We start from the raw sequence: 288358 nt of genomic DNA, 5'->3' as shown, positions 1-288358 counted from the left end.
ACACAACATTCGTTTTTAGAAAAATGAAAAACGTATACCTTTGAGCATTAATATCGAGTTCTTTGAATCACTCTTGATATTGATTTTCCATAGAAAATTTCTCTAAAGAAGTCTAAGCATTTATATATATATATATATATATATCAATTAATTAAAAATATATTTCACATTAAATAATAAAAAAATTATAAATTGTATTTCGTGCATGCAAAAAATAAAATTTAATCTTCTTATTTGACTTCAATTACTTTTTGATTAAAATTTGCTTTAACAAGATTCAAATGCGGCATTTAAACAAACGTTAAAACTTTCGTTTCGAAAGAATCACTTAACATACGCACGCGCTACACAAAATGTCCCAAAAGATATGATCAAGTTTCGGTATTAGTATTTTATAAGAATAGCGCAGATATATCGTGGATTTATGCAGATCCTTCGATACATCCCACGTGGCCTGCATCGTGGGTGACACGTAAAAGAACATTTCACCCGAGCGAATCGGGCGAAGACACGGCTCACGGCTCACAGTGAATAATTCCGTTCGCAGGTCCAGCTTGAGTCGCGCAGAAGTGGGCCGGTCAGCCCCGAGGCTGTAGGCCAGTTCGTATTAAGCACTTGAGGACCAGACGGAAGGAAATTCGTGAGGCAGAGACGAGTCGAAAGAGCGAGGGAGAAGGAAGCGGATTTTGCTAGAGGGAAGAAAAGAAAGCCGAAAGATTAACCGGCCCCGGGCATCTTATAAAAAAAAAAAAAAAACGAGTCTTAAAAGAGAAATAGGGAGAAAGAGAGAGATCGTTCTAAAAATCGATCACCACTTGTGCGGGCTGCAAAGATAATTGCGTGACGATAATGAGACTGACTTAGAGGTATCTCGTAGATGCCGAACGGAGATCATGATTCAACAAGTGAGGAAACGAGGTTGAGAGACTCGGCGAGCACAAAAGCGTCTGCGAATCAAGAATGAAATGTTCCTGCCGGCTGTTTCTGAGCGGAGAATTGCAAAGTGAAGTCCGCGTGGCAGAGAACAGCGGTTAGAAAATTAGACGCCGGTCTGCAGCCGGTCCTCGAGGCAGCTTACGTTTCTGCTGGCGACCAGACGTGCGGAAAATCGCGAGGGAGAGAAAAGAAGGGACTAACCTCGTCAAGGGCGAAGTCAAGTCAAAGCGAAGAAAAACGAGGGGTCGAACGAGAGTAATCAGCACGCGCCGTTCTAATGGATACCATTATAAAAGGAGTCGATTTTTAAATATTTTATTCTGCCCTCATCGAAGACGTTTCATTCGGACGTCTGTCGCGAAGCATAAAAAAAAAGAAAATTGGTTTTAGAAAATTTAGATGTTGTATATCAGAGAGAAATTTTATTCATCTGGTAATCACGGAGATCAATCTGCAGAGAACGAGAAAGCTAAACCGATTAAACGCGTGCTAATCAAATCAACGTGCAGAGCATACGAGTGGAACGCGCGAAATTAAGGAATAATATTTATGTAGAAACGAAGATATTGATTCAAACGAGAAAAGCGTTACTGGAGAAATTACATTTAGATGTTTGCTTAAGAGAAATTGACCACGCAGCCTACCTACGAGGAACCTGTTCTCTCGCGGTGCAAACAAAAGAATAATCACAGAAGTCACTCTCCTAATGAACAAAGAGAAATACTTATAGGATTGAAGTTTTAATTAGCATCATTGATTGAATTAATTAACGTCACTCATACAATGAGATACTTACGTAATAAATCACAATCGAATAAACGTCCGTCGTAAAACACTTAAAATCTGTTTGAGTGACAGAAGCTGCCGAAGGGTGAGCAAGGGTACGCAAATAAATTGACAAAGACATCATTGCGACGGACTGATCCTCAAATACATCGTAAAAAGTATCAATTTGAGAGGGAATACGCGTGAGGTGGGACGACGACCCAGGATTCGCGGAGATGCGTGGCTGATAGGTCAAAGATCGCATCGAGGACAGAGAGAAAGGACCGTGAAAGTTACGAAGCGGAGGTAGAAGAAAAGCCGAGCTGAGAAGTGGATGTCTCTCTCGGAGTGGTGTGTCCCGGAGTCGGTGGGACCGTCATAAAGGCGATTCTCGAGTGGCGTTTCCAACCCTCCGTCTCGTGAGAGGAATAAATAAATACGGGGTTCAGGCGCCTACGCATCGAAGGGAGATAGGCGTCAGGAAAGAAAAAGGCGGCAAAGTGGACGAAGATGAGCAGGCAAAGTGTACCACCCCCGAGCATCAATTCCTGCGAGAGAATCAGGCCGGAGCGACCCAGAAATACGATACAGAGGCTGGTATGGGGTCCCGGAACGCAGTTCCAGGTCGGCCATATCGGCATCCCGGAAGATGAGGGCTCAAATCCACGGATGGCGCTGAGAAGGTATGTGGACCGTATTTTGTAGAAATTATTGAATTGCTCGAATCTATATTGAACCTTACTGTTTCGGAGCAGCAAAGTTCTCGAACCTTCTCTCCAGACGTATAAACAACGTACGTTATCGGAAAAAGCGACGGTATTTACACAATCTTGTAAGAATTAAAAAGCAAAATTCAAAAAGAAAAAAAGATATAAAAAATAAGGATATAACTATTGTTGAGACATCAAAAAATTGTTTAAATATAAAAATAACGTTTTAGATAAAAAAAAATCATGGAATTGGAGCAAAATTTAGAAAATATTTATAGAGAGTAAGCGCAAATAATAAATACACAGAAAAAACAATTTTGCTGAAATACAGCATCTGAAAATAAGTAAAACCATTTGAAAAATTGTATCGGATATTTAACTTGGTTGCTAGAATGTCAAAACTGTTTGCAGCAACCTTATCATGCTTGGATATCTTACTTTTATCTGTAATTATTTTGATGGCCCAATATAAAATTATTTTCTAATTTAAATTTTTAAATGTCGCAACAAAATTATTTTTTCCATATACTATTGAAACCATAAAAATTTGCTCATATAAAAATGATTGTTTATATTAAAAATATCATGAGAAACGGAAGAGTTTGAGAATCGCAAGGGAACTCTCCATACTTTTAACGAACCGGTTTTAATTACACGGCTCCTGGATAAGAAGACGTCTTTCAAAGCGATACGCATATAACTACGTTTGCAATGTCCTTACGTTCCAGAGATGTGTCATCTTGTATAATGAACATACCGCTCCAGCTAATTAAGAATAAATAACGCGCGCGGTTACGGAGCACAGTACTTTTATGCGTCATATTAACGAGAAGGATCGTAACAAAGAACTCTATGAGGCAATAATACGGTTTATAATTACATTTTGATTAGCGTGTACGTCGACGTGAGATCGCTTCACCGTCACGCATGTAACTAGCAGTTATCGAATCGCATTGTATGTTCCTCTCTCGAACCAAGAATCGGAGATAATTACCGCCATAACCGTCAGACAGACAGCCGCGACGTGTAATAGATTTATTTAATCTCGCTGTACGCGTCGCGCACTAATGGAACATCGAGAGAGAGGAATCACCGTGACAATCAATTACACGAAGATGATCAATCAATAGCACGCATAGAGGCCACGGTGCAAAAAGCAAGCGGTGAGAATTATTCGCGCATAATAGGAAAAATAGAGACGCGAGCTCGCGGGGCCGCGCGATAAATCCACTTAACGCGCCCGTTTCCTAATTACAGTAATTCACGCGGTAATAAATCGCCAGCGGAACTATTTGTCTGCGAGGCGAGATGAATTAAACGCATCCTCGACGCAACTTCTTAATAACGGTAATTCCCCATTACCAATTGATTGCTGTGCTTATGCGAAACTAGCTAGTTGGGCAATTAACGCCGACAGTGGCTCATTAATTCATAATCACGTGTGTATCGCACAATGAAACATTTATCGCGATTTTCATTAATCGTGAATCGTGATTAGGTGAAACTTTATCCAACTTTTATCTAACAAAATTTATAAGCTCGTTTCAAGTGCATTCAATCGAGCGTTTCACGGTAATCCGCCTTTTATAATACGTTCTGATTATGTTACATGATTTTTAAATGTACATTTGATGATTTTTAGATGCACATTAATATTTACAAATAACGGTCGGACTTTAATTTCGATTTAATGTGAATTTAACGTGATTCCATTTAACATGAAAAAAAGTACTGTGACTTATATTTTATTTGCTATATGAATACCACTCAGATTTCAATTTATTCAATCGTATAATTGGATTATATTAATAGAACAGAATATAATTTTATTTAGTCTCGCTCTCCAGTTGCAATTTCTATTAGACTATATAAAATAAAATATCGAATACACAATAGGGCACATTAATCGCACAGATTTGTATATATTTCAGATTAAAGTTGAATTACGTCGGGCGTCACCAACAATTATATAATAAATCCAAACTATAATCGTTAGTGAATTATTAGTGTACGTGCTGATATCAATATTTTCACAAATCTCCGCAAATTCATATAATCCTCAATCATATATTCTACCTTTACTACATCCAATAATTATTATTTCACAGCACCATTCATGCTGCACGATAATGAATAACTTGTATTAAGTTTCCAAAGCGAACAATTTTCTAAAACTTTTGATATGATTCTTATATAAAAAATATGTGATAATCCTTTTATTTACATTTCTGTCGCATTTATGTGTTTGATTCTACGTGTAATTTATCTAATATAAAGATCGCATCTACACGGTATATAAAACAAAAATTTAGCGTTGAAAGTGTAATAAAAATACAGTCCCTTAAGTGTAAAACTTTTTGCTGCTAAAATATATTTCACGCCAATTAAAGCGTCTTCGCTGTCATAAGTAAATATTAATTGTATACAGCGAGCAAATAACTAAGATTAATTAGTTTGCATCTTTGCAGTTAACGCTTGATTTACTTTCTTGACGTTCTACACGGAAAGAACAGTTTACATTAAAGTGTCTAAAAATTTAGCTCGGGTACAGAACGGAAATTTTTGTTAAACCATCAAAATAATTATGTAGGACGCTTAAATTGGTTGCAGGAATGTCAAAATTTTCCGCTCGAATGTCCTTTATAATTATTTTAACGATCCAACAAACTAATTTTTAGATCTGTATTTACATGCAGTTGGAAAATTTGTGTTAAGTTCAACATAAATACATTGCATGTTTCAAACAGTCCACTTGAATTTTTAAATTAATTCAACACGCGATGAATATATTAGAAAGTAACACAAATTATTATGTACAAAATTAACACAAAAATGTAACACGTTTAGCAAATTCGATTAAACTGCACTAGCGCACACTGGTGCACATTAGAGCCGTTGTACATTAATCGTATTAAGAGTAAAAGTGAAGAGCAAATAAATCAAATGATAAAATACGTATTTCACTGAACAGCACAGTAAAATATATTGAAGAGTTTGCGATTTAATTTCGCTTATATATTTCTATAATATTAAATACATATTTTTACATCTCAATTTCAATACTGTAAGATGCACTAGTGCGCACTAACGCTTCCAATCGAATTCGTTATTAGATACAATTTGGAAATAAATTGTGAAAGCATATTTTTTTCAGTAAAATTAACATTTTTAATATTATGTTGAATGTTAACACATATATTTTATTCATTTATTGTAGAATAATGTTTCAAAACCACTATTATTCTTATGTTTTCGTTCATTCTCACACTCATAACTTGCATTATTTTGACACTAAGAATCGAATATCAATTTAATACAAAAAATTTAAATAGTATAACCACATTATGTTAAATTAACACTCAGGTATGTTAAAAATTCAACATAAAATTTTAACAAGGACTGTTTTTAATATGAATACAAAATATTTTCTACTATGTAACTAAACCTTTAGACACCTCTCAGCAAAATCGCTCCTTAATCACACGCATAATGCTAACAAAATTCTATCGTTATGTGATAACAGGCAGAATAACACGATAACTACGTTTTTTTTTCCAGACTATTGAGATTGTACGAGGGCAGACAATACAGGGAAGCAGCTGGCTTTCTGATGAAGCTGCCGCATTATACCTTAAAAGCTGCATTACCGGATATTCCGGTAGACCTGTTGATCGAAACGTTACCTCACAGCCTCACCTTGCTGGAGGCGCTCTATTCCCGATTGGTAGAACTAAACGTCAGCGACACGAAGATCCTGCGAATCGAGCAGGTCCTATGGAGGATAGTACACCTGATATCGACCAGTCAAGACCATTTCCGACCGCGGATCTGGTGTAAACTTCTCGTGTCATTGAACAGATTATCGCCCAACACGAAGAACACGCTGTTATCAAGAAGACGTGCCCTAGAGAGAGCTGTAGAAGGACTCGGCAAGCATGGATTAGTGCCTTCCTCGCAGACGAACATCTCAGAGAATTCTATTACACCGAATCTAGTACCATTGCCGATGGCACTGAAAGAGGAGCTTGAGACGCGGACGGAAGCATACAAATTAGCGTTGCACAAGATTGAGAACTTTGGCAAGCACTCTGGAACCAATAAAGGTAAATGCTTCAATTTTATTGTTAATAAAGACGTTATGTGATACTGAAAAGTTGGCACGCATTACGAATCGAATAACAAAGAGATGCTTCTATAATCTTTTGATATTGTTGTTGTTTGATTTTTACACGGAAAGAACAGTTTGTGCTGAAATACCTAAAAATTTAGCTATATACAGATCTAAAAATAATTTTGTTAGCTCAAATAATTATGAAGACTTTTCTAGCATGACTAGTGATACTACGAAAAGTTTTGATATTTTAGCGACCAGCTTGAACGCCCCACATAATTATTTTACGATCTAACAAAAAAGATCTGTTATTTCCAGATCTGTATCCAGCTACATTTTTAAATACTTTAAAAACTGTTCTCTCTGCACATTTATAAACATCTAGACTATCGTCTAAAAGCTTCATATCAAAAGGATCACTTTATTAAATTGTGCAGCGATATAAATAATCTGCACAGAAGAAAACAATTTTATCACTGTAGCGCCAGCGTCTAAAAATTTAGCTAGATACAGATCAGAACATAATTTTATGTTGAGTCATCAAATTAATTATATGGAACGCCCAAACATAATCATGCTGTTGAAAATAATTTTTGATATTCAGCAACCAAGTTAAACATCCGATACAATTTTTTTAATGGTTTAACATAATTATTTTCCGATCCGTATTTCAGCAAAATTATTTTTTCCATGTAACATCCATAATCATAAATCAAATTCCACTTTTATGACGATAAATAGCGTGTTAATCGATAGCTACGAAGATAGCAACCATTTATTTTTCAATTAATTGCGCATTTAATTATTCGAAAAATAACTGTTAATTATCGCTGGCAATAAACGTAACGTTAAATTAACGAAGCAATATTTTGCGATTATACGCTGTTGTTTTTTTTTCGCAAATTCGTTCGGATTTCCATACGAGATTCAGCATCACGATGATACACGTTTAGGCGCGTAATTATCGCTGGCTGCGCGATGGGATTAGCCTGCATCGCTAATTCCATCGAAATAAAGTTGTGCGGACGTTTGTTCTGCCGTACCGTCTGTATATTTGTAGCTTTGCGGAACCGTGAAGCATTGGATTTTAACGGAGCCACGAGTTCTGCGTTACATTTACAAATGCAAATGAACTAATGTCGGACGAGTGTTAAGCTATTTATATAGAAGACTGCACCGTTCTTTCTCTCTCTCTCTCTCTCTCTCTCTTTACCTTGTTCTCTTGGGTAATTTCCCATGACGCGCAATCCGAGACGCATCATCACTGGTACATTTCCGCAGAGAAAGGTGCTAAAGATGAAAGAAGTATGCGTAGAAAGATAAGCGGTGCCGCATAAATATTGATAAATGTATAGAGAAATGTTACTTTCATGGTATCCATGAAAATAAGTCAGCAACTGTTCTTCAAAATAATCAACTTGTATATTCTTTTAAATCACAATTTTTATTTCTGCAGCGGATTGATTCTCTCATTAATCTTTATCTTCTGATTGTTGTGAAACTATTTCGATTGTTGAGAAAAAAATTATCTCGTACAACAAAAACATTATTTACTCGGTGGATCCCAATAGCTTATTTACTTGTACTCAAATTAAAAATTTCTCAATTGAAATATTTATGTAAATAAAATGAAGAAATAATTTTTATTCAAATGATTTTTCCTTGCAATTCTAGAAAATATGTACTAGAAAATATGTAAGACTATTTTTATATTCAAAATAATCAAATTTTTTAATCTAAGAAAACAATTTAATTAAGTTTAATAATATTATTAGTTTAATTGTAAAATCATTATTTAAATTTGAAAATACAAAATTATATACTTAAAGTAATATCTATGTATCAAAATATATGATTTAAAAAAAATTTTTTCTCTGATTGTATCAAAACCTTTTTATAACCAATTTCATATTATTTGTAATCTCTAATGTCTCCACGTGAGTTTATTTTCACTTAAATCATTTGCTCCAACAACTTAATTATGTCAAATGAAATAAATATGTTTTGTTAGGAGACAGACATTTTACAGCTTTATCTCGACTAGATAAAGTAAAGCATGGTTCATATCACGTTATGATATAATGGGAATAGACCGTCGTCCAAACTGCAATTTATTGGAGCGTAAACCTGTCTCAATTTGTGCCTCGTGCACGAGAGTGCGGATATGCTGCATAATTTAATCTCGTCTCATTATATATATAAAGGAAAGTGTGGCATATTTAGTTATGATGTCAGATACTCCGCAATTTCGCTGTTCATGCCGGATATCGGGCTGGCTATCTACGCAGCCTGAGGCACCGTAAAAAGGTGGATGCAGTAATAATCACCTCGCGCCATCATCGGTTCCGCTCTAATAATAAAAAATAATAATAACGACCGAAGAGAAAAAGAGAGAGAGAGAGAGAGAAGCTCTGATCTTTTCTTACGCTTTTGTAGCGGATCAAGGTGTACAGGCAGCTTCGCATCAGCGGCAGCTTTCCCTGAAGTACAGCGAGATCCAGCAGCGGCTGATCGATAATCAGAGCCTGCTGAACACCCTGGAGAAAGCGGGCGGACCGTGTAACTTGGAGAATCTACTAGCGGAGCTGAAGCGCCGGGTCGAGCAGGATAAGGAGGCGCTCCGGCAATGGACGGCCTTGAGGAAATCGACCTCCGGACCGACGAACGCGAAGAATCCAGCTCTCGCCGCCAGATTGTTGCAATTTTCGAGGGGTTGCGCGCTCGCTCTGCAGTTCATGAGCGAAGATAATCCACAGGTAGGATTAAAAGGCGAGCGAAGCATGTCTGTCGGGACGTTTCCAACACTTAATCTTCGAAAATGCACGAGAGAAAACGTTCCTTTCTTCCGCCGATGTTTTTTCGAAAAAGATCCAAGTAAAATTCAGCTCGATTTTAGATCAACTTAGATGAAACGATAGGAAAAAAGAGGAGTAAGATAACGGAGTGGATAAGATGACGAATTGTTAATTTTTCTAAGTTAATAACACATGATAAACCGGTGCTTAATTCATTAGAGACTTTAGGTGGTGATAAATAATCTGTGATAATTTAATTTCAATCTATCCCACAAGAGTGGATAATATAAAAATAAAAAAAAGATAAATAAGAAATGTGTTTTGGAAGCACATCTATGTCATTTTTTAGTGTTTGTTAATAAGAAATGACATAATTATAATAAAATTTTCATTTTCCCTATAAAAATCACAATATTATTTGACTGAAAAGGTATACAATTACGTATTCATATTTTTCGTTTCTTTCATACTGGAACATTTATATTTAATTAATTAATAAACACGGCGACAGTGAACGAGGTGACGAGCGTCGTGTGTGGGTAAGGTGACGTGTTATGTAATATGTCGAGAAATAAACAAAAATCGATTTATAATGTAACTTTTAAATTTGTCCTACATAAGATGTTTAAAATAAGGATAGTAAAGTATTTCTTTGTTATACAACTTGATTCTATGTGATATAATTTTATTTTTGCTAATCATATAAATATTTGTTATTTATATTTTTCTTTAATTATATTATAATATCAAAAAATTAATTTATTATATTATAATGAATTTTTTTTCATAAGTACATTTTTTAGTTTATTTGACTGTGTCTGTCATCTTACCTGCATATGAGGGCAAGATGACGGAATTGACATGTCCTAAAAAATCTAAATTTCAAAAAAGTCTAGTTTATTTAACGGCTTCTAATTTTTACTGATGATAAACAAGGCTTTAGTGAATCTGAAAAAAAGTAGATTGTTATTTTTATATTATCACAGAAATTTGGAAAAATCGATAAACTTCAAGATCGTCATTTTACCGTTCTCTTTCCTATTTGTAGGAGAAATCCAACATCAGATAGCTGAAATGGTGCTTCGGACTTTCGCTATCCTAACAATAGCCGCGTAAAGGCAGCTGTCACCGATTAGCTGTTATCTACCCACGTAACAATTCGCGCGATTATCTCAAGTGCAAAAAGGCGTAAAAAGCTTTGGCACAGAAACGACGGACTGTGTTAGAACAATGGGCGCACCGTATACGATCGTGATTTGTTTTTCGGGCTCCGTGCGAGAAACTCGTATGGTCGGTCGCAACAATAAGAACGGTGAGGAATCTACACCGTCGAGCGCGCGAGAAAATGACCCCGAAACACACAACAAAACACGTGCAACTGCTACGATTCCCGCGGGATTGCGGCTTGCGACTCAGGCAGCTGACGCGTCCGAGACGATCCACGGACGATATCAAAGACGCCGTGTGTAACCACCGTGAAATCCCATAAGGGCCCTACGGCGAACCTAAATTACACGAGTTTACTCCTGTATCTGCTTACATTCGACTTCCGACTAAGATGACAGTGGCACGTAAACCACGTAAACAAGTCGGCATCAATCCCCGAAATGCATCGTTCGCGAATTAATAAATAAATGCAATATAAACGAAATCCTAATGTGACCGGGAAGTGTATCGACACATTTAAATAACGAGATGAGTTGTTGCTTGAAAGCAGATCTTCGTACTGTAAATTTGCTAGGTGAATTTACAAACATTTACAAGATTCCCCAAACTGCGCGCCGTATACTCGCCAGGTTTAGGGATGTATGGATCATATCTCAAAACATTACTAAAAATATAAAAATTTCATAGAATATTCTAATATTACGTTTGAGTATCTGTGTATTCGAGCACAATTCACTTATTTAAAAGTTATTTAGTTATTTGCTTAATCTTGATTCTTATGTAAAATCGCGTTTTACAATACTTATTTGCAAATTTCATTATATTTTTCGCAATTAATTCTTCAGCTTTTGTAAGCATCAAAATTATTAAATTGATTAACAATTTAATTTTCGTGATATACACTTCTGGGTGATATACACTCCTTCTTAAAAAGCTGTTTTAAAGTCTGGTAGTAAATGTGCGACGCGCAGTTTGGGAATCTTGTATTTGGAAATACATATCTAGAAAATTATTGGGCACTAACATCTGCTTTCGATGAGAATGGCTGGTACAGCCATTCTCATTAATAAATAAATTAAACGAAATTGACAAACCGATTAGGATGCGGATTAAAAAGAATACGGTGACGTACGTGAGATTAGTGTGTTTACATTTGCGCGAGCAGAAACTACGGGAATTACGCGCGGACATAAATTATTTCTATCAATGGATACAGCGCATAACGCGCATTGGATTCGAACACCGTCGCTCTGAGAAACTTGAGTCGGAATAAAATATCATTGTACGGCATATTAAATTGGCCTACATGCGCTCGCACATGCGGTTCGTTAATAATACGTCGCGCAGTTCATGCGCGCGATGCAGCCTACCATTAATTCAAATCAAATAAAAGTTATTTTTTTTTTTTAATCGAGTGCAGATGGAAAAGCGAGCGTACCTGGGCAATGCGATTTATTGCAAAAATTCCATCGTAACTAACACGTTTTTTTTGCGTATATGTAATTTACGATCAAAAACGCGATTATGGAGTTTCAAATAATATTACTCAGTCGAATTTATCGCAAAGTCAATATACAATATTCATGAGGGAAATGTTTTTGAACGAGCGCACGCGCGCGAAGTATTAATGCACGCGAAGCGTTAATACGGGCGTTATGATTAATATCGCGTATATTAATGCCAAGTCATAAATTATCGCCGTTGGGAAATGACGACGCACACGTGATAAATATTTTACATGTCCGATCTGCCGCGTCCGTTGCCGCGCGTAGCTTCGCGACGCAATAAAGATTGAAAATTGAATCCGCGTCGTTGCCGGCTGATACGCCCGGGGTTTGCAGCAGCATTTTGGAAAAACGCGAAACACATTCCGTTCGCGATCGGGCGATATGTACGTGCAATTTACGTGTATCACGCCGACGACACACGTATACAACGTTCTACAGGAGGAGAACAGCGATTTCTATTTCGCCAGGCAATACGAACGGCGAAATTAGTTGGCGCATTACCCTTTGTCTTTCCTCTTTTCGAATCAGAACCGGAAAGGGAAGAACGACGCTTTGATGGGTGAAATTAACCACATCCAACGCTCGGTCGAGGACGATATTCGACACGACGTGAAGACATCTAAAATGTTTTCAGCAAACACACAACGTTCACGAAATTTAGTTGGAATTCGGTTGGAAATGCGGCGAATCCTGCTATCGTCAGGTGTTTAAGCGGGCTCTCGATAATGAATGCGCAACGGGCGGTGCTTTCGCGATTGTATTACCCACGTCAAATTGAAAACAAAAATAAGCGAATAATTATCTTATTTACTCTCGTTTGTAGACGGCGATAATAGCGAATGGTAAAAAAAAACATGGAAAGTGGCACCTAGATTGTTATATAACAGAATCGAATTGGAAAACCGGCCACGGCATGCCAAAACGCGTTAATTGCTTTCCATTGAGTGCATTTTAATTGGAAGCTTCAGAGTCGACTGCAAATCCCAATCGAAAACGAGTGGATCGAAGAGTGAATGCAATTGTTCAGTAGATTCTCCATAGTACGCAACGCGTCTACTCGACTGCCTTCGTGTAGTGATAATGTTATAATTCTCCTGTCTTTCATTTGATAATACTTATGACATAACTTGCGTGAAAGAAAAACTTCGTTATCTTTAGCAATGTGTTTTTTCAATACATTTATGATGAAAGATTGAAATATTCGATAAATAATATCAGATAAACAATTCATTGTTTCATTCGTAACCAAATAATTTTCAATATTTTCTCGCAATTGTCTCATTGTCAACCTATTCCGATATTCATCAGTTTTCAATTTCCCTAATTTGTTTTATTTTTCACGCGTACGCTATTTAAGTATACAATAATACAAAAGATAGAAAAGTCATTTAAATTTTTAATCACCAACTACAGGAAAATCCAATACAGGGAAAAAACAATTTTGCTGAAATACAGACCTGAAAATAAATATGTTAAACTATTTCAAAAATTTTATCAGAAGTAACTTGGTTGTTAGAATGTCAAAATTATTTGCAGTAACATTATCATACTTGAGCCTTACTTATTTTGATAGTCAAACAAAATTATTTTCTGTACCTATAGCTAAATGTTTAGATCTTGCAGTAAAATTTTTCTTTCCATGTACAAAACCAAGGCAAAGTTAAAAAAAAGTATATTTATTTCATAAGGGGATACACTCCCCTCCAATTTTAATGAGCTTTGAATAAATTAAAATAGTAGAGATAAAAATAAGAGACGCGTATTTTTTTATAAGTGCTGAGTCACGCGTTAAAGGAGTAAAACATTTTTTTAAAGAAAAGTGGTTTTTTTTTCAAAGCAAATATTATCGAAACTGTAAGAAAAAAATATTGTAAATAACAGTTGAATGATTTTAAAAGTACTTTATAACAGTAATAAAAATTTTCCATTGTTCCTTTATTACTTTAATAAAAAAATTTTTTTTTTTTAATTTTTTTAAGACAATAATAAAAACGTTTTTTAATTTTTTTTATTATTGTTATAAAGTACTTTTGAAATCATTCAACTTTCATATAGAACAAATATCCTTTTTCTGTCTCTTATATTTTTCTCTGACAATATTCGCTTCGAAAGAAAACAAAACAATTTTTCGCAAAAGGATGTTTCACCCCCTAAAGTGCGATTCAGCATTTTAAAAAATATGTCTCTTATTTTTGTCTATATTTTAGCATATCCAAAGCTCATTAAAATCGGAAGACATTTAATTGTGCTCCCTTGTAAGTAAAAAGAGAGAGAATGCAAAAAACTAGATCATTTCTCTAGATCTTCATCTATTCAATAGAGATACCCGTTGTAAAAGAAAATATAAAAACGTGAAAAAAATATATATATAAAAATATAAAAAGGTGTAAAAATAAATATTCAAGAATGTGCAAAACTGTCGGAAGGAACGGAAGATATTCTCTTTCTACAGAACCAAGCACATACATCGTACGTCTACAATCTGCTGTGCTAAATCACGAGCTATTCTGTACAGGTTTTCCATCTGGATGAAAATCTCGATGATTACGAGGAGGAGTCCAGCAGCGCTGGCTATCACACCGACGAGAGTTGCAGCCCGACTCCGGAGCCAGTTGTAACGGGTAGCAACTGCGAGGTACTGAGCGTGGAAGACAATTGCTCCGATTTAACCTCGGCAAATATCACAGTGGAACAACTCGCCGAGAGGTACGGCGCTCTCTATGCTCAGGCCAACTTGCATACCCTGGATGCCTTGGACGCACTGGAGTCTCTCAAGAACGCCCCTGATTTAAAAGCGAAGATTCTCTACTCGGTAGTAGTGGTAAGTGTCATTTTAAATTGAGCAATTATATAAATACACAAGGGAAAGAAATTTTTCCCTTCGTTGAACTGCGATATAACTCGTCAAGTAAATAATTCCTACTTGATTAATCATACTTGGAAAAAAACTCACAGCACTATTTTTTCTTCATAATGTTCTAACTTCAATATTAATAAAAAATATATATAAATCAAATATATTAATATATAAATCAAATATTTCATGAAAAACATATTGTGTGCAAAAAATATAAAAAATTAAATTATATAATAATTAATCAACGATGCTCGATGAACAGCATTGTATATAAATGAAAAGTCATACTAGAACAGCAGAAATTCTACTTTATCTCGTCAATCAATTTAACGCGACTTTTCGTTAGATGAAAATGGCTAAATGCAACAAAAGGCGCAACGAAGCGACTGTAAATCATTATACAAGTAACACTCGATCATCCGTAGAAATGTGTACGAATTAGCCACGTGCTGACGCGAAATTGTCGTGCGAATATTCATCCGTTGCACAATACGTCGCTGTTCCGCTTCGCGGCTGCGTTATTAACAACATACGAACAAAAAATTTTCCACTAAATATATTTGACATTCTAATCTAGTCTAATATCTCTGCTTGGTTTCATTAACATATGATGTAATTAATTAATTAATTTTATGGGAATATTATGCTACATTAAAGAAAGTTGCTTAATTTGATTACAATATAATTAACATTTTGGCAAACATGTGTTTACGCAAATATATTCAAATACAATTAATATGGCTAATACGAGATAATCATAACGATCATAACATAACAACCAGTTTTCAGTGCCCCGCAATATAATTTTCCATTTTTTTATTTTGATTATTATGAGCGTATGATATATAGAAAGCCATTTCTCTCATTCTATAAATGCACAAATAAAATATTATTCCAGTATAATTCACAAATATCGTTTTACACATAAATCAAATAACGCTAAAATGAAATTATCGTATAATATCCAATGAAGTAGCCTCTTGTTTAAATCATTAATAGCTGCAATTTAATTCTCCATGTAATATTATATTGCTGCTTATGTCGTTTAGAATAAATTAACTTTTTAGTTGGATATCTTTTACGTTATATTCTATTTATTTATAATATAAACTCATAATATAATATAAATGTTAATACAGGTAACTGTGTTTAACTTACGGATAAATTTTCATCCCCCATATACCAGTTTCATATTGCAATTTCATATTGAGGTCGACGTGCACGCGAACCTCGTTTTTATAATGAATGAAAAATAAATTCCAGAGATAATGGGGCAAAAAATCCACAAAAGTCGTCTGAAAAAACGGCTGTTAGCCTAACGCACACATAATTAAACCGATGCGCACATGTCTACCTAGGCAGCTAATATATAGTTTACAGGAATTGTATATACGTCAAGAGCAAACGCAGTTCATGTCAAAGGGGCATGTAACGAGATATTGGGTTACACCCGGTGTAACTCACAGTGAAATCTGGTATACCGTAATTACAGCGAGGGAGGATTAAGCTACTTAGCGTATCCCAAAAAATCTCTCTCGACGTGCATGTGTAACGCATAATTGTTTTATACAAATCTTTTTAATACGCACCTGCACCCCGTTGGTGCATTAATTTTGATAACTTGAAAACTCATCTGCATCTGGATTACGTAATCAAGCTGACCTGAATATTTTTATTCAAGTGCAAACGTCGAAGATTGGATATAACATTTTTCAACCTGTTCGACACACGTGTATCGCTCCTTTTCATTAGGCACTGTGTTAATCCAAGTATAAACGCATTTTCTAAAAATAAAATCGCATTAGTTTCACGTGTCAACAAGAGTGATCGTACTATGAACTATCGCATGAGCTCGCCAAGCTCATTTTCGCGTGACATTGCATTACGACATTGACTGTTACCTCACAAATCACTATGGAAACTGAATGTCGTGCCGTCGTGACATTGAAAGCTAACGACATCACGGCAGATTGATCAGCTATCATTAGCAATATACATCCGAAAAATATGCTGGTAAAACTAGGACTCTTCTGTGTGCGCAAGAGCGAGATTCAGTGCTTTCGACGCGTAAGATGCATCCCGATCGAGCACGATGAAACAGGCGAATCGCAAACCTTTCACACGCGCGTTCACGGTCGTCGGTTTCAGTGTTCCGCGCCAGCGTCGGAAAAGTCGCGGCTGTGTGCCGCGAGGAAGAGAGAGCCGACGAAATCTAATGGGAACGCACACACTCGGCCGAGAGTGCGGTATGTCGACAAACACTTGTTCTCCACTTGCACTCTCACGTCAGACAACATGAAAACCGGGTGCCAACGAGGACACGAAGCGTACACTCCGCGTGCATCGCACACTTGATCGTTTACACGTGCTGTAATCACGCTTTAACGGCTGCGCCATACCGGCTCTATACTGCCGTGTTTCCTTTTCATCTAAAATACTTCGCGATATGCACATACCTGCAGTCAATATCTTCCGTCCCCCCCCCCCCAGCGGCAGAAGTTCAACGGGAAGTTGTCGTTTCCCGCAACGTTAAAATATTAAATTTCGATAAATAAGTTTATAATATCAAACTTTTTTTTTAAATTAAAGTTGGGATGAAGTCAAGCAGATAATGAGATCCAGCTTATCTACCCCATGAAACTTAATTTACAGGAGGTCTTCTATTTTCAGTTGCTCGTAATTCTCAGACTGTTGATGCTTTAGTTACTCTGACAAGAAAAAATCGCTCTCTCTCTCTCTCTCTCTACCTATCAAACTAATCGAGACTAATTATGTGTGAAAGATTAGAAACGTAAAGTGCGTGTAAAATATGATTCTCTCTATGCACTTTGTGAAAGTAGAAAATACACGAAGAAGACAAAATTCATTCAATTTCAGGTCATGACAAGTGTAATTTAGAAGGATTCCTAAATTCTCGGGAGATAAAATCGATAGGTATCGCCCATTAATATATTTAAAAGTCTTCGGATCTCTCATACTGTGTGTAAAGAAATAATAAATTTCTTTTATCTGCTACTTCGAACCAGTATTTATAAAGTAAATTCTTCATTGTAGGCGAAGCGTAAAGCGACCCATTTCGCGTCCGCGCCGTGTCGTCTCGTTGATCCAAATAATTTCATTACAGCAGAAAACTCAATTTTATAATACGGAGTCTTTGAGCAAAATATTAGCCTCGTGCGGCGCGCTCTTTAAAAATTTAAAAGCGTCTATTACGTTGCAAATACGGAATTTAAATTAATTACTCAAAGGTGTGCGCAATTATTAATATTAATTCTTAATGTCTTTTGATTAAACGAACATTTCTTCCATTAATAATTATGTACAGACTGCATTTTATGATCGCGTATAAAAGCAGGCAAACGCGGGATATCTTCACGAAATACTAATCTGCGTTAAAAACAAAAAGCTCTTCGTTAGCGGCGGTTGTAAGAGGCAACGGAGATGCGACGGAGTGCTTTAAAATTGTTCTTGTTTCCGGAAAAAGTTCCATTATTTGAAACAAAACAGGGTATCTTACGAAACAGCGTATTCGAAACTCCATCTTCAGTATATTGGCTTTTAATATTTCTTTTTATTCGTAGGAGTGAAAAAGGAAACGCAATGGGGGAGAAAAAGGGGGATGGAACGTGAACGCGAGAGCGCGAGAGATAACTTTTTATACGCGAGAGTTAATCTTAAAATGAATTTCGAGCAGAGGATCGACGGTTTTTGTATATATATAAGTATGCTGCAAGATTATTTTTACTACCACCACGCACCTGTCTCCCGTCCGATCGATGGACCATTAACGTCAAAGCCGCCCGGGGGGGAAAGAGCGAAGGGATGATCGGGTGGTGCGAAAGGGGAACCGAAGGGAGAGCACACTTTTGCGATAGAGTATACTCACAGTAAGTGGCGGAGAAAGAGAGAGAGACGTTAGTCCGTCAGCCTGAGGCTATTAGGTACTTTGCATACATACACGGATACATACAGGTGCCTTTCACACGGATATCTGGGAAATCGATGAACTAAAATAAATATCCACGAAGAAAGCGACACACACGCGCTAACACGGACTATTCCTCCTCGATACCTCACGCGCGCGCGTTTATGTCACCTTGTAGAATGGGCTGTTGTCACTTGGTCGATAACCTGAGACGATTCACAAAATACATGTACTTTCTTCGACAAGTGCCGCCACGTGTGATTTTGACAATGCCAGAACTGGCGGCTGAGCCGCGGATCAGACACGCATCAGACGAGCTACGGCAAATACACAGTTGTAAAGTGTGTGTTGAATTTAACATATAGTGTACGTCTCAAACAGTCCACGCTAGTTTTTTTCAATTACCATAAAATAAATATATTAGAAAGTGATACAAATATTATGTACAAAAATTAATGTAACAGTTTGATACAATTTGGAAACAAATTATTGAAGCATGCTTCCTCGGTAAAATTAATATTTATAAAATATTGGCACATACATTTTATTCATTTATCCTAGAAGATTAACGTTTGAAAACTACATTATTTTTATGTTATGTTCATTTACTCATAAAATGTATTATTTTGAAACTGAGAAATATTGAATATCAATTTAGCACTAAGACATTTAAATATCACATTATGTTAAATTAACACTCCGGTGTATTAAAAATTGAATACAAAAATTTTAAAAAGGACCATTTTTAACGTGAATATAAAATATTTTTTATTGTGTAATTCTGTAGCGAGTAATATAGCGGATTTCAATCGACAATACGATTTATACTAACAAAGTCCGAAATAGCTTGATATATGCATGGATTTTCTCTATCTCTCACGCAAATATCACCAAGACGACGGAATAAGGTATTGAAGAGGGAATGAAATATTGGCAGCCACTGATCGATATTTTAAAGACCCGAAATCCAGTAAAAGTCCTTCGAGAGAAACTTATTCTCCTCGTGCTATCGTATCAAATAAAGTACGAAAGGCAACCGTTTTCTTAAATAATGCACAGGCAAGATATCTATTCCGCTATTCCGCCGGTATTTCCGTCGCTATCTCGCGCACAGATTTTCCGGTAAAATAAGCACAACGAAGGCACTTCCTCACTATCATTTGCCTCGTGCATTTTTGTTTTCTTTTGCGGAGAAGCTTCCGTCTTAAATGTACTCACAGATAAAGCACAGTGACGTAGAGATATGTCAGTGTTCATAAGTCGTGATACTTTCTTGAAACCAGATTATTAATTACAATATCAGCCTTTGATTTGTGGACATTTAAGAATAAAATTACCGAATGAGTGTATGTTATAAGTTATTTTCATATTTGTGTATGATATATACATATGTTTTTAAATATGTATGTGTTACATGAATAAAATTGCACGATTGCATTATTATCAACTACATAAACTGATTAAAAATTAATATCAATTATACCTGATTTTTTTTTTTTAATTGTTGTTAGTACTCATAAGATAAGATTTAACATGTTAGATTTTTATCTATATTTTTTTATTTCTCATTTAATTCATATTTTGTCACTAAATATTGCTTACCTTAAGCAAAAATTAATAAGACACGATTTAAAGAACTGATATGCATTTGTAATAAGTCATTAGTTAATGCTAATTCATTTATAGATTTACAGCATTTTTTACTGATATCAATGTCAAGAATATCGAGAGTTACAAAATACTTGCAATATCAAATTTTATATATGAAAAAGTTAACATTAACCCTAAGCTACACACTGGAATACACCGAGAGACAAATTGTGATTTAAGATTACCGTTATTTAGAAAAATGTATTTTAAAGTTGACGTTGTCGAAAATTGAAAGAAAATCTTCACTTTTGTTGATCCTCACAAATTTTATTATCTGTTATATTTGTAATAAATGCTTATCTTTCAGCTTTAAAATGTTTCATTATTACACCAGACTAAAAAACACCAAGTTTTTAAATTTCATTTTAGTTAAAATTCTTATCAAAATTCTGGGTACAAAACTATCTCGGTACAAACTATAGTTGTGTGTAGGTCGGATGTGGCCAGTGTAGTCGAGGGTTAAAATGAATTTCGAGCAAAGCGATACATATTTGCATATAATGTTCCGTATATATAGGTATGCTGCAAGATCAAGAAATTCAGTAGCGTATCGCGTCAAGTTTATTTTTCGTAAAATATATCTTTTTTATAAACGTTATTTTAGCTACTACCACTATCTACTCAATTCTGCGAGATTAAATTAGAATACGAAAAATTGATAAAAGTGTAGAGATTTAAGAAATAATTTACATAAACCATTTTTCATTATAAATAGTAAAAAAATTGTTTTTTTTTCGATTGAAGATAAACATCAAATTTTGAAGAACATCTTTTTGTAGCGTTACATGTATATATAATCTTTTTTTTTTATTAAATTTAAGATCTTATAAATGCTAACAAATTAAAAATTGTAATAAGAAATAAAATTTTTTTCCACATGAACTTTCTACTAATTGATACAATAACGATAATGACGTCAAATTATATATACGCACATTTGTTAACTGTTCGTGGAATTAATTCGTTTTAAATCTATCCCAACGTCCAGTGTATCCATTAAATAGAATTCTGCAAAAGACAGCCAACTGATATTCAAAATATCGCTGCAATTTTTTATACAATCGCGAATGATCAAGCGTGGTGCATCTATACAGCTGACAGCCTATCGCCCTGCGGCTAATATGTTGCATAGCGGAAAGATGGCTTTTACACACGAATACGTGCGAGAAGCACGCGATAAAATAGGTATTGCTACAGAGGCGTTTTTTTTCGCTCTTTCTTATACACCCACGTCCGCTGTACAGAGAGAAGTGCCCCAGAAATACTACTCTTCTCAACTGTATATGCAAGAAGATAACTTAGGAGAGGGATGATAATCGTGTGTTATTCCGAGGCAATTCTTCACGTCGCTGCTTATACAAATAATAGCTTTAGTAACCGATTACAATTCAATTTAATGCTGCGGTATAGGCTGCAACCCACGCTACATTCAGCGGTCACGCAGAGCAGTCAAAGTCTAACTTTAAGTTCTAACTCAATCTCGAGCGATTTCATGTACCAGTAACTCTCGGCATTCTTGATATTAATATCCAAGTTATCCTAAATTTGTTTATAAATTAATAATAGCTTAATGTAAGAATCGATATCAATTGATATCATCTTCAAAGTTTGTATAATATTATTATATGTTTGACCGTTTATATCAAATAAAATAAAATAATTGTGATTGAGAAATATAATCAAGACGTTTGTAAAAGAATTTTCTGAGAATTCTCAGAATTTTTCAGGAATTTTATCCAAAATTCCATGTAAGATTAGAGAATATTTTATAATGCAACTTTAAAATATTGTATTTTACATCTTTTAATGTGTTTCTTAATCATGCAATTAAAAGGAAAAAGTGACTGAGCTTTAAATATTAAATTTTAGATAAATAAAAAATAAATTAATTAAATGACATAACAATTTATCTATAATATAGATCTATTGTAATTCGAAAATACGGAATTTGAAACAAGATTGAATACACAGCGGCAATTTGAAACAATGTTTTCCCATCGTCGCTGATTTTTTTATAAAAAATTGTGAATGTACATGGGCTTATACTATATTTATTATTAATCGATTTTCAACATTTTGCGACATTATCAAGAAAAAATGATCAAAGAAATAATTTTGTCAAAAAGATAAAATTTAAATTTAAAAATAAAATTCTAAAAATTTTTCCGAGTATCAATAAAATCTCATGAGAAAATCCTTAATTTTCCATGAAATTCAGGATAAAAAATTACCTGAAAATTCCAGGTTGTCCCAGTTTTTTCCAATAAATACCTCTAATAATTGTTTTTGGAATATAATTCTCTTTGAATAATTCATTAATAATATAATAATATTTCTTGATTATCGATTCCCGAACATAATGAATATTAAGACGCAAATTAATAAGGGTTCTATAGGTTCCATTACAAATTTAATGTTTAATCAGAAAAATGTTTGCGTCCAATTTTTTTAAAGTCAAGGTTTTTAAATTCCAGGAAGTTTAAAAATCAATTCCGGAGCTATCGAGTTCTTTCAAGCAGAAAATACTGGGTTACACAAACAAATAGGGAAGTTACATTGCATAATGCACTCTTAATAACATATCGATTCGCTAAGTCGAGCCAGTTTGTTGAAATTCATAAAAACGTCTAACAAATTAGTAAAAAACGCCACAAGTTATAACATGGCAATCGCGAACTTTGCGCCTCTAACGGAACCGGGTAAACAGTTACGCTGCAAGACGGGCCGCTGTTAAAAGCGGTAATTCATCAACAATGCTCGTAAATTGCTGTAAACCGGATGACGAAGAGGATTCCTTCGTGTCAGGTGATTCCCTAGAATTCCGACGTAATTACGCGATAACCAGAAAAACGCTAGAGAAACGCGCTCGCATGTCATCTAATTAAAGCCGGTATTCTTACGGCAGTGATTTCAACGGTTGCCTCGATTTCACAGATTGCGATCGATACGTACTCTATAAATACGGCAGCGTGTTGTAGGAATATTCTATTCTCTTGTATATTTATTGTATATTCTATTCGTTCAAATAATTCAATTATAAATATGTTTAATATTTTGCACACCAATTTTCGGGCAAATAAAATTTTTCCGATACCAGAGAAATTTAAAAAATCGCCACGTTGATAACTGAAATTACACTAAATATGTGGGCCAGTATGATTAACGCGATCATCTAGCACAACAAAATTAATAACTCGAAATAGAAACTCGATTTCAACTGAATACTTCTAAACATTTTCAACTATCGCTACTACATTTTTTAACTATTTAAAAAAAAATCACTATAAATTCTGTCAAAATTGATAAGTACCTCTTAAAATATACTTAATGATGTTTTCTCGATAAGACATAGAAGATATTATTTTTAACAATATCTGAACAATATCTCAAGAACATTATCAAATGTTGCGTTAATCTGATAATCACGATATCATAAAATTTCCGCATAAAAAAGTTATTCAATCATTTATGCTAAAACGATTCTAATAGAATGCATAAATCGTGTGTTAACATCAATCATAAACCATTGAATGTAAACCTGTACCAACTCTAATCTCTATCTAACATCCGTTCATGATAATGGTATTGCGTTGCACGCACAACGTGCCTGAGTCTTTCCTCATTCTTTGTTCGTTTTAAATGTCTCAATAAACAACTGCGGAAAAAAACTCGCGGCGTCTCGTCGAGCAGACGCGCGTATTTTCTCGCATGTAGCAATGTGCATATTTTAGAACGGTATTAAAGACTCACCAACCGCAGCCTTCGCTAACCGTTACATCTTGCCCTTTGCAGCTCTCGTGGCGCGTAGCCGGCATGGTCCAGACGTCAAGGCGCCTGGAAGCCTTGAAGATCCTGAACGGCGCGATCGCGGCCCAGACGACAACGGCGACTCCGGACCTTGAGGAATGCATAAAAAGGCAGTTGGCCACTTCCGGGGCGCAGACCGGTTCCCGTGAGGTCGCCGAGCAGGTGGTCAGCCAGTTGGAGAGGACATTGTACGACTTTCCGTGTCTGCGTGGCTGCGCCGAGGTCAAGAGTTACGCCACCGCGTGCTCCACTTTGGCCTGGGCGTGCCTGGCACGATCCACACCGCTGGTGCTCGACGCAGCGCAAAGTCTGGAGTTCCGCAGAGAGGTCCACGTAAGGCATCACGCCTCACCGAATCCTCACGGGACCAGGATCAGAGCGGTCCTGTGGCCAGGACTTCGAGAGGGTTGCCAAGGTCCCTGCCTTCACAGAGCTGTCGTGCTAACTTGTTGAAACACTGCGTTTTTTTTCTAAAACGAGTAAAATAAGTAAAAGGGGGGATGCAGAGTTGTTTTTGAAAAACATGTTTATGAAATAATTCATAAATATGAAATTTTTAAAGACATAAAGACATATACTCCACTGAGTTCATCGGGCTTATCAAATAAAACTGCAATGATTTTCTAATGATTTAATTAAGTGTAAATTAATAATAAAATATTTAATAGTCACAGAAAAATGTATCATCTCAAAATGCTACATTAGAATATATTTTGAAGAAAAGTTTCAAATAAAAGAAAAAATTTGCACAATATGTAATTATAAAATATAGCATAATACAAATATTTTCATCTGTGCATTTATCAATTTGAACATGAAACATATAAATGTCTTTCTGCAAAGCTTTTAGAAATGCAATTGTAATTTGACAATGAACGGAGAGAAATGTACGAAGTTTAACCCGCTAATTAAACCTGCAATGAAAGACGAAGGCAATCCCGTATGCATCGCAGCGTGCTCCAATTTCATTCGCACTTATGATATGCATTCTACACCGTTGACACTTGACGCCACAACCGGACCTTAAATCTCAGAAACGTATCTCGGGCATGTTGCTCGTGGCTCCGTTGACCGCAGAATCAAGCGCTCAGAGTAGTGTGACGTGTTGCGGTGTATTGCCACGTTCTTGTTTACACGGGTCTTATTTATATTGTATTGTGTAAAGAAAACGGAAGGTTGACATTGAACATATCAATCAATACGAATGATTAAAAAAAAAAAAGACAAACAAAAAATAATTATTTATGTAATATGTTTGTAAAACTATGTATAAACAAAAAATGTGCATATTTTTCTAATTTAAAAAGAAATCAATTCATAAGATTCATATTCACACAAAACATCTATGATTTCTCCGATAACTGCTGTACCTGTAAAAATATTTATCTTTTCGATTTAACAACTTTTTATAACAATATTTTAAGAAAAGAAATTTGTTAATTTGACTACTTATTTGTTGGCTTCTCGAATGCAGATTGCACAGGCGCACCTATCTGTTACAATCAAAATATAATTATAGAATATAATATAATAATAATAAAAAATAAATGGACAATTAAATTGGTATAACACTAAGAATATTAACATGTTATTTATATCTAAGGGATTTTAATGCTCAATGTATGAAAATTATATATTTAATTATAATACTAACAATAGTCGACATGATATCTTAATAATCGATCTACTTTATAATTATAACAAAACTACTGCATTACTTTAGTCATTATGTACTTATATTAAAATCATGTACATTAACAATAAAAATGTTAATAAAAATGTTTAACGAAACGTTTATCACGACATTAATTACAATATATCTTAAAATAGTTGTAAGATCTCTTTAGTAAGAAGAAGAGAAAGGAGAAATATTAATTGCGAAGATTAATATCAAGGCTGAATTTCAGACGAATCAAATTTAAACATAATTGGTGCAGTTTTGTCTGAAAGGAAGTCTTAATACTGAAATATACCTAGTAAATGAAATGAGAATTATGCCTCAAAAATTTGCTGTTCCAATCTTGTTCGACAGGCATTAATAATTTTATATCGTCCAAAATTTCAACGTCAGTTCTTTTCACTAAAATTAAAACAAATAAAATAAATATATTGGAGTAAATAACAATCTCCAATTCGATATATTTAAATTACCAATAACATGAATTTAATATTTCTAATAATTTCAACTGTCTTGCTTAACATTCTTAAAAAAAAACCAATTTAATTTTTTGCCAAACAATGACCTTTTAATGACCATTACATTTTGTATAATTATACGTCCAGTTAGACAATGTTAAAATAAGAATAAATGCACTTTTAAGATTTTAAATAAATATACGTCATCTAATGGTTAAATATATACATTATAAAATATATGCATTTTTCTCATTTAATAAGTACATAAATTAATACTAAAAAGAATTATTATTTTGAAGTTAACAATTTGCAACGTCTTCGATATATTAATTTAACCAGGCCATCCGTCCGACAAGATATACATACTCTCTTCTTGATTCAACGCCATATCTCTGGAATGCGATCAACACAGTAATAGACTAAACAGATACGAGATTATTACTCGTTAAATCCCTCGAGACTTCATACTGCTATCTCTTGCATCCTATTGCGGGAACAAGAATTTTCATTGCGGGAAAAGGTATCTTCAATATCTTTTCAGAAAAGTTTTCAGTATAAATATCTTACAATTTTTAATAGCATGTTTACATTTAAAGAAATGATGCAAAAACATAAAAGAGGACTGAAAACATATAACCAAAATTAATGTGTAAATCCAGCAATATAATAAAAGTGGCATTGTCTAATAACATATCGTTAACTAATAAAGAAAATCTCATATTTCAGATTAATTTTTGTTAATGAAATAAATAAAGATTTATGGAGTTCGATGGAATAATTAATCAACAAACTCTTGCAGTTTCGAGAGTTTATTTATAAATCTCATATGGGTTTCTATGTACATTTTTGAATACGCTTCTAACGCTTCTACTAATTGAACAAGTACAAAAGTATGTCTTAACGATTATTCGTTTAGTCCTGAATAATTATTGATCTAAGTTACAATTTTGTATTGACAAGAAAATTGGGCACCTTCGCAGTATATAAAGTTTTCTCTCCATAGTGTACAATTTTAGCATTTAATTAACTATTCTCGACAGATCTAAACGAATATATCGATTGACAAGAAAAATCACTTTGGTCAAATTTATTTATCGTCTCTAATCCTCATTTATTATAATATATAATGGAAGGTTGAAGTAATAGTTCTAGCCTGATATATGCTATGTATATATCCCAACAAAGATTTAATATAAAAGCAACGTAATATCATCCTCAATAGATGACATAAGAATATATTTAAATCTACGGCAAACAAGAGACAGACGTCATGAATATAAAAATTTAGCAATTAAAATGCATATAAAATGAAATTTAATTTAAAGGTATATGTTTTTTTGTTATTTCTTAGCTTTGCCTTTAAGATATACTGCATAATAATATACAGTTTCATATCCCTTTACTTTGCACCTCTGATTTTTACAGTTGCAACAGATGTTAACATTTTTCAATAAAAATGAGTATTTCTATACCAAATAAGTTATACAAATAATTACGTCTTGTCTTTAAAAATATATAGAATAAATCTATATCAATTAAAAAATTATCCATCTAATATTATATATGTAATTATTAAATCTTTGTATGATATATGTTATGGATTATTTATAGTAATCAACAATATTTCATTACGACGAAGTAGATCATATAAAAAGCTGTTGGTATTATAAATGCAATAACATTGCAATTATCTGTATAACAATTTATTATAACTAAAAAAATATGTAATTTTGTATTATAATACTATATTATATACTTGTATATAATACTTGTATTATAACTTTTAAAAATTTGTTCGTAACTCATTTTGTGTAGAATACAACATATTTTTTTGTATATTTTTTATCAATTCGGCGAATTATAAATTAACAATATAAATATTGGATTGCAGTAAGAACTAAACGGAGGGATATGTCTTTATAATGTTATATAATATGGATATTACATTGTATGAATAAGTGTCGTATATAAAATATGAATTTTTTAATGATAATAGCAATGAGTACAATGTATGCAGAAATGAATATTTAAAAAACTATTTTCAATTAAACATTCTGCTAGATTAACATTACAGAAGCATATTATAATATTTGACGTAAAACTTGTATTTATCATGATCTATTTAAAGAATAACATTAAAAATAATTATAAATCATAAATCATAGGTTGAGACACATACTAAAATTAAACACATAAAAAGCCAAATGTGTACAGAAATATGTGTTTAATTTCAATACATGTCTCAACCTATGATTGGTCTTTATTCATAAAATAAGTAATGTCAAAGGTTAAAAAAAATTATTTTTCTTAGTTACACAATTTGTTCCTTCCTAGATAATTTTATTTAAAAATTGAAACGAAAAAATTATGTACTAAAAAACATTTTTAGCAGTCTACAAGGTGGAAATATCATCGAATTCTTCCAATTTAATTATTGAAAATATACAGTATATCCTAACATTGAAAAAAACTTCCGAAAATTTTAGAACAAATATATCTATTCAAGAAAATTTTAGAAACACTAAAAAAGAATACAATTATTTTTAATTAATTTGAAAACAAACCATTTACTAGCAAAAAAAATAAAATAAATGCTTCTGATTGCATACATTTTGCTATTTTTTCGAAAATATAAAAATTATTTTCTTCTTTTTCTGTATAATAACACATTGACCATAAGAATTTACATGATGACACACCATTTCTTTGTACTCTCGGTTGGTTCAGCCAGTATTTTATTGTCATCATTCTTTATCCCACTAATATCTAACTTGGTAGATTCGAATTTGCAAGATGTGGGTTTCGGCGTGGACACCTGCATACTAGGTATACGCAAACCTTTCAGTAAATTTATGGATGTATTAAATATACTATTACTCTCTTCATCATTTTTCTGTTTTTTCGCCGAGCTGCAATTTTCTGTTTCAATTTTACGTTTCCTGATCAATGGGCTACCGTTCGTAGAGAAACTGTCGGATAGTGAACCACTACCATAATGCAAGACTTTAGATTCTGTTCCTTCATCCTGTGGCATAGACATAGTCGATGTATTCACGAAAAGAGAACTATTCGGCGATATCCTTCTCTCACGCAAAGTAACATGACGCATTCTACCGATGGAATGTCTTCCCGAAATGTTTCTTAGCGTTTTTCCAAATGACATGTCTTTCAAAACTTGATTCGGTAATTCTTCCGTGTTGCTTACGTCATAGAGCTTCGAATTATCTTTCAAACAATCGTTCAGTCTGACTTTTACGTCTTTTAACATTATAGATGAATCGTAAGAAACAAATGATGCATTATTTACAGTGTCATCAATTCTTTCTTTATCCTTCTGTGTATCGCTCTGAGAAACAGATTCCGATATTTCGGATACGTCCGATGTTGTAGATTCAACAATGTCGACTGAATAGCTTTCGTTATCGGTTTGTAACTCACTTTGCAGCTCTTCTTTTTCACTTATACCGTTCTTCATCTCCTCTTGTACCAGAGGTAGTTCTTCTCCCTTACTATTGTCCTTTGCTTGTTTATCATCCAATTTTTCTCCATTGTCCATATTTTGTTCAATTTCAAATGTTAGTTTAATGTCATTTGCATCTTGCTCTTCCACCTCTTTGGTTTCAACATTAACATTTCCTAATAAGACTCCCTCTTTTTCTTCAGTAACGGTTTTGTTCTCCACAATTACTTCCTGGACAGCTTTCATGGAAATTTGAAGTTCGCTTGATGTCTGCTCGGAAGTAAGCTCAACATGTTCATTAGTAACATTTGGACAGGACACAGTAGATTTCTCAGCTTCTACAGTTTTATTATTACTGTTCTCTTCTGTAACACTTTCTTTTTGAATCGATACATTCAATTTGACTTTGGCTTCTTCCGATTCTGGCTGCATGTCTGCACTTTTTGTATCTGGATTTTTCATTAGTACTTTTAATGACTTTGCTGTTTGATGTTGTTCAACTTTTGTTGGAGGACGAAGTTTGCTCTATAACATACATTATTTCCACATTGCAAAGACCTAAGGCAATGTAAAAAAATCTAACAAATAATTTAAAGACTAATCATTGGCATGCATTACTTGTGCATTTCAATTTACAATTATTTTGTACATTATATATTAAATTATTATTTATATATTTATGCACAATACTTTTATATAAATTTCAACTTATGTTAAATTCGATAAATAAATAAATATATATACATATATGTCAAAATTCTGCTTATAAAAGTAAATAAAAATGTAAATAATTGCATATAATATTTCACTAAATATTAGTAAATCAATTTACATATAATATATAATTTACATATAAAATCAATGTATATATATAAAATATTCATGTTATATAAAATTATATTTATCAATGAATTCATTATTGTCTCTTTTCTTTCTCTGTATAAATAACAAAAAATATAAAGAAATATAAAGAAATGTAAAGTTATTTTAACACAAAATATTCTTTATAAAATATTTGAGTTAGCCAAGAAAATAAAAAAATAAGATTATAAATATTACATAACCATACAATTATAATACATATAAAATATGACTATAAATTCATACTGATAAGGCCATATACCTAACCTATACTAAAAGATAATATCTTAATAAGTTTAATCATAAGATTAATAAGCGTTGTCTAGTAAATATCAGTATTGTTTATAGAGATAGCCATTTAATTCTTAATTAAAACAGATAAAGCACAACACATTAAATATACAAAATAAAATATAATTTCTATAATTATAAATATATTATAACATAATTCATAAATAATTATTCAATATTTATATATCACTAAAATATAAAAAAAAATATAAGAAAAAAATTAACAATTTATGAGAAAATTACTTGATCATATAAATTAAAAACATTAATATTAACATTTATTCTTCTAAAAGATATTATACAGACCTTTCAACTATATTTAGTCTTTTTCAGTTTAACATGAAACCTATTAACTATTCCAGCAATAAATAACTATTTTAAATTTTATCTATTGACTTGCAAATAAGAAAATTTTCACAATCATTTTTGGGACACAGTTATAGAACGTATAGAAATATTTCAGATAACTATTTTATCTCAATTTAATTTCATTCCGAGATTATATTAATTATGCCTCAAAAATGCCTATGAGACCAGTTATTATTTTTGCAGATTAAACATTCTCCTTTTATTTTATTTTAATTCTTGACTGGTTCTATTTATTTATTTACTTACTTATTTGATTTTAACCATAGATCGACCTTTATTGGCATTGTTTTCTAATGTATTGTTTTGACTTAATGGGGAATTTGACTGAAGATGTATGTTATGGAATTTTTTTTCTTTTGAAGAACTAACTTGACAACTTCTGAAAACTTAATGAGTCCCTAACTAAAACTAAGTGTTGTTTCACATAAGCTCTTTGTGTTTTAGAATTTACAATGTTTGCATCTTAAAATTGTTAATCAACCATGTAATTTAAAATAATTATTTATTGCCAGAATAGTTGATAAGTTCCATGTTAAACTGAGAAAAATTAAGTATAATCAAAAAGTCGGTGTAATCTTTTAGAAGAATAAATCCTTAATGTGTATAATTTACATTAATTTACATGATTATTTGCTTATAATTAGGCTGTTTCTCTTCTTTATATTTTGCATTGTAAAAAAACAAGAGTTTATTATATTACTATCAAAATAATCATATAAAATATTAATATCTAATCAAATATTATATCTCTTTCATAATTGTTATATAAATTATTTACATAATTAGAAATAAAAGAAATTAACATTGCTTTTACTCATCTTACTTGTTCGTTGGCCTGCAGCCCTTTTGTATTATTATTGTAAATATGGACCAAACAAAATCAAAAATATCATACACTTGTATATGTATAGTTTAAATAGTAACAATTTTCAAATATGCAAATAAAATATGAAATAAAAACTAAGAGTATATACCTTAAAATGCTTTCCAGCTCCAGGTGGTATTTTTTTCTGTATTCCAATCAGTTTTGGCCTAAAACAAAAATAAGATATTCACAATCAACTAAAAGATGAGCCATATTACAAATGGCCTTTGAGCAAGAAATACTGGAGGTGATGAGAGGAACTAATTTAAAAGTATGTAAAAGAAAGTAAACCAAAGTTTCTCATGTCCATAACTAAAAATGAGACAATATCTCTATTCGTTTTTCCCACATGCATCAGCATAACATTCTCTTTGTAAAATAAGTCTGAATCATTGATGTCTGGATTCGTCAATCCATTCCATTTCAAAATGACTTAAAATAAAAACTCGACTCTTACTTTAAAATCGATATTGTGGATTACCAGTAAAATTGATTGTTTCAAAATTCTGTTTCTCAGGCTTATATGAGACAATTAAGTATTCGAGCACGGAGAAGATGTGCTTAAAGATGCTACGAGATGATCTCAATACAATCTCCCAAATTACTTTAGCAAATTTTACAGAATACAAAGTTCCGACACCCCGTAAACTACAGCGGCAGGCAACTAACAAGTTCCGAATGTTGCATCGAATGCCAATTGCCAATACGCAAACGAATTTACTACAATCCGCGACTCTGCTCCAGGGCAGACCTAGGAGAGAGAGTCGATCGGTTGCACTCGTGTGAGAGAGAAAGAGAGAGAGAAAGAGAGAACAAGCGTAACATCCCGCGACTGAGAAACTCTGGCGGAACTTGCAATTCGCTGTTGCTGATTGTTTCTACAAACCTGTTTAAAATCTCGGACTCGCGCTGTCTCTCGGGCAAGCTAGATTCAGAAGCTCTCGACGGCGCGGTCGTTGCCTTGAGCCTCCGAACGTACAAATTCCTCTCATCGCCCCCAGGGGCCGCCTTCTTTGGCGTCTTACCCATGGCTACGACAGCGATTAGCGGCGTGCCTATTAGTCGCGCCCGGCTAAACTCCACGCCCTTTTTTTTTCGTCTTACTGCGATCTTACTTGCGTGCGAACGCAACAAGCCCGCGTGAGGTCTCCCACTTAGCGTACTCCAAGCTAATATCTTGCCTTCTACTATCGCTCCTCTTACACTCTCTCATACGCATACACACATACACTCGCTCTCTTTCTCTCTCTATCTCCCGCCAGCTCGTCCCGCAGCTTCTCTACTCCAGCCTATTCCTCCACTCAAATATTAGTAGTCGCCCTTTCTTACTCTCGTTACGGCCAACTACTCGCGACGTGGACCTCGCCGTACGAATGCGGGTGCCGGTATCGCCGATGCACGAAAGCAGGACGAACGGCTCCGTCGAGTTTAAGCACACGTACGTACTACGCAGGACGCCATGCAACACACAACCGCCGAGCGCTAACGCGAGGGCACGACGAATACATGCGCACGCGCGTGCGCAGATGTAACGAGCATCGGCGGCCGGCCGCTTCCTACGCAGAAAGAATTCGCGTGGCGCAGTTTCTACACGATTCACGCGAGATTTTACGAGTTACCAGCGACCGGGCGACGAGTCGACCGAGCAGAATTTGTCAGAATCACGCAAGGAACAAAACTGACTTGACGGCCATGTATTACGAGTACGAGCGGATCACGCCGTGTGTGCACTCTTATACCTATGAGTGTGTAAGTGAAGTGTACATACGACCGGCTCGCCCTTGCCGCTCCTTGTGTGCGATCGGACACAGAGGGGAGAGGAGCGTTCACGACGACATTGGCGTCGCTTTCGCGCGCTCGCGTATGAATTCACCGGCCGGCGGAAATACGATCGCGATAGTAAAAATATGTATAATAAAGGTATATTTATTCCATGGACAACTCTTTGTTTCCTGTTTTTTTGCTTTTTGTCTATTTCTTTTTTGCCTCTTCTAGCACTACTTTTATTGCAATGCCTTTGCTGTACTATTTTATCGAAATTGACAAGATAAAAGTCAATGAACTCCGAAACGGAAGAGAAAAGACATGTGATAAGAAATACAATTATTGATCAAATAGTGCGCGAAAAGGCAAAAAGCAAGAAACAGGAAGCAAAAAAAACATCTGCATAGATAATTGAGATAGATTGTGTCAGCAATCCTAACCGCGCTTTTTCACGCTATTCTCAATCACCCTTAACTGATATGCGGCCAACCAGTAAATCGGTCCATTTGAAACTATTATCTGTGCGGTCGTATAACTCTCTTTCGGACAAAATGCCATATATTAGAAGGCGTAACACGACAATCAACGACAATCTTACTTGCTGCTTGTAGAGTGTACCTCGGAATCAAAGCGGCCATTTTTCTCGGCTATCCAAATAGGACTGATGCTTCTGAATGCCTCGTGCCCAGGATACAGGACGTGGCCACGTGGCACGCAGCAAGCCTGGCGTCCTGCTGAGTCCTGTGGGGAACGAATCATTCAAAATTCAAACTTGATTCAACTTTTGCCGCGCGACGGAAATTACTTGCAGGCAAGCGAGACGTTGATTGGCTATCGAAATATTCCTCAGTCAACTTCTGCCTTGCCGTATAGCGGCGTCCACAATGGGGTTGTAAAGTCGCAGGAGTCGTCGTAAATCCAAATAAAGTTCTGTTAATACGCGATATATCATGTTCTCTTGTAATTGATCAGTCGTAGTGACGGTAGTCGCTGGAATTAGAATTGAATCAACTCCAAGCGACTACGACTACGACCGAAAATACAGAAATTTACGATCGCTCCTGCAACTCTATAGGCTTGTTTTCTATTCCTGCACTAGACTGCACTGGAACGTTCCTTCTTGCTTTCGCTAACTTTGAAACATCTATCTATTTCATTTTAAGTGTACACTTATTTAGAGAGTTCAGGAACAGAAAACAAACGGTATGATCCCATTGTAGACGCCTCTTATGTCGTGGGCACAAAGCTGCGTTCCGAAATTCACTAGTAGTAAAGCACTAAAGATATAGGAATTCTTAGGGCCACTTGCACCAACGCCGATTAACTTAATCGCTGATTAGTCTATCGGAATTGACCAATCGTATTTGTCGTTAAGTAAAAACGACAAATGCGATTGGTCAATTCCGATAGACTAATCAGCGATTAAGTTAATCGGCGTTGGTGAAAGTGACCCTTAATAGGCTTTCTACAATAAGGTATTAGTAACATAAGTCATAAACCATAAAAATTGACCAATCACAGTCAAATATGAAGAGAATATTCGACTGTGATTGGTCAATTTTTATGGCTTATGATTTATGATACCGACTAATAGCTTATTGTAGAAAGCTTATAAAGCCGTGACACAAGCTTTTACATAGCTGCATAACCGTATGCATAAAGAAATTAATTGGTCCATTTCCTTATGTGCTAACGAACCAATCAACTTCCTTATGCATACAGTTATGCAGCTATGCAAAAGCCTGTGTCGCGGCCTTTACTACCAGTACTGAAAATCTATAGTATATGAAAGCCTTTCTACAACAAGTTATTTAATCGGTATCATAAGCCATAAAGGGCCGCACATAAAACGCATAACATAACATAAGCACAACATAAGACCTATGGGCCAATGAGGATCCAGCGTAAAGTCGCCATATTGAATTACATAACATTTTCATTGGTCCGTCGGTCTTATGTTGTGTTTATGTTATGTTATGTATTTCATGTGCAAGGCCCTTAAAGAATTGATCAATCACAGTTAAATATTCTCTTCAAATTTGACTGTGATTGGTCAATTTTTATAGCGATTAGTTCAGTCACCGACGAGGTAATATTAGAGATGGCCGACTCACTTTAAACCGCCGGTCACGATGATAATCGAGGGATGTTGACGTTATCGACTGTCACGTTAGCGAGGATCAAAATCTTTCAAGTCCACCCGACTATGAAAGTAGCGATCTCCGGCGGAGCTCTCCGGATGACTCGGGGATGACGTTGATTAGTACGGCAAACGCGTGAATGGCCTTTATTCTGGTGGTGCTGCTGCGTACGAGCGCATTGTGACTTCTTCTACCCACGTGTTTATAATCTACGAATACCCGCGAAGCATGCAATCCCGAGGGTCAGCGATGGGCGTAATTTCGTGGGTACTCCTACTCGTTGGCGTCCTGGAGTCCGTCGCCACGGAATGGAACACGCAGGACTTCATGAAGCGGGAACATTCGCTGTACAGGCCGTATCAAGGTACGCCGAACTTGTTTATCTCCGTATATCGCACTCGCCAAGATCCCGTCCTCACTCGCGAAGGATCCTTCCATCGCACGTCAGCGTGGAAGGATATGCTCATTCAAGTACTTGTTATCAGTTATTTATCTAGAATCGGAGCCAGTCTGCAAATTTGAGGTTACGAGGTGACTAATTAATACGGAAAATTTTTTTCCCATAAATAACGAAAAAAACATTCACATCTACGTGTGTCATAAAATCAATAAATTTTTGTAGGACAAGGAGCTGATTTTTTTTTTAAGAGACGCGTAAATTCTACTTTTTTTTAAATTATAGATTTTTATTGCGAATTTCGATACGCGCCAGCGCGGAAAGATTTGCTGATTCATTCATTATCTAAGCAGCATTTCAAATGACTGTCAGTACTGAAATCTATAGTATACTTTATGTGAATTGTAAATTTTTTGTATTGTCAGAATACAATCGTAGTCGCAATCTACATGAGAAAGATTAGTACATTTTAAAGTGACATACATTTGAAATTTTGAAATAATAAATAATATAAATTATATAATGTATATTGGTTAAGATTTTGATAGTATTTTGGTAACATGTTCTTAATATAATTTTTTCATTTATATATGAAATCATAGAACTTATAGTATAAGTTAATAATATAACTTTTATACTATAAGTTCTATGTATGAAATAGATTTTAAATCAATTGTTTATCATTTGTTTATTTATAATAACTGTTAAAGCATCAAATCTGTTATTTGTTATATATTTTGATCTATAACATGTTATTTTATTCCTTAAATTTATATTTAATGTACATTTATAAAATATATTTATAATATATATATATATATATATATATATATGCGCTTTTAATTTTATTTATAAAATTGTATTTTATGTAATAGGTACAGGCATGACGATACCTAATTGGGATTTCACAGGAAGTACAATGGTGACTAATAATTATATCAGGTTGACACCTGATTTACAAAGTAAACAAGGTGCCTTATGGAATTCTGTTGTAAGTATTCTACTTGTATTATACATGATGTTTTGTATATAACTTTAATACAAATTAAAATAACTGTACATATACATATAATATGTATTGTTTACTAATAATTAAACTTATTATTTGTTTATAGCCATGCCATATACGAAATTGGGAATTGCAAGTTCAATTTAAAGTACATGGAAAAGGAAAGGACTTATTCGGAGATGGTTTTGTCATTTGGTATGCTAAGGAAAGGATGAAATCAGGTCCTGTATTTGGAAATCAAGATTATTTCCAAGGATTAGCAGTGATACTTGACACATACAGCAATCATAATGGCCAACACAATGTATGTTGAATATAGATTTGTGAAGTCTATTGTAGTTTGAATAATTGATTAAGATCACATAACTTTGAATATTTTTAATTATTCGAAGCTCAACATTCTTATATTTTTATCTTTTCTTTTAATATACAAGTAATCTATTTTTTTGATAGCATCAACATCCTTATATCTCAGCAATGGTCAATAACGGATCTCTGCATTATGATCATGATCGCGATGGCACTCATACGCAACTTGCAGGATGTGAAGCAAAGTTCAGAAACATGGAACATGATACACACATAGCTATAAGATATGAGAGAGATACCCTAACTGGTACGTAAAAGCAAACACAATTAAACATTAAAAAATATATCTTTTTTATTACATGTGCCATTAATAAAATGTTCTTTGTTATGTTATATTTTTTTGTATTTCTATTCATCATTGTACTTTGTTCGCGTTAAATGAATTGTACTTTTTTCATTTTTTTTTTGTGCTTTATAATTGCGTCCTTGATTTGCAAACATATATCTGCACACACACATGTATGTGTTTATGGACTATAATTACACACATATGTATAGACACTTCTCGTATATACACACACACACGTAACTCCACATTTCTATACTTCTTACAATGTTTTTTTCTCATCTTAATAAAGTTTCTACGGATCTTGCCAACAAAGCAGCATGGAGGCAATGCTTCCAAGTGAATGAAGTTAAACTTCCAACAGGATATTATATAGGAATTTCTGCTACCACGGGTGATCTGTCTGACAATCATGACATATTATCAATTCGTTTGTATGAATTAGACTTACCAGATGATGTAAGCACTAATTTATTCTTTGCTATATTTTAATTAAATATCTAAATTATGTATATAAGGTATTTCATAACTCTTAATTAATATTTCGGGAAGTAAAAGACGATAGAATTTTGAACTAAAAGTTTCTTTCCCAATTTTGGCTTAGATCATTATTTACCAAGTTATTAATGATTAAAGTTGCTCAATCAGATGCCCAGAGTGCTTAGAAACGTAGTATGCCTCGAGACTCCTTGCGCTTACTATACATTTTCCCGATTAAAATTGTATTCTAATTTTGCATATTAATAAATAAATGACTAAATCGATGGATTAAATAAAAAAATTGTTATTATGAAAAATTTTAATCAGGAGAATGTATAGTAAATGCGAAGAGTCCCATGGTAGTATGTTTCTGCGTATTCCAGCTGGATACAATCTCATTAATCAACTTTAATCGTTAATAACTCGATAAATAATAGTCAGAACCAAAATTGGGAAAGAAATTTTTAGTTCGAAGTTCCATCCTTTTTTATTCCCCGAAATATTAATTAAAAAATATGGAACACTCTGTATAAAGCATATATTTCATTAAACAGTAAAGATGTAAATTATTTAATTACAATAAACGAATTAATGATACTTAAAAATATATATCACTTTACAGCCTAAGGATCAAGAAGACAGATCACAAATTGTGCCATCAGCATCGTTCTATGATGCACCAAGAGGTATGCAGTTAAATAAGATACTATTTTACATGTGCATACATTTATTATTTTGATATCAATTTTCTATTTTAGAACGTATAGAAGATTCGAAGCAATCTGGCAGTCTGAGTGGAATAAAACTTTTCTTAATCATGTTAATTTGTGCGATTGCATTAATAGTCTGTGTCGTCATTGCCATTATGCTTTATCAGAAGCATCAGGAAAATAGTAGAAAACGATTTTACTAAGTCAAGTTTGAGATAGCGTGTGTCTTGAATGTCGCAGCTTATCAATTTCTCCTTTATCCGAGATTTTTCATATATAAAAGTGTAAATTATCAAATGCTCATAAGACTGTCCTTACTTGATTTTTTGTTCTGAAATTAGTATGAGAAATTTCTTTTGTATGTAAGAATAAAAGTTTAGGGTAAAGGAGAAACGTGTGTATGTGTGTATGCTAGTATTCTAATAATTCCAATATTTGCTGAATGTTGCCTCTATTGAATTAATTGTCGATGTCATTGGGCTCAATGTACATTTATTTGATTTTATTGTAGTCAGTAAAAATACGTATTTATTTACAGTTCCTTTACCAAAGTTATTACTTTTTGAAACACCAGGTAAAATTTACAGAAATAAGTTTTTACATATTCGACTTCTAAAAAATAAGATAGTAAGATGGAAAGAGATATTATAATGAATGTATTATGACATGTACATTGTTAACTGTATTTTAGAAAGGTCTTGGAAAAATTCATATATTATATATATTAATTTCATGCCAAATGCTCATACACACAAGATCTTTATGGTGATATATACTTTTTTCCAGAACCTTTTTGTCTAGGTTCAAATTAATTCTAAAGTCAAGTGATTTTAAACATTTAAGGAAATATATACATCACAGATAAAAGGGATATTGTTTAAGGAGATAAAATATAGAAAGCCCGCTTAATTACTATTTTTTGCAATTTTTTTGCACATTAAGTAATTATTTTCATATGCAGATTAGGTACATAAAAGACTTTATTAATATAGATTTTATATTTGTATATATAGAAACTTAATATACTCGAAGCTCCCATATTGCATTAAGTGATAAAAGTATTTGCAGCTTATAGATACAACTCTCTAAACAAACTATTGATATAGTCATATTAATTATGCAGTGTTAGAAGCATGTCTAACATTGTATGAACATACATGCAATATGGGAGGTTCTGCCGTATTTCAATATAAAATAACTCCATAGTAAAACTGTATTCTAATTCTTTTATATGGAAACTAAGAAAAAGGGAACCAAACCGTTTAAATAAACGTCTTGTTACTGACATGATGTTATCATTCAAAACAATAATGTATCATGTTGCCAAATATAAAATAAATATATCTATAATTCTAAGGAAAAAAAGTGTTTTGCTTTTCACAAAAAGATAGATATGAGGTAATTAAAATTTACACTTGAATAAGACAACGTTTGAATTTTATACTGTATTCTGAATATATATTATTCATGACAAAAATATACATTTGCACATCAGAATATGAGAGTTCATGATGTTTTATAATACATATAGTTTTTGTTTGCTTTGCTTGGAGAAGCAAATAGAGTACTTTTATTATCAACATTAAAATCATTCAAACGGAAAACACCAAGGCACATCTATGTCTGTCTTATCTCTTTACTACTGTACTGGTCTTGATTCCTATTGTCGTTGTGTGATACGATGACGAAACTGCTCTTAACTCTAAATAGATATGCTCATTAATAGTTTACAAGTCTAAACACTTAACATCGACCTATCATGAATTATTTGTATTATACATATTTCCAATGCTGCTTATTGCAGCTAACTGAATTTTGAACTATATAGTGTATTCTAACTATAATGTCAATATGTGACAGTACCACATAAAATTTTTTTATGAAATAATGAAATTTTTTAAAATAATAATAGCTTACTAAATAATTTAAGATTATTTACATTAGATCGCATACTGCCTTGCCATTAAATTAATTAAAACTTCATTATGATGTAATATACATACCATAGTAAGAAATATAAATTTTATTACATGCAATATTAAAACATACAAGATCAAAGAGATCTTTTATAATTCTTCGAAAACGGAATACAAAAATATCAAGCGTTTCTTTCCTCTTTTACTGGCAGTAACGCTTAGGAAAATATATAAATCTTAAAATATATGTTATATGTAATACTCTGAAGCAGATTACGACTTGTTCATGAAAGCGTAATATAACTATTAATATATATATATATATATATATATATATATATATATATATATATACACATGTATTGCCTGAGGCATTCGGTAACATTGACATATATTTACGTTATTTTCTACTTTCATATCACACACACATTTACATGTATGTCAAACATTAAAGAAACACTACTTTATATACATAATAGTTTCTCGTTTTAGTTGTGTACAGCATGCTATCATATATAACATGCTGTTTTGTACAATATAGTTTATCTGCAACATTGTAACGCGAAAAATTGGTTACAATTATAATAAAATTATCGGATCAAATTATTCGCCCAAACGAAGATCTTTTAACAGATTTTTCATATTGAAATATCTTTTAAGACATTTATAAAGCAAAAATATTATAGTTTACAATGCAAATATATAGATACCAAATTTGTTTGAAATTGTATCTTGTTAAATTAACTACTTATATGAATTAATACGGCGTGTTTTATTTCCAAATTTTATTCGTCTAAAAAAATTTTTTTTAATTCCAATATTCTAGTAATTTAATTTTTTTTTAATATAAATCATGTTAAACAAACTATAATAATAATTAGATATTGAAAAAATTTTATTAGACCTAAAAAGCTATAGAGAGATCTAAAAGGATTCAGTCATATAAAATGTCATCACTTAAACATCACAATAGGATTTAAGAGAAAGTTTAATACAGTCTTTACGCTGAGACAAAGATCTCTAATAATAGAGCTTAAACTTATACGATACCTATAACGTTTGTAAGACTTTTTCAAATTGAGGGAATTGCATGCAAGACACCCTATCTCTTCCAAATCGATGTGTGGTATGGCACCACCAAGAAGAGACTCTGTTTCCAAATCATTATTCAGAAGTGCTCCAGAAAACCAAATCTTATCGCCCGGATATATATTTAGACTAAAATTGGTGAAAGAATGGTCCGCAATGAGACGTATCTCTGTGGTACTTCCCCATATGCCGCTTTTCATCTTGACGAATATCTCAAATTCGTATTGATCCCAAGATGGAAAATAACATTTGTTTCTTTTTTTCTGAATACTCGTTATGTGCTTGCAGTTCTTTCTGCGAACGTCATCGCCCGAATTACAATTTTCCTCATACGGTTCCCCGTACATACAACTAATTAATTTTCTAACGTTGTCGGGTAACCTGTTTAGTATAATAGCAATATTGTTTTTTATCGACTTTACTCTAATATTTGTCACGTAGCCTTCCCACGCAACAGGTATGCCTTCCAATTGAGCGCATTGCACCTGCACTTGCGCTTTCGACGACAGTTCCTCCCATGCAGGTTGATGACAGTAGTTTTGATACTGATCCCATGTTAAGGTAGAAGTAATGTCATATGATGTCTCGTCGGAATCCTGATTATATTCCATTATCATCGGCCACGATAAAAATGTTGCAGCACCAACGCCAAGAACAATCTACAGAATATATATTTATATAATTTTACATATATCAATTAAAAAGATATATTCAAGTCTATATAAGACGGAGAAATATAAAGATATACATACTTGCATAAGCGTAATGATCCAATTAAATCTCGACACTCTAGTCTTTCTCAGATACCATGAAACAAAAAATGGCATTCCTCCGAGTACAGCAGTAATCGCTACCCTCATGGCCAGATCATTTTCCGATAAATATTTGGCAATAGCTACGATTGGTAAAATGACAGAAGCAATACCGGCGATTGGAAGAAACAAGACCATTCCAACTAATGCAAGTGCGCCTCTGATCAAGCCGTACCATGTGGCACCTTGAGAACTGAAAATTGCTATTTGCCACCAACTTAGAGTAACGCAATGAGGTATCAGAATCCGATACGTGCCGCGCCAACCGTCTCTCGCGGCCATTTTCGCGAAAACCGCAGGTATCAAGAGATAAAACACGGCACGGAAATTTAGACAAAACTCTATGCCATTGCCGACAACGTAAGACGCAAATGTTGGCACTCTGATGTCCAAGAATCTCCAGCTTTGCGCCACGACTATGTCCGTCTCGTAAGGATACTTGGCGAGTACATGTACACCAAAGCTGAAGAGGGCCAAGAAATCGGGAAATCGCGAAGAGTCCCTCCACATAAAATTGCAGAGTGTGATAAGAGTAAGCGTGACTGCTATTATAGTGAATTCAGATTGCGGGGTCCATTGATGGGCTATCAGAGGATAAATCATCAGGTTCAACAGTAACGCGAGAAAGAAATGTCCATATGGTTTCAAGTTGTTGCGGCAGAATTGATACTCTGCTTCCTCAGGATTCAAATTTCCGCCCGAGTAACTGAGAAATAGACCTGACCACATGCGGAAGTTGTTGAACTCGCGTTTTCGTTGAAGCATTTGAAAGGTAGCCACTACCATGACTGTAAACGAAAGGTAGTAGAGGGCCATCGGTATAAAAAGTATTAGGCTCTCCGTGCCGAACAAGGAGTATAACAAGAGTAACAGAAGAATGTGTAAATTCGACGTAAAAAGAACCCTCTTGATCGACGTTCCTCTGTGGCCCAGGGTCTCGATCAACCAACTGTAGAGACGTTTCAACGACGCGAACGGATAAATAAATGGTCTCTGTAGCAGTGGTATCGTGTCTAGTGCCAATTCGGAAGGATCCACCATGCAGAGAGCATGTGATACTATCGGAAGCATCCCGCGCGCGTAACTCGCAGCTGCGGATACCAAAGCAGCCTCCGTGATCTTCTCACTCTGGTCCGTCCAACCTGCAATCGTACAACAAAACTTGCATGAGACACAGAAAAATAAGTAACATAAAAAGAAAAGTGATGCAAAAAGTGTGAAAATCTTTTTTACCGTGACTGTCGTTCGTTCGGTTTTCATTCTTGGTAGGTAGGGAATCGTCGGGAAGCCCATTGCTGGGGAAGCAATCGTTATCGTTGTCGCTCAGTTGTCCCTTTTGCGACAAGTTGCTAGAGGGATTGTTCGATGGAAAATCGGCATTACTGGTCGATGGTGACGATAAATTCCTCACACGTTTTTGCAGCTGCTCTGTAGTTATGAAGTCTTCGCCATTTGATAGACTGATGAAAAAGCAATTTCATACTCATATATATGTATAAGATACATTTATTCATCTAATTTATTCATCTTCATTCATTCATTCATTCATTGTTCTTTACCTCATAAACATCTCCCTCGCTGCTCTTCTGGCCAACTTCTCGTCCTGCGTCATGTCTAGACAACTTTTTACGTCGTAATAGTTGTGCTCTGTGATACCGCGACCAGTCGCCAAACACTTTCTAAGAATATCAGTCGCCTCCAGATTTCCCTGCTCTGAGGCTTTTGTCAACCAGTAAACACCCAATTTAGCGTTTTCCTCTTTATCAACATCAAGCTCTTGAAGTACAAATATTAGAATTATAAATTATACACAAATAACAAGTGTAGTGTAACAAAGATAGAATAGCATAGGAAACACTTTGCGTGCGACTCATATATTTCAACTTACCACATTGCTCCTCTAACAACTGCTTAGCTAAAATCACTTGAGATTCCGGACAGCCGTCTTCTGCCAATCGGGAACGTAACCGTCTAAGAGAACCTTTAGGCCCATCTATCAATAGGACTTAGAATTAGCTATTTAATCAGAAAAAAATAAAGAGTCAGAATTCATGTTCATGTTGTGTCAACACATATACACATATATCTACTAACAGTTTGTAAACTGTTTTATTTGCTTTTATTACGAATGGTACATAAGCATGATGATGTTAATACTATTAATAATGATTAATGCTATTAATAATGATTAATGCTATTACTAATGATTAATGCTATTGTATATCAGGGTTATGTCGCACATTTCAAGATTACGTCTGCATACGTTTTTCACATATTATTTACGTCAAGGTTGGTCATTTACGTGTACAATATAATTTACATTACATGTGTATAATAAAAACCATGTAAATTATGTTTTACATGTCATTTGTAAACAATAACTTATGAATCATAAAGGTTTTAGATTTCATCAGAAATAATGAAAATTATATTTTTAATTTTCACTATATTTTTATTTGATCAATAAAGTCAGATATATTGACAATTTTAAAACTTACTTTTTTCTTATATCGTGTTATCCAATTTTTAATTGCTTACATTGTCCAAATGAAGAATATTCATGTAAGCATAATAATGTAAACAATCATAAGTAAATCCATGCCCTAACGGCACACTTCATCCAGGGGACGTTGCATGGACATCCTTAGGACGTACGGATGTAGTAAGAAAGATGTCCATAGAATATCCCCTGGATGAATGATATGCTGTTAGGTGTAGATAATACACGTAATGTAAATTATTATAAATTGAATAACACAATACAGAAAAAAGCAATTAAGATATAAAATTGATAATATATCAGATTTTAGTTGATTAAAATGATAAAATAAAAATAGATAACATTAAAAATGAAAAACAGAATGTAATCTTCATTCTTTGTGAAATTTGAATATTTTATTATCCATATATTATTGTAGATAACACGTAAAACATAGTTTACATTGTATACATAAATCATTTATACATTATACACCCAATCCTGTAATCCTTTATTTTGTATTCCATTATTAGTCTCATTTTAATCATCTTTAAAATTCTATTTAAATTGTTCTACTTTGTTAATATATAATTCATTAATTAACATGACATTATTAATACTGCATTAGAATAAGAGCATCTTTCAACAAGAGATTAGCAATTGATTTAATTACGCATTATGAAGCAATACAGATCTATCTCCCACCAAGTATAAAATTAATATTCATACTAAACTATCATTTTATGTATAATAATTCACATTAATTTTTTAATATAAATAATATTTACAAAATATTTTCATAATAATTTACGAATATTGAAATAATTCAACAAATATTATATAAAGTAGACATATAACATTACTACAATATGCATATAATATTAAAAAATATTATATTCTCGCAATAATATCTATTCTCAGAACGTTATTTTAATTTTTAATAATATTTTTAATAATATTCATATAACATTCTAAGTATATTATACCACTTATAAAGTAAAATCAACATTTTTAAATATTGTTTTTGTTTTTTGGTTATACTGGGCTATTTATAATGATAATAAAACTAAGCGTTATTTTATAAATGTAATACATGCTTATAGAATTTGTAATTAATCAAAGCCACTATGAATTTCATATTTGTATTGATCAAATAACAACATAGTTTGGATGCTACTACTAAAAAAATAAAAGTAATCAAAATTGAAAAAATAACGAATCGTGTCTTTCTAGATAACGCGTTACTTTTATAAAGAAACGTTCCCAATCCCGAAAATCGCTTTCCCGCGTCGACTATATTCACTCGTCTGTTCGCCGGTTCTAAACTCAAAAGACAGATATCGAAAAACATTGAATATCGCGCCATTTTCATCGTCAGGTCACGTGGTCGACTCGAGAAAAGTCGAACAAAGTCGGTGCGTCCTCGACCGGGTCCCCGGGTCTCTGGGTTCGCGCTCGCGTGTTGCTATACCCTCGAATCCGCGACCTCAACGAAATGATTACCGTGTAGCGTCCACTGTTTCCTGCCGGGTCTACCAGACAACGGTACGATACCAGCCATGACTCACGATCGGGGGCGGAGGGCGCGGTTAGAGAGATCCTTCCGTTCTCGCGCTAAGCGGCAGCAATGAAACTCCTCTTCTCGCGCGCGCGAAACACCCGAAACACCTCGCCGTCTCTCTCTGAATCGCTCGGCCACAAAACGCTTGTAGATCGCACAACGCACACACCGCGCGGCTCGCTCCGCCGCCGAACGTTCCTGTTGAATAACTGGTAGTGATGTACGGCGACGCGCGCGACGCGTGCGCGTCCTTGCTTCAGCGTCGAGACAGGCTAGGTTGGATTAGGTTAAGTACGTAAACAAACGCGCCGGCTGCGCGCCAATACCGCTCCGAAATTTGAATCTTTTGCGTCTCCTGCGGCTCTCCGTCTCGATGAATTCCTTTTATTGAAAAACGAAAGGTTTTCGATCGCCACTTTAAGCTATGAGATCGCGACCAAAAGATTCTACCTCGTTCTTACTTTTGAATCTTCCATTGAGATCGCGGATCTTCATCCTGTTCTTATTTCAAGGTTAGGTTCCAAAATGCCCTTTCCGAGAAAAACTTTAATCGAAATATATAATACACGTAGCGTATATTACGGCTGCTTTTCTTTTAGTGAACACAATCGACACAAGCGTCATTCTATCTTTGTTACTCATTGAATACTGAAAAAGGATAGAATGATGTTTATGTCAGCTGTGTTCACTAAAAAGAAAACAATCTATATTATATCAAGTAAAATTGTTCTCGGAGGGGATGTAATTCCAATTTTTGTCTTGTAGATGCATCTCGGAGCTACTTCGACCAACTTTCAACTTTCTTCCTTGCATCAATCATGCTTCGACCAACTCTGATGAACTTTAGGTCACTCAATCGTCCAAGCTGACATCATCATGACATTACTTACAATTTGCAGAATTGGGTAAGTTAGTACATTTTTTAAAATTATGTAAAAGTTAAATGGCTTGTAAAATTTATAATGAAAGTTAAATGAACAAAAAACTAATTAGTTAAATATTAAGATTATATTAAGATTAAATTAAATTAAAATAAATTAAATTAAATTAAAAGCAAGATGATTACTGAAGAAACCGGGAAAACAAAATTTTCAGAAAATTTAGTTTTTACTTTGGAAAATCACGAAATTTTATTAGTACTCAGAGAAATTTTGGGAATTTTATTAGAGAGGATACTTTACTCAGAGAAAAATTATGTTTAGATTAATGAAATCGTTTCTTTAACTTGATTTTTTTAAATTAAAGTAAAAATATTTTTGAAGAAAACAAAAATTTACTTGATTTCAAGAAATAATAAGCGTTATTTACCTTCTTTAAAATAAATGAATTATTTTATAAATAAATTATTGTTCAAATTATTTGTCTAATTTAAACAAATTATTTTTTAATTCAAAGAAAGTCCTGATAAAAATGTAAAAAATAATGTAGTTATTTTAATTTTAAAAATATATTTCTTTCATTAAAAAACAAATTTGTTGTACTTCCAAACTGTTTCATTAGTTTCAATAAAAGGAAAAACCAAAAAATTTCTTTAAATCAAAGAAACTTTTCTTTAAGTGTATAGTAATGCACAAATTTCTTTGATTTAAACAAATATTTGTTGACTCTAAAAAACTTTTCTCTGAGTACATGTTACTATTTTCTTGTATTTTGCGAATAAAAATCGTAAAAAAATGTTCAAAAATGTCTTCTAAAGCAGAAAGATTGCTTTAAAAATCTATTTATTTTGGTCTTTGCGATATTTTGTTTTAAAATTATATAAAATTAAAAATTGATAATTTTCAATTTTTAATTTTATATATAAAATATTGCAATACAAAATATCATAGAAACAAAACTAAAAGACAGATTTAAAGCACTATTTTTCCTTTTTAATGCATGTTTGAAAATTACAATTTTTTTTATTGACATACATTCAACTTACTTAAAAATATGCTAAAACTTAACTTGTTTTTCGCGAGAAAATCTTAAGTCTCAATTCTCAATTTATAATATAAATGATAATACATGTGTATAGGTTTATTATAATATATAAATATTTATTTTACACACATATACACACACACACACATACATTTTCTGAAGCTCATAACATCATAATATTTTAATAAATAAATAGCAAAGTTTGGATAAAAAATTTTACTCATAATTTTTTTTTTTTTAGAACTTGTATTTTACTGTAATAAATATTAAAGTTTTTTATGTTTGGCGACATATTTATTGTACTCTTGATGAAAAGAGTTGTCAACTAACTTGTATTAAAGAGCTTATATATATAATTTGAAAAATTATTTATATTGAATTAGAAATTCGTAAATTTTTAAAGTTAGATTACTCCAAATAATTATAATATGGATTCTCAAACAAATTTAATATTTTAAATTAAGTTTATATAATAAAGAAATATATTGCTTTTTATGTGAGAATGTATTTTTTTCTGTTATAATTTTTTTTTTACGTAGATAAATTTTAACTTAAGAAAAATTCAATAAATTAAAACTTGTGTGTTTAAAAAATAACTAGTTAAAGTTAAAAATTATATCATTAAAAATTAACTAAATAAGTTAAAAGTTAACTTTTTAATTTTATTGTTTAACTTTTAACTAATTAATTTTTTAATTAATTAGTATACAATCCTGACAATTTGATTAACTGTCGATAAAAGTTAGTTGGAGTTGGCCGAAGTAGCCGGTCTGTTTCTTCCATATGTGGTGTCCGACAGAAAATTAATGGTTACTACTATATATAATTAAGCTACATACGTACGTGCAGCAAGGCGATTCTAATGACCGCTTCAGCAAACAACAAATGATTCTTGATTCGCTAAGTAATATTTATTTTCTGAGTAAGAATTACTTACTCGGTTCTTAGAGCAGATATGTACAGAACGCAGAATTATTTTTTCTTGGAAAATATACAATGTTAGTAGAAGTGTGCGAATGAAACATTTGTAAAGTTGAATTGAATCGAATCTTTGAATTGAATTGAATCTAAAATTTTCACATCAAATCGAATCGAATTTCTTTGATTCGAATACAAATCTAATTGTAAATTACATCAAATTTTTCTGTATTTATATTACATGTTAATTTAAATGTAATAAAATATGGATTTTATTTTCATTCTTTTTAATAGACAAGAAAATTAATCGCAAGAATTTAAAAAATGATGTGCTAAGTAAAAATTTATAATAAGTACTATTTATATAGAATTTATAATAAGTACTATTTATATAGATTTATATAGTAAGGGAGGATATTATTGATAACGTATTGAAATGTATTGAATATATCGTGCAAATTACAATGTAAAGTATTATTGAAGTAATAATAATATTTTAATGCATTTCATTAGGAAAATAAGGGAACGATTTTTTGTTCAAACTTTATTCTAAATTCTAAAAAAAATCATTATACAAATATGTAAAATAGAAACAATTAAAATTGTTGAAACAAATTTACAAAGGCTATATACACACATTTTTGAATAATTTATAAGATTTACAAACACGTTAGAAATATTTAAAAAATTGACAAACAATCAGGCATCAAAATTGGTACAAGCTGATGCAAAATTGATCGCGTGAGAGATATAATAAATATAATAAAACTAGGCGATCGATATGAAATCAAATCATCGATTTGAAATTCTTGAATTGTTCAAATTTGAACCTTTTAAATTCAAGTTCACTATGATTCGATTTAATTCAAATTTAAACTATTTATAATTATTAGCAAAATAATTCTATTTTTGAATGCTTGTCGATGTGAGAACAAATATTGACACACAACGTGTTTTCAGTGTCACACATTTATTTTCTCAGTAGAAATTTTGCTACAATTATTATGAAGTACAATCTCGTGTGTTACACAAAATTTATTTTATTACGATACGAATAATTTTATACCATGCTACTTGGAAAACCGCTCTTTCATATAACGCTATCCTATCCATCCTATTTTTAACGGCAGGTAAATTCCGAAAATTTTTTCGAACGTAAATCGCCTTCCCAGAGTGGGAAACACTTAACGTAGCAAACCGCTGATATATTGCTCGGAAAGCATGACGCACTACATGTTTATGGTTACCGATAATAAGCAACGTGCGTATTTGATGTGATTCAACTTGCAAATTTGGTGCCGGTTTCGATGAGTTTGCAATACCCACTTTGGCTCGTACACCTTTCTCGGAACGTCGAGTTAAAAGCCGCCCGCGAATTATGCTTTATAGCACTAGCAAAACCAAGTTTTCGCGGGCTGCTCGTGTAGTCAGAAATCAGCGCGTAGACCGGGGCTGCGAACATGAAATAAAAATCAGATTTATGACGCTCCTTGAAATATAAATTGTACGGAATAGTTGTGATTCGGACTTACAAGTTACTCGGTCCGGCGTAGGGTGGCGGATTCGGACGAATGTAGGGATTGCAGCGTTCGCCGGAGAGCCTAAAAAGTAATATTTATAGAAAATTTAAGGAGAATTTGATTTATCGGGTCAAAAATTTTGATTTTTCTTTACTTTAATCGATAATAAAACTTTCAGAGGATATATTCCTAAATTTCAAAATAAAATTCGAAGTATTTCGAAAGTTATAACCTGGAAAATAGATAAACGTCGCTAGGGTATACAAGCGTTTTTTTTTTAAATTGACGGGAAAAATTGAAAAAAACTATTTAATCAATCGAGGTTCATTCAAGGTTCTTTATTTGAATTATTGTCAATCATACTAAATGAACTACAAACATTTATAAAAAAATTAATTCAAACAATTTTTATTGCATAAAGAAAATGAATCTTGTATCATTAAAATTATCATTTTAGTCTTAAAAATTTTATAATTTTACACTTTTTTTAATTTTTTGACTATATAATACAATTATATGAAAGTTAAAAATATTTTTGGTTTTTTTCATTTCAGACAGAAATTATAAATTCCATTTTTTCCGCCATTTCGTAACTCCAATGGCGAAACACTTCAATTACTGATTTATTATGACGTCATTATTTTTAATTCTTTTAATTAAAATTTTTTTTTACATACATATAAATATGTAGCAAAGTATCCCTAAAGTTCTAGAAAGATCGACTTCACTTTTCTTTATTAAAAAAAATTGCAAATATCATCCTTTTTTCAACATCCTAAATTTTCCTTAACATATCAAGTCTTTTAAACTTTTTAAATGTCTGTGGGTTCCTTTAAATGCTCTTTAGAACTTCTTTAAACTTCTCCCGAAACTCATCTTCCTTTTGAGTAATTTCAAACACTATTTAGACGATGTGTAACACCTACGTTTGCAATTGTGCTCTGACGCAATTTCTAAATGATTATAAAAAACGAAGAAAAATTCAGTCGACTTTGTACGAGTGCCTCTTTACGACTCCCACTTAATAGATTTGCAATACGATTGCATTGAAGTGTATTTTACTGGAAATAATTACGACTGTAGTAGTATGGTACGTGCATTTATTTTGATTAATGAATCTGCTTGTGAGTTATGCTTATACGGTGTTTTCTTCCTAAGAAATGATGTTCTGCTGTGCCAGAAGTAGATACGTAATAAGAGATAGTATCTACCGTGATTTTTTTTTTACGTTTTATCTGAAACAAGATCTTTCGCGAAAGAAGTCTCGGTGGGAAAAAAAACGACTTGAATATTCATCAAATGTTGTTCACACTTGTTGATTTCTAGAAATTAAAGCCGGTATAATTCATACGTGTTTGGATTTCGTTGTAAAAGACGCACGATATGCACGATTTAAAATACGCACGTGGCCTCTTTATTTAATCGATTCCAATGAAAAATCTGCGCCTAATCTGATCTTTAAGGCGTTAAGAGAAAAGGAGAAAGTGAGAGACATATTCGTCGAAATCATGGTTTTTTTGTTACGCCGGAAACTTTACCTTGGACTTCGCGACAGAGAATCGTTCGGACTCGATGGTTGAGCTGACAGGGATTTCAGAGTACCTCTCTCCGGCATAGCGTACTGTACCATTTGTATTCCGTTGTTTCCGACTCCTTCCCCCGGCGTAGATTCCCGTTTCTCGCTGTAAAAAAATATAAATATCTCGTTCCGTAAAAGCGAGATTATTTAAATTTATATTTATTTAAATTTAAAAGCGAAACATTAATTTCTCGCGGTCTAAATTTCGCGTTCGTATGACGCAACGAAAATGGAATTTAGGAGCGTAAATAAAATTAAAATTTGGTTCCGTTATTTTGTCGTCACAGTTCGTTATATGACGAACGTAAGTATCATTAATCTTCAATTTGCCAAGTTTTAAGAAGCGTTTACAAAATCTAGCAACGTTATGTATAAATTTATGAAGTATTATGTAACAAACATGCAGATATGATAAATTAGCGAAGCTCAGAAAAAGACAAAGTTCAATTATTATAATTCGAAAACAATTTCATTTCGAATTAATTGAAATGATACATTCAGCTAATAAATTCTTTGAACTCGCGCCATATTATGTCAAACACGAAATTAGTAATATTTTAGTAAAGTCGCGTTCACTTTGCGGAAATTAGTATTTATGAATAATTTTAGATTACCTATGCAACGACGGAGTGAACATACCTGACGGGTTGTTCTCTCAAAAGGAAAATATTAAAGAGTTCATCGAAATATTCATCCGACTCCGGATCCGTCCTAGGAAAATAAAACATAAATATCTACGCTTTTCGTCGCGGAAATGCGTTTAAGCGATTGATCAATTAATATCGATTAATAGCGATTGATCATTAATGCAAACCTTGTTCAGACGATTTAACATTAAACGTTTGCGTCAATCATAACTTACATCATCATAACATCCATAAATTAAACTATGTATTCTAAAAACAAAAATTGATTCGTATAATGAGACTCTGGCAATGCTATTTTTCCCGCAGTGGCTGGTATTTTAATTACCATTTACGTCAGAACACAATAGTCGCGAGTCTTCTGAGCCACGAGCATGTACATAACGCATAGTAAAAAGCGAAGAAGTCATGTAAACATTTATGAAACTTTGTCAGATACGTTATGAACAACAGCATTCATGGATCATTAACTTAGCTAAATTAATGAATTGTATTCCTTTAAACCATGTAAATTTATTTGATTGTTGCACACATTCCATTTATTCTTATAATCAACAGTAAAAATAGAAGAAGAGTAAATACTGAATACTGAAGAGGACTTAACATTATGATTCAAAACGTTTGCAGTTTAAATTATAATATGCATTTTTACGTTAAAAACTGTCCTTTTTAATGAATTAACTAAATAAAATTATATAGCTTGCACACCGAAACCTTGTGGTTCTTAGAGACAACTTTTCATATTTATTTGTTTCAATTTAATTAAATTAAGAGCCTACATTGATATTATTATTATAAAAATATTGTAATGAAATATCATTCTTTTTTCATAATATTACAATTTGTCTGTGACGAAACGTTTACTTAAATCTTTTATATATCAATAATGCAATCTACATAAAACAAAATTTTGATGTAGTAATATAAAATTTATGAAATTTCAAATTAATATTCAAATCATGAAAATTTTCTTATAACATTGAATGTTTTAACTGTACAATAGTAAGAGCTAAAATTTTAAAAACCTCAAGCTTATTTCTATTCAACAACAAAAATTGTTGGTTATGAATACTGGAATTTTGACCCTGAAAATAGATGCGAAGAAGACAACAATTTGCTTATAATGGTTTTTGCAGCGAAAATAACGCTATTTTGCTGTAGTTTTAGTAAATAACTTTTGAATATGAGTTAGTGGATTCAAATGAATTTTTGTAATGAATATTTGTTAGACTCTTATCAGTATATGTAAACAATTTGATTCAATTTGATTCGTAATGCTATTTTCTCATCATTAAATTTGCAAATAAGTATCACAATGTGATATTACATAAGAATGAAGAGTGCCCGCAAATAAAAAAATTAAATAACTTTTAAACCAATAAGAGAATTGTATTTAAATTTTACACAGGTACTCAAACATAATGATGGAGTTAATGTAAAATTTTTTAATTTTTAATACTTTGACATACGACATATACATCCTTCACCCAGAGAAAAATTATATTTAAATTGATGAAATCATTCTTTTAACTTGGCTTTTAGTTGAAGTAAAAATATCTTTGCGAAAAATAAAAATTTATTTATTTCAAGAAATGATGTTATTAGCCTTTTTAAAGTTAAATAAATGATTTGTTTCATTTAAACAAATAATTATTTAATTTAAAGAAAAGAACTGGTAAGTGTGAGAAATAATTTAGTTGATCTAATTTTAAAAATGTATTTCTTTCACTAAAAAAAGATTTGCGTTGCACAACTATAAAATTTCTTCAAGTCGAAGAAACTTTTCTTTAACCGTGTAACAATACACAAATTTTTTTGAGAGTTAAGCACATATTTTTTGACTCAAAGAAACCTTTCTTTAGGTGTTAATTGACATCTCTCATAATTAACGTTCATATATTCTTTATTTATCCTTGAATGAAAAAAAAGTTGACGAACTCTTAAATAGATTAGAAGATAGATTTTGTTGAAGCAAAACTTATTTATCGTACAGTTTTGGTGAAAATCTGTTTTTATCCGGATTATAAAATGAAGGACTATACGTATGATGGACTTCTACGATTCCAAATTGCATTCCTCCGATAGATCTCTGCGGGTTTCTCTCTTCGCTCGTGTAACCGCTAGATTTTTTTAATGAGTCATATCGCGCCTATGACGCGCGAGTCCTGTTCCTGTTTGCGCCGCGCCCGCATTATCAACCACGCGATTACCTTGATCGTAACACAGTTTGTCGGGTTCCCCTCGGGGAACACGAGCGATTCAAAACAAATAAAAAAAAAAAAAAAAGAATCGCGGAAACGCACGGCACGTATATGCGTATCAACTGTGACTTCAAATGGATCCCGCCCCGGCTCCTGGTGCCGCGGCCACGCGAAATGCACGTCAGCGTTGCGTCAATCGTCACGTGTGACACGACGTAATTGACTTGTTATCGCGACGCGCCGATGAAAATTGTCGCGCCCCATGATGTACACGCGAAGACTCGCACGCACTCGAGTGCATGCGAGCGTGCTTCGAGCTTTGAGCACCCTATAAGCGCTCCAATATTCCTAGAATGCTGTATAAATATTATTAAAAATTAAAATAATATTCCGAAAATATTTATCAATATTATTTTCATATTATAGGAATATTGTATTAATGTTACGTGTCCGTTTTGTATAATATTTGTGGTATATTATTTCAATATCTGTGGAATATTATGAAAACGTTCTATGAATATTATTTGTGTTTCAAAATTAATGTGAATTATTATACATGAAATTATGAACTTTATAATTATTACATATGAAAGTTATGTTCCCGATAATTCAAAATATTGAAGTAAATATTATTTATTTCTCTTCATATGATATTTATATAATATTATTAGAAGAAGACAAACTACTTTTTATTAATATTAAATAATATTGTAGCGCTTATAGGACAGGGCCTCCGCGAGCTCTTCTTTGCCTAACGTACTGATTACCATATGAACAATCGGTGACCCGATTAAAAGCTGTTAATGAGGTTTTACCGGACACCGCCTAATCGCGCAACCATGATACGCCTCTAATTACAGACGCGTATCGAGTTCATGGTAATATTCAATGCGGCGATCTTGCCTTTCGAGGAAACGCGTCTTCGGATTACCTGTCGTCGCAAGACGAATGCAGGAGTCTGGAACTTGGAAAATAAACTTGTCAAATTATCTACTTTTCGCAATAAATTATAAACGCAAAACGTTTCATATAATTATTGTATTATAACGGATAATGTTATCAAACGCGTTTTATAATTGTTACATACCGGATGTTCGGTAATAGACTTATTACACTTGGCGAACAGAGCGATTATAGAGTCACGTTTATTTTCCTAACGATCGTAACTCGCTTACTGAGTTGTTTATAAATTACCTCAATGGTTTTTATTGCTCTCCGCAAAAAAATATCGACGTTAGACGATTAGATTAGATGCGATACAATTTTACCGTTTAAATAGGCCATTATCATTGAAAGGTTTTGCTAAATATATTTATGATACTTTGACACAAAACATCTAATTATAATAGATTAGGTATCAAAAATAAGTGTACTCATGCTGTGTGCCAAGGTAAAGTGTTTCACAAAGCAAGTGTCGCCGAGCAAAGCAAAGACTGCATGAGAGATCAAATTAGATCAATCTCTTGAAGTTGTACTGACAAAATTGGAAGAAGTTGAGATTTGCTAATTTATACTAGATAACATTGTATCCCTATACAACTTTTCCCTAAAAGTTGCTGAAAGCGTATCTTTTCAATATGTTACATTTTTACTTCGTATAAACAATATTTAATGACAAAAAGAAAGTAAATAAGAAATAAATAACATAGACAAAAATTGAACAAATTTTATTTTGTTTTGTGCATCAGTATTTAAAAAAATCAGATACATCTGATGTAAATTTTTCATCAATTTATATAGCTTATGTTAACGTATTTATACAATTTTATTTTGAATTGAATATATTTTTATAAAAGAAGGCTTGGTATAAAATTATAGAATATTTTACATTTATTGAATATACATGTTTACAATTATTATAAAAATTAAATTGATATTTTTATAAATTTTTTCAAGTTTCCTAGTTCGTACAACTACAAATTTTACTATAAAAAAATGATACTAATGTAAAATTGGTAAATAATAATAGATAAAACTATTAATTGTTATGAATAAAAATATGTCAATTACAAAAATAAATTCAAGCTACTTTTATTTCGGTGTTCTTATATTTTCATTATTATTATGTATTAATTATTAAATATTTGATCCGTTTTTCGATAAATTATTAATAAAATAAATATTAGTCAATGATTTCTTATATTTTTAATTACTTTAATTTATAAATTCGATATTTTTGAAGACGATACGATTTAAGAGACCGAAGGCACGGTTTAGGCAACCGGTATTCCGCACTTTTCGCAGTATGTTAGAAAAGCTTATAACAAATAAATTTATCATTACTGAAAGTTTTAATATGTAACAATAGATGACTAAAACATCGAGGTACAATTTTGAACTTTGATTTGCACCCAAAACAGCATCAAATACGAAATATAATAAAAAATAGCTTAACAATAAGTGATACGCGTTTGGTAACTCTCCCCTAACTCCAAGACGGGTTAAACGATAGATTTTCCCAAGCAGTTTTGCACGCATCTTACATACGGATATAAAAATACGGATATCTTCAGTGACAGAGTACGTTTTCATAAGTGCATAGGAAAGCCTATGGATTTTATGGCAGCACTTACTCGGTAACTTTGTAAAGTGGCTTTTGTAGCCATTGTAAGCATCATTTCCGGGCACTTCACGCCTTTTACAGCGTGTAGCGAAGCCGGGCCAGGCCGTGCGCTTTTGTGACCGGCAATTGAAACGTTCAACTGAGGCAGCGTTATGTCATTTTGCGAACTTGTAGGTATTATTAGAAATTCTCGTCCCATTCCACACTTTTATTGAACTATTCTAGTGTATGAAACAAAATAATATCCCGAGCGTACATACGTACATACATATGCAAAATGATGACTATGCTGAAAAACATATCGATTTTCATTATTTAGACTCTTTCACCCGGACAGCACACAATATTTATACAAGATTTACAAAAAAAATTTATAGTAATCATTTGAATATTTTATAAATGTTTATAAAAATGTTTCACAAATATGTTTGTGATCTTTGATTGAACATATCATAAAGATTTATCACATACAAATATTTATAAAATATGTATAAAAATATTACTATAGATATTAATTTTTTTTGCATATCATAATTATTACATAAAATATGTAGTTTATATTTTAATAACATTTGAATATTTTAAATAAAGATTAAAAAATTTTTTTCCTTCATGTATATAAAATATTTACATTTATAAAAAATATACAAAATGTAATTAATATTTATCATAAATAGTACAGTATGCTATCTGGACAGGCATCTTTCAAATTTCTCTTACACTTGGAGTGATATATTAATTAATCGATTTTACAGCTTCTTTTGCTAAGTAATTATTCCTTTATACTTTTATACAACTAGACGTGTTTTTTCGGATAAACTTTTAACAATTCATATTATCGAAAGAATTTTATCATACTTTGTTAAATCAAAAAAGGTTGTGTGAATCACCTGAGGTTGTTTGCTTAATAAAACTAAAAATAGAATTTATTTTTCTTAATAAGTATACATAAATTCGCGAAATGACAGCGTTCCCTGAACAGTGACACATCGATCGTTCGCCCGACTCATCGCGACTGCGGACACAAGCGGAAGAACGATAGTAAGAAAATTTTAGTAAACGCGCAATCAGACGCATTAATTCAAAAATACAAAACCCAGTATTTACATCGACCGAAATGTAAAATTAGCGCGCGTTGCGCGATCGCTGATCGGCGGAAATCAAGCCGATCCCAGACACATCAATCCACGTATTTTCGCATGAACGAACCACACGCGGCCGCCGATAAGCGATTCCATTGCGTCACTCCGATTTTAATCGCGTCACACACCATCTGACTATTGATGATCGTAAAGCGCCGATCACTCGCCGGTCACTTACCCGGCATGCCTTCACGCACGCGCGCACGCATGCACGTACAATACGCCATGCGACGGTAACATTGTACACACAGCTGAAAGAGACCAAACTGCTTGTGCCAAAATAACAATGTTCGCATGTATGACGAACGCGAGCGTCTAATGAAAGAGAAAGGAATACCAGATGACACGCTTTCGCATTGTCATCGTCGTGACTAGGCATAAATATTACAGAAGGAGAATATATCGATATTTCCCCTCTCCTCCCCATCATCAACGCGATCGGTGTAATTGAATAGCGTAATACCGTTAAAAATGTTGAGAATGAATCAGACATTTTTTTTTTTCTTCCGTTATTTGTTATTCGCTTTTTCTTCTAATTATTCCATTCATGTTTTCTTTTCTTCTCGATTCGTTGGCAGGATTTTTTCATTTCTCTTTCTTTTCTTGCTTTCTTTTTGCGTCTTTCTTCCTTCTCCTTTCTGTCTTCCGTGGAAGACATCGGAACAGGACATTATCGAGATATTATGGTCACTAATGGTAAATTAAATAAGCATTACCGAAAAACAATAAAAAAAAAATAATCACTGCGTTCTTGGGAATATTTATAAATTACCGGCAAGATATAATAAATAGTTGTTTTGATAGTTCATGGCTTGAAAAAAATGGTGATGATAGCTGGAAAACAAGTGCGTAAATCTTTACAAAAACCTTCTATTCAAAATTGTAAACTATATGTTAAACTGTTCTGCAATAAATTATTAATTTAATCGTTAATGATTTGGAACTAAATAGATTTAACATTTTACGAGCTAAAATAGTCGTATCTTTTTTTAGTTTAAACCGGTTAAATACGTGCAAGATAAACGTGACGCACATAGAGCCTATACTAAGATCATAATTAGATCGATTACGTCACACGTACGTACAAGAATCTCGATCTTGTGTCTATGTCTGCCTGCAACTGGTTGTTTGTATCATGTATGTATATAAATTGCATTATCTTGATGACTATGTAATTTCAATACTTTTTATACTTTCAACTTTGCATGTCTCTCGAAGGATAGTGCCCGCCTCTTTGCGACTCATCAGTCGCAAATTATCCGACCGTGAATGTCTATTTGTATTGCCTTGAGCAGCAGGGAAAGAAAACTGGAACGTAATAATATAGAGTGATTCCCGTATTTATCACGTGCGAGGATTTACGCCGTAGAAATCAGAAAAAAAATAGAAGGGGTAATTTACACGCTATTACTCTGTGTCTTTATGTCATATTAATAATGTGTTGTGATTTTAATTTTTTTTTTTTACTGTTAATTTAATATTAATGAAACCATCGTGTGTTGAATCAATTTGTCAATGTTGTAAATAGAGTAGCTATGTATTACAACCTAGGTAACCTAGGTAACATGATTAATTTTTCATATATTTTTTCTAATTAAATCTCATAAAAAAATATTTGTTTAACAAAAATCAGTTTTGAATCTGTTATCAAAGTTGTTCTCGATAATAGTCATATGTGTGAAACTGTATTTTTGATAACAACTATTTCCTCTTCATAATTATTAGCACAATTACATATACTATCAAATAATAATGCTATCGTATATGTTTACTAAAAGCAATATTTTATACTCGTATGAGTTTTTTGTTTGGTCTTTTGTGAATATCGCTTTGGGACACGTGCCTCTCTGAGCGACCTCATCGTTTTCCTTTATTAATGCGACATACTTCATTATTTTATTTTGTCTCATCACATTTATATGTTGCTAAAATATATTATCTTGTTTTTATGTATTATTAGAATTAATGAATATTTCAATTTTAGCAATATATCAATTCAGACTACTTTTATGTTTGTATAGCGTGTTTTTTTTTAAATTTATTGTTATTTGTAAATTTATTTGCTGATATTATATATATATATATATATATATATATATATATAAAATATCAGAAAGTAAATCTATAAATAACAATAAATTAAAAAAATAGCATATATATACATGCTATTTTTTAAATTTATTGTTATATGACTTTACGTTTGTTGATCCCCAGAACAATTTACATTTTTTATTTAGTTTAAGGCTCCGACCTGTGTATTTTTATCTCGTGCACTTCCAGCCACAGCATATAGAATTGTTTATGCGATTTTTTATAGCTTATCGTCAATACGTAAAAAAAGTTGATGCCAAAGATTAAAAAAAAAGTAGGTAAAAAATAAAAAAACGCAAGTATTTCTAATCTAAGATGGAAATATGCAAATGAAGCTAAAAATAACTCGTGGAATAATAATCGTCGCTTTAAGCAGCTTTGACTTTCCTTTCAACAATGTGTATCAACCGCTTACATTTTTTCATGATGTAGACAGAAAGCGGTGCTCAGTAAGGCGCCTAGCACGAGAAGCAGTACGACCGGCACGAAAATCGTGGTGGCGATTTCCTTGAAGTAGCTTCTCGTAGGTATGCTAGATTTCGTCGAACGGGCCCACCGCCACTCCGTGTGCTCGGAGATGCCCGACGAGGGTAGACCCACGACGTTCGCGCTAGGACCTCTCCGGGCGCTCTCGTGCTGTAGACTCTGCTGATCCTCCTGCAACTGTAGAAATTATAGTTTTACCATCAGAGCGTCGTATAATGGATGTCACAAAGAGATAGCACATGATTTGCGCGATTAGCATTTTTCATAAATCAATAAAATGGCGTGAATTAAATGCAAATGTATTGAGATGAGATTACGAAACGGTAAATAAAAGACTGTTTTGGTGAATGACAATACGCAAGAAATATGTGATGACGATATGGTCGAATGAAATATACAATGACATCTAGAAATCTACGTAATTCATAAATCTCTTCCTGAAAGATAATTAAATTATTGGAGACTTGTATTGACGTAATAGTGTTGACGTAAAAATACACCGAGAGAAAAATATACTGAAAAACATTTTTAATTTTAAACCATATGTTTAAAATTAAAAAAATGTTTTTCAGTATATTTTTGTCTCGGTGTACTATTACGTCCATACTGTCACGTCAATACTACAAGTCTCCAATATTTGATATAACTGTAAATGCATTTTCTAAAAATAGGAGATCGTATTTATTTATGTTAAGAAGATGCTTTTTCTAAGTAAATCAGTCACTAACTATAAAAACTATTTTATACAATACAGTTTATTCAAAAACACATTTTATTTTTCATAATTAGTGTGATTTTCCAAAAATACTAATTTAATTTTAAAAAATTATTTTTCTGTCAAGTAAATCATTTATAATTTGTAAAGAGTACTTTCTACAATATAATAAGTGTTTACTCGAAGTCTTAAAATTATTATAGAATTATATGGGCGTTAAAATATAATGGTTTTATCTGATATTTAAAATGACTTAATATTATATATACAAACGCGCTGCTCTAATAAGATTCAAATCCGAGACTTCGAAATCATGAAATTCTACAAATATCTCCTACGTTGTTTTTTTCAAAAAGAAATGTGTTATATATTCCGTTTATTTATGGCGTGGTGTAAACAGCACGCTATTATTATAGAGTGCCGTTAATGGAAAAATTTCTTTTTATTCTTTTTGAGTATATTAACTCTATTTAAGAATACGTTTTCTCAAATTGTTTTAAAAAGTATTTATCTCCTATAAGTAACCTATTTATTATTTTCGTAACTTTTTGAAACCGTAAATTTAAACAAATATTTATGAAAACGTGTTTAAAATTAAAAGATTGGGATTTAGTATTTTAAAAATTTATTGACTAGATTTCAACAAATATTATACTGTAACGTATTAATGAATTTGATTTAAATAAATTTTTCAACAAGAAGACACTTGTTAATTTTAGTGTTTCAGTTTAGTATAATTAAAAGAAGAAGCTTTATACTTTAAACTTTTAAATTTTACTTATTTAAGTCACCATAATTTAGCAAACATAATTTTAATAAATATATTTACTAAAATAAATTTAGGAATATTTTTTTCTTAGTGTATAATTCATACGCAATTGTGTTTGTATAATTTTGTCGAAGACAAATGACACAAGTGAGTATCATAAGTAGCAAAATAGACAATCAATTTTCATACCAAAGATTCCTCTCGGACATACAACATTAATCACGGCAAATAAAATCTCGTGTGTAGCACCGCGTGTTAATCGACTTACTAATCTGAAGGAACACCAATCCAATCTGAACTCAGCCTCTCGGAAAAGTATCTCCACGCTGGTCCTCTTGAAATCTCTGGGACACGATGGCATTTTCCATAGCGGTTTGACTTCCTCTTGCAACTCATTCAATTCCTGAGAGAACGGCACCGTACTACCCAGTCTTACGACGACTCTGAAATAGAAATAGATACATTTTTCTTTAACAACGATAAATATATTAGGGAAATATAATTTTCAATGAAATATAAAATACATCGGACAATACTGAGACAAGATTCACCCGAGACGGAAAACTAGCGACGCATTACAAAGAAACTTGTACACCATGAAAAAAACTACTAAATCTTAAGAAATATTTGAATAGTTGCAATGAAATATTTACGCTTATTTGTAATAAAATATTTTAATTTCAATATTTATTTAGTACAAGAATCTCTAATTTAATTTATCTCACTAATTTATATTCAGTAAATATTTATGCATCACAAGTAAACATTTCGTTGTAACTATTCAAACAAATATTTATTAAAATTTAGTAATTTTTTCTCTCAGTGTACTCGACTATTGAACAATCAAACGGATCATATCCGCGCTACACACGGCACTTGCGTCATTCCCGTCAAGGATTGCTTTAAGCAGCGCGCGTGGGACTTTTGTCCGATTATAGAAGCGTGCATTAACAATAAACGCGGTAAACGATTGTCCAATACTAGTAAATTGTTGGCACTACCGATGTGTGGATCAATGTCGTTATTGCATCCGGAAAATTATTAAGCGCATTTGCTTTGGCAGCGCGTTTTATTTTAGACGCGATCTATCTCCACTGTTATTATACATTTTAACTCTTTAAAGAGTAACTATTTTTCATCAGTCGCGTTTTTAAATCGTAATTTCCATTGCAAATTATATCTCAAGGACTTTAATCTCTCGTATTTTTTATAATTATTATGCGTTAGCTGAGCGAAATCTAAATATCAATCCTGTCTGATGTATTCCAATAATATCGATATTCTCTGTTTACGGAATTATATAATTATTACTTCACGATACTGAACTTTTTTACGTGCAAATGTCAGCCTACAAATTACATAGCTCGTACATTTCCTACATTTCATTTTTTCACAAAAATCATCAATCGAATAATAGTCTTCGAAACTAATCATTATGATATGCTGCGAATATGTTTGATGCAATCTTGAATAGTATTTTTATATACATATGTATCTAGATTTTTCTTTGTTCTATAAGTTGATGAAAAATTTACGTCAGATGTACCTGGTTTTCTAAAATGTTGATGACGTGCACAAAACAAAATAAAACTTGTTACATTTTGGTCGATATTACTTATTCATTATTTACTTTTTATTTTTGGCACTAAATGTTGCTTATATGAAATAAAAATGTCAAATGTTGAATATGTACGCTTTAAGGAACCGGTATGCGTTCAACAACTTTCCCCTATATATATATTTGTGTATCTGTATCTCGATTCCTACATTTTAAAAATATTTCACCCATTACTGGTGTGATGTAAGGTAACTCTGCGTGACCAGCCGTTCCTGGTGCCTATACAGAAATGCAAGATTAACTTCTGCTCATTTACGCAATTTTTTTTCCAAAAGTTTTTTTATATCTGCGAATTAAAGGGAAACATATCAGAGTTGAGAAAAATTTAAATTACTTTTTCCAATTTTGAAATTTTATCGCCAAACGCTAATCAGACCATGACCTCCGTTTGTAATGAATATGCACGCTATTCACTCGGGAATTCACGCTGATGGTCTAGAGTTGATAAAGACAAAACCCAATATCCAACGTTGAGACGACAATCGAATCTCGTCGACGATCTCGCGATCGCGAACTCTTGGCTTTCACTGATACGCAGCGATACGGTGGGTTGATACGTATCTTAAGGTCGAAGCGGCTCTTTAGGCGCGGTCTTATCATCCGTGGAAACAAGCCCCCGCCAGTCAGTCAGTTAAGTGTTCCGAGAGCGTGACGACAATGTCGCATTTACGTTGGGAATAATTGCCGTTGGCAAACTGTTGCTCGGTGTCATCGTACTTCGCGCGCGACGCAATAAGCCCGAAAGTGACAATCAAGGCTCCGGCCATGCGGTACGTGCGATCGATCAGCGTGTAATCGATTTAACTCAGCCGTGAGAGAGATTAATCGCGCCGCTCTCTCGTCTCGCGATCGTGGGCGTGATTTCGAGCTTTCGCTCCGACTACGATACGGTTCTCGGTGTTGGACAACTGAGAAATCTCGAGCGCGACAGACGTGAAGGGTTGGGGACAATTGAGGTGAACGATCAGTTGCGTCCGGGCCACCGAGAAATTTGGAGATTTCGTTTTGTTCCTTCCGCCCGTCTGACACGGGACACGTCTCGCGGAGCCGAGCCTTGTCTTCGGTGTCTCTGCGGTACAGATTCCTTGCGTAGTCGATTTATCTCACCGTCGCCTCGTGAGATTAATCGCCGCCGCTCGTCTCGTTGCGGAGGATGTAACGATTTCGAACTTTCGCTCGATCGCACATTTAAGGTGATGCATGCACGTGCTTAACGCCGCTCCTGGCGTCAATCGAATACAAAGGTGCGGTGACAGTACTGCGGCGGTGATTCACGTATCAACGTGAGAAATATAACGTGGGTGTTAACCGTCGAGGCGTGAAAGGTAACTCGATTATCCGAATTCGCCGTCGTACGCGCGGCGATAATAACGGTAATTCATAGAAGCGACCTAACATTCCGCGATTATATTATCGTTGCGGTTTCGTCGCAACTTTTTTTTTCCCCCCCGAGAACAATAGCATCGTAACGGTGACAAGCGTGATGCGCCAGCAGATGAAATGAGAATGCAGTCGCGTTGCAGATGCGAACCCGCTGCGAGAAGTATTAGCGGTGGGGAACAAAAGTTTTCCATCCGGACGATTGTGTCAGTCATTGAGCAAAAAAGGAAAAGCGCACGCCATGAAAAGGGGACTAATGAAAAAAAAAAAATTCTTACAATTTTTCGTTCTTTAAGAAAAATTTCTTATTTTATACAACTTACTGTAAATAAAATATACCAGATAATGAGGCCCACTTTTGAATTTACCACTTGAAAAGGCGTTTTACACCTAGAGTACATGCTTAAAAGATGTGTCATACGAAATAGATAAAGAGCGGGAATTATAGAACCGCAGCAATGCGTCCGTACAGTTAAACAAAAGCTCGTGAGAGGTCGCATAAACCGTTTTTAGACATTTGCAGCATACTTTTTTGGCTCAGACATTATTTTATACTTACGTAGAACTCTTTCAAAGGAAGGATATCTAATTTTCTGTGTAACTGATTTATTTGTAAAAAAAAGAGGTTTGACTCACGCCGTCTAATAATAAATGATTTTACTTAAATCGTAATATGAGTCAGTGACGAATCGGAATGAATCAGAAAATCATGGAGAGCAACAAATATAATCTCTCGACAGATTAAAACCGCAAAACACATTTATCTGGCATTATTAGTAATTAATCACTGTGAGAAAAACCATTGTTTTCCATCTCGCTGCCGGAAGCACGTCGCAGCTTAAATGTGACTTTGAACTGTACATGAAACTTCACAATCAATACGTTGTTGCGAAAACTCTTATATCGCCTTTATTCTGCCTTGACGTATTTGTCAAACATAAATCTACATTGGGAGTAATGTAATGTGTCTTTCTTTCTCGCCGTGATATCCCGCGTCACGTCCTGCATCACGTCGATGCAACAACAGTTTCGTAACGTTTGAATTTCTTTTGACGCGACACGCCTCATGTCGCGTATAACTACGTTGTTTTTATGTCACATATTGTTGCACCGGAAGGAAGCCGACCCACGTCGCGTCGCACTTGAATAACAGCAACATCGCGTATGACTCGTGTCACCATTTCGCATGACAAGATCGTTTTAATCGACCGTTCCGTAGGAATGAGCGTAAATGAGTAGGATAAGTTCTGAGATTCCTTAATACTGAGATTTCGTAATTATCCCGTTGTGATCCGATTTCTCACGAATCGCGACAAAGATAAAATATCTCATTCTCGACCTAATTTAACAGATCGAATATAAATCAAAGAAATTTCATGGATTATTAAAGGAATTTGAAAAAATTATGAAAATGTAATTTGTTGTAATGACGCTGATTCGGAGAACTACGCGACAAATTACCACAAAGCATTATGCCACGTAGACATAGGAATAGTTAAATCAACTGTGGTCAATGTCATGAATATAGTCAAAGAAAAAATATTTACAATTACCATAATTTAACTATAATTCATAGTTATTTTTAGTGCTAGCCATATATTTATAATTTTAACCGGGCAAATTATTGCTATTAATTATTATTACGTAAACAGTAAGTGTATGTTAAAAAAAAAATAGTTACATTTATAATTTGAATCGCATTTATTACATAAAACATTTATTTTGCTTTTATAATACTGAAAAAAATTTTTTATGTTTAGCTAAATATATTTTATAATCTTTTCCTTGATCATCATTTTCTTGATTTAAAAAATATTTCTCAAGTTTAAAAATAAGTTATTTTATACTCTAATATTCATTTAAATCAAGGAGATGATATTAAAATGAATATTTACTTGAACTTAAAAAGACTTTTTTTCAGTATATCTGTATCTTAATATTTTATCATATTAATTTTATCATATTAATTTTATTATAGTAATTAGAAATTTATAGTAAAATTTTTCCATGATTGATAAACGTAAGGTTATTATATTAACATTATGACAATAATAATTATAAAAATAAAGCTTCTAACCGTGCAATTATAATCACAAATAACTCTTTTCTTTCAATATACACTAACAATGAAAGAAAAAACTACTAAATTTTAATAAATATTTGTTTGAACACTTGCAACGACATAATTTATTAAAAGTAAATAAATATTTGTTTAATACAGAAATCACTAATATAATTTAACTATCATTTTTTAATAATTTTATATTAATTGTTTTAATGCAAATTACATCCGCGCAACGACTGTCCGCACACAGTTCGCTTATTTTTCTGGCTTATCATCGCTCTCACGTGAATCTTCTCGTCGCTAAAAATAATAAACGTTGTTTATATCGATAATACGCAGTGTAACTGTCGATTATAGGAAATCCACATCATTTTAGAAACGCAAGTGTTTCCCTGCGATGAACGTGACGGACGCGAAGCGGAAGATAAATCGCGTTATCGCCCGTTCTACGTGCCCGCAGGAGTATTGCGTAGGGGTATACCGCGATAAATCATGATCGTTGATCCGTAGAGTCAGAACCTTAGGGGAGTCACAGTGCGCGCGAAACTGTGCGCCAATTACGAACGTCCAATGGAAAGTCCATTATCGGCTCGATTCCATGTAATTGGCGGTTTATTCCAGGAAATGCGTGAGTAATCATTCCGTCATTCAATCGTGAATTGATTCTATGGAAAATGACCTCTCTGTGCGGTGAATAAAAAAGAACAATATCTAGCGATCGACGTCACAGTGAGAATCCGCGAAAGAAGCAGCGTCTTATAATCGCGATGATGTAATCGATAAAAATCGTTGTTTGCGATTCGATAAGTGCTTCGTATAATTCTCTTCGTCACGTTAGGTGATTTAAACGCAGAGAATTTTACGCATCACACAAATTTATTTATTATTTATGCATGAGGTACACCGCCGCGTGCGTCGACAACGCAAAACGTCACCCGAACGACGTTACTCGCGCCGTTGTTCGTTTCAGTTCGATGATAGATTATTCTGATAAATCATCGCGTTACTTGGAATATTTTATAATAATAAGATATTAATAGGATAATAATAGGATTAATATTTATATACAATATTGCCTAAAATTGGATAAACGTGTGTGAGGAATAAGTGGAATAACAGGCGTGACTGCAACGTCAGTCGCTTTCTCTTAATGACTTTTATTCTTCAAAGTTGTCGGCTATATTCATAATTAGATTGAACATGTCCGGCCTATAATAAGAAAACGTACCTACAAAGTAGTTATGTTTAAATTGAAGAAATCGTTTTTTTTTTAATTGATTTTTTGAAGTTGAAGAACTTATCTTTGAGAAAAATAAAAATTTATTTTATTTCAAGAAATGACATTATTAACTTTTTTAAAGTAAATAAGTTTTTTGCTCAAATTTGTTTAATCTAAACAAATAACTTTTTAATTCAAAGAAAATACTAACAGAAATGTAAGAAATAATTTAATCGTTCTGGTCATTTTGAATCAAAAAAATTATTTCTTTAATTAAAAAATATCTAAAATTACATTTTTTTGCAAGAAAATTTTTTATTACATACAAAAAATTTTTCTCGTAAGAAAATGTTTTTGTTACATATGTATAAAATATATTTCTATTATTTAAATGAAAAAAAAAACCGAACTATTTCTTTAATTCTAATAAAAAAGAATAAGCAAGAAATTTTTCCAAATCAAAGAAACTTTTCTTTAACCGTATAGCAATGCACAAATTTGTTTAATTCAAACAAATATTTTTTTATTTGAAGAAACTTGTTTCTGAGTGAACGTTCTTTTCGTCAGGCGCATAAACAGCGCACGTAGGAAGTAGTAACGTATAATTAAAAACAACCGGCGAATCTTTCTCTCTCTTTTCACGTCACGGCGCTGTTTGCGGTTGATTAATACGTCAGCGATATCACAGAAACTGCTTAAACTCGTTGAAAAAACGAGATAGTCTTATTCTCAGTCCATTAATGCAATTCTATGAAATTTTATATTAGCTTTTAATTTTTAATTTATGGTAAAATCGTGAAATTGTCTAACGCTGGAATCGAGAAAAATTTTATTCAAAGAAATCATCATCACTCATGTTATTTTCCACATAACGATTGTGAAAATTAATTTTTATTATTTTTTTATTGATATGTTTTTGCTATGCACACAACACAGCTTGTGAAACTATATGAATGTTATTCACTTGTATTTTATAATTAATGAAACGCTCGAAACGATTTATGTGTAGACCGAAAGAAGCGAAAGTCATAGTTGAAAGCGCTGCCAAGTTTCGCATTATATTCCATCCTCTCGGATCTAAGAATTAAATTGAATTGGGCATCTAAGAAATGTAACTCACCCTTCGCCTTCGCTGGGTTTCAACGGTAAACGAGCTCCAAGCTCAATCGCAGACGCCAAAAAAGTTACGTATAGATCCGCAGCACCTTTCCACAATTTCTTCCTACAGTCAAAATAGAATGCATTTGTAGTAATTTGCTACCAATTGATTACCAAATTAATTGGCGATATAGATTCTCAGAAACAAAAAAATTATCAATCCCACTTTTTGTAAATTTCTTAAAGATGTATGTGTCACAATTTCTTAAGGCTGTATTACCAAAAATTTTTAAATTTTATAGATTGTTTTACTATTACGTTTGAATATTATATGTATTTGAACATTATTCTCTCATTGATTTAAAATTGATTCTCTCATTATTTAATTTTTTTGTTTACTCTTAATTCTTATGTAAAATCGCGATTTCTATGCTGAGGGAAAAATCATTAATTTTCAGTAAATATTTATTCGAATAGTACTAATGAAATATTTATAAATGTAAATATACATTTATTCAATACAAAAACCACTTAATTTAAGTGTCACGTTTTTCTTATACAGTAAATATTTATGTATTGTAAGTAAATGTTTCATTAGTACTATTTGAATGAATATTTATTAAAATTTAGGAATTTTTTCTCTCAGTGTGCTACTTATTTGCAAATTTTATAAGAGAATAGCGTTATAAATTATTATCAATTAATTTTTTTTTACATATTTTAGTAAAACTCTAATAAATATTTATATAAAAATTCAATTGGATCCATTTACTTCCAAAAGTTATATTTACTAAAGCTGCAGCAAAATATGATCATTTGCGCTGTATAAGCTATTATAAGTCAAATTTGTCATTGTTTTGTTCTTGCAGCTAATTTTAGAATCAAAATTCAGGTATTTGCGGCAAAAATTTTTTGTTGTTGATTAGAAAAAAAAAATAAATCTAAGGAGCCTGCAGTTTTTAAATTTTGCAAACTTTTAGTTGATATTGTATAGCCAAAACATCCTTAATTTTTAAGTAGATGATTATCTCATCAATTTTCTCCATTCTTTACTTTATGATGTTGATTAAGCTTGTATACGTCTTATATCGAAAAATTCCACTGTTTACATTTTGCATAAGAAGGGAAATGACAAATAACGTATGTTATCAGTATCAAGGACATTGAAACTGCGGAATTGAAGATTACAAGAAATTCACGCGACCGACCTGAATATATCAAGGAGCTTTTGAGTACGATTGCGATCAAACATATCCTCCACATTTAGATTGTCGATTTTCAGATGCACCTCGTACTTGGTCAGATTCTCTCTCTCGAGTACGTTCATGTCGAGCACTTTATAACGGGTTTCGTAGGTGTGTTTGTTCAATCCCACGATCTCCAGCTGAAATTATCTCAGTTAAGCATTGACAATATTGTAAATTGATGTAAATTGATATAGTGATTGCGTACCTGAAAATACTTTTGATCTTTTGGCGCGACGCCGTATAAAAAACCGTGATGATCCTTCTTGCTGTAGGTGTAATGTATCCACGATGGCAGATCGGGGGCGTTCAGTAAGGAAGGTTGATACGAAAATTGATCACTGTGTCCTGAAATAAAACGGCACAGTATAAGTATTCGAGATGTTCATGACAAAATAACTATTTATAAAAGAAATTTAGAAAAACTATAAAAAGCATATGATGACCTACATCAGTAAAATTTTAAAATAGAAAAATTAAAAATTAATATAAATATTTTAATAAAAACTTTAAAAAAATTGTAAAATTGAAAAATTAGAAATAAAAATGTCAGAGGATAAATATTCAAGAAGCAATGAACTTGAAACGACAGACAAAATGAAATTAATGAGACAACAGTTTTCTTATACTAAAAACGAAAAATATAAAAAAATAAAAGATGTATATTCTATTTTGCGAATAAAATTGTTTAAATGTTGGAAATACATCAATATTATACATGATCTAAAAACATCTCCAAGATCTTCAAATTTTTTCCACTTCTTTCGAAATGATCAGTCAACTCAAGTTTAAAGAGCACAAAATAATTTTTTTTTACTCATTATGTGGAAAGCGACCTCATTTAATTTGAAAATTACAATGTTATGTACGAAACAACTTGACTCGTGTATCGTTAAAATTGTCCGAAGGCGCTGAATTAGAAAGTACCGTGGTATGCGACAATATTGGCGGTAAGGTCAGCGCAACGTTTACAACAAGTAATTGCTATTCGCGGCGTGTTACGAATGACGTACGAAGACATAGTTTAATTTCGTATTGTGAAATGGGTTAACGGGTATCCACGTAGGTTAATTATAGCCGCCTGACATTAATCCTTATTTTAGATGCTTTGTTCCAAAACAACTGTTTCATACTACAAATGATTAAAAAAAATATATTAAATAGACCTGTGAAAGTAAATATTATTATTATTTGACAAAACTTTTATTCTACGGGAATGTTTCTTTCGGGATCGTATATTTTTTTGTGGAAATAATGATCTTGATTGTATAAATTTATTATATAGAAATTTAGAAAATATCTCCTTTACATTTTTTTGTAAGTTATCTAAAAAAAGTATACAATGTAAAAAATATTATATGATGGTAGCGTAATAAATAATTGAAAACACTACCATAGAAAAATTCGAGGACTTTAATCTTTTCAATTACTTTGTCTTTCATCTCTCTAATTCGGATAATAATGTATGTAAGTTACGAATAATGGAACATAATATAATTTGTTATTTTCTTTTTTCTTTATTTTTCATTTTATTTTCAAGGCATTAAAAGTTTACTAATATCGGATTCGTTAGTTACGATATTGGGAATAATAAAATATTAGGTGTGAAATACGAATAAGATCTGAGAAAATTAGAATTGTTAAAAAAATATGCCTCTTACCATCTGTATTCCAGTCGAAAGTCTCAGGTCTGATGGGAATGACAAAGACCTCCGTCATTAAAATGCTCTCGGTGGCGACGAAGGCCACCAATGTCGACAGCAATATTATGTTCAGATGCATGATTCGTGCTGTCAAAAGTGTCAAAGAGCGATACCGACAATGAAAAGGTCTTTTGATGATCTCAATCTAAGATCGCGTAGATGATAAAAGCGTGTAGCGTTTTCAACTTGGACAATTGAAATCGCTCCAGGAACGGATAAACCTGATTCTCACGAGTCAAAATAAGTGCGTTAATGAATGACAGTGTTGAGTAAATTAATTTTTTTTTTGTTAATTTAAGTTAAAGTAAAGTTATTGATTAACTTGAATGCTTTATTAAAATGCTTAATTAAAAGTTGATAAAATTAATTCAGTTAAGTTAAAATTACATGAACGAAAAACTAACTCAGTTAAAAGTTACGTTAGGATAAAGTTAATTAAAATTAAAAGTTAATTTTGAAAAGCATTATATTTGTATTAAATATATATTAGATTAAATATATATTAGAATTTTATAATCTTTTTTAAATTAAATTTCTTTAAATAACAATTACAATGTAGATCATTAAATTTAATATTTTATTTATACACTATATGAAATAATAAAGATTGTTTTTTTATATGAAAATTTAGTTTTACTTTTATAATTTTTTTTCTTTTACATAGATACATTTTTTAACTTAGGAAAAAAGTTATTAAGTTAAAATTTATACACTTTTAAAATAATTAAATAAAAATAAAAATTAAATTAAAAGTTATTAACTTTTTAATTTTGTTTAATATATAACTTTTGACTATTAACTAATATATATTATATTTATTACTCCGAACCCTGATGAATAATCATCGAGTCTGCGTATTTACTTCTATATTTACATAAAATTATATATACATAATTTTATGTAAATATAGAACTAAATACGCAGATATGTATATTTAGTGTATAAATAAAATATTAAATTTAATCTACATTATAATTGTTATTATGGATTAACTTTTCTAAAAAACATCCAATAAATAAAATTCGATGTATTTTAAAAATAGTTTGTCACAAATTATATAAATATACATATATAATGTTATATATAGGCGATATTTTATTAAAAATAAGAATAAATGAATAATAATTTTATTATATATAAAAATAGTTTTTTATTGAAAGAATATATCTAATTATCATTTAGCGATTTATTATTTTTAATCATTTTTTTCCAAAAACTAACCGAAACATTAAAATATTAAATTAATTCTGATTAAAAATAAAAAATTAATCTGCAGAACAATTTTTTTTATTTTAGTTGAGAATTTAATTAAAATTTAAATGTCTCGGATATTATTTTTGGAAAAAACTATCAAAAGAATCAATTTTTTAATTTTAATTTAGAATTAAATATAAGTGTTTTTGGGATACTTTCAGAAAAAAATTATCAAAAGAATTAATTTTGGATCAAAAATGTTCAATTCACGTTCTTCATGTGTTCAAAAACATTTTCATGAAATGTGATTTCCTCGTAATCGAATTGAAAACGCTACCAGCTTTCTTAGAAGCGATGCATGCTGCACAAAAGACACGATTTCTACTTACTATGAAACAGTGCGCGATTAATGCGCCTTTGTTGATTGGGATTTTCAGCGGAACTCGTACACGTGATATCCGTTTGTCAGTATCAATACCGTATATGCGTTGCGTGACTCATATACAGCATCTGGTGTAAAAATCGCGTTGCAGCCTCCGGTTTTGCTATTATTGAGCCCGGCAGCACGTGGAACGATGCGCATAGCACGTGAGAAAAATAAACACTGTTCCCGACTGGAACACTCCCCTCTGTATCAATTGCTCCCGATAGTTTTTCCAGGGATACAGCATTAGTATTAGTCAGGCGCAATGCTGAGAACTTTTGTTGTTCGCGATGCAACTTTCAGTCTTTCTGCAACGAATTGCGATGCAATCTCGGTTGGAAATTTGCTCAGATATCTTTCTTTTCGTCATAGCAGTTATTTTCTTGGCTTATTAATTATGTACAACAATGCCAATATATTTTAATTTTTACCAACAAAGTAGAGAAAATCAAGTTTGAAAATTTTGCCAAGAGAAATCTCCAAAATGTTAGAATCGTGGATGACTTTTTAAAAGCTAGATTTTATTTAAATAAATAGATATAAATAAATGTATATAAATATGAAAAAAATGTGTACTATATAAAAATATAAATATAAATATACGTATATAAATATAAAAAAAAATCTTAAAACCAAAAAATTGTATTTTACACAACAAAATATTTCAGTTCAGTGGATTCTAACAATTTATTTACCTGCAATTAAGTTAAAAATTTTTTACATATTTATGTGTATAAAATTAAAAAAAGATTTTTAATCAAATATTTTTTTTATGCAGTTCCAGAAAATATTTACTGTTAGATTGTTTTCATATTTAAAATAAACAGATTTTTTAATCTAAGAAAACAATTTAATTAAGTTTAATAATATTAGCTTATTTGTAAAAATATTATTTAAATGTGAAAAATATAATAATACAATATTATATACTTAAGATAATAAGATTTGTATTTACTTTTAAAAGTAAATATTTTTACTTAAACGAGAACGAACAAATGTTTGCATCAAAATGTATTTCTTAAGAAAGTTTTATTCTTTTCATTAAAAAAAATTTTTCTTTTACAATTGGTGATAAATTTAGAAAGATTAAGATATGAAATAAAACTGGCCTCTGGTTTATTTCAAAGACCTTTTATTTTAAAAAAAGAAAATTTTATTTATTTATACAGTTTTATTTATACAAAAAATATTAAGCAAGCTTTATTCTATTCTAATTTGCATTTATAATACATGAAAAGGAATACTGTGCTACTATCTTTCAAACGGTCATGTATGGAAGCTTGGATGCGATTTATTTTTCTGATTAAAATGATATAAATACATCAAAGAAATACAGGAAATAATAAAGTCAACAACAAACAAAATAATATGATTTATTAAGAATTAATTGTTTATTAATTGTAGTTACATATTCCAAACATCCAGTTCTGATGTATAAAAAACAATACATCAGAAAAATAATACGAAAGATTTATACGTTTCGACTACCACAGAGTTCCATCAGCAGCGATAAATAAATAAATAAGTCATTAGTGTTGTGAAAACAAATACGTCAAAGCTGATAATTCTAGACTTACTACTCTTAGCTTCTCGAATGCGATATTAAAACTGGAGGATGATTTATTAAAATCTTAGGCTCATCAATCTTCGTTCATTATACAAAAAAAAAAAAAAAAAATGAAGGAGAATACTATAAACAGTATCGTAAAGCAATACGATTGAGAGAATTAAAAGACACGCCACTCTCTTCTTTGAGATTTTATCTTCTATAACAATTAATGCACGACTCAGCCTAGCATCACGAAGTCGAGAGAGAGGCAGACACCGCGTGTACAACAGCTTCGTGAGTGATAAATCCAAGAAAGAGCCCCGAGCGAACGCCGTTCGATATTTTTGGCGTGCCGCCTCAATTTCCCGACGGGGTCGCGGAAATCGAGCGAGCGCGGTTATCGATTGTTAGGTGAGGCGGTCTGAATACTACCTCGGCCGTGTTTACGCGAAAGGATTTGCCCACGGCGAATCTAGCCTCGCGCACTGCGACGCACTCGATCTAATGAGCGATTTGTTTGCTGCTCCGAAAATCCGCCGACGCAACTCCTCCCGACGTCATTCACCACGTCGTTGATCGGTCGGTCGGTCGACCGCCCGCGACCTCGTCGCGCGTGCGTCGCCGTCGTACTACGCGCGCATGTACGCACGCACGCACGCACGCACCGAAGGCACACGTGCCCGAGGTTCAGACGTGCTCGCGGAAGCCGGACCCGTCCGCCGCGATGTGCGTTGGCGGTAGACGACACCCGGCCGCCGGTTGGTCGGGTCAATGCGATGCACAGTGAAAACTGTAACGACGGTCAAAGCCCGCAGTCCGATAAACTCGCCACGTCTTGCTCACCACGCGTGTATTAGCGCCTCGGCACTCGCACGCACGGTGCAACGATAGGCCGGTGGATGGACCAGCTGGACGACGTGCGGGATATTACGCCCGGGATCAACGACGTTGGCCGGGAGGGAAAAAAAAGAGATATGTGAGAGGATCGAGGCGAAACGGAGCACACGGGCGCCCGCGCGGCTCCTCGTTCACATGCGCGGCTGAAACGTCGCTTCCGACTACACACAGACCGCCTCCAGGACCGTATTACTTGGCGATGTTATCTCGCGAAATTCCTGGAACCCCTCTTTCGGAATATAATCTTGATAAATGTGTCGGAGTGCCCGATGAATATTTATCGCACACTTAACGCTCGAAATATTGAATTTAAAGTATTCAGCATTTATTCGATCTGATTGCGAGATGTATTCCGCTTCCCACGAACATGCGCACTTTATAGAACAATTTCTGTAAATATTATAAGTGAAGCGTATGATACATCAGAGAGACAGCGTGTTTCAAACATTATTTAAAAAAAAAAAAAAAAACAAAGCCAGAAATAAAAATGTATAGTTACATACATTCAACATATATCGCATGTCCCAATCTGTCTATTCAAATTTTTTAAATTGTTAACTTAACGCAAGAATATATTAAAAAATAACAAATATTATGCAAAAAGTACAATACTTCGAGACAGTTTGAAAACAGTATGGAAATATATTTCTTCAGTAAAATTAGCATTTATAATTTGACACGTACATTTTATTTATCTTCTCTCTAAATTCTTTGGTGGCATTTTTTTTTCTGAAGAGTAAAACTCATTCTAAAAGTGTGAGATTTTACTCCAAAGAATTTAGAGAGACTTCATGTTTTAAAACTACATTATTTTTATGTTATTTATTTATTCTTTCTCACACAGAAAAAAATTAGTATTAAATGAACAATTGATTGTTTCACATATGAGGAAGAATATAAAATCTTCTCGGAAGAATTTATAATCTTAAATAGACATAATTTGCATACGTGAAGAAATTTTGTCTCGATGAATTATTGATTTGAATTACTAATTTTTTCTGTCCGCGAATTACAATCTTATATTTACACTGAGAAATGTTAAATATCAATTTAATACAAAATATTCAATTAACATAATCACGTTATGTTAAATTAATACTTGGTCAAAAATTTAACACGGAAATTTTAACAAGGATCATTTTTAACGTAAATACAAAATGTTTTCCACAGTGTGTACAGCGAGACATAAAAATACGTTTAATGTAGCTTGTAACTTTTCTGTAAAAAAAATATTTAAAGAATTTTTGATTGCAATCGCGGACATTTTAGCGACATTAAGAGTCGTGTTTAAAAAGAAAAAGATAATTAGCAGGCTTGTTGCATCAGACGCCGATTTCTTAATGCAACGATATTTTTATGTTTTGCCGAAACAAATGCTGGAACGATTGTTTGCTTCTATTTTTATCGTTATCTTCGAACTATAATAAATCTCAATTTACGACTCTGTTATTATTTATTTCTTTTCGTACGTTAAGAATTGCGAGCAATTTATCTCGCAGCATATAACATTCACGCGCATATGATAATGACGTTCGTTGATACGACCAATCAAGTTCCCAGCAAACGTAATCGCTTTCATTGACGCAACTATTATTATCGCCTTTCACACATTACGATGGCACACTTTTACTGAAACTTCCGTCCCGCTCATTATCACGACACTCCACTGATGCCAGATAAGTTTTTATAGAAGGTCGAAAAACGCAGTGCCGCCTAACCGCTAATCAGGGAATCCAATTGAGCGAAAATTGTCAACTAAATAAGGCTACACCTCGTTACGCAAATTCACACCTCGCGTCTTTCCCAGAATACCTATAATCCGGATTGTTTAAAAAATCATGCTCATAAAAGATTCAAGAACACTGCGCGATCGAGCATTCAGGAATTTTCTACCTTTTCGGATCCCTTTATAAAATAAAATTGACGATTGGCAAATTAAATATTAATTTTTTTTTATGATACAAAGAATATATTAATTTCGATTCGAGAATAAATAATGTGTACGTGAGCATAAATTATCTTTTGAGAGAGCTTGGAAAGAAGAAACGTGTTAAATTTATATTTTATTAAAGAATATCTCGAAGCAAACACAATTGGTTAAGAGTATTTAAATTCGCCTTCAGACATCTTCTAAAATAAAACAACAACTTGGCAATGAATTCGGAATGTTTTATTTTCGACATTTTAAAGTCATTTAGAGGAAGTTGTTATTTAGAGTAAGCTGTTATTTAGAGGAAGATTCGTTGGAAATTACTTTTTTTTAATTGCATTTCTTACATTTTTATTATTTAAAATAAAATACTTCAGAGGCTTTAAATTCGAAAAAGAGGAATAAAAAAAGTGCAAAGTACAAAGATACATAAAGAGTTATTAACTTGATTAAATTTTTAAACTCGATTAAATTTTTCCAGTTCAACTATTTATGTATTTGATTTAAAAACGTGAAATACTTGAACTTTAGTTTATATATTTGACTTAACTACGTATGTATTTGATTTAAATGTATAAATGCTTGAAATTCAATCCAATTGAAAAATTTTAATCAAGTTAACAATTTTTTTTCTCAGTACGTAGAAAAATAAAAAGCAGAAAAAGTGCAATCTAATAATTAAAAAAAATATTGAAAAAGACTATTGCAGACACGCATTCTATTTTATACATATATTTATTTATGTTACTTGTTGTAAATAGAAATAGAAACTTCTATTAATATTATATTTAATCAAAATTTTCTTTTTCATAATCGAATTATGATATTTAACGTTCGTCCAATTAATATAAAAAATATAGCATGACACATCGCGAACTGTATGTCCAGATTACATAAAATACTGAATTACATTTATTTGAACGTTGTAGAAAAAAGACACTGTAACAAAAACCATTATAGCGAAGAAAGACGTTCTCTTATCTTTGCGCTTCTACTATGACAAACTAAAAAGATTGCAAAAACGATAATTTCGAATATAATTTAAATTATAGAAAAAAAAGCATCAGCAACATCCTACTTTGACCAGGTTTCTTTGCGTTTCTCTTTGATTATAATTTTCTTTCCTTTTCAAATATAAGTTTCTCTTTCAGAATCTTTCAAAGAAAACGTTGGGATTGCACATCGTCTTATAGAATTACGCGCAATGTGGCTTTTTCTAAAAAGACCTTCATCCAGTCATCGCTTCGACTTTGTCGATCACGTATGCCGATAAATATCCGGAATGACGTTTCCGATCTCATCATGGAATTCAAGGCTCTCCCGAAATCGACGTTACGTCCGAGAAATCTCGAAATTTACCCGATGAATAAAACTGCGATATTTACGCGCGATTCTCAAATTCCCCGTCTCCGGGGATTTTCCTGGCATCTGTGGCGGCGACGTCGAATGAGAGACAACATATTGGCCGTTCACCGATAACGCCGATCGCCGGTCGCGCGTAAAAGCCCTCGTTCTGTCATCCTCCGCCTGTGCCAGAAACGACCAAAGGCACGCCGCGCCGTGATGCTGGAAGATATCGATCCCTGTCGAGTGGTCCATTGATATTTGTCGATTACCGATATCACGACGTGACGCGATATATTTTGTCATGAATATCTACACTGATAAAAAAGACTTGATTCAAATAATTATGTTATTAGTACTAGTTCAAGTAACTGTTTTACAGAGATGGGAAATAGAGTATTACGAAGTATTAACGAATCACCCCGTTACTTTTCTTCTTTTATAATAACGATTGGGTAATACCGTTACAATTTTTCATGATGACAATGGTAACACCAAGTTTGGAAATAGTTTGGAATAGTTTTGACAAGTAACTCGTTATTCATTGAAATGTGCGTTTATTCATTGAAAAAAAAGTAACTCAGTAGTTGACTCGTTATGTAACGAGCAAAAGTAACGCAAAAGTAACGTATTACTTTGACTCGTTACGTAACGAGTGAAGTTATAATACAAGTTATTTTTCAATGAGTAATGCATAATGGTGGGATGTCGTGTGGCTCCGTGTGAGAGCGACAGACTCGTCGTAAGTGACAGATCACGAAAACAAACCCACATATCCCGTATATGTGATTTTTAAACTCGTAATCTTTAAGAATGTATTGGAGATACAGTCCCTGCAAAGTAAATAAAATTTGGAAAGATGTTTAATATTAACGTTTTAAATAAATTATTTTTTATTTAATAACATTTTATTGTTGTAGTTTGTTTACTTTATTTGTTATTAAAAATTAAATTTTTTTCATAACATAAGGAAAAATCTAAAAATTTTTTTTTATGTAAGTACTTTACATATTCAAGATGATTTATACAAAGTTTTATGGGCATTGTCTGTTTAGTTATTTTGTAAATAAATAAATAAATAATGTTTATTTAAAAAAATTAATCTCTGCATCACAATGAAACTTTAAATAAGTCATCTTGAATATTTAAAGTACTTAAATAAAAAAATTCAGTTTTTTAATTAATTATTTCTTATTTCATTATTAATTATATTTTTATTAGAGCACATGTCTATTTTTTATTGAAATAATTTTTTATCCAGATGGAAAATCGTCGCCAACTACTTTCATAAAAGTAATAAAAAATTATTTCAATAAAAAGTAGACATGTGCTCTAATGAAAATATAATTAATGAATATGCAATATAAAACAATTTGTAATTTTTAAAATAATTTTCTTAATGCTTTGAAACGTTTTATATATCTTTAAGTGGAAGTCAGAATTTTTTAGACTTAAGTAACATAAAGGACTGATAATCCCACCTGCTCTCATTACTATCACTTATAATCGTGAATTGATTGTTAAAAATGACTATTCAAATTCTTCCTAACCTTATCGTTACTATTATGAAATTGTAACATTATTATCGAAATGTTATTGAAAAAGGCGTTTCTTGTTAATTCTTATGTCTATTATTCTATGTACATATATCAAACCAACAATGAGAAAAAAAAATGATTGCCGTAATTAATAGTCATCTTCGTATCAACTATATAGTTATTTTAATATTATATTAAACCATATAAATATTACAGTTAATAGTTATCATTATTACAAAAATAATAATTAAATGTTCAAAGATTTTATTTGCTATAATTGTGATTACATTTACTATATAAAAATGTTTATTTTTGCTATTCATATCTTGATATTTTATTAATACTTGAAATTACAATTTATTATAATTTATAATTCAATTTTTTCATATAGTTTATAGAAACATAAAATTATTATTACTAATTGTAGCAGTAATAACTAAAAAATTGGAGTTTCTGGATATAATTATTTTACTATATCGAGAAGAAATGCTGTAATATGAATTAATACGTAATTTGATTTGAATAAATTTTCTTCATTCAATTATATTTATTATTGTTTTTACTTTTAATTTTTTTGTTTCATTAATACTGTTATTAAATTACAAAATATTTCCAATTAGACTGATGCTGTTGATTCAACAGTATTTTTTTTCTGTGTACGCAGTTATAGCTATAAATATTTTTCTCTTCAAGTAATACTGACTCGTGTGATGTAAATAAGCCATTTGAATAGTAACAACATACCCAATTGGATCAAGAATTTTTTCCTCTCAATGTACGGCGCGATGCAATTTTTTATTCCTCAAATGTGCTCAGATGATTTCAAGCTTTTCTTTTTAGCGAGAGCAGTCCAATCAATTTGAACTTTCCTCTTTTATAATCGTCAAATTACGTGTCTCCCGCGTTTCTCCCTTTCTCTCTTCTACCCGGCAATTTTTGCAATATTTATTCATTCAGATAACGATCGTCTCCGTTAACTGAAGCAAATTACTATTATCTCAGCGGCGCGTGGTGGAGATTACTCCTCTCAACTTTGTTACTTCTCGCCTGTGTTAAGTCTTCAAATCGAATTAGAAACTCATTTACTAATAAGAGATAAACAGATAAACGCCGGCCTCTTTGTCCGCGAGCGGCATTCAGACGCCGACAGATTTTTATTTTCGTCCGCGGCGCGGCGGAGAGACGATCATCTTAATGTCACCGGTCTCTCTATTTACTTGTCGGCTCGTTGACGACGAAGAAAAAAAAATCGATTCCCGATCGGCGGTCAGCGATCGACGGCCTGAGGCCACCGCCGCGCCGACGACGACGACGACGACGACGACGACGACGACTCGATCGCAGCACGCGCGAGTCCGCCGGCACGCGCGATATAGGCACGGCACTGCCTATTGACGTCCGCGCGGTAGGCGTGGCCTTGTCTCGGTCTGATAGAGGGATATATTTACCGGCGCGCGCGACGCGACTTTTCTCTCTCGGTGTGCGCCAACGCAACACCGTGTTGTGCGACGCGGCACGGTGCGACCGCGACGTAAACGTGCGACCGTACTCACGAGGAAGGAAGGAAGGAAGGAAGGAAGGAACGGAGAAGACTCCCGCGTTGTGTGCTCTTTTCTCTGATTTTTCTTTTTCCCGCGAGACCGCGGAGAATTCGACGAGGATGATGCGCTCGTACTCGCGGCGCGGCAGCGTCGAGGTCGCGCGATACGCGAGAGCGGCTTTCTCACGGCGTGGAGGATGATTCTGTTCGACGTCTTCATCTTCGCCGCGGTATATGTGTTTTTCCTCATTCTTCTCCAGTTGCACAAGCTTTCCCGAGAGGAGCTGGAAGAGCACGCTCCTGCGAGAGGCCCGGCGATAAGTGGAGAAGACAGAAGGAGAGAGTGACGTAGAGCGACGGGAAGCGACGACGGACGAGCAAAACGAACGAGCGAGTGAGCGAGCGAGCGACCGACAGAGCGAGCCTGTTGTTAGTGGTGTGTGCGACGAGTGGTGCGTGCGACGTGCGCGGCCGCCGTCGATCGTCATCGTCGTCGTCGTCGTCGTCGTCGTCGTAGTAGTCGTCGTCGTGCGGCCCGGCCGCGGCAAGTGCTGCTACTGCTGCCAGTGTTCATCCGTCGCCGTCGCCGTCAGTTTATAGTTCAGCACAGTGTAGTGCGGTGCTGTCGTGCGCGACTCGAGTGTGAGTAACGGGTCGTAACGACAGCCAACGACCAGTCGATCATCAGTCGTCCATCGACAGTCGTCGCGGTGCGACCTGACGTAGGTTCGTGCCCCGAGAGAGAAGAGAGAGAGAGAGAGAGAGAGAGACTCGGGCACGAGCACCAGAAGCCAGAGTCACAACCACCACCACCATCGCGAGAATGGCGGGCAACGGGGTCCCGGTCCTCCTCATCACCGCGAACGTCGGCAGCATCTTCGAAGAGGTAACTCGCGCGCCTTTACGTATGACCGACGTACGTTGCGTTTTTCTCTCTTTCTCTCTTTCGCGTGTGATACCGCGTAACCGGCGAGGCGCGGCCGGCGCGACGGCCGATCGATCGATCGCGCTCGTCGATTTCGCGCGATTACTTATCCACGCGACACGCACACGACCTACTTGCCGCCGTCCGTCGCTCCGCTCTCCTCGCTCGTCTCACCAGCCGGCCGGGTGCCGCTGCTGGCTGCGTCGCGGATTTTTTCGTACATTCGTGCATACCCGCGGCAACCCGTTCGCGATCGAAACACACGTGCCGAGCGATCGGCTCGTTTTAGGTAGCCCGTCCCCGCGCCCGATCGGCCGCGAGAAAGTCGCTCCGCGACGAAATTTAAAGGCCCGGGCCGTTCGATCGCCACGCTCTCCGGCCCCCCTCCCCTTCCTGCCCCCACCCCCCTCCCTTCATAATTCCCGCCTCTATCTCTCTCTTTCTTGCTCTCCTCCACGTATTTAATTGCGCGCATACTTCATTACACAGTTGGAAAATTTGTGTTGAATTTAACATGTGTGTTGCATGTCCCAAACGGGATATGCAATACATGTTAAATGCGTGTATACACGTGCTATACATAGAAATACGCGTTACTCTATAATATATTCGTCCCGTATTAAATTAATACGAAAATTTAAATGGAAAAGTTGGTATTGAATTTAATAATTTAACATAAATGTTACATACAAAGTTACGATGAGAAAAAGTTTCTTAAAAATGTGGAATATAAATTTATTGTTTTTAAATCTTGAGTTGGAAAATTTGTGTTAAAATTTAATAATTTAACATAATTATTATGTACAAGTTACACTGATCGAAAGATTTGCAACAATTTATTTGTCGAATATCAATTTATTTCATTGAAAATGTGGAATTGACAATTTGTATGATATTTAATAATTTAACATAAGTATTATGTTAAATTATTAAATATTATACAAATTGTACACTGAGGTAAGGGTACTTATTTATGGGGTATACATTTATTTCATTGAAAATTTGGAAGTGAAAAATTTGTATTATATTACATGTAATTAACGTAAATAAATTACTCTGAGGAAAAGATGCTTAAAAATTTATTTGCGGAATATGAAATAAAATTTTATTTCTAGCAAGTAAATTAATTAGAGATTAATTAGATAAGAAAAATGAAATACGTTTTACAGAAATATATATTCTGTCATTGTAATTAAATTTGTTCATAATAAATATTGAAAAAGAAATCACAAGTAGCATTTGCTTTTGAATGTTTCAACTTTTTTCTCAACGTAATACAAAGGCTGTAACACTTTGATACAATTTGAAAACAAATTATGGAAGCATATTTCTTCAGTAAAATTAACGTTTATAATATATTGTCACATTCATTTCATTCATTTTATCTTAGAATTAACGTTCCAAAACTACATTATTTTTATGTAATATTTTTGTTTATTTACCTATACATTGTTTTCATTAAGAAATGAAATCAGTTTGAATATTAATTTAACACAAAATATTTTAAAAAATAATCACATTATGTTAAATTATCGTTAAATCAACACTCGGGCATTTTAAGAATTCCACACAAAAATTTTGACGAGAACCGTTTTTAACGTAAACATAAGTTGTTTTCCATTGTGTACGATCGATGTCAAGTCACACGGTTTGTTAGCTCTCGGTGCGTGATCTGCGAATCGTTTCAAATTTGCCGAAAGTTTCGAACCACCAAATGCGACCTTGATGCTCCCGACATTTAGAAGTTTTGGAATTCGATGTCATTTAAATGACATTGCATCCACTTGACTTCAAAATATGTCCTACATACACTCGTGCTCCGAAATTTCGCATTGCGTCGTGTAAAATTGACGATTGCTCAAGAGATAGAACACTTTGTTCCTCCTTGAAAGTTTTCGAATCTTTAGAAAGATCCTCCTTTGCGTCTCTTCGAACAGCTGATTGCGAGAAATTTCGAAACAGGTTTTCGGTATAGGTCGGTAAAATAATTGATACGACTTGTTTAAAATAAGAAATATAAAATGGATTCCAAAAACTTATTTAAAATAGGAAATGAAAAATAAGTCATAAGAAATTATTTAAATTGATAAATGGTAAATAATTATTGTATTTTATTTTAAATACGTATTTCAAATAATGTTGTTTTAAATACGATCGACCTCTGTTTACAACTCTGGTTTTTGTTTTTTGTTTCAATAAAGAAAACCAATCGAAATTAATCAGCAGTAAAAACTTATTTAAATACTTATTTAGAATTAAACAGTTTCTTTCTTTTTCTATTTAAAATGAGAAGTTCACAAGAAGTTATTTAAAGTAATAAAATACTAAATAACTGTTTTGCATACATATTTCAAACAATGTTATTTTAAATACGTTGAGCCCTGGTGGTACCATCCTTACACCTCTTACTTTTGCTACTTCTTTCTATTGACACTCTTGCTGTGTTTAACAAGCAATGAATACATGTATATATGTATGATAATTTCTTACGTGAAAGCGATAATGCAACATCGTGAAATAAATCGTTAGCGGTATTATGTAACTTGTAAAAGGTTGAAAAATATGTTTACAAAGCTTTCCTTTGTCCTCCGTAACGCTCATTTCTAGAAATGTCGAACGGAAGATCGTTCTCTTCGTGTTTTTCGAGCATCTGTCCGCACGACGAACTACGCACTTGAAATGAAGGAGTTCTTGTTCAACGATTGATCGAATTGAGAGATTCGCTTCCCGTAGTGCTTTTCAATTCGTTTTGCGTTCCTGATATCAATTTTCCACCGCGAAAAAATAATCTACATAAATAATTTTGACGATAAGCGCGCTCGTATTCATAGGATATTCACTACCAGAAAAAAATATGAAAAATCTGAAGTTTTCAGAGAATTTCTTTTATGCTGTTGAGAAATCAAGGGTTTTTGTTGATATTCAGAGGATCATTTTTCGATCTTGCTGTTGAGCTAAATTCTATCGCTTAAAAAAAAATTATTCTCTTGATTTTTTTTTCTTAATAATGCCTGATGTCGATAGTCGGTTAACAATGAAGTGCGATATATTCGCGTATATTCTCGTGTGAGTTGCGAGTTTTTTTATTAAAAAAAAAAAATCAGGTCGAAAGTAGACAATACACGACAAAGAGACTACAGAGAGCTCACTGATTGTACTGTAGCGAGCCTTCCCTATGGATTTCGCGTTTTCAATTGTAAAAAAGGCTATAGTTTTCTGAAATCCTTGTCCTGTATTAATTTACTGTATAGCTTGTTCGCGTTGCCACTTCCAATTTATTTTAAAATTGTGTTAAGGATGTATCATATCTCAAAACGTTACTAAAAATATAAAAATTTCATAGATTATTTTATTATTATGTTTGAGTATGTATGTAAAATTTGAGCACAATTGTCTTAAACCTGTTTTAAACGATTTATAATTTGCAGAAATTCCAGAAGACAGAATTTGAGAAATTCCATATTTTTTTAATAACTCAACTATATCAAAGAAAGAAACAATCGAATATTCTATATCTACATACTTTTAAATTAAATTATAGTTTGTGTAATATAACAATTTTTTTCATCTATAAGTCTATAATTATCTTTATAATTTGGTATATAAAATTATAAATAGAATTCTATCTTGAATTCTGTCGCAAATTTTAAATCGTATAAAATAGACTTTATTTAATAGTCATTTAATTTGTTTACTCTTAAGTCTTATATAAAATCATGTTTTATAATACTTATTTGCAAATATGATGAGGAAGTAGCACCACGTGCAAAAATTTATTTATATTTACTTACTCATTTAAAAATTATTTATTTAAAATTGTAGCAAAATATAGTTTTGTTCGCTGCAAAAACCAAATTGTTCGTTATTTTCTTCTTTGCAACTGGTTTCAGAGCAAAAATCTGCCATAAAAATTTTTTCCATTAATTAGAAAAAAAAGAATAAACCCAAGAGATCTAAGAAACCTTCATTTTTTTTAATTTTGATAACTATTAGCTCATATCTATTGAATAGCCAAAACATACTTAAGTAAATTCTCCAATCTCAGATAAAATTTATTTTATTTTAAAATTCAAGCTACCACCACAGTCCAGTACAATGGGAATAAATAATGACAATAACATACAATTGGAAAATTTGTGTTACATTTATCATATATTGCATGTTTTAGATGGTCCATCCAAATTTTTATCTTAATTTAACACAAGCTGAATATGTTTCGAAGCAACGAAAGAAAGCAACACAAATATTATATACAAAATTAATACAAAAGAATGTAACATTGTGACAATTTGAAAACTACGTTATTTTTGTTATTTATTTATTTAAATTACTTTGGCACTAACAAGAAAAGGCCTCCAACTCAAAAATTCAAAAAATTATGAAACTGTCAGTACATTGAGTGTATTCTGATATGTAGTAAATTTTTTTTGCTGTCTGAATTCTCTAAAGGGATAAAGATCAATCTTTTAAATAAAATTAATCTTTGAAAAAAATTCATCGATTAAAGAACTTATTAATTATTTCAAAATGTATTTTAAACAATTTTTGCTTTTTTTATCTATATTTTGTATAATTTTTTAAACAATTGATAAGTTTTCTAATTGATAAATCTTATTAAAAGAAAGAAATTTTCTTTCTAAAATTTTGTTCTATCTCCTTTTGTTGGAGAGTAATAAAATAAAAATGAAAAATGGACTAATCTCCAGGTTGATTTTATTCTTTCAGGATGAATTCGGGCTAAAAAAAATGGTTACCTGTTAGGATCTCCTCTATGTACTACCAAAATTTCATTAATTTTTTGAATTTCCGAATTGAGCATCTTTTCTGATAAAATATATTGAACATTAATATTTTTGAATATTTTAACACGAAATATTTAAATAACATAATAACATTATGTTGAATTAATATTCGAGTATGTAAAAGATTCAACAGAAAAATTTTGACGAGTACCGTTTTGAACATAAATATCTACAAAATATTTCTGTTGTGTAGGCCGTGGTAATCTCTGGACGGTGACGCGGACTGGAAGATTGGAAACACGCGTGCCCGATATCGACTCTCGCGTGCGCTCACCGACGTTTGTTGATACTTCCATCGTAGTGCCAATTTCTCGCTCCGCGATGCCGGGCTGCGGGGCACGGGTCCGTTTCATCCAGACGGGCTGCCGTATTCACGTGCTCGCGCGCGCGCGCGTGCTAAAGAGAAAGAGAGAGAGAGAATTCTCCGTTGCCCACGATCGATTATCATCATTAACGCGAAACGCGAAGAGAAGAAGTCCCGTCGCCGGGTCTTTTTGTCGCCGCATCAAGGGTTGGCGGTGTGTGCGCGCCGATAAAATATCCTTGCCGCATGACGTTAACGATCTATTAATATATCTCGCGCGCGCCCTCGAACATCTCATTAAGCTTTTCTTTAAAGTGCACGAGGTATGAAGGATTCATAGATTGATACGAGCGATTCTCCTTGCAGCCTAGTGTCATGCTGAAGATATGGACGGAAGAGTTTTTATCCGTAAGTACCAGCCCAGCCTGTACGCGGCCCGATTTTTTTTCTTTTTTTTTTCTTTTTTTAACCAGCGGACTTGCTTTTTCAGACCATATCGAGGCTGGATCCGAAATTTATAGCGCTGCACTGCCAAGAAGTAGGTGGAAAGAATTACGAGCAGAGTATGAGGCACGTGGAGGACTTTGTTAGGTAAACGTCACATTCTACATCTTCGCCACTTCGCCGACTTCGGTCGTACATCTTCGTGATATATCTTTATAGAAATAAACAGGCGCACACTTATCATTATTGTCACGTCTAATAAAGCGCGCAATAAATTCTCATATGCGGCGTGATAAGTTGCGCACGGCGTGGAACCCTATAAGCGCTACAAATATTCTTAGAATATTATACGAATATTATTAAAAATTAAAATAACATTAAATTAATAAATCACAGTATAAATTAATAAGATAAAACTCAACCACCATATGAGCAATGGAATAGTCGAGATCTGCGCAATTTATTTTACATTGTTTACTACCGTTATATTTTTTATATAATTATTATATATACTGAAGATGATCCAAAACATTGAGGATCGAAACGTTTGTATTTAATTTCTGTTTGATATACTACTTTACACGCGAACATCCAGTTTTTGAGGCATTAATTTATTACACTATAATTTATTTCTAATGAGTCAGTTCTAGATCAATTATTAAAATAATATTCCGAGAATATAATATTTTATAATATTGTAGAAATATTGTATTAATGTTACTTAGTATTCCTGGTATATTATTTCAATATCCGCGAAATATTATGAAAATGTTCTACGAATATTATTTATGTTCAAAAATTTATGTGACCTATACATAAAATATTTATAAACTTTGTAATTATTACATTTAAAAGTTATATAATCCCGACAATTTAAAATATTAAAGTAAACAATATTACTTCTCGTGTAATATTCATATAATATTATCAGGAATAGACATATAATTATTCATTAATATTAAATAATATTTCAGTAATTAATATTATTTGTTATTTAATATTAAAGAATATCGTAGCGTTCATAGGGAACCTTTTTTGCTGATCTCCGAAGGCATCGTGTTATGATCTTATTATTGGAGCTTCTTGGAAGGTTTCCAAGTGCTATAATATTTGGTTGTAATTAAATTGTTCAGATAAGAGTCTATATGCACACGCGATATGTTGTTTTTGTAAAATATTCTGGTCGTATCTATAACGTTTAACTTTTGATCTTTATCATCATGTATCGACGTTATATCTAGACCTTTTATAAATATACCAAAACAAACGGCTTTCTCTTCCCACATATATGATATTAATTGTCATTTAACGCATAATTGGCAGAAAGGGATTAAAATAGATGCGTCACGCGTCAAGCTCTATAGTTGAGCGAGTCACTTCAAAAGATAAGCCGATTGTATGACATTGGCGGGGAAGAAATTCATATGTTACATATAAAAAAAAAAGTTGTTTGAAAAATATATTTATAAGAGATTTTTAATCGAAGTTTTCCCACTGTAATTTAACGCGACGCTAAAATGTGTTATTTACAGATTACTTATGTCATCGGAAGAATTAAGGTTGTTCGACAAAATTAGGGTATTCCTCGATGAGGATTATTCATCCGCTGAGCATTTCACAGTGAGTTCTGGCATATGTCTTTTGCGTCGAATACACGATCGCACGCTCCAAACGAATCAGTATTCTTATCGAGTTTTTTTTATAGGCTCTAGGAAATTTCTACTTCGTGCACGAGTCGCTGAGCGATGTTTTATTGTGGGATTTTAATGGTACATCGCATATAACTTTATTTTCAATAGCTCTCGATAATCATGCGCAATAGGTTTCTAATTGTTGTGCTATTTTAGAGTGCACTTTTGTACCTGTAACTGGAAAAGAAGTCCATTCGGGCAACATAGAAGCAGTTACTACCAAAGAGAAAGCTAAGTTTCCTCAAGAGTTCTTCCCTGAATGCAAATGGTCCAGAAAGGGTTTTCTGCGCACGCGATGGAGTATTAGTGGAACAGTTTTTGATCTCATAAACATACACTTATTTCATGATGCGAGCAATTTCATTGCTATGGAAAATGTAAGGAATTTTCACGAATGTTGTAAACATTTGCTTACGTTTTGTGTGCGTGTCGATTTATATTTTTAATTTGACAATTTCTCTACAGTATCCATCGGTATACAGTAAAACGCGCAGAAGAGCACTCGAGCACACATTAGATAGATTTCACAATGACAAGTATCCGAATGTGCCGTATTTTTTATTTGGCGACTTTAATTTTAGAACGGACACATCAGGCGTGATAAAGGTGAGACTCTTAAACAGTCACGATAAGATTTGGATAAAAAGCAAGAAAAACGTTAATTTTAGCATATTAATATTTTCTGAATTAATTATGATGTTATTAAAAGCAACATTATTTAACAGTACAATCGTGTTTTACTTTGTGTACTTTTTTTACATATATTTTTAGTATATATCAATGAAATAATTATATTAAATATAACATAGATTCAAGATAGTTTTACATTAATTATATTAAAGTCCAATGTCTTATAGCACTTTAATTTATCTTCAATAGAAACTGACAGAAGATACTCAAGAAAAGAGGTTATCAAATAAGGGAAATATTTCAAAATTGCAATTTCACAATAGAGATGATGATCTCATATTAACATTAGGCAAAAAGGAATTTTCTCACCATGAACATCAGAACGTTTTCATAAAAAATGGCGGTGAATGGGTAAGTGATATATTCCATTTATGCATATATATTCAATCGATAGATCAGTAATGAAATGCCAGTAATGAAAATATTAATATTTATGTAGTTACGCGAGTATGACAAAGAACTGGGAGACTTTAGGGGAAGGTTGTTCGAGTTTCCAATCAACTTTGTACCAAGTTATCCGTTTCAAGAGGATATTAATGAGCCTGTAAATTACATGCAAACAAGAGTGCCAGCTTGGTGCGATCGAGTTTTACTGAGCCCCACTGCGAAAACGCTAGTCCAAGATGTACGTGCTCCCATGAAATTTATATTCGCGATCGATTCAAAGCGATTCTAAAATTTGTTAGTCTAACGTACCGCTTGTATTTCTTTGTACAGATCGATAATTCCGAGGCAATGGAATATGGTATAATCGGCCCAAGTACGTGCATGGGTGATCACAAGGTAAGAGTTAAAAGTTTTCCAAATCAGCATTTTCTCTTTTTTACATTTACGAAGCGATACTAGGGCATTTTTTTTTACTTATTATGCTGGAAACATATACGTACACACTGCCTAGTTCTGATTCTGATGATTCATTCTTTCAATTATTATGGTGCAGCCTGTTTTTCTGGAGTTTCGAATGAATTTCTAAGCACTAAGGTACCTATCTACGAACTGTCTGTCTGTTCTTATCTGAAATCCCCTACATCTCTTCTTACGTCTCTTCATTCTGTTAGTATTTCGTTATCTCGACAATAAACATATAGGGGCTTGTTTAATGTAGTGTCTCCAACACACGTAGTACCCTGAAATATTTCTACGTTACTTTGAATCTCTTGTTTCTTTTTCTCTCATAACTCTTATCAGCTTCATTATCGTTATCATGGAATAATTGTACTTTTTCAATCTAATTATCAATACGCATTATAACGCTTCTTGCATTTTTTTCTAATGCTGGACAACATTTCATAACATTATACACGATACATAAATATTTTAGTTGCACGAAAACATTTATTACTATTTTTTATCATGATAACGTAATGAAAAATAATAATCCTCTTAACAAATGCTGATTTTAAAATTTAATTTTGGGAACATCATGTTCTAGAAAATAAATATTAATACATGTAAAATAGATAATAGCATAATTAATTATGCAATATTAAATTTCATTATCAATTATAATTTGCAGGCAGTGTTACAATTTGCAAACTCAATATTATAGACGTTGATGAAATCGTGTAGCGAGATGTAAATTTTGAAATATCTAAAAAATATCATAATTTTTATACTTGGAAAATGGTTGCTAAAGTATGATTATTATGACATTTCAAAATATTGGTTCTTTAAAGTTGTGCGCGTATGTTCGATAACTTTTATATCGACAAAGTTAACAGATTGAAAAGTACATTACTATGGTATATTATTGTCCCTTTGAACGAAGACGAAACGTTAGCTTGAGACCACTTACCTCTCCTATAGAATCCTCATGTTACAATATAATATGGTCCTTATGTTACAATATCTTGAGTTACAATACATACCTTTCATATATCGTCTTTTCATCTCGCCATGACACGATAATACATAAAGTTCGTCTTTTTTTTGCCATTTACAGCCAGTCTACTTGAAGGCTAATCTCATCTCGGATGCAGGTATGAGAGACTGCTGTAACTTACCAATTGCACCTGAGTTTTGCTTCCGAGTGCCCAACAATTATCTGGAGTTGTTGTCCATGTTGCCTGAGTGTAATAGTTATGCTAACGCGCGTGCGGATTCTATTGATTATTCATCTAATTTGTTGCACGCAATACCTGTTAAGCATGATCCTTACACGCCAGATAGTATGGATAGTCCGAGCCCAAACGCGCTGACTTCCGGAGAGGTCCAAGATCTGTATACGGATCATATTGACAGCAACAACATCGGTGACAACACAACGTCGATGCAGCGATTGTCTCAAATGTCGAACATGTCGAGGCGACACATTGACCGAGCTGTATCTCCCGCTCTACTGAAATCCAGACTAGAGTTGATCGTGCAAAATAAGAAGCAGGAGGACGCGGATCTAGAAGTAGACGCCTCGGACATTAAGAGGAGTCCCAGCGAGTGCCACTTACGTTCTTGGTCCGACTCTGATGATCAACAGTGGTGCGTAAGGAAAAACAGATGTAATAGCGACGTGTCGTGGCAACGGTCCCACGTTTTAACGGAGGCTTGGGTGCAGAGCAAGGGCCAGCAAGGTTATCATTCCTTCAGTAATTTTGCGAACCGATCTTCCTCAAATTCGAGTGCCCCGGAGATCGTTGACGGATTACCACCCGATCTGATCATACCGCGAATAGCCATAATACACGCGAGTAACTTTGAGTCGAACGCAAGCTCAGGGTACTTCCACGACGACAGATTGAGTAATTATTCGGAAAATAAGTTGAGCTCTTATTCGGACGGTTGCACGAAAACGTTGAGCGGCGAGGCTATGAGTTCAGAGAAATCTGACGAGATTGGCGACAAAACGGATGAAGAAGATGGTAACAGATTGAGCTCTAGTACAGATAGAATAGAGAAAGAGAATAACACAAATGCGAAATGCCACAACGAATCAGTATCGAATAAAGATATATATTTTGAAAAGGATAATAGAGAATTTATCGAGGATGAATGCGACATGTGTAAGGAGACACATAAGTGTCAAATAGAATCGCAAACTTTTGCGAGGAACACGTTTTACATGAAGAATGATGTCTCTGATAAAACGAATGACAAATTAATCATGGAACACTTTCATGAAGATATTCCAGGTGAATCTTATATAAGAAACATACAGTACACAGAAATCCTGTTGGAAAATCAACCAAAGTATCAATCATTGCGGAGAAGACACAATAAAACCGACACGAATCTGGACAAAATAAATGTGGAAATTAGCGATACATCGTACAAAAAGACTAGCATGGAGATAGAGCCTCTTAGAAAACAAGATAGCGACAGCCATGTGATAAAGACATGCCCAGACATACACCCGGTAAGTCACGATGCAGACATTATAAGTTGTGAGAGCAAACAAAAGACGTGTACCTCGAAGAACACGACGAGAAGCAATTCGGCACACAGTCAGGATATTAGTGATCACGCAGGAAACGTTAAATTAAAGTTGAAAGCTTACAAAGTCACTGAACGATACAAGAGCAACATTATGGGAAGGCGGACTAAGTGTAGAAAGTGTTGTTGTGTAGTATCCTGAGAATTCACTTTAGTGCTTCCGCATCTTTTTGTGTATGATGTTCCTCGTTTATTTATCGTATTGTAGCATCCATGCGCCGAATCGAGAACGGAGAAAATATCAACAAGTTTTTCTTTTCCGGAAAATATTGCGCGGAAAATGTGATTCTGTTATTGAAGCAAGACTTCTCCATTCTCGATTTGTCTCGGATGCAACAGTCACCGTTGCCGCATTGGCAAGAGGGTATACCTTTTTTTCTACTTACATAGAGTATTCCTTTCATAAACTTTATTTTCTCGTGTTATTTTCTCGATGTGCTAAGTGATCGAAGTAGCGTTTACAGTCACACATCATTGCTTAGTGTATGTACGACTATAATTTATTTTTACATGGTGTATAGATTATCTTCTTGTTGACGATGTGCCTAATTAATCGTGAATACAATACGTTCCTCGATTTGTAGATTGTACAAATGATCATTGAAGGAATTGCATATCGCGAAAAGACATTTTGTGTATTTATTTGCCGCTCACGTTTTAAAGTGACCTAAGCATGAGATAGAAAGAGAATATGATTTTAGTTATTAACTAGATGTTTCGCTTGCACCTCACGCTCGATCGTGAAATTTGAATTTTGTACTCGACCTCGTGCATGTCATGTGAAACATTTCGATGTAGAACGACGTTCTGCATGTGCATGACGCTCTAAATGTTCGATGTTCTATGTTCTATGTTCTACGCATATTTCTTAGGAAATACCCGAGTGATATACAAAACTGTTTCCTCTGTTGTAGTCGTACAATTTATAACAGTATAACACAAACATTACGTAACGTTACATTGTTTAGAGCGTGTAGATATGAAAGTAGTGATATAGTTATGCCACTGTACAATGTCAAGTAATACGTACAGACTGATAAAATCGTTACCAGTATATGAGGCACTTTTTGCGAGCTAGCAGTGCTACGTTACCCTATTATGCTATCTTTAAACATAAAGTCTATCGCGCCCAGACCCTTGATACGCATGATTGAGGTACTCATTTTCAAGGAAATTATTACCTCGCAGTGTTCTTGTCCTTGATTATTATGTCTTTACGTTGCATACTACATATATATAATTGTTACGAAATTTGATTTTAGATTTATTTATAGATAATATCAATACATATATGAAAGATTTTATTTATTATATAATCATATGTCGTCTCTCGTAATCAAATAGTATTGCCGTTGTATCGTCTGTACCGTTCTAATATTTCGCGTACGTATCACTTTCGTTCCCACGATGACGAGAAAGGATTTACAGTGATACCGCAAAATTTGCATATCCCTTTTCTTTTTTTATTTTTTAGAACATTACGCGCGAGCGTATTATCGCCGTTATACGTACTGCACCCTTGCTAAGAAGAGATCTATTTGCTGGATTTTTCTTTACGAGCGCGTGAACTAACAATAAGTGGACTCTACTGCCAAAGCTAAATTCGTTATTAAGTGAGAAGATATTAATTTATATAATGGACATGTCGATCGCGCGGGCGCGCGAAAGAGAGAGGAAAAGAGCGATGACGGAGATTGCTCCGTTCGTTTTTATTGTTATCGCGTAAGTTAATCGGGGAAACATTTCAAGAGCTTGTTAACTACGAGTATCTGGCGTTATGTACGGATGAACGTGCCATCGTAACAAAGTTTTAATTAACGGATGACAAGTAATTAGACGCGTTACATGAACCGGAACAGACGTGAAGATAATTCCTCGAAAGTTTCTCGACTTGGAGGATAAACGGAAATTCGAGCTTATTTGTGATGTTAGCGTGCATTACTCCATGTATATACACGAGACAGAAATGCATATCCATTTATCCTAGACATGCGTATCGAGGCATGCTCGAAACACATGCTTCTTTCTAAATATTTATATGTAATGCATATTGTTGGTTATTTGGAAAACAATACGTACCTAACGCTGTCTTTTTATAACTTTGTAATAATTACAATCTTATATTTACAACTATGTTATAACCATAATTTTTAAACTTATATAATTTATGTAAATAGTTTTGATTAAATTATATTAGCAAATTTATATAATTTAATTAAAAAATATAATTTAATTAAATTTGCTTACCCGATAAAAAAAATTTATAACCAAATAATATAAATATATAATCATGTCCAAAATTATTAGGCATTCTCAATATGATGAATAAATTCCATGTTTTGCACACATGTTGGAAGAAACTTTACTGTAGAGAAAATTTCTAAAAATTTCTTTTCTATAGAGAAAATTTAGAAAAAATCAATGTTAAAATAAATTTTCCCAATAAGATAATGCTTTGTATTACACAGCTAAAGCAAGCAAGTTGTTTGAACAAGGTAAACTCGATATAACTTATATCTTATATCGAATTCGATTTGACACTAATGGATACTGGTGCATATTAAAACCGTCATGTATTGATCTAATTTGAATGTATAAGTAAAATACACCTGTCTCGAATAATAAAAAAAAAACATTTTATCAAATAGCACAATAAAGTATATTGAGAATTTTTTTGTTCTCATTTTTACATCGATTTGTATACGACGGTTAACTGTGTGCACTACAGTTCGTAGTAATGTGTTCAATTGAATTCACTATTAGATTCAAGAGTCTTCACTTCAGTCTTTTTGAACATTTATGAAATTTGTTGAAAAAGATAATTCGAAGTCGAGAATGCAATTCAAAAGAGCAACTGCGATATAGAATGACGTAAAATATTTATATCTTACTGTAGAAAATTGGTGGAAGATTTACCAAAGTATTAAATATTGGTAAATAGCAGATAAAAATTTCTATTTATAATTTTGATTTTTATACTGAATATATTCGTATTCAAAGTTTCTCTGCACGTTCTAAATTTTTCTGGATGAAACATATTTAGACAATTTGATACTCAATCGAACGAGGACGAATGGTTGACTATATCAAATAATTCTGTAATATGTGCTCAGACTGATTCCGAAGAGAGTCAAAACATTCGAAATTATATATAATAAATTTAAATTGTGTATAATTTGCACAATTACAACCATGTTGTTATTCTCATTAGTCTTTGGTTTTTATCTCAGTTGTAAATTTTTATTTTTATACAGATGTAGGAATAAAAATATTGGGTTGCCTAATAATTTTGAATAATTGTTTAATTAGACATAAAATATGTCCGTGTATGCTTTCCTTTTCTTATGTAACCTCTATTCATATATATAGGAAAAATAGTAAGAATAATTAAAAAAATAATTAGAAAGATAACTTTTACATTGTAAAATGCGATCAGATTATAAAATATTCAATATACAATCATATATAATTATTTCATTTATATATGATTTTGTATATGAGCAATTTTTTCGCATTCCATAAAAAAAAATTACTTAAAAAACAAAATGCGGAAATTTCAATTATTTTTTTTTAATTCTTACTATTTTTCCCACATATACAGACAGACATAATACAAGATAGAAAAAGATCTGAACACGTTTTCTGTGTAATTATAAATATTTTATAGGGTGAGCAAATATAATTAAATTTATACATTAGCTAATTGAAATAAATTATATTAAAAAAATTAATAATTAATTAATACTTTAAAATTAATATATTAATATAATTATTACTTTACCTTATAATCTATTTGATGAAATACGAATATTTAGAAGAAGCACGCGTTTCAAATGTGTTCCAATCACGCCTGCAAGGCATTTCTGTCTCCGTGTTTACCCTTATTCGTAATCGTAGGTGCTTCACCTTGCGATTTTTTTTCGAAGAAAGGTTCGAAGAGTGTACATTCATTGAGCGTATATCGCGGACGAAACAGCGAAATTATTTTTCATAAAAGGTGATACATGGCGGCCAGTTCGACGATAGATTGGCAACTTTGGTATTCGATTATAGTCGCGATCTGTTTCGCTCAAATTCTTGCCATGTAGGCGAGGCGTGGAGTAATGTGACAATTGTGACTTAACGCTTTACCTCTTTCCGTTCGTTGAAACGATCCCGAGAGACGGATCTGCCCGGGAAATTTGTGCGTATCTACGGCAATTGTCTGAGCATCCGTTATTAATCGTTTCCGTGTTTGCCATACTAGTTTTAAAACGACGAATGTGCGGACGACTGAGCTCGTGATCGCAAGAGCTCAAATTGCGACGCCGCATTTTTGTTTTATTTTCTACCACGCAGGCTGATTAGGATGTATCGCGAATTCCTCTCGCTCGAGTATAAATGATTCGCCGGCGAGACGAGCCTATAAAATATTTGTCCCATTTTATAAATATAAATTTATTTTTCATACACGTGAACGTTGCTCTTTCTTATTTGTTTCCTTCAATTTCAATTTTTTTCCCCTATAAAAATGCGATAAAATGCGATAATCCAAAGTTTAAATAATAATAATATAATAATAATAATCCTGATGATAATAATAATTGTAGCTTCCCTCCTATCTTGCGCGCACAGCAATTGCGCGAGATAAATATTCAAGCTTTTAAAAGGATAACGAATAACGCAACCTGCTCGTCACTTTTTTTTTTTTTTTTAAATTCTTTTTGCATGAAAATACAAACGAAATATCTACAATATACAAGATGTTTATAGAGAAATTATTTTGAACATTAGTGATTCAAAATTGCGACGAGCAAAATGCGGCAAAAAATTGATCAATTACATATGTATTATTTAGTATTACATGTTATTTACTCATTTATACGAGATATAGACCGCTTGCGAGAACAGTCTTGTTTCAAGATCGAATAAAGCGAATTTCCGGATTTTAGATTAAAGACGTGTAAAATGACCGACTAACATTTGTCTTATTGTGTGACGCGAACGCCTATACCTGTGCTATTGCTGTTGAATGGCAATTTTGCTGCACTTCCCTTTTATCTCAGGGTTACACTTATCGATTATTGCTTCACACGGCGTGTGTATATTTTCATTTAATTTTCCGCTCCGCACGTTGCGCATTTCCAATAACTGCTGCAGCCGCAAATTTTAATCGTGGAGCGCAGTATGGCAGATCTGACGGCGAAAAAAAATTCGAAGGCATAAATAGTAACATATTATTACGCTGTATCCAGACCTTTCAACGTCCTCTTACAATATCGTTACACTTGCGTTTCACACGTAAACGATAACAACTTTTTTACAAAAATCCGATCTATTTATAATTCGTACAATATTCAGCAGTATTCCTGCAATATTCCTGCTTATTCTTTATCTTTCGTATTATTGCTTACATTTCTCTTACGCTACGATTACGTCTTTCACGCTCTTTCATAATTTTGCGTAATATTTGCAACTTCGCTGATGTTGCGGTGGGTCGCGATACGATCGTTCGAGAAGAGAGACGGTAAGGATCATACGTTACAGAACAGATGCGCCTATTTCTGCGATCTGCGCTGCTGCGTCTCGAGTGCAGTGTTATTAACCATTGCATCTTAACACATTCGATATACGAGAAACTCACATTTCTACAAAATACAATCGGACATGTCTCTGATGGACCGCCTTCGATACAGGTTTCTTGAATATCTGGCCACGCTATTTGTACACTTGGTGTCTGATGTATAGTTGTTGTTGCACATTAAGAGCTATATCTGTGTAGTTTCGATAATTGTTACTGTCGTTTCTTTTATGAAACGACAATAAGGATTATCTTTTTTTATCTGGTATTAAAACACGAGGACTAATTCCGGAATAATTTTACTGTTCCTCTCGTCGACAATAAAGAGAGATTTGTCAATAAACACTTTTACATTCTCACAAAACATGGAAATTATTCCGGTTCACCCGCGAAATTGATGACCTGTCAAGTAGCATTTTAAAAACCTCAGATCTTGATGTCAATTGAGTTTCTTTATTCACGACAATGCATGATAACAGTTGTCGCTTAGAAGGATATTGTCGTTCCTGGCTGCAGAAACAGCGAGGGAAATGCAGACGGAGGCGAAATCCGGGTTGAGGAGCGGCGAGCTTCACAACGGCATTAACAACAATAACAACAACAACAACAATAACAACGCCGTCAGGACGATAACGAGATACGTGCACACCAAGCATGCGGACTCGTCGGTGAAGATCTTTCGGGAGACGATGGTTTGATATTGCACTTCCGGATGACGTTCGTCGTTTTCGCAGTAACGTCAATCACATCGCGTACAAAGGATTAGTCATTTAAAATTATTTAACTCTTTCAGTACCACTTGGTTGCCTTAAAGAGACACGTTTCTATACGTTTCTAATAATACGAATGAAAATAATAGTACCGAGAATAATATGATGGTTTCACAATGCATTTCGTTGGGAAAAAAATTTGATATACATATTTGATTTTTTTTTTTTATATTTCACTTTGAAACTTTGGAAATATGTTCCAGTAACTTGGAATGAGATGAGATTTTTTTATTTGTTTTATAATACATAATAAAATTTGGTATAGAAAGGATTAAATTTAAGCGACGCTTATCGTCGATAAAATAAAATGAGTGAGCAATGACGAATTGTGAGGCATTTGGCACGTTTCGCCGCGACGGTACATCAATATCCGATCCATTAAACACTATCGCAAAATCCGAATACTATAACTACATTCCACTAGCGTAATCTGCAAAAAAAAGCGCGAGTCGTATGCCGTGTTTGAAGCTGCAAGCTGCGTGCCCTTAATAAAATATATTTAGAGATGGGAAGTCATTGTAATTTTTGTTATAATAACGATTTGATAATGACATTTTTAAATACAATTTTTCATAATGCTAATGGACAGTCATTTTTGATAAGCAACTCATTATTTATGCGTTTACTCATTAAAAACAAGTAACTCGTTAGTTGCCCAGCAAACGACAATAAATTGAAATGAATAAAGATAAATTTATTTCGACATTTTCGATTTTGCGCTTCAGACTTTTCGAATCCACTTGCATCCAAAAATAATATGAATGCAACGTGATGAATAGCCCATTTCGTATTTCAATCCTTTTGAGTCGATCTGAATCCAAAAATACTTGGAAACTCTAAAGCGCGAACTCGGATAAATTAAAATAAATTGCAATTTTAAATTCACTTAAATTTAGTTTCATTTGCTAGGCGGCTCGTTATATAACGAACAAAAGTAACGCGTTACTTTGACTCGTTATGTAACGAGTAAAGTTACAAGTTAGTATTCTTCAATAAATAATACATAATCGTAACGTTGATTGTCAAAAAGTGACTATTCCAATTCTAATCTACTCGTTACTAATTATGGAAAATTGTACCGTTATTACCATATTATAAAAAAGTAATTATAACGAGTAACGACGTTACTTATTGGAACGTGTTACTTCCCATCCCTAATTATATCCAGCAATCTAGAAATTGCCTAGAACTCCGTACAATATGTCTAAAAACCGTAAAGATATTTAAAAGACGTCCTACGCTTTGATAAATTTCCAGGCCTCTTTTAAACGTCTTTAGCTCTTTTATGGAAACCTCAAACGTCTTCAGATTCTTTATGGAAACCGTTAAAACTATATTATACTCGCGTAATTTGCAAATCGCACTTCATATATACATATATATATATAGGTGTCAGGTGTCCCTACGATATCTCGTTGTTACTTTAAATCCAAATCGAAAACCCGAGAGCTTCCTTACTTTTGCCAAAGGTATTATTTTTCGAACGCGCTACGAAAGTCCCTCTCACTGCCTTCGTACACGCGTTCACGTACGACCAAAGATTTCGTATATATTTATTAACGGCGCATCGCATGCCGCCTCCATCGATGGTAATTCTGCGTGATGCAAAATGTGTAGTGACACCGTGTATTATAAATGTAATGATGGATGTTCGTTCGCGATGTAGATTTCTAGACCTTTAACGTACCTCAACGGTTGTTCTTGTTGCGCCAAGCTGTTAAATTCATTATTGTACTTACCGCAATATCGATGTGCGTCTCAAGTACAACTGACATCCTAATTACTCTCTAAGATTACTTCGCGCGAGTTATACTTAATTTTTTAACTGTGTAAATTAAGATGTACATCGTTTATTGTATAGTAACATAAGAATGATAGTTTTATGTGAAGGAAATCGATTCTCGCAATCGAAGGATCAAGGGATCACGGACTGTTGATGGATAAATTACTTATATATTAATAATAATGATAATTTCCTGAAAAGTGTCACGCTTCACAGTCAGTCGTTATCCTGAAGCAGACTTGAGAAACTTCCTGAGAAACGGGGATTACCTTTGTACCGCTTCATGATAACGTCCCAGTAAACGGAAATGGATTCAAAATATTTAAAATGGATAAAAATGGATTCAAAAAATCAAGAATTTAGATTTTCGACAATGACCACACAAATCTATTTCTATCCAATTAGAGTTTAAAAATTCCTTGAATCTATTTTAGTCCATGAAGTGAAATTGAAATTATTAGGTTTCTACTTTTTTTAATTCAAAAAAGTTATGTGGGTTATATAATTCATTTTAATCCATGAAACGGGATTGAAATAAAATGATTTTTATTTTTTATTTTCTTAATCTAAAAGGAGTTTTTACGGGTCATATAATCCATTATAATCCATAGGATCGAAATAACTTGATTACTGTCTTTCAATCCAATATGTATTCAAATGAATTAAAATGAATTACAAATTTTTAATCCATTTTTACTGGGATATCGGAATATATTCTTCGTACATTTATGTACAGAAAGTAAGCCGATATTCATCTATAGAGTATAGAATACAGACAAGCAAAACAACTTATTATTAATTAAGCGAAGTTGTACTCCCCAGCAAACGAAAATAAATTCAAATGAATTGAAAATGGCAATTCATTTTAATTTATCCGAGTTCGCCCTTTCTGGTGCATTTTTTTGGATTTAAATCAACTCAAATGGACTGAAATACGAAATATGCTATTCATCATTTTGTATTTAAATGGATTTATGTCTTCATTATATTATTTCGATTTGAATGAATTGAGATAATTTATTATTTTAAATTTGAATGAATTCATGTGCTCATTATATTATTTTTGAATTCACATGACTTTATAAATGCAAAATAATTTATTATTTTGAAATCGGATGGATTCATGTCTTCCATTATATTATTTTTGGTTTAAATGGATTTGAAAAATCTGATGCGCAAATTCGAAACTATCAAAATGAATTCATTTCTATCAATTTCAATTCATTTTCGTTTGCTGGATCCGTACAAAAATATCTAATATATACAATAAAACACTCGCGAGACGTTCTCTCACGACTCGCCGCGCCAATCCGTTCCATCTTAGAATTTTGCACACGTTTAATATAAATATAAGAAACCCCTCACTACCGATGTAAGAGTTGCATAAGCGAAGTTTTTGGCAACCTCATTAGAAGAAATGTGCATCTCGCACTTAGATCCATTTGTGTTTCAAATGTTTTCACGTTGGTTAAAGCTGATTGAAGTTCCTCGTCTCTTTCTTTACCGAGCTGTAAGGAAAGACGTGAAACGTATCGCTTGCGAGAGCAGTCCGGAGATTGCTGGCGAGGAATGTCTTGGGTCCATTTGCACCTTCATCGATTCACAATTTATAGACGTTGCATAGCTCTCGATATGTCATTCATTTGTCAAAGTGCGTGTATTGAGACACTTACCACATGGCATTCCACGGAAATTAGCCGATTAATTCGAATCGATGTGCTATAGTATCATTGTATTGTTAGACTCGCGGGGCTCCTTTGCGCTTCGCTACGTAGAAACTCGATAGACAAGCCCTTCCTTTGTGTCGTTCATAATAGTGCTTCTCCACGAGGTTCACATTCTATCGGAATGATTTTTCATCGCGAACTGAGTCGATCTAGCAAACCCTCGTTGTCTCCGCGTCTCGGCTTTTAACGAGGTTTAACGCGAACGCTGTTAACGATTTAAATGAGCGATGGGAATTGCGGAGTCTTTATTTCCATCGCTTTCACGATGTACGTTGTTGAACTCTGATGTATATGTTGTTGGACACGCATATGATGTCTCGGTAAAATAATATAATCCTAAGTGTGTCACACCGTGATATAATACATTACATTAGACCAGAGAAACACTTAAGAAACGCCACAAAGATCTTCCCGGTTTCACGCGCCTTTCGAAATATTTAAGTGTTACGAACTCTTTTTACGGCGAGAAAGAGAAATTTACTTCTGTCCAAGCACAAGACTTTTAATATCGAAACAGCCGCTACTTTTCGCATAGCGTAATTCTACTTGTAACGCACGAGAAATCCGTTTGTCATCGATTTGGGAGAGACCTCCCTTGGAATTCTTCTGAGCTCAATCTTGATGTCAGCCTTCTCTTGAATGTTCTTTTTAGTCTTCATTCATTAACGAGGAAAAGGAACTGTAGGGTGTTCACCATCTGCATGACGATCATATTTCTGCTGAGATGTGCAAGGGGAAGCATCGTTTCTTGCGGTCGAGAGAGGCGAGGTTGATGTTGTACTTTTATAAACACGTACGTACTTATATTTTGTACCAATAGCGTCTCGCGTACTCTCGGTGCGATAACACCATAACGGAGATATACCCGACGAGGCAAGAACGCGCGGATATACGTCTGCGTGCTCCGTGCGATCGTCGTTATACTCAAGTTCGCGAAATCGCGACGCGCGAGAAAACGCGAAGACGCTTCGTTGACATTTATCTCGAAGATTCGAGCGACACGCTCATTTCATGTTGTACCAATGTTGTAGGAAAAAAAAAATAAAGTTAACGATCCCATAATGGACCGAGATGTTTTGTCTTCCGTGTTTTTTGATATCTTCGGTTTTAACTTATTGAAGAGCGTTCAAGCATGACGTCGAGTTTTCTTTAGAGAATTATTCTTTGTTTCCGTTTACTAACTTATTTTTATTAATTACTCATTCATTATATAGTGTTAATCTGGCGAATTCTGTTTCTTATAATTTCATAAAAGTGCCATTACGATATTATTTTTTACTATTTTAATTTGATGAAATATTTCTTTATATATTTTTTCTTTTTCTTCATTTCTTATTATTTTTCCTTCTTCAATTATTATGTAAGCCTTCCAGAGCTAATTAGGATTATAAACTAATTTTCTTCATTTTTAATAATTTTAGTTTTTAGATTTTAATTCAGAAAAAGTTTTAAAAGTTAAAATGCGCCATTTTGTTCCTCTCTCCATTATATTAAAATGATTAATGATATTTTTAATTAATATCATAAAACAGATAAATACGTAATAACATAATATAACTCTTTTTTATTCTATCTTGTCCTTAATTTTTTTTTTTACGTAATAACCGATAATTATTACTAGAATTATTAATTAAAAAAACCCTATAATTTTTTAATGTTTATTATAAGTGTGTCGAGAAAAAATTTTCAAATATAATTATAATTATATATGATTATATATAGTTCTATATAATTTTATAAAATTTATATTATATACAGGGTGATTATTAATAAATGTCCCCACTTTTTACCATAGGAGCATGATTTACCGACGGATACGTATTTTCTTCATATTATATTATATTACAAATGCGTGCCCCTATGGTAAAAAGTGGGAACATTCATTAATAATCACCCTGTATATATAATTATATATTACACATAATCATTTCAATATCAACACATTTTTAGTCCTTAAGCTGTTGTCAGAGCCTATATAATTTATATAAAGTATATAATATACATATGTATACAAATATAATTATAAAACTGATAATTTAATAACTTCTAATCCGTGCTCGCAAAAATTTTTTATCAACACTATGGTTGTTTTATTGATCGATACATCGTTGGATACGCTACCATCGCGCATGGCGCATGCGCGAGAAAAACGAGCGGTCTGCCGGTCCATAACAACATTGTGTGAAGTTTGTAATAAATATAATTTTGATTATAAGTCAGTGTATTTCGATAACTCTGAAAGTTTAGCTGCTATAATCGAAAATGAGCAAAGCACATCCACCAGAACTTAAGAAGTGAGATTTTTTTTTCGTAAAACTAATATCGCGATATCCCGCCATCGATATTATTTATCTATGCATTATCATGTGCATTTATTGCATTGTATATCCGTACTAATAGTTTTGTATTTGTTCCAGGTATATGGACAAGAGACTATCCCGTAAGTAACAACGCAAGAATGCATTGATAAAGTTAAAGAGCTGTATCTTCAAGAAAAAGATCAAGTTAAAAGCCTTGTAGAGAGGTTATGTTTTATATATTGGATTGCAGTAATGAAGTCTTTTTAGCCAGTTTTAGCTAAACTAGTAACACTAGTTCACAGTTCATCTTTTTCTCTTCACATTGGAGAAGAAAGATAAAGTCTAAACTACTGCAGCAAGTTTAGCTAAAAAGAACAGATCTAAAATTTATAGAGTTTAAATGAAATTCAAAGACCAAATGTTAGATGCAGATATTTGTATATAAATGTATTCAACCACTATGAATTTTTGTTTTAATTTAATATTTAATTACTGTGAAATACTGTGACATGAATCAAAGATTTTTTTGTGTGGAAAGCTCCTTTTATCAGTCTTTCTTTCAAATTGATCCTTTATGAATGAAGATTATGATCTCTATTTGATACATTCTTATCCAATGATGTGTAGTGACTTGGTAAAAGTACTTTCAGTGGTATACGATTGCCTTTTGAGAAAGATAGTGATCAATTAAAAATCTGTTATCTTACATAGTTTGTTTATCACATGTAATATCTACATAATGACAGTATAACGATACCGATTGTCATTAAGAATTACAGAATTCTGATACTGGAAAGATTAACTGCAATTAAAAGTTTTATAGTTTATTATTTTTCTATTATAAGATATATAAGACACTTTATTATTATCTAGGAAGCAATGTGTATATATACATATATTTAAGTGTATTTTCATATTATAACTATTTCATTCTTTATTCTAATTTTAAAATATCTTGCAGTAAAATTGAATGGTGGTCGGACTGTTATTGGGATCTTGAGAGGTTTTGATCCATTCATGAACATGGTGATAGATGAGAGCATAGAAGAATGCAAGGATGGCACTAAAAACAATATTGGAATGGTGGTAAGTTTTCTAACTTTACTTATTTTTATGAAAATAGATTATGAGAATAAAATAAAATGCTTCCATAATATTACCATTTAGTATCAATATTCAATAAGATAAATTGTATATTTTTAGGTGATTCGTGGCAACAGCGTAATAATGTTAGAAGCTTTGGATCGAATATAATGTATGCTACTAGAATAACCATATCTCTAATATGTAAATTTTTAAATAAACATAAACAGCATTTTTGTAAGATATAATAATTATATTTGTTATCTTGACCTTTGATAAATAATTTAGAATATTCTAATTTTGCTTGTATATTATGAATGTATAATTTCTTTGATGGCACAATAGTCTTGGATTTTTTGAAGATAAACTGTCCCTATATAGACTGTCTTTATATCTTGGCTGAATCCTATTGCATTATAACAGCAATTCTTATGAGAAAGTCCTATTACTCAATTTTTATTATTGAATTATTTTTAAAACTTATTGTTTTTATTGTTTATAAAGTTTTTTTTATTTGAAAGATGAAACAGTACCACAGTTTATTTATCCTTGGATACTTTATGATTAAGTTCATGTTTTTAGAGAGAACGATACTTTATAGTCAAATATTTCACTAATCAAAATTTTTAGTGCCATACATGCAAGGTGATTATTCTGGGAATCAAATCTCTTGTTTGACACAATCGGGTATTCTAGCAAGCTGTGGTACATCCAGCATAAATGACTCAAAGGAAAAATTAGTTACACTTGACACAAATGGTTTATTAACAAATTTTTATTATAAACGTAGGAGCGTAGATACAAGAAGTGTAATACTGCATTTGATTTTTATTATTATACTCGTCAGTACATCGAGAAAATAAACTTATTTCACTGAACGTGTTGCAATTACAGAGTAATTTAGTAAATGAAGTGTGCAACAAATGTTTTTTTTTGTTTTTTTTTTTTTGTTATTAATGCCCAGTTCTATATTTTCATTAGCTGCTTTTTTTATATATGTATTTATTGTAAACTTTATTTTTTTTAATTAAAAATAAAACAATATAAAAAGAATATCCTTAAGAGCCAGCTCTATAAAAGGAATTTATGTTTATGTATTACTTGTACGTGACCGTCGTTATTTACGTTATTATTTGTTATTTAATCCGATTTTAGATGTAATAAAACTTTCAATGTCAGACACACTGAATTACTTCTGAATTAACTACGAAAATTTATCTCGCATAACTGATTACAGCAGTTTACATTCCAATCGATATAACTTTCAAGAATTTAAACACTGTATGCAAACTACTCAGCAATTGTCTGGAAGTTTTAACGTATAATTGTTGCACCGAAGAGGATTCAAAATTATCAGTTGAAACATTTACGTCTTTGTGCTCATATTATGCATTCTGGAGTTAGATAAACGCTCTTTTTATTAATTAATAAAGTTATTGGACTTGCGACGAAAACGTAATGTCGGCTTTAAGGTATTCTTTTCATATTCATTTATTTTAATTCAATACTTAGAGCCTTGAAACTATTTTTTTATCGTAGAAAAAGAGATTAGAAAATAATCTATTTGCACAAGATGGAAAGATATCAATCTTCAATGTACCAAAGCATAAAAAATAATTATGTATCGTCAGAGCAAATAACGCTGTTACATCTTACATCATTTTGTGACACTGAATTCATAATTATAAAGCATAATCTTTACATATGCGCTCCTTATATTAAAATACACAAATTTAGTACATGTTTGCTAATTTGAGATTTACTCAAACTACTTATTAACGATAACTGACATGTGTATCAAGCAATATCTATATTCACAGTGTGAATGTACATCTAAAGAATTGATACTAAAGAAAAACATCTGGAAAACAAATGCGTAAAACGTGCTTAAACAGATTTTATTTCTGCAGATAGCAGACAGCCATCTATAAGACTGTAAAAAATAAACACGACTATGTTAGAAGAAATTTCTGATTTACAAGGCACTCAATATTCATTGATTTTTCGCATTCAGGAACATCATTTATTCTCAACAAGTGATAGATGTTGATATCTCATTATAAAATATTTTATGAGAATTGTATGTAGTAATACCGTCCTTTTATATTTTAGCAACAAGACAGAGCACAGTAAATATTGAATAGTTTAATATTTCACGATTTAAGCACAAACTTAAAATTTGTTAGTCAAAATATTTCATATTATTTGTACTGTTCTGCTCTTACAATAAATTGCCTTCTAAAGTAACAAAATTTACTGAGTATGATATGGTTAATAAATCTTGTCATTTTCTTATTTTTGAATATGTTACTAATAAATGGCATTAAAAAGAATAGTTTACATTTAGTAAACATTGTTTTAAGAGAACAAGCAATAAAGTAGTATGAATACTTTATGCATAAATCTATATCACAAACATAGCTTACTATCTTTTATATGAAATATTTTATATTCCTTTTTAAATGAAAAAAAATGTAAAAACAAGTAGTATTTTGTTCTGTTACAATTCATTAATTTATAATTGGAATAAATGGCTTTTCATATGGTATGTAGCAACAGTTTTTAATCTGTGCTGGCATTTAAGGCTACTTCAGAATAAAGCTGCTTTCACACTTTATATTAGATTAACATGTATCTTACGTACATAAATATTATTTTGTATATGTATCAATGTTTCAACATCGCAGCAGTCATTATTCATATTTTTCTCGAGTGCTTTAATACAAGTTAATAAAATTTTATTGAACATTTTATTCTGCAACTTGTAATTTCAAATGAAAGTCTTAAAGATTTGTTTTCTGTACAAGTTTATCTTATCATATTTGCATATTATAATTAATATGCAAATCGTAAAAAATGATGTATTAAAGCACCATGTGTACAGCTATTATTATATTATAACATTAAAGTATATCAAATAATAGATTAAGGTAGAATACAAGATGATTCCTAAGCAAGCATAAAAACTTTAAAGGGTTCTTTGACTTATTTTATGAAGAAAAGGTTCTATAAATATACTCGTATATCTTAAAGCACTTTGCTTTCAAAATAGAAGGTTAAAGTTGAAAACAAGAATATGAAAATTTAGAAAACGTTTAGATATTTCACTCAAATTTGGTGTGCTTACATATGGTATTAAGAATAGATTCTGGATTTTCGAAATTCTCATATTTCTTTTCTATAACACCTTCTATTTTGGAAACAAAGTACTTTAGAATATGTTTAAGACCTTTTCTTTATAAAGCCAAGAAATCCTCTTAAATTTTTTACATTTAGGAATTATCTTATATATTGACAATATAGAACAATAATTATAAACCAAATGTAAAAACAAATTTTACATGGGAAAAATGTATCACAGTTAAATACAATCTTACTTGAATAAGATTAATTACATAAGTTATGTTAAATAAGAGAATTACAGTATGTGGATATATCTGCGTGATGCTTCATACATTGCGTTTTACACTTTTCAATTTTTCGAAGATAATTTCAGTATATAGAATATAGTGTCAAAAATAGTTGAAATTTATAAATAAAAGTATTTTACTTGTGTATATTCAAATAATAAAATCTTATTTTAAATATTCTAAAAACTTATATAACTGCTTTGTTTTATATTATTTCTTTTAAACTTTACAATCGTCACTAGAAGATCAAAATATCCAAAATAGGTCATTAAAATAATTTTGTATTATTTGGTATAATTTAATTTTATATTAATCTTTGCTAAAAAGTGACGTCTTGTTATTTTCTCTTTGCACAAAATTATATATATATAATTTTTTATCTAATAAGGGAATGTAAAGAAAAATTCTTAGTGTAAACATAACCGCTGATATATTATATACCAATAACCTTATTAAAATAATTGCATTAAAGTAGAATTTAAATTAAATGATATTTACGAAAAGAACATGGGCAATTCAGATTCATTGCGGTTCTTATTTACACAGTAGCTGAAATCGTAACTGCGTAAATCAAGAAATATTTGCATTGACGAGATTCATATACACTCCACATTAGGCTATACAATAATCATTATTTTGAATTATTAAACTATTTTTGTTCGAATACGCCTCGCTTGTATGCTGCACATAGATACAAATCACAAATCTATGATGCCAAAACTACAATAAAAAAAAAATTATATATATATCAATTTATTGGAAATCAAAAGAAGTAAAATATAATATTGCTTTTTAGTTTATAAAAAAATTTATCACAATATGCAATGAATAAAAACTGAACAAATTCAAAGTGAAAACATGTTTTCTTATGTAGAAGCCATAGAATTGTATGGAACGGATGTAATGAGTAAAACAGTATCTTAGTATTAATCATCTTCAATAAGCTTTGTATAAATTGTCTATTATCATCTCTATTTACAGAACATATAAAATTTAAAATATTTAAAATATTCTTTAATATTTTTTAAATTGTGCAATAAAACTTTGTCTTGAGCCTTTGAGGCATTTGATTGTGAAATAAAGCAATTGTAAATTTTCGTTAAAATATCTATTATAATGATTAATTCTTCTGGAGGATAACATTCTTTTTTCGCTTTTAAAAAGTGGTTATAAAATAAATGGATATTTGTATTCTTTTCTTTACTTCATTTCTCATGGATTGATATTGTTTAGTTAATTTATTTCCAATTAAAAAAGCTAAAGCTTCATTAGGAAAATAAGAGCTTAAAAAATTAAAATAACATATGCTTGTTAGATGCACGCTTTAATGTAATTTCTATTATAATCTTTATCATTTCAATAGCATCTCTTTTCTCTTTTTCAAGCCAATCTGAATAGCATAATTTCTTCGTATTCTTTCAAGATTTTTTCTCTCTTTTCTATGTTTGCTTTTATTTGAACTTTCCACAAATAATCTACAAGGTCGACCTGTGTTGCTATTAGATATAAATGTTGAAGTGTATTATTATTTAACAATTTGTTACCGCTTCTGTAATTTTTTACCCATGTGTTTAAACTTAAAGAAAAACTAAAAGTTTTAATTTAATTTTGTTTTGAATAATCTCATTATCTTATCTTATTGTCTAGTCAAAAATAGTTAATACTTTAGCAGATTCTTGCTCGAAATTTTCATGTTCAACACAAAAATAAAAAAAAATATCTTTCGTAATTTTAAAATTGTAGGTTGTATATTGCTTGCATCTTTCAGAACTTCGAAAAGTTCCAGATATGTGACTTTTAATATGTTCTCTGAAATAACTACTAAATCTGTAGTTAAACGCAAATAAAACTTTTTTAAAAGTTACGTAAAGAATAGTATTATTAATCAATTAATATTCAAGTAGATAGGTAGGAGGGGCCACAGCACTCCAAGTAACGAAAAAATGTGAAGGATTAAAAACTTTGTTTTGGAAAAGTAAAATTATGTACTGTCTACAAGTCTTAAAGTTCATATTTTTGCATTTCTCTATTTTGTAATAATTTAACTATTAATGTGAACTATTAATGTGTTTAAATACAACATAATATACTAATGAAAAATATATTTCTGTGGGGTGTGGTCAGCACCCTACCTGCCTACTTAAAGTCTACTACTTTTTAAGTCTACTTATTGTAGCAATTATGAATAAAGAATATTTATTAAAGCAAACTAAAGAAAAAAATAAAATAATACATGCATGCCTAACTATCTTTTTCTTTATTTTGCATAATTATTCAATTTGGATTGCATATTATGCAATTTAATGTCGGCGGAATCGAATTAAGTCACGGATGCTTGCAAATACCTAACAGGCATTTAATGTTAGAGAAAATGTCGGCTGATTTACAAGATTACATGCTTTTAAAATCGCATAGACTAATATTATTGTGCAATTTGTAAACAGGGATAATAAATTAATATGGAGAAAATCATAGTTTTGGCATTAAAGATTAGAGAAAGAAGCCTATCGGTATGAGATACACATTAACATTTTACATTTAACTTTTTGGTTGCACAATGAATCCCTTGGTTGCGTTCTTCATACAGTTCCCATCTTTCATGTAAACTCTGTCAAATAAACTATATTTGGCGGAATATGTTTATATCTCAAAACTAAAATACATTGCACGATTCATCTCGATGTAATAGCAGATTCTTGCTCAAAATTTTCAGGCTCGACAATTTCTTTTACGGAAACGAAATTAAATCCTTTCGTCTTTGCATTACCATCTATTTTAATCGTCGGTAATTCTTTATTATGTTTCTCGATAAGCAGAGATGTCTCATTATTGGATACATCTTCGCGTTTTATTCTCTTTTTGTCATTTGACTTATCGCTCGTTTCATCTTCCGAAAGTTCTAGCTTTCTTTCTTTTTTCGACTTATCTGCTTTATTACGCGTCACATGCGTTTGAAGGTGGTTTTTGAAGGAAACAATTGACAAGCAAGTATAGTTGCATTTGTCGCACGCAAGTGTCTTCTGGCCGATGTGTTGATTAGTTATATGTTTTTTCAAGTGATACTTATTGCAAAAGGATTCCTCACAAAAACGACAGAAAAAAAGCTCCGCGTTTTCGTGCCTTGCGATGTGTAGCTTGAAATACCACTCAGTAGTAAAATTTTTCGAGCAGTAAACGCAGAAGAAACTTTTCTTCTGTTTCATTAATTTTGATGTTTTACGCACTTTCGGATTACGTACCGAATTCGAGGTATTTGCTTTTAAATCTGTGTTTATATTAGTGGCTTTTACATTGGTGATTTTTACATTCGCGTTTGCACTGGTGGTTTTTACATTCGCGTTTGCATTGGTGACTTTCATATTATCGACGTTTGCAGCAGCAGATTGAACGGACGGTGAATTTGGGGTGGTCACTGATGGTGTAACCACATTTTCTGCAACTATGCAGAATCTAGGAATACCCTGCGTACGATGTAACAACGATGGCGGGCTTATCAAGTTCTTTATAGGTACTACACGTATCGGCGCGAGGAACGTTTTAGACTGAACTGATGTGGTCGTTATAATATTTGATGGTGATACAATAAAATTATTTAATATAGACTGAGCGGTAGTAGCTTGAGGTGAAACTGCAAGGCGAATGAATTGTTTATGCTGAGGTATAACAGGAGTAGATGCAGAAGTAGTGACAACAGTGGGAATTGAAGTCGGAGTTAGAGCGGGAATTGAAGATGGAGTTGGCGCTAGAGCAAGAGTTAAAGTTGGAACTGAAGTTGAAGCTAAAACTGGAGTTGAAGCTAAAACTGGAGTTGAAGCTGAAACTGGAGTTGAAGCTGAAACTGGAGTTGAAGCTGAGCTTGGAGCTAAAGTTAGAGTTAGAGTTTGAACCTTAGTTGGAGCTGAAGCTGAAACTGGAGCAGAAACCGAAGTTGGAGTTAAAGTTAGCGCTAGAGTTGGAACTGAAATTTTTGGAGCTGCAGTTAGAGATGAAGCTGAAGATGAGACTGAAGTTGGAGCTGAAACTTGAATTTGAGTTTGAACTGCCGCTGGAATTGGAATCGAGGCAGACCCCAATTGAGAATTTTGTTGTTGCATTGGAAATCTTATTTTACTTATCGATTTTACTTCGTTTCCTAAACAAAATGTCTTGTTAGAAACAGTGGTGTTCTGCAATGAACTCATAAGAGGTACACTTCCAAGGATATTCGTGGCTTTAGTTAACTGAGAATTAATTTTGATGGGTTGAGCGTTAGTCAGCTTAGAGCCAGTCACTTGAGTGCTAGGTACCGAAGTCGTGATGACAATCGGTCGTTGACTAGATACTTTTTGCGGAATGATTATCAACTCTTTGTTCTTCCGCAGCGTCTCCATTGCTTTGTCAGGATCCAAGTAATTGCGTTTCTTCATTTTTGCAATTTCTATAATCTGCAGTTCTCGCATTCGCATCCGTTCCTTCTGTAAATGAGATCTGTCCACATTGTTATGAACGTACTTCTCCTTTCTCGTGCAATTCCGGTGACATGTCCGAGATTTCCATCTCTTAAATGTTATTCCACAAATATCACACACTAATGTTTTGTCACATCTGTGTAGTTTTATTAATGCTCGACGACAGCGATTATGGTCGATACTTAATGCATCACAATGTTCATTTCCGCAATGTTTTCCAACCGGCGCATTTATTTCGTCTTCCTCTATGCTTAACGCTAACATAGGCGACACACCGTCTTTATCCACATACTGCTGTAGCGTAACATCACAAACGATACTTTCACATTGTTCGTAGTGACCACATGGTTTCATTTCAATGGGAAACAGAGCGATTTCAGACTTTTTGTGCTCTATTTTTGAAGGCAGAAGATTGGCATCTTCCTTTTCCTCATCTGCTGTCCTAACAGGGAGTATCGATATTCCAGATGGTTTTGTAAAGTTTTGTATCGAATTCACACCATTTTTTTTATGCCAAAACATATTCTTGTCATACTCGGCTATTGATTTAAAAGGAAATGTCCTAACGATGATATTTGGTTGATTAAAAAGTCGTTTCACTGGTTCTGATTGCAACACCTGTAAACAACAAATTCCATAAGAATACTGATAGAAGAATACTAATATATGTGAAAAAAAAAAACAAATAAAATTCCATAATTCCCAATTAGTATAATAAAATTATATAAAAATGTGTAACGCATACGTATACATGTACACAAGCCACAATTCATTGATTACTTTGTATTACAAGCACAGTAATCTAACATAACATTCATGCAACCTTTTCTGTTTCTTCTTCAACATAGCCAAATGACAACTTACTTCAGACAAGGTAGGCTTTTTCATACTGTTCGGGCATATGCTGGGCATCGCGTCCATGGACACGAGCTTGGAGAGTGGTGCGTATGCCATCTTCATTTCAACAGGTACGGGCGGTCAAAATCAAATCCTCTGTAATTGAAAAAGACTCGACCTGGAAACGCGGTAAAAGGCAAGTTTTTAAAATTACTTCAGCGGGACGCAAGCCTCGTCCGTTTATTCATCGCACGGTCGCGTAAACACAATACGAAGCGAATGAAACGAGGTCGACTCGGTCGGGGGAAAGGACAGGGAGGAGAGGGGAGGAGAGGTCAGGAAATACAATTTCTAGGTTAGTCAGTTAATTCGGACAAGTTAAATCCCGACGCTTAGTCAACTCCGTATTGGTCAGCCGCGTACCCGAAGTTTTTACGGTTTCACTCTTTCCCCTTTCCATTAACATGGAATGTTACTTACGAGATAGGGACGACTGGTCACGACTGATTCGGAAGTAGCGTCATAATTCGCGGCTCCGCATAGCAGCTTGCGATCTCGCGCGCCGTCGGCGGCAACCCGCTTGCCCTTTCTTTTTGCTCTCTTTAAAAAACCAATTTTTTTTCTATGGAAATGTGCGTGTGGCGCGCGTGCGCGCGCGCGCGCGCACGCTGTTGAATTCGTCCACGCGCCAAGTGGACGAGGGAAACTGTTGTTGTCCTTCGTTCAGAAGGACAGCACCCGTCGCGTGATGCCGGGTTCCCGCGACCTCGCGCACAGCTGACAGGCTGACAGCGAGACTGCTGCCAAGGCCGGCAGACGTACATACGCGTACGAGGCTACCCGTGGTTGTCGGACGGAGTCACGGAGGTGGCCGTCGTTGAGGCGCCGACGAACCGCGCCTGCGTCGGCATGAGACGCGCGACGACCTCGCTCTTTCCCTCTTCGCTCGTTTTTTCGTCTCGCAAACAGGTCTACGACCCGATCTATAGCACCAAATACGTTATTACGTCATACCGTATAAATCAGCGTAGTGACGTCATTTCATTACGAGTTTACGCTACGTGAACGTATCACACACGCCTCATATCGTACACATGCGCTCGCGTTTTTTATGATCCTCTTCTTGAGTCCGAATCTGTGAGAATCTAAAAGCGGTGTATTTCCCACCTCTTTCTCGGGAGGAATTTAAAGGATTCGAGATTCGAGTGAGAAAATGTAATAGATACACTTTTTTCTCTTGGCCTTGCTCTGCGCCGCTGTCCCCAGCAAACGACAATGAATTGAAATGGATAGAAATAAATTCATTTCGACATTTTCAAATTTGCGCTTGAAATTTTTTGAATCCATTTGAATCCAAAAATAATGCATATATGAATGTAAATAAATCCGAATTCGACGTGTGTATCTAATTACGTATTTCACTCCATTTAAATATTCCAAAAGTATTCGAGAATTCTAAAGCGCGAACTTGGATAAATAAAAATAAAGTGAACTAAATTTCAATTTTCAATCCATTTGAATTCATTTACGTTTGCTGGGCGTGCAATTGCGCGAAACAATTGATTGTTTCCGCAAGTAGAACACAGAAGTGATAACGATATCAAAAGTCACTCATTTGTTATTCGATGACATAATGAAGTCATATAACTTTGGTGAAAATTTTTCTCAGAATTTTTCACATAATTTTTCAAAATTCTGTAAAATTTTATAACTTTCTCAGATTTTTTATACGAATTGGAATACTTTTTAAAAAACACTCAAAAAATTTACATCTTTTCTCAGAATTTTTCATATCTATTAATTATGAAATATTCTAAAATGTTACAAAATCTAAAAACGTTAAAAGTATTAAAAATTATGGGATGAGAAATCTTAAAATATTTGAGTTTACATGTATGAAAAATTCTAAGAGAAGATGCAGACTTTCTGCGTATTTCTGAGAAATGTTTCAATTCGTATGAAAATTATGAGAAAAATTTTTACTAGTGAAGAGTAACATTTATTGACTTACAAACGACAAACAAAGTAGTGACGTCATTGATGTTCTTATGACTTTATATTCTACCTGCGTCCATACCTTTTGTACATTTCTTCAATCTCAGCAAACATGATGACGTATTTCCTTTTTTACTGTTATTTATTCCCCTCAGAAGTCGAACCCACCAACCTCACCTTAGCATAAATTTCTTAATTATAATTCCAAAATAAAAATTTAATTTACAACTTCATTAATTTTTTCTACTTTCTACTTCGTGAAGTTGATCAATGTGACTTCTGAGAGGTTTATCTCTTGCCCAAGATTCTGCAAAGATGCTTGCGCGGAATGTTGTTAGAAGTTAGAAGATGTTATAATAATTTTCTTTAAGAAAACGTCAAGTTTAAAAATCAATATTGAGGAGTTTATTAAAAGACGTAGCGTACTACAGTCAACGTTTAAGAATCAAAAATTCTATCATCCTACATTTTGCATTATGATTTTTACTCCGTGCCCGCACAAAACTAGTCCACTTACACATTTCTTTCTCTGAGCCAATTTAATTAACTTCTTTCACAATGCAAAAATGCAGAGGATGATTCAAGAAAATGTTTAGTTGGAATAAAGACTTTATTGTAACATCGTTATTAATTTTAATGTACACAATTATCGTAAACCGACGGCTAGTTCTTAATTCATTATTGTAGTGCTTATCTCAGCAGTGTTGTGGATAAAATGCTAACTTATCTTTGGTATCGAAATATACAGTATGAGCTTGTCAATGAAGTTTGTCATTTTTGTCAGACGGTGTAAGACGAAGTGCTGTATAGCGACTTCGTAGACTGCGTTGCGCGTTATACTTGAGCCAATTGATAGATAAGCATTACATAGTCGCAATGGATGCAACCACTATGGATGCAACCACTTGTGCAATTAGTATTCAATACTTGTTTCTCTTCAACACATTTCAGTGACATTTAATATTTTATTTTTCTCTTTTACTTTTGAAAGAATACTCTTACGAATAATCTAATAACTTATTCATTAATAACGAGCAGGAATTGCTGAAACAAGTCTCCTTCTCGTACGCTCTATGCTAAAAGAACGTCTGATTGTCCTCGTATCGAAGCAACGCACACGACGTTTCGCGCGTAAAGAAACAAGCGGAAAAAGCAATGCAAAATACGCATAGTAAATGTAATTTAAAAAGCTTTATTGAACTTTTTTTCATTAAAACTTGTGGTGGGATAATTTCTGGACGCTCCGCACGTAGGAACTATTACAAACTGGATAACGCTACAAATCAAAGTGTCGACTGGATTCGTACAGAGGAATTCGCTGCGCGAAAGGGAAAAAGAGAAAGGATAGAGTAAATGCACGAACGCAGTTCGACTTACAACCCTTGTCAGTTCAATAAAACCTTTCCTCAATTTCACGCTTAACGATAGACTCGACGTTCAAGAAGCTGCTTCTCTTCCTCATGATCGTACGTATAATGCGCGTGTAAGGGGTAACTTACTAATGTAACTTATTTAACTCGGCGCGAAGGTACATCGTACAAAAAACTTAAGTTTAGCCCTATACGCCTATATCTTACGAATATATTTACACGGGTATCATTCAAATAAATAGTTTTAGTCTTTGCATCTAGAGCGGTCCTAGACGAAGCAAGCCTCTGTTACTGATTTCTGCAAAAGGCTAATGAGAAAATAAAGGCTGCGTGATGCTGCGCGACCGAGGCGAAATATTTTGGCGATTTCTTGCCCGCCTTGCTGGCGAGGGGATATGTCCTTAATTAGCGGTGTTATGTTACTAGCATACGCTAACATCTAGACTCTCCTAACTAATGGCATTTTTCCATTTTGACTCCCACGGCATCACGAAGGTACAATCTTGTATCTTGATCTCTCATAAATATTTAATCTTTGGAAAGAAATGGGACCCTCCTCCCCTAATTAACGGGCTACGTCGGATATGACTGCGATTTCCGATGGCTTTTTAAAAAACTTAACGGCGCGCTTTTATCAGTACGATTTATGTGGTATGATATAAAATAATTTGGTCACGTCTAAAATCTGCTAGCCGTAACAATGTGGCATAATAGTATTTCTGTGCAATATTTCTTTATACATATATCACAGAAGTCAATTAATTCCGTACACGCCCCTTACAGTTTTCAAGCGATGATTCCGAAAATAACTGTCGCTCACACACCTCGCAATGTCGCTTATAAAACGCTTAAGATAAATATTACAATAATTACTAACTTACATAAGGTACGCCTGAACATGGGCAATGGATAGTCTCTACAAAAAATATTTTTAAGTGTGGGCACTATTTACAATTTTCAATATTGTATCTCTTATGCAACGCCGCCGCACACCTATCTGAATATCCCGACAAGAAATATAGTTGCTTGTAAAATTAGCGTTTTGTGGATCTTAGAGGAAAAGACTCGATCCTTGTACTATTTTTTTTTAAACTTCCGTTTAAGATTTCTTAAATAAAAGATTACAGAGATATATCTCGCCTTCTCACGCGTTGTCTACCTTTATACTCGTGTACGCTTACGATGTACTCATCTACCATGAATACGCGTATACCCGTTTATAATATACCACGCATTCTCCACCGAGAACGATTCAATGTGACGGACTAGAATGTTTCAAGTATAGATTTTCCTTGCCAACGATTTTCTAATGTTTTTTCGATTCCATCCAACACGTCCTAGCACCGGACTGCCACGCTCTTCCGGATGATCGCTCATTTCCTCACTCCGCCGCCGCCGACTTCCGTCGTTCGTACCACCGATTTTTTACCATTCGCACTCGGCATAGTCCTCACGACACCAGAACTGTTCTTGTTAGCCTCGAATTTTTGCTGAAGCGACGCTACGTTGGATTTACCGCTCGCCATTTTTTGCAGTGGATTCGCCTTCGTTGCCGTACCTCCGTCTCCACTCTTAATTTCCGTTTTAACAGACCCTTTCGATGTCAAATTCGATGGCTTGGTAACACCGTTGTTCGCTTCCTTGGCAGACGGCGATAACGATTTAGACACACTCGCGTTGCCAGTCGGAGATTTTTTTCTTTCCGAGAGACCGACCGCTTTGCCTGTAACGCTGAACGGTTTCAACGGTGTTGTGGGCGTCTTCTGGCCACCCCTCGGCAGTGTCGGTGTCTTCTGAATGGTCTTCAGCGGGAGACTGAACTTGGGATTGCTGCCCACAACATCCGGCGACTTCGTTCCACCCTGATTCGAATTCGAACAGCTTGAGACCAAATCCGGGCTATTGAACTTTCCTGGATTATCCTTAGGACTACAAGGCACATTTTTGAGAGACACGGTTGTGTGTGATTCTTCTTTATCTACGTCGCTATTCGACCTGTTTACGTTCAGTTGCGTTTGTCTCGCGGTTGGACTCACGTCTGAATTCTGTCTGACCGTTGTCAAACTCGCGTCGGAAGCTTTCGAGGATTTCAAGGATTTTAACGTATTATCTGAACTTTGTCTTGCGAGTTTTACACTCGACTCGGGCGCATCTTTGGAAGTCGGGCTCTTCGCAATGTTCGGAGGTGTCTTAGTCCTATTTAACGGTGGCTTAGCTGGAACCTTGTTCTCAGTTTGGTCGTCCTTCTTGATATGTATCAAATTAGACGGTCGAGTCTTTGTTGAAGTGAACGATTTGAACCCTATAGAATTCTCAGGTGGCTTCATGCCAAGTTCCTTGGACAGCTCGTCGTTTACATTAGGATTATTAGATACGAGGGTATTCGGATTATTTTTACTGATCGATTTCAAATTGTCGTTCGCGTCCGAAATATTTTTACTCGGCTCTTTTCTTTCTACTTGCGGAACATTTATCACGGATGGATGAAGGTAACCGGAGCTGGTGGTGGAGCTTGAAGAATTAAATTTGCCGGACGTCGAGTTTGAATAAATGCTACCTGGTACTTTGTAATGGCTCGAATTCATGTAGCTACCCAAGGAATTGTTGGAGCCCGTATTTTCTGAATCTTTCATTGCAGTTTCCCCATTATTCTCCTTCTTCTTCCTGCTTAGTGTCGAAGTGGAATATATGGAATCAAAATTACGATTCGATATCTCTGATACAATCTCTGACAACAAGCCCATCGACTCCAAGCCGTTCGAACTGGCGGGAGTCGTTTCGATGCGTTTTGGCAGTTTATACTCATTATCGGCTGGCTCCAATTCCGCGTTTTTCCTATTCTTTTCTGGCACAGTTTCCTCTATCACCGCGTAGATATTATCATTCGTAGGCGATTCCTCCGTAATCTTCGTCAGAGACGATTCCGCGATCAAATTCATGCAGTCATCATAGATGTTCTCTAGCGGCTTCTGAACAGTTTTCACCGGTGGGTTCTGATAACCCGGCAGTCCTGGAATCTTTATCGCGCTCTCGGCTGCTTTTTCTGTCTGCGCAATATTCGGCGGGCCTGGAGGCGGCGACGTAGGCCTCGTGCTAGCGGGAATACTGGTGGGCCTCTTGACGGGCGTCGTCTGACGCATCGAACCGAACGTATGGATGAATGGTCTCGGCGTTATTTTACTGTCTCTCATTGATTGAGCACGCATGACCACATTTCTCTTCTCGACGTCGGTCACTGGTATCACTGGAATGACCGGCGTCGCGATCTCGATCTCCGTCTGTGGTATCGGATTGGAGATCTCGAGATTCCTCAATATCTCCTTGTCGATGACCTTATTGACCTTGTGATGCTGGCTCCTCGGCAAAGAATTTGTGTTCTTGTCATCCTTCTGTGAGTTGCTCTGGAAGTTGCTTCTCAGGATACCGGAGCCAGGACGCAACATCGACGCGATTCGGTTGAGAGTGCTGCCTTTTTCTGATTTCTTCTCGGGTTCCGGCAGAATCACGTTTGTCAGAGGCGTGCTGTTAGGTCTCTGCGGCTTCACAGGAGGCTCAAAAGTGGTTGGCGGTGGCGGGGCTGGACGCATAGGTACATTCGGGGCAGGTCTGGTAGGTACCTTGCCCACTAATTCGACGGATGTGCAAGTTGTAGCTGCCAGTACGGGACTACTGATCAATGGTCGTGACGTAGAACCGGGATTCAGTGGTGGCAACGTCGGTGCGGTCGAGTTCGAATCATTAGAATTGCTCAACAGATTGCTCCTTTGTGGCACATTGCACTTTTGTATGTTCGGCTTAACTATGTTTGTCTTGATCGCGACAGTTGGCATCCATCCCGGCGGAGGTGGAGCCGGTTTCGTCGGCTCGACCAGTTTGGACTGATTGTTCGAGTGGATCGGCGTGATCGTGAAGCCTTTAAATTGGCCAAACATGTTGTTGTTGTAGCGTTCGTCGGTCTCTGCCTTAGGCAACAAACTCACGCACGCGGGATCCTGACTCAGACTAGAATCGATCGTTTCGATGTTACGGGACATAGGGTTGGAACGATCGATCGTTTTGATTAGCAATCCATTGTGGCCGCGATCGGTCCTGAAATTTAAAGCAGAATTATAGGCGGAGGGATTGAGGAATTTGTAAGCGCGCAATTACGATACACAGCTAATGAATACACACTGTCCTCAGCAAAACAAATGTAATTATCTTTTTTATTTAGTATAAATTAAAGAACGTAAAGCGTTGTGCAGATCTCAATAATAAAATGTGTTTGTATCAAAACATAAAAATAATTTGAATGAGAAATAAATTTTAGATTGTTTACTACATACTACAGTTTAGTTGTAAGTATGTATGCTCCAACACATGCACGTATTTAACGTTATTCGAAAAATAATTATTCTACAAGCATTATCGTCAAATCTGTAGCTGTTTACCGCAAAAATTCAAACACATGCACATACAAGAAAATTGGCGGGGAGTGTTAGTTACAGATTAAGATATTAGTAGCAAGCGTTGGAAAAGAAGGAAAACGTTGATTACAAAGGAAGACTAAGAACACTTTATATCAGTACTATGTTTATTCAAATAAAATTGTACATTTTCATCTTTCTAAGTATGAGTAACATTATTGGATATCTAAATTTTATATCCAAGGAATGAATAAGGAATTAAAAAAATTCGTTTCTATAATTGAAATTAAGTACTTCTTACGTAATTATTAATGTAATAAAAAATGATTGTTAAAACTAAATGTCCAAATAGCATCTAATTGAAATTATCGATCCTCATAAAATGTCATAAAAGAATCAGTAAGAAAAGAATCTTCATTCATGCTCATGCTCACATAACATGATTCTGCACATGCTCTATACGTTATAAATAATCTCTCAACATCTCCGCCGTTGTATGGTGCAATATATCCATATTAAGTTTATAGTTTTTATGTGTATAAAAATTTGGGCTCTAACAATTGAGAACAGTATTTTGTTTTAAAAAGTTAACTACAGTTTTAACAGTTATAATGTGTGCACAGTATTGGCGAATTAATAACTTGAAAACTGCGAACAAAAAAAGCCATGTTAATAACTTTTTGTTATAAAATTTTTGCATTAAAGGCATATACATTAATGGCATGTATTTTAATATTGTGATGTAGAATGTTGTGCGTAAAAGTTACTGTTTGTGTAATTTCTATTTTGTTCATATAATTAATATATAATTAGTAAAATAAAGCTTTAAATGACATAATATAAGTTTATGTACGAGTACACAAATTGATGAGAACAAAATGCTGTTCATCGTAGCCACATTCTTTATCTAGATTTTCTAAGTACAATCACACAATGCATATTGCACCAAAGATGTATTCAATACAAAGTAAATAAAAATTGTACACATCAATAATACACGTACAATACTACATTTCGTTATTACTTATTGCATTAAAAACTCTGTTTGAAACAGATTTGATCACATGATAAATAATACAAACATGATAAATTTAATACCATTTAAATGCTTAGCTACTAATTATTTTAAAATCGTGTAAAAATATTATTATAATTTTGACTACAATATATTGGAGCATTATTATGACTATCAACAATTGCAATCACAGTAGGAATTACTTTAATGCACTTTAACATCTAGTAATGTCCAAATATTGCTTCTATATTGACCGCCACCGTTTTTGAATTCCCATATTATAATGCAAAAATCATAGCTCGCAAAACAAATGCGCTACGATATTCGCACTATATCGAATAAAACTGATCTTAAATATATGATCTATTTTATATTTATTATATAAAAAATATATTCACATTTCTGAGATTCGAACATTTCTTTTAAATTAGCGGAAATTATATTGAAAAAAAATTTTGTTTAAGATTATGTGCTATGTGCTTTAATCGGAATGATTCTTTTCAAATCTACCAAATCTCTGAAGATAAATTCTATTATTGTAAATTCTAAGACATTAAAAATTTATAAGTATTGTTATACGCTACGTAAATAGCAAATTTCTCTAATAACACATAATAAATTTTTACGTAAAATAATTGCACGTGAAATGAGATTCATACAAACAGATAAACAATCGCTTAGATCTTTGGTTTTAAGCTTTGAGCGGGTGCCGGTGGAGGCGGTGGTTTTTTATTGTAAAATGGAGCAGGCTCCTTATTAAACAATGTATCCGGCGTCTCTGAAGTAACGTCAGACGTACTAGCTGGACTTTCATTCAAGTGCTCAAACTTGAATTTGGTGTTTAACGTAAGTCCTTTATCGTTCTTAGATTTTTTCTGAATTTGCTGAATACGCTCCGATATTTTGGAGCCTAATTCCGGTTTAAGCGGAGTAAGGATTTTCTTCGATTGGACTTCAACGGTGGGTACCGAAAAAGTCGCAATCTTGTTACAAACTTCATGCGTTTGGGGTTTTGCGCTAACATCCGGCTTTGCGTCGCCGGACAACAATGATTTTCTATATTCGATATTATTGCTACACTTAATAGCATCCGGATTGGTGGTGGATATCAAATCAGCCTTAGTTATTTGAAGCGGCTCTTTGAGCCCGATGTCGTCACTAATCGTAAATATTTTCGCGTTACGAGAAGCATTCTTTTTCTTCGGCGCGAAATAAGTGGAGATTTCTATTCGCCATCCGAAGAATTTGGTACCGGCGGTGTAATGTGTCTTTGACGTAGGAACACGGGGTGATTTTTTGGCATGCGGTTTCTCTTTAAAACGGTCGAGACTAGATACGTACGTAGACACATCCTTCTTCCAGTGCTGTCCGGAATTCCTGACGTACCAGACACCGAATAGGAGCAAAGCTACAGCGGGCACCACTCCCAGGAAGATAACGTAAAGCGCAGTTATGAAATCGTTTCTCGCTTAAAACATACGAAATACGCATCATATAGTACAACTGACATCGATAAAATATAAATCTTAAATTAATCTTGAATTTGAAAAATTAAATCTTTTCTGTTCATTTATCAGATATTATTTTTTTAAATGAAATTCCAGAAACAAATTCTTTGTTTATTTATTAAGAGGCTATTAAAGTTTTTCCAAACATGTGTAGACCGAAATCCATTTCTTAAACGACAAGTATTCATGATCCATCTAGCTTTAATAAAAATAAGAAAATATGAGAGGAAAACAAAATATAAAAAAAATTGATAAAGTGGTACACACGAGGACAGAAATGCCTAGCCACCTGAATTTGCACAAGTATTAAGGCAAGTTTAAGATGAGAGCTCCTTTACCGTGTTTCGAGTAATCATTGTTCATAACGCACAAATATTTAGAAACAAGCTCGCATTTTAAACTTGCCTTGATACTCGTACATTTTCAGATGGCTAGGCATTTTTGTCCTCGTGTGTACATAAAGTGGTATAAATAAACTGATTATTTATGTATACTATCTTATTCCTCTCACTTTTCAATTTTTTATTGAATATCATTTTATGAATCTATCTTTTTCTAATATATGATGAGTTGAACATGTAAAGAATGCGCTATTTCCTACTTCTGTTAATAATAGTTTTGATGTCGATGCAAATCATTTTCATAAGCAAAGAGTTTGATAATTGTATTTCATTTTTAGATTTGTTTTTGCTTTCTATCGCCAAAAAATATTCCATGATCCAAAAATCAGCTCGCGGTTCAAACTTTGAGAATTTCTGAGGTAGACATAAAGTAAAGTAATTACCGTTAGGATCATCGGCTGGTCCGCTATCTTCGGAACCACCAACACCAGGCTGAAGGCAGTCGGGTGGTCGAAAACCACGATTACAATGGCAGTGGCCAAGGCTGTTACACACCCCGTTACCGTTGCAGTTATTTGGACAAGCTTTCCCACCGGACACGGAAGCTCTCAGATCCGCCACTGACATACACTTCTGATTAACGCACATCTAAACAATGTAAATAAATTATAATTATCCAAACTATCCCAAGATTATTGAATAACGCTTATATATATATATAAAAATTCTAAGTATATGTCACTGCTTTTTATAAATGTTTGGTATACATACGATATGCATTATGCATTAAATATTGCATTAAAACTTTAATTAAACTGAAATCTGAAATTATATAATATTACAATTGTTGAATTATAATTCATTATATATCGTTAATTATAATCATAACGTAGGTTAACACGATTGATATTTAACAAATATCAATTAGTAATTTAATTTTTATTATTACAGCTCGGTATTTACCATTTTCTCTTCATCTCTTTTTTAATTTGATAATAATGATTATTCTGCTTATTTACTTTAAGCTCCAATAAACTCCATTAATGGAAATGTTTTACCTTCCCAGGTGCACACTTGGCGCCATCCGGTGCGAGACCAGGGTCAACTTGACTCAATCCGAGATCGACTATGGCCGAACGACATGGAATTATTTTCCCACCATTATTGATGAACGAGTGGCTTAACGTCGCCACCGATTCCATACCAAATTCTAGTCGTTCGTTCAAATGTTTGCAGTGTAGCATGCCACAGAGAAGATTTCTACAACAGATCCATCCAAATCTGTCAAAATCTAACACGATTTTGTTTTCGTACACAATATAATCAACTTACTCATCGTTACATCTGATGAAACTTGAGTCGATACGATTGTAACCACAGTTACCATTTTTCGTGCCCCTGTTATTCATCTCATAACACTGCGTGTCGGAGGACCAACCGGTGGGACCCCACAATAATTTACATTGATCGTCGTGAGTCCTGCATGAGCCCTGATAGCAAAAGGCTTTGCCCACACTGCAGGTCTCACCATCCATTTTAAACACGTCCGCCGGACAATATTCGCTCTGACCAGTGCAATATTCCGGCAGGTCGCACTCGTGCTCGGCATTTCGGCACTCCGTGCCTGCGGTCTTCGGTCTGCAAGTTTTCAGGTCGCAGCACTCGCCAGTCGCGCAGCTCGCGTTGCTGTGCAGCATACAGGTGGTCACGTTGCAGCATGGATTGTCGCAATTCTCCTTCAGGCCGCAATCGCACTGTTCGCCCGGCTCGACGAATCCATTACCGCATATAGGACTATCGAAAAGCTTCTGCGGTTTGTTCCTCAAGCAATAATCCATACCGTGCTCGAAGGCTAGAGCTAGATGTTCCAAGGAACATGTGGACCAATGCGTTGGTCCAGATGACCCGCTGGACGACGCCATTATGCACCTATTATACAAGAGAGATACACATTAACATAATTGAAGCTAGATTAGATAAACAATCCAATATATTGCACAGAAGGTTTGCGCGATTTCATGAGATTGTTAATCTTAAAAACTATAACATTATCCACAATTAGGCTCCAATAAAAAAATCTCAATTATCCAGAGTGATGCCAAAATGCCAAACATATATAATATGTTCTTGTAATAAATTACATATAAGTATAAACGTTTCGGTCTGCGATTTAGATCTTCAGTATAAACAAAACTAATGAAAAGTTAAAAAACGAGTTACAATTATCGACTTTTTTAAAATAACTAAAATTATAAAACATACAGCAATTGTAATCTTGTTACATTGTCGCATTTTTCAGGCAGCGCGATTAAAACGTCATTAATTATATTTTCGCATATCGCAAAATAAAATGGATTCTTTTTGTGATACATTTAACGTTTAAAATATTAAAAAGAGACAAGTTAGTTTTACGACGTACTTCTCTTCGGGACAACCGCAATCCGGTCCGTCGTGTTCCATGCCAAAATTATGGCCCATTTCGTGGGCGACAGTGGCCGCGACCAGGCCGACAACGTTCGAGTGATCCATGGAGACACCGCCGGAGAACTCGTAGGTGCATATCGGTCCCTTGAGAGCCTTGCCGACTACCCCGCCTTCGAAGGTGATTCGTCTGTTAAATAAACATCACTCATCACTATGTACAATAAGATGGAACATGCAATTATAGCTGCATCTGCATACTCACGTCAACAACTGGGCGTTATCATTAGGAATATCCTGAACCAGCTTCTCCCTGCGGTAACGCAGGAAATTCGACAGTGTAGTGTCGCCATTTGGCGAGAGTGTTATCTCGTCCGATTCGGACCACACTTGCACGCCGACCAGGGCGATGAATATGTTTAGCGGCATATACAGCTGCAAACACGTCGTCGTATACTGTCTCGTATTTTACATAGAGATTTCGCGGTACCGTGATACGCGGTAAGGTCGAGTCAGTGCTAATTAATCTCTCTGTCTCGCTGTGTCAGAGAGAACGCAGAGTATACAGGACGACGTCACCCGCGTTCTCTCGTTTGCCGAGATATTAGAGGTCCAAATTGAGATCCGTCATTGTCGTTGTTGATAAATTAAAAGTAAAAATGGAAGCAACTTCGTGGAAGCTTCGTGAAAACTAGTTAATATAATTGAACTTTCCTGTAACTTTCAAGCGAATGTAGCGAGTTAAGTTGAAATTTAATTATCGAAAAATTTTGAAAAATATATATATTGCGTATAACAATGTATATTTTGTAGCAAAAAAACGATATTTCAATTTTAAAACAAAAATACATATATTGATCGTGAAATAGTTATAGAGTATAACGGAGTTTAAGCAAAGCAGGTGTATATAAATAATTATACGTAATTATTTTAATAAAACTTATTGAAGTTCTTGCACTCGAAGTTATTTCCTTTTTGCAGAAAGGAAGGCTCTCGCACATTCACGTGAACGTAATTATATGTATAATAGTCAATTGCCCTAAATAAAGTAAAATTCGTAGAACCGTTGAAGCTGACAGCTAAAAAGATATATTCTAGAGATATCTTTTAGGAGAAGGAAACCGCAAATGTTCAAAACGACTAATGGGATAATGGAGTTGTCGAGTTAGCGCTGCGCGCTTCAGATCGTTCTCATTTAACTTGAGGTCGAAAGGAATTACACGTCCAATTAAGTTTCGACGACGACGTTACTTACAGCGTTGATAATGTTGGCGATGTCCTTACAGTGCTGATGCACTTTGTCCAGGTTCTCGTCGAGCGCGGTGTATTCCTTCTTGTCGATTACAAGTACTAACTCCACGTAACGCGATTGTCTGTTCGCGTTATAGGGTCCACGGATAATTTCAGCCGCTCTTTTGTGCTACAAAAAAAAAAAAAGAATACAGCGACGTGGCATCATAAAATATCAACCATGTAATTCATTAATTTCATTAAAACTAACAAAAATACAAAATGATGCATAAAATAAAAAATATAATTGTCCTGAGATAGATGTAATCGTTAACTGTCTCTTCTCCAAGTACAATTTCCAGAAACTTTCAGTGCTAAATAATCCGTTAATTGTAGAAAATTCTGTTCAAATTTTCGCTAAACGCAAGACAATTCCCGAGCTACGAACTATTCGCGATTGCCGCAACAAGAAAATGGAAAGAACGGAAGAAGGGTGTACACGCAAGACGTTGAGGGTCTATACCAAGACCTATGTGACTACTTTCTTTGAAGTCGTATAATTTACCGGAGAAGCGGTTTGCGCGAATTCCTTTTTCTCTTTCCTTTTCTTTTGCTGTTGTTCTGTATACGTACCCTGGAGAACCTTTTAATCTCGCGATGATCACGAGGGAGAACGTCGTGAGGCGGCGTGCCTTCGTAACCTGTAACCAAGGAAAAACATCAAACAGGGGACACGATCGTCGGCAGCAGGATTCCCGGTAGGACCAAGGAGAGGACAAAGAGTCTCCACGACTGAGGGCCTTGCTCTCACATTCGTTAAGACCGTTAAGGAGAGACCAGTCTTCCCAAGGCGAGTCTTTGAGCTCGCGTCGGGGCACTGCCATCGAGAAGAACGGAGGACCCGGTCCCGTGCTTGTTCCTCCGTGCTAAAAGATCGTATTTCTAAGAGTCAAAGCTCGTGAATACTTTTAAAGAAACCCGCGGAAATCGCCTCGATGACAGGATACTCCCGCGACAACGACGGATGCGATCTTGGAACGACTGAATTGCAAATGTGTCAGGTGAGTCAGCATGTTTAGTCATTGGAAAATTCTGAGATTCTCATTATGAATCTTGTTAAGCTTATGTCAACCGGAAATATATCATGTATCTTCTCGAGCTAATAATCATTTAAATTTTTTATGACATCCTTCCAAAGGAATAAATGTTTACAACGTTAATAAGTCACGTTAGTTTACGTTAATTATACTAGTTTAGTTAAGGTTTTGTACAAGAGCAAAAAAAGACAGTTTCATTTTCCGAGCTCAAATCTGCCATCGAAATATTTCTATCAGGTCTTTGCGATGCAATAAAATACATTTTTTTTCCAATGTAAAGTTTTATTAAAATAAAAAAAAAATTTAAAGTTTAGTATATAATTAGCGTTTTAAAAAAGTAATGTAAATAAGTATATTTCATCGATTCTGTAATTATACAATGCCTTTCTTTTCAATAATGTGTTTCCCACAAACACAGCAGAAATAGTTTCGATTAGATTTTTATTCTATGTAATTTTCCTTACCTCTGTTTTTTTTTAACATTACCAATAATAATATATGATTCTTGCAAGAATATTCCGATTTACAACGGTAAATTAGCCGATGCTAATTAATTGCGATGCTTACCGCACGTATTATTGGCAATGAGATCGCTGTGCTTGTAAAGGTAATGCGCGGAATCCAAGCTCTCATCTTCCGGATGGATGTGGTGGAGGTTCTCACCATCGAAGATGACACCGCGCAATCCTCTGCAAGTGGATAACGCCACCCACGAGCCAGGAACATCTCGAACGCTACCTTGGTAATGACAGAGTTCCTGCAAGGATTCACGCAATTCACGAATGCCATTCGCATAAGTTAAACAGCGTTAATAGAACTCTCATTATAAAATTCGCTTTATCACGTAATTCGCTTTTCGCTTTTCCGCTTCGCGTACATACACGCGTTCCCGATTTTCTCTTGTAACAACTCAAGGTACGCAGAATACGGAAAAGTTTCCTCGCGAAAATATAGATATGCAGTTATTCACGAATAAAAGCATACTTTTAATCAGATTTATGTTTCAGCCTTCCACCTTGATCCTTTGCATTCTACGTCGAAGTGGAGTCGACGCAGCACTTTGCGGCAATAAGCTTTCGCATAGTTCTTCAAACATTCAAAACAGCGCGCGATTGTACTTGGCAAACGATATTATTAAAATCTCCATAAATACTCCGAAAGAAATAATCTAAATAAATTTAGATTATACGCTACACGTATATTGAAGCGACTATAAATTAAATTAAAAGTGAAATATTTTATCTTCGCTCATTTGCGAGAAGTGATTTGGAGCGCGAGGCATTACGTGTATTTGCGAATTTGAGATCTGGCCTCAACTTTATTATTTTAATTCTTTCACGGTTTATCCGATTCATGACGCTCATGAATCGCGCGGGCGTAATACGCGGAGAGATCGCGAGATGCCCGTGCGCTGCTGCAGCTGCAGTTCGCGCGGGCTTATCTCGGCTTCTCAGACGCATCGGAACCGTACATCGGCTCAGTACAAATATAGTTGTCCCAGATTCTGGGCGTGCACACGCTGCTGGCGAACCCCGGCGATTTTTCACGTTCCTTTTTCCGCCGCGAGGAAAACGAGGGAGGAGACCCGTTACCTCGGAGAGCAAGCACGTTACTCTCCCAAAAGGAATTGCTTCAACAAAGAAGCACGATCTTACAGGCGCGAGAAAGGACGGGGAGGGCTATCGGGATCGTCTTTGAAACGAGGCGCTTTCTCCGTTACGAGAGCCATCGATCGTGGTCCATTATCCGATTGCCGCATAGGAAGGTGTATACGGCGACGTGACGGGCGAGATTGAATTAACGAGAGGACGTGTCGGTATCGTTAAATCGTCGTATCGATTATTTAATGCAACCGCGACTCTTATTTATTGTCGATGACGCAGCGGCTCGCCTGTGGCGTTGGTTTTACTTCAGCGTCGTCCTTCAAAAATGCCGCAGCAGAGAGGAAGAAGCTCCTCACTGCGGCGCGGGCGCTTCAATCTCGATGATGCTTGAGGTCGATTTTTCCGCAGCGTAAATTTACTTTTGCTACTCGAGAGACATAAAAACGCCACGCTCCTCAAAAATTTAATATCAAATATTATTTAGTTTCAATGTTAAATAAAGCGAGAAAAAAATTCATCACAAGAATATATTCGTATTTATGCTTGAATATCGAATGATCTAAAAATTCAAGGACTCTAACACGCGTGATGTTAGAAATTTATATCCAAGGATTCGTGTTATCGCGTACCTGAATATTCCGGAGCACAACTATAGTTGACAATGTTTTTTCCCTTTTTTTTAAATAGAAAGTAGAACGCGTCCGAAATTTTTTCCACGAATACTCCTTTATATACGGAAAAAACAATTTTGCTATCTAAAAATTTAGCTGGATACAGATCATAAAATAATTTTACGTTGGATTATCAAAAATAATTACGTGAATTCAATTACAATGATATTGATGCAAAGAGTTTTGACAGTGTAGCAATCAGTTTAAACGTCCGATCGAAATTTTTTTAGGTTCAGCATAATGATTTTTAGATCATAATGAACATAATGTATTTCAGCAAAATTGTCCTTTCCGTGTTCAAGCCTTGGCACATTGTGTTTTTCAAGTCAAAGAACGAAATCTTTGCACGCGTCGCCGATATATATATAATAATATCCTTGTGCGCATTTACGCGCTTGGTTCACGTAAGAAATCCATCGTCTAAATGCGTCCAAGGATATAATCGCCGGGGCCCGCTGATATATAACAGATAAAAGCGTACGGCTTGATTCATTGTCGGATAAGAGAAAAATTTCGCGAGAGCGTAACGTGCCCCATGGAAAGCGCGTTACGAGGCGTGTCGGTGGAATATGAAATTTTGTATTCGCCCACGGTAAGCTTATCCCCGCTTCTATTAAATGTAATATCGCGTGTGCGCCGCATCGGGGATTATGTAGATTTATATCACGAGAGCTGTGCGAAAGAAAAATACATTTCGTAACAGCCGCGTTCTTATTACCAGGGCGTAAATTTCAGAACCGCGTTGAGAGCATAAAAGGACCCTACCTATCTGCATAATAACGGATCCCCCCCTCTGCCCTCTCCTCTCGCTGATTTTTCCACCCGTGAAATTTTCGCATCAGGTTTCGTCGAAGGTACAAGTATCGAACATTTATTAGGTTCTCGATCTACAAAATTATGTTCAATTTTATATCTATTATGTATGTGCGTTTGTGACTTGAATTTTGATGCGCATTATCGGCGTATAAAGGAATAAATGGTATTATGGCCATCTATTTATATTTTATACAATAATTTTGTTAATAATCAATATTTTGAAAACGGTTATATTCATTAAACTATTCTTTAATAAATTCTAGACTCAAAGTTGTGACATATTTATTATATTGAATGTTATTTATAAAAATATAGCGGCACTGCATGACGGATCCAAGAAAAACAGGGATGGTAAATATGACACACAAATAAATTTAAAAAATTTTAATTTAAAAAATGTAGTGCTTTGTTATAAAATTATATATTTATTCAAAATAAAGAGAGAATATTGCAGAATATATGTGCAAATATATGTAAGCATTAACCTATTTCATATAGATTAGCAGTAAAATTACAGTCAACTTGTCGAATAATTTCGATATGAAAACTTTAAAAGAGGCTATATTATCTCTGTTGAGATGTTGGTACGCATAAAGGTCCACAATAGTAAAATCCCAAGTTATTGTTTAACTTTGCATAACTCGAAATGTGTATGTATAAACGAATAAAGAGTTAAACAACAAAACAATACTCGAGTGTGCTAGCATTTTTATGATAATATGCTCAAGTTTGAAAAGAGTGAAGAAATATGTATAAATAAATGTTAAAATAAACCTTGAAAAAGTTTAAAAATGTTCGAAAATAAAAATACCTCATAATAAATGCCGACTATTGTGAATTAGCTCCATTCTTCACTACACAATAGCAGGCTACTAAACAAATGATTTCCTAAATAATTACTAGAATGCGTCACCTAATAAAGGAGATAGCACGAATGGCCTTAATATCACTTTCTATTCCACTACAAATATAAATTGTATGCACTATCGAAACTAATTGTAAATACTTTTATATGTTCTTATTTTACATGGAAAAAAATGTTTTTGTTGACGTATTAAAAAATGTTTAGATATAAAATTGAATATAATTGTGCTACATCATTGAAATAATTATAAAGAATATCAAGCAATGCAGCAAAAATTTTTGACATGCTAGCAATCAGTTTAAGCATATAAATACATAATTATTTTGATGGTCTAAAAAATTATTTTCAGGTAAAAAATTTATTCAGCAAATTTTTAGATGCTTTAGCAAAATCATTCTTTCAGTCCTTTTTTATGTGTCATACATTTTAAAAAATTATTTCAAAAATTTTACACAACGTTTCAAAGAGTTAGAATTACACTAGTATTTTTAGCTTATTCCGTATTTTCTGCTTTAACGAGCTCAAAATTGGTTCATCCGTGCGGATAAACGGTATTTATGCTGCGAAGAACGGGAGGTGGAACGATGGAAGGTACAGTCGTTAACCGGAGCCGCCAATTAATTAAATACAATTGTGCAAAACAGTAAGTGCCGCGGCAACGAACTCCATCAGTTGGCGGCGAGGAGTTTTACATTTTCCGCTTGACTTTCGTTCCACATTCTGGATGACTTTTTTGCGTTCATCATTGTTCCATTATATGTAATCGAGCAAAATATTACGATCGAATAAACCGCTAGTCTTTGTTTTTTACAGTTACAAAGCTACATGATTTATTTTCTATGTTATTGCTTTTAAAATTAAATTTTTTATACAATGAAAATGTTTTATTTTAAAACTACATCATCAAAATGCATCAAAATATAATAATAAAATTAAAATAAATACAAGTTACATGAATATATTATTTTTTTAGCATATATCTCATTGTAAAAAAAATTGCAAAAAATTTGTTCTTTATTTTAAATATGAATATATATTATTTTTCATTCTTTTTATTCTGCCTAAAATATCATATATAAAGAGAGAGAGAGATAGAGACATTCGTTTTAAGACAAATAAATTATTTGTTGCATAACAGAATTTAAATTTAAATTGGCACAAACTTAAATTTGCTTGTAAATGCTTTAATAAATTTCACACCGATTCTGCTCCAATTAAACCAAAAAGGCATAGTAATTGTACCAATAATCCCGTCCACAGAGATATTTTCAGCTTCATGTTGCATCGTAACAATTTGTTATCGCTTTCGCGTAAAACTCTGCTTTCACCGAGATGATGTAGTCACATGATTTTGGACAACGCTTCGTATAATTAAAGAAACATTTCAGAAATACTTTCACAATTTCCGTAAACTAAGGAGAAATTTGATTATCGTTGATTCAGCACGAGCAAAATTTAATATAACCGGTTTTTGCCCAATCGGCGCACGTCGACTAACGTAACATATTGAAGTAATATATTCAACACCCTCGGCTTTTTATTTTTTTCTCCTTCGTACAATACGTCTGTACTGTGTAATATGTCTTATCTATTTTACCCACACACACACACTAGGCAGCCAAGTAAAATCGACTATCTACAGAAACGTTATGATAGCGGAACTAGACGTTTGGCAGGAACAATTTCCGAGGTAATCCTCGCGTTTTGCACGATACACTCCGCAGAAACATCGCGCGACCGCTGCAATTTAACGTATTCCGGGTGTTCCATCAGCTTTCCTCCTCCCTTTTTTCCCCTCTTTTTTCTTCTCGTCCTTCCTGCCTTTCTCTTCCACCGCGAGCATTTGAATTATAAAGCGGAAACGCCGCGACCACCGCCGCTCATGCACGGTTTTAACGTGACGGGGTTGTACATACGCCCGCCGCGCCGTTCGCCCGAGACCAGCACGCCGCTACACACTTGCGTGTGTTTATAGCGAGACGTTCTATTAAACATGTAGACGGCAAACGGAGTGAGTGAAGTGAGTCACCTCGATCGATTTTGGTCGAGCCGGATATTATACCTGTACGGGAACGGGGAAGAGGGCCGGGCCTGTCTACCTTTTCCGTCAGCGCGATGACGGCAGACAGATACGAGGAGAGGGCACGAACACCCGCGGAGATTTTTAATTTTCGTGCGACCGGAAGTACGAGCCGAGTGTGGAATTAAATGAACTTTCTCACAAAACAGATTGCTACGCTGTCTAGGAAGGAGAAAATTGCGATTCTCTTCGTTCAAAACGGAGATTATCTTTTATCACAATGCGTTATTTCTCTTTTGTCCGACATCTGCTTGTTGAACTGGCTGAATAAAACATCGTCTACCGAGTTTCCCAATTTTGGTCCGTTTCTGTTGCAAAAATGCTGTGGTAGTAACGTGGAATATGGTAACGGCAAGTTGGTAGATATTAATACAATGGGATTGAAGTTAAATTAAAATTAAATTGTGTGGGGCGACCTTCTTTACATGGACGTATCGTAAAATCGATGATTCTACAGCCAGGCGGTAGTAGAAATGTCATAGCATGATCGATTCGCGAGGAATGACCGAAAACTAACAAAGAGCAAGTTAAAGAAGGTACATTAACAAATGAACAAGCTTCGATCATCTCTTTTTCCAAGTGAAGAGAGGAAAGAGGAGATAAGAAGTAGAAAAGCGGGATAAGAAAAGAAAAATGAAGATAGGATAAAAGCGTGCGGAAAAAAAAGAATAATAAAGTGGAATAGCAAGGAAGTAGCGAAAAAATGTGAGAAGAAATGTAATAAAAATAATGTGAGGAAGATGGAGAAAAGACGAGGCTCGTGAGATACGTATGGGGACGTGAAATACCATCTCATAATTCGCCTTGAGTTCTACGAGCAATCGTTAAAATTATTTCGTTACAGTTTATTTAAACGTTCTAGGATACTGGTCATTAGTGTTCATTGCGTTTTTATAAAAGCTGAATTTTAGTTTTACACGTAGCAGCGATGTTTACGGGCGTGTATACTTTCTACGTAATTTTGAGAGAAGTACGTTAGTCATTAATTTTTTAACTTTAGCTTAAAGGCCTTGAAAGTGAGAAGGCCTTTCAAATAATGTAATTGAATTTAATGTATGTGCCGTAATGTGTGTGTGTGTGTGTGTGTGAATTCAGCGTATAAAGTTATATTATGTAATGAGAAGGATCGTGAGATGGTTGCGAGCTATTTGCATTACAAGCGTAAGACCGCTCTTACGACTTTACAACCTCGTGGATGTTGCTTAATAGCTTATTAGCAGCAAAGAAATTATTAAAAAAAATTTTTTTAAGTAAAATACATTTTACAGAATGTTCATAAAATTCTGTCTTGTTGCAATTATTAGTGTGTAAAATCATCAAAGGATTATTTGTGATTTAAGAGGAAGGAAAATTTGCGATTTTTCATAATTAAAAATACCTTTTATAATATTACTTGTTGGTATTCCACAATCCCCTTGCTATCTCACAAATGCATCCTTTTTCTCCTCTTCAATAAATTGCAAATTACGTTCGTGCTATATACCCGATAAACTTCTACGTATAGGGTGATAGATAGAACTCTATCGCATTAATATTTACAGGGTTATTTTAAGAAAAACAAAATGGTATTCCATCCTTTTCATTCCTCTATTAGAAAAATTTTAGAGCTAATGCGATATAAGAGATAAGAAATAAATTTTATAAGACATTGAAATGGCAATATAGGTCTTCTAGTCATGTAGCTTTTAAGGATGAATATGTGAGACAAGTTAAACAGAAACCAAGTCCTTTCTTGACGCGATGTAAGTTGAAAAAATAAATATCCTAGTTCATTTCTCTTTCCAATGTTACATACAGCGAGATTATTTTAAATAAGCGATGGTAATCGCTCAGCATTTTCATTGCAAGATAAAACTATCAAAGGAAATAATATAATAAAATAATATCTGACAGGAAAAAACGGTTGTTATTGTCTGCGATAAAGAATTCATTGTCGAAAAAAATTCTATAAATGATCTTTTGCGGGCAGCGAACGAATGCCTCATACATATGATCGTAAATTTTACGTCGTCATTAAACGGCGATAATACCGTTCTTTGTGTACCGTTCCGACACATGACGAGTCGCAAGTGAATGCCCGAACATGGGGTTAAGTTGAATGTATCCTCGAGGCTTTCCTTGATCGGTGCTGGTATCCGATAGAATTACGCTCGCGCGCTCGATATCGATTAACGCCAACGTTGTTTGCGGAAAAGCGGTTAGCACACGGATGCGAATACTGGATGCCCAAACGGTACTTACAACTTTCGACGGGGTGTGCACTTTGTACGTGCCGCGATGCTGGTGGAGCTGCTGATAGCCGACTGGAATTAAATCGGTGTTCAGTCGAAGGTCGAGAACACGCTCAACGCCGTCTACATTGAAAGCAACCGTCAGCACATCCGTATGCTCGAGGTCCTGAAAAAAAGGAAAAATATCGATGTTGAGAATTTTAAACTGCAGCTAAAGTTTTCTTTCTTTTTTCTCAACAGTTGCAAGTGAAATAAGGAAATCTATAAATCATTGCGTAAAAACACAACGACTTTTTCCTATTCGGAAAAATTTACATTTTATAAAACAATGATTGGAATAAGACCATAATGTGTATAATACTATTAAAAATTGAGAAAGGTTGACAACGATCGTAGCAAGATCTTTGAATCGTCAAAGTAATAATTTTTGTACAATTTTATAGATATATCTGATTCTTTATTTTTTAATTTTTCAATCTGCGCTTTGTTACTTTTGATTTTCAAACACAACTATATTACATTAAATCAGAATACAGATCACAATAATTAATTTAATAATTAATTTAATGTATTATATAATATAATAATCAAATACTGATCTTAACAGGCATTTATAATATCTCTCCCTCCTCGAAAAATCTTAAAGAATTCATCGCGAATAATACTTCAGCTGATATCTGAATCTGGATCTCTCCTTACATTGCAATTGCCTTAGCTAGTTCAACCAGCGAGGCATATGATTTTTATCGCAATAAATGATGATGTTAAGAGAAAGTATTTAAAGCCCAACGTGTATTAAAACAATAAATAAGTCCATTCTTTTCAGATTTGTCGTGAGATACAATTATACAAAATTTTATCATTCTCACACACATACACATACAGAGTAGCAAATAAGAAACATGTTTTTATTTCAGTCGTTCATTTTTCGCCGATTATATCTCAGACGTAATCAAGATACATTAATTTCAACCTGCAATTAGCGGCCTATTTATTTTTGCAATTAAATTTTATGTAGGTTACTCCCTATTATAAACCAAGAGTTTCTCTTGGTATAAAGAAACAATTTATTGTATCATTACAACTCAATGCTCAAATATCATGGCCGATTCTTTCTTATCGAGCATACCGAAGAGTGCCCGATCGCGCACCTGTTGCATTAATAGCGATAAAACTGTGCTTAGACTTGAGAAAAAAAATTTCTCTCGCAAAAATCGAGGTCCTGAGATCGTTGCATCGAGCTGTAATTAGTTTTATACCCGGATGCTCGCTTTCTCCAACCATGAAAGCAAATGACTGAATATCCGACAGCCCAAGAATATTGTCTAAGTGATAAATTCCGAAAGACTGAATGCCAACGGAAATTTCAAGCGAGTCGTATTCATCGCCGGACAAATATTAACGTAAATAAATAGCATATTTAGATGCAATTTTTAAAGGTATAGTATTTATATATAAAAGCGTTTCTCTTAAAAAGTATTATTTAACTGGAGTTTGTTTAATTTCTATTTTGGCAATAACGGTATTCTCGTGTGCCTTACATTTAATCACGAGCACGAATGATAACATGTAGTTTATGCAGCAACAGCTACATTTAGTTTAAATAACAATAGCATCACTTAGCTTGGATAACAATAGTTTGATGCAGAAATACAATTTTCATGCTAAACTCTTTAACTCAATATGATTTCAATGCCTGTTAATCGCGGCAAGCCGCGTAAATTCAGATCCGTGTTTACGAAAACGAGATAGCCGACTACGTGTCGCGTTCGTCGTTTTCGGTACAGTTAATTCGGTTAGCCGACTGTCACGTCATCGAGCGTCTAAAACAATTAGCGTTATTAGATCGTGATTTCGAGGCTAGAATCTCGGCCTAAAATTCATAAACTCTCGGGATTGCGGAGCATTCGCCTCCCCTTTCGAGCGTGACCGTACGCGTGCCGAATGAACAGAAATGAATTTGTGAATTTTGTTTACACTGGAGTCCAACGATGCGCGCAATGTTTAATTCATGGGGGTCGTCCCAACCGGGATACTTTTACTGCGAGCCTTTCGCGTTGAAGAGAACGGATGCTGCGTTACCTGGGGATGCTGCATCGAGAGTGACACCAACAGAGAGTCGGCCAACTCGAAGGTTGACCAGTTAAACCTTTGGATTTATTTTTCCGGAAATGAATTTCTAGTCGCGCATGCAGTTGTTATCAAAGTAAATTAAATTTTTCAATTTTCTCTATTGACATTGTTGTATGGCGTAGTTAAGTAAACAGACCGAAATTTAATGACCACCTCTTCGGTCAATTCGAAATCGATTCAGTCACAGTTTGAAAATTTGAGAAAAGCGATTGATTTCTAAATAATATAACGTATTTTTGCACATTTTTATCTTGAATTTATTCCAGTTTTGAAAGTAAAATAAACACGATTAATGGTAATGCTATTGAATGATATACAGTTAGAGATTTAAAAAACGGGTTTTCAATTTGGAGCTTAAGCCAAGCAAAAAACTGGTTTTTTTACGGTAAAAAAACTGCATTTTTGCCAACAACTAAAACAGAGAGACAGAATTTATTTTTCTTGGTTTTTCTAAAACGTTTAATGTACGTTTGTTACGTTATTTCGATATTATTTAACATTTTTGTGTCCCTACTGATTAAATACACACAAAAGAAATGTGTTTGTTCAAATAACATGAGCTTTGAATTGATTTCTTGTTTCCTACCTACAATAATCTCCATCGTTAAAAGATAGCCGTCGTTTTTTTAGTCGTTATTTTAGTCATTGTACTACATTTTGATTGTTTAAATTTACACAAAAATCATTTTGATGAATGCAAAAATTGAATTCTATAGAACAATAATATAGTGTCGAAAATATACATATCCGAGTAAAACATTTTTCAAACCCAGAGTAAAAAAACTTTTTTTTACTGAACTTTTTGTTTAAAGTTCCTAATTTTTTCCAGTCATTTTCATCTCTATAATACAATATTGATATTAGTACGGGGGTGGTCCCAGGCATCAACCACCACAGTATACGCGACTGAACCGCGACGGTGATACCCATGCGCTGCCGCTAGGTAACCGCTTCTCTCGTAATTAAAATGCAAGCACAAGTGCTATAAATAGGCGCCACTCGCAAAGTTTGTCGAGCAGCCAAAGTAACGAGTGGGCTCTGCTGTCTCCTTATGTCTTACGCGATCTTCTTACCTATCCTCTTGTGTCTTGAGACTCGAGCTTTTTTTCTTTTTTGTCTTTACAGGTGTGAGATATAGTTTTAGCTGTATGATTTCACATTTTCAAGTCGCCGAGCTGAGTTTGCGACGCGCGACATACTATTGTCACTTTTCCTACTAATAGCGTATTTCATTGGCTGAAATGTTTGCGCACTAAATGCAGATATTTGGCACGAGCTCCAGTAGACAGTGTCGGTTTAGTCGGTTTTAGTGCAATACGCACTGAGTGCGCCTCAGTGCCGTCCAATGAAAAACGCTGTAAGTTTATATATGTGAATAATTTTAGAAAAGATTATTATTCGTGATACATGCGTATGCTTAATCGCCTCAGCTGAGAATTCCGCGTTGACAGTAGCGACGTTCGGTCGCAGATAAAATTAGAACTAATAGGCGTGGAACGTGACAGATTGACAATGAAATTTTGTCGTGCATGTCATTTCGTTATGTGTTTTATTGTGAAAATGTGTCTCGTATTTACCAAATTTGTAAAAAAGAATCGCAAGTATAAAGTTTCTTTGAATTTTATACATAAAAGCACATTTTTCATTCCTTTTAATATATGTGTTTTCCTATCTAAATAGGCTTCACTTTACGTGCTTTTTACGACTATTTACAACTATTAGGCGGAAAAAAATAATCAAGATCGATTTTTACAAGCGGTTTAAAGCAATTTCGTTATGTTTAATCTTGATAGGCATAATGTGTGAATATTGTACAATAATAGCATCACAAATTGACAAAAATTTTTAATAATTGCCCTAAGATGATGAATTATTACAGTTAGAACAAAACAGTTTGTACAGTACAATTGTGTAAAAAACCGAGTTGATTCTTTATTTAAAATGTTACCATGCTGAATGTGTAATACTTCATACAGCAATATTTCTACATCGTAATTAAAAAATAATTGCGCACTTTTGTAAACATTAATTTGGATTAATTATATTTCTAAATATTTTACATATAACACAGCTAAAAGTATTTGCGCTGCCCCTGACGGCGCAAACATCACGCCCTGAGGTTGGATATTTTCAAACGCTCACCATTTAAAGCTATTGATGACCTCTCAACATTTTGCTATTAACATTTTCAACTCAATTTTTCATGAGAAATACGTACGTGCCGGCTGTCGCGAGCGACTTGAATCACTCTGTATATATTTGTTAGGCTTAAAATTCAAGAAAACGGAGCAGACTTCTAATTATTAACAGAGACCTTTCTTCACCATAATCCTACAGTAAATTGTATGTTTAAAGTAACAAGCTACGCAGCACAACATTTTCATATATTTCACTTTTTTATTGACAAGCTATTTATAATTTAAACCTTTATAAACACACAAATAACCCAATTATTAACTTCAACATGGCAAAATTAAACTCTCTGCTGATCAATGGAATAATTTAGTATTCAGAAAGGGCGCTTACTAGGGTGAGTTAGGGTGAGTGAAAGGTGTAGAATATGTGTTGCATGTACATGATTCCATCTACGTACATTACCACACATTATATGGTTCAATAAACTTTTCTAAATAAGATATTCTTTTCTAAAAGAATAATTTCTTATTTCTTTATCTATTACGGTTAAATGATTGATAAATGGACGGGAAAATCAGTCAAGACTTAGTTAATCAAAAGATAGTGTGCTATAACTAATCCGTTTTAAAGGTAGACGCGGAGTCAGTACGCGAGGTACAATATCCCCTGGGCTACATGTTACGTCGGTTTTATGTTTTACGATCTACGCCAAGAATATAAAAGAAGCTCTTAACTAACAGTTTTCCGTCCAAAGACGGCGAAGCAACGTGACGGAAGCCCGACTCTTAATTAGTCTAAGTGCCGCGTTGGACTTGAAACTGTGGCAGTAATTACTCCGTGCAACGTAACGCAGAATTAGAGAGGCACGTTTCAACGCCGGGGTGGATGGACCGAAGATGCCCTATGCCATCATGAATTATTGATTAGCCTCCTTGCTTCGATAACAAGCGCGACGTTGTCTAAACATAGCGCAGCCCCCGTTAGTTATAACCGCCTGTACAGAAAAAAAAAAAAATAATTCGCACTCGCAATTGCGGAAACGCCCGAAATGCGATAACCCACTTAAATAAAACTTAACGTTATAATAGATTACTGCGGGAAATAAAACGGAAATTCTCAACGCTTCTCACATTGCACGTATGGTCGTTGAGATAATTTTAAATTAAATGCAATTTCATATTGCTTTAAATGCACATTCTATCCCGTAATAAAAGATAGTATTTAAAAAAACATAAAATTGCTCGTGAAAAGTGAGATATAACAAAAGGTAACAGGTATACATTATAAAATAAGGCAATTTAGTAAATGCGTGTCCGTCAAAAACAAACATGAATGACGTTGAGCTCTCACTAAATCAACTGTCATTATTTAAAAATACAAACGCGCGTGAAATCATACTCGGTAAGATAAAATGGGAATTTTATTCCTCGCATAGAGCTCTCGCAATATTGAAATTTTATAGTTTGTGCACCCAATAATTTTCAGATTAACGCATTAACCAAATTTTGAGAAGTATCTCCGACGCGATATCTCCGCGAGGCGGCTTACTCTCGGGAGACAAATGGCGTAGTAACGATATTTCTTCAGGAAGCCACCAGGTCCAACGACGGCGTAACACTGTGCACGATACACGGCCGACAGTGCACTCCTTTGAAATCCTTTCAGCGTGGTGTATATCATTGTCCAGCGACAGTTGGCAATCTATACTTGGCTCGCAGCCACCGCAGAGACCGTTTTTGATATCATACCACCCCGCTGACTCCTGCACAGTGAAACGACCTGCATTCATCTTCCGCCGATATCCAGAAACAAATATATCGCTGCGTCAGGATTATTGGGATACGCAGAGTATCTACTATCCAAAATTTAAATAACACTTAGTCGATTCAAAGGAGGGTGTATGAAAATGATCAAAATTGGCCCCGAGCAGAAACCTAAAAAGTTAATTCCACAGCGTTTCTTGATTATATAAAAAAAAAAAATATTTATAATGCCGCGGAGAAGTGCGGGGAAAAATTGCTGATAATAAAATTTCACACAAAATACGTAATATTATGTTTCAATCTTCTTAATTTTTGTGATCAGATTTGTATATTTTTTAAATATATATATCTACACTCATTTTCAGATGCATTTTGTTTATAAACTTATACACAGTAGTAAGTTTTATTAAAAAAATATTAAATTTTTTAAAATCACTCTTTGTCTAATACAGAACGATAGACCAGGACGTGATAACTCTTATTTTTTGTTTTTCTTTGTGTTATTTTTTTAATTATTTTTTTTATTTTTTATGCATTAAAATACATAAAAAATAAACAAAAAAGGCAAATTTTGTCCATTTTTGTTTATTCAAATATTTTTTTATTTTATTTATTATAATATATAACATTATTAAAGTATTACAATATTATAGTAAATACATTATATAGTATATTGGATTTTTGTTTTATTCATTAAAGTATATAAAAATTAATATTTATCATCCCTAGAAGAAGATCTCTCAGAAACGTTATCAAAAATGATATTTGATTTTTCTATGCTTTAATAAATAAAAGCGTATTGAATATACTATATATAATACTACATAATATACTATAATAATAAAATATACTATAGCATATAATATACTATAATAAATAAAACAAGAAAGTAATATCACGTATGCATTACGTATTTTGTATAACATTTTATTGTTATCGGCAATTTTCTCCGCACTTCCTGGTATTATAAATATTATTTTTACATTTATTAAATATTCTCTTTATCTTGATATATTAATATATATCAAGAGTGGCCATTTTCATCATTACCCCTTGATTTTTCCTCAGGGAGTAACTGCTTTCAGAAATTAATTTTCTCTTTCCCTCGTGAATCGATGTCGAGCTTTCTTCGTCTTAGACGCAAGAAATCAACAAGAGATCAGGAAACCCAAGGACGAAACGCTATTTGTTAAATTCGAAACATTCTACAACACAACTGTGTGCGCGATACGTTGAAATAATAGAAAACTCGACAAGCAGGAATCATTCACTAAGACGTTGAATCGGAGTTGATTAAGGAAAATCCAAGAGCCGCTAAGGTAAACGCGAAAGCTCGCGAAAGTTCACGAATACTTTTTATTCTCCGCTCTGTTAACGCATCCCAAACAATTTACCGAGTGAACTAACTACATTAACCGGTTGCCGAGTAACGGATTAAGCAGCCGGCGATCGTTCTAACTTTTCCGCAGTCAGTTGGGAAAATTCCGGCCGCCGTCGCTCGTCGACAGGAAAAATTCGCCGCGCGGGGCTGTCCTTTTAATCCAGTAACCAGAACCGAGTTAATCCAACGGGGAGGAAAAAAAAAGTGTCACGTCGGGAAGGAAAACGGGACGCCTGTTAAAATTGTCTCAGAGGGAGAGAAAGGTTTCTCTCTAGCTACCGTAAAACTCGGCCGACGTGATCCTTACGTTCCAGCCATTGTGTGTTCCTGTAAACCATCCTCGCCCTACTGAGTTTCCGCTTCCGTGGTTTCTACATCGCCGCCCCTTCGGAAACCCGAAGAAAAGTAAAGCTTGGCGGCGACGTTGATCTTTTTTAGGAAAATTCCGGTGGCGCCACGCGACAATGCCTGCCACTGAACAAGACAAATTGCGAAGGACGTAGAAATAAAAATGCATCCGGAGCGTTCTGATTAAATACGGAATTCGCGCGGATCGCAGCGTCTGTAGCATTTGCTCCAATTTTCATTGAATGACTAGCGATGATTTTCATTGCTGTATAAAATCGCTCGATAAAATGCAAAATTGCTCAATAAATAATGTCGTTGTGTTTGAACAAGAATTGACTTGAAATTAATCAAGAGAAATAATTTAATTAACACGATGCTATCTAGAGCACCCTGCAAATGACATCCTGAATTATAACGAATACACATTTATACAGTTTGCGATCGTGACGTTCAACATTTTCGACTAAATAAAATTTGGCTTCAAACTTTATATAATGAATATAATATAGTGCGCATGCTTTCTGTCAATTTTGTAACATCTCAGATGCAGCGTGAAAATTAATTCATCAAAAAGTTAGAGCGAATTATATACTGAAAAAAAAACTGTTGATTCGATTAAAGTATTTACGTTATGTAAGTTAAATTAAATTCCTTCAGCTCAAGCATTTCTATATTTAACATAAATACTTGAGTTAAAGAAATTTAATCAAGTTGAAAAATTCAATTAACGATTCTTTTTTTCAATGTACATGTGTACAATTGGTTCGCCATTTTGCATCTTAAACTAGATTTATTGGCAACTGCTACAACCGATTAATTAATAATTAATTAATGTCCGTTTAATATCTGCACGTGACGAGGAAATATTTTATTTCAATAAACTAGATCAACGCCCAACGTCCATGAAGACGAAAGGAGAGTCACACAAAAGAGAAATTTAGACATGCCGATTGTTATTTATGTGCCGTCGTGCGAGACGATGCTTGACGACCATGCGTTTTATCGTTATTTCAGCTTTGCCGACATGGGGGCATCGCTCGTTTGAGCGGAATACACGGTAAAACTCGCGTGCTCTATAGAAAGCACAAAAGATTCGCACCTGCGGCGCGATTTAAATGGCGCATAGCTTTGCGATTTTAATTACGGCGCGGTTCGCTCGCGCGGTTACGTGCGGTCGTGCTGTTACTCGCGTCGCGGAATACAAATCATCGCTCGATGCGTGCCTCCGGTAATTGCCTGGTTACATATCGCCGATATTGCCCGCCGGCTTAATGTTGCGGCTCGCGAATTTTTTTTTCCGAGTGTTTCACCGCAGGACAAAATTTTTATTTCGATTTATCGACGAGCAACATGAACTCGATTTACAAACGTTGATCTTGAGCATCGCTACGCGGAAAGAATAATTTTACTGTAATATCTGAAAATTTAGCTGGATACAGATCAGAAAATAATTTTATACTGGCCTATCAAAATTATGTAGAATGTTCAAGCATGATAATAATGCTGCAAAAAATATTGACATTCTAGGTACCAGTTTAACGTCCAATATAATTTTTTTAATTGTTCAACACAATTACTTTTAGATCTATATTTCAACAAAATTGTTCTTCTCGCGTACGACTACATGTGGATAAAATCTTTTTTTGGAAAAGCAAAGCTCAACTATATATATAACACGTTTTCATAATGAGCAGATTTTCAATTATGAATGACCAGAATACACAATTGCCGTATTATATATTGATGCAGTGCTTTGCCGACATTTGCGAATTACCTTAATTCTTCCATTATATATTGCTTTCCCACGATAAAAACAATATTTTTATCACGCAACAATACTCGATGAAGTGTTAGAGAGCCATTAATCAAATTATTCATCGCAGCCTCGTTACATTAATCGCAGTTAGGGGAAGATTTATGATCTGCTGAATCTACATCGCAAGCGGATTCGCAAGCGGAAACAAGAGATCCTCTATGCATTTCTATCGCGGTAATACGGGCAATAACGATAACGCATACACAGCGAAGATTCCTATATGCGTGTCCCAGCTCAGCTTCGAGTCCTGTACTAACGATTTCACCGCGTCTGTCGCGTCGACAAACGTGACCGAGTCGGCTATCACTTTCGGTTAAAATTTCCCTTTGCATAACTAGAAAATCGAACGTAAATACACGTGCTAAATTAAAAAAAAAAAAAAAGAAATATATACAATTGGCAGTAAAGGAAGGAGCAGCGAGCGTATATCCATGCGCTTCGCACGCACGGCTGCGCCGAATGAAAGCGAACGAGCTAATTGATGACACCGATCGACGAATCCCGGCGCAAAATGCGGGCTAGTGGCTGTCTTCCTCTAGGCTTTCTCGCTTTCGAAAAAGTTGAAATATCTACCGCTCGCCGAGAGAAACGTTTCCATTGCACGCGCAACGACGGATTTTATCGCTGGATATTTTTTTTTCTTTTACGAAACAAAATTTCCCTCGATTAGTCGCTTCGATCGCTTCGACGATTGCGGATGCGATTAATTTCAATCGAGTGGCTTTCAGCTTTTTTAAATACGTGCTCCCCATCGGTATGTACACGTGTGTGTGTAGAAGCACGTGTCTTGTACGAGCTATTTTTGGTTTCGCGCGACCGGTAGAAGTTACGCGAGTCTCGCCAGCGAGCGACGCGACGATCGGGAAATCGCGCGTTCCGCACGCGTACTGCATACGCACATGACATGAGCGAACGCGCGTGCATTGCCATATTCATTCTCACGACCACGCCAAGGTTACGGCGATTCTGTGTTTTCTTTGTGCGTGGACCCCTTTCCCTCTTTCTAGCGGGATTTCAACATGCGTTGAGGAATGCACGACGAAGTCCGCGAGCGCTTTTACAAGCTATTTATATAATGCAAGAGGAAGATGTAACGGCGTAATTTACTGCGAAATTCTCATACGAAATTTGTTAAAATATGCTTGTACTATTACAATAAAATTGCAAAGGGACTCTCAAGGATTAAAAATAATAATATCTAAAGAAGGCTAACGAGAGTCGATTCTTGAGGCACAGTTACATTTTATTTGAAAAAATTGTAAACTTTATTGAACACAATGGAATACGAACTTTTCGACTCACTGGAGTCAGTCTTCGGCGTAACGATATTGCCGAAATGCATATCATAGCGTTCCAACCACCCACGGTCCAAGACGGTTGAGTCACTAACAGGTCTGCCAAGTCCGAAGTGGCATCAATCAAGAATAACTTGATCCCGTAGGAGAGAAAATACTCTCCCTAAAAGTCTACATAATTTCGCACTAACAATAAGCACAACTGAAAGTTATATTAAACGACAGTGGAATTGAGAAAGTGACTCATCCGAAAAGATCGCAGAATGATAACCAAAACTTTGGATCCTAATGTTAACTTATTGAGTTTGCGTATTCGGTAATAAATTAATAGAACCAAAATCCGCAACGAGACTTAATTATCGTGTCAAATCTGATATGCTTCTGTTCATTATATATTATGTTAAACAATACAAATGTGAGAAGAAAACAACGCAAAAGTTATGAATAAAATATAAATAATTATAAGAGACAAACCTCTAGTAGAAATATATGCAGTTTTCCTTGACACCCATACAGTTACTGTCTAATATTACTGTATTCTCATTAATTCTAATAATATTGCATAGGAAATGAACAAGAACTTGATAGAGTTTTATTCAATGACTAAAGAAGTTTTCCTAATAAAAAGATGTATAGATACTTACCTGGTTATTGTCCAATATCAATAGACAGCTTAGGTTAGGTTTCCCGGTTGCAGTCATCAATCAATTGAATAGTTCATCTATTGTCCGATTTTTGTTCAGTAAATAAATTCCGATTTTGCATATCTTTCGTGCATTATAGTAACAGCAGGCAAAGCGTTACATCTTGGTATTCTCAGTAGTTTTACTTGTCGGTTGCTAGAGAAGTAGTAAAACTGCTTAGTAACTATTCAAAAAATGCATGAAATTTCTACCAACATAATATATTTTAACAACAAACTAAAAGTGGCGCGTGTGACAACAATCTAGATTCAAACCCAGAGCAATATTAGATTTTCAATTGATCACACTATATCTCGGAAGGTAATGACAAACTCTGAGAATACCTTTGTCAAGACAGTCACCATAAAGCAAGTAAGAATGCATGCATTAAATAAAGATCATGATCTTTAGTCATAAAGAATTGACATAAAAGAAAAATAGAATAGATATAGAATAGATGTAAACATATTTAATATTTTATATGAAATATGAGTGTAACTATATTTTTAGTAATTATTAATAATTATTATTAATTAGATTTTATATTCTATAAAATAAAATGACAAGAAGTAAATAATAGAATAATTTATTTTATATTGCATTTAAAAGTAATAGAAAAAATGTGGCGACAATTTTCTGTCTAAATAAAAAATTATTTCTATCAAAAGTGCTCTAATAAAAATATAATTAATAATAAAATAAGAAAATAAAAAAATATAATAATAAAAAAAATCTTGATTTATTTTATTTAAATACTTTAAATATTTAAGATAATTTATGTAAAGATTCATTGACATGCAGAGATCAGTTTTGTAAAATAAACAAAATTTACTTATTTATTTGTAAAATAATTAAACAGACAATCACAATAAAACTTTGTATATTTTAATAAAAAATAAAGTAAATAAACTATAAAAATATGTATACTTTTCTTAAATGAATAATATATTCAGAACTAGAGCAGTTGATATAAAAAGATACAAGCAAAAGTAAATAATTAACATAAGAGAATATAAGCAACGTAAGTAAACAATTAACACAAAAGAATATAAATACAAGAAAATATAAACGCAAGTGAATAGATAATGCAAGAGAATATAAACGCAAGAAAATATAAGCAAAAATATATGAATACTTAACGCAAGAGGATGTAAGTAAACGTTTACAGCTTCCTTGTAACAAGTATAACTAATTTTTGAATTTTGCACGCACACGTAATCAGATATTCAATATGTAAAATATATATTAATATATATAGAGGGTGGTATATAATATATATACAACTTTTTTAAACGGAACACCCTATTTTTGATTCCAGAATCTAACAGCTGGTGTCAAGACCTTTCCAAAACTCTACAAGAAAGTTTATTTTCGTTGAGTACTTTCCGAATTGTGAGGCTTGAAAGCTACAGTGTACTGTAACTTTCAAGCGTCATAACTCGGAAAGTACTTAATGAAAAATAACTTCTGACTGAAATTTATAGAATTACAATGGTATCACACAACCTACGATTAATTTAGAAGACTCCAACATTATAAGGACAGGCAAAGAAATAATTTCAATATCTTTCTTTTGTGATTTTCTAAAGATAGATTACGTTCATCAGCAGTTTATTATCTGACTTTAGATCCGCCGTACATCCCGATACACGTCCTCGTCTTGATAAAACTTTTGAAATTTGGCAAGCACGAGCTTAAGAGGAAACAGACAAGTAATTTTCGATACAATTTCACGGTTTAATAAACTTGAACGTTCTACGTCTTCTAGTATTTTCTAGATTACATCTGTTACATCTGCGCAAATGGATGATGCATACGATACCATTTACAGAAGAATCCATCATAGTTACTTTGTGAAACAAAAGAAATCTGTAATCTCCAGTCATCCTTGACGTTGAGAACTAACTCGTGAATAGAGGAAGTCTCGTTTCCGCAGTTTGCTGCCGGTGGCAGATGTAGACAAAGAACTTGTCGTCTGTATGATTACTGCAATCTAATGGGGAAATTTATATTATGCGCTGCGGTCGACGCAGTTCCGTTTTTAGCAATATTATTTGCAGCTTTAATTAACTAGAAAAACTTCATTAACTCGCTATCCGGCCTACGGGATAACCGGCAATTCAATGTTTAAAAATAAAAAATAAATTCCGATATATAATTTAATTAAATATGAATAACGCGAAATATGTTTATAGTAATAATAATTTTGTAATACGTTAATAAGCGAAATTTGAAATTATTGAACGTATTCATCCATAAGCTGCAGGAATTTCATCAATATCGACGTCAAAGTCAGTGAACATAACGGTGTGATCGTGTATGTGCCTCAATACCAACATCGTATTAAAATTAGGAAAAGCTAGGAAAGAGTTTTTCCGTTACATGTCTTACAAAAGCTAGTAAGAGTTGAAAACTTATAAAATTATTATTGTCTTGTTAGAGCTTTCGTTAAGATCGCAATTCGTAGGAATATGTTAATTAAACATTAATTTCAATAAAAATAACAAGCGAAACTTCGTATTCGTGGAAGTAAACTCAATCTCGTTTCACGTAACTAGGAAAGTCTAATTCGCTAATTAAACAAGACCTGATCTAATAAGCACGAGATAACACTAGGTATACTTCGAGGATGGAAATTCTTCCTGTATCAAAACTAATAATTCATTTATTAATAATATTAAGATCGCTTAATCATTTTTCCAATTTCGTTCACTTATTTCATTCATTTGGCAATCACAACAATTATTATAGATATATCGATAACGTCATTCACTCTACTCCATCGACTCGCACAACTGTGATCGTTGTACTTGCGGAAGTACTTTATCTTTCCTTTGTGAGCGCAAACTTCGGGCGCCGAAACCCGACGAAAAGCTCGAGCCGAATACAGGGGAGGGGGGGGGGAGAAGATTCACTCCTTTCAACCCCTTTCGCCGTACCTCTTATACCCGTTAGGAATAACAGCGCGGGGTGGTTTAAAGTCGTGGCGCGCGATAAAGCCGAACGGGAACTCCATCGGGAATTTATTGGCCGATATCGCATTTGCTCACCCCGCGGCTTCCGTTCATATTAGCAGTTTAATCACCTAATTGCCTTCCCCTCCCCCTCTCTCGTCGCCACGCTCCACAGGTTTCGATAGCCGATTGTGCCTGGAATCGATTATATTTCGGTGCAGCGGAATCGAATGCATCCCTAGAGTACGTAAAGTTGATCAAGCCCCAAAATGATCCAAGTTATGTCGGAATCAATGATTATTAAAGCAATTACAAACTTAAATCCGCTTTGAAATCGCTTTGCAGCGGCAATTCTAATATTTCAGGAAGAGGGAATGCAAAGAGAAAGATAAAATGGAAAATAATTATTCTTTCTTTTTCTGTATTATAATTTACGAACCGTAATGGCTGTACGCGCGTAAACCGATCAGGGGAATTGACCGAGATGGCGTATAGGTGATGATATTTTATCGATCTCAGACTACGACAGAGCTGAAGGCGGTTATCATTACAAGGACCGTAACGCGCCGGAATTGTAAAATTAAGAGCCGAGAAGATATATGAAGCGTATAAAACGTTCACGGAAACGCGAAAAGAGATAGCCGCTAGTAATGATACGATTTCAAGAGAAGATTTAAAAACAGAATCTGAAAACGTAGCAAATAAATATATCAGATCAAAGGTATTAGCGAAAAGATTGATCAGAGAGGGATTAAACATTAATAACGAAGAGGGAGAAAGGACTATCCTGGAGGCACCCTGAGCTATGAATAATGAAAGACTACAAATACCGGCCTATAACAAATAAGTGAGATTACCGAGAATTGAATTGCCAACGTTTACCGGTAAATACGAAGATTGACACGCGTTTCTTGTTTAATTATTTAACTCATTCGAGTCCTGATTTAAATGACACTCAAAAGTTTCATTATTTGCGGTCTTCGCAAATTGTATTGGCGCGGATAGGATTGCCATCTAAAAAATGGCACACGTTTATAGCGACTAGAGTAAGTGAAATTCCAAGCCATTCTTGAATATATTCACCGACCAAAATTCAATGATTAATTGTGTAATACTAATTGTAAGACAAAAGTATGGTTAACAACATGGTTTCCTTCATTTGCATCGCGACGAGAAATTCAAGACTTTCACGCAGTTTCCCGACCTTCCCTTGCCGACATTTTCCGACTGCGTTAAATTTCTCTGATCTAAACATAGTTTCCACGGTTTTCTGTACATCCCGCTTTAGGTTCGCTGCAAGAAGCGCTCGAGCGCCGGGGACACACACTGTGCGAAACGTTGCCTTCTCACTTTTCAAGACAGACATGCGTACGATTCTCGTATCTTGAGATCAATAGTTATCACGTGATATGTACATGCTATGGATGCAGACATGCTAATAATAATCGGGTGTGCGTTTTATTCGAGATGCTGAATTGTAGGGAATTACAGCCGCTTATTCTATCAAAACGGATTGATACTGTCTGCTGGCTCATCTTACTGTTTCGTGCGATAACGAGGAACGGGGTCAATTATTCGTTTTATCGAAGACTATACATCACGAGGCTTACACGGTTTACATTTGGTATTGGCCGGATTGCCGTAATCCCGTTTCGACAAAGATACAATACCAATAGCCCAGAGATATGACAGCTGATACCAGATTGATCAATTTGAAATTTAATAGGACGAAAAATTCCATATTGCTTCAATTTCATATTGCACGCTCACATCGATCAGCTTTTCATATTGCATTATTTACAGAAGTCTGTCACGTCAAGAATAAAATTAATCGCTTTGCTTTAATAACATTATTGATTACTGATAAAATCGAGTTCCGTCATAAATTTGTGATAACAATGTGTATTTATTAAAAGCCAAAAGTTCCTTACAAATGTTTAATATCGACACGTATCAACAATCCACTTATTGTGCATTTAGCGTTATTGTGTACTTAGCTGCATACTTGAAAAACGAATCAGATGCGTGCACGCGTATATTACATCTTTCTACTACTTGGGAGATCAGTTGTTTTACGCTCTTTTCAATTCCACTTAACATCAATCAAGAAGTTTGCTTCGCAGTCTATTCAGGGCCAAGTCGCGCACGCGAATTGCAACTTTTGTGTTACTAAATCACAGTCTGCAAGTCACATGCTAGAATCTGCAATCTTGTACAGCCGAGCAACCGCGGTATTACTAAACTCGCACACGTTCCTACAGAATCACATGTCAAACGGTGTAAACTATATTTGGCAACACCAAAGTAGATACTAGCGTTGAGTTACTCTTATCCGGACCAACGAGCACACGGTACACATACGTGCACGCTGTGCAGCCGCAGCATTCGAGATTGCGGTAGTTGAAGTTTGTTTCGCAATTCTAGAATTCCAAATGTTAGTGCAGGCATTTCCGGATTTAAAAAAAAAAAGAAAAAATAAAAGAAAGAACAGAGAGTTGGTAAAAGCCAGAAACTTGACACCACGTTGCCCTAGGTTCTCCATTGACGTGCTAAAAGCTTCCTAAAATTAGAGCAGAAGTGCTATGGGCATTGGTTTCCAAATCGCGCTACGATTTTTTTTGCCTCGTACCTTTTTCCATTTGCGATAACTTGCTACTTCTAAATGCGTTTTAAAAATTTACGAATCGAGATTAAAATTCAACGTTTCCTGAATTCATTATTTTAAACCGTAATGTTTTGAATGACCTCACTTTTGTTTTAGTTGGAACGGTGTATTTAAAATTTAACGTACTGTTCCGTTTTTTCTGTGATTTTCTTAATTTTTGGGTCAAAAAATTCTTGCGACACGTATATCGCTGATAACGTTGCTCGCAGCGTTATTGCATTTTATATATGTATATAACAGTATGGGGTGAACGACTGCGCTGAGTGGAGGCCAATAAAGTAATGTTCACGATATTCAAACGTCCTATAAGACTATAGTCTCGTTAATACGCAGACTACCCGCGATATTTCACCGCGACAGTTTTTATTGTTATATTTATTGCTGCTCACGGAGAGAGAGCAGGGCAATATCGTTCGGAAGAATTACTTTACTCGTCGGAGTGCATACAGTCAATTCTCTGATCTATAAATATGTATCTGCGTGTATTTTGAAGAAGCGCGAACTGTGGCGCGAGAAAAGTTGAAAAGGTAAAGACTAAAAACCAATTTTTAACTTTTGGAAAACTATATTAGAATTAATAAAAATTATGATTATGTTTAGAATTAATGAAAAACCGATTGTAAATTTTGTTCTGTCTATAATAAATTTGATTGGCGCTAGTAAAATATTTGGTATTATCAATCATAAAGCGTGTATCAAACATTTTAGTTGTAATTACAAAAATTTTTTTCTATTTTTTTCAGTGTGAAGAAAACGGAATTATTTAAGAAAAGAGCAAAGGTAAATTAAAACACCTTTTAGGCTGGTATTCACAGTAGACTCTTATATTTGAGATTATTTTAAGTACCATCTTGAGGTGTCATCAATTAATTAGAGATGCTTATAATTGATTCTTATATTTAAGTCTGTCTCAAGTATCATATTATTTCTTTAACGGGTAGAATTTAAAGAACATGAACATCGTAAATGTGTTGTTACACGCCGTACTTGCAAAGTGACGTACGTGCAGGTCCATTGCGGCAGCCGCCAAATAACGGATTCAAGAGAGACAACACCGAGACGTGTGTACACCCAATGTAAATTCCGCTGTTGTTCCTGTAAGTCTGCACTTCTGCCTGCCATCTACTATTACGTGGTACGTTACGTCAGAAAGAGGGCGAAGATAGGATAAAAGTACAAGAACGCGCTGTATTCAAAACAGCTTTCACAGAAATGAAACGTTACTTTATATCTTCCTCGACGTTACGTGCCTTTCCAGTAAACGGAAATGTTATTGCGTAGTCGACTAAAAGATGTTCTTATTTTCTCTAAGCATACAGTGTACTCGCTTCAGTTATATATTATCAACATATCTGAAACTAATTCGCTGTCTATCCGGAAAGAAGAATATTAATAGAACATTTTTCAGATATTTGGATATGTGTCGGAAACGATTGCATCCATAGACAGAAAACAGTTTCTAATAAGATATAAATGTTTGTGTAGACTCAATAGCATTATAGAAAGATGCAAGTACAGAGATCCAGCAGATGCTAACAATAACGTATTGTACAAAATTAATTGCAATGATTGTGATGCAACGTATCCCAACCAACGACCAAACCAAGAGAAAACTAAAAACGAGAGTGAACAAACACAAAAAGAACATAAATAAGGATGCACCAAAGCGCTCAGTAATCACGGAACATATGCAGCAGTATAATCATAATTTTAATTGGGATAATCCAGCAATCTTAAATCACAAACAAAACTATCATAAAAGATTAATCTCGGAAATGATTCGTATTAAGGCTTAAAAAAAAACAGCATTAATTTAAATAGTGACACTGAGATATTTAGATGAATCTTATTTTGATTTACTAGAAAGAAGCAAAACCAATAACTATCTAGCTATACGATAGGCTTGAAAAACACGTTATTATTTAGCTTAATATAACCCCATGATACTAGAAACCTTACTACTATGTTCAATCAAGTTCGCTTTTTCCTTCTTTCTCGTTACGGACATATACATCAGTTCGTGAACTAGGGGAACCATATTAATCACCAACCAATACGTATTACGCCTTTATAAAAAAAAAATTGCGGATAATTATTACAATTTAACACAGATAGAAGTAATCCATTCACGTTAGATGACATTATTTGATCGGCAGCCTTTAAGAAAAAAACTTTTAACACCACGCAAAAAATAACGACGAATTACATGACAACGCGTAACTTTTCAGATAGATCTTATAATTTTTTAATTTTAATTCTTAATTCCGTACGACATTTATGATATGCAGATCTCAAAATTTTATTCGAATTTGTGTATATATTTTTTTTAATTATGTATTTATTTTTATTAAGACAAGGAATGTCAGGATAATTAGATTATATAGGGTTGATCAGTTTTAAATCTTGCAGTTGACGATTCATGAATTTAAGTTACACGAAGTTCGTATAACTGATCCTTAATTTATTTTCTTTTTTGTTATAAATAATTTTTTTTTCAGGTAATGAACGTATACATTCATCATATAGAAGAATTGGTGACAGCTTGACGTTTTGCAGGCATGCCAACTCTCTCTAGAGTTGGCATACCAGCAAAATGGAAAGCAGTCACCAATCCTTCTAATACATTTTATTCGACAAAACAATTAATTGGACGAAAATTTAAAGACCCTGAAGTAAAAAAGATATGTGAGTATCACGTTGACATTTATACAATTTATGGTAATATGATCGCTTAAGCGCTTACGTCTCGTTCTCTGCCATCAGCCTAAGGCAGAAACTTGTTCCGCGGTTTAACAATGTACATATCCGCGTCCAATGTCTGTACATATTAGTATATTGTTTTTGTAAAAGCCGATTATTGCTCGTCCATAGCCTCTTTAAAATTTAGCGGTTAAAAAAAATAACTGATTCATATAAAATACTAAACATTCTACAAAAATGTTGTGAAAAATAACAATCGTCAACATTTGTATCTGTCAAATGACGCAATATGTCTCAAAATGTATTTCTTTGTTTTTTTTTTCTTTAATATAACATATTCCTTTTGCTTTTCGATAGGCATCAAAAGAGGAAAAATTTCTGTTTTTCTAATAGCAACCTCTCTGTTGCATATTTTCCTGGACGGATTTTCCCGAATTCTGCCACTGGCAATAGCAAAACGTTAGTCGAACTTTTCTCTCTTCCTCTTTCTCTCACTCTGCTCGCGACGCCCTCCTATCTAATGGCACGGCGACTCTCGCGGGTTTTGTATTCGCTGCACGCTGCGACATTTGCATTGAAATTGTTGCACCCGTCGCCGATGCGCGTTTCGCATCGTAATCCACCCGAGCAAATGGCGAACACCGCGGCGTGTAGTCGCGCAAAAATTCGTGAAAAAAAAAAGGTATCTGACGATTGCGGCTGATAGAGAACAATGCAGTGTGCCGAAGGTCACAGATCGCGGGCGTTGGCCTTTGCCAAGTCTCCGGAATATGCATTTGGTAATTGAAGCGATCGTAACTAAATTGTAATTTCTTGTAAGTATCATGTGATAGACTATAGAGTGAAAATGAAGTGCATTAAATTGCAAACTGTGCTATAGAGTGTCAACAAATGTCGATTAAAATTTGTTGCCACGTAATGAATCATTAATTAACTGATTGAAAAAAAGTGGAAAATTCTTGTAGGTATCAGAATGAAGGTGAAACGCATTAAATTGCACAATAGTGTCATAGGCCAGTATTCATAATTGATTCTTATTTAAAGACCGCCTCAAGAGATACATTAAGATGCTTAACTAACGACATCTTAAGATGGTACTCAGACGATCTCAAATATAAGAACGAAATGAATTCTGGCCATAGAATAATGTCAACAAATATCAATTAGAATTTGTTGTAATTGATTTTTAATTAACTAATTAAAAAGTGGAAAAGTCTGTTTACAAAAGAAACTTGTTACATGTGCGCGAGAGAATCATGAATAAAAAGCTTTATACAAAACACGCTATCATGATTCATATTTACGGGTCAAGTGTTACGTGACACGACAAAGGGGGATAAAAGAGAGTGGATTCATAGAACCCTTGAAAATAGTGTTTTTTATTATTATTATTATTATGATATTGCGATCGAAGTTGAACAGCATTTTAAAAGCTTTGGGATATACAGCTCGTACACATTATTTCGTGGGATTATAAAGATCGTTTTATTCAAATAATGTGTAACGAAGCGAAGACTATAGTTGCGCGCGACTCGCACTCACACACATACATATATATATATATATATATATATATGTATGTACACATGCGCTCCTACGTTAAGGATGGAAGAAATTTAGAGATTTTCGGGCACTGGCTGATTTAGAAGAAACACGTGGCGTCCTTTTGACAGTCACATTTCGGTCAGGCGCCGTGGCGTCGAGATTCGGCACCGCGTACTTTAATCATCACGACTCTTTAGATTCTTCTGATACCGTGAATTCAATACCGCGATTGAGAATATTATTGAAGATATTATTGAGAAATATTGAGAATATTGAGCGGTGGTAGCAGTGTTTGTGATAACGCGCTCGCAGCGACCGTTTGTTCTAGTCGCTCAGCGCTCTTTCGTCGTACTCGCGATCTGAAGAGACAAATTCGCCAATCCAGGCGGGTGCTCGGCAAGGATTTGCCGAGCGGGACGAGACCGCGCAAAGTCGGCCAATATACAGGGTGATTATTAATGAAAGTTCCCACTTTTTATCATCGGAGCATGATTTAATGACGGATACGTATTTCTAACATATTATTATATTAGAAATTACAAATGCGTGCTCCGATGGTAAAAATTGGAAACAATCATTAATAATCACTCTGTATATGGGGCATACAAAAGTCCAAAAAGCTCTCTTTTTGCTCAAAGCCACGGTCGTGGACAGTGTGTGATACGCGAGTATGAAAACTCAAGTTCGACGGTGAACGAATCTCTTTATGGTCGCGAGCATCGAACGCGAACACAGAACGAAGACTCATTCTTGATTGAAGGCCTAGCGATTCACAATCAGAGCATGTCTCGCTTCTAGGCGTTGTCGCTTCTGATAATTCAGACGATTCAGGATACGACTTACCTCTAGGCGTTGCCTTTCACGCGCGATTATTAGACGGACATACGCGGATCTCATATCGTCCAAACATATAACGAAGAAAGGCATAACGCGTTGTAAAAAATATTGTAAGCTTGTCGCACTGTTTCGATTCAAATGTTCGAATCAGTGATTGAATAAACCCCACTAAGCGAAACTATAGCAGTGCTACTATTAAGAAAGTGGCGAAAAAAACGTGAAATAGTGATTACTTTTAGACAGAAAGTGACATATAGTAATTTTTTAGACATAAAATAATAACTAAAAACCACTTTTCATCAAATTTTCAACGTAATTAAGACCATTTGAGCAAAAAAAACTCTTATTTTCCGGGATCTATTTTTGTATAGCTTGCTTAACATGTAGCAAAAGTTTTCGATAGCATGATTTTAAAATTTATAATAAAGAAAAAGCAGAAAGAAGCTTAAATGACAAAATATCAATACATTTTTGTTGCAGTTTTATTAAATAATATAAATAATGTATTTTATTAAACATAATAAAACAAAAGACTAAGAGATATTAAACAAAATAAAATATTTATAATAATAAAAAAATAAACATTATTATTATCTAGATAAAACAAAGATAAATACATTCATTAAATAACAAAAAATATACTTTTTTAAAAATGCAACCAAGAAAAACGTATTCTTTAAATGTATAGAAAATAACTGTAGATTTTAAAAAATAATATAGATAGTGTAGATGTTGTTAGTGAATTTGGTTAAAAACCCTAGAAGACTAGAGAGACCTCAAAATAAGAATCTGCCATAAGACAGTTTTGATTGGTTCGTCAATGAACCACTCTCGCACATATTTTGCAAATTTCATGTTAACTCAGGACGAAAAAGATGATAATAGTAATCCTTTTTGGACAATAGTAATATTTTAGTGACTTGTAAATAAAAAGTAACAAAAAGTGACTTCAGTGATTGAATGGCAGCGCTGCTACAGTGTGAAAAATTAAATTCTTCCCGCTATAATATACAATGGCTTGACTCACATTTTCTTTGGTTGAAGAGATCTGCCTTTTCGTCCTGCTGTGGTACACTCGCGGTCTCACGAGAGTGTGTCTGCTAAAGTCTGCGGACGGACCTGTAACAATTAATTAATTAATGAAATAAATTAAGAGGAATTAGGCTCGGAAGAATTAAATCAGAAATATAACGAAATAATGTCAATACGAGCCGTTACACTAAATGTTCGTGTGCGTATAATAATTTTATTATTACAATCTTTATCTCATGCGAACTGCGCAACGAATATTTCAGTCTTTAAAACACAATAAAATTACTTGAAGCCGGAATCTGCGATGTAACACATTAAATCGACGACAATTTAATCATTTATATTTATACTAAAAAGCATCTATAAGATGCTTTTTATGCCCCCACTCTTTCCTCAATCCTAGAAAAAACTGTAAAGAATTTATTATAAAAAATAACACTTCTTAATTAATTAAACTGATGTTAATGTAAGCGTAAAAGATGGGTAAAGAAATCGATGTCTGCAGCTTAGATGCAAAGTATAATTTTATTTCTGAGCTCAACACGTCTTCTCGCTACGAATCGCTGCGCCGTGCTTTCGTCAAATCCCCGAAAACAAGAGCGTCATTGTCTCGAGATCCGATGCGGGCCAGTCGCGTTTCGACATCGCTCTCTATTGTCCCGAAGCCGGTAAATATCGGCTATGTTTATAAGCTATCTCAATGCCGACGCGACAAGGCCGCGCCAGATCCGTTAAATTCCAGACTAAATTAAAATGTTGCGTTGGTAAATTACGTAATGCAGATTAAAGCATACATTATTAAGCAAATTAAAGATTCAAAGAGATACGATAAAACTTTTAAAAATTTCTTTCCTGATAAAACGATTTTGAATCTTTTTTTGTTTTTTCTTTTCCACCTGAAGTATTAAAGGCACTTTGTACTTTTACTTCATACTAAATCCAGTACCTAACTTTATAAGTCAAGTGACTCTCTTGCAGAACTACTCAAGTGTTAACAAGCGACAGGCAACGTTGAAAAAAGGGTGCATCGGAGTCTACATCGTAATACGGAGTTTTACAAAAGCTTTTCACGAAGCTTCCGCATTAATGAATATACTTGGTGAACGTTGGTATATCGACCGGAGATGGCTGCTTTTGCACTTTTTTCCTTTTTTTTGGTTCGTATACCGGACATCGCCGTTTTCCACCTTTATGCATTCGATTACATGGAAATTAAGCAACGCGCCAAAAAGCGCTTACGAGATGCGCATGCAAAAAAGTGTGTTGCATGCAATATTTAACGTTTCACCGACGGATCGTGTTGGAATCAAAAATTATTCAACGGCCGCCAATAAGTAATTATCCGACTACTGACGAAGCGTTTTAACGTCCATTAAACTGGCATCCCTCATTATCGATAAACGAATTTTTCACTGTCACAAAATTTCGCACCGCGAGCAAAAATATTCAATTTTCTGCTACGGGAAAAAATCACTCCAAATTCATCATAGCGCGCGTGAACGCGAAATATTCAAATATATATATATATAAAAATTCATAAAAAATTTTTTTAAATTTTATATATCAACACTATTTGCAGTTGACTGTATAAACACCATAAATTCGTAGCAGCGGGTTTTTTTTTACTGCCATTTATTTAAAATAAACAACAAAAATATTAAATTAAACGTTGCTTTTTGGACACCGATAAATTCGGAAAGAGAAATATTTTCGATGGTCAAAGCCAATCGAGCGCGACATTGGTATTCGCACGTAAAACCCTTTCCAAAATCAGAGGGGTGAGAGGGAGAGGGACTCTTTCCGCAAATAGAGCGGTATTTTGTGCCCAATCGAACATTGCGATCGACGACACGCAGCGAAGCTTCTCTTTCCCGTTGCAGCATTCGTGGTTTACAGTGAGGGGAAACTGCGCTACCTGTTCGTTACACGAACGTCAAAACCTCACCGGCACTGCAGCGGCAGTGTAATTACATCGACGAAAGTCCTTGACATCGACACGAGTTACAACGACTAAATTCAGCAGCTCCGGTCTGTCCTGTTTTCGCGAATTTGGCTAACTGCCCCGTCACGGAGCTAACGGGCCCTCCGGTCTCCTCGGAGCGCTCTGAAGTACCGAAACTATCGACCCGTCTAGTAGAGATTTGTTTTTGTTGACTCGAGCGAACGAAGTCGATGCAGTGAAACGATGCCATTCCGACCATTTGCATTCATCCGCGCAAGGAAAAGCGAGCTTCGAATACGAGAATTCGGTGTTCGAAGAAGCGCAAGAGTAATTTCGAAGAGCTCGTAAAAGCTCCGAATGTTTGCACGAATGATTTATTTCAAGAGCAAAGAACAAAATTAAATTTTGCAACAATACAATGCAAATCTGTAAATATATGTATTATTTTATAAAACAGACTATCAAATATTTCATCTGTAAATATTTTATCCTCAAAATATAAACGACGCGCGTGACTTATTGGTGTATATCAATATTTATTCGGGGATTTATTAAATTTATTAATTTCATATTTGACAGTTTTATTTGTTTCAGTTTTCTTCGATATTAATTTTATAATTTAATAATTCCTTTTCCTCCAAATTTCTACATGGTTATTTTATCATTATCGTCATATATTATTGTATCATTATACAGAAATTTAAATTGCTCAATTGAATAATTATTTAATATGTTAATCAACAGCTATTTAATATTAATTAAATTATGATTTAATAATTTAACTTTACGCTTATTAACTTTTATGCGTTTTCGGAACGTGGTAACTGTATTGCGCGCGTAGGCGAGAAGAGGACTGGCGCGATTCGTCATTCTGTCAACTGCACATTAAGCCCGCTAATTCTTCCCGTGTAGGTGGTAAGCGGACTGAAATTATTGCTTAACGTTTCCTCCGCATCTCGCGAGTACCGTGGAAAACTGAATTTCAATTGCCTTCAGTCGATATAGGTATCGGCAAACTGGTATCGGCAAACCGGACGCGCATAAATGCATATTCAACATCAGCAATTATTCCCTGATAATAAATCCAAGGTGCGCTGACTATAAAATTTGATCGAGAACAACAGTTTCCCGTTTAAAAAATGCTCTGCTTTATCGGCTATACGATACGTATTTATGAATGAACTGTCAACACGCTCCGAAATAAAATATTTCGACCGTGATTTGTAGAGGCATCTATTTTAACGTTTCAACATAGTGACGGCAAAGTGCTGATTTAGTGCTTGTTTCCTGTAAGAAAATTATGTTTATTTTTCCAAAAAAAGATGATTGATCACCGTTGTCTTCGTGGCTGCTTATTGCATAGGAAAACATAAATCAGAAAGTGCAATTTCGCGAACAATTTTTTTTTTAATGCCTCGATGGTCGAACTGGTTATGGATGTACGGTCGTATCTCAAAACATTATATCTCAAAAATATAAAAATTTCATAGAATATTTTAGTCTTACATTTGAGTATCTGTATAAAAATTTATGCACAATTCATTTATTGGTTTCAAAGCTATTTAATTTTTTGTTTACTTTTGATTTTTATGTAACATCGCATTTTACACTGTTTATTTGTAAATTTGAGGAAGAAGTAGTATTGCCGATTAAATTAAAATTTTTACATATATCAATAAAACTCTAATAAATATTTGTGCAAAAATTTATTTAAATGTACTCGTTATGTAATTAAAATTGCAACAAAATATCATAATTTTCGCTGAAAAAACCATTATAATTATAAATCAAATTTGTCATTGTTTTCTTCTTTGCAGCTACACTGTAAAAAAATTCAGTAAATTTACATAGATGTAAAAATTATACGATTAGTCGCGTAAATAAAAAACATCATGTAATTTTATAGAAATTGTGCACTTCCACCAAAAATATATAGATTTGCTTTTATTGAGTACAAATATTTTATTTTATACGGAAAATTACGTATATAGCAGAATATTTAAATATATGTACTTATCTAAATTTTTCGAACTTTACGTAGTACAATATTCCATATATCGCTGTAAAATATAACGATTAACGTATCACTATGTGGGAGCACAGTAATCATTCTATTATTTATAACACGTATGATAAAGAGACAATATTTAAATATATAATACGTAATACAATTGCAAAACGTATCGCTTATCTCTTCTATAACTTTTTGTATATGTTGCAAATTTATAATATTTCTGTAAGGTGCTTAATTACAAATCACAAAATTAATCTTACCTTTGTATGTTGCAAATTTACCAATGCATGGAAATTTACAACTATTTAGTAATTTTACACCTATTGTAGAGGGTAATTTTGAGAAAATCTTTTTACAGTGTAAGTCAGGGCCAAAATTCGGGCATTCGCGACCCAAATTTTTTACTGATTAGGGAAAAAAAGAATAAACCTAGAAAAGCGTTCAGTTTTTAAATTTCAATAACTTTAGTTCGTATTGTATAGCCAAAACATTATTAATATACACGCACAAAATGTAAGATGATTCAGGGTAATATTTCTCGTAATAAATTCTTTACAATTTTCGAAGGGGAGAGGGAGATTGTAGAGATTAATGTAGGAATCAAAATTATTAAATTGACTAGCAATTTAAATTGTGATGTTATATTTCTTGTTCTGCTTGACAGCTGCATTTTAAAGTCCGATAAATATACGGCGCGCAGTTTGAGAGAACTTGTAAATGAATATAAATTCACCTAAAATAATATGATTGAGCATTGAGATTCTTTTCCGACCGTCGTTTTACTCAATTTAAATGTGTTGATATACTTCCCGGTCATAACAGAGTATATTGCCATTTTTTTATGCTCGCAAAAAAGCAGGTGCTTGCTCCCCTGACTGAATGTCTATAATATTTCATAGGTACTATGTCAATTTTTTCACAAGATTCCAGCGTACCGATACATACGTACCGTTTATGAAAGTCACTTTCCTACAAAATCAAGCAAAAGAAATTGCCTCATTTCCCACGCGCGTATGCATATTGCAGAAAGATATGTAATATATGTATCACTTGTCTCTCAAAGCTCATGCTTTTAAAGTTTAAATAGAGGTAGAATAAAAGTAGACTTTTTCAGCTCGCTTCCTGCTGAACGCGCAAGTATCGGCTCTCTCTTATTCATTGCTTCGCATGCAATTTGGATGACACGTCGGTGCATGGAAGCGATAATAGCTTCCTGCGATGGGCAGCGTCGGATCGCGATCGCGTTTGGGGGCGATTATCAGGCCGCATCGTTGACTCGCGAACGCGTAGTATCGTTGATCAATCGCAAAGTGGGTCAACGTAGAATTTTGATTGGCTCTTTAAAGCGCAACAGTACGGACGATGCAAGTTCGCGTGTTCGTCCGTGAGGTCACCTCGCACGGAACCTCGCACATGTGCGACGGCTTTTATGGGAGCGAGATTGACGTCAATGGCGACGGCAATAAAAAGAAGTCGCGGGCAAAAACGGATCTCGCAAATATACGAGAGCGCGAAGGAAGAGGCGTCAGTGGCCGCGAGGGAGAACGATCTCATCCAATTTTTTTCCCTCTCGCCTCCGCGTTTCGAGTAGCGAAAGCTATCAACCCTTGTCCAGAGTCTCACCGGATACGGATGTTTTTATTCTTCCGAGTAAAATGTACGTTCGTTCTCCTACACTTTAAATTTTAAATACTGATATACATTAAACGTGTGGTTAAGTATTTTAATAAAATCTACTGTTTTTTTTAAGAGATGCCTAATTCAATGTCTGTTCATTATATAAGAATAATTATAATATCAGTCAGTGCAGAGAACTTCAAGTAAAGTTACAAAAATGAATCTTTAACGATTGGCACAAGAATACGCAAAATGTTTAAAAATGTTTTTGTTATACGATACGAGCTAAAAGTTATTGAAATTTAAAAACTGAAGGCCTTTCTAAGTTTTTTTTTCGTAATCGTCAACAAAAAATTTTGACCGCAAATGCCCGAATTTTGGTCTTGAAATTAGCTACAAAAAAAAACAAGGAAAAATTTGATTTATAACGGTTTTTGCAATTTTAAGAATTAAAATGTTTTAACAATTACTACATTTTGCTGCAGTTTTAAATAAATAACTTTTAAACGAGTCAGCAAAGCTAAATAAATTTTTGTTTATTAGAGAATGTTTATTAAGGTTTTATTATTGTACGTAAAATTTTTGATTTAATTGATAATGCTATTTTCTCATCAAAATTGCAGTGCAAATAAGTAATGCAAAACGCGATTTCACGTAAGAATCAAGAGTAAACAAAAAATAAAACAACTTTTAAACCAATAAGTAAAATTGTGCTCGAACGTGATGCTAGAATTTTCAACGAAATTTTTATATTTTTGGAAATGTTTTGAGATACGACTCCATACATCCTTAAAAGATTTTAGGAACATACAACAGATATATACGCTACGTGTGTCCACGTATTTCAAAAATTCCGCATCTCTGTACCTTGGATAACTCAGCGAATCCCAATAGCGAAATAAATAACTGCAACACATATAACGTAGCAGCATCTCATCCAAATATATCGTGAAAACCTTGTAAATATTTACCGTGAAAATATTTGAGTGCACGCGATCGGATGAACTGTAATAACAGCTCGTGAGCTCCGATACAGCAACAACGAATCATTTCGTCCGACCGGGTGTGACGTGCGTTTGATAGGCACGTCAAGCTCGCTCCGCAACGCCGCAAGTGTACGATACCTGTCCCGCCGTTAAAATCGCGATCGACGAGACGAGAGGGACGTTACGCGAACGCGGGAAAATTTTGCACGTCGAACAAAGTGATCCGCATAAACCGAGCTGTCGTTGCGGAATCGTGGCTTCGCGTTGCACGATTTTCCACGTGTTTCCGCGGCGACGGGCGCGCGCAAATTTGTTCGGACAATTCAGTCACCGGGCTATCCGCATATTCGTTGCCACGTACGAGAGTGCGCTCGCCCACGGCGAATATTAAATTCGTCCTCGTCCCCTCCACCTCCTTCACGCCTACGCCTTCTTCTCCTCGTCGCTCTACGAAGAGCCATGTATCCCGGTTAATACGAGCACTTTGCCCCGTGATTAAATTCAAATAAACTCCGACCGCCGCGTCGCGCCCGCCACGCGCGCGCGCATATAATATTTAATATTTTAATAATGCCGCTTAATACCGCGATGATGACTAGTTGCATGCGCGGTTTTATACCGGCGCGGGCGTGACGTACATCGGGCGCAAACGCGTGCTAATGAGGTTCGCATTAAACTGCGAATTAAATCTGCATCTCATTTATTATTCGCGTCGCGTTTGTTCGGATTCATCAGTCTCAATCGACGGAGCACGAAATGCTTTTTCAACGAATTTTTCGATATTTCTTTCTCCACTTTGCCAAATACGCAACAGAAATGTAAAATGTAGAGCAGAATGAAGATCACCCTCGTCGTACATCTGCACAATTTTATCGATTCCTCTCTGATACGATGTTAAAAATATGCAGTAAAATTTAATGTAATGCAACGGAAGCAAAGTAGTTACATTTCAAGTAGGTACATTAAAAAATTTAATATTGTCAAAAAGTGCACTAAATTTCACGCACGTACTTTAGTAATGGATACATTAAATTTAATGTACCTGCGCAACTTGAAAATACATTGAATTTCACGATATTTTCAACGGCGTAAGCTTTCCTCTGAGAAAAAATTTAATATCGATTGGCCTTCGAAAAAAGATAGTACAGCGAGACGCGAATAAAGCTCGCTTTCGAAAGAATACTTTCGAAAGAGATTGAGCGAGTTTCTGGAGACACGGGAGAAAAATTGCGTGTAAAATTGCAATTTACAAAGATCCGGTTGCGCTTACCAAGAGATGCATTGGGATTTTTTTTTTCCTCCATTAGGGTTTACATCATGAGACTTGTAAGGCGGTAATATGGCGTTGCTGGTGCCATTATGAATATCATTACGCTCACGGGCTGTCTCACCACCGTCATTATTATCCTACGCGGAATTTTATACGCTTTCGAATTTCCCTTGACGTTTGTAAGTTATGAAAGGCGCATGTCGCGCTACGCGTCCGCGTCAGGCGTGCACTCGGGGGAATGAGTTTTGTGCCTATAGCTCTCCCCGTTTCCGCGGTGCACACGACAATTGTCATCGGTATGCAAAACAGAGCAGCGCAAGTCGAATAACTCTCGCACCGAGATGTAATTGGACTATGTATCTTCAGCTATCACAATTACGGCGCGACGGATTTAAGCCTATCGGGTAACTTGTTATACGCCAGCCGGTCGATTTGTCATTAATTTACTCGTCGGACAAGTGGCCGTGTGTATACGGAGAAATCGGATCCGGTCAGGCAGCTTCGCGTAGCGAGTTGTCCGAGTGTATCGCGCGAATTCTGACGACTCGATGTGAATCATCTCTGTTGCTGCTCGCAAGACACCATTCTTCAAAGCAATATCAGCTGCTCGCTGATATTTACGATACGACGCAAAAATTTATGATGATTGCAATTTTTACGTTACTATTGTTTGCTATCATTCAATCGGGAAGTATACTATCTGCAAATTGAAATTAGAGTAAAAAAAATTTCCTGGCAGCCAGAGATTACATATGTCTGACATAACCAATTCAGCGGTTTATAATTTTTTAATTAATATATATTATAATTTGTTTATTAAATAATATTAATCAAAGACTTAAGAGAAAAATAAAATGAGAAATTTGTTATCGATTAATAATGGATTTGCCTTTTCCATCGTCCACACGTTTCGATTTTGCATCTAACAAATGAATAATTTCTCGGGATTGCAGTTTCATATCCATGTTTCATTTATAGATAGCATAGTAAATTAACGTATGGGCGAATAATGAAAAAGTTGCCCGGAGATGTTGAATCATCGTCCGGTTCGGCCAACGTTGCTCGAAAGATTATGCGAATTCAGAAATATTTGGGTAAATAGAAATTATATTTCAGAAAGTAGCGCGCGACATTTGTTTCAGCTATTTTCCATATCTCGGTCGAGGTCCTAAGATAATCCTGATTTACAGCGTGGGTCATCCCATATAGGGCAGATAGCATAGCCAACTAGACTCCGCCATCTGGTCCGTCGTACTAAGCTTACACAGGCGAATGGCCAAATACAAATCCGTCCACGTCGTTAATCAAGTAACTGTACCGCGTGCGTGTCGTTGACCCAAAAAGGTGTTGCAAATTCGACAAAAAAAAAAAAACGAAGAGCGAACTAAAAGTTATCGTCCGAGTACGTCCAAATAAAAAATAATTTTTTTATTCAACGATGTCGAAAATGATTTTTATGATGACAATTTTTCGATCAAATAAAAAAATATATATATAAATACAAAAGTTGCTTACATCTTTTGTAACGGGGAAGATTCGCTTGTTGCTGTAGTAATTCGTATAAGCTTTCAGATTTGAGAACCGGGAATCGAAGATAATCAAGGGAACGTTCAATATGATTGCACGATAATTTGATTGCACGAGATCACTCACGTTTATTAAAAGTTATATTACAAAGGATGAGGCAACACGGCTGTGATGGGAGGGGGGAGCGGACATTCGGAAATGTTGAAACTGATCTCTCGCTGCTGCACGATACGCGACCGGAAATTTTCTAAATGGAACCGAGCTTGGAGCTCCGGAAGCGACGGATATCTTGATGCGTACAGAAAAGTGCAGCGATCAGATTGCTATCGCGAACGCGGGAGAAAGAGAGTGTGGATGTAACTTGGAGAATCTCGGTGCGGAATGGCGGCGAACCGAAGAAAGCGCGGCGATGAAGAAAGCGTGAAGCACGCGCGGTTGTGGAATTTACAGGCTATCGAAATCGAACGCTGGTACGGTTCGTGGCGTGAGACGTTGAACAAAAGGAAACGATTGCAACAACGAATTGCAATTTTGCCGCACACAAAGATCGGCACGCATGCTTCGATTCGCACTCTGGATGGTGTCGCATTACTTCGCACACAACGAGCAAGAAGCAAGTGTCGGGTCATGCGACGATTTGCGCGAATACCCGAATGAATGATTCTGCGTCGATTCTCGAAGATTTAGCGCCACACGATTTCCGTGTGATCGGTACATGATCCTCGAGAATAGTTTACTAAGCGCGGAGACTCTCCTATATAACTTATTCTATAATGTTCTGTGTGATTATATGTATATTGTATAATTTCTATAATGCTGACGCGGATACAAAATATCTTTCTTTGTATAAAATATTTTCGATATTAATAAATAAATTATGTTGTTGTGTGCATTATCTGCGAAAAAGGGTCATATTCTGTATTGGAACAGAAGAAATAATCTTGAAATGGTTTCATGAATTTCGAAAAGGTGTCATTTACTGAACGAAAACAAAAAAGATTTTTAATTTTTGGCATTCTACTTTCTAAATTCACCAATCGTTTTTCAAACGATATCAGATAATATAATGTACATTTTCTGTAATTTTTGCAAATTACTTTCAGTGTTCATTTCCCGTTTTTTTTTTTGATATAGTAAAAAAAATAAATCGTACTTTTGAAGCAAATTTCAAATTGTTTTTATTAATAAAAATCAGGCACTTTATGAATTTGCATCAATGTTTCGAAAAAGCGTCATTCGAATATTCAAATTTAATTTAGCCAGGAGGATAAATTTCAAAAATGGTTACCACTACCAACAATTGTAAACAGATCACCAATAAAGTGCTTATGCAAATTTCGATGGCGCTGATTTCAATAATTAGAAAAAAGTTTCTTTCATTTTCCGTAAAATTTTTATTGAGGACATTATATCTTTTCAAAACTGACAATTCAAATGTAAGTCTTTTTTCTTGTTAAAGCAACTTGTAACCCACTTTCCACTTCGAGCGTTGAGCATAAAACTCTTGAGAATAAAACCTATCGCAGAAATTCGAGAATAGTGTATCAAAAGTACAAAGATGATAAGTTTCAACAACATCCTGTATGCACAATTTTTGTGCTTTATTTGTAATACATAACCGAATTTCGTTATTCTTATTCTCAATTCTCTATCAAACTTTTTTAACTTGTACCAGTACATTAACTCTTTTTCTCATTTCTTTCAAAAGTATTTTCTGCAATTTCAATAATCGAAATCATGGAATTGTGAATCAATTCACTTTTCTGACTCTCTACAGGCTATTACAAATAATTCTGTTCCAAGATTTCTTTCTCAGCTCGAGCAAATCGTTGCTCGAACTGTATCGGTGTTACACCACGACAGTGCTAACTATATTAACGTTAAGTTATTAATTACTCACGTGCTTTATATAAATAAAATTAGCTCGATGCTGCATTTACAGTAGATTAAATGCAAAAGAACTTGTTATCTTCACTTAGGGGACTAGACATTTTACATTCCGCGTTCCATCAATTGAAGAAATTGAATGAAATCACGGCGGAAGCGCTATTTTATGGTTCACCAATTGACGTAACTCGCACGAGCGGTAAGTTCGAGAGTCGTCTGCAGTCTCGCGCAGAGATTACTCGCTTGGTGCAGAACAACGGCCCTGCATAGAACTGGAGAGGTTGAATTAGCGACGGACAATTAGGACCCAGTTAATTCGGCGCGCGGTGGGCAAACGTATGCGTCAGATCGGTGCACATGCGAATGCGGATCTGCGTTTCGTGTTCCCATGGTTTCGCATCACCCGATCTCACACGTGTCCCTCGCAACTGTAGCTGCGCGCAAACACGGCTCCTCTCGGCGAAGAACGACGACAGCCATAATCGCGCGTTCTTGTATCTCACGCGGCATGCACGTCACGTAATTCTCAGCGCTGTCTCATTTCTTTCATTCTATATTATATACGCTACGTCAACGTAACAGTGTATATTCTTTTTCGATGAGCAAGCCATCAGCGAACGTGTGAATTTTTTCTTCCATCCGCCGAAAGTAGTGAACGTTATTTCTCTCTCGGAAAATTCCTAATGTATCTTTAGCATTATAGCGCAATTCCGAAAACTCTTTGTTTATTAAAATTTTATATTTTTACTTTTATTATAATTCTAATGAACATACGTATATTTCTTGTGAAAAATGTTTGCAAGAAATATAAATAAAAAAGCAATAAGGTATCTGAAATTGAGTAAAATCACGCCCACTCAATTTAATTTTCTTTAATTCTAATGTTATAAAATATTAATTGCAAATAAACAAAATTTTTTTTAACTGAGACATTGCTTTATTATATGTTTGTGAATATAATGAGCCCAAATCAAAAATAAATTGAAAATAATAAAGAAACTAAACATTATCTTCTAAATCAGTTTCAAAATAATTATTACTCAGAAAAATAAAATCCCTTAGAATTTACTCTTAAACATCATGAGTATCTTTAATCGATGTTTTAATCTTGCATATTTCTAAACAATGAAGGCAATTTTAGCTTCTCAAAAGTAACAGCATTGAATTCATTATTTTCTGGTGTAAGTTTCACACATAACAAGTAAATAACAACAATGGCTCTACTTAATAAGTACATTGTTTCTAAAAAAATATACTTATTTCAAGAAATCAATAATTTTTATAATTAGAAAGTTGAATAATATTGTCATATTATAATGAACCATAAAATAAGATATATTAAAAGATTTTGCAGCAAATTTTTATAAAAATGGTTCATACAGTCACTTTATCACAAATTTTTGTTGCACCAAACAAACGCGTTGTTGCCAGTTCCAATTCTCCAGTCTCCATTTACGTACGTCCTACTATGACACATCTTTTAAGCATATACTCTAGGCACGAAGTGCAGTAATTAGAAATTTAGAAGTGACCCTTATTTAGTGCTGGGTCTTATTCGGCTCGAATACTTTACGTAGAATATGGCTGTAAATTTACGCATGAAAGTGAGCATACATGCGCCGTGTAATTTAAGAGAAAAATGCTATTCGCTGAACAGAAAAATATTACGGGAAAATAACGTGAAAGTAAAGAAAGTTCTTCTGCCGTTAAAATAACAATTCATCATGTGCATTACTAGTAAAAATTTTAATTTCCACACTTCATACGATAAATCTACAAAATGTATGGAGATAACGCATAATTGCGCGACGATGTGTAATTAAAATAAAGGCAAATATATAATTAACTGATAAAGATTTCATTTAATTCATTTTTAAAGTTAATTTAAACTGTCCTAATCCATTATTATGTACAATATCGAAAATTGACGTGAATTGTGCACATATAAATTATTACAGAAAAGCATTTAAGAGAGATTATCACGTAACAAACATGATACCCGGTAGTCATCGGCAATCAACGTAGCATTTTCGGATTATTACGACGTGAATAAACGTGGCCGAGTTTAGTGAATGGACCAATCAGGGCATCGTTTCTGCACTTCTTTGTCGATCCCCGCCTGCTCTCGTTAGCCAATTAAACAACATAATTATAGCTGCACTCGTCAGAAGAGTCTCCCAATACACGACACACAACGGATGCTGCTAATACATTTTACTCTTGCGTACGTAAAAGCGAGTTGCGTATCATTGTCCAGAATAGCTACCGTAAATTACACGATATGGAGACGGGTTTCTTCGCGGATCGTTCGCGCAATCGTACGCAGCGGCGATACGAAACAGTGAAAATGATGGATTTTCAATAGAGCTACGAACATTCAATTTCACAGAATATTCTGCACGTTCCGCCGCTCTTGAAACCTATTTTCGTCAAAAAATGGAACACAAATTTCACGCTATCTGTATATTCATCGATACAAGCGTCGCTACCGTTTTCTACCGTGAAAGCAATTTTTGTGTTGGCAATGATGCTTGACACTATTCGTGCTGAATTTGTCGTCCCTTTTTTTCGCCAGAATAACTCTCTTTCGCATTTGATAGAGCTGGGGCATCAGTTCAAAGCAGCTTAACACGTTGATAGCATTTGCGAGGCTTACTGACGAATTGGCTTCGCGTATCGAATATCCAGATCGTATGTTTGTATTTTTTTGCGCGTTTTCTGAGACGACCTCGCCGCGGATTGATATGCGTTCAAGCGTAAGGAAACTGCACGAATGCAAAAGCGATTTACTCGTATTAAGGCGTCGATGCATGATATCCATCCATTTCACAATCCGCAATAACATATAGCGAGATGATAACGAGTCAAAACATTGTTAAAATTTAAATTGTCATTTATTATACATATATTATTGATATTACGGGACGCACGCATCTCTAGAAAGACACGATCGATATTTCAAGTAATTATCATCTTCTTTTCTCTCTCTCTCTCTCTCTCTCTCTCTCTCTCTCTCTTTCGACAAAAAATGCTCTTTTATCATTCTTTCATCATCAACGTTGCATATTAAAAAAATATTTGGTTGCATTCTCAATGATTCCTTGAAAAAAGATGACAAAGGTGAATAAAATGTCATAAAATCAATTAACGCGCGTCGAAAGTTATTACGGACCATCCGCCCCAATTACAACCGCAACTGCGGTCAGTCGCCGCATTTACCTGATTAGTCGGACTAATTCCGCCATTAGCTCATCTCTTTTTGGGGAGGGTATGTAATTCCCTCGAATAGGTTCGTACATATAAAGGGTTCGTACACATAAAGAGTATCAACGAACAGACTTTACGATTACAGAAGTCCTTTTGAAACAGCAAATGTTCCATCGTGCGGAGTCATGAAAATCGCTCGCACGATTAGCTCGCCGAGCGATAATTGCACTCATGGGAAGACACTCTTCGCCGACACTTAGAACTGCTTGCACAGCGACGCACATGACTAAACGATCGTTTATGTACCTGCCATATCACTCGTCTTATCGTTAAGCGCGTTTAATGTGTCGTTGTGCCTTCGCAAATAAATTTCCTCTGCCAGCAAAACGCGCGATGTGTATATCGCAGAGCAAACGTGCTGAATAATTTTTACAGACAGCGAAGAAAGTACATTAACTCTTTTGCGATGTTGCAAGGATTTCATGTATATTTGTGAGTGTGTGTGTGTGTGTGCACATGCTAATTAATTTCGTGAAAAGATGAAAATGCGAGATTCTGAATATTACAAGAATTTAATGTTGTAAGATTAGATTTCTATTGCAATATTAATTTATTATATGTACATATTATAATATAATAAATAGCATATAACAATTTAGTATAAACGATGCATTAAATAATTGTTACAATGTCAGTTTAGAAACTTTATTTGAAGCTGGCAAATCATTTCACATAGTTTCAACATCGCTCGTGCAAATAAGATTTTTACAAAGTCCTCGACTAAAAAATTTATTGCACTTTTCTAAACTAGGTTAAAAATTCTAGCACAAAAAACCAACGTGTGTCAGAGAGATCTTGAAAAACTAAATAAAACATTCGTATATATTTCATATAAAAATTACAGTAAAATATCTACAGTAAATATATAGATAGAAAGGGATATCACAGTATTGTACACACACACGAAGATCCATTATCCGATTAGCGATGCGAGTATCTAAAACATGAATATCGCAGCAGATTGGCATACCGGGTATTTAGTCTGTTCTCATTAAGCATCTCCGTCCCGTTTAATTCGACATCGCTGAATGTAATTACACTCTCGCGCCAATTCGTATGTACAAAGAGACTGCAAGCTCAATGCGTATCATTTATGGCTTTAAGAGAGTCTCTTTTCAGAGATGCACTCTGACTGCCCGTTCTACAAATTCAGGGAAATTCGCTCACTGCACTATCACGCCACATACTCGGAAGAATAGAGATTGCTCACTGAGGAAAAGCGTCACGGCGCACGATATGCATGAAGACAATCTTTGAAAGCAATCCTAGACGCTACCATTTCGAAAACGCGATGCGAAAACTTCTGTGCATGTCGAAATGTCTATTTTTTTTAGATTTTCTTTTGCAAAACTCGTATGCACACAAAAAGAACAAATTTACTGCAGCGTCTAAAAACGTGCCTAGATATAGATCAGAAAATAATTTTATATTGAGCCATCAAAATAAGTATGTAGGACGCCCAAGCACGATAACGTCGCTACAAATAGTTTTGACATTCTAGCAAACAAGTTAAATACTCGATACAACGTTTCAAATGATTCAACATAATTATTTTCAGCAGAATTGTTCTTTCCGAGCGCGTTCGGCGCATTCTCTTCTAATATTGCGAATTGTGTGCTAATGTACGAGTTCGTCTCGAATTTGAAAAATAAATTCATCGGATGTCTCGAATATATTGAATTAAATTGAGAGAAAGGAAGAAAGATAGTTCAAGTTCGTCATCCCAGTTGAGGTTAATTGCCGCGAATAGGTGTTAAGTGGTCCTTTCGCGTCTTAGATTACCGTCAGCAAAACCTGCTGCTCTCCAGTTACTATTCCTGCCTTCTTTCGCATGATATCATTTGCCTTCTTTATCCGCGAGAGATCATGTAATATTATATGATATCTGTAGGGTCTTTCAATAATCTCGATAAAAAAATATTAAAGATATGCACATTCTATTAATTAATTAATAATTCATAATGCGATTATAGTATCACAATATGATTATATGTTATACTCATAATTACATAATATTTATTCATGTACCATTATTAACCATGTTAATAATTTAAAATCGTGTTACAATACAAGTGAAAATTATTGCTGGTATAAATAGAAAATAAAACATTTGTTTAAATTTCGCATTACTTAATTTCAATTTCTTTTTGTGGAAAAAGTTTTATTCTTGAATTAGCATCATTCACTTTGCGTCATCACGGATGTATCAAGATTTACCGATATTAGATCTTGATTAATGCACAGAGATCACGGAATATTATGAAAGATTTATATTAATGTTCAAACTAAGGTCAAGCGATAGCCATGCTTTGATTATTGTATTATTGTGTTAATAAGTGCGTTCATTTTGTCCCCCGTACAGCGGACAATGACTGCATTGTGATAAAACGAATTCCGTCTTAAAGAAGTGCTTCACGACCATTGTTTCGAGCCGTCTTTGCTTCCATCTGCATTAACGTTTTATCTTCGGCCGTCCTCAACTTTTCGCAGAAACTTTTCTTCGCGTACGAACGACCTACTCTATATTTTCGCTAGTTTCTCGGAGATTGCGATAAAAATCTTTTTAAGGTCATACCACCCGATTGCTTTTATATCTCCGACAATTCTTCATTCACATGCAGAGTGACCCAGAGACCTCGATCTCCATTTTAATATTATTCTACTGATTTCGAGCCAACTTGAAGAAAATTTCGAGGGAAAATGTTTTAACAGTTGATGTTAAATATTGCGTTACAAATCAAATTTCGTGAATTTTTTTTTTTTTATTGAATTATTTTAATTTTTATATAATTTTTAAACTAATACATTATATCTATACCTATTTTCTAACAAATATCATTTTCTATAAAAACTAGAATTAAGAGAAGAAAATTGCGGCTTGACTGAATTGCAAAACTGTGTGTCCAAGGAAAAAAAAATTTTCCGACTAGCACACATCTGCCATTCTCATGCCATTATCGTCGAGAAGATAGTGAAAAGGCAAACGCTCAAATATTTATTTCGCCTTGCCTTGATACATCACCCGTGACTCTTTTGACCAAGAAATCCCATTCTGTCTTAAATAAAAAACATTGCGCGTCCTTCTTTCACGTTTTATTTTTTGTTTTTTTTTTTTTTTTAGATGCATCGCCCTGTAAGACGGCAGCCATTTCTTTTTTTTCTTTCTTTCTTCCGTTTTATCCGCCACGTCAAACCGAAATCCCAGAAAACACAGAACAGTTGTATCTCACAATCAGATGTAATTCAAGGATTTACACTCGGCAAAAAAATCGGTTGAGTGAGAAAAAAGGCAGAGCATCCGATTGGTCTAATTCTCCCTAAATATAATTTCCGTAAAGATTAGGATGATTTGACATAACGTTACTTCAAGTCGTTCGAACAACAGTTCGAGGGATTTTAATTACAGATTTTGTTGCATATTTTATGTTCCTTAAAAAAATTTTGCACTTGATTACAGGCAACGCGTTTAAAAATAATTCGAACTGCTACTAAAAATACTAAACATTTTGTGCGAGCAAACGTTTCTTAATGACGCGTCAAAGGAAAAATAAAAACACATTTATTATCGGCTATAAATTATACGAATGGATGTTTACGTCGTTATTATACAACGGTTTATTTTATTGCTTCATTATAAATTCATTTTATGCGCATCCGAAATTTGACTTGAGCGAAACAATAATCATCTACAAATGAGCGACGCCGAAAACACCGCGGGATATTTCGAGAAATTCTTCGCCGTGTACTGATATTTCCGAAATCGTGCGGCTTTTGATATTTACTTATTTTGGGAATAACACGTGTCTTCCACTTCCTCCTGCCGTCGTTTTTCATTCTTGTCTCCAGCTCTCCTATTAATTCCCGTTTCTGTTCACTGGTGCGCATCAACGAATGCAGACTCGCTAATGAGACGATTGAAGTAATAAGAATTCCCCGCCGTCGCCGGTCTCCGTCGAGACGTCCAATACGAAAAACATCATAGCTCGCTATAAGTGCCATAACGCACACGGCAAAAAGTCTATCTCCGCGACTGCACTCGCGATTTCAATTACCCGTCGCTTCATCCATGCGATAAGAAATTCAGCAATAAATGACACCACCATAACTCATTCGACCGAAGGCAGAAAGTCGGAAATAAAAATCTGTCTCTCTTTCCTGTTGCTTATTTTATTTTATTTTCGATTATTCATAATTTTTCATCGACTAATATTTTTAACACGCATCAGTCGCAACTATTACAATTAGTTATTTAATCATGTTGTTCGTTTATTTGATGACGTGGGTTTGGTACATGCATTTCAACATGCACTGTGATTGCAGATTAGAACACATTTCGACCAATATTGATATTTCATTTTGTTCATATCTAAAATCGGTTATGACAAAATTGATGGCCGAGACCGACGAATCGTGTTTATTCTGCTAACTGGAGCTTCTCTGTATGTGGATAATGCCGTTGTTATCCATTACTGGACGGCTTTTGCATAATATAAATGCGGTAATGCAAACCACAAAACTGCGTTCATGCAAAAACGCTGGATTCATATCTGGTTCACCGATTGCCGCACTTAATAATGCGCGAACGGATTATTTGATCGCGAACATGTCACCTGTCGCGGACCATTGCAATTCTCGATTTTGTGCGTAATGAAATGAGTTCTCTCTTCATCGCCGCAGGAAAAGCGTGGGTAGTTCATCTCCTGATGACACTATCTACGGGATACTTTAAGTCAGATAACGTCTATCTTATCTTTGTGTTTGACATTAATGTGTCACTTGTCAGTTCCGGTTCCTCAGCAAATTTGTAGCCGGTAATTATATTTGTCGTTTAGTAAAAATAAAAAAGAAAAATAGATTGGACAGCTGGTTGAACACTTAAGAAATTAAAAGAATATATTTTTAGAACGCATTTTAGAACAACACAATTTGTAATTATGAAAAAACTAGAAAAAAATCTGTTGCGGTAACATTTTTATCATTTTACTATTTCTTAATAATAATTATATACTTTGTTGATAGTAACTGTTTGTATATAACTCTCGAGTCAAATAAATTTGTCAAGGATTAGGGTGTTGCGTTCAGCAGGGCGTGTAAGTCCTGCCACACCTCCTGCCTCAATTAAGAATTAAAGGATGTACGTATAGTACATGAACTGAAGGTCAGAGAGCGCGATAAAAGCAAGCAAGACCGTGGATAGATGCACGTTTCATTTTCCATGCTTCCGGAACTGCACAGGGCGTATTCGAACTGCCGGAGGCACGCCCTCGTTTCGAGCCAATGAGTTTTTAATTACATCGTAATTAGAAATGTGATTATATAACGATTAACGGAGCGGTAGCGGGCGACGACGCCTTCGACAGTGACAAATCATTGAGGTATCCAGAATGCTGCATTAACGAAGTTCGTTCAAACCGACGTACTAACACAATAAAAATATATTTACATTTACAGCACAACTTTTTCAAAAGTACAATAATTAACAATTATTATACGTTTATTCAATATAATTATTATATTTTATATAATGTTATGTGTTAAAACAAAATTAAGGATGTATGTTTTTGGGTCATATTTAAAAAAAAAAAATTATAATACCAAAAATATAAAAATTTCCTAGAATATTTTAGTATTACGTTTAAGTATCCGTGTAAAATTGGAGCTTCACTTATTGGCTTAAAAGTTATTTAAATTTTTATTTGCTCTTGACTTTTGATTCTTATTCTTAAAATCGCGTTTTGCAGTACTTATTTGCAAATTTAATGGGAAATTATCATTACTAATTAAATCAAAATTTTTACATATATAATAGTAATAAAACTCTAAAATAAATATTCGTGCAAAAATTTATTTAGATCCACTCACTTATTTAAAGACAATTTATTTAAAAGTGCAGCAAAACATAGTAATTTTTACTACAAAAACCATTCTAAATCAAATTTTTCATTGTTTTCTTTGTAGCTAGTTTGAAAATTCGGGCATTCGAGACCAAAATTTTTTGTTGATTAGGAAAAAAGTATAAACCTAGATAAACCTTTAGTTTTTAAATTTTAGCTCGTATTTTATAGCCAAAATTATACAAGGAGACATCGTGGCCAAAGCCTTCTTAAAGAAGTGGCATGAAATTACACGAGTTGAATGTCAAAAAATAATTATGGAGTAACATGTGATCACTTTCTGCATCTGTATGTATTTGATACACAAAAGTAAATTTTCTGCACAATTTTAGTCGAGGACATCCATCGCAACACAAAAAATGCGAAAACAAACACGCTGGATAACCAAGAAATTAGCAACTCGCAGATAGCAACTCGGCGATTAGTTGCGAACATAAAATCCATTTTAGAGTCAATCCCGCGTTGGCAAATGCATACGTCGCTCTCGAGAAAATCCCTATCAAGAGTTCCAAGAGAGCGTCGAAAACACGGTCGTGCGAAACTTTTCAATTACACGTTAATTGGAAACGAGATTACCGAGCGGTTAGTAAATCGCCGTGGTATCCGGAAAGACGAATCGCTGCATCTTCGACGGAATTCCGTTAACGATCGCGGGATGAAAACGTAAGCGAGGACGCCGCGAGGAAAGTTTTCCCTTGTTCGGTAACTCATCAGACATCGATCCGACGTCGAACGATGGTTTTTCGATAACAGGGACCCGATGATCCTTACAAAGACGATATTGCCGATGGCGAACATTTTTATTCGGCTCTCATTTGAATCGTCGGACAATCATTTTCTCGAGGGACGCACGATTTTATTATCCGTTTACTGGGGCAACCGCGATTCCAAAAAAAAAAAATATGATAATGTGACTCCGCGCATTAAGAATTAAAAAAAAAACAGTAATCAATAAAGTCTCATGTGAATATATACCTTATAACTTATTAATTATCACTTACTGCGCACCGTCGACCGTTCTTGACTCGTATTGCCCGCATTACTTTCCGTTACAATATTGATTAATATTTCTCTTGCTACGATACCTGTGAAAAAAACAAAAAAAATAAATTGAAGTGTAATATATTAATAATTCATAACTAGACTGAGAAAAAAATTGTTTTTAATAAAAACAAATATTTGTTTTTAAAACCATATATTTTGATGCAAGTATTTGTTTGTTCTATTTAAATAAAAATATACTTTTAAGTAAATAGAAATATTATCTTAATTATATAATTTTGTATTTTCACAGTTTTTACATTTTAATAATAATTTTACAAATAAACTAATAATGTTTAAAATAAAAATTATTTCATTTTCTTTACATTAAATAATCCAATTAAAAAATGTTTAATTTAATTGCAAATAAATAAGATATTAGGACTCAGGAGTAAATAATTTTTTGTGTTAAGTAACATTTTTTTGTTGTAAGATATTGTATTTTTTCTCTCAGTGTAGTAGACGCAAAATACATATAATAAATATACATATTAAACATAAAAATACATATATAATAACCTTTTTTATAAGAAATATGATGTTAATTAGGCAAAAGATTAACATTCTCATTAAATATAAATAAATATAACACATACAAAATACATATGCAGCAAAATATGATGGCTGCAAGAGATCTTTCCTTTTCATAAAAATATAAATACTGCAATGAATAATTTTTATTCGTTAATTTTAAAAAAAGAATTCAGATTAATTAAGATGTTGCACCAAATGCAATTGGAATTACAACACACCGAGCAGCTTCAAAAAAATCTTTCTGTTTTAGAAAAATATAAATATTGCAATAAATAATTTGATGGAGAAAAGTCAGTGTTTCTCTCTAATATTATTACTGGAAATACTACCAAAATAGATGTTTTAATCGTGAGATTGTTGACCATTTACACAGGATTTATTCGACGAAGTAGCAGACTTGGCTGTCGTTAATGTGCTCCGTTTATTTTGGGTGTTCCACCACGTTCATTCTTGACCGTCCCTCTCTCGAGTAAACGGGGAATGCAGTTTAAACGCTTTGCGAATTTCGACGAGAGTGTGCACGGACAAAATTTTTAAAGTTATACACGCGAATCTGCGATTAAATTTTCTGGGAATAATCATTTCCAATTGGCTTTGCCAATCACTCACACGGAGATAAACTTTGCATTAAATTGTTTCCTTAAGTACACATAATTAACAAACTTAAGAAATTACACGTAAAGCAGTCGTCTATGATCAACCGCAAATGATATATTTAAAAGATAAATATTAATAGAGAATTTTTTGACTCATTCAACCTGATGCTGAAAATACGAATCTTGTGCAAATTGTTGCAAATAAACATGGAAATTATTTTGAGCGTCTGCGACATATCTAAGCAAAAATATTTATCTCTTTCTCTGTGTTTCTCTTAAAAAAGAAAAATACGATCATCGAAGTCTTTCTTTTTCCTCTTGAAAAACTCTTAATTCTTCGTATGCGGTCGATATCGTTTCGAAATAACACAACGTCCTTGCTTGAAAACCCCGAATAATTGAGGCTCGTGTCGACGATCAATTTCCATAGCTCTCAACTTGCAGATATCTGTCGCGCGCATATCTCTCAGAGGGCGAAGTTCACGATCAGAGGGAGGAACGCGCGATCGTCGAAGGGAAAGTAATGCTCGTATGTGTTCAGAACGCGTAGTAGCGTTCCGCGCCGCCGAGTGCAGGGGACGATGACACACGCCCAATATAAAATGCATGGGTGTTGCATATATATACGCGCTGGCTACACGCTCACGCACGCGCGTCCGGAGATGCGTACGTTACACTTCGTCGAGGCTCGAGTTTGTACATTGGGCTGATTCCTCGGCGGCGCCTCTTCGGTAATTTGGGGTCCAGATCGCCGTAAGTATCGATCTGTAAGAAGTTACCGAGGAAACCCGACCGACACACAAGTGACTCACTTGTTCTTTTCCTATCCCGAGATGATTCTCTCGTATCCTGAGATGAAGAGGTTCTCAAAAAGATGTTGACCCGAATCACTGTATCTTGAACGATACAAAGTAATGAAAGTTCTGATATAAAGGCAGAATAATTATAAAGAAAGATCATAAATAAGGTTTTTTTAAAAATCTATATTTTAGTCAACAATGTTTAAATTAGGAACGTTTGGACTTGATATGTCACACAGCTATATTATAATAATACTTTCGGCTGTTATCGATGTTCGTGAGACGATAAATTTTTGTAATTAGGCTGATGAAGACTAAGTCAAGTCAAAACATTCCTAATTCAAACATTGTTGATTAAGATATACGTTACATTCTTAAAAGGCTCGTCTATGATCTTGCTTTGTGATTATTCTATTTTTAGACAAAGCATTTTTTAATTGTTTCTGTCTAATAAATGTCTTTGAGTGTAAACTTTATATAAGTGAAAGAAACAATCATTAGAGAATTAGTTTAATCTTTCACAACTGAGATGATCGTATTGTTAAATTAAAATTAAAAAACTAAATTGTAACAAGCTTGGTAAATGTTTCTTGTTTTTTTTTCGTATTTATTTCGACAAGTGCGCATTTTTTTATAATCACAAATATTAATTAAACCAATATAACATGTATTGGCTATAATTTCACTTCTCCGCCACTTAAAAAAACCAAATATTCATTACAGTTATCGCCGTTGAATCTCGTGATAAATTGATGTTTCATTATGTAACACGCTGCACTCTTTCTAATGAGCGCGTTGATATTGCATTGTTAATTATTACCACGGCTTTTAGGCAGACAATGCAATTTAACATTATTATAGCAATCTATCTCGGCTGATATCATATTTATTAAGGCGGAGCAATAATCATTACGGACGCGGCGGTGTAAACGCGCTTCTTCCATCGCGTGTGAAGCAATTACACAAAAATTCTATTCCCACGGAGTCGCACATAAATTGCGTTTTGCAAATGTCTCGCCGAGGATATATATGGCGATATTCGGAACGGGGAAATGTAGCTCACACACAATACACGGTACATATTAATTCCTCGGGCAATCTTCCCGAAACGACGCGAGCGGCGCGGGCGCGCGGCGCGTATAGCGGTTCAAGCATTTAATGAAGCCCGTTTAACTGCTCTCGCATTAATATACATTCTAAAGTTCACAGACCGAGATACATATCTCGACGAGCTTGAGCGTGCGTAATAAATCATTCAACGCGCCTATTTTCAGTTCTGATTTGACGTTCCTTTTGAGCACGTTCCTCGCGCCGCGCGCGGGCGGTTCTTTGTTCCTATCAGGAACTTTCAATGCGAGCTAACAGTCTAAAATGGGGGAGAAAAAAAGCGATGCGAGTTCAATAAGAAGCAGGGAAAAGAAATGATAAATTGCACCTAGTGAAAATATTAAAATATGAAAACGTTCTGTGTACGTTACACGATATCACGGGTGGCCGTTACTCACGTTAAAAAGTTCCGATTGGAAAATACCAGCTCCACCGGTACTCAAATCCCGATTTAGCAGTGTTGGGCGTATATTAACACAGAGACGACTGCCGTGGGTGCTCTGCACTGTATTGCCTCGCGGCTCCAAACTGAACTGCCGAAACTTTGCACACGAGCACGCACATAAGTAACATAAACATATCGAACGGTTCACGTGTACATTGCATGTATTATATCCGCGACATAAAAATCAAATGAACCAAGGGGCGTATCTTCGATGAAATCGAAAATTTATCTTTTCGCATTATTTCCAACAATCAGCAGTCGCAAAAATGCGGAAGAATAGCGGAGGTATCTTTACATTTAGCCCCCGCACCGCTTGCTGCGAATATATATTCGCGCTGGGGGAGAAAAACGAGCATGACTCGATCGATTTGCAAGAGAGTTTGCTTGCTGCGGGAATTCCTCCGAGTCACTGGTATTGATCTTCGCTACCATAAACTCGGGTTACTGCGACCCTTAAGGATAATGGAGGAAGTGTGTACTCTCGAAAACTTCGATTCGACTTAATATTTAGTTACGGCCGAAAGTCCAAAGTTGTAAAAAAATGATCTCCACATTCGTTTACAATTTCCAGGAAGTAAGTTTCGAGCGCGCGTTGCGAACGATATAAACATGAAATTGTTCGTCCAGAGAAGCGATACTATTTCAGGAAAATCAAAGAGTTTAACGCTCGAAAAAGCAAAAGCGGAGTGGGTGCACATTTTAACATTGATACAGCTTTATAATTCCGAAAGTTTAGACGGCCGACGTGAAAAGTCGAACGGAAATGCCGTAAAACGTTCATTTCACAGTTATTCATTTTTGCAACGCTTCGTTTAAATCTTATCCGTATTTCGAGAATAAAGATTACGCATCGCGTTAGAAGCTTCATAAGCTCGGCGAGTGACTCGCTTTGTTTGCAGCTTACTGAAAATCCCGAGAGTAAATGTATCATTTCTTTTTCCCTTCGCTTTGTGCTCTATAACTTCGCTTAACTTCGCTTAATTGTACGTGTATTTGCGCGTGTACGTAACCTTACATGCCCAGCGTGTTATTCCCCCGTGTTGTAAGAAATTCAGCGCCGGCAATCCCGCGATAACATAATCCATTTTGCAGCGGAATCGCGTGCGCAAGTTTAAGAAGTCGCGTTGCACATCCGCTGTATTAAAGTGTTTTGCACGGGAGGGGGGAAAAAAAACTCCGAAACTAGCGGAAATCGATGTTTCGGAAACTGTGAAATCTCGATCCGACGCGACGTCTGCATTTCATGAGCGAGATTTCCGTGGGAAATACGATAAATTTACCGTGACTTTTATTACAAGTCTCAAAGGCGTATGAAAAAAGTGTTACGTAGCACACGCGAGTTCATCGTCCTCCGCGCGTGCAGAAAAATATGTCGAAAACGATATGCTCTTACATTTTTACATTAGATTTATTTTAAGATATGCAACGTAATTTGTCGATTTTTACGAAATCGTTGTCGATACTAAATTGAAATAAAATTCGGGCATCGTTAATATGTTTCACATGAATAATGGAATCGTTATGTGAAATTTGATTAGAGTAAATTTTACATAATTTAAACTTCATATACATTTAACAGAGTTAAAAAACAAAAATTTATATATCGTAAAGGCAATAAGATTCAATTCAATTTATGCGAAAAATCACTTGTATATTATGTTTATCGAAGAATAAATCTGAATAATGCATCAAATTGGTTACATTAATTATCGTAATTTGTAATACAATTTAAGAGAAAATTTCGCGGGGAAAAACCGTAGTTTCGCAATGCATATTTGATTTCAAGATTTAAATGAATTTTATTCCGCTTGTATTATTTTGTTTATGGCCCTGTTATTTGCATTCCCATATTCGCACGCGAATAGCTACTTCAATGAATAAATAAAATAATTGAAAATTTAATAAATGCCCGTTGTACGTTTGCTGCACGTGCACGTGTTGGTTCCACCCCGTAAGCAAGTTACACATCGAACGCCGGTCCGAATTGAACACAATTTGCTCCGCCGCAGATCGGGCCATAAATCAACAAAGTCGTATAATTTGCACCTAGTATCCGAATGCGCCGGTAATCCATCTCGCAATCGGGGTTACGAGCGAGTAGAACCGAGTGTGAGAGATATCTCGTGATCAAGGACCGTAATACGTTGGATACGAGTCGAGCGGCTCCTTTCGTCACGTGTCACGATCCGAGGATACGTTCCGGACGATTTGCGGGAATGAATGAGAATTTCGGAGAGAGGTCCTCTCGAAGAGGGACGCGCTGGCTTCTGGAATTTGCGCTACATTTGCACGTATGTTGCACCGTGTACATGCGCGTCTTACGGCGCAGCGATTCTCAATCTTGTCCTACGTCTATCGGAACGACTCCGAATCCGTTCAGTGCGGATATTAATTCTGTCTTTATAGCACCGAAGACAATCTCCTGACGTTAAACATATCATATAATATTTATATTCAACATTTATATTTAATCGATGACACGTAACGGAGATGATCAAAATATGGCGATAAAAATGTCACTCGGATATATTCTTTTATAAGATTGGTGCAAGAAGAGCTGTCATTAAAATTGAAGCAGCTTTTAAAGCACGTATCAAGAACGTGGTATCAAGAACGATATTTCAAATGAAATAATAGGCAATGAAAAAAGCAAGAGGTCGATTATTGCCCTTTCCATTATCCACCGTTTCTTCCAAAATATCTCAAATCTCTACCAGCTGTCTCAGAAATGTTTCAATTTTAATGACAGCTTTTCTTGTACCAATTTTATAAATAAATATATCCGACAGTGACAGTGACATTTATTATCACATTTTCTTGAACCGAGAAGAGAGACACTGACACCAGAGCATGCACTTTGCGTGTATCAGAGCGGCGATATACGTACATACATACACCTACCGTATGCATCGTACATACGTGATGCGAAACTCGACCATTGCGATCGATTGATATCGATAACGTACTTGAGTCCCGAGGTTAAAAGGACTTTCCAGGCTACGTGAGGATCGCCAAGATTCGCCTCAGCATCTCAAGAGCGGTGTATGTACAGCTGTAGTGGGTTTATAGGCGACAGCGGTCCCATGTCATAACAACGATGGGAGTTCGATGGCGTGACGCTTTTCCCTCGCTAACACCTCAGCAATTGATTTTTTTCAATTTGAATAAATAAAATTAAACTTTCACGCATGTTGTACCATATGAAAAGCTAACTAAAAACTTTAACATATTCAGTTAATTTGTATTATGCATTTAGATGCATGTGCAAATAAAAGAAAATATAATTAAGGATGTAATGATAGCACTTCTGATATCAAAATGACATGCATTTGATAAAATATAAAATAATAAAATAATTGTTATTAAATAACAAAGTAATTTCTAAACTATCACGTTAATTATTTATTTTTAAGTAAATTACTATCTAATTTTGAAGGAATTTATTTATAAAATAAAACATAAAAGCTCTTTTGGTTTCAATACAATCTATAAAAAAAACGCTAAATTTATATTTTGGACAATTTATTTAAATTATATTTTTCGCGGAATTAAAAGCATACTATGTGTCTAACAAATTATTTTATATTTAACAATAATAATAAATATCTGCATCACTTCTTTAAAAAAAGAGTTATATTGTTGCAAAAATTAAATTACGTTATTAAAAAAATTTAGCAACATCGCGTTAAATAATAAAGTTAGCTATTTTGGTTTGACAACTTACAAATCTGTCAAACCTGTACAATAGCATGAAAAGCACGAGACAAATTTTAAAAGTGTAAATAAGTACGGAAAATCATCATAATTCCTTTCCGAAAAGATTAAAAGGAAAATTTGTGGCTAAATTAAGCGCGTTTTATTCGTTGCTGCCAAGTTTCAGAAAAGCTACTTATATAACGAAGGTGACATTTCTAAATTCAGATATTAAATATCACTTTTCTTGTCAATTATACGGTGACTTGTTTGTATTGTATGATCTATATATTCGTCTAAAAATGTAGCTTACATTAATATACTCTTTATTTTAGTCTTGTTGAAGATATTATGATAGATAAACGGTTAATATGTGCACTTTTCACCATAAGCAAACATAATAATTTTCTCGGTAAAATAAATTGAAACTTTACATAGAGGAACAAAATACATTAATAAACATCTCAGCAAAATATTATAGTAATGGCGTTGTCATCAAAATTCTATCGTACATTCATATTAAAGCTTAAAACATATTGGCAATTATTTTGTCACAAATGTGCTTAATTTCTCAATTTTTAATGTGAATAAATTGGTATAGATCGAATGTATTTTTAAAAAGCACCGTCTTTCTCAGATTGCGCATCAATGACCCAATCTAAATGTTAACGTCCGCTGGCGCAATGTAAAATTTGCATGCAAAGTTCTCTGTTTTGATATCATGATTAGCATCTTCCAACCGAATGTAATGATTATAAACGCGAAGGCGTATGGGGGAGTGGTAATTTACAACGGTATTAATTAAATCTACCGGTATGTATACGTGTCATTGTAAATGTTTCGCGATGCAGCTTCGCGCGCGAGATAATTATCATCTTATAAACATGACTTGTCGCGATACATAAAAGTACGTGTTATTTGCATGATAATGAGACGTTACCCATATTTCTAGATTACAATCCTCCGTAAGAACGTTCGCGAGACCGAGTCTGTAAATTAATCTCTTAATGAGAACACATTCCCGGAATACATAAACTTGTAACACATTATGTATGAGGATAGCACATAATCAGATATTCCTGTTAGTTGGCATTTTAAATTAATATACATATCAACTTATCATATTCCCTCCGTATCTCATCCATATTTCATATAAATCTCACAATCTAATTCTTAGAAATTTTCAAGTAAAACGAAAGCACGAAACGATGAGAGGAGAAGTCTAATTTTACTCTCCCAAGTGGATGTATTTTCTGAATTTTAATCTGAATCCCCCTCCCCCCTTTGTCACTTTTGTATCTGTTACCGCAAGAAACTTCTTAACATTCGGTAAACCACCCTGAGAGTCTAGATGTCGTAGGACGAGCCCGTGCAGTCATCGATAAGAATCGCTATCCACTTTTCCATTTCCTCCGCATCCTCCTTCTTTATCCTGCATGACGTGCGATACTCTGCTGAGAATAAATCGGTCTTTCCCTAGGTATTTCTCGAGCGATACCGGTCTTCGTTCCGAAAGTCGGTTTTGATTGCATACAGCGCGCTACCTTATAAATAATTTATCCTATATGATTCATCCTTGAATGCGCGGTTCTTCCTGGCGCTCACGTAGATGTGTCGGTTGTCGGGACACGTTCAGCGGGATGTTCATCGTTTGTAACTCACTAGTTTAGGGACCATTGTTAGAGACACGAACAGTACAATGCGGTCGTGCGACGAGAGCGCAGCGCAGAGAGTGGTGAACTGACGCTGGTGAACGGACGCTGAACGGAAGTGTTGCGGACTTATATGCGCTGCATTGTTGTCGAATTATGGCTTTATCACCATCGAGCCGGTCGCGCGGCGACTCTTCGAATATCTTGCGTAACCGAGTAAATTAACCGATATTACGCCATCATCGAGCAACTATTTTATCTCCCATTTCCATGCAGCATTAATATCTCGCCGCACAATATTATAATATATACGACGAATGTATGGTTGAATGTAATCGGAAATGCAAAGCGTAAGAAAAAGTTTCATTGCCAGAAAAAATTAGATATGCTATTGTAAAAGCTGTTTAATGGGCAAAGGCTCTTTAATGTTTAAAACGTGATGTCCAAACGATTCGTTGCGCGATATATTACATAACAATAGGCAAACAAAGTGGCACTAGAAAAATTCATATTCCATTCTGCAAAATTTGTTTTAAAAATTTCCCTGTATGCAAATACAACGTCCGTTACGAAACCGTGTATTTTAGCTGAGTCTCGACAAAAAGTCGGAAATCGCGTATTTTACTTGTATAATTCTCATGAAGTAAATAACATCGAATCTACAGTACAAACTAAATAAAAAAAAAAAAAAAAAAAAAAAAATAAGGAATATTAAGCTTTGTTTGAATATTCCGTTATATTCCGTTAAGTCTGGTAGAATGTTGTTTTCGAGGAGAACAGAAGCTTCCTTTTTACAAGATGGAAAAAGCTTTGGAATCGCTCGCGACAAAGAAGTGATTGACCCGGATGGACGTTTGTGCCGCGGTAATTCGAGGAACGTAAGACCGTTGTGAAACATCGGTCGCATTAATACTGGGAAACCCTTCTACTTCCATTAGACATCGTCGCCGTTACCAACGACAAAATGTCCGACGATGGTTCACGCGGTCGATCACCGTACACGGTTCGGTGTATTAAGTGAATAATCTCCCAGCACACGTTCGTAATTCCCTCATCGAAAATGTATCCGATACATGTACACCCTGTTACGCGTTTACTGCGTGTAGCCTACAACGTAGCAAAGCGAGTGGGCCAAACGGCTCGTACAACTGCGAATAATTACACGTCTCAATATTCCGAATCTAAATGGCGATTGTGATTGACGATTCCTCGCACTGACGATTCACATGCTCTTAATCGAGAGCTATTATATGCCGCTACTGTTACTACAGAATTTTTGGATTAATATTCTTGAAATTTCTTTGATACGATTTCCCAACAAAGAATGCTTTATCATATCGTTAATGATATTAAATCTTTCATCGCGCTATTCGTGTCGTAACTTTCAAGATGACAAACGTCCTAACTTTCTCTCGAAATCGTTTGATAGGACTTATTTCTATCTTATCTGTCTTTTTCAATCAGTGACTCTTATCCAATTAAATATTATTCTTACTTCCTTACTTCTAGAAATTCTATAATATATATAGATTTTTCCTTCGAATCAATTTTTATTTTTGATATTAGGATACGTCGTGCTATTTGGCATTATTTATTTTAATGAAGAATAGTCCTGCTTATAAAACGAAGATCTATCTTGAGTTCAAGCTCATTGTCAGTTCTCGACAGTAATTCATAGAAAAATCGTAACTTCACTGCTATTTTTAAACACATTTCACAGCTTGATTTCAAAAAAGATAAAATAAGTAATCTAAATTTCGATAATTTGTAATAATCATCATATTATTAAAATTAGATTAACAAAGTTCAAATAATTTTGTGTTCTTATTTAAAAATTGAATAAATAAAATTTTAGAAAATGCTTTAGTCTCCTAAATCGCACCATGTCTTAGTTTTCTAAACCGCAATATTGCTTTAATCGTGATTATATATATAATAATAATAATCATACAGAGCATACATTGTAAAAATATTGCCATAATGTAGGAATGTTATTGCAATATTGTTGAAAAGTTATCGAAATGATAACATTGACGAAAATTATATTTAGTTTACAGTATTTATCTCCAATATTAATAAAATTATCCAACGCATTTTTGCTCAAGAAGAAAAAATCTAGCAGAAAAAGTGTCGTTTTATCTTAAGAAGAATAATATTTACCTGTGGTGCGATTTAGAAAACCGGTTGCTTAAATCGCACTATTTGAAGGGTTCTTAAAGATCGTCATTTAAAAATTTATGACAAAACATAAAATTCCGAAAAAAAATATAAAAAGATAAATGTACTTTACTATGACGTAAGAAAATTAAAAATATTCCTCATAATTCCTTAGTTATAAGCCTTTATATCAAAAGTGGTGCGATTTCGACAACCTTACCCTAACTCGAAACTTTATAAGTATGTCTCTCTATGCGTGTTAGAAAAACAACAGAATATGTTTAGAAGCTCGTCAGGAAATTATGGCGCTTTCTAAACATTGCATTTACAATTGAAATAATAAAAAAACAAATCAATCAATTGCAATTTTAACAGGCAAATTTTACGTAACAATGTTATAAAATACATTTTAAGAATAGAGCCAAGTGCTGTTGTCTTTTGAATTTTATAACGCGACAGTCCTGTAAGCGTCTATTAAGTCAAATTACATAGCGTGCTATCGTGCCTTGGAACGACCGCGTCGTTTGCCGATATCTCGTTTTACACGAAAGAGCGTTGCAAATATGATCACCTTCTAATCGTAAAGCCAGTGCGTGTTTCTGAGAGAGCGTGTGAGATTCAAGGCAATTTTATTGAAACAGTAAAACTCGCGTCGGTCGAGCCGCGTGTCCGTCCGGTGCGCCGATGGAAAGTCGATAAACCGTCGACGAAGGCAACGAACCTGACGTGAGTCATCGTCGTCTAGGCGCCTAACGAAACGCGAGGGACTAACCGTTCGCTAAATCGAGCACCTTCATCTGGCAGTATGCCGCTTTCATTCAGCCGTGTGCCTCGTCATTAAGAGGCGCGCCGTCGTCGTAAAAACGCGCACGACTGCCAAGATTCGACATCGAGAACGTCCCATGCGAGAGAGAACACATCGGACAGATGGAGCGTCCTACTTCAAAATCGATCAATCGGCAATAGTCTCGGTAACCTCGTAATTCTGTACCTCGGTAAAAGGTAACCGCGACATTAAATTACGCGCTGTATGCGCGCTTGATATTTCACGTTTAACAAGCCGCTTTTGTTTCCTGGCGCACAAAATCAACTGTAAAGTCGTCGCAAAAAGGGTCCTCTATACTCGCTCCACTATTTCAAGTTTGAAATTTAATTAACCGCTTGCAAACGAACCGCGCAATCGAGCGCCGAGCACCAAGCGTATCTTTGAGATTTCATTTCCCATCATAATAAAACTCAGTCCAACGACAAAAGTAACTCGCTGCAAAAAAAAAGCCCGCGAAGTGAGCGCGTTTTTTACCAACAACGCGCTCGGCGATAGAACACGTTGATTGACAGAACGATAAAGCGAAAACATCCCCGCCAGCGCGGCACTTCGCTCGTCGATCTAGTTAGGTGCTTGACGAAGTTGCCGAATCTATTCGAGCCGTCGTTCGACATAGGAAAATAAACATCCATAAGGGAAATGAGGAGAATCGAATAGAGGAATGAACGAATACGAAGCACTTAACGCGAAGTAGCGCAGTGAGTAGGTACCGAGTAATCAGCATTAAGTCGAGAAAACAGAAAACGCGAAATTGGAGTAGCAGTAGCTTCGAGCGCCATGTAAATTTGCACGATTTTGCGCCTCATATTTCAGGCGTTAGTGGAGTTCTCAAGTGGAACGAAACGAATCCCTTTTACGCTTTTAATTATCATTATCGTTCGACAGTCGAATGTTGACGTTAAAAAATTTGACATCTTTCTACACGCGCACATTGCGTATCGCAGGGCAATTTGATAGAGATTGATCGATGGTTGAAATCGCTCCACACGACTGATTTGCAGCGGCGCACATCTATCGACGAGATCTTGAAAATTCAACGGGTTAGAACTCTGGCAGAGTTTCGTTCGTTTTTCTTTTTTTTTTTTTTAAATTTCGTTGAAGCGCGAACAAGCGCGAGAGATAGATTGAAGTTGTTTTGGAAAGAACGAACGGCTCCCGCGAGGTCTCCTTTCGTACCTTATGCAGTGCCAGAAGGCCGCTCGTGTTATTTCAGTCGACTGAGCGAATTGCCCGGGGCTCGAAAAGCCAGGGAAATGAAGAAATTGACTTCGATGTACTCTTCAATTGACGGCACGAAGGGCAATGCCGCCGGATGCGAACCAGCATTGCACGTCGGTAGAAGAGATAGCGACCCGAGACCAGAGCGCAGTACAGGAAACTAGAAGCTAATCGCCTGATAAGATATATCATCGCATGCAGATACGGTTTTGAAATAGCATTATACGGGAACACGTTTATTCCACAGACTGCTACAATGTGATAATGATTAAGAACTGTTAAAAGGATTTCACTAAACATTTTAATAGCAGCCGCTTTAAGATTTTCGAATTTGAACATTGGAATAGACATCGCTTACAACAGCTATGATTGCCATAACATAAAAATTAATATTTACGAAAATATATTAATTAAGAATGTGTGGGTCATATCTCAAAACAATACCGAGAATATAGAAATTTCATAGAATATTGCGCTTGAGTGTCTGTGTAAAATTTGAGCACAATTCACTTATTACTGGTTTAAAAGTTACTTAATTGTTTTGTTTACTCTTGATTAACATTTTGTAGTACTTATTTACAAATTTGATGAAAGAGTAGCGTAACCAATTAAATCAAAGTTTTTATATGTACCAATAAAACTCTAATAAATATTCGTGCAAAAATTTATTTAGATCCATTTACACGTTTAAAAGTTATTTATTTAAAATTGCAGGAAAATATAATAATTTTCGCTGCACAAACTATTATAAATCAAATTTTTTACTGTTTTCTTCTTTGCAGCTAGTTTCAGAGCCAAAATTCGGGCATTTGCGACCAAAATGTTTTATTATTAAAACGTTTTGTTAGAAAAAAAAAATCCTAAAGAACTCTTCAGTTTTTAAATTTTAATAACTTTTAGCTCGTATTGTATAGCCAAAACATCCTTAATAAAGCGATGTCTCTCTCCCATGTGAACTATGACAGAGTCGTGGAAATGTTTTCCAAAGATATTTGATACATTCTGCTATAAATTAAATAATGTAAATGAAGATTTGTTCTACATGAAGTGCATTGTTTGTGCAGTATTTTTATTAATACACTCTGAAAACAAATTTTATATTTTCAAATAAATTTATATTTTTCAACATTGTTTCCCTGATTAAAAGAAAATATTTTCTAAAAGAAATAAATTACTTTAACTAATATTTATTTAAATCAAAAGAAATGATTTGATCACGAGAAATTTTTTTTCAGTGTTCGCATCCCGGGAGCTGATCACGTGTTTTGTTTTTTAAATGTTCGCAAAAAAACCCGATTTGTAAGGTTGACGTCGCGTTGTCGCGAGAAGTCAAGGAAACGATCAGTCTCGTACAAAATCACGAAACGTTGCGTAATTGCGGTGCCGAAAACGGATAATGAACGGATAACGAGACGTCGTGGCCGTCGAAAGCGTGGCGAACTTTGCTTTGCGGCATGAACAGATCGGCTGGTTTAACGCGCCACCAACGCGGTGTGCCGTCTGTCATGCACCGTCGTCTACCGAAGATAATTCCGTTGTACCGCCGCGGGACACGCGAATTTGCATGGCAGAGGGAAAACGTAGCAAATACACAGGAGTTGTTTCACAAGGGGGTAAGTCCGTGAATAATAACTCGAGACGTCGCGGCGTCGCGATGAAAAAAAGAAAGAGCGGGATCTAGAGGGATATAAGTGGAAATCGCGAAATTGTGAATCAGATGTGAGTGTACGTCGCGTCGGTTAGGTGGGACGTTTAGATTGAGTTCTGAACGACGTTGAGAATAATGGACGCCTACCGTTAGCGAGAGAGGATAGAAAGTTCATCTTGCGCAAGTCGACGAGATTGTATCGACGAGGTGGATATCGAAGGCAAATGAAATCATCGCGACAAAAAGAAACAAAGAAAAGAAAGAAAAACCAGAAAAATCTGCAACGGAATGTAATTACAAAAAAAATTGCATTAAAATTTATAATTAAAATTAAAATTCCGCGAGTTAGTTTATTTTATAGTATAATACATTAAAAACTTCTCATTTTGATCAAAACTATTTCATTAAAGTTTTGCTGCTTCAGAATGTTTAAACGAATTTCAACTAAAAACACCGCTTTGGCTTCGAGGAGATCAAGACAGCTCTTTTTAATTGGACTTTTCTCTACTCTTTTGAAACACAAAAGGATGCAATGTAAACGTTGCCGAAAGCAAAATCGTGTCGTGCGCTCGCCAAGGTTTATGTACGTTCAAGCGTGACCGCGGAGATAAGCGGGCATTTGCGACGGTGCATTGACCTGTGCCAAATCGTAGCACCGATAAGAGGACCAAAAGTCGCTCGTTAACGATTAGCGGCCCGAAGATTTATCGCCGCGGATCTTGTTTGCAGCCGCAAAGCTATTACGCTGATATGCATCGCACCCGACAACACGACGACGACACTGTCGCGCAATGACGCTGCCCGATCACTTAGTGCCTCCTGTGCAATTATGCATATGCAATTCAAGGGTACAGCATGAGAATTATCCCACGGATAAGGGTTATCATCGCTGTGATGGCCGTAAATAGCCTGTGAAGAAATTCTGCGCGAGTTCATCACCCTTTTGAAAAATTTATTACTTCCCGCAATGTTGTGCATTTTAATGTCGCATCACTTATAATCAAGCAACGATTAATGATGATTTACGTATCGTATTTGATTACGCCGGTATGCGAATAATTAAAGATTATATCAAAATATTAGCGTTGGTTGTAAACAAAAATTTGCATGTACAACTAGTAACTAGAACAAAGTAAGAAATTATAATTTATCGCACAATTAGCTTCAGGTATTTTAAAGATTTCACTGATACTATTTTCAATATGTGTACGTCAATTTAAAATAAATTTTCCTGGATCACAATCATTTTATCTTTAAGGAATTATAATAAATCACAAGAACAGAGGCATACATTTTGCTATGTTCGACAACAATTTCCGTGATTCCTGAAGTTATGGCAATATATCAATTCAGTGATACATTACAGCAAACAAGTTTGCAATCCGCGTGTCGATAAGAATTATTGCTTCTGTTGCGATACACATACTAAGAGCGATAAAATAATCGTCGAATTCTATGAGTCAAATCTATTTTACTTATTTTTGTAAATCACAATTGCATTAAATTATTATTAAATATCTTTGAATATCTATTCATGCCAACAATGATACGTCGAAGTCATTATAAAGTCGATTTTAACTCGTCTGTCTGTATAAGACAGTCTGTAAAGACCGAAAGAAAAACCGGTAAACCGAAGATAGCGTAAATTGGAGAATAAAAGAACAAATGGGGGAGCTCCTCGAATTTTCCTGACGCTACACGAATGAGCAACAAGCGGTTCGCTTATAAAAGCCTCACGAACTTGTCAGGAAAGAGAGATGGATTTTTACACACGCTTCACATCGGCCAGCCAACGTAGGAGTTTCAGGGAAACGAGCCAATTTACACAGCTGCTTAGTGCTGCTTCTACGCCTTCAAATCGCCCTTCATCAGTCCCTTCCTGGTGACAAGAAGGATCCAAATAAGCAGCTTATTTACGGATTATTTATTCCAAAGAGGGCAAGAATCTAAGTTTAAATACAGCGTATCCACATAAAAGAGACACGCAAAGTTTCGGACAGTTAATATCGTAGAATTCATTCATTTTTCATGTAATATCAAATTCATAAGTTTCACTTTTACAATAAAAATCAATTTTTTTAATTGGATTTTAACGTATATACAATTTTTAATATAAAATCAAAAAGTTATTGTATAATAATATTTTACAATAATTGAAATAAATATCATCCTCACCGTGAAAGTCGTCTGAAACAAGTTGAGAACTTGTAGCTGTGAAATAAAGGCATACTGTGTTTTACTGACTCTGTGGGACTTCCGGTGAAGGCAGGTAAGCCGAATTTTGATAGGAGAGAATTCAGAGACATTTGACGAATTCAAAGACTCATCTTAAATCGCGGAAGAAGAATTCGAAAGTTGTTGCCCGACTTGGAGTGAATCCAACGGCAAGTGAGTAACAAGTAACGATATTTTCAGTTTGAGTTATAAACCGATGTTTGAGACTTTAGAAGGAACGAGAAGAAGATGCGTTTATTCGACCGCAGCGACGAGTCGAATTTCAAGGCGTTTGTTTCGGGTGCTTGGGGTTAGTAATAATACTTCCCGTTTTTCATTTTTAAGCGGCTGTCTTTATGAGTAAATGAGTACATGTTTACGATAAAAATTTACTTAAAAATTTTAACAGAATTTTTAATATTTTAATACAGAATTATTAATTATCATAGAATTTTAACACAGTTATTTTTAACACAGAATGGAAAAAATTATTGCAATAATTAAAAAAAAATTTTAATATCTTTATTATGAAAATCACCTGAAACAAGTTGAGAACACTCGTAGCTGTAAAATAGAGGCATGCTGTGTTCTGCTGACTACGGTACTTCCGGCGAAGGCAGGTAAGCCGAATTTTGATCGGAAAGACTTCAGAGATCATTTGACCAAATTCAAAAACTTGTCGTGGATCTCGGAAGAACCTGAATGCCGTCGTTGCCCGATTTGGAATGAATCCAAACGGTCGAATGAACGCAGCTTTTTCTCGCTCTTCCTAAAGCACCGGTTGTTAACCCACAGAAATTATCGTTACTCACTTGCCGTTGGATTCATTCCAAGTCGGGCAACAACTTTCGGGTTCTCCTTCCGCGATCCGCGACGAGTTTTTGAATTTGGTCAAATGTCTCTGAATTCACTCTAATCAAAATTGGACTTACCTAACTTCGCCGGAAGTCAGCAGAACACAGCATGCCTTCATTTCACAGCTAAAACCGTGGCAAATCAGATTACGGAGCGAAACGAATCGTTACAAGTTTTGAAACAATTATCATTAACTTTTTTATTTCATGTGATTTGTTTTATCATGCTAATTACTTCCGCACGCTCTCTCTCTCTCTCTCTCTCTCTCTCTCTGCAGCGGAAATAATAAACAACAATTGTGTGTGATCCAGTGTTAGTCTACAAGCGCAGAGATCGTGAATGGGCAAAGAAATTTTGTCTCTCGTATAAAATCACGATCCCAATTTTGTGAGTTTGTAACGAAAGAGCTTAATAGACTTTGCCAAAGAGTTTATTTATATATTTTTATTTCTTTTAAATCGGTAATCCACTTAATGTTGGAGCGAATCAGATAATTACTTGATTTTTTCCTTTTTGCAATAAGAAATGCCATGTTTATGTATTATTTTATTATATAAAATAATAAATAGTTAAAGATGTAAAAGATGTAAAAATTTAGAATTTATAGTAAAACTTAATAACAAAATTAGTTTTTTATTATTTTTTTTATCTATGAAGAAAAATTGATTTGATCTATCCTACGAGTATTTTTATTGTTTTCTTGTTTTAGATAATTTTCATGATGAAGATGACATTTACTAATTATTGTACAATATTATTGTATAATTTTGTCTACTCTATATTAAAGATGAAATATCAAAGTTAAAGGCGAGTCAAATTTCGAGAAGTTTATTTCACGTGCTTGGGATTAATAATACAATAACATTCCTTGTTTCATTTTTAAGCGATTGTCCTTATGAATAAATGAGGATTCACGAAATTAACATTTGAAGAGAAAAGGCACATCGGAGTAGTTTCTAGGCACATAGGTAAATTAACATTAATTACACTCTTATGAGAAAAGAGAATGTAAAAATAATGAACTCCAAGGCTTCAACAATGGAAAAGTAATAAATCGACGTGAGCTCCGTTCCCAACCTAAAAGTACGAAATATTTAAGAAAACTATACTGGGGAGTGTTGTGACCCCATCCCCACCTATGCATTTAAAGGATATTAAAATATAAAATAAATATATTAGAAGAAAACAAGCTACGAAGTTTGTGTAGCATAAAGTTGTAAAAATATTTGGAGGCTAAACCAAGTTTAGAATGTTTCATCGTCCATAGTATTACGCACGCTGCACAAATTAATGTAAAAAGCTTGTAACGTGCACGAAGTTCTGTTGCGTCGCATAACTTTCACGTTGTACCGTTGTTGTACATTATGCAACATTATGCTTTACAAAAGGACGAAGATGCGCGTATACCACTATGAAAGATCTCCGTAAATATTCGTATGTGGCATTAACACCGGCATTAAAAGGCGACTCAAGTGCGCTTTCGCCGAAATAATGGTTGGGGATTTCTAGCGAGGGGACGACGACGACGAGAGATTTAGGACGAGAAAATTTATCGAAAAACTTGCGACAATCCTGGCGAATTCGCCAAGTTTTCGCAAAAGTACGGGAAAGAGGAGTGAACGAGATAGCATCCATTTGACTACGGGCGACGGATTTGGAGACATTCGTTCCCCCGGATTTAACGGCGGAGTCTCTCGAATCCATTTTTAGGTGACGAACCCGGCTAGTAACCGTAGTGAAGCTACTACTCCACGAAAATAAAAGTTCGAAGCCGAGAGAATGGAACGACAACGAACTCTCGGAGGGCGCGTGGGCGGTCGAATCGGGCTTATTGAAAAACTTTGCGTAAATCCGAGATAAAACTTGGCGCAAAGCTGGACGAGAGGTATTGGGCGAATACGGAAGTTTGTTACAGGGCATATAATTAGCGTTTCTAACAATTTCATGGCATTCAACCTAGACCACAATCGCTAATATCTGATTAAGTTTTATACATTAGTGCTTATGTATAATATATTACGTCATAGTATACAGAAGAAAAAAATATAAAACTTGTAAAATGTCTCGAAATTAAGCACTTGAGAAAAAAATGTGTTGAATAAAAGTTATATGATACCTAACAAGAGGAACAAGTAGTGATAAAATTAATTTAAAAAAAAAGTATTTTAGGATCGTATAAAAATTATCTCTATGTTTTAAAATAAAATTAATGATTTTTTTATAGTATATGATTTCTTTAATTATTCTGCATATATAAAAGTGATGTGGTAGATATATCAAGAAACCAATAGTTAATAAAATATTTTATACTTAGAACGTACATTTTGACATAAAATAGCAAATATTTCATTAACTATTACTTTTTCGATAACTTTATTCTGAAGCTCTTATATGTCGAATAATTAAACGAATCATACTATGTAAAAAATTATATAATTTTATTTAAAAAATGACAAAGTCTTCATATGACCACAAAAAATTCATTTTTTCAAAATAATACTTATTGTACTATTACTTGTTCTGCTTCAGATTACACAATTCTTGTTTGAAACAATTTTTTCATCAAATGTCTCGATTCTTTAATACAGCTCGTAAAATTAATTTCTAATATAAATACGTTTTGAGATTTACGCCTTATTTTCACGTGTATAATCATATAGTTTATATGTACGTAGTAGAAAATATATCGGGAACGTATCTTCGATAACAAAGATAAAAGCAAAGATAAAAGCGATAAAATGCACCGAAGTAACGTAAAGAGTCTGTCAAGCGTCATGTGGAATCAGTTAAAAGTTAATGAAATCGTGGAAATTGTCATACATCGCGATACGCTCGATGCTCCACTTACTATTCTTATATATTCAATTCATTCGCAGTGGTTTCTGAGCAAAGTAGCACTGACCACTTATCATAGATAGCATTAAATGTACGAACACAGATAAGAACTGGAACAAGCGCGGGCACGCTCGATACTCTAATCTCATCAGTAAGACTAGTTGAAGTTTTATTAATGCATAAGCTTCTTCTGTCGAAGTCTCATTTAAAATCTGCACGACTATTATTATCGCTGTTATATATCAATTTGTACAGTATCATCAAAATTCATGAAGCTTCATAAGTAAACTTAATCCCGATCCTCGAGATAAGCGAATTGCGTTCTTAATTATATTCTAAATTAACTGCATATTATTAGAATAATTCTAGCTATTTGCTAAAGTCATTTAAGAGATAGCTAACTGTAGTGTAAAATGTAAAAGATTAGCGGAATATTTTACATAATACTGTCTTAGAAGGCTGAACGTTTAATACCTGAGAATAACGGAATTTTTCACACTTGCGGAGGATAGACCTCGGCGAGACCGGAAAATGCATACCAGCACGGCGAGACACCTTTTTTCTGAAAGCTGAATCTTGAGCCATCCAATGGCGTGAAAAAAAAACTGTAGACCATTGTTAAGCTGAGAATAGATTCGGTTTTCGTTGCAACGCAGCAGACTCGACGGTTCTCAACAGTACGGTTCTGCGTTCGCTAAACATAGACCAGGATCGCGATTAGGTCACGTCAAGACGCAGCTCCAGTCGGGCACGAACCACGTGTAAGACGAATAATAAAACTCTCGCCATGTTAAATACGCCTGCGGACGCCAATAGTAAGTTTCCCGACAGGAAATTACGATAAACACTGCATCCCACCTGCTCCTCGTGTCTAGAAGCGTATATGCATAGATTTAATTAAACGATCGCGATCGCAGCTGCGGAGAAATCTCGATATATATTTGTATAATAAAGTTGTTCCTTCCCGTCGGAACGAACGTCAGTTAATTTTCGATGAAATATGATGATTTCGAGATATAAATGATGGAAGAAAATCCAAACGACTAAATTTTTCAGACCGCTCAGAACTATAATAAATGGTAAAAATTTATCGCGTCAGTTTGAATCAATTGTTTATCTTCGGAATTTTAATTCAACATTTTAAATACTAAATCTTTGAATGAAATATTAAAAATTCGCAACGACGTTTTTTCGTATTCTGAGGAAAAGTGGGGCCTTTGAGAGCCAAAGAATTTGTCAAAGAATCCATTAAAATTAAGGACAAGGATTCCGCGATAGGAAGCCTGTGTAGATCAAATAGCTTGCTTCTTTTAACTTTATCAAACGATGCTGATAAAAACGAGCAGCAACTCGGTCGTTTTTCTCGTTTTTCAACGGCTTTCCGAGAATTCGAACGATTGTGAGAGGAAACAAGCGTATAAACACTTTCTTTGTCGATAACGATCGTCGTAGAATTGGATCACCGTGGGATGTTGCGATGTCGGCCGATTATGCAAATCGTTACCGTTAAATTGCATCCGCTGCGCGATACTAATGTTGGACTTTCCAAGCTCCAGCGAAACGAGACCGACGGGTGTCCTCGATTATTCCGTTCTCCCCGACCGATTATTCGTTTCCTCCGAGAATAGAACAAACATTTTACACGTGTTATACATAGAATAATAAATCGCACGAAAAAAGTAGAAAATCTGATTCACCTTTTAAAATTTGTAAGCAATCCTTAATTTTACTGTCAAGTATTTAAATATAAAATTATATAGTTATTGATTATATAATTAATAACTATATAAAAATATATTATATAAATTAAATATAAATATAACTTATATACGAATATTCATATATAATATATTTTTAAATAAATTATGTATAAAGATAATTATGTTATTATATAAATATAATTCTTGAATATTTACCAAAATTCGCAACTCTTGCAATAGAATTACATTAATATTTTAGAATAACGTAAGAAAAAGATTGGATTGACCGTTACACGCGCGCGCCAAGCACCGTGTTTTATCGGGCATGCAGTGTTGTAATAAAAATTCTTTTCGGTACGATATCCTTGGAAAACATTCAAGTTACCGAAATAAAAGAAATGCAACGGTACAGATCAACAGAGAGAGAAAGAGAGAGAGAGAGAAAGATGAAACGCTTTGGCGCGTTCGCGATTGTTGCGGAGGATAAACTGCAGTCGCCTTTGCCAAAATCTCGGCGACCACCAGTCTCGACGTCGTCGTTGTCGGTGCAATGCCGTAGAAAAAAACCGTTCATACTGAAACACTACAATTGGCCCTCGGTGCGAAGTCCGATTCTCTCGCACAATAAACCGCCAAGATTTCCTTGTACTTTATGACACTCGCGCAGCCGTTGCGGAGGTTACGGTTTACGATCTAAACATCAGCGAGATTCCAGGAGAAGCTTTTCTCCGTCCGACACGGGGCGGGCTCTATCTTTATTCCGACTTTATTGTTGCCGTAAAATACGCCTGTCGGCGTACTTGTTTTCGATAAGCGAACGGTTGCAAGCGCGACGGAGCCCGACGAAAATTTTGCTTGTGAACAAACACGGGATCGAAAACGAACCACGGCAGAGAATACTAGAAAAGCTCCAAATTCGAGTTCTGTCGTGTACGTAATCCTTCGATATCGTGTTTTTTTTTTTACTGGTAAAATTGGAGCAACGTTTCGTTTTAACAATTTATTCGTGATACTCCAGAGTCTTTATTTTTTAGTAAAAATATCGCAAAAATCGCGATTATTACATCCGTTTTGAAAATTAAATTTTAAATAATAGAGTATTAGAGAAAGAGAGAGAAAAAAAGAATCGCGCGCGCAATAGAAGTATTGAAAAAATGTTTTTTCTCTCTTGCGTTGATACGTATCTAAAATAAGAATAAAAAAATAAAATGTCAATATTAATTGAATATCAATCCTTTTCTCCTTGCTCTGCAATTTAATACAGAAAAGTGTTTCTTTTCTGCGTCACGCCTGATTAAAAGCGAAGAGAAATATTTTCTCGGCTATACGTGATTCACCGATTACTAACGTCAGACCACTATCATTTTTTTTTCACGATCCAGAGTAAAATTTATTTTAAGAATATCGCAAGAGGCGCAAATAGTTAGCAATCATATATATGTATTTTGTATATGTATATAAATCTTGTACTGTCATTGTATATATGATAATCTTTATTGTATTAATAATCTTTATCTTCATTAAAATTATATTATATTATATTTATATTATATTAATTATATTTATATGATAATATATATTAGAAAATCATTTATTTATAATATAATTACATTTAATTTAATTTAATTTAATTTAATTTAATTTATTGTGTATTATATTATAGTAAAAATAATTTAAATATACATAACTCACATAATATATTTTTAATAAAAAATAAACAAGCTAAAAATTCCAAGTGAACTGAATTTGGTAAACTTGCTTTTGCAATCGATATATAGAAAAGGATATATAGAATAAAATTAATTTCTTTGGTCAATATCAAAATTAATTGAGAATGAAAGTAATTGAACTGCTTTTTCGCACCTTAATTGACTCGAGGTTACAATATCAGGGCGATAATAACTTTTATCATGTAATGATCGAAGTATTGACGATGATTTATGCGTTGCCTCGAGTCACAATTATTCAAGTGAATTTTTATAATCACTTATTTATAGCTAATCGTCGATTTACGTAATTTGCACGCAGTAATTGCGCCGCTACAACGCCGGAAGAACTTGAGCGCGAAGTTTGTCGATGCGTCGTGCTAGTTGGTGCTGAGTCTGTCGCTCGTGACTGTGCTTCGTGTCAGCTAGCGCATGCTTTGAGTCACCGTCGGCAGATGCGGCGTGAAGCAACGACATTGGCTCCAGATGACTCGCGTCGAAATGAAAACGTGTCTTCCGTCGTAACGCCCGTTGAGAAGCAATCGAACGTGACGGTTGAGAAACACGTCGTCGTCGTCGAGATCTTGCTGTAGCATGATTTACTGATGGTTTTACCGTAATAATAATAATAATAATGATTATTATTATTATTATTATTATTATATGTATATATATGTATGTATGTATATCGGTACCTCGGAGCGACGACAAAGTTTTAAATAAATTGGATCGCACGATGGACATGCTTCCTCTGAATTTTACAGACTGACCTGGCCTTCGATTAATTTTGTGTAATTAATTCCTCCATCAGTTCTGTCAACGGTAACATGTAATTACCGTTGAGGGAAAAATTCGTTTCCGATCCCGAAATACCGATCGCTAATCCGAGGGGAAGGGTCGAGTTAACGTGGAAACGAACATATGGCGGTCGTTGGCACGCGTCATACAATTCCCGAACGAGCGCTACGTTTAGAATAGTGAAAGAGGATACGAGCGGAAATGAACGAAAGTTGTACGCATAAAGGACGTTAATCACGAGGGAGCGCGATGCGGTATAATGCGTTTACGCTTCTCTTATAACTTAGGCGGATCGCTAAGGGTCGTTAATTTTGGCAATATGTACGTATCCTATAATACGTACCGCGCGTATCGTATAGCGCTCAATAAGGCTCTCCTACGATAAACCGTACCGCAACGATGGGTATTAAATTAAAGAATCGGATGTCGAGAGAGCGGGCAGTACGTGCTTCTTACTCCAATCGTTTTCGAACCACCCGAACCACCTCTTCTCGCCATTCGGTACGTTTAACGTGTTTAGAAACGCAAAAGAGAACCCCGATTAGAAGTGGCTTCCCTCAATAAAGTCGACTTAACAATGGATGTCATACACAAAAAAGGGGAGTTTCCCCCCCCCCTTCCTCCCTGGTGTCGGATACGCGGCATAAATCCACCCATTCAATCGCGCTTCGCGTTGACCTTCCTTGCTATGAAAATGGGTTAGGTGAGAGTACACGCGATTCAAGAGAGCGATTTCGTAATCGCCGCACGTACGGAATCCTAGGTATTTCATCGGACGTGTCTTCGCGGAGGACATTTCCCGCGCGGACTTCCGTACGTTCGCGAAATTATTCTGGTTCTCTCCAATTATATCCTTCAACCGTTTGCATCGTTGAGATTTTGATTAATCCTTGTTTCACCGAGGGAAATGAGTGTATAAAGAAATAAATAAAGTCTGATTGCTCAAGCAAGTCATTCCAAAAAAATGAAAAAATTTAACTTTTTTGAACAAATGTAACTTGATAAAAAATGTAGGACTTGACAAATCGTTAGTGACTCAATCGATTTTTATTGGACCGATGATGGCGAGATTTTTTAGAATTCAATTATTTGGTACGCTGAGAATAACTCCAAAGTGCGTAGAAACGTTCGTTTAACTTATATTAAGACTTTTAAGTAGCCGCCGCGGCCATATTGAAATCGTGATAAGCGAGAAATTACACGTAATGTTTTTTACGTGCCGTTTGTAAATAAAGAAAATTTGCATAAAACAATGTATTTAATGAGATCGCTTTAAAACACGGACTTTAACCCTTCTTTTTTTGTCCAACAGTCAGTAAATAGTCGTAAAAAGAACAGTAAAATAAAACCTATTCATGGAGGAAAACACGCGGACAGCTGTTGAAAGGAGTGAAAAATATGCTTTTACGTATAACATTCAAAGATAACTTTAGTTGCAGTCTGTTTTTACGAATTTGGTACAAAACAAGCCACGTTTTTACAATAAAGGATATAATAACGAAATAACGTACAACAAAATTTCATTGTTAACACGTCACTTTTCACACCTATTAATTTTTTCCACGATACTACGTCAATGCAGAGCCCTCGGGCGATCACTCAGGAGTCTTAATGATGTTTGTAATGATTAATAATTTTATCTCGTCCATCAATATCCATACTGTATTCTCATTAGCTTTTGTTTTATTCATTTGTATAAATTTCAAGAGTCCTCGATTCAAGTACATATTGTGTTTTAAAAAATGTAGTTTGTCACTTGTAAAATTTTAGAGCGTTAAAACCAGAATATGAAAAAAAATCATTTTACGAAATTTTTACGTTTTACGTAAAAATTCCATAAAACAATTTTTTTTTTCATATTCTGGTTTTAACGCCCTAAAATTTTACAAGTAACAAACTCTGATACCATTAAATAGGTATCAGAGCATCCCTTCGGAAGAATAAAGGTTAAACGCGTTTCTCAATGTACAACACCTTTGTGATTGTAACGTGTACAAAATAATAAAATTGTACCCCAAATATCAAATAAATTTGAAACTATACAAAATATGAGAAAAAATATATTTAAAAAAATATGTGTAACAGAAGAAATATTAAACAAAATCTTTTTTTAAAAAATTCAAGAAAGAAAAATCAATCATTCTGTAAAAAAAGAAACTCCAAAGTGTCTTTACGAATAAAATGAATTTGACCAGTGGTCAAAATACAAAAATTTCATTACATTTCATTACATAACAATTTATCCATGAGACAGTCAACCCCGTTGACTTGTTCCCGCGATAGGGTTTCCTTATATCGTCTCGCGCACACCGAGACCTCTTGCGCGGATCTCACGAAGACGGTTTACGGTCTCGGTGACCGCGTAAGAAGGACCTTAGATAAAAAGCGCTCGTTCTCGGCAGACGGTTAAACCCGTTACGGATATAGCTCGGGTAGGAGAACGCGAGTGGGGCGGAAGATTCGTATTTTCGAAGAGGACTGCCAGCATCTGTCGGCGGCGAGCATGGAACGAGCATTGAAACAAACGCGCGGAACACGAGGGAGGATTATCTCGACCGAGGTGCGTACTTAGGATAACAGCGAGAAAAGACGGAAGTATATCCAAGGAAAATAAAAGGAAAAATGCGAAAGGATCTCAGTGAAACAGAATGGACAACAAACAAGATGAGCTCTGGTATTAAAGAGAGAATGCTCTTGTATATTTCCCTTAAAGGAACTCACTTTCTCTGATTTTTTTTTTCCAAGTTAAAAGCGGTTTTAATCCCAATATCTATGCTATTTAATATTCGAAGACTTATTTAATATTTTATTACAAAATTATTTTTTACGCCAACTGCATATTAAATACTCGCTTCGATATTCAAAGAAAATCTTTATGCAAGAGTTGATATACCTCCCACAGACAATTAAGATTTCGTAACGTGTAACACTGTTTTCGGTTTGATGCAGATTATAGTTCGTGCCTAGCATCGGAAACACCCACGCGCGTTGCAAATCTAGGACTAGTCATCCATAAAGGATTCAAGGCTAATCTACCGACCATCATTATTAATTATATGCGAAGCCATTATGAATCCCGATAAAAAAAGCATAACTATGAGAATCGCGAATATAATTTAAATTGAAATCAGTTTGCAAAAAGAATATTTACTCTCTACATTGTTTAAAAAAAATAAACAATTGAAATAAAAAAAAACGAAAGGTTTTTTTAACAAACACACGTGTGCCCCAGCACATTTACCATTTTAACTTTAGCCATATTGATAAAAGCATAATAAATCTAGCAACAGAAACTACGTCCATTAATCATTAGAATCCCAATCTGATTTTACATCGTTAGAAAGTTTGAAACTCCGGAGTTTCTTCATTAGCAAATACTAATGTATGAAATATAAAGCCCCTGAGATTTTACAGTAATTAATTTCGTTTACGTGGCGTCTTTGTTAACACGCTCCAACCGAGATTAGAAATTGATGTTCCCTGTGAAATCTTATCAAATTTCATTTAGAAATCTGTAATGTGACAAACAGAAGACGAAAATATAAAATTATTCCTTTAAATCGTGAAATTATTAATGCCAGATTGTTCTATCGGTGTTAAAGTATTGTGAAACTGTAGAAAAATAGAATTAAAATTAAAATATAGAAATATGGAGCATCATACTTTACTTTTAATCTTATGTTTAATATATTATGTTCATATTTGAAAATATAAAAATACATAAAAAAGCGAAATATAAAAGAAAGTAATACGTTTAATAAAAGAATACTTTAATTATATATTTTTAATAAAAAAAAACATCGACATAACCGAAACGTAAAAATAAAAACATTGAATATACTTTGGAAATATTCTGTATATTTAAACATTAATTATATATAACTGCATGCGTATCAATTTTTTGCGATGTAAAAATCTGTATAAGGAGAAAATTTTCTCATAAAATTTACCCTGAAAAACATAGCAGTCGTAGGATAACATTGTATTTCAAAAAATTTTATGATTTTTTCTGATTTATTAATGTCTACTACACACATTTTATATTTTAACACGGTATTGTAAAATGTAAAATATATATGATTATTTTTATTAAATCGTGCAGTGAAAATTTAAATATGTGAAACAATTTATTATTCTTTATTGTTTCAAATAAAACAAATGTCAAGTAGTAATAAAAATATACATTATATATCATACAAATTTTACAACGAAGCATGATATTTTCAGTTTGACAAAATCGCTCGTGATAACTTTACTATGCAGCATGGCAATTGATAGCGCACTATTTCTACCATAAATAGACTATATAACGCCATATATCAATGAATAGAATGATGTAGTATGTAAGGCAGAAGATTCACAATCCAAAGATCCCAGGTTCAAATTGTATTACAGTAAGCGTGTTTTAAAAAAATGATTTATACAATATTAAATTCATAACCATGTAAAGACAAATTTCGAATATTATTACACACATATTACTATATAAGAAAATCTTATAAAAGCTTTTACAATGCTGCACAGTGATGTTTGTTAAGTAGTTTATAAAATATCTTTTGTATATTTCAAAAATTGCTATCGTTACTTACAATATTTGATAGGTTATCGAGTTAGGTACTCAAGCTTATCGCCATACATAGTAAAATATGTAGCAAATTTTGCGATAAAAATGTAAACGAAAAATTCTCTCCGTGTACCTTCGTAGTATACTCCCTGTCCTACATCATGTACCATAAAGTGTTGAAATACTTAACAAAAACCAGAGGGTACGGTCAAGTAAATATCGATATCAAACTTGAGCGTGCCTTATCTCCTATTCGTGCCAATCTGCGAGTGACGCGGATGACACGTCGAGTGGCACGATTCGCCTACACTTGGTCGTGGTACACATCGCTTCTGCCCACGCATGGCACGAGCCGTCTCTTCGCCGTCGTCGTCGTCGATCATTCTCATTGAGTTTAACGCTTTCGAGCAGCACTCGCAAAGCGCATCCGAGTGACGTACACTCCTCTACGCCCATGCTTAAATCTGCGCCGCGTGATTGAGATTTCCTACGATCGTTCTGAAAAGCGCTATCAATTACCGCGTCTGCTCTGGCACCGTGTAATAAATCTTAGCGACATTTTGTCTATAGCGTGCAACGTGTAATAATAGATCGAAGCAAATTGGCGAAATGAAAGAGAACGAGAGCACAATCAGTGTTACGTATTGTTCTCGCTTTAATAACTAATAATAATAATGGAAAAAGAGACGCGGCAATTTTTGCAGCTTCAATTTTTATCTTCGAACACTTGGAATAATAACCACTCGGAGCGACACGATTTCCCGAGTGACGCAAGCGGTAGCTATCATCTTTCTCTCTCATTCTCTTCCGCGCAATACTCGCAATTTTATACGGAACGCCCCAGGTGCACCGCAATGTATCTAATGCACTCCTGCGTACTCCCGAGACATACATTACACGCAGATGCGCCGCATCATTGCCCGTCGCCTTCGCCTAAGCTTTCTTGTTGCGAGCGCGATGCATCGTCGCGTCTCGCCGTGCTCGCCCGCAGCAAGAAACGCTTTGTTTGCCGCCGTGGGTAGAGAGACCAAGTCGGAGCTCTTTTCCATTACCAGTCGATTAAGCCATTAAGTTTGACAATAGACCGGTTTCTGGTGAGCCAACGAAATGCGAGGCTCCGAGAGAATCCCAAGTCTTTTCGTGTCAGATGTTTCAGAAAAATATTTTTTTTTCGCCGACTTGGCGAATTGTCTCGTTATAGCAAGATAGTTAAAGCAAGTCTCTCGATCGCTAACAAAGAACAAACCACTGAAAGAAATGAGGAAAACGGATAAACGAGAATAATGCTGCAATTAGATGCTTATTACGTAAAGTAGTTCTAGAACACTTTCATATTCATAACCGTAGCAGAACTGTAATTATTGGAATTTTCATTTTGCAATGAATATATTTAGCTTTCCTTTCTCTCGCATAAATTTCAATACTGCAATTCTTTCATGAAAAGAATCGACTTTTTTTTTTATTAAAACTTCTGCTTCGGTATTTCCGAATTTTTATTCGCGAACTCTAATTGTAATTAAATAAATAAAAGACTCAATCTAAAGCTCGATGTATGCATATGCAAAAATAAAACAATAATCAAGGTCACAGACGAGCCAGTTAGGTTAAAAAATTATAATGCATAACTTAATTATAATTATTTTTTTTATTTATAATGTTCTTTCCTTCTCAACGCGATTGAAAGAAAATTTACTAAGGTGCCGCGTTGAACGAGCTATTTCATGCAATTTACGATATTGTATCTGATTTTTTGAAAACACTATCTCTTCGCCAAGTACGATCAATTTTCACATTTCGTTGTCTATATATGTTTCTCTACGTGAGCGCTGCAACGGTCAGTCCTCGTCGCGACATTCTCTTTCCTGTTTTTCCTGGGGGGGAGCACCCGGAAGCTCTATGGAGCGTTTTGACATCGATACAATGAGGAAGAAAGGTAAAGCAACGCGGGCGAAGTTTCATTGCCTTTCTCGACAGCTGCATCTCTGCCCGGCGACATATTGAATCGAGCGAGCAAAAGCGGCGAATTTTTCTCGCAGCCCACAAAATAAAGTCTGAACCCCACAGACCGCAATGCTTTGTGTGTTTCTTTCGAAGCAATCGAAACGATATTCCATACAACTCGAACTTTTTTTCATTTCGAACGATTCATGATAGGTTTTCCCTTTCTTTGTTATCTGCCTACTTTACGAGGCACCTAATTCAAGAATATTGAAGAAATTAAAATCATAAATTTGCGAAACAAGAGAGTGTGTCACTTTTCGAAACGCAACAATTTTCAATAATACAATTTTAAATAACTTTTCGCAATAAATTCTTTACAGTTTTTTTCAAAGGGGCGAAGGGTTAGATGCTAGTCAGCATCAATTATTATTAGATTAATCTAATAAAAACGTGATATCACTAATTTTCTTATTCAATCTAGAAGCTGTGTTATGACCGATAGTAACAATTGGTTGAATCTGAGAGAGTATATAAAATCACACGAATAAATAATAAAGCACTAAGATCTAGCTACGACCGAGGAGGGCCTTCTTGTTTAGATTTGTATTTAAATAATACAATGTGTATGCGGATATTTTTGAATTTTTATAGTATTTAAAAATTGAACGTTTTAGAGAGGAGAGAGAGAAAACATTTTCAAGGATTACGTTGCATTTTTAATACTACATTTTTTCAGCAGTATGAATATTTTAATATTTTATCTTATACATGTTTGCACGGTTATATTCAACTCTGCGATTCACAGATTTGTTTAGCTGTGAAAAAGGCTTTTTCCTAACCTCAGATCCAAGCGCAACGATGTGCAGAATGAAATATTGTGCTTCGTACAAAATAAACACGCGCTATATGAGATGAATGCAATAACAGACGTTTCATGTAGAATAAATATTTGCCTTGATTCACATTGCGCTATGGGACAATTTAGACAATTTGATTTCAATTCCATGGGCAATGCAATCTATCTATAGAACGTGCAGATTGCAATTAGGATAATTAGCAAGGAAAACGTTTTGGATATCGACGGAATTGTGCCAACGACTATGTCATCTGCGTGCTAATACAATCGCGATAACAATATTCATCGAGATTGGACCGTATTGACCTGTCTGTAACCGTACGGCGAGTCACTAAAACGGACACAGAGCTGCGGGATTATGCAATATCCTGAATACAATGGGATATTGAATGCATAGGGTATCAGAAAATAAAGCTTGCAGTTAGAAGGTTTGAAGAGGTAATCCCTTTCATTGTCAATTAATTTTATTTTATAACGCGCTTTATATCTTTAGCAAATGTCGCTGAATGGAATATCGATATTAACCAGTTCACTGATGGATCTGAAATCAACGTTTTGTGCCGAAATGATGGGAGTGAATAATTTCGTATTTCACATGGAAGCTTATCTATAAGCGCTCAGGTATTGTATTATCAGTTAACATTATCAGTTGTGGCAATTTATTTTCGCTCGTATATGAGTCAGTAAACTAAGGCTAATATTTTATCACAGAATTTATCTGTTAATACAGTGATACGCGATCTTTTTGCACGAACTTTTTTAAACTACTATTATATTTTTAATTTTGTTATTTTCAGAGTAGGCAAAATCTGGCTGCTGGCATAATGTCTGTTTCGGTAGCGAATATATTGTATATAATGTTATTTATATACGCATTATACAAATAAAATGCGTAACCTACGGTCATGCGGCTCGCGGGTTGCGCTACACTATATTATAATAATATGATACTTTGGTATTATATCCTTAAAATATAATATGATATTCATAATACGCCTATTAAAAATGTTCTCATGTGCAAACACATTTAGACAAAACATGCACTGAAAAAAAAAAGAATTTAATAATAATAAATGATCTAAATTTGGTAAAATAATTTCAATTGGACTGATTAATGTAATGTAATATTTAGTAATTATATTAATAGCAACCAAAGATAATAATAGCGATCAACCGGTTATTAAACGGTTACCACACTGTTACTAAATATTACTAAATATTTGATTACATTAACTGAATATTTAATTGAAACTATTTCACCAAGGTTTAGCAACTGTCATCTAAGTTCGATTATTATTACTAGACTCTTTTTTTTAGTGGACTTTCAAGTGGATCGTAAATTTGGCGATAATACGGATAGTCAAAAATGCAATGTTACATTCGTGATATATAATGCAGCACGCGTTAATCGGAGCATTCGTAAGCACAATTTATTTGTACGAATGTTTATCACGCTGAGCGGTATATCGAACAAATTATTTATACAATCGGCTGTAATACGATCGAAAATGATAATGAATTTCCACCGTCGGTGGAAGCGAACCTCGCGCAAACCCGTAAACTGTTATTACTCCATCAAATGCACCCAGCATGCGAGAATGATGAATTTGGCGTATTTACGACCGTTTAATTGCCGTCGAAATTACAACAGCGAATCGATTATTAATGGTGGTATTTATGCGGAAAAGGAATCTAATGAGCGCACTTTGGAAGCGGGATTTTTGAATGTGCTCTAATTTTCGACTAATGAGTCGAGCATGTCACATGAATGATTCATCAAGTCAGTTTCAAAGCCGTTTACAGGCTCGGACGATTCAGTTAGGCAATACGAACTTGCGCACACGAAACGCAATTAATCTATCAGAAAGAATATTTCAAAATGCAAAATATGTGTATATAATAATGATTTTAAAAAAAAAACTCTCCCACTTGGGCGGACGGAGTGCGGAACGTAACGGTTAATCACAGTGGTTAAAAACAAAATATTCAAGCAGCAACATATTTCAAATAGCAAACGTCGATTACGATAATAAATTAATTACAACGCGCTACTTCGACTTCAAAAAAATTATCGAGTTTACGAGTCATCTCGTATTTATGGCATAAGCAACGACATGCCGCGTGCATCACGTTTACGTTCTTCTCGATATAACGGGGCTAGTCCGTTAACGCCGCGCTTTACAGTTAGCCGGTCGTGCGAATTGTACATTTATAGTTCCGGCAAATGAAGGCCTGCTCTATCAAAAGAGAGACGACGCGAAATAAAAGAGAGAAAGCACAATGCGAATTTCGAGATAGCCGCGAGCAAAATATCCATTGTTAATGAGGCTTTAATAAATGTTTTTTTTTTTGGTGCGCACATGTGGAGCGTGCACCGTCTTCTTCAGTACGGACATGGCCACTGAAGCGACATAAAGTTAACGCAATTGCGAAATAATGACACGGCGGGTGCGGCGCTGTCCCGTGCGCTGAAGCGAGGTCGTGGAACCGGGTCGCATCATATAATGAGCAAAGGCATAAAAATCCCGCGTAAAACGCTCGCTACGCTCGAGAGGACGAAGTGCAGAAAATGAACGCACTCTCTTTTGCAATAAAGTCCTTATCGGTCGACGTTACTGTCGGCCGACTGATACGCCGTCCAATTTATTATTGCGAAGTGGGTAAACGGGACGATGTTGAGAATTTAACGAGTGGCTTCGAATACCCATTTACCTGAGCGAAGCCTATACCGTCTGGCAAAGCTGACGCTCCGCGAGAGCGTAATCGATCGGGCGGGCCTATCGATCTTTTTTTCTTTTTACAACGGAGGTGCTTCACCTCGTGCGTCGTTCCATTCGACTGTGCGAATTTTCCGATCGATTTCTCCCTGGGACCGACATCCGCGCGAGACCGGAAAATCTCTCCAGCTCGTTTTTTTTTTTTTTTTCTCCCCCTTGCCTCTTCGAGAAGGGAAAAATACGCCGAGGAAGAGAGAGGAAAGGAGAATAAAAATATTAATATGCCTTTCCAATTGCTTCCACTCGATGAAACTATACGAGAGTAATTAATTTCCTTCGTTCGTGCGATACGTGGGACGTCCGTAGGTCGATACACGCGATGGGAAACGCGAGGTGAGAAATTTATTACGTCTCGAATTATTATCAGATTCAAAAACGAGTCGTCTTCAGAACGGTTCGTTTCGGATATTGAAATGAGAAATATGATGAAATATTGAATATATTAATTTTCTGACAGTTGTTCATCTCTGAATAAGTTCTTAATTATAAAATCGTTTTATTGTTTATGTGAAAAACATACAAGACTAAAATATAAGAAAGGTCAGTCAACGAACAGAGTAAAATAATAATGATGTGTATTAATAATGTAACGACAATAAACATTTTTGTTAAATTATTAAAAGATATGAAGACATGGACAAATGTACACTGAGGAAAAAAATTACGAAATTTTAATAGATATTTATTCGAATAGTACTAATGAAATATTTACTAAATAAAAATATATATTTATTTTGTACAAAAACCACTAATTTAAATATAATTTTTTCTTGTAGAGTAAATACTTATGTACCTTAAGTAAATATTTCATTAGCACTATTCAAATAAATATTAAAATTTAAAAATTTTTTTCTCTCAGTGAGTTTCTGACTAACTTGTCATTTTTCAGCACGAGACACGCAATTAAATATAAATATAATATTCAAAATTAAAATGCAAAATTAAATATATATAAAAAATAACAAATAGATGCAAAAAACCGGAATATAAAAAAAGAAATGTGAACCATAATACAGTACAGATTGATAAAATCCAGTGGTAACATAGTAATCATATTTTGCCATGTAGATTACACATCCGATGTCACAAAGTAACGATTACTATGCCGCCATTGGATTTTATCAATCTGTACTGTACTATATTGCGGTTCGCATTTCTTTCTTTATATTCCGGTTTTCCACATCTGTTTATGAATATTTTAGGTATATTCGATTTGGTATTTTAATTTATATTTAATTTTGAACGTTACATTTGTTTAATTGCGTTTCTCTTGCTGAAGAATAACAAGTTAGTCAGAAATGTACATGTCTTCATATCTTTTAATAGAATAAAAATCAAGATTTAATACACATCAATATGTTTTGTTTTAATTTATTTACGTGCTCGTTGACTGACTTTTTATTTGTTGATTTGCGTTTTCATATATCGAGGATAAGTTTTTAATTTATTTGTTTATTTACCTAAAATATAAAAAATAAAATATAAAGATTTATATTATGTAAAAAGAATGTGTTCTATATTTATTTAAATTACTAAAAACAATTGTGTTTGCCAGCAATTTTTCTAGCTGATAAATTATTTCAGTTGTTGACGCTAAACTCTTCTTCGTTTTACAGATTTCCACGCATTTTATGGATTTTAGATTAAACTAACACGTTTACAAACGTATGTATTTACAAACATTGAAAAATATGTTAGCCTTTAAATTTAAATATAAAATTCTGTTAATTTGCGTTTCAATATCACCATGTTATTGAATTCGTTCAAACAAAATCACCCAATCAATTCTTAATACGAGAATTCACGATATTGAAATAGTGACAAATATTTATATTTACAAAAAAAAAGTGCAATTGGCATTCTTTTGTGTATTTAAATACCGTGGAGAGCTTTTTGAAATATTTTGTGACATACCAATGTAATCAATCATTCGAATGAGTTTGGTAGGTGCAAAGTGATTTTCGGAAAAGGCATGTATGCACACGTGCACATATACATACTTCGCACGTTTTACATCAAGTTTTTATTTGAAAAAAAAAATGAAAGGGATGCAATAAACGCAAGTGTCAAAAACAAAAGAGAAGCACTAAACTTGTTATTGCGCTTTTACTGTGAACAGTTTGTTTTGAAATTCGTCAAAGAGTGACGCTAGCATTAAGACAATGATGAGCCTGATTTATAGTACGATGTGTCAATACTTTATACGCAAACGACGATGCCAATACTGGCATTACATTTTCTTCGTGCAACAAAACATCTTTGCGAACAAGGCAGTTTGTCATCGATAAACAGAGCGACGAATGAACGAAGTTGTCATGAATCGACCTTCTAAACGCCACTCGCCGATATGAGCGAATGCATAATGAATAACACGCCGAAGGAGCACCCTCGGCTGAGTATCGTCGAGAGGGCCGCGTTAATCATCGATTAACAGCGATCTATTCGCTCCAAGTGCACGATGTTCTGCCTGATGACTCAACTCAGCGATGATTCGCTCTCTCGGGTTGGGACCGGAAATGCAAAGCGTTTCAAGCATCAACGCCGACGAATTCCTATGCCGAGTGTCATATCCTGGAGAATTTTGTTGGAAATCGCGAAGTCAAATACGACAAAGTTACCGAAAAAAAGACAGAAAATTGGAAAAAGGTGTACTCATACCTTTTGTTAAAATATTATTAAATATATGATAATTATTACGATATTCCTGCTAAAGTATTTTGAAATATTACGAGAGATATAAAAAGAAAGATTTCGAAGAATTTATACGTCGATAAGGATCTTAATTACGAGACAACTTAGAAACCGAAGACATGCAGCGCACTGAAAGGGTTGAGAATACTATAAGAAATCATCGAATGGCGAAAGAGAGAGACGTTCGATAAGATCCGTAGCTTTCAGTACGCTGAAGTACCAAGTGGTAGCTTCAAGGTCTTTTTGTCGGTACCTTCACGGCCTGTCGGCCATTCCGAGAAAGACGAGAAGAAAATAATGAGCTCCAGCGAGACTTGGACGTTGAGTTTATAGCGTCAATATTAAATAAAGTCAATGTTTCGTTATAATTTTGCAGCATGTGTCATAAAATAAGGTTTGAATCATTCTAATTTAACTAGAGAAGGAAAACAGCTTTGTACGATGTGCGCAAGATTTCGTAAACGATTTTAAGATAGACCCTAATTATGCGAGTCAACAACAAACTCAAACATATTTCTAAATTTCAACAAAATGTATCTTTATGTAAAATCTAAAAATAAAAAAAAGAAACGAAACATTTTATACACTTACAATATTAAATTATAATAAAATAAATTAATGTAAGAAAAAAAAAGGAAACCTATGTATCATGCAGTGAAAGATAATTTCTTTGTCACTTCCTTGAACGTGTCGTACTTACTACTAAACTTTTTCGAAAAAAATTTATAAAATGTGGGATCTTTAAAGAAGACACATTTATTTGGTTAATTTGAATGTATTTGATATTTCATACTTGCAAGATTCCGGAGATTCAACGCTCGCTCACTTGTCGTCACATTGTTCGCGAGTATTATCGTATTTTATTTTATTTTCAATTCGAGTACTCGCTCGATCGACTTGGTTAATCCTTTGCCGTACCATTTAGCTTGACTAGAACTAAACCACGATTGTAACTAGAGAAAAATCATTTCACGAGTCTGACTCGCGATATTCATGTTTGGTACAAAATTTGTATCACGAGTCAAACTCGTCAAAGTACGGCAAGGGGTTAATGACTGTGTCGTCTTTCGCAATTGCTATTATGCACCTTACATATCTAAGTTCACGCCCGTAACAAGTGGATCTAATGCCCGAATTAGAATAAATATAATTATTTCCTTTCTAAGTCCCACAAAAATAAAGATTTTTATTGACTGAAACATTAATATCATACGATAAATATTCGCATTCTTCTTACATATTACGCTTTTTCACGACGAATTCAACTACTAGAGACTCATTTTTCATTAACTTCTTGAACGTGGTTTCGATGTTATATGGAAATTTGTGTTGCATCGCGATAAAAGTGGCTGTACTATAATGGTAAATGTGGATACTGTGATGTTTGAATGGTTATATATTAGGAATTCAAACTCATATTTTATTTTAACTATATGGATTTTCATAGTTCTCAATAATTCTAACTGTACCTTAAAATAAGGACTTTGTTGAACTATTGAGAATGGCTTGGTGTCAATCTGAAATAATCGTACGATAACGTTGTCACTCATATGCAACTCAAACTGTAATTTAATGTGACACTTTGAATATAACTTGTAGCATCGGAGCATCGAAAAGATCATATCGATATTAAAAACGCTAAAATAAATATTTGATAGTGCTAAAATCCTGCACAAGAAAATTAAATCAATATTAAATCAATAATTCATTGTTTCATATACATATAAGCAAAAACATGAAATCTTATGAAAAGAATTTAAGAATCTTAAACAAACGTAATTTGTTTACATGAAGAAACAAAATTTTTTCATGTAAGCAAATTATGTCTGTTTAAGATTGTCAATGAATACCTATATGAAACAATGAATTGTTCATTTAATACTAATTTTTTCGTGTACTTGTGTGCTTCTTCGCTCTTTAATTATTAATCTTGTAAAAGAATTGTTCAACAAGCTTGGAGCAGCATTCCGCAACTTGCTGATAACGGCTTGTCAAAAATTGATTTGCTGCGGAGGAACGCGGAATTCCAGAGTTACGATTTGATAGGAAGAGAAATGATATACGATGCACCGAGAGAGAGGTTCAGTTTCCGCGAGGAAATGCGTAGAACGTGCACGCATATCGCCGACATAAACTTTATACGTCTCTATTCCGTCTCTGGCGCCGCGTGAGTGCGATTAACCATTTTCCCACCACGTTACATATCGTTCGGGCACTCCTGACATTACTCATTTGCAGCTGGCGGCTTTTTCATGCAGCTGCAAGCGCAGCGCGCGATCGTACGAAAAGCTCGGCAGATTTAACCATCTTGGAGATTTATGCTGATGATATACGTTCGTAAGTATAATTACATTATAATGTCGCCTCGCGTCCTTTTTCTCTCCTCGCGCCCCTCTTTCTCTCTTTAACATCGGATATTAAGCAAAGGAAATTTATTTTATTATTTTTATGCGGTATTTTTCGACGCGTTGCAGAGGAAACGCGAGAAGAATTTCGCAATGCGATCGATTTAACGTTAAGGCAGACTTTTTTCTACGAAAGAAGGGAGGGTAACGTGCGCTCCGTCTCACATGTGATCGGAAAGAATAAATAAATCGTAATGTAAATCCCCATAAATCCTTCGCACAGCCCCGCACCGCCATCGCATTTACATTCAACATACTCCCATAAATTTTTATCGACTGCATTGACGAACTGGTGATCCCCTTTCCCGTGTCCAACAATAGACATAAATTTCATGGCGTCCTTTGTCACGCTTCATATTCTCATTGTAGACCTCCTTTTTACACACGAGAGATATTATTTATACTCGTGTCAAACTGCTGCGGAACCAATCGCGGTAATTCATCATTTAATAACTCTCTATTATAATCGGATAGGAATGCCAGGTTGAAATTTAATTTAAACTTTAATCGATAAAGATGTCCCGTTTATCTAAAAAAAAAGCCGGATTGCAGTTCAGAATTGGGAAAATTCTTAATCACTTATTTATCGGTATAATAAATCAATTTTAGTTAAGGGGTTACACACCTTTTCGATGCTGGAAAATTACTGATTTTTGGAAATTCTTTCGGAAAGGATAATAAATAAATTTGATATCTACAAAAGGGACACGTTTTATTAATTATTAAAGTGTAAAAAAATAATTATTTTAAACTATTTCGACTTATTTAAATTGACTTTTACTGGAATCGCTCTCGGGCCCACCCTTCCAGTCTTGGAAAATTATGAAACAAAAATAAGAAAAATGATTACAAGCCTTTGATTGACAATCGCGGGCGGTTGATGAAATCAACCGACCCTTCGAATTGCCACTACAATCTTTGTATATCATGTAAAAACAAGATACCACAATACAAACAAGGTCCTGGCCAAATTGATAACTCTATTAGAGCCTGAGGCCATATAATCAAGAGGAAGGAAGGAAGGAAGGAAAGAAGGAAGGAAGAATTACGAGCCTCTATAATGATTGTGTTATTATGATGACGGGCCAGATTTCAAAATTCATAAAAATCGAAAAATAGCATTTAAAAAAAAGTCCGATTTCGTGGACAAATTTTCAACCTTTATTGACGAAAAAAAAATTCACGTGAATAATTACGTTTTTGGATAACTGCTCACATTTTTTATCCATAGACACTGTAAAAAATAATTTAAAATAAAAAATTTGGAAAGACTTTTTTGAAAATTGAGAACATATGTAATCCCTTAAGCTGGTATTTCACAATCGTCTACTCGAAAAACAAAGCTCTAAGTTATTGAAATATTTAAACTTTGTTAATGGCATCGCGACGCTACCGCGACGCCTAATAAGAGTTATGTGCTCGAAGGTGGAAACTGGCAACGGTCTCATTTACAATGAATAAGTGGCCGGTATGCACGTGACAATTTATGTAATTACGTTCGCGCTTTGGAAAGGTCGTCGATACAAAGAAACTCGTGATTCATCGTATCCTTCTCACCGTAAACGCGATGACTGTCACGCCGTAATTTTCGCAATGGAATTTACTACGAGACGTTATTTCGCAATGGATGCCTGAGTAAAATAAGTTTACGACTGTTTCAACCCTGCTGTTTTCTCTATATACCTTTTTCGTTCCTTTTTTCTTGTTGCAGTGATGAGTACATTGTTGTGAAAGACGCGTTAAAAATTGCAACATAAATATTTTAATAGGAAACGGAGGAGATGTACAAAATAATATGAAAAAATCCAAGCAGTATAGAAAATAATATGAAAAAATCCAAAATTACATGGCTGCTGCTGCACGAAGCCTCAAGCGAATAAAATATTTACACGTGATTTTAATGCAATGCAGATTATTAAAAAAAGGATTTATTTTAATCGTTCTATATTACATCATTTTCCCGATAAGCAATCAAACTTGTTTATTAATTTTCGATATTAAAGGTAAAACGGCCCCTTTTTTTGCACGCGGTAATCCTTTGACCGTTGACGCTCATTAATGAACATTGCTGATGTTTGCACGGTGCTTATATTCACGTAATTAACGGTGAAACGGTCAAACAAAAATTGCTCCCCGTTGGAAAATCCATCTCGTACGTATTACGAATAAAATCACGAAACGTTAGGTTTTTTCATCTCCGGCTTTGCATATATTAACACGAAAAATGGTATAAGCTCGTAAATACTAATTTCGAGATTAAAACCGAAATTACGTGGCCTACGTCATGCGACGGGCAAGAATTAATTTAATGTACTAATTTTGTATTTAAAAAAATGTAAAACTGCGTAACACAGCAGCGCAATATGGAGTATTTATGAAAAAGTTTAAATGCCTTAGGCAGAACCACGCGAGAGCATAAACCACGCATAAAATGTAAAACGTAATGTAACTAGTTTTGCTATTTAAATGCGACTGGCGCGAAGGGATCTGTTCTCGCGGTAGTAGCACTAGCAACACGGCGTTACAACGCGAAGGAATTCTGCTCTGCGGTAAGAATTCCCCAAAGAAATTGCGGATCGTCTCGCGCGAATGACGGGCCATACGTGCTCTAAACGAAATCACACGGCAATGACGTTGCTTGTCGCGCGGCCATGAAAATGCAGCACGCATCGTCGCATGTGGCACGAATGAAACGCGCCGAACGATTCGAGAATCGCTCATCGATCATCGATCGATCGCGCCGAGAAAAGGCCCATTTTTTTTATATCTAAGTTAATTTCTACAATTAGATCATTTTGTTCTCGATGCCAATGTATTATTTTAACCATCTACGTGATCCAACGCATTTTTTTTCGCTGCTTTTTTGATCCGACCGGATCACCTGTGTCTGATAGTGTTTTTGAAAGGGATTTTAATTTTGGGCACTAAAAAATCTGAAAAAATTCTGGTACACTCTTTCAACATTCCAGAACACGAATTCACAATTGTTTGCCATGGAACGTTCTACACTTTTTTTGGTACGTGTTCGAATTTGAGGTAAAATAAATCAAGATTAAAAAAAAAAATTGCTTAGATCTTTTTTCAAATCCTCAATTGGAGGGTTAATATGATGATGCTTAGTTACATTTATTTTTCCAAAAAAACTCAAAATAAAATTTTTATTTTCCTCTGCAAGAGATCAATCGACAAATAATTGGTGTTCATGTACTCTCTAAATTTCACAAAGTTGAAAGATCACTCGAAAATTGCGTAGGCTCCATTTTCATTCTACAGAAATGAATTTTGACCTTTGTTAAACACACAATATTTTTAGAATATTACACAAATATTATTAAAAATTAAAATAATATTATCATTAATATTCCAAAAATATTATTTTTTTTTAATATCATAAAAATATTCTGTTAATATTAAATGTTTTTACGAAATATTCCTGATGTATTACTTTAATATCGTGAAATATAAAAATATTCGTACAGTTTCAAAATTTGAAAGACAACATTTCTTGAAATTATTATACATATTGTAGTTATTAATAATAAATAGCACATTTAAACTCTAGTGCATAAACTTCATTTCACTTTAATAAAAATAAAATTATAATAAAACATATTTGCATTAATATTTCAAAAATATTATTTGTTATTATATTAAGTAGAATATTACTTAATATTAAATAATATTACAGGCTTATAGGATCATTAGAATGGTAAATCACTCGAAAAATTGCATAGCCTCCATTTTTATTTTTCTAGAATGATTTCATTTTAAATTTAGAGAATACTGATCGTCAATCACGCGTGAACTCGTATTCGACAGTAATTTGTTAAATTAAAATGTCAAATTTGTCAATTGAGCAAATTGCTCGAATACTTTTTCACTCTCTTTCACTCTCACTGAATCACTGAATAATTGAATTTTGCAGGTATACGATATGCTCTTCAAATATAACTCGCGCGTTTGTGTTAATTTTACTAATCCCTCACCCCCAACAATCTATTTATATACGGGAATGCAGCTGCGGAGTTATTTATAAGAAAACCGAGAGGATAATTTGATTATCTGAACGGAGCGTGCATAGCGCGATTATTAAAGGATTAAAATTTCACGTTACGTGTCGAGGATGCAACAAAGTGGTAAATAAAATCGCGCAGAAATGAAGCTTCAACGATGAATGAACAATATACGTTATCATTGTCGCCGCGTGAATTTAGCCGCGGATCTTTTCAAGTTGAAAACAAAAAAACGTTATGGCACATATAAGAATAAGTTTCGTTCACACGTACTGGTAAACACGTATGTACGTGGCACAAACAGAGAGAAACATATGATGTAAAACAATGAAGAGCGCAGGAGCCAATCGAACGACCTTGAAAACAATGTACGAAAAAGTACAAGTGCGGATTTGTGTGTTCTCTTCAATAACATTTCGACGTCACATTCTCGTACGGTTTGTTATTTACTCCAAAGTTCGCCAAATCAAATTACACGTTATATACACGAGACGGTAAAACAAACAACAGCCGGACGCGAGGGATCAGCTGGTAGCGTCGAGCGCTCGCCGCGAGGAAAATTTCGAAAGCTCCGTAACGTAATGTATGCGACACTCGACGAGAACAGAGAATTCGGGACGGGTTACTCACCTTGACTCTCGGCGTGTGCAGCAGGAACGATGATCGCCAGCAACAGCGTCAGAAGGACCAACAGCAGTTTGCACCTCGTCGTTGCACCGTTGCCGCCGCCGCCGCCGCCGCCACCACCTCCTCCACCGCCGCTGTCGACGACGCGTTGCGGATCGGCGCGCCGGGAGTCGCGCGCCATGTTCCTGAGACTCGACACCGCTGACTGGCTGACTGCCTGGACGCGTTGACCGCGACTCACGCGAACATCATAACAACACGGATGCTCCCTCACGACACGACGCGACGCACGCTCTTCGCACGTTGGCTGTCTCGCGTCTGTCACTTGCGCGCGCACGCACCACACTCGCGTTACCGACCACCCAGCCCGACTGGCTCCGAACTCCGATTACTCCGAACGCGCAGACCGTTGCGACACCTCTGAAGTCGGCCGCCCTTTCCCCACTGAGTCCGACGGCGCGGCGGAGACGGCCGAGCGCGCACGATCGCGAGCGCGCCGTGACGCACGGAATTCAAACGCGATTTCGACACCGCGTGTTATTTTCGTAATTAATCCGTGAAGAAATTATTTTATTTATACGTTTGATGATACGGAACGCTCAGCTCTAAGAAATTTAATTTTCAGACACTACTGTCTTCGATTTTTTTTTTAAATATTGTATCTCTATTTTTATATTTTTAATAAAACTGTGTGTAACGTTCTAGACTTATTGTAAATATTTATTATGAAAAAAATATTATAAAATCGTACATTTTTTAACAATAGATAAAATTTACGCTAATATACCTTAATCTATGAAACACGTAAAAAATATTAATCGATAAAAGAATATTTTAAGCATGAAGTTTTTATGTCAATACTTATTGCGTAAAACTGTTTACTTATTGCTTTTGTTTGGTACCAATGATATTTAAAGAATTTAAGAGTATTGAAACATTGGTTGCTGCGTTCGGCATTATAAATTTAAAACAAAATTTACCAGAGTGAGCTTTTCTGATAAATATTTTCAATAGAAAAGGATAAAAAACAATTCACATTTGTGAATTCACGAACCAGTCTATTCAAAACAATAGAATTTTGATTTTATCTTTTTCGGTCATCTTCTATCAAAAATTTTTAAAAATTTTCGATAAAAAACGATACATATTTGTAAATTCATGAACCAAAGTCTATATTCAAAACGATGAGATTTTTTCTATCGAATTCTATTTTTTTGTATCAAGATTGAACTACGTCACCTTCAATCAATCTAAGCACTAAGATTAATTCCGAAATGTAAATTTATGAATCGCCGGATGATTTTCGAGAGAGAAGGGCAAACGGACGCCTCCGGTTTGCAAAATCAAATGCAGCCAGTAACGATAGGTGGTTTCAATGTAAGTATCGATCAAACTTTATGGGTGACGGTTTTGTTTAGGAACACGATCGTAGCAGGTAAAAATTCTTCAATCAGCTGGAAGTGACTGTTTTTTTCGTTTCTTATAATGGAAAACGTGCGAAAAGAATTGACAAAAAAGATCGTAATCGAGTGTAAAGTGAAAGGGACATCAATAACTAAAGATTTGGCTTCATTTTTGGTAATTTAATAACCAATGACATTATCAAAATGCAACCAAAATTCTCAGCAGCATTTACAAGTAGTGTTCTTGAAAACTTTTAGCTTTCTCTATATCAGTTAAATCCAGCGTATCAAATAAAAGAGAGCGATGAAGAAAATGCGAAGGTAATCCAAGTTATAACGGAGAGGCTATGTGACCAAAGCCGACCCAGTCTTGTAATTTTGAAAAATCAGCTATATTTCGTTAAGCATTACCATGACAGAGGTAAAAGTGTGAAATTTCGATGTTACTTCTATATGTACAAATCACTTATCACGATTTCACTTTCTCTCAGACGAAACTGTCAAAAGACATCGGTTACGACTGTACCAAAAAACTAGACCTTTGGTCACTGACATTTGTGAAATTAACAAACTGGAAAGTGGAAAAGATACGGAAAAATTGTATCAAAAAATATTGGCAGTGATAACACTTTTAAGCGGTCTGGGAAGTCCTACGGTCCCATCGATTTTGAGGTAACTATATTCGATCTAATGAGAATTTGGAATCAAATCAAATCAAGCGAAATTAACAATGTTTATTTTTCCATCTCACATTTCTATATTCTTCATCTCATGGAAAATTTATCTTGTGCTAAATGTGGCATTATTACGAATGAAAGGAAACATTCTCATGCACAAATTGCAATTTGCTCTAACCAAAAATTACGGATATTAAATTTAATAATTGTTATAATCAATTTTTCACAAAATCTCCGACGTAAAATTTAACATATAATATTATTGTATTTTGCATTAGGGAAGTTTCGGTGGCATTGCAGAGTGTCTTTCAGGCTTCCGAGCTTGCTCACTACGTGACTTTGCCAAAACGAGAGAAAGAGGAGCAGTTGATGGAAATAATGTGCCTAGTTGCGGGAATTCGTTTATTTAATAGAGATTGTCAACGCGGTGGTGAAGGAATCGACGATCGTAAGAGCAAAATAATTTTTAATTAATAGTGCACACAGAGAAAGGTTTCTTTGACTCAAAAAAAATGTGTGCATTGTTATACGGTTAAAGGAAAGTTTCTTTAATTTGAAAAAATTTTTTGGCTGTTCCTTTTATTAGAATTAAAGAAGTAATTTGGTTGTGCAACGCAAATCTTTTTAAATAAAAGAAATATGTTTTTAAAAACCAGAACAACTAAATTATTTCTCACATTTTTGTAAGTACTTTCTTTGAATTAAACAAATTGATTTGAACAAATAATTTATTTATTTTTAAAAAGACTATAATAACATTTCTTGAAATTAAATAAATTTTTATTTTCATTTCAACTTAAAAAACCAAGTTAAAGAAACGACTTCAATTTAAATACAATTTTTCTCTGGATTAAACTCAAATGATTTTAAACGAGCGTGATTACGAAAGACGTTATAACTATGCGCTTCTCGTGTCGCAAAAATGACGATAACAATTTCTTTTAGTGCCGAGTATTCTACAAGAGGCTCTAACGAAGATGCGCAATTCTATACTCGAGCTATTAGAATCTCTAATGACTAGGATATACAAGTTCACGGCCGTCGTGGAAAATGCGATCGACGCTTCGGATGCTGCGTGTTACAGCTCGGAAGAAGCTATATCCAACGCGGAAGAAAGAATTGAATGGGCCATCGAAATGTTAACGGCTAGTCGTCAGCAAGAGATCTACATCAGGTAACTCTCGAAAAAGAAATGATATTTTTGGAAGAGAAATGATCGACAATCAACATAAGATTTCTAATACAATCTTGTAGAAAGCTGCTGAGTGATGTGGAGCGTAGCGAAAAGGCGGTGAAGAATTTGATGGAACGTCTTCAAGCGCGATTCTTTAAACTCCACGACACTGTTCGATACAGAACAGCTATCCCTACTACCCAAGTCTACGTAAGTACGACTGTTTAAAGATATTTAGTTGATGCTTGACGTGATTACTTTGATAATTTCACCTTTTCAAAAATTGGAAATTATAGAATCCCGCAAATTTGTTTTAATAATAATAACAATAATAATAATTTCAATGAAACTTGTTTTCATCGAAATAAATCTGATATTATAGTTCCGTATAAAAGCTAATAACTCGTTTATTAAAATCTGTTATCTATTAGCAAGCATACATTTTGTGGCGAAATGTTTTTGAAAATCCAAAAAATTATAATTAAATTTTCATTAGTAATTCATTGTATCGTTCTCAATAAATGCATTCGTTTTACGATTAATAATATACACTCTGCCTAACAGCCGCAATTTATTGATCTGGCGGACATATGGATGGGTCTGCAAGATGAGGTGATCATTTTGAGTAGCATTAACAACTTCCTGTGGGAATTACAGAGTTTGAGCAATAAGGTATTAATGCATTCCCGTTATCGATCTAATCCTACTTTCGAAACATGTAGAGTTCAGAATGATTTTTATTACAGGCTGTGAATATTTACGATCAAACAAAATTAGAAGATATGGCCGCGGGTGTGGATATCTTAACCGATGCTGAAAGATTGGAACGCTCCATGGGCAATTTAATAAGTATTAACAGTTCTTTAAATTACAATAAATATTAAATGCAAATAAATTTTAACTCATCAAACTTATTTCACTTAAACATTTATAATTTTCTCGTTTTTAGCGGAGTGTGGAGAATGTTTGATACATTATCCAAACGTTACTAAAGATTTCGAGAAGATTAACTTAGAGGTAACTGTATTTACAACTAATGCTTCTATAATTTGGAGAAATTAGAGAATTAACAAATTTGTTCAAAGATTTACATGATTATATTTTAAAGACTCAAATAAATTGTGAAATAATGCTGGACCGAGGAATGTATTAGTTTCTAGGATTTTGCGCATGGACATTTGCAAAAGGCAAAGGAGCCCTTATACCAGGAAATCCCAATAACGGTGTGGCAAAATGGAGAGGAAAACATTATGCCTTTAAATCGCCCGAAGCAGCCGCTAAGTTCGGAGAAAATCCCGATAGGTATTTCTTTATCGTTAAATAAAAATAATTCATGTATTCTTTAACTTCGGCTGTTAATATAGGTACATTTACGATGCGTTGAATTTTATTCGTAATCATGCGGAATACATCCATCTGTTTCAATTACACGAAGAAATCGAAGCAATGCAGAGTCAAGAAGAGTGAGTTAGTCATAATCATATCTCGTCTTATATAAACGAGAAATATAAAAACATTTGTTTTTCAAGATTAACAGAAAAAGGATTGCGGTTAAAAGTTCGTCATGATCAGAAAGTTCAAACAGATATTCACATACTTCCGCCCTACATTGATAAAGATTATACTTCCAGCGTTTGGGAGCTGAAGCGTAGAGCATTACGTCTGGTAAGTCGAATCTTGCCAGATATACTTATAAGATATAAAAATAGTCGAACGATAAAATATGAGGAAAATAAAAAAATCTTGATTCTCTAACGATAAGAATTAAGAATTCCATATTTTTATCTACTTGCAACTTTTAATATTTTAATGCATAATTATTTGTAAAGTCCTGGTATACAATACTACAAAGCACATATTAATCGAATATAAGAAATATATATTATGTATATGTATCGCACATAATTTATTTTCTATCTTCCCATAGTTTTGTAGATGAGAAATACTTTGATTTCGCGATAATTTTTCAGGCAAACATAAGCAGATGTGCTACACGCAGCACACAGACATTTAATTCGCACTTTCGATATGGTGTTTACGTGCAAGCGGCTCCGCCTCAGGATAAGGAAGTTCAAACCAGAAGAGATAATTATACGAACACTAAGAAACTAATGACATTCATATTTGGATTGCGAGGCAGACGGGATGACAATCAGCACGTTGTATCATTCTTAGAAGATGAGCTTGAACATTTATAAAATTTATGTTATTTCTAATTATGTAAACTCCTATATATTATACATAAATATCTTAATATTGACATAAAATAAAGTGAAGCAGTCATTTTAAATGAATTATATATACATACATTTGTAAAATGTTAAAGTGCTGGGAAATAACTGAAATAAAGTACACACAAGCAGTTAAAAAAAAATGAAAGCAATACTTTTTAATGACACTTCCAAATACATTTCACGGAACATTACAGTTAAATAGTCCTTCCTTTTTTTAGAGAAACAAGTTTGTGTATCTTAAATTTCATACGCATAGCATTTCCCATGTATGTAATGCTTTCGCTACCATAAATTGCATGATCTCATTCGTGTGGCTTTTCTCATGACTTAGGCCAGCATTTCTTTAATTTATATTCAAAATACACGAATTTTACATGTGTCGAAGCTCGGACAAATGTACGCGATTAAGATTCCGCACCCCGCTTCGTGAGCCCATTATTTTATTTCCTACACTTCAACAGCCAGTGGTCGCTGCACTGTGACTTTAATCATTTAATATGCTTATAAGATACCTTTCAATGAATATATTGTTTTACCATTAGATCTTAAACGTTAGATTCAATTTTTACACCAAGAAACCTATATTACGACAATAATTAGTAATTACACGATAATACAATTAAACTTTGCTTACATTTGCATGTGTATAATGTAGCTATTATACAGAAGAGGTACAGGATGTTAAATTTCCACATAGCTTCTCTCTTTATTTTTGTTTAAACGTCCGCTTAAAATTTTATCGTTTTTGAGGCAAAACCTGTCTTTTATTATATCCATTTTTCAGAAGAAATATTTTCAATACAAAAAAGTTGTATTTTCAATACAAACAAATGACAAAATCATAAAATAAGTACCAGACTATGCATAATTTATAGAATTACAAAAATTTATCATTCGCCGTATAAATCAGTTTGAAAATTTGCGGATCGTATAGCGTAACTCTATATACTTGGCACGAGAGATTATTGTATCTCTTCATAATATAAACAATACAAATTGATTCGCAACAATTCACGCTCTTAGATTTTATAAAATCATTTTGCTGATAAATCAGCACAAATGACAAATGCATGCATACTTTTCGCGAATCCGTCTGTGCACATTACTCACTAATCTCATACAAATGGCGAACAGCAAATTATAAACAGGATATGGTGCATAGTCTGGTACTGACTTGAAAAGTTTTCACGTTAAAAGATAATTAACATCAATAATAAAATAAAAAAAATATTTCTTAAATACTTGAAGAATATTGAAAGCAACTATATCGCCAATACAAATTGAAATGTCACAGATTAAAATTAAAGCTTTCAAATCTGAAAAGAATTACTTTCAAATTTAAATTTTATTTTTCATTTATCTTTCAATAATGCCATTATAATGACTCAGCATGTTACTGCGTTAGGAGTAAGATATTGTTATTAATGACGATCATACAAATGATATAACATTTATTTTGAATTAGATGACTTAAAACCAGCTTATTGACTATTGGCCATCGTTATGTCGTTCGCATTTCGAAATCATCCGAACGTCCATGGTAACAATTGTCCCAAAGTCAAATATAGCCATTCTAGAAATATTTGTTAAAGATTATCTGAACAAATCAAACCTGTTATTTCCAACAAATTTGTTGGAAGCCATACCTATAACAATGCCTGTAGGATCATCAATATATATTGCAGTCACCAATGGGACAAAGTGGTTACAATGGGCGACAGAATACGTCGGAATGGTGTAAACATGGTCTAAAGTCTTAAGTCGCAAGAAATACCTTTGTGTTTCATGTATATGTATGTATCGTGTGAGAAAGATGAGAGGTGCACAAGACGCACCCTGGAATATGTTATATATATAATATGTATATAACTTGTCGGAGATCGGGATTGAAGAATGATTTAATCTATAAAGTGATTTTTGAGGTATTTCATCATACCGAAAGTTCTGAAACGCTTTACGCCGATTATCTTCATTAATTCCTCATCACAAATTGCAAACTGTTTATTCTTAGGGTCCTGTAAAAATAGTCATTTTCTTGGTAACATTATTTTTGTGAAGTATATACAATAATATACAATAAGTACATAAATGCAATATACAATAAATACGTACAATTTTATATATACATGTATATAAAATTTCGAAGATATAATATAAAATAGAAAATGTATCGAGATATAGAAAATATGAAAATATTAGAAACAATACTTACATAAAGATTCCTTTCTTTAATGATACTCCACATTTTCCTTACAACTTCATGCCGAGCCATTTGTTCTGCGCCAACAACCGCGGCTAGTTCTGGAGACAGTGTAAGAGCGCGTGTGTAACCACCTCCTTTGCCTTTGCCGCCGCCACCACCACTTTTCTTTGCTGCGCTTCCGGGAGCTTTTTTGTTTTTACCCCAGTCCTCGTCACTGTCACTGTCACTGCCCTTCTTCTTTCCCTTCTTTCCAGGTTTATCTACGACAAAAATATTAACACATTCCATGAACAATTTTTAATAAAATTTCTTGATGGAAAATAAAACAAATGTCATAAATAATTATTATTAAAAATAAATATCATACTTTTTTTAGGTGCAACTTTAGGTTTCTTTGGACTGTATTCTTCGTCACTAGCATCATCATCACTAGCGCTTTCCTCATCATCGGAAGATCCCTTCTTGCGTTTATTAGGAGTCTTCTTAGCGGGATTTCGCTTAGCTGGTTTTTTTTCTTCTTCTTCCTCCTCCTCTTCAGAGCCTTCTTCTTCCTCCTCCTCACCATCTTCAGACTCTTCACTGGCAGCCTTCTTCTTTTTCTTTCCTCCGTCCTGTTTTTCTTGAAGACATTCCATGACTAAATCATCCACCTCCTTTTTCCTATAAAGGATGAATATAATTTAGGATATAAATTAGAAAGATTTATATATATAAATAATTACACATGTTTTAAATGTAATTATTATTAAGAATAAAACACAAATAATCTAGATGTAAACGTATGTCAGAGGAGGAACGAGGCGGTAACTTATATCTATTATACTACAGTCCCACTCAGAGATCCTCTGTTTTCATCTAGGACACCGAGAGACTCTCTTCTGCACAACTTGACAGTGCACAAGTGCCTATTATATGTCCATTTTTAATTAAATTTTTTAATTTTGATTCAAGAATAATGTAATTTAATGTGTTTTTACAGTCAAATATATGAGACATGTTTATCATATAAGCCCAAAAGAAAGTTTATCGATTTTGGGAAACAAAAAAATAGCTTGCAGTATATAATCAATTGATAACAATAAATATGAAGCAGAAATATAGAAAAAACAAGAAAATCAAAATATTCATTTTCATATTTATAAATCTTATAAAACTTCAAGAGATAATATAATCATTAAAGTATAATTAATAAAATATATACATTTTATACTGAAAGACAAACTATGTCATAGTAACATGATCAGCATGTCATATAAGTTATCAAACCAAGGTTGATAAGAGAATGATTCGATTCTCTATTTAGCAACATATCTCAAGTTAGTTTAAAAAGATATGCAAAAATAAATTATATTATGCTAAATGCTTACACATACACATGTGTTTATGTACAGAGTTAACATATTTAATATTTTACTAATACACCTCACACTTAAAGTTAACTCACATTACCAACATGATGTAATGTTCTATTATAATATGTAAAAAAGTATTATGTTCAAACTGTAATGACCTAAAATCAAAGAAAACAAGGAACAAAACATATTGAGTCAGTCATAAAAAATAGCTTTTAGATGTTGCAACTTTAACGTGAGTAAATGTGTCGTACGTCGAAGAAAAATATTCTGTCACGTTGTGTAATATGAATCAACTTGGTATCAAAATTAGCATAGTAGCTTTATTTTACATTACGATATACATACTGACTGACATCTTATTTCAAAATATAAATGCAAAAATATTTCTGTTGTTCATATTTCATCTGTACATGCATATTCACATGTACATCACATTTTTTTTATTTGTTGCTTACCTTTCTATAAGATCAACATCGAGTTTTTCTTCGATTTGTTGTCTCACTTTCTTAGCAGACATTGTAGTGAGGTCAGCATCCTTGAGGATGGCTAAACAAAATTAACAAACATATAAATATTATAATTAAAACACGTTTAAAAAATTGAAAATTTAAGACAATATTCAAGTATTAGTTATATATTTTGTGATTAAATAGTTTGAATTTATTAATAATAATCATAAAATATAACGCACATTATTTTATGTAGAATATTTTTTTCATCACAGCATTTTTTTTATTATCCAATGCTTTTTAATTTTATTATCCTAATTTTACTATTTGGTGGGAAGAGGTAACGAGGAGAGGAAAATCATGACTTAAAGTATAAGTAAAAAATCTGTGGAAATTAAATTTTATTCGCATTGGGAAGAGCGGATGGTTACGCCTCGCCGTACGCCGCCTGCGTAGAGTACGCGTGGCGCGTATAACGCGGAGGAGTTCTGGGACGGTTTGGTTTCCCGCGTCTCGGGGGGGATCTAGTGAATGTTGGAGCGCAAATGGCCGCCGTGGCGCGCGCCGTGCCGGTCGCCGCCGATCGGTGCGGCGCGCGACTGTAACAAAAAGATATCTGTAAGTACGCGACGAGGCGTCGTCGCGACGCATTGAGCGAGACGCGGAGGGATTTTTCTCCGCGTACCGCGGTCGATCGGGCGGCGCATTGATTCCCGAAACGATCGAAAACCGCGAGAAGAGAGATAGGTAGGAGAGAGACAGGAGGAGAGAAACGGCGAGCGCGCGCGAAGCGGAGGGAAACGGAGTCGTCGTCGTCGGTCGGCGTGTATGTGCGCGCGCGCGCGCGCTCGCGCTCTCGGTCGATTCGCCGCGACGCTTGCCGAAAACCGTTTGCGAAAAAAATACGCGGGCGCGCGCGCTTCGTTAATCGCCAACCGCCGCCGGCCGCTTCGTAAGCCGCGACACGGGCGAGACAGCGGCGATTTGTAATGGCGAGGGACGGCGCTTTACGACGCAGCGAGGGAACGAGGAGAGATAGCGAACTGCCGGGTATCTCGGTATATTAACGGCGACGGCGGTGGCGGTGGCTGCGGCTACGGCTACGACGGTGGAGGCGGGTGGCAACGTCTCCGGTTATAACCAATGACGATCCATTCGGCGATACGCCGAAGAGAGGCGCACACGAAGGAGGGAAAAAAGGGGCAACGCGCGCGCGTGGATCCGTTTCCGATCGACGAGAAGAAGCGTATATATTTTCTCGAGGGAGCTTCGCACGGGAATATATGTATTCTTTTTATCTCCTTGTCGGCGTAAAAATCCGTCGTGACGCGATGCCGAAGTACGAGAGAGCGAGAAAGAAAGAAAAAGAGATAGAAAGAGCGAGAGTGAGGGAACGAGACACGAATACGAGAGCGAGGCTGATAGGCGCGCGCCACCACACACTCGAGACGCGTCATACGGCCCGCCGCAAGGACGGGACGAGAAAGCTATCTTTTTATAGCGAACGACGAAAAAACCGGACTTTCGCCAAGACACCGAAATGGCTGGTCGAAAAATCGCGAGCGAATTACACGCGACGGCCTGCCGGCCGGCCACGCCGTTAGTCCGTTACGTAGGTGGCGAAATACGACGAGCTATCCGGTTGTAATGGCCGGCGTGGGGCACGCCACTCGGGCACATACGTGCGCGCTAAAGTCGTCACGTCGCAAGAGCAAAGGCTTCGATTTCGCCTATATTCCCGGTGCAGCGGCGACGTGCAACATGCGTCCACGCCCGAGCGTGACTCGATTCCGCACAAATTCGGCCCCGTAATTGCCTACATCGCGTGATATCGCCACTTACCGGTGATCTCCTTGCGTAGTTCTTCCTTCGAGATATCAGCCATGGTAGATGCTACTCGGTGTGCGTGCTGCTGCCAACTGAGCCTACACCGGCTACGGACTCCCGTAGCGTCCGTTGGTACAGTCTGTGCCGACAGTGTTCCGATACGCGCTCGCGATCCGCCGCTGTGAACGCGAATAACTCGACAACGATCGCACTAAGACGAATACTATATACACCAAATCGTGTTAGTTTTTTACGCCCGACAAGTTTCTCATGACGCCCCACGCGTAATTCGGCGATCGGAGTGTGCCAATTCGGTGATTCCTCGCCGCACAACGGCTGCACTTTCGGACCTGACTGTACGTGAAGCGGCCGCTCGTGGCCGCCGGTGGCGTCCACGGTACAGTCTGCGCGCGGCGGATGCTCGGGAAAAAGGCACCTTCTACGTGCGATAACGTTGTAACGCGGCCTCAAACGCGGATACTATATACACCAAATTGGGCCAATTTTTTTTTCTCTACAAGTTTCTCATGACGCCCCAGGCGCAATATTGCGATTTAACCGACCCGATACGCGTTCTCGCGGCACGAGCCGCGCGAGCCTTTTGTCGCTGACTGTACAAGCATACTCTGAGTTTCGTAGCGTCGTGCTCTGTAGTCGCGTCACATGACAATCGGTCCGTGTGTTCCGGGGGGAAATAATTAAAAAGGAAAAAAGAAACACGGACAAATATCTCGATGTGACAGAGATAATCGACGTGACGGAGTGAAACAGACGCGGCGTGCCGTTTCTCTCGTCGGCACGAATGTTTTTTCAAATGTCACTTATGTCGATTTGCTTTAATTAATTCCTCACAGGTATTTATCGAACGATCGTGACCGTTCGCAATGTTTAACGAATCATCTCGAGAAGGGAAACGATGCCGTACGCTCCGTCGTTGTGCGACGGAATTTTTAATTCGTTAACATCTATCCGCGTATTCCAAAATCCCGCGTGCCGCAAAAAGTCGACCTTTGAGCGTAATCGCGACCAATCGGCGCGATATTTTAACGGGCCGCGACGGTAGCGGGGAGACCGCACGGCTCCTTCGTCGTGTTAACGGTACAGTAACGTGCGAAAGTATCGATGTGTCCGCCGCGGTAAATTGACTTTGACGGCGCATATCGTCGAAACGGTACGTCGCACGGCGATACTGCCGTCACATAATCGTGTCAGTTTAGCACGACGAAGAGGTTTCTCATGAAGCGCCAGGTCCAATTCTCCCGTCTAAACGGTCTCTGCCGTCTGTCCATCGAGCGTGTCGACGTTACTCTCGCCGCGGACTGTACCGCACTCGGCGCATCCACTTAGGAGTCGTGTGCGTCCCGACCGAATGCCGCGTCGTAAATTTGCCATGTAACTCGTGTCGCGGGAAATAAAGGCGGGTCTCCGTCGCGGCCCCTTCAGCCGTTATATTCATCGACGACGTAGCCCAACGTAAATACCATGGTCGTTTGAATATTTCAGCATGGCCGCGGCGATCTTCGCGAACTCATCTGGCCACGCGGCATATTCCACAGCCATGGCGGTTGCGAAGATGCGATATCGGATACTTCAAACGTATGCGACGAGTTGCGTATGCTCGATCGGCTTGCGACAGTTTCAGCGGAATGGTCCTGACTTGCCGCGATTACGTATTTTCCCTCCGAAAATATTACTTTCCCTCTCAATTCCTACGTCATTTCCGGTTGTCCGGGGCGGTCGTTAACGTCGCCTGTGGAAACGAGTACACTTTCGCTCGCCAGGCCGCCCGACCGAACAGTCGAGAAATTTTAACGCGAAATTTAATTGCGTTTCATGCTACGTACGATCATACTGCTCTTTGAAACGAAATACAAGATAATGTTTTTAGTTGCTGATTTGTCTCCAAGTTATTGACATTTTCGCACTGTTTTGAAGCATGTCGTACCATCTGTTAGCGACGCCAAGTATTATGTTCACGTAACAGGTGAAACCAGTGAGCGAAACTTGTTGGGCCAGTCAGCAGGTGGCGGCAAGCAGCGGTAAACGTAAATGTAGTTAATGTTGCATTCGTTTAACATATTATTATTAAAAAGCTGATCAAGCTGATCAAGACGGTATATCTCAGACATTTTTTATTAATCTAAAAATAGAAAACTTGTATAAAAATCTTTTTGTATAATTTCAAGCGAATTATATAATGATATGCGGGTCTATACGTCATTGAATCATAAATATATATATTTACTATTAAATTGCAATTTATATTTATTACAATCAGAGTTGTGTAGTAACTTAAAAGTTAAAAAATAAAGTTAAAAAGTTAACTTTTAGTTTAACTAGTTATAAATATTCATTTAGTTATAAATATTCATTTTTTAATTAGTTATTTTTGAAACACAATTATTAACTTTTTTTTATAGGTTAGGTTAAAAATTTTTCTATGTAAAAAAAAAATTAGAAAGAAAGCATTTCCACATAAAAACAACATTTCTTCGTTATTTGTTATAAACGTAATTTACAAATAAAATATTATATTTGTGTTTGATATTATAATTGTTATGAGTAATCTTACCCAACCCTGATTATAATCAATAAGATTGGCATATTTTAACAGTGCAATAATGACAAATATTTTAGAAATGAGTAAATAAATATAATTATTACAACAATTATTATAAATTCTAAATCAAAAGCCAGAATTTCCAATTGTTTATCGAATTGCAATATTTATCGAATATTAATATAAGAATTTTATATAAATATTTCATGAAGTTGTAGAAACTTTCCTTCTGCTTCTTGGGAATACAATTGCTTCCAATACGATATCTTCGATCAATGCTAACATTCTTCTCTGCATATTCAATCGTCCATTCGACGAAACTGTATATTGATATTATATCGACGAAAAATTTGTTTCGTAGGTCGTGTTGGCGTTGATGGTAATTGCGAATCTCTTTTAGCGAGTTTGTTGCAGTCGTTATTGATTCAAGATAGGATAAGTTACCGGTGCTCGTCGATCTCGCAGAAATCTGCAGTTTCGCCGCCGCGGCACTCTCCACCTCGCCGCCAGGTGGCACTAGCGTGCGCGCACCGCAGTTTCGCACTTCAGGTTTTAGAATATTGGATGGCGAAACGGGGGGGACTTATAGTTCTTGTATTATTATTGCTATTTGGTGTTGTACCATGACCTCCTTTTACATCGTGCATAGTACAGTCGTACTAACCAATTGTGAAAACATCGACCCGAAATGCAGGCGTCAACGACTTCGTAAGTGATGCGATATTTCGATTCAAATATTCGGTTTAAGGAACGACGCTGTCTTTTTGACGACATCGTAACGGTAACGGATGTAAAACAACCGTCGCGCTTTTGCATCAGTATTCATTTGCCATTCGTCTAAATGTTAACTTTAATATTCATTATATCAAGTAAAACTGACATCTTTTTTCTGAACATTACGTTATTTGTCGAGCCATAACTTGCGTTTGACTGCGCAATGTCCGAACGAAAAAAAACGCGAGGTTAAGGATGTTTTGGCTCTGCAATACCAGCTTATCGAAATTAAAAAAACTACAGGTTTGTTAAGTTTACTCTTTTTTTTTCTAATCAATAACAATTTTGATCGTGAATATTTGAATTTAGCCTTGAAATCAGTTGTGAAAAAGAAAATTTAACTTGCGATGGTTTACACAGCAAAAACTACTTTATTTTGTTTTTGATAAATAACTTTTAAACGAGTAAATGAATCCAAATGAATTTTTACACTAATATTTATTAGAGTTTTGTCAGTGTAGAGAAAAGTCGCCAAAACTAGCATCCCATTTCATTCTTAAATAGTATTTCTTAAACAAAAGCTAAAAATAAAACTTTAAAAATATAAATACGTCTTATTTGGGAATGTTTTTAGGAGGGACATGCTAGTATCTTGGCCACTTTCCTTTATGTAAAAAATTTGATTAAATTCATAATTCCTCCATTATTTCCTCATCAAATTTGCAAGTAATTAGTACACTGAGAAAAAAATTGTTAATTTGACCAAATTGATCGTTGACTAAATTTATCAACTTGATTAAATTGCAGCATTTATATATTTAACTTAAATACATAAATTACTTGAATTGAAAAAATTTAACCAAGTTGAAAAATGTCATCAATTATTACAATTTTTTTCTCAATGTAATGCAATGTCATATAAAACTTAAGAGCAGAAAAAAAATCAAGAATAGCTTTTAAAAAAGAGAATTATGCTTAAATTTTACACAGATACTTAAACGTAATAGAACAATTCGCGAAAGTTTAAAAGTTTTGGGATGTATATATTTTGAGATGCAACACACATTCTTCTAAGATTATTCGCCAAGCAATCGATGCTCTCTCTTTCTCTCTCTCTCTTTCTCTCAGACGAGCAACGTTATTGCAGATCGGAACGTGACGTGATGATATTATTAGGAGCTTTAACGTTAATTTGCTTCGTCAATGCGTGCCCGCGTGAACCTCGAGCGTGCGTTTAATACTACGCGGCAACAAATATAGATACAGAATTATGATAAATTCTCGAGCAACACGTTGTTACACAACTATGAGCTTGATAATGCTAACTGCTAATCGAATTAATTAGTTTGCCGTTCCACTCGAAGGCGATACGTTCAAAGGTGGCACGCTGTCATAATGGCACAATGTTAATCATTCACGAAAGAAAAGATCGCGATTATAATAAATTATTATTATATTATTCTAATTTGATTAACGCTTATGTATAGATGCACACAACTATAATATTCATGAGGCATAAAACTTGATCGAGTCGTGAGCGTTGCGACAATTCGCAAACATCGCGTAATGTATACACTCTGGATGTGTACACTTGCCGACGACGTTCCGACATACTTGTTCTGAACCGTCGATTTTATCTGCATACGCGTGCACGATTACCGCGTTGTAAATCATTTCCGCACAAACACAGCGGGACCGAAAATTCGCGAACCCTTCTCCCTCTCTCTCTCTTTCTCTCCCCCCGATCAGCATTATCGGCTGTTTCCTTTATCACCCGGTATATGTGCGAGTGGCAGCTCGAGAGCTCGCGATGGATCAACGCATATTAGTGTGCGTATATGCGTGTGTGGCTAAATTCGACGTGCGTCGGAGCGGTTCTCGCCGCTGCATGTGACCGTGCCGGTCGCGCGTATACGTACACACGTCCGCATGTTTGTGTACGCGTGTGCGTATGTGTGTGTATCACGCGTACGCATTCACAGCACGCCGGTATCCGACGCCTTGTCACGTGTACGTGTCAAAATCAATATTTGGCGTCACTGGGTTATGATAACGCCGAGGTGTGCGTGCCGCCCCCCCTCTCCCCCTTGTACATACATACGTATGTATGTGCGTACATGCGTATACGGCGGCGTTGTGCACGACCGGAGCACGCGAGCGGCACAATCTGCCGGATTTCGCGGAATTTCCGCGTCGCCCTTGTAACGCGCGGCGTAAACAATGTGTACGCTCCGAAACTTTTCCCATCTCGGAGCGACGGCGGTCGCGCGTCACGTCGCGCGTTTATTGGACGTTTTTGAATCGCCGGCGACCGTAGCCGATGTATCTCGCGTCGTCACGATAGAGCAAGGTACGATAGCAAAGTCCAGAGTGGCTTCCGACGTTTGTCACCGATGCTTCTGAAATTTCCTGCCGCTATTACTGCTGCCGCTGCCGCCGGATCCCGCGATGGTTTTTCATTGCGACGAACAGTCGCATATACGGGAATGACGATACGTACGCACTCAGAATGCCCGCTAATCCTAATTCCCGTGAACTGACCGGTCAATTAAATGTTGCGTGATAACTAAAGAGCTGGCTGCGAAAAGTCGGCATTCATACGCTTTCTTAATTGGACACAATTATGGAAAAAAATGAAACTCTATGAAAAAGGTCTTGACTCCACTAAAAATGTTTCGATATTTTTAGTGGTGTTAAAAGTTACATCACGATCTAGCACTGAGAGAAATATCAATCGAAACGTTTAATCAAATAGTGATCAAATGAATTTTGTAGTTACTAGTACCAAAAACTTAGTTATATTTAACAAACCATTTAATTGTAGTTGCATAAAAACAATTGTTTGGTTAAGGTTACAGATTATTTAATCAAAACAAGTACATATTTAGTGACTATAACTATAAAATTCATTTGATTACTATTTAACCAAACGTTTGGTCTATTTCATCAACTATTTCTCTCAGTGCGGTGGAAAAATTTTACAAAATTCTATGTAAATTTTAGGAAATGCTACAAAAATTTATATGAAAATGCTGCACCCAGAGAAAGGTTTCTTTAAATAAAAAAATATTTATTTAATTCAAAGAAATTTGTGCATTGTTATACGGTTAAAGGAAAGTTTTTTTAATTTGAAAAAATTTTTTGGTTGTTCGTTTTATTAGTATTAAAGAAGTAATTTGATTGTGCAACGCAAATCTTTTTTGAAATAAAAGAAATAGATTTTTAATATGAGAATGGCTAAGTTACTTCTTATATTTTTGTTAGTATTTTCTTCGAATTAAACAATTATTGGTTTAAATTAAACAAATTGTTGGAACAAATTATTTTACTTTTAAAAAAGGCTGATAACATCATTTCATAAAATCAAATAAATTTTTATTTTTCGCAAAGATATTTTGTTTTAATGTAAAAAATTTATGAATTTAAACAATTTTTCTCTGGGTGTAGAATTGAAACACTTTCCTAAATTTTTATATTTTTGTAGTGCATCGGTTTCTGCGATTTCTAAAATATAAATTTTTCGATAATGTTACATCAAACTATAACAAATTACAACATTCTAAGTAGACGGAAAATATTTCTATGAATAAATACAAAGTTTTTCTAAGAGTAGAAATTTGTAGAAATTATTATTTCCATTTCATAAAAATATCTGTTTTTTTCAAAGAAATATTCACTTTTTGGTAGAAATATGTATTTAATTATTAAAATTAACAAAAGTGTTCCAATTCTAGCATTTTTATGTAAATTTTGAATGACAACTTACAACTTTTTTCAGGAAAAGATAAAATTGCACCCAGACTTTTAATTACTTGTACATTATATTTTCGCAATTAATTTGTTAAAGCTGCTAATACCCTCGTTCTGCATAACAATCTTGAACATTTGACTTGTTACAGCCGCTCCTGCCGAAGTCGGTATTTCCACTCTGGAACGCAAGTAGCGGATATCTCTTCATTCAAGCGAGCCGGGCAAGTTCACGGTCGCTATTTTCGGCAGAGAGCGCAGAACGGGATCGAAACGAAGGCAAAAGAGAGTAGAGGAGCCGAGAGGAGTCAGCCAGCGAAGTAGAGGTAAAATATAGAACTGCCACCTGTTCGACTGCGCCGCTAGCGCATTGTGCCGCGGGCTTTTTCTACCGTGAACCGAAAGATTATCATTGCAAACCCGGACTCGCAGGTTTCGCGTTTATATCCCGACTCTTCGTGAAACTTAATTGAAATCCAGCATGAAAATGCATGGGAACGTTTTAACAACATTAATTACGTCTTTGTTGATTTTCAACGTCGCTTCGTTGATTTTGATAATAAGACCGACTACACGGTGGTGTTTCTTCGATAGTTGCTAAATCCGGAAAAAATAAGAATCGCATTGGCATTCATTCACTGGTGACGAAAATTCGGTTGTAACTTTTTAAATGCCACGTTAATTATCCAAGTTTTTAATTCGAAAGCAAGGTATTCAAATATTTTCGCGCAGTTGCAACGCCGTCGATGACGTCAAACCTCTTGTTTTAGCGGCTGTGATTTATTACATTTTAACATATTCCTCCCAAGGGAATGTTACGTACCGTGAATGTAATCAAGAATGTCTGTTATCGCCTTTAATTAATCGTGCTCGCTTGTCGATTTGCTTCTTGAGCGAGGACACACGTCCCGGATTATGCGTCGTACTACTTTCGTTTCTCTCTCGTTTCCTCTTCTCTCTCTTTCCTCTCTATGTTTCCACCGTTCCCAGCACTCCAACAATTCTCCACGCATGGCTTGCCACGTTTTTCGTGCCGTTCATGCCTATTTTCCGGCGAGCGATTCGGTCGACGACGCGATTTTCCCGCACGCGGCATATTTCCCTCGCCGGATATATCCACAGACAACGTATTGATTTACTTATGTATACCAATGTCAGTATTGATATTGAACGCGAACGTGCATCTAAATCTTACGATGTGTAAAAGAAATAATATAGATTTAGTTATCAAGAGAAATTTCGGAATAAGTTACACAGTAATATAATTTTAAAATAAATTCTCCAAATATGAATTATTATCATCAAAAATGCTGCAACAGTTATCTCGTTATTTAATTAATAAACATTTGCTAATTTCCAAGTTGTTATTTACATAAAATAAAATAACTTATTTCATAATTAAAATTCAAATGTAAAGTAGACGGGAAAATTCGTTAACAGTTCGTTCTCGAAATATTCAAATCATAAATCGTTTAATAATTTTCATAATAAAGCAACTGTAAAAACTCGATGAAATCTCAGAGAATAAGCTGATAAAATTTTTTTTGTTATTTCATCCAAGGACACGACAACATCCCTCTCCCCTTTTCCGTGTTTTTAACATGCATACGCATATGTTGAACATGCATGCATATCTCAGGGAGCGCGCGTTCGATACGCACGTCGCGTTTATGTGTACACGCACGACGATTTCGCGTACCATCTTCGAATGTATGGAGTCGTCTCGGCAGGTTGGTTCTCTTCTCTCGAATATCTGCACGCGTACACGTGGACGCGGCGCTGTGTGCAGCACACGCGCACACCCGGCCACTCGCTCGTCTGTACATACACACGCCAGATGCAAGTAGACGGTAGCGGCCGGGTATCTATCGAGTCTTCTATTGCAACAGATGCCTGTTGCTACGCGGCCCGGGCGACGCTGTCACGTTTTCGGCTTCTCCGCTCCTCGAACTTCTGCCTGCTGCCTTTGCTCGCGTCCGCGTTCCTCCCTCGCGCGCCGTCCCGCCGTTACTCACCGAGAAGCGTTTTTCGCCCTTTTTGCCACGTGATCGGGCATTGACCCTATCCCCGACGCGGCTCGGGGGTGGAAAGCACGAGGCGCAGCAGCGACGACGAGGCGGCCGCTTCCTTCCCCTCTCATTTTTTCCTCCCTCTCTCTCTCTCTCTCTCTCTCTCTCTCTCTCTTCTTTTTTTCTCTACGGAAGACAATACTTTCGAACCAACGAAGCGATAACAATCGTGATCTCGGGATAAATGGTACTAATCGGTGATTAATTGATTGTGTAGTTTACGCTCGAACGGCCTTTACGGTTTTATGCCGGCAATTCGAGCGTCGTTAATTATGCGGAGTGGATCTTAGAGAGAACGAAGAAATAACGGTGAAAATGTAGTTTCTTCTTTCACGATGAAACGATGTTTCCGTTCGGAGGAGAAAAGGGGATCGAATTATGTCTATTACGCCATAAGATTTGCTAATCACCAAGTGTTAATTACGTTAGATAATAAGTTAGTTAAACTGCTGACGTATGTACGCGCAAGTGTAATCCTGTGGTGGTAATCACTTATTAGTTACCTTAATGTATCAATATCAATGTCGAGCGAGCCTGCAGAATTTTACCCATCGAAAATTACTCCTGAACGGTCGCGCGCGTTACGCTAATATATTTAGAATTTCCGGAAGGGGTGCTCCCCTTACGCAATACTGTGGAAATGGATCGGAAGTAAAACAGAACCCAATGTTCAATTGGAAGACATAACACACTTTTACACGCACAATAGTATTTCATTGTATTGTTATCGATTACGTGCAATGTTGAAAATGCACGGTTTAGATCACATTTTTCGAGAATCCCTTTTGCAACACACACGATAACATTTACGCACAAAAATATTACACCCCAGATTATACAGATAATTAAAAGACTGCTGGTTAATTTAATACAGTTATTACGTAAGCGCGTAAAGAGGGAACGTTATAATAAAAAAAAACATGTTTTCTCCTGTGCCTAACAAAAATATCAATTATAGCTATGACACATAGTGCATAACGGTAGAATACCGTCCTCTATTATTGTCTCTTTTGTGCAAATTCCACTATTATTACACTTGACACGATGATATTCCTTATGATACGTTTTGTTACAAAATCATATGTTATCATGATTTTGTGATGTGCAGATGGACCAACATTTCCGCATCTTCACATAATTAATTATACTTTGAATGTGATTCTCGACACATAATTTTTCTTTGCTTAGAATCCGAATTTAATTTGATGAACTTAACAAAGAATAAGATATATTTTTATTTGTTTACAAGAAAAAAATTCTAGATAAAGAAATTTGAATTTATAACTCTTATGAAATATTCCTTGCATAGCCTTTTCCAATTATGCTTAAATTATTAATTCAAAAAAATCTTTTTCTTAACTTTGTGAGAACATTACAAATTATTGAAGCAAGTGCTATTTTTTCTTAATTTTCGTAACCGAATTCAAGAGAGATTAATGCGTAAGCATACTTGAACGTGAGATCAGAGAAAAAGATCGCCCGCATTAGATGAAATCGAACGTGTCGTTCATCGGCGTCTTGGCGGAATACGGCCTGTGCCGAGGGATCAAGCCGGATCATCCTTAGCCGAGCGATGCAATCTAAGGAACGGGCTCGCGTTTCGAGATCGGGCGCGTCCGAGAGAGGGAAAGAGCTCCGTTGCGCCGCGCCGCGTCGTTCGGTTTCGCTGCTGAAGCCGGCGCGTCTCGCCGGGAGAAAGAAAAGAGTGTAGCGTCCCGCGCGCGTAATTAAGGACCGAAGGGTGGGTATGGGACGGAAAAGCCGGGAGGAAGAGAGAAGACGAAGGGGCGGTATTTGAGAAGGGGGTGTATGGGGGTTTAGACATCGATCGGGCTGGACGTGTGTGACGATGTGCACGTGCACGCGCGTCGTACGTGTACACATAACCACCACACACGCCGCCACCTGGCCAGTCCCGCGTGGGCAGGATGGTGCGAGTCGCCGTTACAAGAGCGGTCGTCGAGGGGGCAGCGAGGGGATGCGGAGGAGGGTGTAGAGCCGCACGAGGCAGAGGGACGAGGGTGGTTCGGTTGGCCCCGAACCTACCCTAAATCGAAGAAGCATGGGACACACCCTGGAAGAAAATGGGAAGTGGGGTAGTTGGCGCGGGTGGCCGGGCAAGGATGGGATACCTCCGCACAGTCTTTCTCTTTCTCCCGTTCTCGTTCTCTTTCTCGCCTCCGTCTCTCATCCCCTCGTCCTCTCCTCCCTCGTACTCGATGCTCTCCTGCAGTCTCATCCTCCCTCTTCCACCTGCCGACCCTGCTGCTCATCCTCCTCCACCATCCCCCTCCTTCCTCCGATATCTTATTTCGTTCTCTCACCCTCCTCTCGCCACGGGCGAGCCGCCTCACCCCACCGAGCTGGCTGAAGGTGCCCGGCTCTGCCCCTCGTCCCTCATCCCCCGCTCCCAATCCCGCGCCCTCCGCCATCGACACGCCAATGAGGGCCACCCCGCGACAAGGCAGGTGTGCGAGCCACAATGGAAGACGCTGTAGAGACAGCCGCGGCGAAGAGAGAGGACCAACGGACTCGCGAGTAGCCGCGGGCGAGAGGACGACAAGATCTTCTCCCGCTCGACAGAGAAAGAGAGAAGAAAGATCGCGGAGAAAGAGTCTGCGGACGGAAGCGAGAGGGCGGAAAAGAGCGGAGACAGAGAAAAGTAGAAAGAGAGAGAGGAAGGTAGAAAGAAAGCGTGAGAAGGAGGAATATTGAGAAAAAAAGGATAGAACGGGAACGAGAGAGACTAGAAGGAAAGAGAGAAAAGAAGAGAGCGAGAGTTCGAGAGCAAGAGAGAGAGAGAGAGGCAGCAAGACGGAAGGAAGGAGAAAGTGCGCACGAGGTCGCGGAAAAGAGAGGCCAGAACAGGACAGTGAGAGGCGGCAACGCCCATTTTTTGATAAGCTAGTTACCCGCCGCTACCCTGCCGCGAAAGGGGCAGAGGGTAGTTCTCCGGCACAAGGCGGCAAGAGGCGCGGCGGCAGGAGGTCGAGTTGGCCGAAGGGCGAGAGGACGGGAGGCAGATAGGAGTGAGGAGAGCGGCACGGGGGAGGAAGGTTGGGTACGCGGCGGGTGTCGGGTTCTACGGAGATCAATAACTGCATAAAAATAAAGTGAGGCTCTGGCCCGCTACCTTTAACCCACCGTCCCCGTCCCCCCGCTCCGAGTTCTCCACCTTCACCTTTTCCTCCACTTCCGCGGCGCCGACAGCGGCGGCGGCGGCGGCGGCGGCGGCGGCGGCGGCGGTGGCGGTGGCGGCGGCGGCGGCGGCGGCGGCGGCGGTGGCGGCGGCAACGGCAACGGTAACGGCAACGGCAACGGCAACGGCGGCTGCCTCGTTCTCCTTCGTTCGACGCCCCTCCGCCTCGTCGTTGCTTCTCACTACGCAGCAACGTCTTTCCAGCACTATGCTATCCCCCCGTCGTCGCGCCCACCTCGTGTGCCGTCACCCCCAACCACCCGACCTCCCGCCTCCAATGAGGATCCGGAGGTTATTGCCTGTATTTTCTTAAGGGATGAATTCTCCGCGAGGACCGCTACCGCCACCTTCGCCAACTTCCTCGTCGCGAGGAGGGGTAAGAGGGAGAGTAACTGGAAGTTGGGAGTCGCGCTCGCGAGCGGGCTGGGGAGGTGTCGGTGGCCGGTGTAGTCCGCTTCCGGTGTATGCGGCCCGTTAAGTTTTCGTCATGTTCGCAACGATGCGCGCGACGGAAGGGGTTGATCAATTTTCTCTGATGGAGATGTCGTGCCGGATGGATTGCAATGTCTGCGGGCTCACGCATGACACTTTAGACACGCGTCGCGATGCATGATCGAGGGTTGAGGGGGAGGTGGGAATGGAAAAATAGGGAAAGTTTATTTTCGAATATATTTATCTAAGGCATATCCGTTTGTTTCATTGGGATTAATTAAACGCACGTGCGTTTAATTAATGTAAGACACGGGCTAACAACAACGTTTCGAAATGTTTGCGAAATTTCTCATCGACGATATGCGAATCCACGATACCTCCGGGCACGGCAGCGATATTTTTTTAACGTCATACGTGTACAGGCATACGGTATGTAGAATCATGCATGTAGAATTGTAGAATGTCTGTAGACATCCTGAAAAACTTAAGCGTTCTTTGTTTTAAATCGTAAATTACTTTAACCGTATTTATACGTATTAAGGGAAATAGAAACAAAAAACGAAGATTATTCCGAAGAAACGTTTTTCGAAAGGGTCGTAAACATTTTTAATCGATTAAATTTCTTGACGATTATTTTATGAAAAAATTTCTAACAATACGCAGGTATATTTTTCTGTTTCCACAACAAACCGTACTGTTTTTGTTCGCTATATATTTGTGCGGAGCGCAAATCATGTACAACCGAACGAATCACGATTCTGTACGTTTCGAAAGCAACAAGTACTTATGTACGATCCCTCCGTAGGAGACCTAAAGAGACCTTACAAGGGGAGTTAAAAACAAAGTTGTGATTCTCCAGCGGTGCTACGATTACGTGCTCAATAATGAATCGTTGTCAAAGAGAGAGAGAGAAACAGCGGCTCCGACAGGCCTAATCGTTTTTTACAGTTGCAAATGGATGCGTTCAACGTTACAGCAATCAAGACTGACTTACGTTTTTCAGCTTGGACAATTGTAGTTTGTAAAAAAGTTTTTTCGAGTAGATCGATATGTTAGTTCGTTAAAAACAAACTTAATATTTTTTTCACACATACATTGATATATGAATAATTTTTGTGCAAATTAAAGAACTCAAGAAATGCAACCAGATAATGAAATGTTGTGTTGTTCAGCTAATTGCTAATTTTAAGCAAAGCTTGCTTTCGCAAACTTCTGATTCAATTATAAATATAATAAGATATTCGATATTGAAACTGAAAAATAAGGCATTTGATTAAATCTTGGCGAAAGCTATTTCAATATTTTAATAAGAAATATCGAAAGTTTGTTAACAAAGAGCTGCTACAAAACAATAATGAGTACGTGAAAATTAATGCAAATAAAAGACTGAATAGAACATATATAAAATTATTAGTTAAGAAGAATTAGTTCGTTGTGGACTGTTCGGATTTTTGATGTAAAATGTAAAAGGTGAAGCGTTTTCATCTCCTCGGAAGATCAAGCATCATTTCGGAGTAATTACTGGCGAGGTAGTTCCAGGAGGGTAACGCCGCTATCCGCGTTTCCTCGAGCGGCTGTTCCGGACTTCCTGCCCACGAAAGTCGCTCATCCATCGAACGGCACCTTCCGCGAAAAAGAAATTAGACGCGCGGGTGTTTCCTACGAGCAAGTGGGCCACGTTCACGGAAGTGCTATGCTTTTTCTTCTCTCCTCTTTTCGCGGACGGTTATCGTTCAAAGAGCGAACGCAGACGTACGCGCACGCACACGTATACACGCATGCACCTCGCATCCGAGCCCCTTTCGGAGGGCCGTATCGACCGCTACGAACTAGGAACGGACAACGGTTTTCTTTTACGAAAGCAATTTTGCAGGTCGTTCGTAATTTAGTAGCGCTAGGGCGAAGGATGGACGAAGGGGTGGACGAAAAGAAGAGATAGAAGGGAATAGATAGAAGGAGGTAGCTGTTGTTGGCGTCGCGAAATACGCGTAAGCATTTTTCGCGAATCAACAACGATGGTACTGAACTACCAGTATCAAGACAAAGATACGTACCAAGAGTACGTGCCTTTACGGGCGCCGACTGAGACTTGGCACAAAGTAGCTATTACGGTTAACCATGAAAAAAAAATCGATGAAAAACAACACGGTGCGCCGAAAGGAAAAGAAAAACGAAACACAGAGAGATATTCTGTGAATTTGCAGATTTAGATTTGCGTTTTGTTGCCGGCCGCATGATTAAATCATTTGTAGCTGAATTAATTAAGAAACATCCTGAATCTATTTTAGACTCGAATGAAATTTCATAAACGTAATAGCAGCTAAAATATAGGGAAACCTATAATATTTTTATGTCGCCTGATATTGAGGTGTTATATTTTTTTTATTGCTTTATACAATATTAGTTATTATTGCCCAATTGTTATTCTTATCTTTATATAAACATGCGTAAATTTAATATCTAAAATGGACTGTAAATATATTTTTCACTTAAATAGAAAAATTGATGTAAAAAGTGATTAATTGATATTTATTTTAGTAAAAAGACATCTGCTCATTTTTAACGAACAGATTACAATAGTAATTACAGGCATAATTAGAGAAGATTATTTTTATTTTATTTCTCATGTTACAAACGCGTTTCGTCGTATCACTAAAATACGCGAGGGAGGCACACAATCGCGGGAGAAATTTTTTAGCCCTCCCTTCGCGACAAGTACTTGTGCGCCCAATGTGTCTCGAAAGGGCTAAGAAGGAAAGAGGGGTCTCGTCGCCCTTGAGTCTACGCACGGTGCTCGTACATAAATCACGTAGTAGGGGTAGGTCAGTACGGGCTATCCTCGGAGGGTTGAAACTTTTAGGAAGGGAGCACAGTCTGCGAACTGCTCGAACACGCAAATTTAGGGTGGGTCGTCTCCCTTCGTGAGACACATAAGTTCGCCCCACTGTACGCTGAAAAGCTGGCGAGCACGTTCGGGAAAGAACAGTTTTGTCTCGGAAACACACATGATATTTCTGCTATTAAATCGTACCCATTTGCATAGATAATTATCTATTACAGTGCTTTCCAGGATTTGTAATTTTGGAATTGAAATTGAACTGAGTCGATGCTCATGCTTAATTTTCCCATTGTTCTTACTCCTAATTTCGTAGCTGTTTTATCATACCCTGCGATTTTTGTTTTCAGAGACGAGATTAGTTTGAGATCGTTAAAAGTTTTTAATGACACGTATGATTCATTACTTGAAAGTAAGTTATTTTAATAATCTACTATAAAATATATTTTACTATCTTTCTTAATACATACAATTATAAGAAATACATGAACAGATAACGTAACAATATTTATAAAAATATTTATACGCAACTTATATTAGTATTTACTATATCTGAAATATGTATAATACATCTCAAAAATTTTATCTGATCTCAGAGTCTTGTTCCTGAAAACGAGTATTATGCGCTACAAAGAAATATGAAATGAGAGGTAAAAACGGTAATAGGCATGAACACATATACATTTCAATTCCAAGTTCAAAACTGTAAATCTTGAACAGAACTGATGACTATTATGTGCTTTATTTTTTAATTATGAAGTCATAAAATTACAAAAAGTACCAAAGTACTCTTTATTTAATATTATTTCTGTTTGAATTATATTTTTATTATTACATTAAATTATATTTGCAAAAGAGTTGATTTATTTGTTAAAAATATTTTTTTAAGACACTTTTTTAAATTAAATTAATAGTCTGCAAAAAGAGTAATGTATGCTTGTAAATTACATATGTGATTCTGTATTTTGATAATACTGATAAAAGTTATATAAAAATTCTTGAAAATAAAAGGATTAATTATTTTTATGAGCTGAATAATATTTGCAAAGCCAGGAAAAACCGCTACTCAACTTTTTTCAACGAAAATGGCATTTACTGGCTTCAAATACATAAAACTATGTGGCGTATCTTTATGTTGAAGTTATATCTTTTCGCGTAAACCGAAATAAATTGCTCGGCTCATACAATAGAAAACGGTAAACAGAAGTCAGTCACAAAGGTGAAGTGATAGTTTTTAATTTCACGTCGCTGCGTGAAACGGCCCCTTTTTAATCAATCTTGTACGTCTCTTGTTTTTTGTTAGAGCGCTTTTACGAGAAATAACATCGTTCGACAAATAAAAATATTCAGTCGTGCTTCCGCCGCGGATTTAATAAAACATTTATTTACAGTTTATCACGAGTAGAAAAATTGCCGCGCTGGTATTCGAGAGATAGAGAGAGATTTTAGTAGGCTAGCGTGTTCGCCCGAAAATAATGCAACTCTTCCATCTGTTCTGGATTACACTGTCGACACTCGTCCGAAAAAAGGCACGCATTCGTGACAGGAGTATGCGGTGATGTGTGGAAAAAAAAATAAACAATACCACAGCGTTTTTATGATTCATTCAGCGATACTTTTTCTCTTTGTCTCGTAGATTAAAAATCACGTTTTATCGTTTCACTCGTAGTATGCGCGATAAATCACAACAAACACTAGATTTTTAAAAATAAGCTTAATAGATCACGACTATCGGGCTGTTGCAGTTAAATGATGCGATGCATCATAAATATGATACCGCGGCGCGAACAGTATCAAACAACAATATTAAAATATTTAATTAAAATAAGTTTTTAGAGAAATGAGATTTGGACCATCAGCGGAAAATGATTTTTATTTTGTAAAAGAATGGATCTTTAACAAAATACAAACAGAGAGTGGTCCATTGTTCCTTCTTTAAACGAAATCGAGCATTGTAAAAAAAACTTATGGTACTGTTCCATTAGCGTGTAAAATATACCATAATTGCGAAGAGTGTCGCTATTCGGTATTAGCCAAACGAAGCGGCGCTACCACAATGGTCATTGTTAACGGATCATTACTGGAAAAGTGCTCTCCTCGTTTACACTTGCTTTGCGCGGCATCATGCCGATGCGTTATCGTAAAACAAACTACGCTTTGGCGACATTTACATTGCGCGATGGCAAAATAACAATTACGTTCTCGCTGGCCGACGAGGCGATCCCCGAAACTACAGCGAAATGTGATTAGAGTACGTAGATGGGTCGCGCTGTAAACCTACCGCGTGTTATTTCAACGAATTTGCGCGGAAGTTGTTGAAATTTCGAACAACTGATGACCGTCGTTATGTGGGCTGGGTTATTGACGAAATCGTAAATTAGTAAACTTTATTATGCTTTCTACGCGTATTGTCATCTATTAAGGCGATATTTTAATTGGATGGTGCATTAATTATATTGATATACAATAATTCTTTTGAGAGAAATGGTAAAATAAAAAATGCATCGCCTTTTTTCGAATTGAATGTGACTATATTTATTTAGCCATTCAGTTAAATGCTATTGGATTTATATATCATGTCATGTAACATAAATCAATTAAAGAGAGAAATGTTGTTATAAAAAAATATTATATATAGAATTATTTATCAATTATTTTTTATAGATACAAAAGTAGACTTCAAAGTGAGTTGAATTTAATTAATTCTTTTAATCGTAATTATTCGTAATTGAGCAGGAAGGAGAATATACGTTTATATTTTTGCGATTTGGCGGATGACACACGCATGATGGGTCGACATCCCACTGTGGATGGGTTCTTGATTGTCAACGAAGAAAAAGAACGTCCCTGCTAGCGCTCGATGTTGACGAGAAAAAAAAGGTGTGTCGATACAGGTCGTTGAGCAACATCCCATAGGACCCTAACCCGGAAGTAAAGGCGTGCATACGCATCCGCGCGGCTGGATAACAAATCGGCCATGGCGCTAAGAGAGAGAGACAGTGAAACTTTTCCTCAGAATTTTCCCGACGCATTATTGCCGATCCGTTTTGTGTGATTTTTCGCAAAGATGGGCGGCTTAATGCGTGTGAAATCTGAACTTCGCGATACTCTCACAAGAGTCTCTCTCTCTCTCTCTCTCTCTCTCTCTCTCTCTCTCTCTCTCTCTCTCTCTTATTTTTCACAGCGGAAAGTGACACGTGTAGCGTAATAGCTTTTACGATACGATAGTTTCGAATACAATTAACGATAAAGTCCCACGTTATCTTAGATCGATTACTATATATACGCTACTCGCAGCGTTGCTGCTCATCGTGCTTGAAACACGAAACGGCAAGACGCTTTTGACGTGATTATTACAGTTAGTTGTTAAAATAATTAACTCTTCATATATTTCACGTACCTTCACAAAACTGTTTACTTCAATTTCTTGTTTATTTCAATTTTGACCAGACGGTAGGTTTTTGTACTCTTGACTACGCGTGTACACAAATTGTCAGAACATGACAGACCTATAGAGGGGTATCGCGGAATACGCGTGGAAGAAGGAAACGGGAAAAGCTGTGGAGAAAGAGACAGAGCAGGTATTGAAAAGGGTTGTAACGAGTGTACAATACTTTTACATGACGTCAATCTGTCTACTCGTACACGCATTACGTAGACCCCGTGCGTTGAGGTACAAAAGTACTTGCGAATAAATAAACGTTTTTAATTATCGCTCGAACGTTTCAATACATTGAATTGGATAGCTTATTTGGTAATGTAATTTATTCTACACCAAACGCAATTGTATCTTTGTGTTGAAATACTTCAGTGAGAATACTTTGGAAAACATCTAAAGGATAAAGATAGTTTTATATACATATACTCTCTTTTTCCTTCTTATACTTACCCTTAAGATGGATTTTATTTTCCGTGCTCACAGTCTTTTTAACGTCATCTTTTTAATCGTTGGTCGTCTGGAATTTTCTTCAAGGCGGAAATCGGCGGTCAACTACACTTCCTCAAGAATGCTCGTCACCCCTAACCGACAGCCTCCGAGAAATATTACAAACAGCTCGACAAATCGCTCGCGGCAATAAGGGATGAGTAACAAAATGAACTCCGCTTGGTGGAACCTAAAATTTTTTTTCCCGCTTAGTTGTTACCGTGGAATATCTCGAAGACCCGGAGAGAGAGAGAGAGAGAGAGAGAGGGGAGGAGGAGGAGGAGGAGGAGGAGGAAGAGGAAGAGGAGAAGGAAAGACGAACACAGAAAGAGAGAGAGAAAAAGAGAGAGGAAAAAAGAGTGCGAGCGTACGTGCGGCAGTAAGGCGACGAGAAAAAGGGAAAGAGAGCGAGGAAGAGAGGAAAACGCGGACTGACGAGCGATAGAGACGATATAAGCGCGGAAAGAGGCGAGGAAGGCAAGACTCCGACGGCGGGAAAGAGATAGCGAGGGTTCTGAAAGGGGGTTGCGATGCGAGTGCAATACTTTTCCGTGAGACGGCACCAGTGTCGTCGGCCCTGAGGGGTGGGTTCGGGCCGGACTGGGAGTGTGCGTGGGGTCAATGACCGCAGTTGGGGTGGCTTCCCCCTTCCTGGTTCCCTTCCCCCGCGCGTACCCATCCCTGCGCCCTGCACCCCTCCGTTTCTCTCCTGTCCCCTTACCCTTCCCTTTCTGCTCTCCCCTTTGCTCTACGCCAGGGCACGTTGCGGTAGGCGGAGGAGGTTGGGGCAGGTTAGGCTTAGCTTAGGGTTCAATATCGGGGAAAACACGAGCTTTTATTTGATCGCTTGCTACCCCGCTCTAGGAGGAAAGGGGGTAGTTTGGTGGTTGAGAGCAGAAGGAGGAGGAAGAGGAGGAGGAGGAGAGAAAATGAGAAAGAAAGAGGAAACTTGTACTCGGATGCGTACACGCATTAGTTTTCGTACCTTTATGATCCTTTGAATGCAAAGGAGTTGTTTTGTAGCGAGAACGAATGACATTGATACCAACTGCGAGCGCGACTAGGAAGGAAAGCTTGAATGCATTATAATTCGTTGGAAAATTCCAAATTCGTTTTTATTTCTTAATTGACACTTCAACCATTTAACGCAAACAATAAAAATCTAAAAGAGCGCTAATTTTCTTGTAAATCTTAATACACTCTTTTGTTTCTTTTGTCTCCTTGTTGATTTTAGAGGAAAGCTGTGACTACATATACATGTATACAATTGATTAATGGTTGAGAGATGATTTTAATTATCAAATGCGAGTCAAATTAGTTTATATATTGTCACTAGTATTGTCATATGTTAATACATCATTATCAGTTGTTCATTAATTTGTTATTAATTTATGAAAAATTACATAACTTATATCTCAATTAGATGATCGTAATTGGATGCTTAGTATACACTACTTGTCACGGCTAATTTTGCTGCAGCTTGCGGTTAACGGTGATCGATCGGTCGGTGTCAATTGAGACAAGTATCGACTAAGTGGCGAATATTAAATCTCGTCCGAACAATTTGAAATCGTTGGGCATGACGACATTCATTGCGTGCGTTCTCTCTCCCTCTCTCTCTTTCGCGTTCTCTCCTTATCTTTCTTCACCTACACATTTCTCTTCTCTCTTACCCCATTCATTTTCCTCTCGCGTCGCCTACCCCGGAAACACACGTGTTGCGCAAACTTTAAATCCGATTATACAAACGCGATAACAATTCCTCGCGCACGATATTTCACCAAAATCGGAATGCAGCGTGTGTTATCAATCCGCATGTTGGACATCCAGAAGTATTTTAACTGTCGTACATTTCGTACAGTTGCAATCTGAGTACTGGGCTACTTTTTATTTTCTACTTATTAGAAATCTATTCTTCCTCAAACTTGTTCTCGTACCAAATAATCTATGAAGTATTCATTTATTTTTGCTAAAATGTGCTTCTTATCGATTCTGTTTTGTGAACTCAAGGTTGCTCCCAATGCACGATGTGCAGAATCGACGGCGACTGTCCATCGCGAACCAGTTTTTCATTAGCGACGTGTAATGCTTCATAGATTGATGTGATACGCGCGCAAAAACGACATGTAGCGCAATAGATTCGCTTATCGAGAGCGTGCGGTAATCGATTCGATCTATTGAAAATTATTTGCAGCACAATGGATCATCGTAAAAAGCGCTAACTGTCGATCAAATTTAATTCACAATTTTGTGCAAAAATAATTTCATTCTAAATGTATCTTGGTGACGTGACAAATGATAGATTTGACAGAATATATATACTTTCATAACTGTCGAGTAAATTAGAACCCGTCGAGTAAATTAGAACGCATATTACAAATTACTACGTTGCTTTATTACATTGAAATTTTTTGTATATAATGCACAATTAAAAATAAAATTTATCAATAATCAACTCGGTGATGTTTACTCGCATTTATATTGTACTATTTTAATAGAACAAAAATTATCTATCTAGATTACAGACCTCAACTATTATACGATAAAATCATAGATAGATTTTAATAGCAATTAATTTTTCTTGTTTTTGTAATGTTCGAATGGCAAACACTTTTAGTGTCGTGCATGGTATTGAAAATTAATCAATGTCCGATTCTGCCATCATTCTGACATCATTCTGACCGAGGGTGCAACGCGTTTCCATTTCAATGAGATGAAATGATGGCAGTAGGGATGTACTGATGAATCGAAAGACTGAAAAAGAACCGTAAGGTAAAAGATAGACCGACTGATCAATCGCTAATTAAAAACTGGATAAAAGTATACGTTGCTTCGCTATTTCACGTATCAGTAAGTGTACATTACATATTCAATACAGAATATAATACATCAGTGTTGGTCCTCGAGTCATTGTTAATGATCGGAACATCGGCCGAAAAGTCGTTTTAATTGTTAATTAAAAAGAATATGTTGATATTAATAATGCCGCGTCGCTTAGCCAGTCGTTACTTATTCAGCGTTTCATTTCTCAGTTAACGGTCTTTCTGATGAGTTTCTTTCAGCACACTGCATAATTTATACCGTGCTTCGTAATTTATGTATAATGTAGACTGGCTGCTGCAAATTCGTAGAATCGGAAGAAAGATGGCTTGGTGAAACGAATAAATAAACGTGAAGATTAATTATCGTCTTTCGGGCTTTTTCAGATCATTTATTCCGTAAAAGTTACATATTTCTCTTCAAATTTTTCCTCTACATATAACATAGCTGTTTAGTTTACGCAGCTTATTAAATATTTCGTGATATATAGAAACTTCTTTTACTTATTATAATTGATATTGTAATTAAATATTGATCGGAGAGGAGTGAACAAACGAAATTGGATATCACGCTGCTTAATGTAGGTATCTATAGTTTTATTTCTATCTATACGCATCTCCCTCACATTTCTATTCGTGCGAGACTGTCGAGAGCTACAAGATCCTCAGAAACAGTGTATAATCTGCATTCGGAGGCTGATCGACGTGACCATTGTCATATCGCATCTCCTCTCTCGGTGTCTTCCACTGGATACATAAGCGAAACGCGTTTGCTTTCACAACATTTTGCACGCGCGCGAGCGGAATCATGCTTTGCGGAAAACTCGGTGTCAGTGGTGGTGATAGTGGTAGGTGGTGGTGGTGGTGGTGGTGGTGGTGGTGGTGGTGGTGGTGGTGGTGGTGGTAGCGATGGTGCTACGACAGTTATAAGCCGCTTCCATTTCCGTAATTAAATTCTGACGCCTCAGACGTCCGCTTTTCGTGGTTGCAGCAGCCAACGTATCCGCAATTTTCGTCACCGCTAAGGAACTATCGATTTAATATAAACGCGCTTCTGTAACGCGAACGACATCGAAATGACGTTCTCCATCGAGTGGAAAAAAGGAGAAAAATCTATTGGCGCGCCGGCGTATGACAATGTTAGTTGCCAAGCCGCAAAAACCCCTGTAATAAAATATTCATTGTCATGCCATATAGAATGTCTAATTGCTCCGTAATTATTGCAAAATACAATTGAGGGAGGGCGAAGGAAGACCTCTGCGATAACTTTTCTTCAAAGAAAAATTTATTACGCAATGGAAACCGCGGTTCGACGAATTCTTGCGATCTGATGGCTCGCGGAATTACTCGGCGAGGAAGAAATAAGGGAACGATAATGGACTGCTGTTTATTTTCATGTTTTTCTTCAGTATCGCGACGCGAAGTCCCTTGCTGCTCGTTTCTATGTTAATTATTTTATGGAGGAAACGTATCTTTTAGTATATGTTAGATAGTACATGAAGGCGTAGAGAATTCTACAATGTCTTTCTCCATTGAGTATATTGTAGGAAAATTATCTTGTACATGTGTTTTTGTCGCGACTCGAGACATTGCATTACTAATCATAATTATTGTGCGTATATGTCAGAATTAAAAATCCACAGAGAAATACACTAGGAAAAATTAAATTCGCAACGATGTTTTTCACGTGATCGAAAAAGGGAAAAAAACGCAAAAGTGGAGATAACAAAACTACGTACATTAGTTATTTACTAAAGTAAAATTATGAATAGAAATCTTTTGTAGAGAAAGCTTTCTTAAAATAATTGCAATTTAATTGCGCGATCTTTTAATTATGACGCAATTTTACATCTAAATGAACGATTCTATAATTATCGAAATATATTCACGGAAATTGGAAAATGCCTCTTGATATTTTTCCTTCAGTTGAAAAAGAATTAGTAATGTTGATTGATATTCGTTGCTGATGAAACCGTTTAAAGATTTAGGTTTCTCGGGGTAGTGCTAGCAATTAACCTCATTGGTATTGAGAGGGAAAAGAAAGAGAGGTAGAAAATTCGCAGAAAACGTAGTAAGTATTTCATTTTAAAACCAGTACGTGTATATACCCTCCGCAAAATTGGACTAATTACGAGGTTTTGTTGATGAGGGCGAAAGACAGATAAAACGTTATAAACAGAGAAGCTAAAATAATATTTTTGCGCAGCTTGTCGCAGAGAATATTTACAATGTTTGGAGAGATTATGTGGTTGGTTGCGTATAATTGCGGCAATAATAATTACATATTATTCCCTCACTCAGTAGAGAATCATCGGTCACAGCCCATTCTCTCGACTGAATAATGTGTTTTCTATTATTTTGTTGACGTCCCGATGTTGTTAACATCGTAATTTATTATTTTCGCTTGATGAATGGGCTGTAATTTATGAACATTGGACGATCGATCTACCTCCCAAATTTACGTTGAATACATTAATATATTTCAAAGCTGATAGAGATATCATCTACATATTTTATCATGTTTATTGCTTATATATTTTCTTGCGTATTCGAACGCCATTTGTTTTCAATGTTAATCTCTCCTATATTGCTAGCTGTTCCGTGCTCAATCGAATTCCGGAGTTTGTTTTCGCTCTTGTACGGTGGTCATTCTCAAACAATTGCCACACGCCATCGAATTTCTGGCGACCTTGTGCTACTGCTGTAGAGAAAAACGAAAGGGGCATTCGAGAGGGAACAACTTTGTAATCGCCCTAGTAATCAAGTACCGTATACGCCAGACCCGCAATCGTAACTTCATACCCCTCGAATTACAACAGCGACTACAAAGTTGGATAATTTGTATATCGCGTTATATCATGGTGCAACCATGTGTGCCGCGCTGTTTCTGTAATTTGTCACGACGATAATCACAAAGTGGCCCCACGAGAAGTGGTTAGATTTTTCTTTTTTCGCCCACCGTTTCTCTTACATTTCGAAGAATTTTAGTGATTTAGTAGAATTATCTATGTAATACGGCCATTCCGCATCATTTTCGGCTTTATTTTGCATTTTCTTGTTACTTGCATACTTCTCGCGAGAATATATTATCAAGATAACTACGAGTGGCTCAATATGTCCTACGATTATTCCGATTATGATTGCAAATTATTTATGCACGAGACCAATGACTATTTTTCACTGTACAATCTCGCTTCTAGATGCTTTTGCTCTGGAAAATTTCAACATACGTCATTTTACACATTAATTTACATACTGGTCTCGATGATTGATAACATTTTTTTTTCAAAGTGCTCAAAAAATTTTTTTTCTTAAGCTTCTTGTTACAAATATACATCGTTTACATTAAACAACGTTCAAATTAGCACCTTTTCTGCATACAACGAATATCTCGCACTCACGAATGAAATAAATTCTATTGACGCCGGATCAACGCCATATCTTTCTCTCAAACTTTACCATCTTCAGTCGACATATGCGTGCCGTGCGATCGAGGTTCGCGTGCAGCATAGACGTGACCGCCATCGAATCAGAGCGCAACACGCGGCCAGCACAATTCGTGCCCGGCAATTTAACGCAACCTGAATTTCTAAAAATGTGCAAAAGTCGGCGAAACGAGTGTCGAGGCCAGTGACGAGAAACAGTCGCGAAAGGCCTCGAGGAAAAGAACTAATCGATGCTCGCTAAGAGGAGACGGAAGGAGAAGGCAATCGGGACAAGGTAAAAGCGGACATTGATTCCTTCAGAACGTCCTTTTGAATTTGCACTTTTATGAAGGTATAATTAAATGAGCTGTTGTGTGAGAGGAATAATAGCGTAATGGTAAAATGTGAGTGAAAATGAATAAAAATGTTTCCCCATACGCCGCTGTTTGTGCATAATTATTTTGACACGATATAAAGCATTTTTTGAAGATTTGTTGAAACCAGAGTAATTTATTCGTTTGTTTTTTTTTTTACATTCTCTCTTCCATCAAAAGTGATGAACGTTATTTGCTGAAGCTACCTGTTGCACATTTTGATATTTGTTTCCCACGGCCATGCGCTTAGGTCTAATTATCACAACGATCATAGTCTTGTCTAGAATAATAGTGACATATTAATTCAACTCGTAATTTCTTTAAAATTGCTATTAGCTAGCTATCAACGTAGCTAAATTCACACACTCAAGTTGTTATTTATAATCAATCTTTACCTAATTGAATGTCTAATTATTACATATTTATTGTAATCTATTCTTAGTTTACGTATTTATATAAAATTATCGCATAGAAAATTTTGATTATTCATTAATTTATCAATTAATTTTGACAACGATACATTTCAAACAATTCTTTTATTTACGAAAAACATTTGTCAGTTTTAAAATTTATCAATAAAATTCGGTTACAAATTTTAGATAATTTACATCAAATATTCATGTATTTATTTATTAAAAAAAATAAATTATATAAATAAATTTAATGAGGGAAGTAAAAACACATATATAATACAATATTTATAACACTTATATATAATATAATTTATATTTTTTATAATAATTCAATTAAGTTTGTGTATTTAATAAATTAATTTTAGTTAAAAGGGTAAGATAATATAATAAAATAAAAAATATGCCCGTTAGAATGAGATAATAATGATGATATAGAATAATAATGTATCCCGTATTATAAATACGAGATCAGATACATTAATGTAGCCGAACAAAATAATTTCTTATTAATTATTATTTTCGTCTATATAAATAACGTTAAAAAATTTGTTAAATCTGTAATTTATAATGAGAAATCTATTATCTCTTTTCTGAAAAATTAAATAGATTATAATGAAATATTCGTTCATAATATAATGATAAATTTTCTAATTAAATAAATTAAATTTATTATGCGTATTTACAACAAATCCATATTTTCCATAAGTAACTTTTCATATTTAATGAGTATACATCTCTAATAAATTCATATTGGATATAGGCATTAATTGTAATATTACATTAATTATATTCGTATCCCTTTTTTCCTGCCGCGATTCGTGAGGGAGGAGAAAGGAAAGATCAGTGCGTAAGAGATACACGCAGCTCGTAACGCCTTATTCATTCCGATTCCGTCAGGTATTCGGGTAGGACGCTGTTTGCCGCTAAGGCGCGCGCTCGGTCCAAGTCTCGCAGAGGTCAATCACGTCGTACGTGATACCACGCGCTCCGCGTGCACGAGCGAGCACGGCAATAATGATACGCACAGAATACCCGCATCACCGATATTTAACGCTCTGAAATATGTGGGACGAATCCTACCTTAACCAAAACAATGTTACAATAGTATTGCAATTCTGTTTCTTTATCACGAGACTTAACAATTTTTCGTTGTAACGAAGTAACGATGTTCTTTTTGTGTCACATTACACACGCATACGCACATCACATTACGTATATTATTGATGCAGATTGCGATTGTATAATCAATTTATATTTAGAGACTTAAATATTTTATAAGCGATATAGTTGATCGTATTTCTAGTAGGAAAATAGTAATTATTTAATGAACCATGCTTCAATATTTGGCGTACACACATATAAAGAATTAATATATATTATAATTATAATTAGTAATTAATAATTTAGTAATAATAATTTATTATTTATACATGCATTCAACATTTGATTAAAATTTGACACAATAGATTCTTATTACTAACTTATTAGTAATTTCTATTTCCTTCGCAATAATAAGTTAACGTTTAATAAATTTTTATAAGTTTTATAGTACATCGGAGCAGGATTTTATTACATTTTTATTAAACCTAGGTATATTTATCTAAATAATTTTTTATATGTGTATAAAAGTTTTTTAAAAGTTTATGATAAATTTCATTTTCGTATTGTAATATGAAATAGCAATTGTTAATATATTTATTTATATATATTTATTTACTTTAAGAGAATTTACGCGCAAAATATTAAATTGGCAATACATCATAATTAGCTGTTTGATCGAAAAATATTATATATTATTGATGTTAACAAAATAAATTGTGATATTAATATTATTAATATAATATTATTATTCATACTAGGTTTCCTCATAAGTATTTTGTTGTATAGAACGTAATAATTTTTACGCGCAACGATTTTTTGCGTTTCAATTCTTGAATATATTACTAAACTATTAATCTCGATTGATAAACGACTGTTTATCGCATCGAGTATAGACACAAGGAATTAATTAATCTGAAATACGAAAGGAGCAGAATATTCAGTGTTCGTTTACAATCCATTTTTCAAAGTTAAATATTTTGATCGGACTGGCACGAGGCTTTTGTATTGGTATTTGTTATTATAACGTACGGCGCGCGCCGTGTTTACGCAAGGTCGCCGCGCTATCATTCGCTCGCCGAGACCCGAGCCGGCAGGCACGCAGTAGTAAATCGTTCCGCGTGTTGTCGCAATTTTTCGCGATCGTTCCCCGTGAACAATTAGCAATTGTCAATCCTTCGAATATCAACTCCCACGACTAACGACTTATGAGCATCTTGACACCACGATTATTTGTCGAGACGGGTAATTCGCACGAGTTATACGTTTAAAGCAGGCATGAAGAGATAGATAGGCAATGAGAATTATTGCGGTCAACAATTGCTACTTCAACGATATTTGAATCCGAATCTCGCATTTGAATTTTTCATTGATATGAACACAATTAATTTTACGGAATTAACGTCTCTCTCTCTCTCTCTCTCTCGCTCTCTCTTTTTCTTTCTGTCTCTCGTAGCGCCTATTGTTTTTGAATTGACAGTCGAAATAATACATGGCGACTCGTCGGACATTCAAATAAACAGAACTGCTATACTCTGATTGTTATTGATTATTTATTAACAGGCTATTTCGGGTTTTGTGTATCAGAGATTTATTATGTGGACAAAATTAATTTCGATTGTATATTTTCGGACAATTGCATTCTAATCATTAATTTGATTTACTGAAATATATATATATATACACACACACATACACACACACACACACACACACACACACACACACACGGAAAGAAAAAAATTTACTGTAAATTCTATCTAAAAATTTAGCTACAGTTTCGGATCTGAAAATAAATTTATGTTGAACCATCCAAATAATTACGTAAGATGTTGAAAAGCATGATGATAATAATGCTGCAAAAAGTTTTGACACGTTCTAGCAACCAATTTAAACATTCCATATTTTAAATGGTTCAACATAGTTATTTTCAGATCTGTATTTTCAGCAAAATCGTTCTTTCCGTGTACATCGTAGCAATGTAAATTTGCCGACCTGATTCTCGTAATTCTCGGCAACTTACGGAACGCCGCGGTTCAGAATGGATCAACCGAATCAACCGAGTCGACTGGTGTCGCGACGCGATTAATTGGTAGATACAGTTTTATTCATTAGCACCGCATTGTCACATTTATCAATCGCGCGACGTCGTTTCGGCGCTTGTACATTGGTGATTTGTTAAAACGTACACGACGCGACGCTTACTCGGAAATAGTATTGTATATCGCGCGAACAGTCGGTGAAGCGAGAACTATATTCGTTCCGAGGATATGGATTTTCAGTTTCTTAATTCACGTATTTATTTTTGTATTCGCAATACGTAGTACTTAGTAATAATTGTCCTAAAACCTGTTATTACAGGTGAATCCAAAATATACACATCGTCAGTTGGAAACGCGGAAGGCACATAAAGTGCAGCTAAAAGGGAACTTACACGATCAATAATACTGATCAGTATCATTGATTCAACAGTACTAATAACAGTATACATCAATATTTTTGATAACAATCTAAAATTATTTGTGCGATTATGTGAAGCCATTATTACAAGCCATCAATATTAATCACACGATCAATATGATCAATTAGTATTTGTTGATAATAACAGTATAATTGATCAGATAAAATCCTTATGACAATTATAAGATGTCGCGACTAACGTTTGAGATAATCGCGTAGTTTTTCGGGATCCTCCTCTTTGTCTGTCTTTTCGAACATCGCGAGTCTCAAGCAGATCGTTATATTTCTCGCGGCTCTTTCGTTTTAATAAGGTGTTCGTCGTACAGTTAAGGATGTATAGGACATTTCTCAAAACATTAAAAAAATTATAGATTGTTTTATATTTCATTTGATAGTAGTCGAAAAAATTTGGCGGCAATTTTCTATCTGGATAAAAAATTATTTCAATGAAAAGTAAAAGTGTGCTCTGTAATGAAAATATAATTACTAATGATATAATGAAATAAGAAACAATGAAAATAATCTAAATTTTTTATTTACTTCAAATATGAAATATTTCAAGATGACTTATGTAAAGTTTCATTGCGATGCAGAGATCAATTCTTGTAAGATAAATAAAATCCATTTATATATTTATTTACAAAATTAATTGAACAGACAATCACAATAAAACTTTATTTAAATCATCTCGAATATTTAAAGTGCTTACATGAAAAATTGACATTTTTTTTAATGTTGTAAAAAATAATTTGGTTGTTAATAACATAAAGAGTAAATAAAGTATAAAAACATGTTATTAAATAAAAATATAATTTGATTCACACAACATTCATATGTATACACTTTATTTGAAATATTAATATTAACACATTTCCAAATTTCATTTATTTTGCAGGGACGTCCGATACATCCTTAATATCGAGAGTACGCGTAAAGTACCGCGCGATTGCAAACAATCGTTTTTTTTCCGCGAGTGTCGGGTAAACGTCGGTAAAGGAGCTGAGAAGAAGACGAGGCCTAGGTGGCATCGAATAATGATGGAGCAATCATTAGGTAAATGGAACTTGTATAAATATAAAATTTTGATTATATTTTAAGATACCTTAAATTTGTCTTCGTCAAGTTCGTTTAACTTAAATCTAATTGACGACGTTATATTTTTGCCGCAGATCCGGATTCGAAACATGGCTGGTTTTGGGTAGACGGAGTATCGGTGAGTAAAATTTAGCGTATGAATGTTTTCCGGGATCTGAAATCAGTGCGATTCATTTCGCGGATAGATTTTTGCATGCAGATACAAATTTTTGCATACGAAGCGCCGAGCAGAAAAAAAAATATATATGTCATATTTTTCTCGTTAAAAAGATATTTGTTAAAATAGATTGTTTAAAATTATTTAATTATAACATTTTGATTTAATTTGAAAATTATAATTATATAAAACGAATATTACATAATCGCGATTGAATTTTATATCTACTCTCGACGCTTCAATTTTCAGCATAGATCTTTCTTACAATTAACGTTGAAAATGACATCTAAACTTTATAAATTTTAAAACTGTCACCTATTACGGATCACGATTTTATTTTACATACTTTAATGATTTTTGTTTCTTATTTTTTTTCGATCACTTTCTATAACTTTTAATTATCCATAATAATATTCATGCCATGCAAAACAAATTTCACAGACTTAATTTGCGGAAAATAGAATGAAAAGTATAAGTATTCTAGCTGCATTAGACTTTGCAATTCAGTACTTTCTTTACAAAAAAATTCTATCTTTTATTTATATACTTTATGAATATTTCTCTTTTAATAAGATTACAAATCTAATTTAGCGATAGTATTAAAAATTTTTTAAATTTTTAGTTTTGAATATTTAATGCACGTTTAAATTCGTGATTTCCGTGAGACGACATGGCAAAAAGATTGCGAAATTATACTTTGCAAGTATATTACAGGAGGAAATGATCTTTACAGAAATATTGTAGATATAATCTTCGCAAAGTCATTGCAAAGCAAAGCAATTTTCGCAAAAATATTGCGAAATAACGAAAGTTTTATTTCGCTACATAAACATATTTTAAACTTAACTCATATGTGACAGAATATCGCGTTAAAGAAAACTTTATAAATTTTGTATCTTGTCATAAATATTCTTTAAATAAATTTGTAAATTAAATGGATTTCTCATCGCGGGTGCATTGTGTGTGAAATGAAGTGATGTAAAGTGAAGTACAATGGACATATGGAACTCCTTAACCAAATTTACAAATTTCGTTTTATAATAAATATTTGTTAATTATAATATTAAAATCGTGAGTTATTAAATATGTTAAAATTGCAATTTTGCGAATTTGATATCGCGAGTTTCGCGTATATTAAGTAAAGTGAAATAAAGTGTAATCGATATGGGACGACGCAGAAAGACTCCTGAGTCACTTCCGAGTAGTGTTGCAGATATAATTGCAGTAGAAGATGCATCGATGGACATCGAGGGACGTCGCAAAATGGTGAGTGTAGAGTTTCAATCAATTTACAATTAACGTTTTTTTAGCTGTACTTATTTTTGTGCTTTGTTACAATTTATATATTATATTTTTTCATTGTTACATCAAATAGATATTCTAAATAAAATTTTGATATTTATTTGTGTGTGTGTGTAAAAAATTGTAAAGTTTATATTTTAACAAATAAACCTATACATTTATTTATATATATGTGATGAATTTTATATAAGATATTATTTTAATTATTAAAAAAAAAAAATTTTTTTAATTTAAGAATAAAGCTTACAACATATAAACCTTACAATTTTACAAAAATATTAAAATTTTATTTGGAATACAGTGCAGCTAAAAAGACGAACTGATTATATTACATGCATGGTAATTGTAATTGTGTTTGCAATAATCGCACTGATTTCCAACGACAAAAGGATAATCACGCATCGTTAAAGTATTATATTTATAACTTGTTAAATTGTATTTTGTTACAAATTTCTATTTATTCTTATGAAATAATTTTTCACATATTTATTCTATAAATGCAACTTATAACATATTATAAACTCGCGATAAAATCTATCATTTCAGTTCTTGAATCATATTTAAAATAGAAATAAACAATTCTTGAACAAGTTAAATTAACAACTGCGCATTACAAAAATTACGTTACCTTAAAAGTATTTATCATTTAGAGATATCGTTCTTTTTGGAGAAAAAATCGGTTATTTGTTAAATTAAAATTAATTTAACGTTTCGCAATTTCTTCAATCACTCATGATAAATGTGTAATAATGTTTAGAAGAAAAAAAAATGCTTCGATAAAAAGTAAAAAATGCACATAAAAACTTGTACACTCGCAGCTCTCGCAGCTCTCGCAGCTCTCGCAGAAGCAAAATTACTGTTGGTAGATGAAAGGTGAGCACCTTACCAGTGCGTTGCGAGTCATATAATGTCAAGTGATCATCCTAGGTATAATGAGATGGATCGCGCAGTAAATCGACTGTTTGAATCCCGCTTAATGTGAGGGACATAATATTAATTTAATGTTCATCGTAATAAAATTTTCTCAGATTTTATAAAACCTTTAAAACGACAACCTTATGTAAATAATTTCGTTAAAAGACTAATTGTTATCGACAAAGTGGTTTTTTTACGAATAAATTGAAACATCTTTTTCTTATCGTTGTCATTTGCTACGGATGCTATTTAATTAAGTAATGAAGTGAATTCGCAATTATCACGAACGCTTGATCTCAAGAACATTTTTGAAAGAACTAATTGTTTTATAACTCTCGTTCTGATGATTGTATTCCTTATTATTTTGCAAAGCTAGATGTAAAATAAACATGCGTAGAGATGACCTTAAAAATAAATATATAAAATAATTCCTCTCTTTCTCTCGTCCACTAAAAACATAGATACATGGAATTTCACGAGTCTTTCGTAAGAGGGGTTAAAGTTCCAAGCACTTGGCAAATGATCGATAATGGCGAGCAAATAGGCATAACGCGCTATAGGCGAATGGCGGAGATGCGAAAACAAATCGATTGCGTGATAGAAAATATACGAGTGCTGTTGTCGGTTATTATGTAGATTCATTGCACGATTATGTGCGTGCGTGTATGCGTGTAACGCGAAGTAACGGCATCTCGTAATTTGACAGGTTTTCTATAAAATTATGAAAGACGTAAAAAAGTACCGCGCAACCTGTCACGGAGATGCAAGTCATGCGTTTCTATTCGTTCGGGCTCGTTGGCTTAGTGGTCTCTCATGGACTGTCAGATTTTTGATAGTGGTTCTTTGAATGACAATGGGCAGAAGAGGGAGAGACGAAGTGGGATTTGTGTATCGTTCGGGACCGAGTCGCGATAATATTCGCATCTCGCGACGCACATTGTGCTTATATTCTCTCGGTCGTGGATCGGTTTCCGATGTTGATAGATGCTTTTTCCGACTACGTTTAGATTAATCAAAACAACAGTGCTTTCAATGTCGAAATAATCGGCCGGAGCGGTAGATATTAATTTCGCAGGGAATAATGGGCTATAAACCGCGCCGCCGAATTATTGAATTTTCAAAGTACTCGTGTGCCTACTATTACGTTCAGTGACAAATAATTAATCAGGATTTATAAACCGGCCACGCGGAAATTACGCATCGTTCGATTCGGCACAACGATGCCGGTTCGCCAGCGTTCATTAAATCATCGTCGATCGATCAATCGGTGAATTACGTGTGTTACAATAAAACGACATCTCGTCGCTGTCATATCATGACCATTCGCGGCAAATTGAATTATAATTTATAATGAACGACAAAGTCTCTCATGAAGTGCGAGGTAGGCTAATAATTTCCATTTAGGAACTGAGTTTCTAGGATCTAACCAACGATCAATTAGTATTCAACGTACAATCCCCTAGGTAGTTCGCAATTAATGTCGCACATCTGTCTTTGGATCTATCATCTCTCTTTTCATTACACACGAATTCTTTTAACAAGGTCGGGTAGTTGATAACTGATTAAAAAATTAAAAGTTAAATAATAACATTTATAACTTAATAAAATTTTAACTTGATTAATTTTAAATAATTTAATTTTTAACTTTAACTAGTTAACTTTGAAACATAAACTTTAATTCATTAACTTTTTTTCAAGTTAAAAATTTATCTGTTACATGTAAAAGAAAAATTATAAAAGAAAAAATACATTTCCATCGAGATTTCCATATAAAAAAAAACAATATTTTTGTTATATAAACTTAATTAACAAATAAAATATTAAATTTGTTTGGTAATCCATATTATAATTGTTTAAAATAATGAAACTTTAAAAACTTACGAATTTCTAATTTAATATGAATATAATGCTTCGCAAAATTAACTTTTAATGTAACTTCAGCTAATTTAATCTTACTGTAACATTCAACTAGTTATTTTTTTGTAACTTTTAACGTAATTAAATTCATTTTACAAACTATTAACTTAATTAAGATAAAGATTATATTAACTTAGCCAACCTTGTCTCTTAATATCTAAAATCGCTATGACAAATGATTTAATTATAATTATATATAATCTCTTGATTAGACACTTGTTATTGAAAAAAAAAACATGTCGCCGAGATATTCTATTCAGGTGCTAACGGAAGCTAATAATGGCCCGAGAGAACGAGATCGCCGGCTGTCGCAAAGATATTCCGCGAATCTCTTTGCGGTCCCATCATTATTCTATTCTCAGTTTGGAATCGTCCCCGCTCGAGGGACATTCTTCTTTCACGGCAGGCTCTCTTGCAGGCGCAGCCTGCTGTGAAATTGAAAAATTTTCGCGCGTTCTGCGTGGCTTCTGCAGACGAGTCACTCGGCGTGTTCGTTTGTGTGTGTGCGTGTGCGTGTGCGCAGACTGCCGGGTTACCGGTTAGGCTTTGAGACCCACCAAACAGACCGGAAAATATGCAGGCTGCATAATTCAGTATAGGCGCGCGCATACATGTGCAGCGCGTGTGCCTGCGTGTGCAGCGTGCACGTGTGTGTGCGCGCGCACGAGACGTTCACGGTTATCAGCCCCGCGAAGTGATACCTCCACGTTCGTTTCTTCCTTCCGTTTCGCCGTATACTATTTCGAGACGCGCGCACTTCTTTTGTCACCGTCGTTGCGTGGCCATTGCCAAATTACAAGCTTTCCACATGCGGCGAACGGATGCGGGATATCGAGGTCGACTGCCCTCTTGCTCGCCGTATAATAATCGTATCGATCGGGATCGTACGATATACGTCGAAATAGCAGGTGCGCCGTTTTTTAACCGGTGTGCTCGATTAATTCTTGCCGATGTACATACACGCGATACGTTCGACGCGACGCGTGGCGTAGCCAAGTTTTTTTTTTGCGATCTCTCATTGGAAAGAATGGGTAAATTAATGCAATTGATAGGAATTTGTTTCGCGAATTTTTTTTTGTAATTGCTGCCCGCTCGTTCGTGATTTTCGAAATTTCCGACGTTCCAAAGGGAATCCTGAAAAAAAAAACATTGCGAGCGCTATTTTTTCTGTTTCACGCGACTTAATAAAAAGTATCATTGCTCTCATGAAATATTTAATAAAATGTTTTTTTTTATATTGGATATAACATTTTTTAAATAATATAATTTGATTATAGTTTGATAAAATGCTATGTGGAAATGTATGATCTACATGAATTACAAGCATGTTATAATTTTCAATATAAAGCTTTTGTGTGAACAGACCGAAATGAAGTACATATCATGAAAAGTTTATCTACACAATGCTTTTTACAAAATATTTTTACAATCATGCAATTGCACACTATATTATCTAATAAAACTGAACGCTGAAAGCCGTTATAATCCTTCACATCGAATTAATGACTTAAATTTAACGATATTCGTATGCACTTATTATATAACTGTATATCTCTCTCATCTCTATCTTTCTCTTGTGAAAATAAATTTTAAACTTGTTGTATATAGGATTCCATAAACCAAATTAAATTTCTCTTGTCAAATTTTAAACCGAATTTTTTTAAATAAAAATTAGAAAGATTATTAGTTGCAGGCTTTTAAATTTTTAAGAATCCAATTATCTGTGTATTTAAGAAAAGCTATATTTAGATGCTTTATAAAATTAAAATTAAATTGTCATTGCAACATTAAATTAAAAATAATTAAATTGAATTTTTTAATATTCATTTGTAGATGAGATATTAACTTGCGTCTTAATTTTTAATAAATCGTATAAATTTCATGAGTTTGCCATATTATTTTTGTTAAAATAAAATGTATTAAAAAATTTTCAAGATTAGATTTCTGTAGACATGCGTCATCATGAGCAAGCGTTTTCATGTAGTGACGCGAGTATATAATTGTGAGCGCGCGATAGTTAATAAGAATGATTAAAAACGTACGTGACACAAAAGCGGGACACGGATGTCGAATATTGTCGTTGAGGAGGGTCAGGGTTCTCGTGTGCACTTCGGGCACGATATTTTCAGGCCAGACAGTAAGCATATAAATGTTTGGTGTTGCTGGTCGTTGAGACCAGCGATTGCGGGTCACTCACCGAATATGAGTGAGCATCGTCGAGCTTCGAGAGCGAGCATTGAGATTGGCCAACTCATTTTGCTCCAACAGCATCGCGATCATCGTTACGTGATCGATACAAAAACGAGCACGAAGCAAGCATCTGACGATTCAACGAATCATCAGAAACGAGCTATGTTCGATCAATTTTTCTCTTATATATGTATAATAAATTTTTCTTTCTGTTTAGCATCTTTTGGAACTCGATTTTCTCAGTAGTAATTTTTTTTTATTCAATCCAGAATCTTTCGTAATTAATTGCGTTTTTATTGTTTTATTTATAAAGTGTTCCGCTTTATTAAGTTTTTATAAGAATTTTTTAAATATATTCCATTATTTTTTTTGTCTTATGTCGATTACGATAGTGACTTGTTCGAATCTAAAAGTACTTTAAGAATGTTTTGGCTATACACTACGAGCTAAAAGTTATCGAAATTTAAAAACTGAAGGCTTATCTATTTTTTTTTCTTTTTTTCCCTAATCAACAACAAAAAATTTTAGTCACAATTGCCCGATTTTGGTCCTGAAATTAGCTTCGAAGAATAAAACAATGAAAAATTTGATTTATAATGGTTTTTGCAGTGAAAATTACTCTATTTTGCTATAGTTTTAAATAAATAATTTTTAAACGAATACGTGGATCTAAATAAATATTTATTAGAATTTTATTAGTATATGTACAAATTTTGATTTAGTTGGCATTGCCATTTCCTCATTAAATTTGCAAATAAGTATAATATAATATTATACTTACTTGAAAATTTGATGAGAAAGTAGCAATACCAACTAAATATATAATTATATAAATTATTATTATATTACTATATAAGTATACATAATTATAGAATATTATTAATTGTATTAATGTATAAATAATATAATATTAATATACAAATGATACATAAATATTATATAAATAATACAAGTACTACAAAACACGATTCTCTATAAGAATTAAAAGAAATATATACAAACAAAAAATAAAATAACTTTTAAATCCATAAGCGAATTGTGTTCAAATTTTGCACAGATACTCAAATGTAATTCTAAAATATTTTATGAAATTTTTATATTTTTGGTAATATTTTTTGAGATGTGTCCCGTACATTCTTAAAGAAATATGACGTAATATAAGATGCATTTTTAATAAAATTACTATACGTAAGCGTCGAATATTTAATAAAAATTAATAAATTATTTAATAAAAAATCGAATTAATCTTTGTAAAATCGCTTATAAGTAAAAGGTACTTAAGAGAATTCTTTATATATAGCTGTACAGTAATTATGCCCATAATTAATTATAGTAATTATTCACGTGTCTCATTACGTATTAGCGTCTCGAAGTTCGAAGAACTCGTTCCAATATGCAGCGAGTTGCACGGAGTTATTCCGGTTACAGTTCGTTTCGGTCGTTTCAATTCCAACACAGGATATACGTGCGAAGCGGAGGAATGAAAAAAAAAAGAAAAAAACACAACGAGATCCAACCGCGTGTAAACCACTCATCGTCGACCATACTTAACGATAAAAGTGTACCGCGTCAATGACCTTGTGTACATACGTGCGGGTTAAAAGCTCACATTGCGAATAAAACGTGTTGAAAAGTGTCGGATTTAGGCAATCGGCCCATCGCTAGACGCGACACGAGCAATACCGATTATTTGTCGATGTCGAATGGTTCATCGATCTTTTCCATATGCATAGTTCGCGTTACTCGCGTCTCTCTGCGTTGACAATAAAAAATTTTTACGAGAAACGACAGAATAGTTTAACAGATTTTCGAAGTGTAATAGCTCCAAGACAATTGCAAGACAGCTGCAAGTTACGGACATAATAAATTTTTAGTACGGATGCAATTAATTCTCCTCACAAGTGAGACAACTTGTTTTATTTTCTGAAAAATTTCGCAATTAATTATAAGAAGTATACAATTTTTTAAGCAAATGTGATTTCATTAAACATCGGGAAATCGTAAACATCATGCGAGCAATAAATTCGTACATGATGTATAAATGATTTAAAGTTTTATACGTACGTATATAATGATTCATTTCTCTCCCTTTCTCTTTCTCTCTTTCAAAAAGCGCGCACCGCGAGCGCGAGAGCATTACGCAAAATAATGTTAACGATAATTATCGGTAGCGCGAGCGTGATACCGTAACGCGTTACTGTATCGCGTCGTAAAAATGTTGCGATAGCATCGGCGTGAAATAGCCGCGTATTATCCGGCGATCCCACGCACGAACGCACGTTCTGCGTCTCGATTCTCGATTACTCCGCACGCGATGATTCTCCTCGAAATTGCAAACTGAAACATTCACGGCTATTCATCAGTGAACAGCGACGGATTTACCGATAAGGACTGTTCTCACTGGTGTCGGTTAACTTTAACGCTGGTTTAACTGATTCCCAGAGAATCACTTAAGTCTCAATTAACTTTAACTAATGCCTATGGGAAGAGACCCAGTAATCTCTAGGCGATGCTCTTAAGATCTTGACTGTTGAAGGTCCAAATTTGTGCAGTTAATTTTCATCCGTTACCCGAAAGTTTGCAATTATTTTAACAAATAGTTGTGAACTGTGTTTTAATGCTCACATTACACGATCTATAATTTGCAACAGAATTCTATAATATAATAAATTATTAATATAAGTATAGATGAGAAAGAAATTGTGGTATTAATTATACGAATCATAATTTGATTTAAAATTATAAAATATTCAACTGTTTCTTCCTTTGGCATAATTGGGTTATTAAAAAGTACACGTTTCGAATTTTGTCGCAAATTATAAATCGTCTAAAGTGATTATAATAGAACTATACTATAAAAATAAAAAAATTAATAATTATTAATGTAAATGTAATGAAAAATTTATAATTAGAATTTTTGTTCAACCAATTAGAGATACATTACATTTGTTTTCACTCTTAGAAGTAAAATTCTTAAATATCATACTGTTGAAGGTAAACTTGAAAAAAATAAATCCCCCGCTAATATTTCCAGATATATTTTACTATAAACCGTCGATTTTTCGCAATTAGTCGTGATAACAGTGATCTCAATTTCAACTCTCTGCGAATTAGTACGCGCGCGCGCCGATCTCCAATCGCGCAAAATATACGGATTTATATAAATATAAAACTCAAGTATATTTAAAATATTTCTCATGTCTGTCGGTCCAACGAAAAGCTTACGCGCGATTTTTCCGTCAATTCTGTCGACATTTTTTCACGGTAAAGCGATAAAGTCAACCTGCGGTATGGTAAATACATATGGAAGAAAAGCAAATACCAACTGTTACGCGGCTTCTAGGTTTTGCATTAAGCCAAATTATGTCAATATTAACTTACAAGAAGTTGTGCCAACATCAGTTGAATCGAGTTATATCTTTGTATGTCAATATATCGAAATGTAGACTTATATTTATGTTATACGTCATTCTATAATTAAAAGTATCGATGTGCAAAATATTCAAATTTCGTCAGCAGAAAAACGATATCTGTATTACATATTTTTTTTCCCCGTGTTATCAATGCTGCCGTGATCCGTTTCAAATTGAACGTATTGTTAATGTACTTACATTTTTTCACATTTTACATTTAATTAAAATAATTTAGTATCTGTATTACTATGAAATATGAAGCGCGTGAAAAATAAATAGAAAAACATGGATAAATTTTAAAAATATGCTCTTTTATCGGTGTTTGGCAAATAAAATGATAGGAAATATAAAAAAATAACATTTTACGATAGATTTCGATAATATTTTTAGTCTGCTTATGTAAATACTTTTTATTTAGCATATTCTACGTTATAATTTCTTTTTTGCATTTTTGATTTGGTGGAAAAATAGATTGACATACAAAAAAATTGTGAAAATTGATTATTAACGAAAGTTAATGACAAAATTCATTTTAATTACCTCGAACAGGAATAGCATATATATAAAAAAAAAATTGAATACGCGCGCTGTAAAATTTCAGTCGTCTAAAATTTAATTCTTTCTCGCAAATCGCTTTTTGTCGTGCACATCAAGCAGCCCGCCGTCACTCGCTGCCGGGACTGTACCGTATTACGCGTCAGACAATTATTATGCCAGAGGTGGCCACGCAACGTCGTACCTCGTAAGGAAGGTTCGGGCCGGATGTAGTACAGCGAAAGTTTCGTCCGTGGACGAAATTGCGCGCGCGGCGCGTCGGGCCGCCAGTAAAGGCCTAACGGGCGATTTTGGGGTAGGTCGCGTCGGGCACCGAACATCCACGCCGGCCTCTCGAAGGGGGAACCGCAATGATGCCGAGCGAGCGGACGAGCGAGAGAAAGAGGGGAGAAATGCGAGATTTCGCGGCGAAAGTTTTGTCGAAGCACGCGGCACACGGGTGTGCGTGCGGGATGATGATGTTATGCGAGTCGTTTCGCATGCCGCACTCCCTGTAACGTTGCCGTTCTGCTCCCGAGTTAATATCGCAAAATCAGTTCGTTATTGTTCTAGTGTGCCGCAGAAAAAATACGATTACTTTCTAGCCGCGATTTTATCGACATGAAATTTTGACGTTGTGAGTTTATTGTCGATGTTGGCGTGGCAATTGGAGAGAATTAATCAAAATAATTTGCATATATATTTTAGTGTTGTACATTAAGGATGTATCGGCCATGTCTCAAAACATTACGAAAAGTAAAATAAAAATTTCATGGAATATTCTAATATTACGTTTGAGTATTCTAATATTACGTCTGTGTAAAATTTGAGCACTTTATTTAATTTTTTTATTTACTTTTGATTCTTATGTAAACTCGCGTTCTGTAGTACTTATTTGCAAATTTGATGGGAAAGTAGCAATACCAATTAAATCAAATTTTTTACATGTACTAATAAAACTTTAATAAATACTCGCGCAAAAATTCATTTAGATCCACTTACTCGTTCAAAAATAGATTTGTTTAAAACTGTAGCAAAAATAGTAATTTTCGCTGCAAAAATTATTATAAATCAAATCTTTCATTGTTTTCCCCTTTGCAGTTAGTTTTAGAGCCAAAATTCGGACATTCATTGCACGACCAAAATTTTTTTATTGTTGAATAGGAAGAAAATAAAAAAGTCTTCAATTTGTAACTTTCGATAACTTTTAGATCGTATAGTCAAAACATCCTTAAAAAGATATATAAATAAAAATATAAAAAATGTGAAAAATGTACCAAAGAAAAATGAAAAAAAGAATAGAGTATCGAAATATATAAAATACGTGGAAAAAATTGAGTTTACAAATTTTATTGTAACAAAAATATTCAATTTCAATTATTATTAAAGCTTCGTACATAATCACATTCTCTCTTGTCAGTTACAAAAGTAATCGCTAAACTTATCGAAATGGAATTTATAGAAATTGCTTCTGACAACTCGAACACGTCTTACGAAACACAAACCATAAAGAAACAATGGCAAATACCTTTTTTGTTTATTCGCTACATATTTTTCTCATTCCGACCATATCTTTCAGCGAATTATTTTATACGTGTGCATGAACGTATTTGACGAACGTGTGGATACTCGGTCGCACCTGTGATTGGCCATTGAAATGTTGCATTAAAAAATTGACGACTGAGATCCGGTGCGATCGATTGCAACGAGAAGAGAGAATCAAACTGAACAACGCGGCGCAAAGTCTCGTTCGCTCGCAGCCTAAAATAGGACGCATTGCAACAGCCTTTTTTCCGCCGCGGATCGATAATCCGCCGTGCAACAGCTTAACCTTCCACGCCGCAAGTGACACAACGAACGAGAAGAGAATTTCTTGGTATGAAACCGGGAATTAACTTATAGCGCGCAGTTAGTCGCTACCTTACTTGTGCGGTTTCGCAGTTACCTCGAGATCGATTATCGTACGTGTGCGACATTGTACCGCGCGACGAAGGAAATGAGAATTGATTGTAAATTAAACGTTAAGGGAAGCTTAAACAAAATTTAAACGAAATCTCAAACGCGCAATTAGTTAATTTCATATTCGAAAGTAATTTTAGGTAATACGTTAATATTTTTGACAAATATTTTAAGAGACGCGAATTGTGACATTTTTAAGTTCTAGAGAACATATGTAGTCTGCAGTGAACATTTTTTGCGTCTCATTTCAGCAAACTTGTTTTATCAATATTATCGTCATTTTTATGTTTAAGATTGCTAAAACGGAAGTCTGCCGTCAATCTTCCGGGACAGGAGCCGACGGGAGCCATTTTGCTTTGTTAAAAAAAAGAATAGTGCATTTGCATAGAGGTCAAAGCTGATTTTTTTATTTTCTTATTTACGATATAAAATGTGATAAGACTATTAATGTACCAAATTTCAACTTTGCTAAAATGACACAATTGCATTGTATTTTTTTACGTGTTTGAAGGAGTAGCAGACTATCATTGTACTACTTTTTATATCATAAATAACGAGAGAACAAAAAAAATCAGCTTTGCTGTTATGACTATCATCCACTATTTTTTCCAATGCCTCCCGTCGGCCTCTGTCCCTGCCGTCAGTTAACAAATTGGCCGTTTTAGCATTTTTAAGCATGAAATTAATGATAAAATTGATAAATTAAGTTTGTTGAAATTGTACGACAAAATGTTTACTGGTTTCCGGACTAATAAACACCATTAATTAAAGCTTTTTACACAAACAGTGTGACATAGATTTAAGTTGCATCAATTATGCAGCTGGAAATCAGTTAACTTTTTCAATAGCATATTGACAATAACGGTAAAGAAGTCGATAGAGTGTCAGGTACGAGAGCACACGTAATATTTGATAAAATATGATGCGCAGATTCGATTTCTAATTGAAATGGATTTTATTCGTCGAATTTCTTGAACGCGTTTGCACGTAGACGTGAAATTCGTGACGTGTCGAGAAGGCGTTAGCCTGGGAGCAACAAGCATCTCTTTTTTTTCTTTTTCTCAAGAAAGACGTTTCTGCTTTTCTCCATCTTGGCGAACGTGACGGGAACTATAAGATAATGTGAAAAAGATACAAAAGTTACGTTCGCACGAATTATGCATCGTCTTTTGGTCGTACGAGGAGAAAAGTATTTGATGTAACTTGCTTTGTTCCTCGCTTATCGTTTACGTTTTATTGACTACATTATTTGCTCTTTCCTAAGCGAGACCCGATACCCGAAGGTTGCAACCCTGCGAAACGATTTGACGAACAAAGTTAAACTTGGTGTGCATGTAATACTTGCAGTAATCGTATATAAAAATTATTTCCAAAGATACAACAGGATATAACGAATTGAAGTTAACAAATTGTCTCATTGTTGTTACGTTGTTACATGATTGATTAATGCAACAAGTATTATTAAAAAAATATTGGATAATTAGTAGGTTATACTCTATCTAGTTATTAGTAGCATTATAGGTGCTTAAGCGAAAAAAAGTGTAAATAAACTCGCTGTAAATATTAGCGTTGCGGGGGATAAATGGATATTATTTATACAGCGACCTGATAGCAGGCTATAAAAGCGATTTATAAAAAAAAAAGATCTTCACGCCGTAGCATCCAACACTGCACGCGCGATGGTGCAAAGACAAAGTACCTTCCCACCTCGAAACCTCGTGT

General features: G+C 34.9%; 11 protein-coding genes and 1 long non-coding RNA gene across 32 annotated transcripts in view; 5 read left to right on the top strand and 7 right to left on the bottom strand.

Moving 5' to 3' along the window:
- Nucleotides 1–26025, top strand: part of LOC105206534 (hypothetical protein) — a 47441-nt gene extending 21416 nt beyond the window's left edge. For all 5 annotated transcript variants that reach the window (XM_011176026.3, XM_039458411.1, XM_026131504.2 and 2 more), the window contains 5 exons: nucleotides 548–2384; nucleotides 5970–6514; nucleotides 8959–9278; nucleotides 14508–14813; nucleotides 24217–26025. In XM_011176026.3, the coding sequence (XP_011174328.1) occupies nucleotides 2212–2384; nucleotides 5970–6514; nucleotides 8959–9278; nucleotides 14508–14813; nucleotides 24217–24684 (1812 nt within the window). In that variant the 5' untranslated portion in view covers nucleotides 548–2211 and the 3' untranslated portion in view covers nucleotides 24685–26025. The remainder of the gene's footprint in view (nucleotides 1–547; nucleotides 2385–5969; nucleotides 6515–8958; nucleotides 9279–14507; nucleotides 14814–24216) is intronic.
- Nucleotides 15390–19279, bottom strand: LOC120359716. Its single transcript, XR_005576494.1, has 2 exons — nucleotides 16751–19279; nucleotides 15390–16633 (listed from the first exon to the last, which is right to left on the bottom strand). It is a non-coding gene; the product is annotated as an uncharacterized LOC120359716 (long non-coding RNA).
- A 1135-nt stretch (nucleotides 26026–27160) lies between the features above and the next one.
- On the bottom strand, nucleotides 27161–34751 carry LOC105206689. 4 transcript variants are annotated; one of them, XM_039458413.1, is made up of 3 exons: nucleotides 34576–34751; nucleotides 32323–32380; nucleotides 27161–30352 (listed from the first exon to the last, which is right to left on the bottom strand). In XM_039458413.1, the coding sequence occupies exons 1-3, from the start codon at nucleotides 34734–34736 to the stop codon at nucleotides 29051–29053; spliced, it is 1521 nt and encodes a 506-aa protein (XP_039314347.1). In that variant the 5' UTR covers nucleotides 34737–34751; the 3' UTR covers nucleotides 27161–29050. The 4 variants fall into 4 exon arrangements, with proteins under 4 accessions (XP_039314347.1, XP_039314349.1, XP_039314348.1 ...); XM_039458415.1 differs by lacking the exon at nucleotides 34576–34751 and adding an exon at nucleotides 33543–33703; XM_039458414.1 differs by lacking the exon at nucleotides 34576–34751 and adding an exon at nucleotides 33239–33700.
- A 1424-nt stretch (nucleotides 34752–36175) lies between these two features.
- LOC105206540 (vesicular integral-membrane protein VIP36) lies at nucleotides 36176–40687 on the top strand. Its single transcript, XM_011176033.3, has 7 exons — nucleotides 36176–36482; nucleotides 37391–37506; nucleotides 37631–37828; nucleotides 37978–38140; nucleotides 38472–38638; nucleotides 39282–39345; nucleotides 39418–40687. Exons 1-7 carry the CDS (start codon nucleotides 36347–36349, stop codon nucleotides 39570–39572), a joined length of 999 nt encoding a protein of 332 aa, XP_011174335.1. The 5' UTR covers nucleotides 36176–36346; the 3' UTR covers nucleotides 39573–40687.
- Nucleotides 40688–40799: 112 nt separating this feature from the next.
- Nucleotides 40800–47494, bottom strand: LOC105206549 (wolframin). Of its 3 annotated transcripts, none has more exons than XM_039458408.1 (6): nucleotides 47169–47494; nucleotides 45075–45202; nucleotides 44746–44962; nucleotides 44420–44646; nucleotides 43127–44328; nucleotides 40800–43033 (listed from the first exon to the last, which is right to left on the bottom strand). In XM_039458408.1, exons 3-6 carry the CDS (start codon nucleotides 44796–44798, stop codon nucleotides 42239–42241), a joined length of 2277 nt encoding a protein of 758 aa, XP_039314342.1. In that variant the 5' UTR covers nucleotides 44799–44962; nucleotides 45075–45202; nucleotides 47169–47494; the 3' UTR covers nucleotides 40800–42238. The 3 variants fall into 3 exon arrangements, with proteins under 3 accessions (XP_039314342.1, XP_011174346.1, XP_039314343.1); XM_011176044.3 differs by having other exon boundaries at nucleotides 45075–45179; XM_039458409.1 differs by having other exon boundaries at nucleotides 45075–45179; nucleotides 47234–47494.
- Nucleotides 47495–47999: 505 nt separating this feature from the next.
- LOC105206574 lies at nucleotides 48000–107708 on the top strand. 4 transcript variants are annotated; one of them, XM_039458407.1, is made up of 12 exons: nucleotides 84515–85406; nucleotides 90918–90959; nucleotides 91042–91142; nucleotides 92528–92615; nucleotides 92701–92764; nucleotides 92843–93063; nucleotides 93152–93292; nucleotides 93566–93727; nucleotides 93816–94001; nucleotides 94094–94159; nucleotides 95319–96725; nucleotides 102879–107708. In XM_039458407.1, the coding sequence occupies exons 1-12, from the start codon at nucleotides 85344–85346 to the stop codon at nucleotides 102918–102920; spliced, it is 2583 nt and encodes an 860-aa protein (XP_039314341.1). In that variant the 5' UTR covers nucleotides 84515–85343; the 3' UTR covers nucleotides 102921–107708. The 4 variants fall into 4 exon arrangements, with proteins under 4 accessions (XP_039314340.1, XP_011174364.1, XP_039314341.1 ...); XM_011176070.3 differs by lacking the exon at nucleotides 102879–107708 and adding an exon at nucleotides 98277–101259; XM_039458406.1 differs by lacking the exons at nucleotides 84515–85406; nucleotides 102879–107708 and adding an exon at nucleotides 48000–48131 and having other exon boundaries at nucleotides 95319–98106.
- On the bottom strand, nucleotides 51021–78533 carry LOC105206559 (epsilon-sarcoglycan). Of its 6 annotated transcripts, none has more exons than XM_039458417.1 (12): nucleotides 77300–78533; nucleotides 75688–76030; nucleotides 74063–74195; nucleotides 72610–72749; nucleotides 72366–72541; nucleotides 71180–71281; nucleotides 64046–64220; nucleotides 62223–62470; nucleotides 53806–53877; nucleotides 53126–53269; nucleotides 51600–51668; nucleotides 51021–51519 (listed from the first exon to the last, which is right to left on the bottom strand). In XM_039458417.1, exons 3-12 carry the CDS (start codon nucleotides 74181–74183, stop codon nucleotides 51495–51497), a joined length of 1272 nt encoding a protein of 423 aa, XP_039314351.1. In that variant the 5' UTR covers nucleotides 74184–74195; nucleotides 75688–76030; nucleotides 77300–78533; the 3' UTR covers nucleotides 51021–51494. The 6 variants fall into 6 exon arrangements, with proteins under 6 accessions (XP_039314351.1, XP_025987277.1, XP_025987279.1 ...); XM_026131492.2 differs by having other exon boundaries at nucleotides 74063–74191; nucleotides 77300–78531; XM_026131494.2 differs by having other exon boundaries at nucleotides 74063–74191; nucleotides 77704–78531.
- A 1039-nt stretch (nucleotides 107709–108747) lies between the features above and the next one.
- Nucleotides 108748–110276, top strand: LOC105206590 (probable small nuclear ribonucleoprotein G). The gene is made up of 4 exons (XM_011176080.2): nucleotides 108748–108936; nucleotides 109060–109082; nucleotides 109904–110028; nucleotides 110146–110276. Exons 1-4 carry the CDS (start codon nucleotides 108905–108907, stop codon nucleotides 110194–110196), a joined length of 231 nt encoding a protein of 76 aa, XP_011174382.1. The 5' UTR covers nucleotides 108748–108904; the 3' UTR covers nucleotides 110197–110276.
- A 506-nt stretch (nucleotides 110277–110782) lies between these two features.
- On the bottom strand, nucleotides 110783–119583 carry LOC105206598. Of its 3 annotated transcripts, none has more exons than XM_011176091.3 (3): nucleotides 119201–119583; nucleotides 118748–118876; nucleotides 110783–118501 (listed from the first exon to the last, which is right to left on the bottom strand). In XM_011176091.3, the coding sequence occupies exons 2-3, from the start codon at nucleotides 118841–118843 to the stop codon at nucleotides 116108–116110; spliced, it is 2490 nt and encodes an 829-aa protein (XP_011174393.1). In that variant the 5' UTR covers nucleotides 118844–118876; nucleotides 119201–119583; the 3' UTR covers nucleotides 110783–116107. The 3 variants fall into 3 exon arrangements, with proteins under 3 accessions (XP_011174393.1, XP_011174388.1, XP_025987261.1); XM_011176086.3 differs by having other exon boundaries at nucleotides 118748–118898; nucleotides 119201–119582; XM_026131476.2 differs by lacking the exon at nucleotides 119201–119583 and having other exon boundaries at nucleotides 118748–119192.
- A 1723-nt stretch (nucleotides 119584–121306) lies between these two features.
- Nucleotides 121307–232182, bottom strand: LOC105206612. 2 transcript variants are annotated; one of them, XM_039458981.1, is made up of 14 exons: nucleotides 231765–232182; nucleotides 187064–187147; nucleotides 165654–165745; nucleotides 142381–142536; nucleotides 134671–134860; nucleotides 133640–133707; nucleotides 133032–133196; nucleotides 132042–132211; nucleotides 131775–131966; nucleotides 130688–131284; nucleotides 130414–130615; nucleotides 129799–130003; nucleotides 128848–128974; nucleotides 121307–126174 (listed from the first exon to the last, which is right to left on the bottom strand). In XM_039458981.1, the coding sequence occupies exons 1-14, from the start codon at nucleotides 231940–231942 to the stop codon at nucleotides 123459–123461; spliced, it is 5142 nt and encodes a 1713-aa protein (XP_039314915.1). In that variant the 5' UTR covers nucleotides 231943–232182; the 3' UTR covers nucleotides 121307–123458. The 2 variants fall into 2 exon arrangements, with proteins under 2 accessions (XP_039314915.1, XP_011174399.2); XM_011176097.3 differs by lacking the exon at nucleotides 187064–187147.
- A 792-nt stretch (nucleotides 232183–232974) lies between these two features.
- Nucleotides 232975–237874, top strand: LOC105206630 (cilia- and flagella-associated protein 206). The gene is made up of 13 exons (XM_011176112.3): nucleotides 232975–233339; nucleotides 233423–233585; nucleotides 233656–233836; nucleotides 234120–234289; nucleotides 234787–235015; nucleotides 235096–235225; nucleotides 235580–235687; nucleotides 235762–235864; nucleotides 235965–236032; nucleotides 236169–236317; nucleotides 236380–236478; nucleotides 236545–236680; nucleotides 236986–237874. The coding sequence occupies exons 1-13, from the start codon at nucleotides 233247–233249 to the stop codon at nucleotides 237211–237213; spliced, it is 1857 nt and encodes a 618-aa protein (XP_011174414.1). The 5' UTR covers nucleotides 232975–233246; the 3' UTR covers nucleotides 237214–237874.
- LOC105206620 (upstream activation factor subunit spp27) lies at nucleotides 237379–243452 on the bottom strand. The gene is made up of 5 exons (XM_011176104.3): nucleotides 243099–243452; nucleotides 241263–241353; nucleotides 239820–240112; nucleotides 239462–239712; nucleotides 237379–239264 (listed from the first exon to the last, which is right to left on the bottom strand). Exons 1-5 carry the CDS (start codon nucleotides 243139–243141, stop codon nucleotides 239148–239150), a joined length of 795 nt encoding a protein of 264 aa, XP_011174406.1. The 5' UTR covers nucleotides 243142–243452; the 3' UTR covers nucleotides 237379–239147.
- Between the last annotated feature and the right edge of the window lie 44906 nt (nucleotides 243453–288358).

The sequence above is a fragment of the Solenopsis invicta genome, chromosome 16 (genome assembly GCF_016802725.1).
Source record: "Solenopsis invicta isolate M01_SB chromosome 16, UNIL_Sinv_3.0, whole genome shotgun sequence".
NCBI lineage: Eukaryota > Metazoa > Arthropoda > Insecta > Hymenoptera > Formicidae > Solenopsis > Solenopsis invicta.
Note: the sequence above shows the minus strand (reverse complement) of the source record. Positions and strands in the feature narration are given on the sequence as shown.

Coding starts and splice junctions, on each gene's coding strand:
- LOC105206689 (XM_039458413.1), bottom strand. CDS start 34,736: ATGATTCGTTCCCCACAGGACTCAGCAGGACGCCAGGCTTGCTGCGTG. Junction 32,381..34,575: donor GTACACTCTACAAGCAGCAA/GTAAGATTGTCG, acceptor TTTTTGTTTTAG/GCCAAAACTGATTGGAATAC. Junction 30,353..32,322: donor GAGCTGGAAAGCATTTTAAG/GTATATACTCTT, acceptor TGTATGTTATAG/AGCAAACTTCGTCCTCCAAC.
- LOC105206540 (XM_011176033.3), top strand. CDS start 36,347: ATGCAATCCCGAGGGTCAGCGATGGGCGTAATTTCGTGGGTACTCCTA. Junction 37,507..37,630: donor GTGCCTTATGGAATTCTGTT/GTAAGTATTCTA, acceptor ATTTGTTTATAG/CCATGCCATATACGAAATTG. Junction 39,346..39,417: donor GTTCTATGATGCACCAAGAG/GTATGCAGTTAA, acceptor TTTCTATTTTAG/AACGTATAGAAGATTCGAAG.
- LOC105206549 (XM_011176044.3), bottom strand. CDS start 47,226: ATGGCTGGTATCGTACCGTTGTCTGGTAGACCCGGCAGGAAACAGTGG. Junction 44,329..44,419: donor CCGAACGAACGACAGTCACG/GTAAAAAAGATT, acceptor GTACGATTGCAG/GTTGGACGGACCAGAGTGAG. Junction 43,034..43,126: donor GGATCATTACGCTTATGCAA/GTATGTATATCT, acceptor TATATTCTGTAG/ATTGTTCTTGGCGTTGGTGC.
- LOC105206559 (XM_039458417.1), bottom strand. CDS start 74,183: ATGCATCTGAACATAATATTGCTGTCGACATTGGTGGCCTTCGTCGCC. Junction 72,750..74,062: donor TTTCGACTGGAATACAGATG/GTAAGAGGCATA, acceptor GTTTTATTTCAG/GACACAGTGATCAATTTTCG. Junction 64,221..71,179: donor AAACCCAGCGAAGGCGAAGG/GTGAGTTACATT, acceptor TTTCTATTTCAG/AGTCGTCGTAAGACTGGGTA.
- LOC105206574 (XM_011176062.3), top strand. CDS start 85,344: ATGGCGGGCAACGGGGTCCCGGTCCTCCTCATCACCGCGAACGTCGGC. Junction 90,960..91,041: donor GGACGGAAGAGTTTTTATCC/GTAAGTACCAGC, acceptor TTGCTTTTTCAG/ACCATATCGAGGCTGGATCC. Junction 94,160..95,318: donor CGTGCATGGGTGATCACAAG/GTAAGAGTTAAA, acceptor TGCCATTTACAG/CCAGTCTACTTGAAGGCTAA.
- LOC105206590 (XM_011176080.2), top strand. CDS start 108,905: ATGAGCAAAGCACATCCACCAGAACTTAAGAA. Junction 108,937..109,059: donor CATCCACCAGAACTTAAGAA/GTGAGATTTTTT, acceptor TATTTGTTCCAG/GTATATGGACAAGAGACTAT. Junction 109,083..109,903: donor TATGGACAAGAGACTATCCC/GTAAGTAACAAC, acceptor AATATCTTGCAG/TAAAATTGAATGGTGGTCGG.
- LOC105206598 (XM_011176091.3), bottom strand. CDS start 118,843: ATGAAGATGGCATACGCACCACTCTCCAAGCTCGTGTCCATGGACGCG. Junction 118,502..118,747: donor AAAAGCCTACCTTGTCTGAA/GTAAGTTGTCAT, acceptor TGTTGTTTACAG/GTGTTGCAATCAGAACCAGT.
- LOC105206612 (XM_039458981.1), bottom strand. CDS start 231,942: ATGGCGCGCGACTCCCGGCGCGCCGATCCGCAACGCGTCGTCGACAGC. Junction 187,148..231,764: donor TGCACACGCCGAGAGTCAAG/GTGAGTAACCCG, acceptor TTTTTTTCACAG/GTATCGTAGCAAGAGAAATA. Junction 131,285..131,774: donor TGCGGTTGTCCCGAAGAGAA/GTACGTCGTAAA, acceptor CTTGTATAATAG/GTGCATAATGGCGTCGTCCA.
- LOC105206630 (XM_011176112.3), top strand. CDS start 233,247: ATGGAAAACGTGCGAAAAGAATTGACAAAAAAGATCGTAATCGAGTGT. Junction 234,290..234,786: donor TGGTGAAGGAATCGACGATC/GTAAGAGCAAAA, acceptor AATTTCTTTTAG/TGCCGAGTATTCTACAAGAG. Junction 235,016..235,095: donor CAGCAAGAGATCTACATCAG/GTAACTCTCGAA, acceptor ACAATCTTGTAG/AAAGCTGCTGAGTGATGTGG.
- LOC105206620 (XM_011176104.3), bottom strand. CDS start 243,141: ATGGCTGATATCTCGAAGGAAGAACTACGCAAGGAGATCACCG. Junction 239,713..239,819: donor TAAAGTTGCACCTAAAAAAA/GTATGATATTTA, acceptor TTTTTGTCGTAG/ATAAACCTGGAAAGAAGGGA. Junction 239,265..239,461: donor TTAAAGAAAGGAATCTTTAT/GTAAGTATTGTT, acceptor CTATTTTTACAG/GACCCTAAGAATAAACAGTT.